Below are 240,000 nucleotides of genomic sequence, written 5' to 3' on the forward strand. Positions count from 1 at the left end.
TGAAAATTCTTGGCAGGCACAAGGACAATTTCAAAGCCATGTACAGGGCAGGGATCGCCTTCTATCACCTGGGCGACTGTGAGAACGCGCTGCAGTACCTGAAGGAAGCCAAAGACCGAGAGCCCACAGGTGAGCTACTCCGCCTCTCCCACCTCTCACCTGGCCTCGCAGGTAGATGGGGTGCTCAAGAAGGCTTTTGACACATTGGCCTCCATCAGTCAGAATATTGAGTGTAAAATATTAGTACATAATAGTATCAGTTCAACTGATTAGTACGGGTGTCAGAGGTTATGGAGTGAATGAATGAATGAAAATAAGTTTATTGGCCAAGTATTCACATACAAGGAATTTGCCTTGGTGCTCCGCCCGCAAGTGACAACATGACAGACAGTGACAGTTGGGAATGACACATAAAACATTAAACATTAATAATAAAACATTATTGGTTAAACATGTGAATTAAATAAAATACCAGAGCTAAAGGAGGCTGTTATAAAACATCCATGTTTTATGTATTAAGGCAGAAGAATGGGGTTAGGAGGGAGAGATAGATCAGCCATGGTTGAATGGCAGAGTAGACTTGATGGGCCGAATGGCCTAATTCTGCTCCTATCTCTCACTTATGATCTTATGAACAGTTGGGAGGTCATGTTATGAGGTTGACGTTGGAGAGGCTACGTTTAGAGTATTGTGTCCAATTTTGGTCACCATTGGAAAGATGTTGTCAAGCTCAAATGGCTGCAGGGAAGATTCACCAGGAAGTTGCCAGGACTCGAGGGTCCGAGCTACAGGGAGAGGTTGAGCAGGCTGGGACGCTATTCCGTGGAGCGCAGGAGGATGAGGGATGATCTTACAGAAGTGTGTAGAATTATGGGAGCAACAGATCGGGTGGACGCACTTTTGCCCCGGGGAATTGGGAACCGGAGGGCAAAGATTTAATGGGAACCTTATCGCACAAAGGGTGTCTGGAACGAGCTGCCGGAGAAGGTAGTTGAGGCAGGTACTATAGCAACGCTTAAGAAACATTTAGACAGGAACATGGATACATGGTAACTCAAATATCACTGTACCTTAATTGGTGCATGTGGTTCGAACTTGAACTTAATAGGTTCGAACTTGAACTTGGATAGGATATGTTTAGAGGGATATGGGCCAAACGCGGGCAGGCGGGATTAGTGTAGATGGGGCATGTTGGTCGGTGTGGGCAAGTTGGACAGAGGGGCCTGTCTCCATGCTGTATCTAAGAGGTGCTGGACTCAGACTGTGAGCTTGATCTGCCAACATGCCAGAGGGTTGGGAACGTTGCCTCATGACCTGTGTTCTCTCCACAGACACAAACGTCTTCAGATATATTCAGCTAACAGAGATAAAGATGAACCGGTGCAGTCAGAGAGAGCAAGAGGGCTGCAAGGAGGTGATCGGCTGAGGAGACGCAGGGGGCAGCGCTGAACGTGACCTCCGCCGCTGCAAGAGACTAATTCGACAAAACCGTCTACTATTTGGCATTGGTTTGGGAACAAGAAATCCCACCGGCGTTTTCAGTGTGAGCTCTGGGGATGGGGAGGGTGTTATGGTGTTACGCGCACAAGGACCTTAGTGATTGGGAGTTTGGTGTGAACCTGTGGCCGGGCCTCTGACCAACAGGGTCTGAAGAAGGGTCTCGACCCGAAACATCACCCGTTCCTTCTCTCCAGAGATGCTGCCTGTCCCGCTGAGTTACTCCAGCATTTTGTGTCTATCTTCGCCTTCGGAGTAAACCGGCATCTGCAGCTCCTTCCTCCACATCTAACTACCCGCCACGTTCTCGAAGGTCCTATCATTTCTTTACCATCACATGTGCCAAGGTGCGGTTAGATACTTCTCTTCGCCTGCAGCTCAGCCGGACAGTCGCCGAAACGTTTTGAACATTTCAAAATCCAGCGCCGACCAGAAAAACGCTACGACTCTTTGGGTGACTGAGGAGACTACTCACGACTCCCCGGTGACCATGTGGCGACAGCCTAGTCGCCTGTAGTCGCCTAAAAAAAATCGCCTAAGTGGGACAGGGGCAACTCCCAAGATGACCTGCCGTCCCCATTTTTGTGTTGTCTCACTAAACCCCCACTGCCTGTATCCACCTATTACTTGCCTGGCTTTGTCCCTTCTCCAGCCCCACCCCCCCCTACTAGAGTCAACCTGAGGAAGGGTATTGACCGAAACAACGTTGCCTGTCCATTCCCTCCACAGATGCTGCCTGACCCGTTGAGTTCCTCCAGTACTTAGGGGATTTTTTCCGTAAATCAATATAGGAAAATGCAGGCACAAAAATGCTGGAGTAACTCAGCGGGACAGGCAGCAAATCTGGAGAGAAAAAATAGGGGTGACGTTTCGGGTCGAGACCCTTCTTCAGACGTCACCCATTCCTTCTCTCCAGAGATGTTTGCCCGCCCCGCTGAGTTACTCCAGCACTTTGTGTCTATCTTCGGTGTAAACCAGCATCTGTAGTTGCTTCTTACAGTGTGGGAAGGAGTCACAGATGCTGGTTCGTACCAAAGATAGACACAGAGTGCTGGAGTAACTCAGCGGGTCGGGCAGCATCTCTGGAGAAAAAGCAGGGGGTGACGTTTCGGGTCTGAAGGAGGGTCCCCAGATTATTTGGAGAATGGTGATCACCAAATCACGACGTCATGCCCTAGCTATCCAACCCGAAAAACAAGGGGAGAAATATAAATATGTCACTGGATATGTAAATGTTTATATTCACCATGTGATATCCCAGAGTGTTTACTTTTAATAAAGCATCCAAAAATGAAACGTTCAATATTTTGCGGTGATACTTTTGTTTGCCGCCTTGATTATACGTGTCCGTTTTCACAGCCCTCAGTCGCTGCTAGAACAACCCCCCTGGAATGGCTTTGCAAATGGTGAGATCACAGTTCAAGGGTATATTAGGGGCCATAGCACTTACAAAGTTTTAAGGGGGACAAGTCACAAAGGGGACAAATCAATGGTTTTGGTCTCCTAATCTGAGGAAGGACATTCTTGCCATAGAGGGAGTGCAGAGAAGGTTCACCAGACTGATTCCTGGGATGGCAGGACTTTCATATGAAGAAACACTGGATAGACTCGGCTTGTATTCGCTAGAATTTAGAAGATTGAGGGGGGATCTTATAGAAACGTACACAATTCTTAAGGGGTTGGACAGGCTAGATGCAGGAAGATTGTTCCCGATATTGGGGAAATCCAGAACAAGGGGTCACAGTTTAAGGATAAGAGGGAAATCTTTTAGGACCGAGATGAGAAAAAAAAACTCACACAGGGAATTCTCTGCTACAGAAGGTAGTTGAGGCCAGTTCATTGGCTATATTTAAGAGGGAGTTAGATGTGGCCCTTGTGGCTAAAGGGATCAGGGAGTATGGAGAGAAGGCAGTTACAGGATACTGAGTCGGACCATCAGCCATGATCATATTGAATGGCGGTGCAGGCTCGAAGGGCCGAATGGCCTACCCCTACACCTATTTTCTATGGACAATGGCGGACCAGGTGTTAAGAACTACCTCCAGCGTTGATCAAGATCACAGCAGGCCATGGAGGAAGATGCAGACACTGTTGCTTATCCATAACCTTACAGCTGTCTCCATGGTGACCGTGTGTCAGCTCCCTGTAAGTGATTCTCCAGCCCAGCAATGTTTGGCGAAAAATGGAACAATGTGCATGAATTAGAACCAAAGTTAACCTCAAAATACTCTGGAGTTTAGAAGGATGAGAGGATATCTCATTGAAACATATAAGATTATTAAGGGTTCGGACACGGTAGAGGCAGGAAACATGTTCCCCGTGTTGGGGGAATCCAGAACCAGGGGCCACACAATTTAAGAATAAGGAGTAAGCCATTTAGAACGGAGACGAGGAAACACTTTTTCTCACAGAGAGTGGTGAGTCTGTGGAATTCTCTGCCTCAGAGGGCGGTGGAGGCCGGTTCTCTGGATGCTTTCAAGAGAGAGCTAGATAGGGCTCTTAAAAAATAGTGGAGTCAGGGGATATGGGGAGAAGGCAGGAACGGGGTACTGATTGGGGATGATTAGCCATGATCACATTGAATGGCAGTGCTGGCTCGAAGGGCCGAATGGCCTACTCCTGCACCTATTGTCTATTGTCAAAATGTTGGAGTAACTCAGCGGGACAGGCGGCATTCGGGACCCTGATTGAACCTGATAGAAGTATATAACATTGTGAGAGGTACAGATATGGTAGACAGCCAGAACCTTTGTTCTCCGGGGTGGAAATGACAAAGACCAGAGGGCACAGCTTTTAGGGTGAGAGGGGCATAGTTTAAAGGAGACTAGACCAAGGGGGAAGCGTTGGGGGGGGGGGGGGGGAGCCTGTGGCGTCACACACACACACTAACCACCCCACACACACATGGAGGGGTGGGAGAGGGGGAGAGAGGAGGTGCGGAAGGGGGCATTGGGGAGAGAGTGGGAGAGGGACAGAGGAACACAGAGGGGCAGAGAGGGGGAGAGAGGGACACAGAGAGGGGGAGAGGGGGGCACAGGGAGGGGGAGAGAGGGACAGAGAGTGGGAGAGAGGGACAGAGAGGGGGCGAGAGGGACACGGGGAGGGGGGAGAGAGGGACACAGGGGACGGGGGAGGAGAGGGACCAGAGAGGGGGAGAGAGGGGCAGAGAGGGGGAGAGAGGGACACAGAGAGGGGGAGAGAGGGACACAGAGAGGGGGAGAGAGGGACACAGAGAGGGGGAGAGAGGGACAGAGAGGGGGAGAGAGGGACAGAGAGGGGAGAGAGGGACACAGGGAGGGGGAGAGAGGGACAGAGAGGGGGAGAGAGGGACAGAGAGGGGGAGAGAGGGACAGAGAGGGGAGAGAGGGACACAGAGGGGGAGAGAGGGACACAGGGAGGGGGAGAGAGGGACAGAGAGGGGGAGAGAGGGACAGAGGGACACAGGGAGGGGGAGAGAGGGACAGAGAGTTTTTACAGGGGCGGTGGTGGATATGATAATGCCATTTAAGAGGCTTTTATATAGGGACGTGGATATGCAGGGAATGGAGGGATATGGATCACATGTTTCTCGTGACAATATGACCTAACAACATTTAAAAGGCATTGGTCCAGTTTCCGCGCTGTACCTCTAAACGAAACTAATTGGCTACATCTTAGTGTTGATTTACTCTCTGTGATCTGAGGAAGGGTCTCGACCCGAAACGTCGCCTATTTCCTTCGCTCCATTGATGCTGCCTGACCCGCTGAGTTTCTCCAGCATTTTTGTCTACCTGTGGATTGTGGGAAGTCCTGGGATCCACACACACAGACTTGGGAGACATCATCCCCACCCAGGAGACGGACGGCAGGTTGGCAAAGCCGATCAAACTCACAAACGCACACTTTCAGATATAGTTCCAAGTTGACAACATTTTTGTGGCGAGCCCAAAAATAGCAAGGTTGCTAGGTAACTAACTGCCCGAGAAGCTAGCTTGATTGGTTGGTGTCAGACCATATTCCCCTCTCTGCAGGTGGCAAGGCAGAACCAGTTTCATGCGATGGTTTCATGCACGGCTGGTCTGCATTGGTGCCTGCGCTCCTAGCAACCCTGCCCGTCACTTCTATCAAGGGGTCACAGTTTAAGGTCCAGAACAAGGGGTCACACAGTTTAAGGATAAGAGGGAAGTCTTTTAGGACCGAGATGAGATATTTTTTTTTCACACAGAGAGTGGTGAATCTGTGGAATTCTCTGCCACAGAAGGTAGTTGAGGCCACAGTCCATTGGCTATATTTAAGAGGGAGTTAGATGTGGCCCTTGTGGCTAAAGGGATCAGAGGGTATGGAGAGAAGGCAGGGATGGGATACTGAGTTGGATGATCAGCCTTGATCATATTGAATGGCGGTGCAGGCTCGAAGGGCCGAATGGCCTACTCCTGCACCTATTTTCTATGTTTCTATCAAAGATAGCCACAAAATGCTGGAGTAACTCAGCGGGACAGGCAGCATCTCTGGAGAGAAGGGATGGGTGACGTTTCGGGTCGAGACCCTTCTTCAGATTCTTCTATCTATTGATTGTTTCATTGAAAGATACAGCGCGGAAACAGGCCCTTCGGCCCTCTGAGTCCATGCTGGCCATCGATCACCCGTTCACACTAGTTCCATGTTTTCCCGCCTTCTCATCCACTCCCTGCACACTAGGGATCATTTACAGAGGGCGGTTAACCTGCACGTCTTTGGGATGTGGGAGGAAACCGGAGCACCCGGAGGAAACTCATGGCGACACAGGGAGAGCATGCAAACTCCACATAGGCAGCACCTGAACTCAGGATCAAACCTGGGTCTCTGGTGCTGTGAGGTAGTGGCTCTACCAGCTCATCATAAGATCATAAGTTCATTGGCTATATTTAAGAGGGAGTTAGATGTGGCCCTTGTGGCTAAGGGGATCAGAGGGTATGGAGAGAAGGCAGGTACGGGATACTGATGATCAGCCATGATCATATTGAATGGCGGTGCAGGCTCGAAGGGCCGAATGGCCTACTCCTGCACCTAATTTCTATGTTTCTATAAGTAGAATTAGGCCATTCGGCCCATCAAGTCTACTCCGCCATTCATTCATGGCTGATCTACCTCTCCCTCCTAACCCCATTATTCCGGACCTCTCGACATAACCTGTGACACCCGTACTAATCAAGAATCTATCTTTCTCTGCCTTAAATATATCCACACTACGGGCAATTTACAGAGAACATGGATAGGTGACGTTTCAAGTCATTTTGGGATGTAGGGGCCCAAGCGAAACGTTGCCTGTCCCCGTTCTAACCTTAGTCACCTACTCCACCCATCTGCCAGTCAAACCCTCCCCCCCGTATCCACCTATCACTTGTCAAACCCTCCCCCCCTGTATCCACCTATCACTTGCATCCCCACCTCTTTTCCAGCTCCCCTCCCCCCTCCCCCCCCCTTACTATAATCAGTCAGAAGAAGGGTTCCAGCCTAAGATTATTGTCTGTCCATTCCCTCCACAGATGCTGCCTGACCCGCTGAGTTCCTCCAGCACTTTGTGTTTTGCACAAGGTTCCTGCATCTGCAGTTCCTTGCGCCTGTTCCGACACTTAGAAACATAGAAAATAGGTGCAGGAGTAGGCCATTCGGCACTTCGAGCCTGCACCGCCATTCAATATGATCATGGCTGATCATCCAACTCAGTATCCTGTACCTGCCTTCTCTCCATACCCCCTGATCCCTTTAGCCACAAGGGCCACATCTAACTCCCTCTTAAATATAGCCAATGAACTGTGGCCTCAACTACCTTCTGTGGCAGAGAATTCCACAGATTCACCACTCTCTGTGTGAAAAATGTTTTCCTCATCTCGGTCCTAAAAGATTTCCCCCTTATCCTTAAACTGTGACCCCTTGTTCTGGACTTCCCCAAACATCGGGAACAATCTTCCTGCATCTAGCCTGTCCAACCCCGTAAGAATTTTGTAAGTTTCTATAAGATCCCCCCTCAATCTCCTAAATTCTGGCGTGTACAAGCCGAGTCTATCGACACTTCATCGTAGCCAACCCTCCCCACTTCTACTGCAACATCAAGATCCTCTAATCTCCACTTAATCCCCAATTCTGATGACAAACAATGAAAAAACAAACATCCTCTAGTGCAAATGAAAAGAATCACTCATTGACAAATTATTTTATTTTCCTCTACAAATCACAGAATCACCAATCCGATCAGGGTATAACTTAAGGGCGAATCCGCCAATAAAACCTGGCAAATCCTTGATATAATTTACAAGTATTTACATGGAGCTAAAAATTTAAACATCATCATCTCGACGGTTTTATATTACATCTGCTGTCATATTGACTGCACCCACAGTATGTCCCCACTGTGTGTACACACACGCACACACACACACACCTGGGATGCATATTATTTACCTTCATTTACACCATTTACATCTTCAATTATTTGACTGAGAATGCAGACACTGGTTGTCCCAGATCGCATGAAACATCCTTTAATATTCTCCCCTCTTTTATTCCGCTGGGGAAGGAATAACCTTCATCAACTCCCCGCTGATGTGTCATGTACAGAAGGGGACATTGAGACTGTACCAGTGCCAATTTTAAGGGTCTCGACCCGAAACGTCACCTATTCCTTTTCTCCAGAGATGCTGCCGGACCTGCCGAGATACTCCGGCTTTTTGTGTCTACAGTATTTTCCGCATTTAACACAGTTTCTCCTCGCAGTTGTCAGTGAGCTGGTTGGATCCTTGTGGATTACTTCATTACAAGACAATTCTGACAGCTGGGTATTGAGTGCACCCTCAACTTTAGCACCAGCTGTGATGGGTAATGGGACAAGTGTTTGGAACTTCACAATCTCTGCCCTGGGGGGGGGGGGGGGGCAGGGGTTTGAGGTGGGGGGGGGGGGGGGGGAGGGGTTGGAGGTGGGGGGGGGGGAAAGGGAGCGCTATGGTAAATCAAAAACAAGCCACGCTGTTAAAACATACAATGAAAAGGAACTGCAGATGCCGGTTTATACCAAAGGTGGACACAAAATTGATATTCTTAATGCAAAGATAGATTCTTGATTAGTACGGGTGTTAGGGGTTATGGGGAGAAGGCAGGAGAATGGGGTTAGTAGGGAGAGATAGATCAGCCGTGATTGAATGGTCGGAGTAGACTTGATGGGCAGAATGGCCTAATTCTGCTCCTAGCACATATGACCTTACGACCTCTGAAAATGCAGCCACCATCAAAGGCGTTGTAAATGTGGACTTTCTACAAATAGTCACAGAGACTTTCTCTAAATAGTGAAGCATTCACGGTGGTCCGATGCAATAAACAGCACCGCACTCTCAAGAGATTCCCCATTGTAAAAGCTGTCAAACTCACATGGATTCTCCCAGGGCAAACACTGGCACTGCTCCTATTACTTATGACCTGAATATTTTTTATGGGCCTGCGTTTGAAAGACTGGGTCCAAATGTGTTCCTGATCATTAGTTGTGGCAAAGAAACCTTTATTAAAAAACAAACTAAATGGAATTAAAACCCTTCATTGTGGGTACGAGGGGCAGCGGGTGAAGCTGCTGCCTCACAGTGACCACTTCAATCCTGACCTTGGGCGCAGTTGTTATGGAGTTTGCACGTTCTCCCATGTGACCACGTGGGTTTCCTCTGGGTGCTCCGGTTTCCTCCTACTCTCCAAACGTGCGGGTTTGTAGTTTACGTTGTCTCTGCCTATTGTGTAGGGAGTGGATGAAGAAGTGAAGATAACATGGAACTAGTGTGAACGGGTGATCGATGGTCAGTGTGGACTCAGTGGGCACACGTCCCACATCCATGTTACATCTCCAAACTAAAGTAAACTATTGAAATAAATATTGCTACATGAGAGTCGAGTTTATAAAGGTGTGTATGTAGTTTCCATTTCAAATGGCAGCACCTTCAAAAATGTGCAGTGAAATTTACTCACAAATTAATTTAATAACATGGCTCTTTTATCAGACGCATTTCAGAAACCCATATCTGCACCTTCCATTGCAATATCTACTTTGTGGTGTTACATCAGCAGTGTTTAAATCAGTAGTGTTTCTCCAAATGAAAATAAATATTAGATAGAGCTCTAGGGGCTAGCGGAATCAAGGGGTGTGGGGAGAAGGCAGGCACGGGTTACTGATTGTGGATGATCAGCCATGATCATATTGAATGGCGGTGCTGGCTCGAGGGGCCAAATGGCCTCCTCCTGCACCTATTTTCTATGTTTCCTAAATTAAAATATCCTCCAGTAATGTCCAGGCCCAGTGGTTTGAAGACCAAATCCAAATTCGAAGACCAAGCATCTTCCCCTTGGGTGCAAGGAAAAATGGGAGGAAAAGCTTCTAGCCCATGTCAACTGGACCAGAGTCTCTCTGAGGAGGGATCTAGGGCCCCTTGAAGCGGAAGCTTAATCCGAGTAGGACCAGAAGCAAAACCTTGGGAAGATTGGAGGCGTTCCTCGTGAAGATTGGAGATGCTTCCTTTGACTCAGTATTTCTGAGCTGTTTGATTGAGGGGAGGAGCCATTCAATGAAACCTCTTGGTTCAGATAAGAGGGAGACTTGACACTCAACGTTACCTGCATTAGGGAGGTTCTTGTACCAAGATACTCTTGTTATTGCCGAATCGCCGCCATTTTGTTCACCTTGAGGCGCGACCGTTTGTAGCCCTGCGATTGGACGATACATTATCCAGGGTGGCAGGGAAATGTTGAACGGTCCAATCAGAGCAGCAGATGCTGGCGAAGGCCGAGTGCCGGCCCGTTGCCGGGGCGACAGGCTTGAGGCCTAGCGGCTTCAGCGCATGTGGTCCTCCTCCACGCTGTAAATGGAGTCCTTGCGAGGGGCCAGGTCGGCGCGGCAGAGGGGCACGGTGCCGTCGTCCGTCTGGCCCTCGATGTCCATGTCCAGCAGGCTGCGGCCGGTGTCCCGAGCCCGACGGACACGGAGAGGCCCAGCCGCTCGTCGGCAGTGCCGGTGCTGCTGGGGGTGCCGGTGCTGCTGGCCGGCGACGAGCTGACGGTCTGGCTGAGGGAGACGAAGCGCCAGGGGTCGATGCGGGGCCTGCCTGCCGAAGGCCGGGGCCGGGGGGCAAACTCCAGCGTCTTGGGCCTCTCCAGCGCCGCGTCCTTGTCCGACGCTCTTCGCCGCAGGATTGGCGGCAGGACGGAGGCCGGGTCGGGCAGGCGCGGAATCTCACCGCAGTCCTTGGTGGGGCCTGGCGGGGGAATGAGGAGGAGATTTAGTTTGGTGATCACACGCAGGATAAAAGGCCTTCAGGCCCACCATGCGATCCCCAACACAAACGCCATCCTAGGGACAATTTGACCGAGCCTGTGTAGAAACGCTGTTCCTCATCTCCGTTCTAATTGGCCTACCCCTTATTCTTAAACTGTGTGGCCCCTGGTTCTGGAACATGTTTCCTGCCTCCAGCGTGTCCAAACCCTTAATAATCTTCTATGTTTCAATATGATACCCTCTCATGTTTCAATATGATACCCAGTTGCACTTACCCCCATCATCACCAAGTGCTTCGAGAGGCTGGTCCTGGCACACCTCAAAAGCTGCCTACCCCCCACACTGGATCCCTATCAGTTTGCCTACCGCAAGAACAGGAGTACGGAGGATGCCATCTCAACGGCACTTCACTCCGCCCTCTCCCACCTCGACAACAGAGACACTTACGTAAGAATGCTGTTCATCGATTACAGCTCAGCATTCAACACCATTATACCATCAAAACTGATCACCAAACTCGGTAACCTGGGCATCGACCCCTCCCTCTGCAACTGGATACTGGACTTTCTAACCAACAGACCCCAGTCTGTTAGGTTAGACAAGCACACCTCTTCAACCCTCACCCTGAACACCGGCGTTCCACAGGGCTGTGTGCTGAGCCCCCTCCTCTACTCCCTCTTCACCTATGACTGCACACCTGTACATGGTACTAACACCATCATCAAGTATGCAGATGATACAACGGTGATTGGCCTCATCAGCAACAACGATGAGTCGGCCTACAGGGAGGAGGTCCAGCACTTAGCAGCATGGTGCGCTGACAACAACCTGGCCCTTAACTCCAAGAAGACCAAGGAGCTCATTGTAGACTTCAGGAAGTCCAGGGGCAGCACGCACACCCCCATCCACATTAACGGGACGGAGGTGGAACGTGTTTCTAGCTTCAGGTTCCTGGGAGTCAACATCTCCGATGACCTCTCTTGGACCCACAATACCTCAACTCTGATCAAGAAGGCTCACCAGCGTCTCTTCTTCCTGAGGAGACTGAAGAAGGTCCATCTGTCTCCTCAGATCCTGGTGAACTTCTACCGCTGCACCATCGAGAGCATCCTTACCAACTGCATCACAGTATGGTATGGCAACTGCTCTGTCTCCGACCGGAAGGCATTGCAGAGGGTGGTGAAAATTGCCCAACGCATCACCGGTTCCTCGCTCCCCTCCATTGAGTCTGTCCAAAGCAAGCGTTATCTGCGGAGGGCGCTCAGCATCGCCAAGGACTGCTCTCACCCCAACCATGGACTGTTTACCCTCCTACCATCCGGGAGGCGCTACAGTTCTCTCCGTTGCCGAACCAGCAGGTCCAGGAACAGCTTCTTCCCGGCGGCTGTCACTCTACTCAACAACGTACCTCGGTGACTGCCAATCACCCCCCCACCCCCCGGACACTTATTATCACTTATTATTATTTATTTAAATCATTTGCTATGTCACTCTTCCAGGGAGATGCTAAATGCATTTCGTTGTCTCTGTACTGTACACTGACAATGACAATTAAAATTGAATCTGAATCTGAATCTGAATCTGAATCATCCTTCTAAATTAGAGGATACAAGCCCAGCCGCTCCATTCTCTCAGCGTATGACAGGATTAAGCTAGTGAAGGGGCAGTGTGGGGGGGGGGGGGAGGGTTGTGGTCCCTTACCGGTGCTGGGCATGTTTTGGGGGCTGCCGTCAGACGGAGTCCTCCTGTGGGCCAGTAGTCCCTGGGGCTGTTGGCGGATGGCGCTGTCTGACGGGATCCTCCTGTGGCCTCGTTTGGTGGCGGAGGCGACGCTGATGTGGGTGGGGGTGAGCGACTGCCGGGGGTCCTTCTTGAAGCTTTCCACCGCCAGGTCCACCAGCGGGTTGGCGCGGCGCGGCGGTGGTTCGACGGTGGTGGCCTGGTGCCCCCCACCGCCCCCCTCCTCCCTGTCCCTGTCCGACCTCAGGAGGGAGCGGGTGGAGGAGTTGCAGTCGGGCAAGGACGCGAGGGAGAGGAGGGTGACGGAGGGGGAGGCCTCCAGCGAGGGCAGGGTGGAGGGCTCCTTGCGGGGAGGGGCGCGGCCCGGAGGACTGCCGGCGTGCCGGGCGCGGCCCCCCCACTGGAATATCCCCTCGTGCCTCCTCCTCTCCTCCTCCTGCGCCACCCGTTGCCTCCCCGCCTCCAGCAGGTCCCAGCCCAGCGCCACCGAGCACAGCACGTTGGCACAGCCCAGCAGAACCAGGTCCCTCCTCCGGCGGTGGGCCCCGCGACTGGGCGTGTCGCCACCCGCGCCAGGGTGCTGCGCCGCTGGGCTGTCATCCGCCGAGCTCCCCTCACTCTCCAGCGAACCCTCTCCTGTGCTGGGCGTCTGGCCATCTGCGGAGTCATAGAGAGATGGAGTCACAGAGTGATCCAGTGTGGCCCAACTAGCCAACACTGGCCAACATGTCCCAGCTACACTAAGTCCCACCTGCCTGCGTTTGGTCCATATCCCCCCTATCCATGTACCCCTTCTCAACTCTCCCTCAGCCCTCCGGCTCCTCCTCTTCCTTTCTTCTTCCCCCCCCTACCCTGCATCAGTCTGAAGAAGTTGCCTATTTCATTCGCTCCATAGATGCTGCTGCACCCACTGAGTTTCTCCAGCATTTTTGTCCAGCCTCATTCTGCTGCTATGACTTATGAATATCTAGCTTTGCGCGTTTTTGAACGAAGTGCTGTTTTTAACGCGCGTAACCCCTGCGTAAAGCGCGAGGTGCCTGTAACGCATAGATGGCACTAGGCCTTGTCACGGGTGAGACTTACCCATCTGGGTGAGGCTGGCAAAGCCCGTGGTGATGGGCAGGTGCCGCGGGCTTTTCCCCAGGCTCGGCGCGCTGGACGACCAGAAGCGGCTGCCATCTCCCAGACACTTCAACCTGCGGGCGAGAGGGATAGCACCAGTGAGTCACCAATGAACCGCCACCATGATAACCCTTCACCCCTCCCCACCACCCCTCTTATAGAGCTGTATAAAATCATGAGGGGAATAGATGGGATGAATGTACTGTCATTTTCCCAGCATAAGGGGAATCAAGAACTAGAGGGCGCAGGTTGAAGGTGAGAGGGGGAAGATTTCATAGGAAGCTTTCACACAGAGGCTGGTGGGTTTGATGGAACAAGCTGCCAGAGGAAGTAGTTGAGGCAGGTACAATGACAGTATTTAAAAATACATTTGGACAGGTACACAGATAGGAAAGCTTTAGACGAATGTGGCTTAGATGGGGCATCTTAGACAGTAGACAATAGACAATAGGTGCAGGGGTAGGCCATTCGGCCCTTCGAGCCAGCACCGCCATTCAATGTGATCATAGCTGATCATCCCCAATCAGTACCCCGTTCCTGCCTTCTCCCCATATCCCCTGACTCCAGGAGCCCTATCTAGCTCTCTCTTGAAAGCATCCAGAGAATGCTTTCAATCCTATCTCTATCCAGAGATAGGGCAGGGTCAGCTTCACCCCATGTGTCAGTGGCGTGTAGCACAGAAACAGGCCCTTCGGCCCAACTAGTCCGTGCCGACCAAGATGCCCCACCTGAGCTGGTCCCGGAATGGAAAAATCAAAGATGGAAACAAACAGCTGGAGTAACTCAGCGAGACAGGCAGCATCTCTGGAGAGAAGGAATGGGTGACGTTTCGGGACCCGAAACGTCACCCATTCCTTCTCTCCAGAGATGCTGCCTGTCCCGCTGAGTTACGACAGCGTTTTGTGTTGAGGATGATGGGATGGTTCGGTTGCCTGAGAAGGTGCAGGTACTCACCTGTCCTCCCCTCCCAGGCGCTCCTTGGGCTGAGTCGAGCTGGGCCCCCAGGTCCGGCCCTTCTTCTTGTGGCCCTCGAACTCCTCGCGCTTGTACACGGCGTTGCGGCCCCAGGTCTGGCTGCCTTCAGCCGGAGTCACTGGTCACAAGGAATAGGAGCAGAATTAGGCCATTCGGCCCATCAAACCTACTCCGTCATTCAATCATTCAATCTCCGTTCTAACCCCCATTCTCCTGCCTTCTCCCCATACTGTTGGACAGGCTAGATGCAGGAAGATTGCTCCCGATGTTGGGGAAGTCCAGGACAAGGGGTCACAGCTTAAGGATAAGGGGGGAAATCCTTTAAAACCGAGATGAGAAGAACTTTTTTCACACAGAGAGTGGTGAATCTGTGGAACTCCCTGCCACAGAGGGTAGTCGAGGCCAGTTCATTGGCTATATTTAAGAGGGCGTTAGATGTGGCCCTTGTGGCTAAGGGGATCAGAGGGTATGGAGAGAAGGCAGGTACGGGATACTGAGTTGGATGATCAGCCATGATCATATTGAATGGCGGTGCAGGCTCGAAGGGCCGAATGGACTACTCCTGCACCTAATTTCTATGTTTCTATAACCTCCGACACCTGTACTAATCAAGAATCTATCGTACAAAATATCCGTTGACTTGACCTCCACAGCCTCACGTGACAATTCCACAGATTCACCACCCTCTGACATTTCTCCCCATCTCCTTCCGAAAAGAACGTCCTTTAATTCTCTCCACTGGCAAGGACAGACAACCCAGTCGCCACATGTACTGAGTCACCACGCCCAGCTGGGCAGCCTGGCTCTGTGTGATCTTCCCACACACACAGTCAGGAGATGGTGGAGTCAAGCCCTCTCTGGACCCTTGAGCACCAAATGCAGCCCACTCCTTGGTTTAGGTCTTGAAACATATAAGATTGTTAAGGGCTTGGACACGCTAGAGGCAGGAAACGTGTTCCCGATGTTGGGGGAGTCCAGAACCAGGGGCCACACACACACAGTTTAAGAATAAGGAGTAAGCCATTTAGAACGGAGACGAGGAAACACTTTTTCTCACAGAGAGTGGCGAGTCTGTGGAATTCTCTGCCTCAGAGGGCGGTGGAGGCAAGTTCTCTGGATGCTTTCAAGAGAGAGCTAGATAGGGCTCTTAAAGATAGCGGAGTCAGGGGATATGGGGAGAAGGCAGGAACGGGGTACTACAATACAATACAATACAATACCTTTTATTATCATTTGAACCTCACATGAGGTTCAAACGAAATTTGGTTTGGGGATGATCGGCCATGATCGGCCATGATCACATTGAATGGCGGTGCTGGCTCGAAGGGCCGAATGGCCTCTACTCCTGCACCTATTGTCTATTGTCTAGGACTGTCGAGGTACAGTGAAACGCTTCTGTTTCTGTGCCATTCAATTAGATCAGGTCATTGGCTTGGCAAAAATTGCAAATTGTCCCTAGGATAGTACTAATCGTGTGGGGGGATCGCTGGTCGGTTGCGGACAAGTAGGGCCTGTTTCCCCCCTGTATCCCTCAACTAAACTCAGAGAGAAGAAAATAGTTCTCAGCATTGTAGCGCACTAGTTCCAGAGACAAAGGTCTAATGTCCACAATGGGGACAGGAGTCTAACTTATACAGGGGCACGGTGGCGCAGCGGTAGAGTTGCTGCCTTACAGGGCCAGAGACGAGAGTTCGATCCAGACTACGGGCGCTGTCTGTACGGAGTTTGCACGTTCTCCACGTGACCGCGTGGGTTTTCTCCCGATTCTCCAGTATCCTCCCACACAGGTTTGTAGGTTAATTGGCTCCTGTAAATTGTAAATTGTTCCCAGTGTGTGTGGGGATGGTGCTATTGTACAGGGTGATAGCTATTCGGTCCGGACTCAATGGGCCCATGGGCCTGTTTCCAGGTTGTACCTCTAACGTCTCAAGTCCAAACGTATGGAAGGGCCATTCAGAAGTCTGACAACAGAGGGGAAGAAACTATTCCCGAGGGCTGGTGCTACCAGTTTATTTATTCATGTGTGTATATATTTATATCATGGTATATGGACACATTTATGTTTTGTAGTAAATGCCTACTATTTTCTGTGTGCTTAAGCAAAGCAAGAATTTCATTGTCCTATACAGGGACACATGACAATAAACTCACTTGAAACTTGACTTGAAACTTGATATGGATCACACAAAAAGCTGGAGAAACTCAGCGGGTGCAGCAGCATCTATGGAGCGAAGGAGATAGGCAACGTTTCGGGCCGAAACCCAAAGGAAATAGGCAACGTTTCGGGTCGAAACCCGAAGGGTTTCGGGCCGAAACGTTGCCTATTTCCTTCGCTCCATAGATGCTGCTGCACCCGCTGAGTTTCTCCAGCTTTTTTTGTGTACCTTCGATTTTCCAGCATCTGCAGTTCCTTCTTGAACACTGGCAGATCAGATTAGTTTATTGTGCTATCATGTTCGGCACAGACATTGTGGGCCGACGGGCTGCACTGGTCTATGTTGACAGCGTTTTATCGGGTGCAAAGGTATTTGGGTTTTCCTGGGTGCGCTGAAAGACCGGCTGATGATTCCACTGGTAGAGAATTCAAGTCGAGGTGCGCTGGCAGTGGCCACAAGAGGGCAGACTTGCTGCGTCACTGACACACCTGAAGGCCCGGCCATGATCCATGGCCTAAGATAGACACAAAGTGCTGGAGCAGGGTTGGGGAACCTGTGCCCTTAAGGCCACATGAGGACTTCTAGGCCAGTACGTGTGTCCGGAGAAAACCCACGCAGGTCACGGGGAGAACGTACAAATTCCGTACTGTCAGCACCCTAATCTGAGGAAAGACATTCTTGCCCCTAATCTGAAGAAAGACATTCTTGCCCCTAATCCGAGGAAAGACATTCTTGCCCCTAATCTGAGGAAAGACATTCTTGCCATAGAGGGAGTACCGAGAAGGTTCACCAGACTGATTCCTGGGATGTCAGGACTTTCAGATGAAGAAAGACTGGATAGACTCGGCTTGTACTCGCTAGAATTTAGAAGATTGAGGGGGGATCTTATAGAAACTTACAAAATTCTTAAGGGGTTGGACAGGCTGGATGCAGGAAGATTGTTCCCGATGTTGGGGAAGTCCAGAACAAAGGGTCACACAGTTTAAGGATAAAGGAGAAATCTTTTAGGACCGAGATGAGAAAATCATTTTTTACACAGAGAGTGGTGAATCTGTGGAATTCTCTGCCACAGCAGGTAGTTGAGGCCACAGTTCATTGGCTATATTTAAGAGGGAGTTAGATGTGGCCCTTGTGGCTAAAGGAATCAGGGGGTATGGAGAGAAGGCAGGTACAGGATACTGAGTTGGATGATCAGCCATGATCACATTGAATGGCGGTGCAGGCTCGAAGGGCCGAATGGCCTACTCCTGCACCTATTGTCTATGTTTCTATGTAGTCGGGATTGAACCCGGGCCTCTGGCGCTGGGAGGCAGTGACTCTACTGCCGTGCCGCCCGTACATGAATACGTACGCGGCCGGTACGCTGCACCTGTCGACTCTGAACCAAACCATCACCGACCGCCCGCGGAGTAACGCACAAGGCCGCTCGCAGTGACATCAGCGGGGAGACTTACGGCGAATGGCCCTGAGTCGGGGGATGACCAGGGGGCTGCAGGGTGGGCTCAGTCCGTCGGGCCCCTGCCCCTGCCCCTTCCTCTTGTCCACGGTGGGGGAGGCCTGCACCGTGATCTTGTGCTCGAAACCTGGGGAACAAACAGAAGCCTCGGCTGTAACACGGGGGGGGGGGGGATGAGGAGGGGGGCCGACAGGAGCGGGAGGGGGCAGGCGAGGTCTGGCGATGGGGACAAGTGTCTCGTGGGGGGGGGCGCACAAACGGGGTGGGGGGGGGCGCGTGATGCTTGTGGGAAGGTTGGGTGGGGGGGACGTGTGTGGGAGAGATGGGACTGTGGGGACGAGTGGCCCGGGGGGGGGGGAGGAGAAGTGCGTGAGGTTTGGGAGACACATGGCTAGAAGGGGGGGGGGGGCATGGAGCACCGGGGGGTGGGGGGGGGGGGGGGGGGGGGGGAGGTGGTGACAGGAGGGGATGTACGAACAGGGGGGGTGGGGGGACAGGAGGGAGGGGTCACACACAGGGGGGGGGTCACACACAGGGGGGGGTGGGGTCACACACAGGGGGGGGAGGGGATCACACACAGAGGGGGGAGGGGATCACACACAGAGGGGGAGGGGGTCACAGAGCGTGGGGGGTCACATACAGAGGGGGGAGGGGATCACACACAGAGGGGGGGAGGTATCACTCAGTGGGGGGGGGGGGGTGGTGGGGCCACACACAGAGCGGGGGGCTTGCGGAGCTTGGTACCGGAGGGCAGGCTGATGCGGTTGCCATCTCGCAGTTTCAAGCGGCTCCTCTTGAAGTTGCCTTTGCGCTTCTTGACGCGGGGCTTCTCCTGGTGCAGCTGCCGCATGATGATGTGCAGCTCCCGCTCCACAATGTCGATCTCCCGCTCGGCCAGCTCCTGCTCCCGCCGACGCAGCACCTCCTCCTGGTTACGCTGCTGCACTGCAGCCCGGCTCAGCTCCTCCTCCCAACTGCGCAGCTCCTGCAGGGGGGGGGGATAGGACAGCTAGAGGGGCAGAGCGGTGGTCTGGCAGTATGGGGTGAGAAGGCAGGCGTGTGGCCCGACTGACCTCGAACCCGTCCTTACCTCAGCCTGTTTAGTTTAGAGATACAGCGCAGAAACAGGCCCTTCGGCCCAGCAAGCCCACACCGACCAGCGATCCCCGCACACTAACACTGTCCTACACACACTAGGGACAATTTACATTTATATCAAGCCAATTAACCTACAAACCTGCACGTCTTTTGAACATGGGAGGACTGCGAATATCTCGGAGAAAACCCATGTGTTCACGGGGAGAACGTGCAAACTCCGTACAGACAGCACCCGATGGAAACCGGGTCTCTGGCGCTGCAAGCGCTGTAAGGCAGCAACTGCTTCTCCAGATGTGTTCTCTCTCTCCCCCTCTCCCTCACTGTTGGAGAATGGATGAGTTGGACCCTCATGGACCCCTTGCCCGACCCCACCAGCCTTCTACCTTCTCCTTGGTCCGCAGCTCGTCAAACATCTGCTGGATCTCCAGCTTCCAGTCCTCCTGCAGGGAGTGGAAGGACTCCAGTGGCATCTGGAAGAGTGACGACTGCTCGATGGCCACCAGCTGCGCCAGGATCTCCCCGAACGAGGGGCGGCCGTGAGCGTCCGAGTTCCAGCAATCTGCGGCCAAATACACGCACGCTGTGAGCCAGGCACGGCACAACGCACACGCACAAAACACGGCAGATACACGCACAGAACACGCCAAATACACGCACGCTGTGAGCCAGGCCACGGCACAACGCACACAACATGGCAGATACACGCACAGAACACGGCAAATACACGCACACTGAGAGCCCAGCCACGGCACCATACACACGCATAAAACACGCCAAACACATGCACAAAGCACGCCAAACACACGCACAAACCACGCCAAACACATGCACAAAACAGGCACACGTACAAAACACGTCAGATACACGAACAAAACACGACAAACACACGCGCAAAACACATCAAATACAGGCACAAAAACATGTCAAACACATGCACAAAAACACGCAAACACATGCAGAATGCACGCCAAACACGGCCAGAGAGCCGGGTGGGAGTCAGGAGGTCAGTTGCAGCTCCCTCTGCACCACTTGGCTCTGGCTGCATCTGCAGCAACGTGTGATTTTGCACTGGAGCAGATGGAACGTGTGAGACGGAATCTGCATCTGTCGTTCATCCCGTACATTCCCTCATCGGTTGCTGGCAAATGATGCCACGCAAACGTACAACGTGCCGTTACATATCAAGCACACGGTGATGGCTCAGCCTCCACGCCGTTCCTACCTTCCATCAGCTTGACAAAGGGCTCGGGGCAGGTGGACGGGATGGGGAGCGTGAGTTTGTTCACCGCCACGCCGTACGCCACCGCCAGCCCGTCGATCTCACGGTACGGCACCTCTCCCGTCAGCAACTCCCACAACAGCACCCCAAAACTGTGGGAGAGGGGGAGAGAGAGCGGGGAGAGAGGGGGTAGGGAAGGATAGGGGAGAGAGTGTGGGAAGAGTTAGTACCTTAAGCTGTAAATAAACCCCTCCTTGCCCAGTCTTTTCCTGCGCCTCTCACCCACTGCAGAGTGCACCTTCTCCTCTCCCTCCGTTGTCACCCTGTTCCTTTCCCCTCTTCCATGCACTCATCTCCCATCCCTGTGTACCTCATTCCCCCTTCCACCTCTCCGCTTTCCCCAGCTATTCCATTACAGTTTAGTTTATTGTCCCGTGTACCGAGGTACAGTGAAAAGCTTTTGTTGCGTGCTAACCAGTCAGCAGAAAGACAACACATGATTACAATCGAGCCGTCCACAGTGTACAGATACATGATAAGGGAATAACGTTTAGTGCAAGGTAAAGCCAGCAAAGTCCGATCAAGGCCACTCACTCTTCTCCCCTCTCCCATCGGGCAAAAGGTACAGAAGTGTGAAAACGAACACACACCTCCAGATTCAGGGGCAGTTTCTTCCCGGCTGTTATCAGGCAACTGAACCATCTTACCACAACCAGAGAGCAGTTTTGAACTACTATCTACCTCTTTGGAGACCCTTGGACTATCCGCGGGTTCCAACCAGGAAGCGGCCGTTCCAGGTGGCCCAGCCGCCGAAAGGACTCTCCCGACGCCGGGGCAAGACCACCCGGTGAGAACGGCCAGGGACATCGGGCCTCCGTAGAGGCAATTGCGGTGGCCTCAATAGGCCTGACTTTGGGGTGAACATGGGGTGGGGACTGGACATTGTGCCTTCCTCCACAGAGCTATGCACTGTGGGGGGATGATTTTTTTGTCTAATTGTAGTCCTGTGGGTCTGTGTCCAAGATGGCTGCCGTGAAGAGAGAGTGGACGCTGGCGCGCTTTGGCTGCCGCTGCTCTCTCTTCACACTGTGTTTTTGATTTTCTGTTTTTGGATTGAATTCTGTTTTTAATTTGTGTCTCTGTGACGTCTTTATTACTTGTTATATTCCGATTATATGTTTTTATTCCGATTACTATGTAAGGTGTCCTTGAGATGTCTGAAAGGCGCCCATTAAATAACATTTATTATTATTATTATTATCCTTGATTGGACTTTGCTGGCTGTACCTTGCACTAAACGTTATTCCCTTATCATGTATCTGTACACTGTGGACGGCTCGATTGTAATCATGTATTGTCTTTCGCTGACTGGTTAGCGCGCAACAACAGCTTTTCACTGTACCTCGGTACACGTGACAATAAACAGAATGAACTGCTGCCTCAAAGCGCCAGAGACCCGGGTTCGATCCCGACCTCGGCTTCTCCCTGTACGGAGCTGTGTCTCGCTGTACCTCTGTACAATGGGGATCTTATAGAAACATATACAATTCTTAAAGGATTGGACAAGCTAGATGCAGGAAAAATGTTCCTGATGTTGGGGGAGTCCAGAACCAGGGGATCACTGTTTTAAGAATAAGGGGTCGGCCATTTAGGACTGAGATGAGGAAAAACCTTTCCACCCAGAGAGTTGTGAGTCTGTGGAATTCTCTGCCACAGAAGGCAGTGGAGGCCGATTCACTGGATGTTTTCAAGAGAGAGTTAGATAGAGCTCTTATGTCTAACAGAATCAAGGGATATGGGGAGAAGGCAGGAACGGGGTACTGATTGTGGATGATCAGCCATGATCATATTGAATGGCGGTGCTGGCTCGAAGGGCCGAATGGCCTACTCCTGCACCTATTGTCTATTGTATACAGATGTATACAGATGTAGACAGATGTGTACAGCAATTCGTTCTTCCCCCGCACAATTAAAGCATGGAATAATCTCCACCCAACTATAGTTACCCAACCAGATGCAACTAAATTTAAAGTAGCTCTTTCTTCCCAATAACCCTTTCTGGCTTAAGCCCTCCCTTCACCACCTCCAGTTTAAATTCCATTTGGAATATTTTGGAGGACCAAGAAACCAAGAACCAAGCTGCGTTCCTGCGTGTTTGCTTGGAGTCGTTCGGGTGCTTTCGTTGGCGAGACGAGACCCTTCTGATGGTTCCCCTGCCCCTTACCTCCACACATCGCTGCTCTTGGAGAACAGGGAGAGCTTGATGACCTCGGGAGCCATCCAGGCGTAGGTCCCGGCCGCGCTCATCTTGGTCGTGCGGTGCCACTCCCGCGCCAGCCCGAAGTCGGTGATCTTCAACGTCTTGTTGCTGAGGTCGTCGTCTTCGGTCTGCTCCAGGATCAAAACTGGAACGATGCAACGGAGAAGAATACTCCATGGTCACAAGGCACAACCTCATTCTTTCCTCGCACACCCAAGGTATGCAAATAGCTGCCACCTAAAGGGCACTGACAATGTTAAAGTACCACCGACGCACCTCCTTTGTTTTGCCCCCTCCCCCATGCCAGGTCCTCCAGTGTCCAGTGTTCTCCTCCCCCCCCACCCCGCCCCCACGGTCTATCCAAGGTATAGAAACATAGAAACATAGAAAACAGGTGCAGGAGTAGGCCATCTGTCCTGTATTAGCCGGGACATCCCGTATTTTGGGCTAAATTGGTTTGTCCTGTACCGGACCGCCCTTAGAAACATAGAAAATAGGTGCAGGAGTAGGCCATTCGGCCCTTCGAGCCTGCACCGCCATTCAATATGATCATGGCTGATCATCCAACTCAGTATCCTGTACCTGCCTTCTCTCCATACCCCCTGATCCCTTTAGCCACAAGGGCCACATCTAACTCCCTCTTAAATATAGCCAATGAACTGTGGCCTCAACTACCTTCTGTGGCAGAGAATTCCACAGATTCACCACTCCTTTTAAAAAATAAATACATTTCTCATCTCGGTCCTAAAAGACTTCCCCCTTATCCTTAAACTGTGACCCCTTGTTCTGGACTTCCCCAACATTGGGAACAACCATCCTGCATCTAGCCTGTCCAACCCCTTAAGAATGTTGTAAGTTTCTATAAACACACCTGTAATTTCTACATGGTGAAACCAAAATGTATAAAAATAGCCTTTTTAAAAAATCTGACAATGTACACTTTAACCACATGTGATTTTTTCCGATTACAAATCTCAAATTGTGGTGTACAGGAGCATATAAATAAATGGTGGGTCTTTGTCCCAAACATTATGGAAGGCGCTGTATATCCCTTCTTTTACTTTCCCCCGATACTCAGTCTGAAGAAGGGTCTCGACCTGAAACATCACCTATTCCTTTTCTCCAGAGATGCTGCCTGACCAACTTCCCTGGATGTTTTCAAGAGAGAGTTAGATTTAGCTCTTCGGGCTAACGGAATCAAGGGATATGGAGAGAAAGCAGGAACGGGGTACTGATTTTGGACGATCAGCCATGATCATATTGAATGACGGTGCTGGCTCGGAGGGCCGAATGGCCTACTCCTGCACCTGTTTTCTAGGTTTCGATGACGATTGTATTTGTGTATAGTATTATGTGCTCTGTTTGGATAGCATGCAGAACAAAGATCTCATGGTACCTCAGTAAACGTGAAACTTAAACATCAGCTCATGTGCCTTAAATGTGGACTAATCCCTCTTCCCCTCCACTCTGCCCGACCGACCGACCAAACCCTTGTTGAATTAAATGCAGGAATGCAGGGAGTAAACTGAGCCGCACCCTGGGATGAAAGGCTAAAGGTCTCTGCCTACTGATTAGGTTTATGACTTGTCACTCCCAGTCAGTGGTGCCTCCGCCCAGATAACATGTTTAGCAGAAGTCAGCCATTTGAGCCATAGAGTCTACTCCGCCATTCAGTCGTGGCTAGGGTCGCCAACTGTCCCGTTTAAGCCGGGACATCCCGTATTTTGGGCTAAATTGGTTTGTCCTGTACGGGACCGCCCTTAGAAACATAGAAAATAGGTGCAGGAGTAGGCCATTCGGCCCTTCGAGCCTGCACCGCCATTCAATGTGATCATGGCTGATCATCCAACTCAGTATCCTGTACCTGCCTTCTCTCCATACCCCCTGATCCCCTTAGCCACAAGGGCCACATCTAACTCCCTCTTAAATATAGCCAATGAACTGGCCTCGACTACCCTCTGTGGCAGAGAGTTCCAGAGATTCACCACACTCCGTGTAAAAAATGATTTTCTCATCTCGGTCCTAAAAGACTTCCCCCTTATCCTTAAACTGTGACCCCTTGTTCTGGACTTCCCCAACATCGGGAATAATATTCCTGCATCTAGCCTTGTCCCGTATTTGACTGCTACTACTCGGGTCGAGGGGACTGTCGGATCTGAACGCCGCATCCTGGCCCGCCTCACCCGTCCTGACGTAGTGCAGCCCATGGAGTGCAGCAGCAGCACCTCGCCCGTGGCCCCGCGGTCGGAAGGCAGCTCGGCCAGCTGTCCGACCTTCGGACCTGCGCTTACCGCCGACACCACCACCACCTCCTCCTTCTCATGGCCGATCATCGGTTCATGAGTTGGATGGGGTGCCGGACTTGCCCGGGCCAAAACTCCTCATCTGGCCCGCCGGCTGGGCTTTGTGTGCAGTCCAGCACCTGGTGCCAACTCACCATTCACCCAGCCACGGCCCAGTCGGTCAACGAATTGCCGTCGGGAATTTGTCCCGTTATTTGACCTTTTTCTCCCTTATTTGGGAGTGAGAAAGTTGGTGACCCTAAGCATGGCTGAAGGTAGACAAAATTGCTGGAGAATCTCAGCGGGTGCGGCAGCATCTATGGAGCGAAGGAAATAGGCAACGTTTCGGGCCGAATAGGAACTGTTTTAGGAAATAGGCAACGTTTTGGGCCGAATAGGAACTGTTTTAGGAAATAGGCAACGTTTCGTGCCGAATAGGAACTGTTTTAGGAAATAGGCAACTTTTCGGGCCGAATAGGAACTGTTTTAGGAAATAGGCAACGTTTCGGGCCGAATAGGAACTGTTTTAGGAAATAGGCAACTTTTCGGGCCAAAACCCTTTCGGGTTTCGGCCCGAAACGTTGCCTATTTCCTTCGCTCCATAGATGCTGCCGCACCCGCTGAGTTTCTCCAGCACTTTTGTCTACCTTCGATTCTCCAGCATCTGCAGTTCCTTCTTGAACACTAAGCATGGCTGACCTACCTTGGCCCCTCAACCCCATTCTCCTGCCTTCTCCCCATCACCCCTGACATACACCCCCATAGCTGTACGAGGCCGAATCCTCCGACAATATTCTGCGTGTGTAGGGTGGATCTTTGCATCAGGGCCAGGGTTAGCCACTGCCCCCTGGCCCTTCGCCACCCACCATGCCCCCCCCCACCATTGGTGTGAGGGACAGGACAAGGCTGGGAACGGTGGCATAGCAAAGGTTAAGCAGTTTTATTGTTTGTTTGTGAGTGTGCAAAGCCAAACAAAGGATAGTACTGGACGAGACTGAAACCCACACTGCACAGAACAAGCACTATGTTTGTCCGACTCACTTCTCCGGCTGCACATGTTTGTATCCCCATGCAAATGATTTTCAGGGATCAAATCCCTCATTCATGCGAGCTGGACGGATTCCAGGAGGTATGAAAATGCCCAAAACCCGGACCGGTCCGGTCCCCGGCTGTCCTGTTTGTGTCACCCAGGTTGTGTCAGTGACCCTGTTTATTCCAAGCCCGACGGTAGAGTCGCGGGTTCAATCCTGACTACGGCTGCTGTCTGTACGGAGTTTGCACGTTCTCCCCGTGGGTTTCCTCCGGGTGCTCCGGTTTCCTCCAAAGACGTGCACGTTTGTCCGTTAATTGGCTGCGGTGAAATTGTAAAACAGTCCCGAGTGTAGGATAGTGCTTGTGTGCGGGGATCGCTGGTCGGCGCGGACTCGGTGGGCCGAAGGGCCTGTTTCCACGCTGTACGTCAATCCATCTCTATCTCGAGGATGTACCCACTAAATCAAACCCAAGAACTAGCTCGGGGCTCTGCCCAAATTAAAACTTGGTGTCGTGGTCTACCAGGAAGTGATCGCTCAATAGTGGTGGCACACGGCGCAGCGGGTAGTGCCGCTTCCTCACGGCGCCAGAGACCTGGGATCGATCCTGACCTCAGGAGCTGGGTCTCCTCCCACATCCCACAGACCTGTATGTTTGTAGGTTAATTGGCCCTAGAGCGCAGAGAATGGATGGAAGTGTGGGATAGCATGGAACTAAGGTGAAGGGGCAATGTTGGCGTGGGCTGAGTGGGCCAAAGGGCCTGTTGCCATGCCGTATCTCTTTAAAAAAAAAATCTAAAACCCCTACAAAGTGGGTTCACCATTTTATAGACTCCGAGACAAAGAGCATGGAGTTGGGCCCTTTAGCCCATTGGACCATACCAACCATCGAACACCCATTCACGCTAATCCTACATCAGGAAGGTCCTGGGGGAAGAGTTGGATTCATGGGAGGTTGGTCTTGGAAGCGAGGATGCTCCTCAAACTGCGGAGCATCCCGGACAATACAGCTCGCACCCCCTCCGTGACACCACTGGTCAACCTGAGGAGCACCTTCAGCAACAGACTGGTTCCACCAAGATGCAGAACAGAACGCCACAGGAGATCCTTCTTCCCTGTGGCCATCAAACTGTACAACTCCTCCCCCTTCCGTCGAAGGGTAGACTGAGACTGACTCCCCGCTCCCTCCCCCCTCCCCAATCTTTGCACATCCCCAATCCATTCCACTTGTCACAGTATTTTGTGTTTTATGCCTGTTAGCATAATTTCCCTCCTGGGATAAATAAAGTTCTATCATATCGTATCATCTCGTTATATTCTCGCTACTTTCTCGTCAACTTCCCCACGGATTCTCGCATTCACCTGCACTTTTCTACCTGTTATAACGCTATTTCTAGTTGTTCCATTCCTGCAATGTAACCTATTAGAGTCATAGAGGTTTACATCACGGAAACAGGCCCTTTGACCCAAATTGTCCCTGCCGACCAAAATGCCCCATTTAAGCCAGTCCCACCTGCCATACAGAGACATAGAAAATAGGTGCAGGAGGAGGCCATTCGGCCCTTCGAGCCAGCACCGCCATTTATTGTGATCAAGGCTGATCGTCCCCAATCAATAACCCGTGCCTGCCTTCTCCCCATATCCCTTGATTCCACCAGCCCCTAGAGCTCTAGACCTCCAGGTATCTGTCAGAGTACAATTTTACATATTGTACTCGAGTGTGCCCCGATTGTATCTGTGTTTAGTATTATCTGATTTTGTTTCGATAACATGCAAAACAAGTGTATAAATGTACCAGGAATATGGATCAGGTACAGGCAGGGATTAGTTTAACTTGGCTACATGTCCGATACAGATATTGTGGGCGAAGTGGATGTTCCTGTGCTGTGATCTAAACCGTTTGGTCACAAGCTACCCAAGCGGAACATGGGTCTGGGCCTGATACAGTTAACAGGATCTTGCTGCTTTGCAATAGGAACCAAAGGCATGGCATTCTGCAATACGTTTGTTTGTCCATGGGGCAGACTTGGGCCATTCTGGAGAGAAGGAATGGGCAACAATTTGGGTCGAGGCCCTCCTTCAGACAGAATCAGGCATTATCCTCCTCTCAACATTATTCCTTTATCCTCTTTCTGTACACTGGACGGTTTGATTGTGATAGCTCTGTCCCACGGTACGAGTTCATTCCAAGAGCTCTCCCGAGTTTAAAAAAAAATCAAACTCACTAGAATTCAGAAGATTGAGGGGGGATCTTATAGAAACTCACAAAATTCTTAAGGGGTTGGACAGGCTAGATGCAGGAAGATTGTTCCCGATGTTGGGGAAGTCCAGGACAAGGGGTCACAGTTTAAGGATAAGAGGGAAGTCTTTTAGGACCGAGATGAGAAAATCATTTTTTACACAGAGAGTGGTGAATCTGTGGAATTCTCTGCCACAGAAGGTAGTTGAGGCCACAGTTCATTGGCTATATTTAAGAGGGAGTTAGATGTGGCCCTTGTGGCTAAAGGGATCAGGGGGTTTGGAGAGAAGGCAGGGATGGGATACTGAGTTGGATGATCAGCCATGATCATATCGAATGGCGGTGCAGGCACGAAGGGCCGAATGGCCTACTCCTGCACCTATTTTCTATATTTCTAAACTCATGGTAAGCACAGAGAATGAACGTAGCGGGTCGTCGGAGCTCGGGGACGTCTCTTAGCGGCTTATAACGCTAACGGCAGGTACTCGGGAAGACTCGCTAATGGCAGGTAAGCTCGGGAAGACCCGAGAAGATTTTTCAACACGTTGAAAAATGTCCACGAGAGCCCCGAGTACCGACGAGTGGCCATTACCGTAAATCTCCGAGTTTGAATCAGGTGCAAACTCGGGAGAACCCTTGGAATGAACTCGTACCGTGGGACAGGGCTTTCATTGCGTATAGACTTTTCGTTGACTTGAGAGCCTGCAACAGGAAAGCTGATCACTGTACCTCAGGTCATGTGACAATAATAAACCACAGTAACAGAGTCAAAACTCTTCCGACATTCCCAGCGTCTATATATTTATGAGTCTCATAGTCAGTAATGTTCGCAAACTATCCTTATACAAAGTGGCGTCACAGTTCCAGCGGCCCGGGTTCATAGAAACATAGAAAATAGGTGCAGGAGTAGGCCATTCGGCCCTTCGAGCCTGCACCGCCATTCAATATGATCATGGCTGATCATCCAACTCAGTATCCCGTACCTGCCTTCTCTCCATACCCCCTGATCCCTTTAGCCACAAGGGCCACATCTAACTCCCTCTTAAATATAGCCAATGAACTGTGGCCTCAACTACCTTCTGTGGCAGAGAATTCCACAGATTCACCACTCACTGTGTGAATTTTTTTTTTCTCATCTCGGTCCTAAAAGACTTCCCTCTTATCCTTAAACTGTGACCCCTTGTTCTGGACTTCCCCAACATTGGGAACAATCTTCCTGCATCTAGCCTGTCCAACCCCTGAAGAATTTTGTACGTTTCTATAAGATCCCCCCACAATCTTCTAAATTCTAGCGAGTACAAGCTGAGTCTATCCAGTCTTTCTTCATATGAAAGTCCTGCCATCCCAGGAATCAGTCTGGTGAACCTTCTCTGTACTCCCTCTGGCAAGAATGCCTTTCCTCAGATTAGGAAACCGTCTCTGTACTTCAATCCTGACTATGGGCGCTGTCTGTCCAGAGTTTGTACGTTCTCCCTGGACCGGGTGGGTTTTCTCGGGGTGTTCTGGTTTCCCCCCACGTCCCAAAGACGTACAGGTTTGCATGTTAATTGGCTTCGGTAAGTTGTAAAATTGTCCCTGGTGTGCAAGATAGTGTCAGTGTACAGGAGCATGGGTGAAGCTCAAAGTTGGGCGTTTCATTGCCAGCGTGTGGGGAGATGGGCACTCCCTCCACCAGAGCCCAGCCTGTGAATGTGGAGCAGAACAACAGACAGCCAACCATGTCATCTCTGGGTGCCCGCTCTACCACCCACTAAATGGAGCTGTGTCTGTCAGGGCCTGGCAGACATTGACATTGACATTGACGCCAACAGAGACAACAACCTGGCTTGAGATCTAACTATTCCTTTGGTTTATTTATGTTTCATTCGCAAGAAGAAGAAGAAGAAGAATACGTGTACAGGATGATCGCTGGTCAGCATGGAGTTGGTTTGGGAATTTAATCTGTAGCCAGTAAGGCCTGTTTCCATGCTGTGTATCTAAAGTCTAAAGTAAGCATTCATGTGGCCCCCTGGGGTGAAGCCACTACCCTTGTGTGAGAGGTGCCCCAAAATGTCCAGCAGCGGAACCAGCCGAGACTGTGGTCCTCCCCCACAGAGCCATGGCGTTGGCCAATGATCCTATAGCGGTAGCAAGATAGACCACTCCTGCTAAATGCAATGGGCTGACGTGTAGTACGCAACGGAGCGGAACGTGGGCCTTTTTGTCATCCATTTCCGTAACCAGACCCGACCCGACTCGCAGTGTAATCAACGTTGCGGGGGAACAGTTTGTGTTAATAAATTTAAATTCTGAAAATGAGGAGAAGATTTTTACCAAATAACTTTGATTTTTACGAGGATGTTTCGGTAACCGGCTTCCGTCTCCGCACTAGTATCTTTGCTCTGCTACGGGATCTTTGGTGCGGAGACGGAAGCCGGTTACGGAAATGGGGCCGAAAATTACGCATGAATCTGCGCATGGCCGTACTATGTCTTATTCTATCTTGCTCGCTGTAGCATCTTTAGCGTTGGCTGCACCGAGCTTCAGTGCGTCCGTCAGCAGTCTGGAGCGGGTCAGTCGGCAACATTCCCCCGAAGGACACCTCGCTCGGATGGGAGGCCAACGAGGTTCGGGCAGACTGCGGCGTGTCTTGATCGCCCAACAACACCTGATGTCCATCTCTCGAAGGCGTCCCTGGGTAACAGCCAGCGGTTTAATTAGCCCCCGAAATCAGAGAGGCGCAACTATTCTGGGCAGAGGGGGAAGTGAGTGGAGGCTGCGATAAGAAGCCAATTCAGCAAGCAAAGCAATTGCACAGTTTCGCACTTCAAACCCTGAGCCGAAACTAAAAACCTGGACTTTGACACTCTCGGTTAACCAGCCCATACCCCCCCCCCCCTTTAATTTTGAGGCCGTGTGCTGTGGTCTTAGACTCTGGTGCTGTGAGGCAGTGGCTCTACACACTGTGGTGGGGAGGGGGGGCACTCGAGTAGCCTGGAGTGGGAATGGAACGGGTAGCCCGTGGGGGGGGGGGGGGGGGGGTGTGGTGTGGAGGGTGCAGGGCCGTGGAGTCAGGGTGTTGCTGCGACCAGTGGTGATCCGGGTGGCAGCCGGCCAGGTCAGGAGGCAGGTAGGCTGGCTGGCTGGAGCTCTGCCACATCCAATTATCTGCACAAGTATGTTTGCATTCCTCTCCCGACTCTGCTCCACGGCACTGCGAGTGTTACCGGGTGACACACACACAGTCTATTGACTCCCAATAGACAGCACGGCGGCCTCTGGGAGTTATCTCTGACCCCTCTCACCCTGGCCACAAACTCTTTGAATCACTTCCCTCTGGAAGGCGCCTCCAGACTGTCAAAGCTGCCACAGCCAGACATTAAAAGTTTTTATCCACGAGTAGTTGCTCTACTCAACAGTCAAAAATCTGTAGCCTCCCTTTGATCTGGTATCACATGCTTGATCAATGGTGTTTTATCATTAATGTTTTATTATTATTAATGTTTAGTGTTTGAGTCATTCGTAACTGTCACTGTATGTCATGTTGTTACTTGTGGGCGGAGCACCAAGGCAAATTCCTTGTATGTGAATACTTGGCCAATAACCTTACTTACTTACTTATTGCCGGGCACTCCAGTGCAATGTGGCAGTTTAGTAATACAGGCCCTTCGGCCCATCGAGTCCGCGCCGACCTCCGCCACAGAAGGCAGTGGAGGCCAATTCACTGGATGGTTTCAGGAAAGCTAGCTTTTAGTGTTTAAGAAGGAACTGCAGCCGCTGGAAAATCGAAGGTACACAAAAAAGGAAGTAGGCAACGTTTCGGGCCAAAACCCTTCTTCAGACTAGATATAGTTCTTTATGCTAATGGAGTCAAGGGAATCGGGGAGAAAGCAAGAACGGGGTACTGATTTTGGATCATCAGCCACGATCATATTGAATGGCAGTGCTGGCTCAAAGGGCCGAATGGCCTACTCCTGCACCTGTTGTCTATGTTTCTGTGGCCAGTGATTCCCGCACACTAGCACCATCCTACACACAAGTAGGGACAATTCACAATGTTACCAAGACAAGTAAACTACAGGGGAGGGGAGGAGGGGTAATGGTTGCAAGAGAGAAGTGGTGGGGGGGTGGGGGGGGGCAGAGGCGGGGGGTGTGACTTTGTTTAAGCTTATACCTGTAAAAAGGAACTGCAGGTGCTGGTTTATACCGAGCAAAGATGCAAAGTGCTGGAGTAACTCAGGAGATCAGACAGCATCTCCAGTGAAAAAGGTGACATTTCGGGTAGGAATCCTTCTTCAGACTCCACATCAGTCGATAGTCTATCTCCTGTGACGGAGAGATCAAGAAAGTGGAGGGAGTGAGTCTTCCCCACAGCCATCAGGCTATTAAACTTGGCTCGGACAAAACTCTGATTATTAATAACCAATTATCTGTTATTTGCACTTTATCAGTTTATTTATTCATGTGTGTATATATTTATATTATGGTATATGGACACACTGTGTTCTGTAGTAAATGCCTACTATGTTCTGTGTGCTGAAGCAAAGCAAGAATTTCATTGTCCTATACAGGGACACATGACAATAAACTCTCTTGAACTTGAACTTCGATGGTCTGAAGGAACGTTCAGACTCAAAGCACCACCTATCCTTTTTCTCCAGAGATGCTGCCTGACCCGCGAGGGGGAGGGATAGTGTTAATTTGCGGGGATCGCTGGTCGGCACGGGCTCGGCGGGCCTGTTTCTGCACTGTATCTCCAAACCAAACTAAACCAAAGCACGTTTCGCAGATTCCAGGCATCGTTCCGCTGGCCAGGAGTCACTCCCTGGCACCAACACCGAGTGGACAAAAGATTAACGAGACTTGGTTTCAGTCTGATGAGCGATGGAACTGCTGAAAGTTTCATTAGCTGGGTTAAGTTACAAGTAAAGGTATCTCCAAAAGGCTCCACTGATATCACCCATTCAGCTAATCAAAGTCAAGGTATCTATTTCTGAGCGCTTTAAGCTCGAGGGCATTCAAAACCCTGTTTACTCAGCTGGGTTAAGAACAGAGAACAGAACTGTAGAGGAACATGCCCTTCGGCCCACAATGCCCGTGCCAATCTTAATGCCAAATTAGACTAATCTCATCTGCCTGCACGCAATCCATTTAACCATATAACAATTACAGCACGGAAACAGGCCACCTCGGCCCTTCTAGTCTCACCTAGTCCCATCTACCTGCACTCAGACCATAACACCACATTCCTTTCCCGTCCATATACCTATCCAATTTATTTTTAAATGATAAAAACGAACCTGCCTCCACCACTTCCACTGGAAGCCCATTCCACACAGCCACCACTCTCTGAGTAAAGAAGTCCCCCCTCATGTTGCCCCTAAACATTTGTCCCTTAATTCTCAAATCATTTCCCTCCACTCTCGGCATATCTATGTGCCCATACAAATAGCTTCTGAAACGTCACCACTGTATCTGCCCCACGGCTCTTGCCAATGTTTTATCGGCACACACCATCTTCTGTATAAATAAAAAGCCTCACACATCTTTACATTTTACATTCTCTCCAGAACTTGATATTTCTAACCTGGGGAAAAGGTGCTGACTGCCCCCTATCTCTGCCTGAAGAAGGGTCTCGACCCGAAACGTCATCTATTTCCTTCACTCCATAGGTGCTGCCTCACCCGCTGAGTTTCTCCGGCATTTTTGTCTACCTTCTATCTCTGCCTCTCATCAGTTTATATACTTCTACCAGGCCACCAAACTCACAGAGAGTGGTGAGTCTGGGGAATTCTCTGCCTCAGAGGGCGGTGGAGGCGGGTTCTCTGGATGCTTTCAAGAGAGAGCTAGATAGGGCTCTTAAAAATAGCGGAGTCAGGGGATATGGGGAGAAGGCAGGAACGGGGTACTGATTGGGGATGATCAGCCATGATCACATTGAATGGCGGTGCTGGCTCGAAGGGCCGATTGGCCTACTCCTGCACCTATTGTCTATTGTCACCCCTCAGCCTCTGATGCTCCAGAGAAAATGCCCCTCAGCCTCTCTTCGTATCTAATACCATCCCCTTTGTCTTGTTCTCACACCTTACACTTCCTTATCTCTGTATCTCCCATGACTCAGTCTGAAGAAGGGTCTCAAGCGGAAACGCCACCCACAGATGCTGCCTGACCCGCCAAGTTACTCCAGGACTTTGTATCTAACTTCGGTGTAAACCAGCACCTGCAGTTCCTTCCTAGGCATTCCTTCCTAGGCATTCCTTCTCTGTCTCCCACGTCCTTCCCATTATGGAGCAACAAGACTGCACACAATACTCCAAACTCATCCTAACTAAACTCCTAGAAAGCTGCAATATGACTTCCTGACTCTTATATTCAATGCCACCACCAAGGAAAGCAATGATGGATAAAATATTGTGCATTGAATATATTAGCTTGTGCCGGAGTAACCCAGCAGGTCAGGCAGCACCCTTGGAGAACAGGAAAGTGACGATTTGGGTGGGCAGTGTGTGTGTGTGTGTGTGTGTGGGGCGGAGGGTGGGTCCAGTCAAATGGTTCAGCACCACCAGCGAGCATTCACCTCTCACCCAAGATGCACTCCTCTTGGGGAAGCTGCTCCTCAGCTAATTGGTAATTAGAGGTTAATTATCACGTCTGTGGGAGGCTTGCTCTTAATTTGTTGGTGCAGTGAAGGCACTGGGGCACTGGAGGCAGCAGATGGCAGCTCGCTGCTGTGCCCAGCCAACTGCGGCAACAAACGCCAGCGTGCCTTCAGACCCTGGACACAGCCGGGGGTTGAGGGGAGAGGGGAGAGAGAGAGGAGGGGGGAGAGAGGAGGAGAGATGAGGGGGAGGGGGAGAGGGGAGAGGGGAGAGGGAAGGGGGAGAGGGGAGGGGAGAAGAGGGAGGGGGGGAGAGGGGAGGGGGGGAGGAAGGGGAGGGGAGAGGGGGGGAGGGGAGGAGAGAGGGAAGGGGGGAGGGGGGGAGGGGAGGGGGGGAGGAGAGAGGGGGGGGGGAGGGGAGGGGGGAGGGGGGGGGAGAGAGAGGAGGGGGGGAGGAGAGGGAGAGAGGAGGGGGGGGGAGGAGAGAGGGGGAGGGGAGGGGAGAGAGGGGGGGGGAGGAAGAGAGGAGGGGGGGAGAGGAGAGAGGGGGGAGGAGGAGGGGGGGGAGGAGAGGAGAGGGGGGGAGGAGAGGAGAGAGGGGGGGGAGGAGGGAGAGGAGGGAGGGGGGAGGAGAGGAGAGGGGGGGGAGGAGAGGGGGGGGGAGGAGGAGAGGGAGGAGAGGGGGGGAGGGGGAGAGGGGGGGGGGAGGAGAGAGGGGGGGAGGAGGAGGAGGGGGGGGAGGAGCGGGGGGAGGAGAGGGGGGGGAGGAGAGGGGGGGGGGAGAGGGGGGGGGGAGGAGAGGGGGGGGAGGAGAGGGGGGGGAGAGGAGAGGGGGGGGAGGAGAGGGGGGGGGAAGGAGAGGGGGGGGGGAGGGGGGGGGGGGGAGGAGAGGGGGGGGGAGGAGAGGGGGGAGGAGGAGAGGGGGAGGAGGAGAGGGGGGAGGAGAGGTGGGAGGAGGAGAGGGGGGAGGAGGAGAGGGGGGGGAAGGAGGAGGGGGGGGAGGGAGAGGGGGGGCTAGGAGAGGGGGGGAGGAGAGAGGGGGGGGAGAGAGGGGGGGAGGAGAGGGGGGGAGGAGAGAGAGGGGGGGAGGATGAGAGGGGGGGAGGAGAGGGGGGGAGGGAGGGGGGGAGGAGAGGGGGGGAGGAGAGGGGGGGAGGAGGAGGGGGGGAGGAGAGGGGGGGGAGGATGAGTGCGGGGGGAGGAGAGGGGGGGGAGGAGGGGGGGAGGAGAGGGGGGGAGGAGAGGGGGGGAGGAGAGGGGGGGAGGAGAGGGGGGGAGGAGAGGGGGGAGGAGAGGGGGGAGGAGAGGGGGGAGGAGGAGGGGGGGAGGAGAGGGGGGAGGAGAGGGGGGAGGAGAGGGGGGAGGAGGGGGGAGGAGAGGGGGGAGGAGGGGGGGGAGGAGAGGGGGGGAGGAGAGGGGGGGAGGAGAGGGGGGGAGGAGAGGGGGGGAGGAGAGGGGGGGAGGAGAGGGGGGGAGGAGAGGGGGGGAGGAGGGGGGGGGAGGAGGGGGAGAGGGGAGGAGGAAGGGGGGGGAGGAGGAGGAGAGGGGAGGAGGAAAGGGGGGGAGGAGGAGGAGAGGGGGGAGGAGAGGGGGGGAGGAGGGGGAGAGGGGAGGAGGAAAGGGGGGGAGGAGGAGGAGAGGGGGGGAGGAGAGGGGTGGGGGGGGGAGGAGAGGGGAGGGGATGCTCGGCATGTTTGGCAGGAGGCAGCTGCTTGTGTGTAAACAGTCCACAGATCGAGTTTCAGACGGAACGAGGTGGAGCTCCCGCCAGAGGTCCCATTAACCCTCCATGCACGGAGGAAAATTGGATTGGAGCGTGTCAGATACAAAGGAGAGGTTGCATAGACTTGGGATTGTTTTCTCCGGAATGGCAGAGGTTGAGGGGAGACTTGATAGAAGTATGAGAGACGTAGATAGGGTAGACAGTCAGAACCTTCCCCCCCAACCCCCCCCTCCCCCAAGGTGGAAATGTCAAAGACTAGAGGGCATAGCTGTAAAGGGAGAGGGACAAAGTTCAAAGGAGGTGTGCCGTGCATCTATCTATTTATTTAACACATGCGGCGCTGCGTGACTGGAACACGTTGCCAGGGTGAAGACAGATACGACAGTGGCGTTTAAGAGGCTTTTAGATCGGCACATGGATGTGCAGGGAATGTATGGTTACGATCACGTGCAGATTATGCAAAGGAGATTAGTTGAGCTTGGTACCATGTTTGGCACGGACATTGTGGGCTGAAGGGTCTCCTCCTGAGCCGTGCAGCTCTGGGAATAGTCGCGGAGAAGATGTTCCCAGTTGAAGGAGAGGAAGGAGGTCACAAGAAGGGTTTCGGCCCGAAACGTTGCCTATTTCCTTCGCTCCATAGATGCTGCTGCACCCGCTGAGTTTCTCCAGCTTTTTTGTGTACCCACAAAAATAACAAGGTCACTCATGCATCCGATGCAGGAGAGGGGACCAGTGCAGAACACTCCCACAAGACACTGTCTAAGGGTGCTAGTCTAAGGGGGAGAGATGATGATACACAAGGGGGGTGGAGGGAGATAACATCAACGGGATGGGCAGAATGGCCAGTTTGCGTGCTGCGATGCAAATATACTACTCGCATGTAAATTCCTGCAGAGATATTTCCTTTCCCAGTGTGGGCAGGCATCTCTGGTGCAGGAGCAAGAAGAGCCTTACTGTGACGACATTGGCAACCTTGCGCACATACACAAGGGAAGAGGACGGAGCACAGGAATGTTGTAACATGGCCCATAATATTATACAGCAGCTGAATCATAAGGGCGGCACGCTGGCGCAGCTGGTAGAGCTGCTGTCACACAGCCCAAGGTTCCCAGGTTCGATCCCGACCTCGGGTGCTGTCTGTGCGGAGTTTGCACGTTCTCCCTGCGGTCACATAGGCTTCCTCCGGGTTTTTTTTACATAGAAACATAGAAAATAGGTGCAGGAGTAGGACATTCAGCCCTTCGAGCCTGCACCACCATTCGATATGATCATGGCTGATCATCCAACTCAGTATCCCATCCCTGCCTTCTCTCCATACCCCCTGATCCCTTTAGCCACAAGGGCCACATCTAACTCCCTCTTAAATATAGCCAATGAACTGGCCTCAACTACCTTCTGTGGCAGAGAATTCCACAGGTTCACCAGTCTGTGTGTAAAAAATGATTTTCTCATCTCGGTCCTATAAGACTTCCCTCTTATCCTTAAACTGTGACCCCTAGTTCTGGACTTCCCCAACATCGGGAATAATCTTCCTGCATCCAGCCTGTCCAACCCCTTAAGAATTTTGTAAGTTTCTATAAGAGCCCCCCTCAATCTTCTAAATTCTAGCGAGTACAAGCTGAGTCTATCCAGTCTTTCTTCATATGAAAGTCCTGACATCCCAGGAATCAGTCTGGTGAACCTTCGCTGTACTCCCTCTATGGCAAGAATGTCTTTCCTCAGATTAGGAGACCAAACTGTACGCAATACTCCAGGTGTGGTCTCACCAAGACCCTGTACAACCTCCTATCTTCCTCCTATCTTCCAGTTCAGTGGGCTGAAGGGCCCGCTTCCATGCTGTATCTAAAACTAAAGAGAAACCTGTTCTTTCTGTACCTCTCTCACGCCATTCTCTGGCTGACTATCAGAAACGGGCTTCATCTTATCACTGATTCTTCCTGTACAAACTATCTTTGAACGCTTAATTTTAGTTTTAGAGATACAGTGCAGAAACAGGACCTTCGGCCCACCGAGTCCATGCCAGTCAGCGATCACACCTACAGACTAGAGACAATTTACAGAAGCCAATTAACCTACAAACCTGTACGTCTTTGGAGTGCGGGAGGAAACCAGAGCACCTGGAGAAAACCCACGCGGTCACAGGGAGAATGTACATACTTCGTACAGACAGCACCCGCAGTCAGGATTGAACCCGGGTTTCTGGCGCTGTAAGGCAGCAACTCTACTGCAATGGACAGCACATTCCCTTCCCTCAAGGATCATTGTGATATCTGCTTTATCCTGGTCACTGCATGACAGGGTCTCAGCCTGGTTTGTCGGCTGCAGCCTCTATCCTGGAGGGCAATGGTGGCTGGTTTATTGGGAATATTTGAAGAGAAAGCAGATACATTTTCCGAATGTTCGGGAAATCGAGGGCTTCAGGGAACGTGTCAGGGAAGAGGTGGCAAGGCAAGGTGGAGTCGGAAACAGGCCCTTCAGCCCAAATGGTCCATCACAACACATGATTAGAAAGATGAGGGGGGGAGAAACCTCATAGAAACCTGGTTAGAGTGGATGTGGAGAGGATGTTTCCACTAGTGGGAGAGTGTAGGACCAGAGGCCCTAGCCTCAAAATAAAAGCGCGTGCCTTTAGAAAGGAGATGAGGAGGAATTTCTTTAGAGGGTGGTGAATCTGTGGAATTCATTGTCACCACAGTCTGTGCAGGTCAAGTCAGTGAATATTTTTAAGGCAGAGATTGGCAGATTCTTGGTTAGTGCGGGTGTCAGGGGTAATGGGGAGAAGGCAGGAGAATGGGGTTGAGAGGGGAAGATCCAAGCCGCTGTGAGGATTCTCCCAACGCCGGAGCACCATCACCCGGCGAGAACGGCCTGGAACATCGGGCCTCCGTAGCTGCGACTGCGGAGGCCTCAATAGGCCCGACTTTGGGTGGACATGGGGATGTGGACTGGACTTTGTGCCTTCCCTCATAATGGGAACCATTGTGGGGGGGATGTTTTTATGTTTAAATTTCTTTATTATTGTTATGTTGTTTTCTTTTGTATGTGCTGCAATGGCGATCCACATTTCACTACACCAACAGGTGTATGTGACAAATAAAGAACCTTCGAACCTTTGAGATACATAGATACATAGAAAATAGGTGCAGGAGTAGGCCATTCGGCCCTTCGAGCCTGCACCGCCATTCAATATGATCATGGCTGATCATCCAACTCAGTATCCCGTACCTGCCTTCTCTCCATATCCCCTGATCCCTTTAGCCACAAGGGCCACATCTAACTCCCTCTTAAATATAGCCAATGAACTGGCCTCAACTACCTTCTGTGGCAGAGAGTTCCAGAGATTCACCACTCTCTGTGTGAAAAAGTTTCTTCTCATCTCGGTCCTAAACGATTTCCCCCTTATCCTTAAGCTGTGACCCCTTGTCCTGGACTTCCCCAACATCGGGAACAATCTTCCTGCATCTAGCCTGTCCAACCCCATAAGAATTTTGTACGTTTCTATAAGATCCCCTCTCAATCTCCTAAATTCTAGTGAGTACAAGTTCTAGCGAAGCCAAGTCTATCCAGTCTTTCTTCATATGAAAAGAGAAGAGATAGATCTGACAGGATTGAATGAAGATGAGTGGAGTCCTGATGGAAGGTTATAAAATGACGAGAGGCATAAATGGGAAGACAGCCAGAACCCATCTCCCCAGAGTGGAAACAGTCGAGTCAAAAACTAGAGGGCAGAGCTCAAAGGTGACAGGGACAAAGGTTATAGGAAAATGTGTGGCACAAGTTTTTTTTTTGTACACTGGGTGGCACAGTGATAGGATTTCTGCCTAACAGCGTCAGAGACCCAGGTTCGATCCTGACTACAGCTGCTGCCTGTATGGAATTTGTGCGTTCTCCCCGTGACCGCGTGGGTTTTCTCCAGGTGCTCTGGTCTCCTCCCACGCTCCAAAGACGTCCAGGTTTGTAAATTAATTGGCCTTTCGGTAGCATTGAAAATTTCCCCAGTGCTGGTGCTAGTGTGCGGAGCGATGACTGGTCAGCGTCGACTCAGCGGGCCGAAGGGCCAGTTTCTGCGCTGCATATCTAAAGTCTAAAGAGTGATGGGTATCTTGAACATGCTGCCAGGTGGAGCCATATACAACAGCGGCGTATAGACATCTATAGATAGATAGGCACATGAACATGCAGGGAATGGACGGATATGGATCATGAGGTTAGCTTAACACTGTATCATGTTTGGCACGGGCATTGTGGGCCGAAGGGCCTGTTCCTGTGCTATACAGTTTAATTTAAAAAAAGGCAAAGTGCTGGAGTAACTCAGCAGGTCAGGCAACATCCTTGGAGAACAATTCGGGTCGGGCCGTGACCTTTCTTCAGACCTGTGTCACGCTCTCATGCCTATCTTCTTCTCATCTCCACCCAACTATAGTTACCCAACCAGATGCAACTACATTTAAAGTAGCTCTTTCTTCCTAATACCCCTTTCTGGCTTAAGCCCTCCCTTCACCACCTCCAGTTTAAATTCCACTTGGAATAATTTGGAGGACCAAGAAACCAAGAATATCTGGCCTTTGTCCAACCATAGACATATAACTTCCCTTCGCCCCACTTGTGTCCACCAATTCTCCCGCCCTTCCTCTCTTCCAGCTTTCTCCCCCCCCCCCTCCCCATCAGCCTGAAGAAGTGCCCCGTCACAAAAACGCAACTGTCCACGTTCTCCAGAAATTTGGAGTCTGAAGAAGGGATTCGGCCCGAAACGTCACCTATTTCCTTCGCTCCATAGATGCTGCTGCACCCGCTGAGTTTCCCCAGCAATTTTGTGTACCTTCTCCAGAAATGCTGCCTGATTCACTGAGTTACTCCAGCACTGAGTCTTTTTAGTAAACCAGCATCTGCAGTTCCTTGTTTCCACACTGTACAGTCCCGTGGCCATAATCTGTAGGATTTGGGGAGATGGAACATACACACCGTGTTCCCGCCCACCTCAAGAACCTCTGGGATGGAGATCAGGTCCTTGGGAGTCCAGTGTGGGAAGGAACTGCAGATGCTGGTTTACACCGAAGATAGACACAAAATGCTGGAGCAACTCAGCGGGACAGGCAGCATCTCTGGAGAGAAGGAATGGGTGACGTTTTGGGCCGAGACCCTTCGTCAGACTTAGTCCTCTCCAGAGATGCTGCCTGTCCCACTGAGTTACTCCAGCATTTTGTGTCTGTACTCTGTTTAAACCAGCATCTGCAGTTTCTTCCTACCCATGTGTATATTCTCATTGTGGCTAAAGGGATCAGGGGGTATGGAGAGAAGGCAGGTACAGGATACTGAGTTGGATGATCAGCCATGATCATATTGAATGGCGGTGCAGGCTCGAAGGGCCGAATGGCCTACTCCTGCACCTATTTTCTATGTTTCTCTCTTCACAGATGCTGCCTGGCCTGCTCAGCATTTTCCAGTTTCAATATCTAAAAAGGAAAATACTTTGTCCCCCTGTGTTACTCCAGCATTTTGTGTCTATCCTCGGTTTAAACCGAGAATATTCTCTCTTCACAGATGCTGCCCGACCTGCTCAACATTTTCCACCTATCTCAATATCCAAAAGGGAAAATACTTTGTGGCAAACTAAAGCATGATCATATTGAATGGCGGTGCTGGTCTCGACCCAAAACATCACCCATTCCTTCTCTCCAGATATGTTGCCTGTCCTGCTGAGTTACTCCTGCTGAATGGCCTACTCCTGCAACTATTTTTCAATGGAATTACTTACTGTTGCTGGATTTGAGGTCCCGGTGGATCACAGGGACCACGGCTTCGCTGTGGAGGTAGTTCATGCCCTTTGCTATCTGCACCGCCCAGTTGACCAAGACGTGAGGGGTGACCTTCCTCCGGGAGAGGGCTCGGTTCAAAGCCCCCCCTCGGGCGTACTCCATGACCAGGCACAGGTTGGGCTCCTTCAGGCACAGCCCCTTCAGCAGGATGATGTTGGGGTGCCTCAGCATGCCAAACAGCCGGCCCTCCTTGCGGACGTTCTCCGCGGTCACGCTGATGTCCTCGTCCGGGTCTTGCCTGGCCGCCTTGACCGCCACCTCCTCGCCCCGCCACAGCCCCTTGTACACCTTGCCGAAGCCTCCCACGCCGATGATCTCCTCCAGCAACAACTCGTGGAAGTCGACCAGCGGAGGTGGAGGGTAGCCCCGGCCGAGCTGAGCCCGGCTGCTCACGTAGTTGCAAGGGAACACCCCGACTTTGTCCTTGATCTTGCCCGTCCACCAGCCCTCGTCCCCGGACACGGTAGAGTCCTGAGACAGCAACTCCACCACGTCGCCCCGCCGAAGGGTCAGCTCCTCGTCCGCCGTCGACTCGTAGTCGAACACCGCCGTCCAGAAGCCGGGAGCATCCTGAGCCTGCTGCGAGGGCGGCCTCCGAGGGTCCCCGTTGCAAGAGGCAACCGGGGACCCGATGCAATTCATCGCCGCTGGCTCCATTGCAGAAAATGCCGACTTGTGCATCCATGCAGCGGCTTGGCCATTGAGTCCCGAGGCTTTGCCTTTAATGAAAGGCTTCGGTTTCTGCTTCTGCTTCTCGCCCAGTCCCCGGCTTTAAGGAGCCATGCAACCTCTCCCCCCGCATATGGGGTCTTATTTTATTGCCATCTCTTCTATTCTTCTGCATTGCATTGATTCCGACAGAACATGTACCGAGCAACCTGCGGAAAATGAATTTAAAAGGTCACTACTTCCGCGTTGAAATAAACAAGGGCTCACCGTTCCGGCTGCGGCTTGTCACAGCGCCCCGGGGCTCTCAGCTGTTACATGGGAGCCCGGGCCGCGCGGTGGCTGCCGGGGGCTGTAGTTCCCTGACCCGAGTCCAACGCCGGTGCCGACCAGCACGCGGACTACAACTCCCAGCGTGCCGCGCGCCGCGCTGCTCATCAGCTGCCCAGCAGCAGCAGCAGCAGCGTGACATGCAACGTTTCCCAATCCAACCCTGAGCAGGCTGGCACTGTGCATGCAGTTCGTGTCGGCAGTTCCTAGTGTCTATCTGTATCTGGACGTACAATCACCATCACTGGCTGTCTCTTACGTTAAAGGGTCAACCATGATCTTTCTGATCTCCCAATTTTGTTAGCCCTTGCTGTCTCCTCCCCTTCCTCAGCCCTCGGGCTCCTCCTCCTCCTTTTTCCTTCCTTTTCCCCGCCACCCCCTATCAGTCTGAAGAAGGGTTTCGGCTCGAAACGTTGCCCTTTTCCTTCGCTCCATAGATGCTGCTGCACCCGATGAGTTTCTCCAGCTTTTCTGTGTACCTATGATCTTTCTGAATTGTGGAGAAGATTCCAAGTCTGAAATCTTAGAATAATGGGGAGGTCATTTAAGACTGAGGTGAGAAAAAAACTTTTCCACCCAGAGAGTTGTGAATTTGTGGAATTCCCTGCCACAGAGGGCAGTGGAGGCCAAATCACTGGATGGATTTAAGAGAGAGTTAGATAGAGCTCTAGGGGCTAGTGGAGTCAAGGGATATGGGGAGAAGGCAGGCACGGGTTATTGATTGGGGACGATCAGCCATGATCACAATAAATGGCGGTGCTGGCTCGAAGGGCCGAATGGCCTCCTCCTGCACCTATTTTCTATGTCTATGTCTATGAAAAGAGGGTCTCGACCCGAAACGTCACCCATTCCTTCTCTCCAGAGATGCTGCCCGTCCCGCTGAGTTACTCCAGTGTTTTGTGCCTATCTTTGGCAGTACAGTTTAATGTCAGGCTTTGAGCCAATGAGCGTAGTGAAGGGCGGGCTCGCTGTGGAAACTGGTTAATGGACATATTTGTTGTGTTTGCAGTTCATTTGCATAATGCAAATAACAAAATCCTCATTTGGTTTTTTTTTTGCCCTTATATCCTGCATTGTTTCATTAAATTTCAGTTTTGACAGTTGTACGTTCTGTAAAAGCATTCTTAAAGTTTCAATCCCTCAGCGTCATGTAGGTTGGTCTGGAATGTCTATCCAACACAGCATTTGCATTTTAAAGTTGTGAAGTGGACGCCGCAAGGGCGTTTGGCAATGCTTTGCCGTGTGTGCACACACACAGACTTGCCGGCTTATTGGAGGGCCGAGAAGAATAGAATCCTAAACTTGAAAATAAAACAATGAGACATTTGCAAAACAAAAGCATTATTGCATTAACAATAAAAGCAGAAAACGCGCGGCAACTCACGATGTGACTGCAGAGATGGCAGCTGATATACCTGCTACGAGGATATGTTTACATTTAGATGAGCAAAAATGGCAGGAGCTTTGAATAGAGAAATATCTAAAAAAAAAATTAAGTGCAGCACAGTGGCGCAGCTGGTAAAGCAGCCACCTCACAGCTCCATAGTCTGAAGAAGGGTTTCGGCCCGAAACGTTACCTATTTCCTTCGCTCCATAGATGCTGCTGCACCCGCTGAGTTTCTCCAGCATTTTTGTGTACCTTCACAGCTCCATAGACCTGGTTTGGATCCTGATCTCGGTTGCTGGCTGTGTGGAGTTTGCATGTTTCCACCCACATCCTAAAGAAGTGCGTGTTTGCGGGTTAATTGGCCCTCTGTAAATTGCCCCTAGTGTGTAGGGAGTGGATGAGAAAGTGGGATAACGTGGAACTAGTGTGATGGGTTGATGGATGGTCGGTGTGGATTCAGTGGACCAAAGGGCCTGTTTCCATGCTGTATCTTTCAATTCAATTCCATTGAAGATACAGAAGGAAAAGTGGCAGGAAGATCAAGAAGGGAAATATCCACTCAGACTGGTTGGACTCAATAAGAACATAAGAAAACAAGTGCACAAGATCCCATGCTGGAGAGAAGCAGTTGCCTCCGGAAGTTTAATTTTTTTTTAAATTAATTTATTTTTATTAGAGGCAATTGTACAAGGATAAAACGATCGGCATCACAATTATTGTACAGCTTCATTTTTAACCTTTTAACCTAAATTTTAAAAACAATAAAAAAGAAAACAAGGAAAGATGAAAAGAAAGAATGGAGAGATAAAGGAGAAAAGAAGAAAAGACCCCTAAGCTAGCAAAGCAGAGTGCAGAGGAAAGAAAAGGAAATAAAGAAAAGAAAAGATGGAGATATATCCGGAAGTATTAAAGCAGGGAAGGAAATCGATGGGCTGGAGAAGTGTGGAAAACAAAGGACTGTCAGGAATTTGAATAATGTGAATAATGTGAATAATGTGAATGCAGAAGGAGCGATTGCTGGGGAGAATATTACCGAGCACGACAAAATTGCATTCATGAATCATCAGTTTTGCAAATTAGTTTCGCTCTCTACTGAGCTCAACACCAACTGGGTAAACTGAGGCAGGTCCTGGGAAAGTGTAGCAAAAAACTGATTGCTCAGCAGAATGTTCGGGAGATTAATGTGTGGGTCGGTAGAATCGGAGATGCCTGCGTAAAAAATTGTTATTCTAAATCCAGCTATAAAATGGTGGGCCTTCAGTTTCAGTTCCACTTTAGTTTATTGCCACGTGTACTGAGGTACAGTGAAAAGCTTTTGTTGCGTGCTAACCAGTCAGCAGAAAGACAACACATGATTACAATCAATGCTTTTGACGCGAGTCTTCATTTTGTCATTAGTTTGCCCGACTCAAACTTCCCGCAGACTGAAGGATTGATTGATTGATAGACTTTATTAATCCCCTTATTCAGGGGAAATTCTGATGTCCTTGCAGCACACTAATAAAAATACAACACAGTATTCATGAAGAAATTCAACACCAAAACATAAAAACATCCCCCCACAGTGATTCCCACTGTGGGGGAAGGCACAAAGTCCAGTCCCCATCCTCTTGTCCACCCAAAGTCGGGCCTATTGAGGCCTCCACAGTCTCCACCTCGCCACCACGGCGCCCGATGTTCTCGCCGGGTGATGGTACTCCGGCGTCGGGAGAACCCCCAGCGGCTTGGGGTGCCAGGAACGGCCGCCTTCCCACCGGAGCCTGCGGCTTCCAAGCCAACAGACCGCGTTGGACGGAGCTCCGCACACTGGTGATCTCGGCGAGATGTAAGTTCAACGTCGCAGCTGACCGCTCCGCAGAACCGCAGCTCCACGATGTTTTCCTCGGCGGTACCAGGCATACTGGAGTCCCAGCACGGCGACCCAGGAAAGGCATCGCCCGCTCCACGACAGCGCTCCAGCGCTGCGCCGCCGCCAACGCCGATGTTCTGCGCCGCCGCCAAAGCCGATGTTCTGGCCAGGTCCCCTCAGGGAAACGTCGCTCCAGGACCCGCTGGTAGGCCACGAGGATAGGTCGAAGACGCTGCTCGGAGGAAGGCAACCCCTCCGACCAGGTAGGGACTTAGAAAAGCAGTTTCCCCCTTCCCCCCCACCACCCCCCCCCACACATAAAAAGATTTAGACCCCCTGACTGTACACTTAACAAACTAAAAATAATTTAAAAAGAAGGGAAAAAACGGACAGCTACAGGACAGGCAGCCGTTCAGGACAGCGCCTCCACCGGATCAACTAGTTCTACGGAGAGAGAAGCAGAGGTACACATGGTGAAGTAGAAAGAGAGAGAGGGGATATAGAGAATGGGGGAGAGAAAGACAGACACATAGAGAGACCTGAGAGAGGGATGAGAGAGAAAAATAGATCGGCAGAGAGGGGAGAAGAGGGGCAGAAAGACAGAAGAAATGTACCGGGAATGAAAGAAGATGGAGATAAAGAGAGAGAATACTAAACAATATGTGCATGAGAGAGAGGGGGAGGGGGAGAGGGAGAGAGGGAGAGGGAGGGAGAGAGTGAGAGGGGGAGGGAGATAGGGAGATGTAGAAAGGGAGATGGAGAGAGGGAGATGGAGAGAGGGAGATGGAGAGAGGGAGATGGAGAGAGATAATTATAGAGCTGAAAGTAGTAGAAAAAAGAGAAAAGAGGTAGAGACACAAATATTGACAGTGTATATGAATGGGGGAGATAGAAGAGATTAGAGGGAAAGAGAGAGTGGGGAAGACAGTGAGAGAAAGAGAGAGAGAGAAACAGAAATAGATTGAGAGAGAGAGAGAGCCCCAGAGAGAGCCTGATGATTGTTAAAGAAGAAACTGTTCTTGATCCTGGCATGCACAGTTTTCAGACTCCTGTACCTTCTTCCTCAAGTCAAGTCAAGTCAAGTTTATTTGTCACATACACATACGAGATGTGCAGTGAAATGAAAGACAAACAACCAAACAACCAAACAAACTATAAACACAATCATAACACACATATTCTTTTACATAATAAATAATGGAAGGAAAAACGTTCAGTAGAGTTAGTCCCTGGTGAGATAGGCGTTTACAGTCCGAATGGCCTCTGGGAAGAAACTCCTTCTCAACCTCTCTGTTCTCACCGCTTGGCAACGGAGGCGTTTGCCTGACCGTCGCAGCTGGAACAGTCCGTTGCAGGGGTGGAAGGGGTCTCTCATGATATTGTTGGCTCTGGAGTTGCACCTCCTGATGTATAGTTCCTGCAGGGGGGCAAGTGAAGTTCCCATAGTGCGTTCGGCCGAACGCACTACTCTCTGCAGAGCCGTCTTGTCCTTGGCAGAGCAATTCCCAAACCAGATGGTAGGAATGAAATGAGAGCGTGGCCAGGGTGGTGTGGTCTTTGTAGACACTGGGAAATGCAGATGCTGGGTTACAAAAAAAAGACACAAAGTGCTGGAGTAACTCAGTGGTCCAGCAGCATCTCAGAGATGTCCCCTGACCCACTGAGATACTCCAGCATGTTGTGTCTTTTTTTTTCGTGTTGGTCTTTGATGATATTGGTTGCCTTTTTGAGGCAACGCCTCCTGTAGGTCTTATAATTGGTACGTATGTCAGTGCCTGTCAGTGTACTCCACTCCCTGTAACCTCCTGTGCTCATGGGCGATAATTAAGCACGACATAGCAAGCATTATGGAACAAGTGAAGGCCATTTGGCCCATCAAATCTACACAGGAGTCACATCGGTTCTTTACTCTTTCCCCAGGCTCTGCAAATGAGTTCCCCTTGTACCCATCCACTTCTCCTTTGAAAGCCCCATTGAGTCTGCCAGCTCCCTCTGCAGGTAGTGAGTATGTCACTGTGCTCTTCCACCTTGTGTCTTTTGCCCCCCAGTTCAAATCTGTGCCCCTCAGTCACCGAAACGTCCGCCAATAGGAACAAGTTCCTTCCGTAACTCCACTGTGATCACAAAAGTCAAGATCATTTAATTCTTATATGCATGGGAACAGAACAGAATGGTGGTGTAGTGGGATAGTTGCTGCCTTACAGCGCTAGAGACCAGGGTTCATTCCTGACTACGGGTGCTGTCTGTATGAAGTTTGTACGTTCTCCCCGTGACCTTGTGGGTTTCCTCCCATATTCAAAAGACGTACAGGTTTTTGTAGGTTAATTGGCTTCGGTAAAAATTGTAAATTGTCCCTAGTGTATAGGATAGTGCTAATGGACCGTGCTAATCACTGGTCAGCGTGATCTTGGTGGGCCAAAGGGCCTGTTTCCGTGCTGCAGCTCCAAACTAAACTAAACTAAAGAACAATGAAATTCTTACTTGCTGCAGCCTCACCGACCTGTCTGTTAAAGCAATAACACAAATAATCATACTTTGATTAATAATACAATAAATTAATAATCAGTAATACTTAGTAACTAGCCCGTAATAGTGCAAACTGAATGATGTACACGGTGCAACCAAACAAAGTCCACGGAAGATCGGTGCTGAGGTAGGGTTGTGGTTAGGGTTGTGCCGGGTGGTTCAAGAGCCTGATGATTAATGGGACGAGGCTGCACTTCAACCTGGAGGTCTCGGTTCTCAGGCTCCTTCACCTTCTGCCCAAATTGGTAGTGAGGTGAGAGCATGGCGCCACTGTGCCGCCCTAGTTTAGTTCATTGTCATGAGTACCCACCCATGTACAATGAGGTACAGGGAGAACATGTAACCTCCATACAGACAACACACAAGGTCAGGATCAAACCTGGGTCTCTGGCAGTGTGAGACAGCAGCTTTACCAGCTGTGCCACTGTGATGCCCATAAACATTTGGAACTATCTACCAGGGGTTAACAATGATTAAAGGATGCAGATTCGTAAACCAGTTAGTTTTGTACGAGAGTCCAAACCAGAGACAGGAGCTGGCCTTAAAATGTGGGTCAGGCTCTTTGGGAGTGATGTCAGAGAACAGTTCTTTACTCCAGCTTTTTGTGTCTATCCTCAGTTTAAACCAGCATCTGCAGTTCCTTCCTAAACACTTACATAGAAACATAGAAAATAGGTGCAGGAGGTGGCCATTCGGCCCTTCGAGCCAGTACCGCCATTCATTGTGATCATGGCTGATCGTCCCCTATCAATAGCCCGTGCCTGCCTTCTCCCCATATCCCTTGACTCCACTAGCCCCTAGAGCTCTATCTAACTCTCTCTTAAATCCATCCAGTGGCTTGGCCTCCACTGTCCTCTGTGGCAGGGAATTCCACAAATTCACAACTCTCTGGGTGAACATCTATCTACCTGGGGATCAAAAAGATCACAGATATTGCAGTGGGGATGGTGAATGAAAAATTTCAAAGGCAGATGAACAGATTCATGTTGGGAAGAATGTTAAGGGTTAAGGTTAAAAACAAATAGGTTGGGATACAATTGGCCACACTCTAATTGAAAGGCAGAAATTGTTTTGCAGTTGAAATGAGCTCCTATTAACGTGCTCCCAGGGGGTTGCCACATTTACAAGCGTTTAGAAAGAAAAGCAATCAATTGTTGCCGAGATGGTAATTCTGTTGCTCCATCGATCTGTCAAGAATGTGACATTTCTGGACCATTTCATGGATCAATAATCTCGTAAAGAACATGCATGGTAATTAGCAAGTTGAACACTGGGGGGCAGTATGCCACGCGACACCAGGAGCTCGGGGTTTCGACAGGTTGATTGTACAGAATTAGATTGCAAAGTGTGTTAGGAAGGAACTGCAGGTTCTGGTTTAAAATAGAAGATGGACACAAAATGCTGGAGTAACTCGGCGGGACAAGCAGCATCTTTGGAGAGAAGGAATGGGTGAAGTTTCGGGTCGAGACCCTTCTTCAGACTGAAGTGTGCTACCCATACTGTGATGATGGTTTCCAGAGACACCTTTGTCTCTGTGGAATTCTTTGCCACAGAAGGCTGTGAGGCCGTCAATGTGGATATTTATTAAGGCATCGATAGATAGATTCTTGATTAGTACGGGTGTCAGGGGTTATGGGGAGAAGGCAGGAGAATGGGGTTAGGAGGGAGAGATAGATCAACCATGCTTGAGTAGTGGAGTAGATTTGATGGGCCGAATGGCCTAATTCTGCTCTTAGCACATATGACCTTATGACCTCTGAAAATGCAGCCACGATCAAAGGCGTTGAAAAAGTGGACTTTCTCCAAATAGTCACAGAGACTTTCTCTAAATAGTGAAGCATTCCCAGTGGTCTGATGCAATAAACAGCGCCGCACTCTCAGAGATTCCCATTGTACAAGCTGTCATACTCATATGGATTCTCCCAGGGTAAGCACTGGCACACAGGGATTCTCCTAGTGTAAACACTGGCATACACAGGGAATCCCCCCCATGTAAACACTGGCATACACAGGTTATCCCCTCCATGTAAACACTGTCATACACAGGGGTCCCCCCCAGTATAAACAGTGGCATACACAGGGCTTCCCCAGTGAAAACACTGACACACACATGGATTGCCCCAGTGCACACACTAGCACACACATGAAGGGATTTCCCTACTCTAAACACTAGCACACGCATAGGGATTCCTTCACTGTAAACACTGGCACAGAAGACGGCAGGGATTCTCCATCTGTAAACACTAGCACCATTGCAGGGATTCTTCTTCTAAATCCAAGCACACACACACACACACACAGGGATTTCCCGAATATAACACTGGCACAAATGCTGGCCTTCCCACATTGTAAACCTAGTGATACAGGTAATCGAAAAAGTATTCAAGACATATGGATTCACCAGTTATGCCAAAAGATATTGTGAGACGTGTGAGATATGTGCCAGGTACAATCCACAGGGGGGAGTGAAACAGAAACCAGGGAAAGGTCCACAACACACTGGCTCACAGATGGGGATTTCCCCAGTGTAAATACTGACATACCGATAGGGATCCCCCATTGTACACACTGACACACACACAGACAGTGTTCCCTCCAGTGTAAACAATGAGATATGGGCAAGATTTCCCCTGTATACAGTGGCCCAAATGCAGATGGTGTCCCCCCCCCCCCCCCCCCCCCCCCCCCCCGTGTAAACACTGAGACTCATGCAGGATTCCCCCCCCCATGTACAGTGGCATACAGACGGAGATTCCCCTTGTGTAGACAATGGCACACTGGCAGGATTCCCCCTGTATACAGTGACACACAAAGGGAGATCACCTCAATGTAAACAATGATACACTGGCAAGATTCCCTCTGTATACAGTGGCACACAGTCGGGGATTCCCCCTGTATACAGCGACACACAGTCGGGGATTGCCCCTGTATACACTGTATCTGTACCTTGATGTATAATCATCATCACTGGTTGTCGCATACGTTAGGAGGGTCATGCGCAAAGTCGCAATTTAATATTAAAGTGGGCCATAGAAATCAGCGTCTTAATATCTGAAGGGTCTCGCCTATTTTTTCGCTCCATAGATGCTGCCTGAAGCTGAGTTTCCCCAGCTTTTTTGTCTACCAGCGTCTTAATATCGATTGTTTCCAACTTGGTCTTGAAGGTCTTGACTGGCACACAATGGTACACACAGCTGGGGATTACCCCTGTGTACACTGGCACACAATGGTACACACAGCCGGGGATTACCCCTGTGTGCAGTGGCACACACAGCCGGTGAATCCCCCCTGTATACAGCGGCACACAGTCGGGGATTCCCCCTGTACACACAGTGACCCACAGACACAGTGTACACGCAGCCGGGGATTACCCCTGTGTACACTGGCACACACAGCCGGTGAATCCCCCCTGTATACAGCGGCACACTGTCGGGGATTCCCCCTGTACACACAGTGACCCACAGACACAGTGTACACGCAGCCGGGGATTACCCCTGTGTACACTGGCACACACAGCCGGTGAATCCCCCCTGTATACAGCGGCACACAGTCGGGGATTCCCCCTGTACACACAGTGACCCACAGACACAGTGTACACGCAGCCGGGGATTACCCCTGTGTACACTGGCACACACAGCCGGTGAATCCCCCCTGTATACAGCGGCACACAGTCAGGGATTCCCCCTGTACACACAGTGTACACACAGACGGGGATTCCCCCCCCAGCGCCTCCCACCAGATACTTTGCAGCGCGGGCAGGCGGCCGCGCGCTTCCCCGGGGTTGGTTGCCGAGCAACCGGTTTATTGTTAGCAACCGCGGCGTGGGCGGGTCAGCGTCTGACGCCGCGTGACGTCACCGCGCAGGCGTGCGTGCGGCCTGCGCGGCTCCTTCCCTCATCTTCAAAAATTTAAAGAAACCGGGACCTACCTCAAAGCGTCGGGCAGGCGGCGCGGGGGCGACAGATGTGTGTCTGTCATGAGGTGAGATAAGCGCACTTGTCGACACGTCGACGTTGATTGTGTTTTTCGGTGGAATTTCCACTTAAAAACTTGAGATACCTGTACTCCTGAGGGACGGTTAAACCCCCCAGCTCTTCCCTCAAACCGGTGAGCGCGCATGCGTTGCCGCGCTGTGCACACTGGTAGCTGTAGTTCTTCTCGTCAGCTTTTGTATTGGCCGTTCACGTTTAGGAACTACAACTCCCGGCGTGCACGGATGGGACGCCATTTTGAGAGTCGTTGATCTCGACGACCCCTGGCGGGTATTGTAGTTTGTTTCCACATCGCTGACAATGCACCGAGGGAGGAGGGAGGGCGTGGGACTACATCTCCCAGGGTGCTGAGCGCGGGCGCGGGGCCGACAGCGCTCGTCATGGCAGCTCGAGGCAAAGGCAGTTGGTTGGTATCGACGGAGTGACATTGTGAGGAGGCGCTCTGTGGTAAAAGGGAGACGGAGAGAGAGACGGAGAGAGAGAGTGAGCGCCATCGCCGAACGCCGGCGAACAGACATCAAAAAGTTTCGCCCGTCGACTTTTTGCGGTGCGTGGTTTCGATGGAAGCGGTTTGCGAGGTGAGTGTGGGTCGTCTAGGCCCCTCCCGGGGGCTGAGGGTTGTCTGGTGGTGGCTCGAGCTGTGACAGACAAGGGGAAGGTACAAAGTGCTTGCAAGCAGCTCGAACCTCAATCCAACACACACACACACACACACACACACACACACACACACACACACACACACACACACACACACACACACACACACACACTCAATCCAACACACACACACACACACACACACACACACACACACACACACACACACACACACACACACACACACACACCAAGCAGCATTCTCGGAGCAACAATAACAACAACAACAACATGTGCAAAATACCAAACCAACCCAACTCTACTTTACTGTTCAAGAAGGACCGGCAGATGCTGGAAAATCGAAGGTACACTAAAATGCTGGAGAAACTCAGCGGGTGCAGCAGCATCTATGGAGCGAAGGAAATAGGTAACGTTTCGGCCCGAAACCCTTCTTCAGACTTCATACGTTGCCTATTTCCTTCGCTCCATAGATGCTGCTGCACCCGCTGAGTTTCTCCAGCATTTTTGTGTACCTTCTACTTTACTGAACGTTTTTCCTTCCACTATTTAATATGTAAAAGAATATGTGTGTGTGTTTATGATTGTGTTTATAGTTTGTTTGTTTGTTTGTCTTTTTGTACAAAGTCCGCGAGTCAGCATTGCCACTTTCATTTCACTGCACATCTCGTATGTGTATGTGACGAATAAACTTGACTTGACTCTAGGTGAAAAACTCTTTTGATTCATTTAAACTTTTATCCATGTCTTGTAACTCACAGTAAAATTACTCCATCGCGTATGTTCGATTTAGTTTCACGCGTGCATTTCTTGGTTTCTTGGTCCTCCAAAATATTCCAACTGGAGGTGGTGTTTGTGTTTTCAAATTTTTGAGCTTTACAATGTAAACGATTCTAAACTTTGCTGCATAAACATTTTGAATATTTATGAAAAGAGATCATGATTTATTCAAACACTTTTTTTCCAGCTTGCTTTTTGTGTTTTTTGTCCAATCTTTTTAGACTGACTAAATTGCAAACAGGAATATGGAACCAAAATGGGGTAATTGCGTGGGAAATAATATTTTGCTCGGGAGGCGAGCAACATACATATAAGATGTCAAATATAGTGCCAGTGTTTGTGTCGAATGCTAAAACATCAGGACGGATATCTCTTACATTTACTTTTTGTTTACCCTGACCCATTCATATCCTGTGGAATCAATGTTGGTGTGATAAAAGGGAAATGGAACATATGGAAGGCTGGTGATATATTTGTTTGTCTAGACCACTGTAGTACATATGTAGGAAAGAACTGCAGATGCTGGTTTAAATAGAAGGTAGACACAAAATGCTGGAGTAATTCAGCGGGACAGGCAGCATCTCTGGAGAGAAGGAATAGGTGATGTTTGAAGAAGGGTCTCGACCTGAAACGTCCTGCTGAGTTACTCCAGCATTTTGTGTCTACCACTGTAGTACATATCATTCATTTGGATGTAGACACAAAACGCTGGAGTAACTCAGCGGGACAGGCAGCATCTCTGTATAGAAGGAATGGGTAAAGATGCTTAAAGCATTTTACGATTGAACAGAAAATAGCTAAAGATTTATTTAATAAATGCTTGAGATTAATGGTAGGGATAACAAACTGAATGAATGGTTTTACATTTCTGCTTTTGGTTCGTCAGGTTCTGCTTTTCTTTTAATGGTTATGGTTTTAATTAAAGCTGTTTGTTGTATCTTATGAATTCTTCATCCTTCACCACGGGGTATTTCACTTCCTTTCCCATCGTTAAATCGTTTCCCATAGTAAGGTATTGTGAGGATAACTAAAATTAATTTACTGAAGATGTTTATCTGAAACGCATCAAATTGCAGTGAGACATCTACAGAAACTCAAAGAAAGGGTTTGCATTGTATACTTGTCACAAACTCAAGATCCTCCAAAGAGTTTTGTAATCCGGTTAAGTTTTCTAAAAAAAATTCAGTCACAGTTGTATATAGGAAACATATTTTAAGAACATTGTTTAAAATGAGTGCATCTTTCTTCAGGTAATCAAATTGATGCAAAGCTAGCTCTATGTTACGTCAGAGGTAGACAAAATGCTGGAGAAACTCAGCGGGCGAGGCAGCATCCAGAAATAGGCGACGTTTTGGGCCAAGACCCTTCTTCAGACCTTGCTTCTATGTTATGTCAAGTTGCTTGGTTAAGCAACTCTCTTATTGTGTAATACAAAAATGCCAAGAGCTATAAAGCTCAAGTTTCTATCGTGGAGAGTTGTGTAATAAAAGTGAGATGTAAGTGAGTTTTACACTATTTTAGTATGGGGAAAACAGAAAGCTTTATTTATCTAAACCTAATTGAACATTGTATTGTAAGTACAGCATTTTAAAGCTGGCATTTAAAATGGTCTAAGCAAGTAGTTTGACATTGTTGCTGAAAGCCGAATGTGCTTAATTTGTGGCATGCATACAGTGCTGTATTAAGAGGGCACACAACATTGTGTGATAAGCCACAGGACTTTTGACCTGAGCTGGACTGTTTTAATGCGAAGCAAAAACAGAATACTTCCTCATAAGGGAACAATACACCAAGGCCGAGGAGGCAGGTGTCTCTACGGAACATGGGAAGTGACGTACACAGGTGATGCTGTTTGCTGCCCTGTGCCCTAGAGGCTTAAACAAACAGGTTTGGTAAAATGACTTCCACAATATGCACATAGCAAATCTCCAAAATTTGGCGTAATAGTTTGCATGGAATATATTCCTTTGAAGTGGGGATAGAATTATCGTCCAGGCAAAAAGCTGCAGCCATAGCAAACAAAATCCCACAAGAGGGAAGTCACCTTGTTGCTGTGGTTTTGTTGGTCTTGGTTGAGAGAAGATGGTTGAGCTTGTTATCACCAGCATTTCTTGTTCTTCTTTGAATTACACCCTGGAGCTTTTACCAAGGTGGAGACAGTCACAATATTGCATTTCATTTGAAATGAGGATATCTGGTTGGTAAATTAATTAATTGCTGTCATTTAGTGTAGTGGGTGGTAGGAGTATTGGGTGGAGTTTGTGGAGTATTGGGTGGAGTTTGTTGGGAACATGACGGAAAATGAAGGGTGGAGATTAATGAAATTGCTTCATAGACTTGATGGGCTGAATGGCCTCCTCCAATATCTAACAGTATTTCACTTTGTTTGGCAATGCATTGGACTGCCAGGTTTGACTGTGTACTCCAGTTCTCTTGAATAGAGACAAGATTCAATGGACAATAGGAGCAGAAGTAGGCCATTTGGTCCTTCGAGCCAGCACCGCCATTCAATGTGATCATGGCTGATCATCGCCAATCAGTACCCCGTTCCTGCCTTCTCCCCATATCCCGTGACTCCGCTATTTTTAAGAGCCCTATCTAGCTCTCTCTTGAAAGCATCCAGAGAACCTGCCTCCACTGCCCTCTGAGGCAGAGAATTCCACAGAATTCCTCCAACTGATCTAAGCTGACATTTGATCAGTGATGTGACAGAATCGATGATGTTCCCAGGTAATTTAGCAATGCATTGCTTTTCATGGTACATTTGGATTTATTAACATTTTCTAAGTTGAAAGAGCTTTGCCCTGTGGAATATCTGGCTGTTTGGATCCATAAGAGACTCAGACGCTGAGATCTTGAACTAAACACAAAGGAGTTTCTCTGTAGAGAGGATGCAGAATATGTCTGAAGAAGGGTCCCGAACCGCAATGTCATTTGTCCATTCCCTGCACGTGTGCTGTCTAACCTGCTGAGTTCCTACAGCATTTTTTGTTGTTGGTTTTTTGCAACCTGTCTTTTGATTAATCACACAACAGAAAAGCCCATCTGTGGTGACTGGAGCTGCTCCCACCTAATAGCTCATCGAAAGTCCATATTACGACACTGCCACCACAAACGACCTACACGAGTTCCACACTGAAACCTGTGACACATTCACCTCCTTCACAAAGCATTACGTGTTGGGACCTCCTTTACAGGATGGCTTCTTACCCAGGTCTTTTAAAGTGGGGGTTAAATATCAAAAGAGCAGCAGACATCATCTGATTCAAATCAATACATCATATTTTAAACAAAAAATATATAATCTTCAGCAATTCAATATAATTTATTAAATTAAGTAGACAGTATTCTAAAAGGCTGCTACGGTGATAATCTGATTTTAATCCACCTCTTTAGTATAATCCAATCCGTCCTTTGCACATTGTTCCCTCACAGGGAAGGAACCAGCTTCTCATTTTGACTTCTTCCTAAAACCACCCAGTTTAAGTACAAATAGTTTCATGTTTTCCAATTTCAAAGGGCACATTTTTTTAAATGGTATCGTTGTAAGATTTTGTTTTGAGGTGAGTTTTCGAAGACGCAGTACTTTGCCCTGTACCTGTGGTTTTGGCAGCAACATTATCTACTTACACATTATGAACTAATACAAAGTTCGACCTTTCAAAGCTGGTGCATTATTGAAGGTGGGGCTGCACTGCCTTTGAAGTGTCTGCGTTCTTAGAATTTTTAACAAATTTACAGTAATTATAGTTCTCTCGTATGTTTTTTATAGTCAATTATTAATGTGGTCAATCTGAAGACTGAAACCCCCATTTGTTTTTTTGCCTCAAGTTGCAGGTGAATATTTTGTAGACACACTAAATATATCTAGTTATTAGAATCTGTCCGGTTCTGGCAATTAGTGAAATAAGAAGCAGTTGAAGACTTCAAACATCACTTATCCATGTTGTTCCGAGATGCTGCCTGACCCGCCGTGTTACTCCAGCGCTTTGTTTCTTTTTTTTGTAACTCTGCATCTGCAGTTCCTTGTGTATTGCACTTGGAGCTGGAAGGGTTTGGGGGGAAATCTAGAGTGTTGGGTTGAAGTGGCTTTTGGTGAATGGACCAACACACAATGGCTGGAGGAATGGGGAGCTTGAGAGGAAGCCAGGGTTGCGAGGAGCTTTTGGTTTTGGATATGTATTGAGGTTGATGGACTAGAAAAGTGAGAGGCCATGATAAAAGTATGAGGCCAAGATAAAAATATGGTTTATCTTAGTGGATGAACATGATGTTCTGAGGCTTGGTGTTTGCATGAAGCGTTTGGATGTGTGGTAGATTATGGGGAATGACTGCAATATCCCTGGATTGATTGAGGAGATGACAGCAGAAAGCATATACTAACATCTACTTTAAAGAAGTTCTCCTCCTCTCTCCGACTGCAACTTTGTCAAACTCTCTCTTACTGCTCCCCCTCTGTGATTCCTGTTCTTTGACAGTGTGAAGAAGGGTCACCTATCCATGTCACCTGAAACGCTGCCTATCCACATCCTCCAGAGATGCTGCCTGGCCCGCTGAGTTACTCCACAACTTTGTGTTCCATTCAAGGTTCTAGCATCTGCAGTTCCTTGTGACTAACAATGTCTGTGACAGATGTGGAGGAAAAAAGGAAGAAATGTTGAGGTTGCGTTGGCGGTATCCTCGTGGGATCTTGTTTGCTGCCTTTTGGGAATGTGGTTTGATGACCACTCAGTAAAGGATTTCATGAGATACTCAGAGTGCAGTTTGTCCCAGTTTTATTCTTCATGAATATTTCTCTGTTTTCACTACAGAGGAAGACGTGAAGACTGGCAAACTTGGGAAAGTTAATGGCGATGTCTTGAGGACAAGGCAGTTGGAGGTGCTTGCACAGATAGGAAAGGTTATGGGCTAAATGCGGGCAAATGGGACTAGTTTTGGGGCATCTTGATTGGCATGGATCAGACGTGGTGAAGGGCCTGTTTCCCAACTCTACTTGATCTCTGGCTTGCATGCAGTGAGTTGAAAGGAGCAAGGGAACAAAAACATAATCCTCGTAACATTAGATGGGTGAGCGGAGAGTTGACCAGGTAGTTTGACTCCGTTAGATGGTGTATTTTTCAGCATCTGCAGTATTTGTTTTGTTCTCGAAGGTAATGAGTATTACCCCCTCGGTTGGGATGTTCAGCATTGCTGCTGATCTGTAATTTAAAGAGGATTTGACCCAACTGTTACACAGACGCTGCACGCCAGGGAGCTTCACAGGTGCTGAGCCACTGAAAGCTGGCATCTTCCAAGACTTTGGATTTGGTCGTTGTTAATCTTCTTCCTATGGAATCTGCAGGTTGATTGAAGGCTGCACATTGAGTTCATTAAGCTCTTTACCCCGAAAACAACAACAGTAAAGCAATGCATGTGGTGATGAGTGAAAGCTGACACACGGGGGGGATTTTAAATGAATCATTGCAGAAGTGACAGTGAAAGGAGGGTGTTGGGTGATAATTACTGAAGAATCTAACAAAGTCCTTGGATTATCTGTTTTTCTTCATTGCAGAAATTTATCACCAAATCATTTTCACTGTGATTTTTGAGTAGTTTAGTTCAGAGATGCAGCGCGGAAACACCGGGTCCATGCCGACCAGCGATCCCCGCACATTAACACTATCCTACACCCACTAAGAACAATTTTTACATTTACCAAGCCAATTAACCTACAAACCTGTAGATCTTTGGAGTGTGGGAGGAAACCGAAGATCTCGGAGAAAGCCACAGGGAGAACGTACAAATTCCGTACAGCCAGCATCCGTAGTCGGGATTGAACCTGGGTCTCCGGCGCTGCATTCGCTGTAAGGCAGCAACTCTACTGCTGCGCCACCCTGACCGCCCTACTTTGAGTACTTTGAGGCAATGCGTTTCAGTGTTGTCGAAGAGGCAGGTGATCTCTGTACAGAGTCAGGAGGTAACAAGCTTGAAAGCCACGTCTTGGCTCAGTTAGTGGATTTACCTGTTGGCGTGACTGCAGAATCCTTGTCATTGCAATAATATTTGCCCAGGGAAAGGCAAGTCAACCAAGATTCTGTGCTAGGTATAATTCCTAGGTTTTTGGAAGTTCACCAAAGAAATGATATCATTGTACACCTTAATTTTATTAGTTGTAATCATAGAAAAATGTAAGCTAATCATAGAAAAAAATCTATGTGCAGTGCTCACACAAGTAGTTTTTGTTGTTTTTAAAAAAAAGACATAGAGTACTGGAATAACTGGGAGGGTAAGGCAGCATCTATGGAGAACATGGATAGATAACGTTTGGGATCGGTACCCTTCTTCAGGCCAAAGAATCAACAAGTTAGATGAAGAAGGGTCCCGACCCAGAACATTGCCTAGACTCGGTTTGAAGAAGAGACCCAACACTTTGCCTTTTTTTATCGTAACAAGTATCAGTTCAACCTTTTTGTCATTGTTTGTTTTTATACTGAACATTTTGTTTATTATGAGTTTTACAGACTACTATGTTTACATATCTGTTGTGCTGCTGCAAGTAGGAATTTAATTGTTCCGTTTTGGAACACATTAAAACACTCTTGACTCTTGTTTGGTCAACAATGGTTTAACATTGAAACACTGAGGCCGTTTGTGGTAGCTCATGTACAGCTGAGGAAGTTCCCAAACTGGAGCCTGAGATCGGACTGGGAAAGTACCAACCAGTTCTGCCTCAAAGTAAAGATGGCCAAGTGCATGACACCGACCATGCTGATGAGGATCGGCTATCTCTGGAGTTGCTGACATCTGTTGAACATGCACAAGTGACCAGAGATGCCTGCGAGCAGTGATCACTTCAAACAAAAATCTGCTTTTGGATCTAATGATTAGTCTGAGCAATTCATTAGCCTGTCTCCTATGGAACAAGTCATGGTTTTGATTGTTTTAAAATTATGAATCAGTTAATATACATCTAATTGAAGCAACATTTTATGCATTTCATTCAAATAGCTGATTAAAGCCAATTGGAAATTCTCAGTCATCTATGACAACATGAATTAGTTAGCTGACCACACCAGTTAGGCATGTTCCTCTTCCTTTTCCCAAAAAATAATCAGTTGAGTACTTCAACTGGGAGGTCAGACAGATGTGAACCCGACTCTTCCTGACAGATGTGAACTATCTGCTGACTTCATTCCCAGCTGAAGCCGTGTATTCTGCACTGCGCAACAAGACGTACAAAGACACTTCTTTTGAATCCATTCCCTCGAGTCCACTGATCTGTGATTTGACAGCAAAAGTACCAGAATTTACAGATAACTGCTTTGATCGTGTTTTGGCAGGAACATGAATCATCGGTTTAGCTAATCCAAGAACAGAAGAATATAGGGGTGTCCTATATGGTAATTGCAATCCTTTGCCAAAGTTTCTATTTCCTGATGTACTTGCACGCAATAAGATGACTTATCGTGGTTTCCTGTGAAACCAGTGAATGCTCCACTATTGATTTATTGTTTTTATTATTAATTTATGGGATGTAGGCAAGACTAGCATTTAATTTCCATCATTAATTCCTCTTTGAGAGGTGTGTGAGGTGCTGGCAATCTGCAGTAATAGCTTTGCTGTTGCGGATGCAGTTACAGGAATACGCCCAACTTCTAAACAGGTTATAGGTTTACAGCGTTTACATTTATAGGCCATAAAATTATTTCTATGTAGTGATTGTTGTAATTTCTCATAAAAGCACTTTCCCCTTTCTGAAATAATGCTGCAACTATGCGTAGTATCAAGAAGATTGCATCTTCTCAGTGGTTTGAAGGAAGGTGCCAGTTTTGAATCCTACCAACCGATCAGCTTTCTAGTTGTTAATTTGACACCCGGGTCAGACTTGTGTTTTGATCCATTGCTCTGAATGTTACTCCAGTCACGCCCTGTGCCCACTGCAGCATCCCTTGTAAACTGCCATAAAAATTCCTTTTCATCATATGCTGGGTGTAATTAAATGTTCTAGTTGATTGTAGCTCAATGCAGCAAAAGATCCAAGTTAATTCCAGAGTATATTTAGTTTAGTTTAGAGATACTGCACAGAAAACAGGCCCTTCGGCCCACGGAGTTCGCACAGACCGGCGATCCCTGCACATTATCACTACCCTACACACACTAGGGAGAATTTACAATTATACCAATAATAATTAATTTACAATTTTACCAAGCCCACTAACTTTGAAACGTGGGAGGAAACCGAGGATTTGAGAGAACTCATGGGGAGAGCATACACACTCCAAGCAGACAGCATCCGTAGTCAGGTTCGAACCTGGGTCTCCGGCACTGCAAGGCAGCAACTCCACCGCTGTGCCACCATGCCGCCCGTTATGGAAGGGGCATTTGTGCTTCCTGAGACATGAAGATTGAGTTGATTTCTATTCAGTGCCATTTTCAGCATATCCCAGCTAGATTCCTCTTGCATTCCAGCAGCATGTCATTATCAATATTTTGGAAATGTGTCACAGAAAGCAAACCTGCTGCATGCATCCAGAAAAACAGCTTTGATCCACACAGTAACTGTCACTTGTATTGACAAAGAGAGACACAAAATGCTGGAGTAACTCAGCGGGTCAGGCCGTATCTCTGGAGAGAAGGTATACGATAGAATATGAATAGGTATACACTTGTATTAACAATCAGCTTTTCCTTTTGTTAATATTTGGATGGTACAACTACTTACATTTGTTGAAAATTAGTGCAAAACAAATCCAGTGCTGCTTCACCAAAGCCCCCTAAATTCTCGTGAGTTAGTTCAATATTTTTCCGGAGTTTACATAAGCGGTTATCTTGGCTATTTTGAAAACATTGTGTTGAAGCAACACAAGCCACATGCGTTCATTAGGGTCGAGACTCTTCGTCAGATAAGAGGAGTCTCGACTCGAAACGTCGCCCATTTCTTCACTCCAGAGATGCTGCCTGAGTTACTCCAGCATTTTGTGTTTATAATGGAATTGTATAATAGGTCATGTGCTATTTTGTTCTGAATTGCCACCAGATGAAACAAACTTCCTGCTACATCGCCATTGCTCTAGTTCTTTTAGGAGTGGCGGACAAATATAGCACACCTGGTCCTGAGGAATGTGTTGCCACCCAGAACTGTTATCAAGAGCAATCAACATTTTTTTTTTTCATAGCAACCATTCGAGTTTTTGTGTCACATTACACTTATTGTAAACACAATGCTTTGTACAGATTGAAAAGAGACGATACAGAAAATAGCTTCTTTCTTGACACTTTTTGGCAGCTCACAATAGGTTCATTGATGGCCCTGTAACGTACGATGCTTTGTTCCTTTGGTCCCTGTTTTTTGTTTTTTTTTGTGATGAATGAGCACCTGCCATATTTTTCCTAGAAAATGGGCAGAATCAGAACTTTGCCTTCAGTGAGGAGGGTAGGAAAACTCATTGGCAGGCAGGAGAGTGAGCAGCGCATTTGTTTTTTTTTCCAGTTTTATTTCAGTTGGGATTTGCATTTATGGGATTTGCATGTCCAGAATTGGTCCTGCCCTTGTATCAGGTTGGGGATAGTTTTGCCAATGCCTAAATAAAGGAGGTTGTTAGAAAGTGAGTGTGATGGGTGTGTTGGTGGTTCCTTGTTACAGAAGTTCCTTAATACAGGACAGAGCACTGCTTGAGTCAAGACAAGTGCCTTTCCAACTCGCTGAATGATTGTCAAGTGCCTGTTGCGTTGGAGTGTGTCAAGTGTGTGTGTTGGAGTCAAGAAATTAGAGACCTGGTTATTAAAGGGTGTAAATGTATTATTGTCAACCCAGCTCGCCTCCTCCAAATGATTGTAAATGCAAAGTGGAATAACTGAAACATAAAGAATGTAAATTAAATGGGGAAAAAATAGGCAACTTGAAAATATCTTGTTCTAATCAACAAATTTGTCACATTCATTTCAATAAAAACAAATGGCTGGAGTAAGTTCCAGGATGCTGCCTGACCCGCTGAGTTACTGCAACGCTTTGTTTTTCTGTAAACCAACACTTGCAGTTCCTTGTATCTGTTACTTTCAATGACGGTAGTTATTTTAATATAAAGATGGATATTTTTGAGTATGTACATTTATAAGGTTACGTTAAAAAAAAAATAAAAAAAATAAAATTTTTTTATTCAGGTAATAAATATATACAATACGTGAACCGTGCGAAGAATTAATCCGACATTTTCAGAGGCTATACAAATTGTTCAATGCAGTTTATATACATTTCACAAATCTGTCCCCCACCCGTGCCACTCATGTGGCCCCCTGGCGTGGGATACCTTCCCTTATTTTGAGGGGCGTCTCCACCATACAGCACCCCCCATGTCCAGTAGCAGAAGGACCCTAGACTGTGGTCCTCCCCCACTGAGCCTTGGTGTTGGCTACGCCGAGCTTCAGTGCGCCCCTCAGCACGTACTCCTGCAGTCTGTAGCGGGCCAGTCGGCAACATTCCCTGACGGACATCTCGCTCTGCTGGGTGGTGAACAACGCTCGGGCAGACCAAAGAGCGTCTTTCACCAAGTTGATGACCTTCATATGGTTACTGTTGGAAACTACTACCTAGTTATTGCATGCTTTATCCTTTGCTGCTCTCACAATCTTTCCTTTCCTTTTATCTCCTGTGGTTTGAGGGTGTGTTTGACAGTAAAGACCTGGACTCTGTCCGAGCCTTGAGGTGCTTATTCCTCTTACTAACTGTTTGACCAATCCAACAACCATTCTTCATTTCATCTGTGTTCACAGCTTTGATTATTCAGTGCAAGGCACCAAGGCAAAATTGCATTGAAGGGGGACTGATGAAGCCATTAGCTTTTGTTTCTTGCAGCATAACAACAGGCAAACGGTGGAATGTGAATGATGTTCAAATTAAAATTCCAGGCACCCAAATACAATGCGGAGGAATTTGATTTCACCCACTGTCCATCAGTCCTGAGATTTAGAAAAGGGTATTCAACTCTAGTTTCATTCTGAGGGCGTTATACATTTTGGGGTTTGTCTTCTCTTATTACTCTGGCACTGTTGTCTTCTGTGTTTCAATTTGTTCTCTATACAAACCCTGGCTTCACAATGGTCTATTGTGCATCGGTATGTAGGCTTGATGCACAAGCTCAGTGATGACAAACAACAGACAGTCTCCTTTACTAATGGTTGTTTGTCTTTGCAATGTGGGCGCTGCTGGTGGTGGTGGTATTTATTGTCCCCGGGATCTACAGGCAGCAGAGTCGCACGCATTTGAGGATCTGGAGTTGCACATGCAGAATGTAGAAAGGCACAGGGCAAGCCCTTTGACTCGCGATGTCCACATCGGACGTGATGCCAAGTTAAACTAATCTCCTTAACATGATACATATCCCACGTGATACATATCCCATCATTCCCTTTACATGCCTATCTAAAAGCCTCGTAAATAGTACTAATGTACCTGCAGCTGCCTCCACTACCAATGCAGCAGCGGGTTCCAAGCACCCGCCGTGTGTGTGTGTGTTCTTTAAAAGAACACAAAACTTGCCCTGCGCATCACCATTTTCAACTTTGCCCCTCTCACTTTCTACCCCTCTCCCCTCTAGTCTTTGACATTTCCACCTTGGGAAACCAGTTCTGATTTTCTACCCTATCTATGCCCCTCATCATTTTGTAAACTTCTATCAAGTCTCCCCTCAACCTCAGACGTTTCAGAGAAAACAATCCAAGTTTGTCCAATCCTCCTTTTATAGCTAATAACCTCAAAACCAGGCAGCATTCTGGTAAAGCTTTTCTGCATCCTCTCCAATGCCTCCACATCCCACCTGCAATGGGGCGACCAGAACTGCACACAATTCTGCATATGTGGCCTAACCAAAGTCCAATTAAGCTGCATGATGACCTCCTGACTCTTATACTCAATGCTCCAATGACACATGTGGGGCAGAAAGGTGAGATTTGAAGTTTTCCTTCCCTGAAGAATAGTCGGGCATGAGAGGAATTCTTAAACACAATCCAGTAGTTCTGTGCTGAGATTAGTATTGTTGTTTCCAAATGAATTTGATGACATGACTTTACATGCCCCATGTGGGATTCAAACATGTGCCTCTGAAGCAGTAACTTTTACTTAGCTGTGATCCAGTGACAGATCAGCATGTCACTGCACCCACTGAAGCTCATTAACTCAGTGGGATCTTATTTGTTATTGAAATTTGGCCATATAAGTACCTAATTCATGGTGAACTGCCAAACAAATTTATTAAAATAAAAGGAAGCGGAGGATCTAGTGGTTTTTGTTATCGGGCAGGTAATACAATTTACCTACCTGAATTCAAATCTCTCCATGGCTGACTGTTAAAGTCACATTTTAGAGGGTTTCGATCCGAAACGTTGCCCATTTCCTTCGCTCCATAGATGCTGCCTCACCCGCTGAGTTTCTCCAGCATTTTTGTCTACCTTTGATTTTCCAGCATCTGCAGTTCCTTCTTAAACACAATGTAGAAAATATGGTCCATTTCAGAATAACAACCAAATTCGAGTTACACAAACTGCTGAAGTAACTCAGCGGATCAGGCAGTGTCTCTGGAAAAAATGGATGGGTGACGTTTCACGCTGGGACCCTTCCTGACCGGGACCCTTCCTGACTTTCAAGAGAGAGCTAGATAGGGCTCTTAAAGATAGCGGAGTCAGGGGCTATGGGGAGAAGGCAGGAACGTGGTACTGATTGGGGATGATCAGCCATGATCACATTGAATGGCGGTGCTTGCTCAAAGGGCCGAATGGCCTACTCCTGCACCTATTGTCTATTGACTGATGCGCTCAGTTACTCCAGCCATTGATGTTTATCTTTGGTATAAACTAGCATCAGCAGTTTTTTTAATTCCATTTAACCAAATCGAGTGTTGTAGTAACTTTAAAAAGCTGCCTACCAGGCACTGATCTGAAGAGAACACGCCCACACTTAAAAGAAAATACTACAGACGCTAGAAATTTTAAATTTGAACCGAAACTCATTTATTCATGTATTTATCAGGCTGAGCAACATCTGTGTAAATAGAAACCTTGTTTGTTTTGAATGGAGTAAATTGGCTCCTCCTGATACAAACTGCTTATTGAGAAACATCACAATGTATCAGATTAATTGGAGCCATACGAGTGATATAGATTTTAAACTGTGCGTCTGAGAAGGAACTGCAGATGCTGGAAAATCGAAGGGAGACAAAAGTGCTGGTGAAACTCAGTGGGTGCAGCAGCATCTATGGAGCGAAGGAAATAGGCAACGTTTCGGGCCGAAACCCTTGGGTTTCGGCCCAAAACATTGCCAATTTCCTTTGCTCCATAGATGCTGCTGCACCCACTGAGTTTCTCCAGCACTTTTGTCAGCGTCTGATAACTTGTTTACTGCCTCCAATTTGAGAATAAGTCTGAAAGCATAGTGACGTTTTAATTTGGAAAGTTAAGATTCATGGCCATTTTTCCTGTTTTGCTGAAACTGCTAATGAGGTATAAGGTGAAAAGGACTTGCATTTTTGACATTGGAGTAAATTGGTTTTAGACTTTAGAGATGGAATAACAGGCCCCTCGGCCCTTCGGCTCACAGACCAGCGATCACCCTGTACACTAGCACTATCCTACACACTTGGAACAATTTACAATTTTGCCGAAGCCACTGATCTGTATGTTTTTTGGAGTGTGGGAGGAAACTGGTGCTCCTGGATTGAGTCACAGGGAGAGCGTAGAAACTCCATGCAGACCACACCCGTAGTCAGGATTTAACCAGGGTCTCTTGTGCTGTGAGGCAGCAATTCAACTGCTGTGCCACCCCTGTAGTTTATGTTCTTACAAATATAAACTTATAATATCTTGGAACAATTTATGGGGGTTTTATGTTATTTTAATTTTTTTAAACCATGTGGAGATTTAGTTCCGCTGATCTTTGTTCAGAGAAGGCGCATGTGCCAATGTTAGTCTCCAGCAACTAAAGCAAATACTGTGAAATTTTGTACAGCATCCTGTTACAAAATGTGCTATCATTGAAATGGAGAATAAATGAACAATGTTTTAATAGTCATCATTCATATTATCATACTTCCTGTAGTGGACAGGCTATTTAAGGAAGTCAAGGGCCTGTCCCACTTACGTGCTTTTTTTGGCGACATGTCGCGGGGTGATGCCTGTATGGTCGTGAGTAGTCGCCCAAAGAGTCGTACCTTTTTCTGGTCGCCGCTGGATTTTCAACATGCTGAAGATTTTCGGCGACCTTCTGTGACTATGATGGGTGCCGGCAAGTCGCCGAAAAAATCGTGTAAGTGGGACAGGCCCTTCATTTTTCTCTCTCCCCGTCCCGTTGAATTGGAGTAATGATGAAATGGCATTCCGAACAGTATCAGGATTCCTCATATATGTGGGATTAAGTGCCGTGGGTTCTGCTGTGGGGGGTTGAATGTCAGTGATACTTTGTTACTTATTGATATTTTGTGAAGGAAAGAACCCAGCTGACAATGTAACAGGATCTATGTGGAGTTGGATGTTCATTCAACAAAAAAAACAGATTTAATTAAGTCTGTTGTCTTGCTGCCATTGACAACACCCAGGCCTATTAAAGTAAGATGGCCATTGATTTTAGCTAGAGATTGGGCAGTGCAGCAGAAATGAAGTTATCTCACTATGGATGAAAATGTAAAAAATCTATAGCAAGTAAGAGAGTAATATCTGGTGTGAGTAGTGGAAGTTGTAATAGTGAAAGGGCTCATTTCCCTTCCCCATGAATCTTAGTCTGAAGAAGGGTCTCGACCCAAAATGTCACCTATTCCTTTTCTCCAGAGATGCTGCCTGCGTATGGTCCATATCCCTCCAAACCTGTACTATCCATGTACCTGTCTGTTTCTTAAACATTGGGATAGTCCCTGCCTCAACTACCTCCTCTGGCAGCTTGTTCCATACACCCACCACCCTTTGTGTGAAGAAGTTACCCCTCAGCTTCCTATTAAATCTTTTCCCCTTCACCTTAAACCCATGCCCTCTGCTCCTCGATTCCCCTACTCTGGGCAAGAGACTCTGTGCATCTACCTGATCTATAGTCAGGAACCTGTTGAATTACACTTTTGTATAAATTCTAGTTGATTTAAAAGTTTGACAATGTTGTTAGGCCTCTTTGTGAAAAGCTTCTTTGTAAAAATGATGTGAAATTAAAACCCATTGAACCCCATTTCTGGATTGCGGAAATTCACCAGCTGAGATATGCACACTATTTCAGGCTGTGTGTGTTTAAAAATAAAAGTAATCAGCTACAAAATGGGCATAATGTATCTTTGATAAATGGAAATTTGCTTTCAGGTAGATTTGGGGCATCTTGCAGTTAATTCTGTAGGAAGGAACTGCTGATGCTGGTTTAAACCAAAGATAGATACAAAAAGCTGGAGTAGGAGAAAAGACTGAAGGGTCTCGACCCGAAGCGTCACCTATTCCATTTCTCCAGAGATGCTGTCTGACCTGCTGAGTTACTCCAGCTCTTTGTGTCTATTTAGTCAGTTCTGTCTTGAGATGAGGACCATCTGAAATGTTCCAAACAAAAATAAAATAGAAATCTAGAAGCTCAAATCATTATTTTTAAAGTTGGATAATCATTCTCATAGTTTATTGCCCGAAAGAATATTGATCAGTCTTTGCATCTTCAAAGCTTTCCAGAAGGCATCTTTAGATGCGTTCGACAGGGCTTCTCGTTGTTATGTAGTTAGTGTTACCTACGTACTGCGCACCTTTTTATAACATTTATCTGGTGACTCTTTCTTTGATTCCTTCTATAGGAACTCTAAGCTCCTTTCTCTCCACATCTGACTTTTCAGATTGCTAAACTCCATGCATCTATTCTGTTGCTGAGACCACCACACCAAATTCCTCCTATTCGCTTCCCTTGCTGCTCCTTAATGAAGTGTTTAATGTTGCCATTGCTCTTCATTGGAACAGCAACAAAAACATTCTATTTTTGTTTCAGACCTTCAAAGCGCTGTATTCTCAAGGCAAGTATAGGCTTGCTGTAACTGTATCCAAAATCTTCTTGGCATGGTGTGCTCCAGTCTCCTGGAACTCCCATAATCTCCTCTATTGCTAAAGCTGCATACAAGAATTATAAGCTTATTTCCTCCTCTTTTGCCAAACGCTTCTTTACTACTTAACAGTCCTTTGCTTTTAGTAAAGCTGAAAGCTGATGAAGAGTTGTAAACTGTTTCCAGGGCTCTCTTGGCAGCTGTCTCACTCTTGGAAGGGAAGTAGAAGACTCTTGCATGACAGCAAGCCCTGTCTTGCCCCTTGGCAAACCTCTCGTGTCACTGTTTGGATATATTCCTTGTCTGTCTCCTTCCTTCTCGTTGCAGATGTTTTGAATTTTCTTCTCATGTTCTCGCTAAATGCCAAACAATATTTTATAAGCCCTACTTCCTTTCATCTTCGTTACTGTACTGAAATCCAGATCCAATGTGGTCCCCTGCTCTTGTTTTTCCTCTCCATTTGATGAAGCAGATCATTTTATCCAGTCCTTGCCTTTTCTTTCAATCTTTGTAGTGTTCAGTGTAAGGGCTTAGTTTAGAGATACAGCGTGGGAACAGGCCCTTCGGCCCATCGAGTCCATGGCAATCATCGATCACTAATGTACCTTGACCATTTATCTGTGGTTCCCAATAAACGCACTAGATTGAGACGTAACTAAAACGACATTTGCTGTGATTTTTAATGTGAAAAGATACATTTGGAAATCAACTATGTGTGTGCACAAACACAGGGCACGAGGTTCAGTTCAATATCTAAGAATAGGTATACGGCTGATTTTAATTTGAGTTCAAATTTCTTTGCTACACTTGCGAAAAACAAGATTTTTGGAAACCTAAATACATCTTCTCATGTCCTTTAAAGAGGAGATTTCATTCGGCTCACTTTGTGACATTGATGTCCAACAAGGCTTTATTTGAGGTGCTCTCCCTCCTCTCTCTCTTTCTGTGCCCCCTGTCTTCTTTTCTTTCTGCCCCCATTTTTTCTCTTTTTCCCCTCTCTTTTTCTTTCTCTCCTCTCTTTTTCTCCCCTCTCCCCCCCCACTCATGTATTTTCTCTTGTCTTTTTTTTCTCCAGTCACCCTGCACATCTTGCGCTTCTTTAACAAAGAACTGCAGGCATTAGTTTATTTTTAAAGACACAGAGTGCTGGAGTAACTCTGGGTCATGCAGCATTTCTGGAGAACATGGATAGGTGGCATTTCGAGTCGGGGCCCTTCTTTAGACTCGACTTCTCAGTGTTCCTGCTGTCCAGCAGTAGCTCTTTTGAGTGTTGTGGTGCGGTACTTATTGTATTGATCAAACTGCAGGCTTTAAATTCACAACATAATCTGCATGCAGCAGCAAGGATAATGAAAATTGATTTCTCACATAATTCACATTCGTTTAGAAGATGCACTCATGGCTTGTGTCAATATGTGGAGAGGCAGCTCTACAGATTGACGAGACAATGTACTTCTCAGCAAGATGGTGTCATAATATATGCTGTGGTATGTGCCACAGTTTAACGATTAGTCATACATAGTTTCCAAACTAGCCAGTTACATTTACCGCAAAACAGTGCTGGACAAACTCAGCCTGACCCGCAGAGTTCCTCCAGCACTTTGTGGTTTGCTCAAGATTCCAGCACCTGCAGCTCCTTGTGTCTCCGTTACATTTAGTAATCAGTTGCCAATCAAATTGGCCACTGATTACTAATTTTAGACTTTGGACATTAAAGATACATCGTGGAAACAGGCTCTTCGGCTCACTGAGTCTGTGCCGACCAGCGATCACCCTGCACCATCACACATACTAGGGACAAATTGCAGAAGCCAATTAACCTACAAACCTGAGGTACACAAAAACGCTGGAGAAACTCAGCGGGTGCAGCAGCATCTATGGAGCGAAGGAAATAGGTAACGTTTCGGGCCGAAACCCTTCTTCAGACTGATAGGGGGTGGCGGGGAGAAGGAGAATTCAATGTTCATGCCTGCCGGATGCAGGCTCCCCAAGCGGAATATGAGGTGCTGTTCCTCCAATTTCCGGTGTTGCTCACTCTGGCAATGGAGGAGACCCAGGACCGAGAGGTCTGATTGTGAATGGGAGGGGGAGTTGAAGTGCTGAGCCACTGAATGGGAGGGGGAGTTGAAGTGCTGAGCCACCAACACTGGAGATTCGAGGAACAGCACTTCATATTCCGCTTGGGGAGCCTGCATCCGGCGGGCATGAACATTGAATTCTCCCAATTTTGTTAGCCCTTGCTGTCTCCTCCCCTTCCTTAGCCCTCGAGCTGTCTCCTCCCATCCCCCAGCCCTCGGGCTCCTCCTCCTCCTTTTTCCTTCCTTCTCCCCGCCACCCCATATCAGTCTGAAGAAGGGTTTCGGCCCAAAACGTTACCTATTTCCTTCGCTCCATAGATGCTGCTGCACCCGCTGAGTTTCTCCAGCATTTTTGTGTACCTTCGATTTTCCAGCATCTGCAGTTCCTTCTTGAACAACCTACAAACCTGTACGTCTTTGGAGTGAGAGGGGTAATCGGACCCCCCGGAGAAAACCCATGCAGGCCACGGGGAGAACGTACAAACTCCGTACACACAGCACCCGCAGTGAGGATCGAACCCGGGACTCCGGTGCTGTACGGCAGCAACTCTACCACTGCGTTGCTGTGCTGCCGTAACATTTCTAGTTTGAAATGTGATCACTGTGACTTGTATATCCATGAAGACACCTCAGTTCACATATTTTTAACCTGAATATCCAGTCCTTTTAAAAGAGGGTGTTGAGCTTAAAATTGCTCCTTGTGAACTGGAGTTTCTGGCGCCTCGATGGCTGCTGATGATATGCCTGGTATTTACAAAATGCAGTTTGTAGTAGCAGAAATTAAATGACAGCTAGTTTACAACCTTATGATGCCTTTTCTAAGCAGAAACCTAGGTATGGATTTGTAAACCGAAAATACAGTCACTTAGCAGGTCAAGCAGCATCTTTGGATAGATGCCAATTCATAAAAGTATCGAGTTGTGCAATCTGTTTTCTTAACACTGAAGTACAATAAGCGAGTTTGGTATTCCAAAAAACGCAAGGAATCATGGGACTTGTCAAAGGTCACTCACGATAAACGTTCTCGGCAACTGTGCTGCTGCATGTATGCAGACCTGTGTTTCATCCGTAGTCGGGATCGAACCCGGGTCTCCGGCGCTGCAAGTGCTGTTGAATTGCTACCGGGCTGTCCCTGGCCCCTCCAGAGTGTCCCATCTCTGTCCGGGGGCGGCCGGAGATGTCCGGAATGACCCTGAACTGACGGGACACTGGTCCCTTGCCGTGGCGGTCCAGGGTTACAGGTAGCGCGGACACAAAGTGCTGAAGTAACTCAGTGGGTCAGACACCATTTGTGGAGAACATGGAGAGGTGATGTTTCGGATCGGGACCATTCTTAAGAAGAAAGCTGACTTGCGGGAGGGAATGTTATACACCTCATGATCTTATGCACCTGTAAGTTCACCCCTCTGCCTCCTGTGCTCCAAGGAATAAAGCCCTATCCTGCCTATCCTCTCCTGATAGACAAAAGTGCTGGAGAAACTCAGCGGGTGCAGCAGCATCTATGGAGCGAAGGAAATAGGCAACTTTTCGTTCCGGAAACGTTGCCTATTTCCTTCACTCCATAGATTCTGCTGCACCCGCTGAGTTTCTCCAGCACTTTTGTCTACCTTCGATTTTCCAGCATCTGCAGTTCCTTCTTAACCTCTCCTGATACCTCATGAGCCTCAATTCCTGGCAACAACGTTGTAAACCTTCTGCACTCTTTCCAGCTGAACAACAACTTTCCTATAGCAGGGTGTGTAAAACTGAACTCCAAATGTGGCACCAATGTCTTGTACAACTGTGATATATCATCCCAACTTCTATACTCAATACCCTAATTGTTGGCGGCCAATGCGCTGAAAGCCTTGTCGATCAGGGGAAAAGAAAGTGTTTCCATGTAATCAATATGTCACCTACACATCTCCACAATAATCAGACACTATTGTCTCTTAAGCATACAATTGCTAGTTTCACTGTTGAAATTGATAAGGATCGCTTCTATTGACATTCTATTGAACAATGTAACACGCAGCCTTTAGTATTTTTAGCTTGCAGCAACAGAGGAAGTAGTTGAGGTCAGTACAATAACAGTGGTTGAAAGACAGGTACATGGAAGGGTGCGGGCTAAACATGAGCGAATGGGGCTAGTGTAGATGGGGCATCTTGGTCAGCATGGACATGTTGGGCTGAAGGGCTGCAGGACAATCACTCTGTAGAATACATGAAGGATATAATTAACAAATAGTATCCTGAGACAGCCCAATGAAAGGGCTAATCTGCTGCAAAATATTAAAAAGGTTTTTGTTTAGGGTTGGGAGAGGAAACAAGGATCCCTGTGCTCCATCAACATGTCTGTTTAATCTGTTGAATGATTCAATGGAATCAAATACTGTTGGCATTGGCATGACTTTGTTTATAACACCTAATCTACAGTGAATATTAAACAATCTATTAGTACTGGCTTTCACATTTTCCGTTCTTATACTGCCATTTCAACTGGCTAGCTGTTAAATTGCTTTCAATTTTTAATTTCTGGCCCAGTCATGAGAATGGAAGGTTATGTTCCTTGTTGTAGTTTGTCTGTGTTTAACCGTTTGCTAGGCAGTATCCGTGAAGCACACGAGATTATAAAATGGCAAGATGACACTGAGAGGATGTTTACCCATATGTCATGTCGAGAATTAAATGTCACAGGCCAAGCGGACAACTATAGAGGGTGGCACAGTGGTGCAGCAGTGGTGTTGCTGGCTTACTGCGCCAGAGACCTGGGTTTGATTCTGATTACGGGTGCTATCTGTACAGAGTTTGCACGTTTGCCCTGTGACTGCGTGGGTTTTTCCAGGTGCTCCCAGTTTCCTCCCACATTCCAAAGGTGCGCAAGTTTTTAAATTAATTAGCTTCTGTAAATTGTCCCTAGTGTGTAGGATGGAACTGGTGCATGGGTGATCGATGTGGAGTCAGCGGGCCAAAGGGCCTGTTTTCATTCTGTATCACTAAACTAAACTAAAGATGAAGAATATTTTTTCACATAAAAGCTTGTGGTAATGTAATTCCCTTTCCAAAAGTTTTTGGAAGTCATGTCATTAGGACATTTGAAGGGTGGGTTTATCGTATTCCATGATAGTGAAGAATAAGGAAAATTTCTTTAGAAGATTTGGGATATCGACGAATACACTCTTGAGCTTCTACAGGTGTACAGTAGCGAGTATATTGACTAGATGCCTCCGACAACTCGAACCCCTAGAAATGATGGAGATTACAAAGAGTCGTGAACACTGACATCCCCACCATCAAATGAATCTGTAGGAGGTGCTGCCAGCATCATCAAAGACCCACCCCACACCCTGGCCAAGATGCTTCATTTCACTCCTACCTATAGTCCTCATTCCCTCCAAATTTTAATTTCTTCTTTGTTGGATTATCTTGGGAATAGGATTTTTGAAAATAAATCTGCCATGCTTCATTTTGTTATTGCATCTCTTTTCATTTAAACTCCACTGGGCCAAGATGCTAGATTTATTTGAAATGAAAGTTATGCCTGTATGAATTTATCTTTTGAGTTTATCAAAACACATTCTAAACCACATTGGATATCAGCTAGCAAGTGGCTCCATGTTCTGACCAGATTTAAAGCAAGATGATGAGGGCTAATCCTGTTTTAAGTCTTAAAAGTATTTATTTGCCTTAGACACCATTAATGTATCAACATTGTGATGATACAAGGAACTGCAAATGCTTGAGCAAATGAATCTTGAGCAAAACACAAAGTGCTGGAGGAACTCGGCGAGTCCGGCAACATCCATGGAGGAGGGGTGTTTTGGGAACATGGCCTATTTATTCCCTCCACAGATGCTCACAGACTGGTTGAGTTACTCCAGCACTTGTATTTTGCTCAACATTGTGTGATGCTCCCACTTTGTCCCTAACAGTTTGGATCCTGGAGAATGCTTGGGGTGGCACAAAGTTAACGTGTTCAGTTTCCAATATTATCCATGCATCCCACTGTGGCCATACCGCACTCCGCAAAGAGTGAAGCACTCGGGGCAAGTTTATTAAAGTGGAACCCAGTATTGATTTGAAATGTCCACCATCCGCACCAGGGAAAGCTGCCTAAATCGGGCAGATGGAGCTAACTCTCTGCCATTGCCATGAACGTCAGTTTTATGTTAAGCATGCTGATTTTTATTGGCAATTCAGAAAGTATTTACCACTTTTTAGTAGTCTGTATTGATTTCAGCCATAATTGGGTATTCAAACCACTTCTATCGTTTCATTGCACCTTGTTAAACCGGACAGTAAAATCCCAGGTGACACCTCAGATCATTAGGGGAGGCAGTTGTTAAGTGAAATTATTTTCTTTTAAAGAATTATTGACCGGCTTCCCTTTAACTTTGCTTTTGCCACCCCCTGAACTCAGATGTGAATAGCATTAATGAAGGATCATATTGGTTGTTGCCTTACAGTGCCAGAGACGCAGGTTTGATCCTGACTGCGAGTGCTGCCTGTATGGAGTTTGCACGTTGTAACTGTGACCACGTGGGTTTTCTCAGGGTGCTTCAGTCCACATTCTAGACATGTAGGTTAATTGGCTTCTGTAAATTATCCCTGGTGTATAGGATGTGAAAGTGGGATAACATAGAACTAGTGTTCAAGAACTAGTACTGGTGATACACAAAAATGCTGGAGAAACTCAGCGGGTGCAGCAGCATCTATGGAGCGAAGGAAATAGGCAATGTTTCGGGCCGAATCCCGAAGGGGTTCGGCCCGAAACGTTGCCTATTTCCTATTGCCTCTTGCCTATTTCCATCGCTCCATAGATACTGCTGCACCCGCTGAGTTTCTCCAGCATTTTTGTGTACCTTCGATTTTCCAGCATCTGCAGTTCCTTCTTAAACACTTAGCGTACTGGTGATTGTGGGCTGAAGGGCTTGTTTCCATGCTGTATCTCTAAACTAAATTAAACTGAATGAATAATGGTAAATGTGGCCATCAAACTCAAAGGAGGAGGAGAAGGGTACAAATGTCTGAGGTGAGGTAATGTAGAGTTTGCTATGGGTTCGGGGTGAGTAGGGTTCATGGCTGTTTAGTTTATTAGTGACTATGTATCTGAGTGTCATCTACCCTTTGCCTAATCTCCACACACCTACAGCCAGGGTTGCTGTAAAGCAAGCAGGATGTGAACTTTTATCCCCAGTGCTACACTTGCTTTAATCAATTTTTAAAATGCAAAATGTTGCCCTGATGCATTATTTGCCTTGGCATTATGCCATTGGTTAATTATGCATGAGAATTTGCCTTGAGCATATGGCTTATTTAAGTATAGTTAAACATTTTTCCGCACTGGAGGACCTGACTAAGTTGTACAATTCATGTTTAATAATTGTGCCTTTATTCTTGGCATCTCCTGCTAGCCTGGTTTAAAGTCTGTCTTTTGATTATGAAATAGCGCTTTGAGTAATTATTGGAGGGCTGAAATGCTGTGTTATGAATTAATCAAAAAATTAATGGTTTTCCAAAAGAGATTGTGCAGTTGACCGCCATTAAAATGAGGCGGCTTTTCTCCGTCCCCATGTAAGGATAGGTGTCGGAGGCTGAGTAAGTATGTGTGGGGTGTCTACCTGTCATCAGTTGCAACACTGAGCAGCTGGACGAGCTGTGGAAACTTTAAATTACAGACGTAAGCCGTTTTTGTAACCAAAAAAAGAAGAAGCTTGTGTTAATGTTACCTTGCTGTGGAGGATTACAGAGGAAGAAAAATCAGGAACTAAAAAATAGAACCCAAGCCTTTGGAGGGAGAAGGAAACAAAGATGAGAGTCAGATAATAGACAATAGACAATAGGTGCAGGAGTAGGCCATTTGGCCCTTTGAGCCAGCACCGCCATTCAATGTGATCATGGCTGATCATCCACAATCAGTACCCCGTTCCTGCCTTCTCCCCATATCCCCTAACTCCGCTATCTTTAAGAGCCCTATCTAGCTCTCTCTTGAAAGCATCCAGAGAACCTGCCTCCACCGCCCTATTGAGGAAGAGAATTCCACAGACTCGCCACTCTCTGTGAGAAAATGTGTTTCCTCGTCTCCGTTCTAAATGGCTTGCTCCTTATTCTTAAACTGTGGCCCCTGGTTCTGGACTCCCCCAACATCGGGAACATGTTTCCGGCCTCTAGCGTGTCCAAGCCCTTAACAATCTTAATGTTGTTGAGACCATGAACGAAAGATCTGCATTTTGTTTTTGGACCTTTGATGCCCTTTTCAGTGCATGGCCTCCATTGGTGAAAAGGTTTTTAAATTTGGAGACAATGTGCTGGAGTAACTCAGTAGGTCGGGCAGCTTCTCTGGAGAACATGGATAGGCGACGTTTTGGGTCGGGACTCTTGGAGTTAAGTTGAAGGACATGCTGGTGTTGTTTTGTTATGCTGGGAAGCCCGAACATCGCTGTAGACTTCTTTCTGCCTCTTGTGTTATTGGTGGTACTAATGGGCTGACTGTGTATGCCTTCTAATGTTGTGTAATGCCACCAATACAAACTGCTCAATACTGGGAACAGTCTAGTAACCAACAGGACATTTTGCTTGAGTCTGTAGGAGGTTTTTGGCCTGAAACGTCATCTGTACCTTTCTGTCCACGGATGCCGCCGGCACTTTGTGTTTCCATCATGTATCAGTAAATTGGTTTTGAAAAATCGCTGCTTCTTTCCCCGAGTCCTTTCACATCTTCATTCACAACATATTGCGTACAGTTTTGGTCTCCTAATCTGAGGAAAGACATTCTTCCCATAGAGGAAGTACAGAGAAGGTTCACCAGACTGATTCCTGAGATGTCAGGACTTTCATATGAAGAAAGACTGGATAGACTCGGCTTGTACTCGCTAGAATTTTGAAGATTGAGGGGGGATCTTATAGAAACTTACAAAATTCTTAAGGGGTTGGACAGGCTAGATGCAGGAAGATTGTTCCCGATGTTGGGGAAGTCCAGAACAAGGGGTCACACAGTTTAAGGATAAGGGGGAAATCTTTTAGGACCGAGATGAGAAAAACATTTTTCACACAGAGTGGTGAATCTGTGGAATTCTCTGCCACGGAAGGTAGTTGAGGCCAGTTCATTGGCTATATTTAAGAGGGAGTTAGATGTGGCCCTTGTGGCTAAAGGGATCAGGGGGGTATGGAGAGAAGGCAGGTACAGGATACTGAGTTGGATGATCAGCCATGATCATATTGAATGGCGGTGCAGGCTTGAAGGGCCAAATGGCCTACTCCTGCAGCTATTTTCTATGTTTCTATGTTTCTATTCATCTGAAGCCTATTTACACAAATCTTTTCTTTGATAAGGATTTTTTGTGCCCTTCCTCTTGCTAACTTCTGCTGAGGGTGCACTATGCACAGAGAAGGTAACATCTGGAAGAGTGTGTGGATGATTAAGTCTTGTATCAAGCTTTAAAGGTTGCTTTCATCATGATTTTAGTCCCTTTTGTGGGACTGATGCAGCAGAAGGCACAGTTGCTGGGTCGAAATTCTGCATGCTCCATCAAGCATAAGATGCTTAGCTGTCATAACATCATTAACCTCCAACATAATTGTATTATTAGCTGTGTTATTTAACAGAAATCCCATCCGTTTTTTTTCCATTAACCCTTCACCTCAGCCAATCAACAAGATTGTTGCCTTTGTTGGTCCAATATGGAATAACCTAATGATTGGAATCGTTAGCCTGCTTAGAAAAACACGTTCATTGAATGCTGGAATGTTTTTTCTAGTTGGCTGCAATAGAATATTAATTGTAGACTCGTCTGCATTCCCTACTCTCTCTTTCTGATCCCATCCTCCTGTTTCTTTGTCCTCTTTCCAATTTCACTCTCCCTCCATCACCCAGTTTCATGGATGAATCCCAGCTGCAGATTCACTGCTGCAAAGGATATCAGTCCTCTCCCCTTGTAGCCTTGTGCTTTGTAAAGGGCCAGTTCCACTTACGCGATTTTTTTCGGCGACTGCCAGCACCCGTCATAGTCGCAGCAGGTGGCCGAAAATGTGCAACATGTTGAAAATCCAGCGGCGACCAGAAAAAGGTACGACTTTTTGGGCGACTACTCACGACCATACAGGCTTCACCCTGCAACAATCGCGTAAGTGGGACAGGCCCTTTCTAAGTGCTGAATTCTGCCTCTTTGCATAGTTATTGCCATGCAAACTAACTGGAGATTCAGCTTTTTTTTTTAAATAAAAGGATGAGTAGTTTCAGCTTAGAATCTTTGAATTCTTACCTTGAAGCGTAGCTTCCTTAATATTTTAATAGTGTCCAGTGTGGGTGGCTGGAGAGGACTGTCTACAAACTGAATTCTTTGAGGAAAGCAGCACACACTAGTCTCTGAAGTTTCTGTGTAGCGTGGGCAATGTGCAGAGTATTGATCTTTCTGTTTGAGCCCTGCCAGAACTGGGTGAACAATTGCAGTGTGCAGCCGTAAATATTTGACTATTGGGAGTGTTGAAATTTTGTGACATTGAAACTGTCTCCCGAAGTAAATACTGAACTTGCGTGAACTATTGTTCTGGAATGAGGAATTAGTACAATGCTCTAACGCTATCTCGCACAGTATCCTTACAGCTGATACTGTTTTGGATCATAATCTTGCTTTTTTTAAAGTCGTATGGGTAAATTATCAAGAGAACAAGGTAACCTTTACATTGACTGACCCGTTGAGAGCTTGTGACTGTACGTGTGCTAGTGCTAGTGTTACTTTTGATTTTTTTTTTTTAAATAGAATCTAAATTGTTACATAATATGTTGAGTGATGATACAATACAATACAATACAATACATTTATTTGTCATTTGGACCCCGTTGAGGTCCAAACGAAATGCCGTTTCTGCAGCCATACATACAAAACAAAAAAGACTCAAGACCCAACACAAATTACACAAACATCCTTCACAGCGCATCTTCTCCTCGCTGTGAAGGATTGATGGCGTCTTGCATCCTTTATTGTTTCTGGCAGTCAGAAGCAGATCAGGCGCATTCTTACTGCATTAAAGAGTCCTTTTCATTGAACTTTTGCTTCGAACGTTGGCTGTTATTAATGATGCAGTACCGCATGCTGAGGGAAGTGGGTAGCAATGCAGGGTCTGACTCAATTGTCCACCTCTTTGCCATGTGCTTCCTGAAACCGAGGAATCTGTGGAATTCCCTGCCACAGAGGTCAGTGGAGGCCAATTCACTGGATGGATTTAAGAGAGAGTTAGATAGAGCTCTAGGGGCTAGTAGAATCAAGGGATATGGGGAGAAGGCAGGCACGGGTTATTGATTGGGGACGATCAGCCATGATCACAATGAATGGCAGTGCTGGCTTAAAGAGCTGAATGGCCTCCTCCTGCACCTATTTTCTATGTTTCTATGAATCCTGTAGGGGGGATATATATGGGCATGGTAAAAGTTTGCATATTATTGCAAGGGTCTCAACCCAAAACGCCGCCTATTCCTTCTCTCCATAGATGTTGCCTCACCCGCTGAGATTTTCCAGCATTTTTGTCTACCTACGATTTTTTCCACATCTGCAGTTCTTTCTTAAACATGGAGCAACTGATTAAGAGCTATAACCCAGTTCTATTCCTTCAGATATTTTCTTCTAAATGTCAACCATTTGCAAGCAGTAACATGCAAGCCTGATACGACGCTGTCCCTGTTCAGGCTTGGTGGACACAAGGTGATCTTTGTGTACTCTACAACACGCCCTTCATTTTTTTTGCTGTATTTCAAAGTATAAAATTACTTTAACTTTTTTTTTAATGTGCCGTGGGAACTGCAGTGTGAGACATGACTGTGTTAAACAAGGGCATTATCAATAGACTGTGAAAGACTGGATGGGAGCCAGTTGGAACACTGATACAATTGATTCACAATCACTGAGTTTTTGTTGTTTGTGTTTCTTTGAACATGGGGCATAAATTTTGGAGTATATGTGCCATTTATGGCAAAGAGTTGAAATATATTAGCAGGTTGAAGTTAAAATGTGATGCACTGAAAGAGAGGCAGATATTACTGGATGTTGTAACATCTGGTGACACAGATTGGTACTATCCTGCTTTAGAGAAGCTCCTGTTATCTGATTCAGTAATGTGACCACAATGTAATCTTTTGTTTCATTTGAAAGGGAATAACCTACTTTATAATTATTTTTAGAGTCCAATCGATATGGAGAACACTTTATTTTTCATTTCTGGTTAGTGGTAGATTCCTTGTTTTAATGCAGAAGAGACCTTTACCCTATTCTGACACAAAAAGCTGGAGTAACTCAGCAGGTCAGATAGCTTCTCTGGAGAAAAGGAATAGGTGATATTTCGGGTTGATAGCTTTCTTCAGACAGTCAGGGGAAAGGGAAACAAGAGTTATAGATGGTGGTATAGAGAGATATAAAACAAATGGATGAAAGATATGCAAAAACATAACGATGATAAAAGAAACAGGCCGATGTTTGCTCGGGGCTCGGTGAAAACGAGTCACAGACAATGAGACTCAACAAGATGACTTTGAAGCTAATAGGACTTGGTTGGGGGAGGGGATGGAGAGAGGAGGGATGCAAGGGTTACTTGATGTAGAGAATCAATATTCATACCGTTGGGTATGAATATTATCCTATTGTGTCCAGGCTGAAAACGAGCCATCCAGAGCCGTATCTACTTGTCAGCTGTTGAAATGATCAGACTCACACATAGTGATTAGAATCTACATCAGCTGAACATTTGTAATGAAGTGGCGATATGATCAGCTAGCAGAATATGGAGGTGTCTGTTCCACGATTCATGGATTGGATTCTTGTCGATGTAACCTAAGGATGACACTAGTTTCCTCAAGCTGCCTAATTTAGCTGTCTTCCTTTGGTCTTTTTAAAAGATTACCAATGTGGACGACTTGTTCTGTGAGGTTTTGACCATGATGAAGTGAAGTACATTTTTGACATTTTCACCCATGTTTGTCATGGAAAGTTGGGTTTTGAATGTTTTTATGATCTGTGCATCCAATATATCTTGGTGCTCTTTTCCTTATTTAGTTTATATTTAAATTTTGAAATGAAAAAAATGAAAAAATGGTGACCGGCCACGAGCATTAATTTGATTTATAAAAGCATATAGCACAGGAAGAGGCCCTTCGGCCCACTATGTGCATGCTGACCATCGGGCACTCATCTACACTAATCCCAAATTCCAACACTTGCCCCATAGCCTTTATGCTTAACTAGATACTTGCATGCTGCAACAGTCTTGGCCTCACCCACCCCCTCTGGCAGAGTCTTACAGATTTTAGCTACCCTGTGAGGTGGGTGACAGGGCGGAAATTCTTCCTCAACTGGATCGCAGGATTTGTGGGAAAGAAATTGGGTGCGTTGTGTTGGAAGGGGTGGTATTAAAATGCCCATCCTTTAGGGGTGAAAATTTCAGTATTTTGACTTTTTATTTCAACGTTTCTTCAATTTTTGTTACAGAAATTTTCCAGAAACTGTGAGGGCTTTTAAGGCAGACTAAAAGCCCAGATATGTGTTGTTGCAGAAGGGTTAATACTAATGGCTTACCAACTCAGGACACCAGTGACTACCGACTGAAATCTGTTGCAGGTGGTTTGCATGAAGCTATTTGAAGTAACGTGACCACCCAGACACAAGAGAATATGTTACACATACTGAAGTTTAGTTTTGATTTCATGGAGATCTAATGTTCGCACAAAACCCTTCACAGCCCAATTATAGCCCCAGTTCAAGTAATTGTAAGTGATTTCTTCCACACCATCTTCTGCGGTAGTTTCAGTTAGCAGGGTAAATCAGGAGAGTAGGTTCCAGACTTATCATTATCATTTGCTAAAGCTGATATTAGTGTCGTAAGGTCATAAGTAATAGGAACAGAATTAGGCCATTCGGCCCATCAAGTGTACTCTGCCATTCAATCAAGGCTGGTCTATCTCGACCACCTCGCCTCTTTCTCCTGCGTTCTTCCCAGAACCCCTGACACCTGTATGAATCAAGAATCTATTTACCTCCTTGGTTCCTTTATCTGGAATGAGCAGATGAAGTTATAGATTTGTTCACAATTAATAAAAATATTTCAGACAGATATATAAATAGGAAGGGTTTAGATGCCCATGACCCAATGCAGGCACATGGGACAAGCCCAGTGTGCCAACTTGCTTAGCATGGGCAAGGTGGGCTAAAGAGGTGGTTCAGCTCTGTGACTCTAATAGAACATATCCATTTGTGTAGCTTCTCTGATACCATTTAGAACCACTTCTGGAAAGATTCTGTTAATATTGTAATCATAGCAATCATTTTGCCTGCAGCAAGCTGACTCGCATGGCAGATAGTTACTTGATCATCAATTTTTAGTGATGGTGTTTGTTCGGGACATTGGGGTTGATGTCCCAACTCGTCCCATCTCACATTAAAAATAATGCTGTGCAACACAGGGATTCAAAATTATATTTTAACGTTTCATCCAAAAAACTGGACCACTGGCAATGTGGGGAGGGGTGGGGGGTGGGAGCGGTGGAGAGGGAGGTCAGCTAAGACTTTTTTTTGCTGCTCAGGTCTTTAAGTGGGATTTGAACCACACACTTTGCAAGAGAATGGGGTTGAGAGGGAAAGATGGATCGGCCATGATCGAATGGCAGAGCAGACTCAATGGGTCGAATGGCCTGATTCTGCTCCTATATCTTATGGTATTATAATTTTCCATAGACACCGAATTCTGACCTGCCCATGACTCTTATGTCAATTGCTCATCTTCTGATGGAAAGTTTATCAGAGTGTTCTCCAGGATGTTAGGAGAAATTTAATTCTCCTTTTAAATGGCTGTGGTAACACCATTTTGTTGAACATGTATTGCTCTCTGCGGGTCGCGTTTCACCAGAGAGCTATTTAGTTCTTACTGTGTGTTCAAACCATGTTTTGGAAACGCTTGTACTCAAATGTGCCCTTGCCAAACAGACTTAAACGATGTATTTTGTGCTTGGCCTCAGTATTCCATGCCTCAGTGCTAGGAACCATCCATCCACTGATTTGTGACTCATCTTCACATTGCACCATTTTCAATGTTGTGGCGTTTTCTCTAAGGTCTCGATTCCTCCCCACTGACTTCTATTTCAAAGTAAAATTATATCTGTGATCATCAGAGGATTGTGTGGGAAATCTGGAGATGGGGAGAGGCAAGAAGCTGCCAAATCTCACTAGATAATTAAGATGCAGAGGTGTTTGGTAAAACTTATTTGATGCAGGTTGAGATTTTGTGCAGTAGTTCCTTTACTTAATTCAATGTTGGATTTCCATCCTGAGATGCAAAGAAGAAAGGAATGCGAGTTGCGGGACTAAGTCAGCGGGCCGGGTGCCATCTGTGGGTTGGGTTCATTCTTCAGACTAATTATGGTGCTGGGGGTGGGGGGGGGGGGGGGGGGGGAATTAGAGGACCTATATACCTTCTTTTGGCTTAATATTTCATTCCTCATCCCCCCCTTACCGTAGCTTTTTGTTTAATTTTTAGCTCTAGCCTTTGGCCATTAAAATTGCCTTGCGTGTATCCACCTATCACTTGCCCTGATTCCACCTTTCACCATTTTTTCCCCCCTTCCACAATCAGTCTCAAGTTCCCAAACCTGAAACATCACCTATCCATGCCTTCAAGAGATGCTGTTTGTTTTTTAAATTTTGCTTACTCCAGCAGTTTGTCATTTTTATTTACTTGTTGCATCTGCAGTTCCACACGTCTTGGATCCAAAGAACAGTCCAAATATGTTGATGCTGCCACAAAACTTGTCAAATTTTAAAGTATTACCTGGCCATGACATTAGCACCTTTTTGTCATAGAACACGGAAGAGTGCAGTACAGGAATAGGCCATTCGGCCCACAATGTCCATACCAAGCATGATGCCAAGTTAAACTGATCTCCTCCACCTGTACGTGATGCATATTCTTCCATTAGCTGCATGTCATGTGCCTTTCCAGATGTCTCTTAAATGCCACAATCGTATTTGACTGGTTATGTATATAATGTAAAATGACCTGTCGAGTGTATGTACAGGAAAATACTGTTGTGTGGGTTTTGAGCTTTGATTTTAATTTATTGTGCTGCTTGGGAGAGTTTGGGGATTTTCTTAGTGTTCAACAAAATTGCTATTTTTGCAATTTAAAAATCTTGAATCCATCGATTCACCAGTTATTAAATTAAATTATATAGAGTAATAATATCAAAATCATATTACCTTCTTAAAATCTGCTATATATCATGTCATACCTAGTATTTCGCGCAAACAAGTGGAATTGGTCGTTAGACTAAATGTGTATCTTGAAGTCTGAAGAAGGGTCTTGATCTGAACCCATCCATGTTCTCCAGAGATGCTGCCTGACCTGCTGAGTTACTCCAACGCTTTGTGTCCTTATGTGTATTTCTTGAAGGTCAGTCTTAAAGCAGAATGAATGAAGGTGTAAATTCTGCTCGGTTGACATTTATTGCCAGTGCAGGGATTTACCGGTGGACCTTCCAATTTTATTTTTTGTGTTTTTCTTTATATTGGTTAAAACTGAAAAATTCAAATAGTTCCTCCATGTAGGTTTAGGTTTCACAGCCTGAAGGCAACTATACAGCTGTAATGGAAACTGGATTCCATGGGAGATGAACTTGTGTACGAGGTACCTGAGCTCTATTTCTAGAAACTCATAACACTGAAAATGTTATTAACGAACAAAAAAGCATTAAGCTACATACCAGTGAGAGTGTCACATCCACATTACTTGCTAAATTATATCCTTAATCTTGGCTCATTGTGTGGGAAAGTGTCGAGTATACTTTGGAAAGAAAAATAATATTTCTGCAGAGGTTATATTAGCTTCGGGGGTTTGGAATTGTGTAACACTTTTCTAGAAAGGGATCTGTGTGATTAGTGACCACAAAACCTGTGGTTTTAAAGTGAAAATGTAAATTATAGAATCTCAATAAATGATTTTCTGAGGAACGGTTTAAGAGTACAAAAACTGTTTTGTTTTTTCCAGAAATAATCCAAGATGTCTCTCATTAGTTAGCAAGTAAACTGAGCCACCTTGGGAGAAATTATGGTAGATGAATAAATGTTTAGTCAGTGATGAATGTAGAACATAGCACAGTACAGCATTGGAACAGGCCCTTCGGCCCACACTATCCATGCCGAACATGATGCCTCGTTAAATTAATCTTTTCTCCCTGGATGTGATCCTTATCCCTCCATTCCATGCATGTCGGTGTGCCCATCTAAAAGCCTCTTAAATGGCACTATCGTATCTGCATCAACTACCACCCCTGGCAGCGCGTTCCAGACATCCTCCAACCTCTGTGTTAAAAAAAGAAACTTGCTACGCACTTCTCCTTTAAGCTTTGCCCATTTCATCTTTAAACTACGCCCTCCAGTCTTTGACATTTCTATCATGGGTGGGGGGTGGGGGGTGGGGAAGGATCTGAAAATCTAACCTGCCTATGCCTCTCCTAGTTTTATACTTCTATCAAGTCTCCCGTCAACCTCCAATGTTCCAAAGGAGATAATCAAAGTTTATCCAACACCTCCTTAAAGCAAATACCCTCTAATCCAGGCAGCATTCTAATCAACCTCTTTGCACTTCTCCAAAGCTTCCACATCCATCCTATAATGGGGTGAGTAGAACTGCAAACAGTACTCCAAATGCAGCCTAACCAAAATCCCATCAAGCTGAACCGGATTCCTTGATTCTTCCGCTCAATGCCCTGACCGATGAAGGCAAGCCTTTACCAGATGCCTTTACCACTGTATCAACCTGTGTAGTGATTTTCAGAGAGGTAAGTAAGTTTATTGACCATGTATTCACATACAAGGAATTTACCTTGGTGCTCCGCCCACAAGTACCAACATGACATAGAGTGACAGTTACGAGTGACTCAGAAAATACTAAACATTAATAATGATAATAAGACATTAATGATAAAACACCATTGATCAAGCAAGTGAACCAACAAAATACCAGATCAAAGAGAGGCTACAGATTTTTGGCTGTTGAGTAGAGCAACTACTTGAGGATAAAAACTTTTTTTATGTCTGGCTGTGGCAGCTTTGACAGTCCCCAGAGTCGCCTTCCAGAGGGAAGTGATTCAAATAGTTTGTGGCCAGGGTGAGAGGGGTCAGTCAGTATGGACTTGGACCCTAAGATCCTTCTCTATATTAATGCTGTTGAGGGAGTTTTAAAGAAAATTGTAAAGGGGAAGAAAGAGGAAGGGAGCTTTGTTTGTGGGGGAAAATTCCACAGGTTAAGGCCTCGCCTGGTGAAAACATTGCTGCCAATAATGGATCAAATAAATATAATGCATCACTTATCCATTACCAAACCTTTGGGAGCCATGCATTTGTTAAACGTTCAAAGTAAATTGCCTGGCAGGTGTCCCAGTGGTGTTTTAGTGTGAGATATCCACTTCAGTTTAATCAGCTATTATGGGTAGTGTTTTAGTCTATGAAAGTTGATGCATTTAGCTGCAGTGTTCTTTAGAAACATTATGGCGCAGGTATTGAAAGAAGGCTCTCTGGTTGTTTCTGTTGTTATTTTTTAAATAACGGAGTCGGTGATGTTAAAATTCATACCGTGTGATTTTCAGTTAAGTCTAACTAATGATAGCCGAGGCACAGTGGTAGAGTTGCTGCTTTACAGCGCCAGAGACCCAAATTCAATCCTGACAATGGGTGTTGTCTCTGTGGAGTTTGTGCGTTCTCCACGTGATTGCTTGGGTTATCTCGGGTGCTCCAGTTTCCTCCCATACTCCAAAGATGTACAAGTTTGTAGGTTAATTGGCTTTGGTGCAAATTGTAAATTGTCCTTGGTGTGTAGGATAGGTCTAGTGTTCGGGGATTGCTGGATGGCACAGACTCAGTGGGGCAAACATCGAACATAGAAACATAGAAAATAGGTGCAGGAGTAGGCCATTCGGCCCTTCAAGCCTGCACCGCCATTCAATATGATCATGGCTGATCATCCAACTCAGTATCCTGTACCTGCCTTCTCTCCATACCTTTAGCCACAAGGGCCACATCTAACTCCCTCTTAAATATAGCCAATGAACTGGCCTCAACTACCTTCTGTGGCAGAGAATTCCACAGATTCACCACTTTGTGTGAAAAATGTTTTTCTCATCTCAGTCCTAAAAGATTTCCCCTTTATCCTTAAACTGTGACCCCTTGTTCTGGACTTCCCCAACATCAGGAACAATCTTCTTGCATCTAGCCTGTCCAACCCCTTAAGAATTTTGTAAGTTTCTATAAGATCCCCCCTCAATCTTCTGGGGCAAGTTTCTGTGCTGTATCTCTAAACTAAACTGTAGCTATTGAGAAATGTACTGGTGGGAATTGTATGGCCAGTGGCATTACCAGGGTCTTGTGGGGAAACATTGTCCTTTCTCAGTTACCTGCATTGTGTATCCAAACACTTTCTTTCTAAGAAAACAATCAACATTGGTGTTGGCCGTCCAAAATTAGGCTGTGTTGTGAAAGAGAGTTCTGTGTCAGGCCTGTCAGAACATGGAGTAATACTGACAAATTGTTCCACAGTGCTCCAAGACATTATTGCTGAATTATATAAGGAACCTTTCTCATCTCCCACCTCTTTAAAATTGGTTTCTGTCAAGGAATTACAGTCCCAAAGCTGCTGGCTATCAAGTTGTCAGATGTGAATGTGAACAATGTGCGGCACTCTCACAATTTGCGTTGACAGCATAAAGCCTGAACGAATGAACCACTTGATCGTTGTAGCGTTTTATCCTAGGTGTGAAATTTCTTGCAGTGTTTTATTGAATACGTTGAATATGTCAGATGTCATAAATAAGTATTGCTATCGTGTGAACAGTCACTTAATGTGGTCCTCCAGCCTGAATATTGCGTTGGTCACCTGGGATAAATACTTGGCCAACTTCCTTTTGTTGGTACAAATGCTGCAAATGAGTTTGTCGTCCTCAGTAATTTGTACTCCATTGCCATAAATGATTTGATTGCCATCTCAATCATTGCCCTGAACACTCATATAATGGCAGTTTCTATTCCTTCTCAAAGTCCAACTTCGATAGCTATTACTTCTCGGGAATGTGATAGTTATAATTTACGCACACGGCGTACTCTTGTGATAGCAAAAACGAATCCTCCAGATGTTGCTTCTTGATTAAATGGTCTTTATTGAAGTAATACATGACAAGGAAATAATTCATAACTTTCCGTTCTCAATAACTGTTCCATTCGTGGCTTATAAATTATATAAGAGTGTGGCGTCTCGTGAGATTGTGGTAAAAACTGTTAGCCTTCACATCCCTCGAGGACGACTAAAACTAAAATCTATGCTCTAGTCTCCCCCGAAGTAGACTCACTCCTCTACATATCAAATCCCACCTACAAAAGTAATGACAGATAACAAAACTAAAAATATTAGACATGGCTATAATGTACTGACTTAAGCTTAATGGCTCCTACAATTCCATTTACAATTTTACTACTTTTGGATTAAGAACATTGTGGTTTGGATAAAGGCATCTTTTCCCTATTGTGAACACATACATCAGTCTCAGGAAGGGTTTCGACCCAATACGTCACTTATCCCTTTTCTCCAGAGATGCTGCCTAACCCGCTGAGCAACTCCAGCATTTAGTGTCTTATCAGGAGAACAAGTTGGAATCTGGAAGAAGAAAAGGTTTGGTATTAAAAGCAATTGCAATATCACACATCTGATTTTGTTTAGCTAAATTGAAGAATGTACTGGATTCCCTTTTGGTGAATCATGAAGAGTTCGGCAGGAAGAGGGGGATTTTTGTGCTCTCGTGAACTGCAGGTGTTGTTAACATCCTCGCCCTGGGTTTGAAATGCTCTGGGTTTGAGGCCATGGACTTTTTTTATTTTAAAGTAAGTATAATAATGTGGTACCACAGTACCTAATACTTATTGACATATTACATTTCATATACAACTTCATATTTTTAATTTAATAATAAAACAGGAAATAAGGAAGAAAATAATAGAAAAGGAGAGATTGACATAGAGTGGTGCGTGAAATAGTAAGATGGCCCGAAAGAAGAAAGAAGTAAAAAGAAAGAAGAAGAAGGAGAAAGAGAAAGAGACGAAGTAGAGAAAGGAAAAAAAAGAGAAAAAAAAGGAGATTGAAATCGATATACCTATTTAATGTACACAAAAAAGCTGGAGAACCTCAGTGGGTGCAGCAGCATCTATGGAGCGAAGGAAATAAGCAACGAAGAAGGGTTTCGGCCCGAAACGTTGCCTTTTTCCTTCGCTCCATAGATGCTACTGCACCCACTGAGTTTCTCCAGCTTTTTTGTGTACCTTCGATTTTCCAGCATCTGCAGTTCCTTCTTAAATACCTATTTAATGTTCCTGGCCATGGACTTTCACGTCTGAAGAAGGGTCTCAAGCCGAAATGTCACCCATTCCTTCTCTGCAGAGATGCTGCCTGTCCCGCTGTGTTACTCCAGCATTTTGTCTTATCTTCATATCTAATCTATCATTGGATTGTGATGGCTTTGAAAAACATTGAATAACGAAGATTAGAATGGTGCTTGAAACTGGTCTAGTGAAAAGGAATGATTGTGGTCTTGTCAAAATATCCTCCAACTGACCTGCTTCCCTGTGGAAAATGTTTGAGAAGGAACTGCAGATGCTGGAAAATCGAAGGTACACAAAAATGTTGGAGAAACTCAGCGGGTGCAGCAGCATCTATGGAGCGAAGGAAATAGGCAACGTTTCAGGACGAAACGTTGCCTATTTCCTTCGCTCCATAGATGCTGCTGCACCCGCTGAGTTTCTCCAGCATTTTTGGGTACCTTCATGGAAAATGTTGCTGTGGTAACACTAAAGGAAGCTTGAAATGTAATATTTAATGTTTTGAGCTAAAGGTTGGCGCTGTCTATGTTTTCTCTTTGGCAGATAGACTTCGACCAGGGCTTTGCATGTTTTGTGGGCTGGGCTGGGCTGGTCCCTTTATAATAGCGATTATTTTTGTTGATCTATACTTGCGCAGATTTTGCTTGGGGGTGGTCATCTGTTTCCATTGTGTACTGTGTGGGTGAAAGAACTTTGTTCTCTGTAATCATTTCCTGCCAGAGCAGAAGGAAGAAACGCTCTCCATCCAGTACAGGTTTTTGGCGATTTACAATCTGGGATAGATTGATGTACTGTGGAAAGAGAATCAATAGCCCATTCCCTCCACACCGCCATGCCAGCTATTGTGCTTGAGGCAAAAAGCAAAGATTTGTGTGGCTGTGTGCCTCTGAACATATTTTCACCTCCATGAGAACAACATAAGGGAGCGGCAAGGGAAAATAGTGATTGGAAAGTATTAAAAACAGCTGGGAAATGGTGGACTAGAATAGAAACACATTGATTCACATTCTTGCAAACCCCTTCCCACTGTTTAGATAGTGATTGCAATCTGTAATAAAGGATAAGAGAGACCATGCTTAGTTAGTTGGGGATAAGGTTGTGGTTTGGATTAGGATCTGCTTGGGTATGAACAGGGCCGGTCTTAGGTGGTGCGGGGCCCAATTGGGAACAATTGGTGAGCCTGCATCGCATCGTATAAAGGATGCCGTTGATAAAAGCAATGCAAAAGGGATTCAACACCCCCGCACATTCAGCAACAGTCCAAGCAACTGCAGACCGCAATATAGTCTTCTCCAGACGAAGATTAGCGGCACTAGCACAGAGCGCGTAGCCCCCTTAGGCGCGGGGCCCCCTTAGGCCCAAATGGGAGCAATTGGTCCAATTGGCTTAAGGCCGGCCCTGGGTATGAAACTTGGAAAGCCTGGCCTGATAATCACCAGCCTCCACTCAACCCCAGATCAAGAACTTCTAAACTGAAGTCTAACACAAAATGCAGGAGTAACTGAGGGGGACAGGCAGCATCTCTGGAGAGAAGGAATGGGTGATGTTTTCTTCAGACTGTGGTTGTGTCAGGGGTTGAGTCTTGTCGTGCTTGTGTTGGACAAATACATTTTAGGATTGATCTCCACCCATGCATGGGTTTCTGAAGTTCCATTGGTGAATTGTGTACTGGTGCTTTTCTCTGGAAACTCAACCTTTCCTTCAGATACCCGGCTTCAAGCTGCCCCTGACAGGAAACAAGAACCGATGCTAATAGCGGGACATATACGTAGCAGGTCAAACTATGCACATAGATGTACAGAGTCTCTCGGGTGCTAGTAGGGGAATCGAGGACCAGAGGACATATGTTTAAGGTGAAGGGGAAGAGATGCAATAAGAATCTGAGGGGTAACCTTTTCACAAAAGGTGGTGGGTGTATGGAACAAGCTGCCAGAGGTGATAGTTGAGGCTGGGACTATCGCAACGTTTAAGAAACAGTTAGACAGGTACATGGATAGAACAGCTTTAGAGGGATACGGGCCAAACGCTGGCAGGTGGGTAGATGGGGCAAGTTGGGCCAAAGGGCCTATTTCTAGGCTGTATCACTCTATGACTCTAACACCGGCAAAGAAACATGATTTGCCTCAACTATCACATGGACCATTTGGTCTCGCCCTATTAGAGATACTCCCATTTCTCCCTTATCCCATCCGGCAGAAAATGCAAAAGCTTGAAAACGCGTACCACCAGTTTCAGGAACGGCTTCTTCCCCATCGTTACCAGTCCTCCCATAACCTAAGGTGTTGTTCCGACCTTCCACCCTATTCATTTAGATCTTTTCTCTGGAAGTGTAACACTGTGATGCTATAACACAATATTCTGGCATTTTTCCCTTTGCTCTGCTTATACTGTATGTGGTTACTTCCTGCTTTAGCAGTGGAGGGATTTTGATAATGAGCAGGAGTGGGAACCCATGCTAGTTTCTCTGCATTTGCATCCATGCTTCCAAGCCTAGTCCTACTTTTTCATTGGATTCACAATGCAGAATTTAATTTAGCATCTGTTTGCACGAGATTGAGCTGTTCGCTGTCTTTTGGGATAATATGTTGACAGCTCCCAATATTTCAGCCTTTATTTAGTTATCTACCTCTGTTTCCCTGAGTGCATGCACTTGCAAACCTGCTTTCTCGTATAAACTGCAGTGTATCAGCAGTTTTGTTAAAATATTTGGAGCACACAAAGCTTAATTCTGTGCCAATCTTTGTCGCTTTGGGAAAAGCAGCTAGAACAAAGGTTGAACCATAAAAGGAATGTTTGACATTTATTTTGGAGTGAATTTAAAGGAAAATTCAACTTTTTTCCTCGTGTATATATATTAAAAAAATTCCCCTTTGATGTTGACAATGGAAAGTTAAAAATCTTGTATCTAAAATCATAGTTTCTGATCAAGTATCACTGCCGTCTATTTAAAAAAAATAATCCGTTTGCCATGGGAATGGGAAGTGCATCTGATCCGTTAAGTTTGTGAATTAATATGTGGATTAAACAGAGCATATCGACGTTTGTGAATGTGCCTACATGTTGTCCAGTTGTGCCTTGTATTTCATCAGCACTCTATAGTCTTTCATTTTAATTATTTGCAAAATAAATAGTATTAAGAGAGGTTACTGGTTGAGAACCTGTTTCTTCCTTTCTTCAGGGATATCAATTTCTGTCTAAATTAATTCATTTCAACTGGTGAGGGGTCAACAAAAATGCTGGAGAAACTCGGCGGGTGAGGCAGCATCTATAGAGCGAAGGAAATAGGCAACGTTTCGGGTCGAGACCCTTCTTCAGATTGATATGAGGGTGGGGAGGGCAGGAAGAAGAAAGGAAGAGGTGGAGACAGTGGATTGAGCGAGAGCAGAGAAGGAGAGGAGAAAACAGGGACTACCTGAAATTAGAGAAATCAATGTTCTGAAGAAGGGTTTCGGCCCGAAACGTTGCCTATTTCCTTCGCTCTATAGATGCTGCTGCACCCGCTGAGTTTCTCCAGCATTTTTGTGTACCTTCAATGTTCATACCGCTGGGGTGTAAACTTCCTAAGCGAAATATGAGGTGCTGCTCCTCCAATTTAAAGTGGCCCTCACTCTGGCCATGGAGGAGGCCCAGGACAGAAAGGTCAGATTCGGAATGGGAGGGGGAGTTGATGTGCTGAGCCACCAGGAGATCAGGTAGGTTAATGCGAACCAAGCGGAGGTGTTGGGCGAAGCGATCGCCAAGCCTACGCTTGGTCTCACCGATGTAGATGTAGGATTTTTGCTCGTGCCTTTTCAATGTGCCAGACACAATTGCGAATGGACAATGTTTCGAGCACCCTTGTGGCTTGACAGTGTGAGGCACGAGGCAGTGATTATGGCAGTCATAGTTCAGCTCGGTAGGTTTATTAATACAAGATGGGCGCCTGGAGCAAGCCTGTCACTTCTGTCGCATTCTATCTGTTGCCTTGAAGTAATTCTATTATGTTCCGGTGCTCACTGAGTGAGCAGAAACTTTGAAAGCGGTCAACTCTTCACAAATCATACTTCTTCTTGCTGACTGCTCTTTGCAAATCATATTTAATCTTGTGATACAGGATGTTCAGCCGTGCATGCGATGATCTGTCTCATTTTTATACCATTTTGCCTTCATTGTTTGGACACCGTTATATTGTGTTTGGCTGAAGAGTATAATCCAACTGGTCACCTCTACTTTCACCATTATAAAGCGAGCCATTGTCTTGATCTTAACTTTGCAGCAATCTTCTTGTCGAGCAATGACTTGGCTGCTATTAAAAGAATTTTAGCATATGATGTTATTAGTGCGTTCAGAGATGTAAGGAAATGGATTAAGAGAATTCTTTAAAACATTGCAAAGCCATTCCAGGATCTCTCTCTGCACAATGTTTGAACACAATAACTTGGAAAAGTCTAGTTTTGGCAACATTTTGATAAATGAAAGACCCTGTCAGAGTCCCAAAAAAAACCTCATGCGCTGTAAATCTGAAATAAAAACAGTAAATGTTGGAGCTATTCAGCAGGTGGAAGGGGAAACGAAGTTGATGTTTTGGGTCAAGGGCAATTGTCTGAACTAGGAAGGAGAGGAAACAGATTGGTATAAGTTGCAGACATGGTGCAGGAGGGAAGGTTAAAACAAGGGGAATGTCTGTGATTGGGGGAAAGCCAGGATTAGTTTTGTGTAGGTCCACCAGTCAAAAATCTCATCATCATCAACGTTGAAAGCATCAACTGGCACGGTGCCTTACATTGCTACGTACGACAGTGATCGCAACTTCTACTGAAGTGTAGACGGCCGTTGGCTCACTAGGTGCTCATCCGCCCTTTGACAGGTCTTGTTTTTGCTCCCGCTGGGGGTCCATAGCCCCCTCCTCACCTGGTAAACCAGGTGGGGGAGACGGTTTATTCGCCGACTATACGACCATGGAGCAGGTAGCACGGGATTACATGGTACCCGTGGCGGGGGGAACTCCCCCCGACCTTACTTTAAAGTCTAATGCCGTACAAATAGCAAGGCTATGGGACATGTAGGGGACATCTCTGGGACATGGTGTGGCAATAGAAGCAGAAAAACTGAGGTGATACCAGAGTTGGGTGTCTTTCAGCAGGAAGCCAGTTACCTTGGAGAACTTGGCATTGAGTCTACAAGGCTGCAGTGTGCTCGGGTGGAAGATGAAGTGCCTTCAGACCTTGTTTTAATGCTGGTTGCTTGAACTGCTACTGTTAATAAAGATGAATTTCTACGTTTTGACATTATCACTTCTGAGCGGACAAGGATTCTGCCTGTCTGAACCAGCCCAATACTGGGGAAAGTTTGGATGGACCACTGATACCGGGCATGAGTTTGGCACAATATTGGAAAGTAGCGGAATTGTGCGTTTGTTTTGTTGCTGAATTTTGCCCTATTGATAAAAGGATGAAAGTTCACTTGGCTTGACAAGACATTAAACAGGGAAATTGGAGCATAGTGGTCAATTTATTCAATGTACCCAAAGGCCTAGATATTCAGGGACGTGTGTTCCAACTGCAACTTGGTAGCTGGGGAATTTAAATTTGATTAATTTAAAAAATCTAGAATTACTGGTGACCAAAATTTATCATTTATAAAAAATAAAAATAAAATATCTGGTTGGCTTCCACCAACCAGGTGGACTGATGGGCCTGTTTCAATGCTGTATGACTCTTTGACTAATATTCTGCAGAAAAGGCAATCAGTCTGAAGAAGTGTCCACAGCCCTAAACATCACCAGTCCATTCCCTCCATAAATGCTTCCTGACCCACTGAGTTAGGGGTTAGAGATACACCATGGAAACAGGCCCACCGGGTCCGCACCAACCAGCGATCACTCCAACACAAACTAGGATCAAATATGCAACTTACTAATGCCAATTAACTTTTAAACCTGTATGTCTTTCGAGTGTGAGAGGAAAAGGGAGCACCCTGAGAAAACCCACGCGGTCACAGGGAGAATGTACAAAAAACTCCGTACAGACAGCACCCATAGTCAGGATCGAACCAGGGTCTCTTGCTCTATAAGGTAGCAACTCTACCGTTGTGCCACCATGCTGCCCCCTCTAGCACTTTGTGTTTTGCTCAAGATTCCAACACCTGCAGTTCCTTGTGTCTCCAGAAAAGGAAATCTCTTGCCCTAGTTTAGTGGGTCTGCATGTGAATCGAGATCCACAGGTTGAACGCATAACTGCTCTCTGTAATAGCACAGAAGGATGCACGACTCGGGGGAAGTTGGAGATGGTCAGTAAATGTTGACTTTGTCACTGACGCCCCTTCCTGTAAACTGAATGGAAAGTAAAAGAGTCCTGGAGTGACTCTAGGTGGAGGTCCACCTAGGTGGAGGTCCACCTAGGTGGAGGTCCACCTAGGTGGAGGTCCACCTAGGTGGAGGTCCACCTAGGTGGAGGTCCACCTAGGTGGAGGTCCACCTAGGTGGAGGTCCACCTAGGTGGAGGTCCACCTAGGTGGAGGTCCACCTAGGTGGAGTCCTTTGTAGATTGGCTAAAATGGAAAACTTTGTTAATTTGACAGCAGATCTATTTTGGTTAATACATTCAGAGTTCCACCATGCTCACTCTATTATACAAAAAATCCCCAAACACCTCTGGTCTCTTTCCAGTTTATCTCATTTAAGCTTGTGTTGAGAATGTTTACAACTCCAGAGGGAGTTGTAAAGTGGGTATCCTTTTCCTCTTTTTACTGTGCCACATTACCACATCTAGTTTATTAATGTAAACATTTGATCCTCTTGGTAACTGAAACGTTTGGCTTAATTAAAACTTTGCCCCCGGGTTTAAAAAAAAAAAACCCCGCTGCATACATCTTTACAAAGAGTAATGGAATGGCTCAGTGATAAAAGAAAAAATATATTTCATGTTAACCTTCAACTAACACAGATCTCATTTGTAAGGAAGTGCCTGGAGGCACCATTAGCTGATAATATTTTTTTTTTGTAGCTCTCTCACTCGTTCCTGCAGCAGCTAAATGACTACATTGTCTGATGTTTTGGAGCTACCAGGTTAGATATCTGAAATCAAGGAATGACCCACCTCTAATGCCCAGGTCTACAATGGTTAGCTTTTGTAGAGCGAGCAGAGCTAATGATAGCACTTTAACTGCCCTTGAGTCCTTTTGAGGACTATTTGTAATCCACTGTTGTAACAATATTTAGTTTATTTTAGAAATACAGCTCGGAAACAGGCCCTTCGGCCCAACGAGTCCGCTCCGACCAGCGATCCCCGCACACCATCACTATCCCATACACAAGGGACAATTTACGATTTTACCAAAGCCAATTAACCGACAAACCTGAACGTCTTTGGAATGTGGGAGGAAATCGGAACTCCCGGAGAAAACTGGGAGAACGTACAAACTGTGTAGAGACAGCACCTGTCGTCAGGATGGAACCTGGGTTCCTGGCATTGTGAGGCAACATCTCTACCGCTGTGCCACTGTCCTGCCCCCATAATATTATTGCTATGATTTATTTAACCATTTTTGTTCAGATGAGATATTAAACATAAGCGCTAGCCCATTCTGCCGGGCACACAAGACATCCTGACGTTATTAAAAGAAAATATCTCTAATATCCATCCCTTGTGCGCCATATCCGAAAATGGCTTGCATCGTAAACACATTGATATTTATGGGATTTTAGTGACAGACTTTAGAAGTGCTTATTACCTGTAAAACGGAGGCACAGCAAAAACTACAGATGCTGGAATCTTGAGCAAAAAAAATGAAAGGCTGGAACAACCCTGCTGGTCAGGCAGCATCTGTGGAGGGAAATGGGCAGGCAAATTTTTGGATTGGGATTGTCTTCAGTCAGTTTTCTCTCCTGCTTTACAGCTATTAAGCAAATAAACTAAAGTCTGGAGGAGCTCAGCGGGTCAGGCAGCATCTGGGGAGGGTACGAGCAGATGACGATCCAGGTCAGGACTCTCCTTCAGTCAATCAATCAATCAGTTTTATTTGTCACTTGCACATAAAGTGCAAGTGAAATGAATTTGCCAGCAGTGTTACAATGAAAAAGAACACAGAAAAACACAATAAAAATTTAACACAAACATCTTCCACAGCTGATCACTTCCAAAACGTTGTCTGACATTCCCTCCATAGATGCTGAGTTCTTCCAGCCTTTTGCTTTTTCTGCTTATTAGCTGTAAACCGCTTTGATAGGAGATGTCCTAAAGTTCTGAAAGATGCTCTTGAAACGGGCAAGGTTTCTGTGTTCGTGATGAGTAACTCTTAATTTGCCCCGAGAGGCTATTGGAGCATTGGCGAAAAGAAGAGGCCTTTGGGGGGGATAGAATTAGCAGTCTAAACACAATAGAGTGAGACAAATGCCGTATGATCAACGCTACTGTACATATAGACAATAGACAATACTGCTGCTGCTAGCAAGAAGACACCAGCAATCTGGATATCTGAATCCTTGCATCCTTAATAAAAGATACATCAGCACCATTTTTTTAGGTTGTGTGAAATGTTTAGTTTAACTGAAGGGAAAAGTCAAGAAACATCTACATTTAAACTAGATGGTGCAATTAGTTACATGACCGTGGATGACATTTTAACAACGGGGGCAGCCGACTATGAAAACTGTTGATGGGGAATAGCAAATTAATGCTTCATTAGCTTAGTAGCACAAGGTGACTTGCTGTGACCACAGCAGATTGGGAGCCAGTGAGCTGTGTTAATTGATGTTGGCTTCAAAACAATAGCTCCTTGGCTTCCTTATTAGCCCACATTGAAGTTCAAACTTCCCATTTGTGTGTGCGTGTGTTCTGAGCTGCACACGGCTATCACTTCTGCTCATTGCCTTGAGCAAGGAACTACTAGAGTTTATGTGTGGGTAAGCACTGCAGGTCCTGGTTTAAATCGAAGGTAGACGCAAAATGCTGGAGTAACTCAGGGGGATAGGCAGCATCTCTGGAGAGAAGGAAAGGGTGACGTTTCAGGTCGAGACCCTTCTTCAGATTGAACTAACAGGTTAGTTTTGTTTAGAGATGCAGCGCTGAAAAAGGCCCTTCGGCACACCGAGTCCACGCCGATCAGCGATCCTCAGACACAAATATTATCCCACACACACCCTAGGGACAATTTACAATTATTCCAAGCCAATTAACCTACACTTCTTTGGAGTGTGGGAGGAAATTAGGAAATCCTGGAGAAAACCCACACAGGTCACTGGGTGAATGTACAAACTTCGTTCAGGCAAGCACCCGGTAGTCGGGATCATAACCGGGTGAATGATAATCCAGCCTTCTCTCTCCATGTGCACTGGTGCGGGAAGAGAGAGGTTAAAGTCAGTTTTGTAGCTGCCACTAATTTGTGAGGTGTGGTACATTATATTCAAAGATGGCACCGGAGCAAGGCGACTCTTTGAGTACCAGTCCCAGAAGACCATTACTATAATTCAATGCAATCATTCGCTCTTTTACATTTCTATTCCATTTGGAAATCTATCCGTTTTCTAGACCTGTGAATAGCTTCATTGTATTCATGTGTAGTGTTACTTAATTTAATTCAAGAGCACACAAACAAAAGCTTTTCATTGTATCCCAGTGCGCAATAATAATAAGAAAATACTAATATCAAGTGAGTGGTGAATCTCTGCCACAGAAGGTAGTTGAGGCCAGTTAATTGGCTATATTTAAGAGGGAGTTAGATGTGGCCCTTGTGGCTAAAGGGATCAGGGGGTATGGAGAGAAGGCAGGTACAGGATACTGAGTTCGATGATCAGCCATGATCATATCGAATGGCGGTGCAGGCTCGAAGGGCCGAATGGCCTACTCCTGCACTATTTTATATGTTTCTATGTTTCTAAGTATTGAGCCTGAAGAAGAGTACCGACCCGAAACATCACCTATCCATGTTCTCCAGGGATAATGCCTGTTGATAATAACCCATAATAAGCCAGTGATAATAACCCATTGAGTTACTCCAGCACTTTTAAAAAAAAAGTAAACTAGCATCTGCAGTTCCTTGTTTCCTCCAATATTAATATTGTTCAGGGCACTAAGTTAGACAGGAACATAAAACTTTTGCAGCTGGAGATCAAATGTGGATGTGCTATCTTACTGGCTTTTAGATCTGAGGGAAAAGAAAATCAAAACCATTTCTTCATGGGGGCTGGTGGCAGACAAGATAGTTTATGTGATCCAAAGATGATCTTGTGCACAAATTAAGAGATTAAATGGGTGTTTTTGCAAAAAACAAATTGTAATGACTGAAGGAGCATTGCTGTTTGTTTACGAGGGATTCACGAAAATAATGTGTAGGGCAGAACTGCAGATGCTGGTTTAAATCGAAGGTAGACACAAAATGCTGGAGTAAGTCAGCGATCTCTGGAGATGCTGCCTTCTCTCCAGAGATGCTGCCTGTCCTGCTGAGTTACTCCAGCATCTTGTGTCTACCTTCGAGCATCTTGTGTCTACTCATGGAATAAAAATGCTTTGGTTGGACAGAGCTCATCAGTATAAAAGGCACACCGGCCTTTGGCTAGAGCGGATTTGCCAGTAGGTTACTTGAGCTTAAAGGATTAAATTGCGAGAGGCTTTACAATGTTTGTTTGTATTCCATTGAGCTTCGAAGATGGAGGAGTGGCAGAGAGAAAATCAATTGTGGAAATACCACAAAAGGAGAGGAGTTGAGGAAAGCTAGTTCTTGTTGATTTGATGATAGTGTGGTGTATTACAGGTGATCCCTGCTTTACAACTCTTTGGGTAATGGAGAATTACACGGATCACTACCCAGAAATTTGAGATATAGTCACCGTGGTGCAGCAGTACAGTTGCTGCCTTATTGCGAATGTAGCACCGGAGACCCGGGTTCGATCCCGACTACAGGTTCTGTCTGTACAGAATTTGTACGTTCTCCCGGTGACCTGTGTGGGTTTCCTCCCACACTCCAAAAACATACAGGTTTGTAGGTTAATTGGCTTGTTAAAATGTAAAAATTGTCCCTAGTGGGTGTAGGATGGTGTTAATGTGCGGGAATCGCTGGTCAGTGCGGACCCGGTGGGCCGAAGGGCCTGTTTCCCGCTGTATCTCTAAACTAAACTAAAGAATAAAATTTGCTCTCCTGATATTTAAGCATTAAAATAAATAATGATAACAGCTATGATAAATCTGCAGCACCTGACCTTGGTGATAGAAGTTTTAGACTTGCCTAGGCGAGTAACCAGGCTAAATTTATGGACAAGTTTAACAACATTCTTAAAGCAGAAATGGTTAAAACAATTTTATGATTAATTCAAAATTGAGAGTGTAAACCTATTTCTACACACAGGAGAAAGAGTATCTGGAGGACATAAATTTAACACAGCGGGTAAAAGAGATGTATTTCATGAGTGGATGATGGAAACTGCCAGGCTGTTTAGTTTGGAGAGTTTGCTTGGATTTTATCAGCGTTCTCAGTAACCAGCTGTTCCATGATGGGTGAGAACAGCTGCCTGTGGCTTATCTTTCCCAATTTGTATTAACAACCCCTCATATCTCCGTCCTTTGCATCTGTATAGCTGCCTAGAAAACCTGGATTATTTCTGTGTAGGATGGAACTGCAGATGCTGGTTTAAACCGAAGATAGACCAGTAACTCAACGGGTCAGGCAGCATCTCTGGAGAAAAGGAATAGGTGACGTTTTGGGTGGAAACCCTACTTCAAACTCCTGAAGAAGGGCTTGTGCCCAAAACGTCACCTATTCCCTTTCTCCAACGATGCTGCCTGACCCGTTGAGTTACTCCAGCATTTTGTGTCACGTTTCCAGCATCTGCAGTTCCTTGTATCTCCGTGGAGGAGGTACTATCCCTGGACTTTAGACTTAAGAATGAGGCTTAATGGGTAAGTCCCAAGTCTGTGTGAGTCCCATGTACACTGTCCATAAATCATGAGGCAGTGGTCATTACATTTTACACTTTGGTGCTGTCTGTTGAATTATTGACTGACGCCTATGCAGTATATAATTTCTGTGCCTTCGGAATCTTATATGTCGGGCATCGCTTGCTTAAGAGGCTTCAGCTTTTATCCAGTGCTCCTGTCTTGTTTCTGCATTCCATTTGGGATGATTCTGTTGCCTGACAAAGTATCATTTGTTCAGCCATTAAGGCAGCGAATTATTAACATGCTCTATGAATACTTGATATGCCCAAAGGGAGATTACAGTACAGCCGAGAGTCACTGTGCTTGATCACTGCAAGATAAATTGTGTGGATACTTGGATCTGTCAGGGGAAGGGGATAGATAGCATTCTCTGCCTTGAGGTGGAGCCACAAGAAACTGAAAATGCTGGAATCTTGAGCAAAAAAAATGAAGGGCTGGAGGGTCTCAGCAAGTGAAAAAGTCTAAAGAAGTGCCCTGATCCAAAACCTTGAGAATGGGGTTATGTTGCACGGGTTACATGAGCGTATTAATTAATTATTTATTTGAGCGTTTTTAATTTGCCAGAGGGGGGTGGCGAGCCTGTGCAGAGCTTTCATATGACAACAAAATTCTCCACAGTTTCCCTTTCCTTCACCTTTTGACATCCGTTGATGCAGCGAAACCAGTGTCTGAAAAAGTACTGTAATAAGATGTATAGCTGGAATTAGTTTCATTATTTGCTTTTTTTTCTAAATCTAGCAAAAGAAAGACTTTGTTACCTCATCATGCATTCATGAGAATGTAAGAGAAACGGGAGTCAACAAATAGGTGCAGGAGTAGGCCATCCGGCCCTTCGAGCCAGCACCACCATTCAATGTGATCATGGCTGATCATCCCCAATTAGTACCCCGTTCCTGCCTTTTCCCCATATCCCCGACTCCATTATCTTTAAGAGCCCTATCTAGCTCTCTCTTGAAAGCATCCAGAGAACCGGCCTCCACTAAGGCAGTGAATTCCACAGACACAACTCTCTGTGTGAAAATTAGATTATTGTTACTTTGATCATTAATCTCAGCATCTTTCCTTGTTGAGGAGTACTGGGAATAGGAGGTGTTATCAATAAGAGCATTGGATGGCTGGAACTATCTACCAGGGGTTGTGGTGGAGGCAGTTAAATAATGGCGTTTGAGGTTTTTGGGTCGCTACATGGATATGATCATTGGAAGGCAGAGGTAGATGCAAAATGCTGGAGAAACTCAGCGGGTGAGGCAGCATCTATGGAGAGAAGGAATTGTCAAAGACCCGAAGCATCGCCAATTCCTTCTCTCCATAGATGCTGCCTCACCGCTGAGTTTCTCCAGCATTTTGTGTCTACCTTCGATTTTACCAGCATCTGCAGTTCTTTCTTCAACATGCAGGCAGAGGTGATTAGTTTAACTTGGCATCGGTATCAACATTACGGATCGATGGGCCTATTCTCAGCACCCATGTCAAAAGTAATCGTCGGAGGTAGCAAGAGAGACAACACACAGATCCCATATCCTCCACATCTCCTCTGGTTCCCTCATTCCAAATCCCACCAACAAAAGAAACCGCTTCAGAAAATCTATCATATCAGGCTTTTCTGAATCTCGCCGAAGAAGGGTCCTAACCTGAGGCATTGCATGTCCATTCCGCTCCACAGATGCTGCCTAACCCGCTGAGTTCCGACAGCAAGTTTGATTTTTGATCGGGATTCCAGCATCTGCAGTCTCTTGTGTTTCTCTGAATCTTGCACAGGCTTTCCGGGTGAAGCTGAGAAATAAGAAGGGGATGATCACCTTGCACTTGGACAATAAGCCCCCAAATTAATGGGAGTTAGATGAACAAATATGTCGGGAGTATAAACAAAGAACTGCAGATGCTGGTTAATACACAAAAGGACACCAAGTGCTGATGTAACTCAACGGGTCAGGCAGCATCCTTGGAGAACATGGATTGGTGACATTTCGGGTCGGGACCCTTCAGGGTGATTACAGAGCGTCGCAGGGAATAACAGGTCTGTCATCGTCTTAAATGGTGTTTGAGGTTTTTGTGCCTGGTTTAGAATAGTAATAATCTGTCTAGGTATGTGATTAAGAAAGATTCTAATCGATTCAGCAGAAATGACACTTTGTATATCTGTGTCACAATATACCAGGTAAAAGTGGCTATCAGTTTAAATCTGCTTTTCCCAAAATGTTATATCTTTATAAACCATTTTCTTCAATTAGGTTAAAAAAAAAACCCCGACCATTTGCAATGACAGTGGCTTCAGGAAATAATTGATTTCACAGCATCAGAGGTATATTGATCTACAAGAAAGCTGTCATTATCTAGCCCTACATGAAATATTTTGCACTCACCCTGTTCTGAGGATCATTAAATGTTGAGGAGAAAATGAAAGGAAAAATGATTCAGTCAATTATAGCTGTGTTTTGTCTTCAGGGAATAGAATGTACAATTTGTAGGTTAATTGGCTTGGTATAATTGTAAATTGTCCCCAGTTGTATGTAGGGTAGTGTTAGTGTGCGGGGATTGCTGTTTGGTGCTGACTCAGTGAGCCGACGGGCCTGTTTCCGCACCATATCTCTAAACTGAAATGAATGCTGGCAGACACAAAATGCTGGAGTAACTCAGCAGGGGAGGCAGTATCTATGGAGAGAAGGAATGGGCGACGTTTCAGGTCGAGACCCTTCCTCAGACTGAAGAAGGGTCTCGACCCGAAATGTTGCCCATTCCTTCTCTCCATAGATGCTGCCTCACCCGCTGAGTTTCTCCAGCATTTTGTGTCTACCTTTGGATTTTACCAGCATCTGCAGTTCTTTTTTCACCATGCAGGCAGAGGTGATAAACTAATCAACGTGGCATCGGTCTCAACATTATGGACCGACGGCCCTGTTCCTGAGCTGTACTTCTCTATGCTGGTATTTTTGTGAGTGAGCCCTCGACTCCAAGCAGCTGAATTCTGACAGTGCTGAACTCCAATGTCATTCTTTCTTCTAGCTTGATTTAAGACCTGAACCAGTTCCAAATGGAGAGAGTATATGGTGCAATCCAGATGTGTTTTATCGGTGCATGTGTAATTTATCCATGTGTAGTTTGTCTTACCGTCTTGGTTTTGTGTGTGTCTCTCTCCACCAGCTCCCAGGATTAGAGTGATTCAGTTAGGATTATAGGACTTGATATTACAATCCCTACTATAATTGGCACCTTCTTAATATCTTGAGTGGGGGTAGGGGTCATCAGGTGGGCAGCCTCCTTCCTTGGTGTTTCGTTGACAGGCCCACGACACCTCCAGAGGGCTCAACAGCAACAGCTGGCGTCCCAGGTGCGCTCCCCTCCGTTTTACCCCTCTTGCTGGTCATTTTGCAGCCCAGTTGTATTCCTTCCTCTTCAGCCACAGCCAGTTGCTGCTTCGCTCGGCAGCTTCTGACAGCGACCTGAAGGCCTGTCCTCAAACTCCCATTCCCTTCAGGAGTCAGGTTGTTGACATGGCTACACACCCTCTACAACCAACCTCTGCAGGTAGCACCTGGGTACGCCACCCAGTACAGAATGTGAAGGGGACAGTTTTGTTTATAAATTCATGCATGTGGATTAGGAGAGGACAACAATCATCGGGAAGATCTCCTCTTCATCTTGCGATATGATGAATTTTCTTTTGAAAAAAAGCTCTAATATTTTATGTAACATAATGTGGTTTTCAGTAAGGGACAGCTGTGCAACGTCTGTCTCATCTGAGTTTATAATTAACTTGCTTCTGAATTGATACCAACAATGTAGCAGAATATTAATCATATCTGTAGGATCAATTCTAATCCTTCGCACAATAGCAGTTCGCGCTATTTCAATTTCAGTAGCCTTGGGCAAATGGTGTGAGCCATTTCCTCCGCTATAAACATTCTGTGTTTTATAATTGATTTTTGAGATGAACAAGTTTGTGCCTCTTGAATCTTCAGCTGTTACAGAGGCTCTTTTGTGGATGATGTGATAACGGAGCAAAGTCTCTTGCAATGCAAAGCCAAACACTACATCTGGACGCACAATGCTGGAGTATCTCAGCGGGTCAGGCAGCACCTCTGGTGAAAATGGATAGGTAACATATTGGTTTCAGCCCGAAACTTTGCCTATTTCCTTTGCTCCATAGATGCTGCTGCACCCGCTGAGTTTCTCCAGCACTTTTGTCTACCAGGTGACATATTATGTCGGTACCCTTCTTCATACTCGACCTGAAATGTCACCTATCTATTTTCTCCAGAGATGCAGCCTGACCCGCTGAGTTACTCCAACATTTGGTGCCTGTCTTTGATATAAACATTGCAGTTCCTTTTTATTACAAAAACACTGCAGGTACTGGAATCTACAATCAAAATAGAAAATGTTGGAAATGCTTAAAAGATCTATGGAGTGAGAACCAAAGATCTCATTTTGTCAATGCCCCCTTGCAAACTAAAGGCTGCCGACAAGAGAGCTGTGTGGATGCAAACCTGCATCTTGGCGCATTGTCTGCAGTGTTTTGGTTACTTATTGGGTATTTTTAAAGCGGAGACTGATAGATTCTTGATTAGCATGAGCCTCAAACGAAACGGGGAGAAGGGTGGAGCATGGGAGTTGGAAGGAAAATAGATCAGCATTGATCGAATGGCGTGACAGGCTCGATGGGCTGAAATACCTAATTCTGCTCCTATGACATGGTCTTTTAAAAGAACATAAAAAGGTAATAAAGGTGGTAGTTTCTAAATGGGGGTCCTCGGATCTACGATTGAAGGCCATTGATGTGAAGAGCTAATGCTACTTTTCTCTCCAGGATGCTATTTCCAACATTTTCTGTCAATACTCTGGATTCCTATGTAAGAAAGGCGGCTTGGTGATCATTACAGGCTTTTGAGAAACGTGATCTGATTTGCTGGAAGACATGATTGCAAGTAAACGCAAAACCAATCTCGTTCCATTGGAGGGTGTAATATTGGTAGTTAGCAACCACTCCAGAATTCTGTAGTCACTGATCTGTGAAGTTGTTGCTGTTGTATCAACATTGTAGAAAAAATCAATTAAATCTCCTGAGAGATACAAGTGACTGTTTAAAGTAGAGGCTGAGGTTTCCTTGGGGAAATGTGGAAAGTCGATGTGTAGGAAGGAACTGTAGAAGCTGGTTTAAACCCTTCTTCTCCAGCATTTTGTGTCCATCTTCGTGGAGAGTGGGTGATGGTTTTACTTGTGCCCTGCTCTCCATATCCAATTGATCACCTCAAAGAATGATGAGTATCATCTCTTTCCTGTTCTTTTACAAGATAAACTGGAGAAATTAATCTGTGAAATGCACAGTGAGGGTCTTGGGTCAAGAATGTTTTATGGTCATAGGTCCCAGATAGAACAATGAGACTCTTATTTGCAACAGCACAACAGAAAATGCAAATATAGTACTGTAAACAATATAATAGACGAGAAAAAAGTCACACACTCTCACACACTCTCAAACACACTCAATAATAGTATATGTCGATCAGACTTTATTGGATGTTGTAGTGTTCAAGAGCCTGATGGCTGTAGGGAAGAAGCTGTATTGGTGGACTGCTTTGATAGGAAATTCTGCACGCTGTCCTGTCTCCTGCCACTTTGTTCCTTCACACTCTCACACTGTCAGGACTTCAGAGAAAACCTTTCGAATAATAACATCAAAGATCAAAAGGGAATTTAGTGAAAATTCGGGGCCATCTTCATGGGGCTTTCAGGGCAAAGTGAAGGAAAGGAAACTGAAATGTTTTTTTTAGTGATTCATGAGGCTGGTCATGCAGCAGTTATGTTGCCCTACAAGTTTGGCAATGAGGAGATTGAGAGTTCAAACCCCTACGAGGCACATTGTAGTTTGAAATGGGTGTTTACTTTATGTGCACGATTTAACAAAAGCCGAGAGTCAAGGAGTGTTTTACTGTCATATATGTCCCAGATAGAACAATGAAATCCTTACATGCAGCAACACAACAAAATATGTAAACATAGTACACTGTAAATAATATAATAAACGAGAGTGAAGAAAAAAGTTCAGTGTGTGTATATGTACACATACTTGCAAATACACACATATATGTGTAGATTAAATATATAGATGTATAAACACAGCTGTAATTTCTACATGGTGAAACTAAAATGTATAAAAATGGCCTTTATTAAAATCTGACAATGTGCACTTTAACCACATTGTCAGATTTTAATAAAGGCCATTTTATTAAATACTTTAACCACATGTGATTTTTTTTCTATTACAAATCTCAAATTGTGGAGTCGGAGGCAAATAAATAAATGATGGGTCTTTGTCCCAAACATTACGGAGGACACTGTAAATGGAGTGAGAACGGTATAGCAATAGTTACCCAGCATATTGTTATTCCCCCACGCACTCCAGTCATTGTGTTGACTTACAACTAGATCTTTTTAAGGCACCAACCTATGTAGCACATCAGGCAAACATTTTGCAGCAGTCTGAAATCAAAGTAAATGCTTTTGTTGAGGCAGGCACCCACCTAGGCTGCAAAATGCCTCCTTGTATTGACCTTGCTGGCGGTTCTATGGGCACGTTAATAGATGGATTGATTGCAGATGAAGATACAGCAACCTCGCTGCACTGGAGATGAAATTTGAACTGTCAGCTGGTGTGTCTCGTTGAAGCTTTTTTTCTTTGCACATAACTAACAGAGAAAGGTTTAGCTTAAAAATAGTTTTTTTTAACAATTTTTGATATGCAGGATCTTTTATGTATTGCTAACTTCATCAAAGGTGAGGCTGGGAAATATCAAAATATCAAAATGAGTTCTACGTTGACACAATGGCGTCGTGGTAGAGCTACTGCCTTGCAGCACCAGAGACCGGGTTCCATCCTTACTACGGGTGCTTGTCTGTGCGGAGTTTGTACGTTCTCCCAGAGACCTGTGTGGGTTTTATCCGAGATCTCCGGTTTCCTCCCACACTCCAACGATGTACAGGTTTGTAGGTCAATTAGCTTGCTATATGTAAAAATTGTGTAGGATAGTGTTAATGTGCGGGGATCGCTGGTTGGTGCGGACTCTGTGGGCCGAAGGGCCTGTTTCTGCGCTGTATCTCTAAACTGAACTACTCAGCAGAGGCGGCCAATTCTTGAAGCACCAAAGGCAAATGGTTATGTTTCAATTTGTTGATTCCCTCGTACTACTGAGTGGCTGATGCACCGTTGCCTGCTATCATATTTACTATGTGAGGTGGGAACATTGTGTGGGAGAATGAGATCTTTGAGCAAATATGGACGGTGGGTGGGACGACTGAGAATTCAGACTGGAGGTTTGTGTCTAGCGGTGTGCTGCAGTGATTGGTGCTGGGTCCGCTGCTGATTGTAAAATTTCACAATGATTTGGATGGGACTGGAGTTGGCGTGGTTAGTAAGTTTACTGATAAACCAGAATTAGTTTTATAGTGGACAATGAGGCAGGTTATTTAAGATTACAAAACTAGCAAATCAAATTCCTCGTATGTTGCAAAAGTATGATTATGATCTAAATCGACTGCGAAAGTGGACCAAGAAATATCAGATTCAATTTAACTGGATCAAGTGCAAAGTGTCGCATCTCTTTTATTTCCTGCTCAAGTCAGTAGAAGTTACAGAAGCTTTAAAGTGCACACTATCAGACTCTGAACCGCTTCTTTCCCTCTGTAATCAGACTTCTGAACAGTCCTAGATAGACACAAAATGCTGGAGTAACTGAGCAGGACAGGCAGCATCTCTGGAGAGATTCAAGATTCAAGGGTGTCTATTGTCATGTGCCCCACATAGGACAATGAAATTCTCTCTGAAGAAGGGTTTCGGCCCGAAACGTTGCCTATTTCCTTCGCTCCATAGATGCTGCTGCACCTGCTGAGTTTCTCCAGCATTTTGGTGTACCTACAATGAAATTCTTGCTTTGCTTCAGCATAACAGAATATTGTAGGCATAGTCCTCCTTGACATACCGACTCTCCGTAATCTTCTCAGGAAGTAGAGGCGCTGATGTACTTTCTTTATAATTGCATCAGTGCTTTGGGACCAGGAAAGATCTTCAGAAATATGCACGCCCAGGAATTTGAAGCTCTTGACCCTTTCCACCATCGACCCGTTGATATAAACGGGACTGTGGGTCCCCATCCTACCTCTTCCAAAGTCCACAATCAGTTCCGTGGTTTTGCTGGTGTTGAGAGCCAGGTTATTGTGCTGGCACCATATGGTCAGAGAAGGAATGGGTGACCTTTTGGGTCGAGACCCTTCTTCAGACACATCATTCGACCCTTTGACCCACTCACGCCAGCCATCGAGCAAGACTTTTACACTCAACCTGTTTTATTCTCAGTACATTCCCATCGACTCACGGGGAGAATGTATAAACTCCGTACAGAATGCACCCGTAGTCGGGATCGAACCCAGCAGCAACTCCACCGCTGCGCCACCGTGCTACCGATTGTGATGGGGGGGCGGGGGAAGGGGGAGACTGAAATCATCTGCACGTGACAATTGTTGATGTTGATGTTGTCTGGGTGGAGGAACATGTAGGACAGAGCTGGGAACTGCGTGCGGAGACACGACTGCCAGCATTCGATGGCAGTACAGATAGAGACATTCCGTCTGAATAAAGTGTGTGAAAGAGCCCTGTGAAACAACTGTCGCTTACAACTTCACGTTCACGACCCCTCTTCTATGGGGTGACAGCTGGCCTTTGCAAGATGCCGTCCCCTTCAGGGCAGCTGGCATCCAAAACCCACCAATTTCAGAGATGATAAGAAACATTCTGAGGCCCCAGTGTTGGAATGTGCCCCGTTTTATGTTTGTTAGATAGTCAGAAATCACAAATTCCATCTTGAGACGGCATTGTACAGAGCCGGTATTTCTGAGCACAATTAACCCCAAATATTTGAAAGCAGTAATTTATTCACACTGTATCTTTGTGCCAGCATAAAGGAGGGGAAGGAATCCATCCGCCTCATGGCCATTTTCTTTCTTTTGCATTGAGATTAGCCAGTGTGGCCACGCAGCCTTGTATTTGAGGATTTCTTTCAGTGTGTAGTAAGTGGGTGTGTGTATCCTCCCTGCTGTTTTCCCCCAGAGCACAAGTGAGCCATTGTTCTGTACAGTTCATGTACTTCAGGCGAAGAAATCTCCGCCCAACCGATACTGTGCCATTCAGAAATAAATCTGCACACTAATTAATCCGATGTTTCGCGTGAAGTTCACCGTTCCCATTTTGTTACTTTGAACCGAGTGGTTTATTGTGATGGTTGTGGATTGGTGGAGTAGATATTTGGGAGGGTTTAGAGTCTGACCTTTAGTTTAGTTTAGAGAAACAGCGCGGAAACAGGCACTTTCAGCCCACCGGGTCCGCGCCGACCAGCGATCCCCGCACATTAACACTAGCGTACATACACTAGGGACAATTTTTACTTTTACCATGCCAATTAACCTACATACCTGTACGCCTTTGGAGTGTGGAAGGAAACCGAATATCTCGGAGAAAACCCATGCAGGTCACGGGCAGATCGTACAAACTCTGTACAGACCTGTGCACCCTTAGTCGGGATCGAACCCGGGTCTCTGGCGTTGCATTCACTGTAAGGCAGAAGCTCTACCGCTGCGCCCTTGTAGATGATCTTACAAAAAAGCTTCTCGGTATACGTGGTGTTTGCAGACACCAAAAGTTTTAAAGCTATCTTATTTCCTGACAGTGCAGTAGTTTGTACATGTGCAGCACCTGGAATCTTCACTACAGACACAATCTGCACATTTAGAATTCTTGATGATTCTAAATTATGCCAATTTGATACATTTCTGAAATGAATTTTGTAGCTGTGGATGCATGTTTAGTTTAGAGAGGAAACGGGCCCTACGGCTCACCGAGTCCGCACCAACCAGCAATCACCCCGCACACTAGCACTATCCTAGGGACAATTTACAATTTTACCAAAGCCAATTAACCAACAAATCTACACCTGGGGAAAACCCACGCAGGTCACGGGGAGAATGTACAAACTCCGTACAGACGGCATCAGTAGTCGGGATCGAACCCGCTTCTCTGGTGCTGTAAGGCAGCAACTCTACCGCTGCGTAATTGTGCCGCCCCATTTTAGTGCTTTTGTGAAGTGCGCAGTGGATGCCCATCAAAGTTAAGCACTTATGAAACTTAGCTCCGTACATTAATCATGCCCCTAGTTGGAAGTTTGCTACATTCTGTGCTTATTGTTGCCGCTTAAGAGTTGGTCAAACGTGAGTTGCTAAAAAATGTGTAGAATGAGACTGATTGTAGCAGGGTGAAGAAAGCTGGAAAAGAGGTGGGGAGCGTGACAAGGCCTGGCAAGTGATAGGTGGATAGACGCAGAATGCTGGGGTAACTCAGCGGGTCGGGCAGCAGCTCTGGAGAAAGGAACAGGTGCCGTTTCGGGTCGAGACCTTTCAGGTGGATGGAGGCGAGGGGAATGTGATTGGTAGATGGGGTGGACAAAGTCTAGAAATGAAAAGGAAAAATTATGGTGTTGGCTAATGAGAGGAGAGGAGTGAATGCCAAGCCAGAGGGAGGGATATAGATGGAAGGGGGGTCAGTACGGTGGGAGAAAAGGGAGCACAGGAAAGAGGGAGGAGAAGAGGGTGTTACCTAGAATTTGAGGAGCATCCTGAGATGGAAGCATAAAAAGATTAGACTTGACAGTCCACTGCGGGAATGCTATACTGCTGGAGTTGCTATCTTTTGAATAAGATGTTAAAATGAGGCCCAGCCTTTAATTTATGAGCAGGATTTAAATAATACAAAATGCACGGCTTGCAGAGTTTGGAAGGAAACTGACAAAGGATTGCGTTAAACTGGAGTACAATGTATTAGAAAATGTATCTTTCGTTAATAACTGAACGGTCTGGTAAAACTGGATTGCTAATACATGGTGAACAGAACTGCAATGCCTTTGAGGGGGACGGCCCATTGATATTCAGGGAGCGAGTGTAGTATCTAGCTGCTGAGCTTGAATGAAAGATGATCTCATTATTTTATGCCCAGTAATTTGCTAGTCATGTGTGACTCACACTCGGTAACGCAAGGGCATTACGGAGAAATGCGCTGGATTGGTATTTGCGAGGAAATCTGGTGCAAGAAAACTGAATCTCACTGATTTATTGTAGAGAACAGCTTTGTGTAAAGAAAGGTAAAGAAACCTCTCGTTTTTTTTAGATCAGGTGGAGGTACGTACAGCGTGGCTGTAGGCCCTTCGGCCCACGAGTCCCTGCCGATCAGTGACTACCCCTTACAGTAGCACTATCTACATGCCAGGGATGATTTACTATTTTCACCGAGGCCAAATTAGCCTAATTACGCGGTGTACGAGGTGATCACTGGTCGGCGCGGACTCGGTGGGCCGAAGGGCCTGTTCCCTGGCTGTATCTCTTTAGTCTATATAGTTACCCACATAGTGGTGAGTGCCTCTAATGCACTGCCAGAGGAGTTGGTGAAGGCAGATATGATAGTGGCATTTAAAGATTTTAGATCGGGAATGGATGAATCGGGTGTATGGGAGATTAGTTTAACTTTGGCACCCTGTTCGGCATGGACTTTGAGGGAAGAAGGGCCTTTCCCTGTGCTGTACTGTTCTATGTTCTTACACTTCACACTTGTCCTCCACAATTCTTCAACCAGTGAAGAAAAATAGTGAATATAATTCTGAATTTACATGATAATGTTTTAGACCAGGAATTCAGATCTGAAGCCTTAGGTTTGGGTCATAAGATATAAGCAATAGGAACAGAATTAGGCCATTCGGCCCATCAAGTCTACTTGGTCATTTAATAATGGCTGATCTATCTCTCCCTCCTAACCACATTCTCCTGCCTTCTCCCCATAACCACTGACACCTGTACTAATCAAGAATCTATCTCTGCCTTAAAAATGTCCATTGACTTGGCCTCCACAGCCATCTGTGGCAAAGAATTCCACAGATTCACCACCCTGTGACTAAAGAAATGTCTCCTCATCTTCCTAAAGGAACGTCCTTTAATTCTGAGGCTGTGCCCTCTAGTCCTAGACTCTCCCAGGTTTAGATCTGTTTATGATCCTTAAACTATGCCCCTGTTAAAATGTGACTGATAGTTGTGCTTGACAAAATAATTAATTTTCCATCGGTCTGCTTCTGTGTCATGAGAATGATCACACTGCAGGCACCGTGGTTAAAACACAAAACAGACTGTGGCCTATAATGTTTATTCACATTGAGTGCCTTCCACAGTTTAGTCAATTCCACCATTCATGATGCAGCTTGGTACTTTGCCAAATATGAGTGAAAGGTGTCTATGGTGATCAATAATTTGTATTGTTCTCTTGCCAGCTGTTGCTTAAGCTTCAGCTATGGTTCAGTAGACAGCAGTCTGGCCCTGGAAGAGCCCCACAGCCCATATCAGAAACACGAGCACTAAAGTCGAGGCTGATTCTCCAATGTGCTGCTCTGACAATCTTGCATTGTTTCACGCCTCATCTTTTGGATCAGGGTGGCGCAGTGGTAGAGTCGCTGCCTTGAGGCACGGCAGGCCCGGGTTTGTTATGCTGTTGAAAGTACTTCATTGTTCCAATGTACATCAGCCTGAAGAAGGGTCTCGATCTGAAACGTCGCCTATACCTTCTCTCCATAGATGCTGCCTCACCCGCTGAGTTTCTCCAGCATTTTTGTCTACCGTCAGGTTTGTAGGTTAATTGGTTTGGTAAAAAATTGCAATTTGTCCCAAGTGTGTGTAAGATAATGTGAGTGTGCGGGGATCGCTGGTTGGTGCTGACTCGGAAAGCCAAAAAAACTGTTTCCGCACTGTATCTTTAAACTAAACTAAATGTCAAACTAAGACCAAGACTTAGCTCAAGAGAAATCCTGGCCCAAGTATGAGAAATAACCTAGATATTCCAACCTTTAGTTCTCAATTGACGTCACAGTAATGTTGTTTGTGTGAGCTTGTATGTAAATTGCCTGGATGGTTTGTGCACTGTACTTCAAAAGGTATTTCATGGCATTTTGGGATATTATGAAAGTGATGTGAAATATTTTCTTCTTGCATCTACAAATCTGGAAATCTGAGATAAAAACGCAAAAATACTGGAAACACTCAGCAAGTCAGGCAGAATCTGTGGAGAGAGAAGCACAGTTACTGTTTCAGGCTTAAGACTCTTCCTCAGAACTGGCAAAGTGAGAAGAGACGCCATTTGTCATTTGCCTGGAATGTGGTGGAGGAATGGATAAGATAAAGTGGGAATATCTCTGGTAGAGCAAGAACAGGATTGCTATGGGGACGCGCGAGAGAATTTTTCAACCTTGGTGATGTGTAGGAAGGAACTGTAGATGCTGGTTTACACTGAAGACAGACACAAAATGCTGGAGTAACTCTGGAGAGAAGGAATGGGTATCATTTTGGGTCAAGACCCTTCTTCAGACCACACGTTTTAGGTCGAGGCACTTCTGAAGAGCTGCAAACTCTGTTTCTTTTGCTCAAGATAACATACAAAGTGCTGGAGGAACTACAGGTCTGTGGCGTCTGAAGAAAGGTCTCGACCCGAAACATCACCCATTCCTTCTCTCCAGAGATGCTGTCTGTCCCGCTGAGTTACTCCAGCATTTAGTCCTGATTAGGTTTGCAGATACTAAAAGCTGAGGAAAGGAGTTGACTGCCTCTCTCATGCTTTCCTCGAAGGGCACCCAAAGAAAATCTTTCCTTTATAAAGCACACATTCCAAAGCGGTTAACAACCAATTAAATTATATGTCAAAGGATTATTCTTGCAATATGGGATATTAATATTCACTTTACTTTTAGATGGAAGTAAATGTGGTGAAGAGAGTACAGAGTGTTTGGATTATTGGCCTCTTAGTCATTCATTTTGGTTACTCACAAGTCTTGAGGAATTCTGTGAATCATAATCATCAGTGAGAAAGACAAAGCAACATGATTTATGACTGTGCAAAATACTGAAGTGCTTGGGGTGATGGTGACTTTTGCACTGTGATCATTTTCTTCTTTTTTGGTAGAATAAAATTATGAAAGGCTTAGACGGTCTGAAGAAGGGTCTCGCCCCGAAACGTCACCTATTCCTTCGCTCCATGGATCCTGCCTCACCCGCTGAGTTTCTCCAGCATTTTTGTCTACCTTAGATAGGGTAGACAGTCAAAACCTTTTTCCCCAGGGTGGAAATGTCCATCACTAGAGGGCATAGAGAATCATTTGTATTTTGTATTCAATTTATTGTCATTATCTCATATTAAAGACAACGAAATGAATTTTCCTTACAGTCAAGTATCATAAAAAATAAATACATAAACAAATAAAACATATTAAAACATTTTTTTTTAAAGCACAAACACAGAAGTCCACGACACAACATAACCACAACACAACACAGTGGCACCAAAGTTGAGGAAGATACCATAGTCCAGCCAGCCTCCCCTCCGAAGCTTTCCACTGTGCCTCTGTACACGTGACAATAAACTAAACTCAACTCAATAGCGATTACATGAGAGGGGGAAATTTTAATGGAGATGTGTGGGGTAAGTTTTACCACAGAGTGGTGGGGACCTAGAACGGCTGCAAGAGGTGGTGGTGGAGGCCAATACAATAGTGGCGTTTAAGAGGCTTTTAGATAGGCACATGGAAGTGCGGGGAATAGAGGGATATGGATGGTGTGCAGGCAGATGAGGTCCGTTTAACTTGGCATGTTGGGCATAAACGTGGGTTGAAGGGCCGCTTCTGTGCAATGTTTTATGTTTTAGCTCCATTTTCAAAAGCTTCTTCTATGATTCAGCTGGCTAGCACAGATATCTGAAACCTCTCCATGTTATACTCGAGCTTGCTTCTCTGTACAGGTGTTTCTGCTCACTTGTTCCACATTTTCAGCTGCTTGGGAGCACTGTTTCTGTGGAATTTCTGCTGCTGCAACCAGATAGCAGGAGCGGGAGAGCTGTGTATTCATCACCACTGAACACTGGAGTGTAACCCCATCCTGTCACTTTGTTCTTTGCACCGCACTTGCCAGTAACTTAATGCCAGAACAAAGATGGTACTGTGGTGCTGAACATAGACGCAGCCCCCCCTTCATTACTTAGTGCCTCTGCTACGATCAATCTGCCTGAGTATTATGGGCTTGCCCCACTTAGGCGACACTTTAGGCGAGTGCCAGGGACTAGTTTTAGTGGAATTCACCTACGGCACCTAACGACAACCTACGGCAACACCTACATCAACCTACGATAGCACAAATTGTCGCCACTGTCATAGAACATAGAAACATAGAAATTAGGTGCAGGAGTAGGCCATTCAGCCCTTCGAGCCTGCACCGCCATTCAATATGATCATAGCTGATCATCCAACTCAGTATCCCGTACCTGCCTTCTCTCCATACCGCCTGATCCCTTTAGCCACAAGGGCCACATCTAACTCCCTCTTAAATATAGTTAATGAACTGGCCTCAACTACCTTCTATGGCAGAGAATTCCAGAGATTCACCACTCTCTGTGTGACAAATATTTTTCTCATCTCGGTCCTAAAAGATTTCCCCCTTATCCTTAAACTGTGACCCCTTGTTCTGGACTTCCCCAACATCGGGAATAATCTTCCTGCATCTAGCCTGTCCAACCCCTTAAGAATTTTGTAAGTTTCAATAAACATGTTGAAAGTTCTGTGGCAGTCGCCCAAGAAATCGCCTAAGTGGGACTGGCCCACAGGGTATACAATAATGTTGACATTTAGGATGATTTTTATGATCTGGAAAATGAAATCCAACCATGGATATATTTTTCCATTTGCCACTGTTCAACAATGGTTCACTATGTAAAATTGCCCAGCTAAAGTTAAAAAAAAAAAAGATGATTGTTCACTCTTGCTAACACAAAGCTAATCGTGCCTTCAGAGTCCACTGGAAGAATGGGCTAGTCACTGTTGGCAATTGTACTGCCCGTGAGTGGCTCCTGACTGCACAACAAGCCCTGACAGCGTCGGTCAGCGTCGGGCTGGGTGTGTTTGCTCGTGAGCCATGTGGGTTTGGATAGTGTCCGGATGATAAAGAGAGAGGTCAAGGTGGTCAAAGACGGGCCACGTGGGTGACGGAGGATGGACGCACTGCCGAGAACAAAGGAGGAGCCGGTGTGGATACTTTGTGACGTTGTCGACGCCCTTTATGTGGTGACTCTTTGCATACCTTGGGCATGCAAAACAAAGAATATCGCCGTGACGTCACATAAAATATTAATTCATTCAGAATATGGTAGGGAGGGAGACGTCGGTATGTCGGGCACAGGGTGAGCTTGGGAGAGACGTGGAGTTACAAAGTTGTAGAGTCATGGATTAGGGAAAAAGACCCTTCGGCACAACGTATATCTGCTGACCAAGGTACCCCATCCACCCTGGTCCCACTTGCCTGTATTTGTCCCATATCCAAGAAACAAGATACATTTATTTGTCACATGTGCCAGTTGGCACAGTGAAATGTGATCACCATACACCTTACAATAAAATAAAGAACATATCCCTTCAAATTTCAAATCTCAGCAGTCTAAAGAAGGGTCTCACTCCAGAGACGCTGCCTACCTAGCTGATTTACTCCAGCGTTTTGTGTCTATCTTCGATTTAAACCAGCATCTGCAGTTCCTTCCTACACATTCCCTCCAAATCTTTCATATCCATGATGAAAGACAATGGTGGTGTTGGGTCTGGAATAAATTACAAGCTCCAGGGGGCCTGAACCTGTCTCGAACCGTGATTAGTCGCCCGCAGAGGTTTGCTAAGGTAGGGAGAGAATGTCGGAAGTGTACGATTGTAGGTGGGTGATAGAAAGCAACTGCTTGATCATCTCTGATTTCACGCCGTTGCCAAAAGGAAGTCCGCAGTGGGAGCGTTGTATTCCTGGAAGCAAAGTCAGATGGCCATCACATGTTGGAGCTCTTCTCTATCTTTCTCATGCAGTCTCGTGGGCAGGATTTACGGTCGGCACATGTTCGCCAGATCTCAGCCCCCACCTCTCAGCTTTTACATTTTATACCAATTAGTGGTTGAGATGGAGGAAGTTTCAGAACTGGATGAAAGCAAATGGTGAAACAATGAAAGGAGTTGTGGGATGTTTTGAATCTTATGCTGGCTGCTGAGGAATGCTGCAGTTCCGTGTCGGCAAGGAGCCTGTCTTTTATACTGCCGCAGTAAATTTGCACTGGATAATTTAAGCTGTTCTCCCTTCTATTAACTTGCTATAATATTCATTGTCATTACAAAACCAACCTTTGGTAAATATGTTTAAGAAGGAACTGCAGATGCTGGAAAATCGAAGGTACACAAAAAAGCTGGAGAAACTCAGCGGGTGCAGCCGCATCTATGGAGCGAAGGAAATAGGCAACGTTTCGGGCCGAAACCCTTCTTCAGACAAATATTTGGCAAATATGTTTGTGTTCAATGCTATAGTCAACCTACAGCTGCCTAAGTGGAGCAAGGCTGATATAGAAATTGTAGTGGTATTGTAGGTAGACAAAAGTGCTGGAGAAACTCAGCAGGTGAGGCAGCATCTATGGAGTGAAGGAAATAGGCAACGTTTTGGGTCAAAATCTTTCTTCAGACTGATGTGGGGGCGGAGGGGGGGGGGGGCGGGAAGAAGAAAGGAAGCGGCCACGACAATGGGTTGTGGGAGAGCTGGAAAGGGGAGGGGAAAGCAAGGACTACTTGAAATTGGAGAAGTCAATGTTGATACCGCTGGGGTGTAAACTACCCAAGCGGAATATGAGGTGCTACTCCTCCAATTTATGGTGGGCCTCACTCTGGCCATGGAGGAGGCCCAGGACAGAAAGGTTGGATTCGGAATGGGAGGGGGAGTTGAAGTGTTGAGCCACCAGGAGATCAGGTTGGTTAGTGCGAACCGAGCGGAGGTGTTGGGCGAAGCGATCGCCAAGCCTACGCTTGGTCTCACCAATGTAGTATTGTATTGATGTCGGTATTGTAGTGACGTATTTTGGTAAGTACCGATGAATTTGCGCATTGATCTTTTGAACAGTCATTGTTCATTTAATATACCATTCAAATGAATGGCTTACTGCAGCATTTCACAGGTTGGGTAAGAGTTAAGTACATTGCTGTGGGCCTGGAGTTGTACACATGCTGGATTGGGTAAAGCCAACAGTTTAGTTTAGTTTGGAGCGACAGCGCAGAAACAGGCCCCAATGACCCAACCGACCCTATCCATGTTCTCCAGAGATGCCCGTTGACTTACTCCAGCTTTTTGCGTCTCATTTTGGTTATTTTCTGTTTGCTGTAATTCACGATATCCCCAGAGGGCTTTCTCTTCAACCTGCGATCATGGCTATTAATTCTTCCGTACACTTTCGAGCACCATGGGGATGTTTGAAAGAGCGTGGTTGAATTAATGGCCACGATGGAAACAATCGTAGAACCAGCAAGGTTAGCGCACTGCTGATCAAATTTGTTTCCTGGCTTGGGGGCCGTTTCTGCTACAGTAGATTTTACTTTTGGTTTGTGTCCCTCAGCTGATGAGTTGCTTTGATAGGACTGGCTTGCTCTTTCACCTCCCTGTGGATGTGTGCCCTGCCTTTCATTCAATCCATTTCCTCTCTTCGTCTAGCTGAGACAGATAGAATTTAATTGATAGTAATTAAATCAGCCAAGTCTCTGTATTCTTAAGTGCCCATTATGGAAGTGCCTCGTGTACTACAGATTACAATTGGTGCATTTGGAATTTGGTTATGAAGGGAGAAAGTGCCATCAGATAGTTAAAAGTGGCACTTCCTAAATATGATCTTCCTTTAAATCATGTTTCCTGCCCTTGTATATTAAATGTTTTCGTTTTTTACTGGGATAGACTTGCTTCAATAGGAGCTTTCCAACACACAGCAAGTGCTCCCACTCACAGCCACACTTGATGTAGACACTAAGGTCTGATAGCAGAACAGACCAGCATTCACAGTTCTGGATTATTGATCCAGGGGCATGAGTTCAAATCCCACTCCAGCAACTGGGGGATTTGACTTTAAATCTTGTCCTTCAGGGAAAGAAATCTGGTCTATTTTTTAATTGAATTAATTTATGCAAATGAAATGAGGCACCCTCAAATTGATTCTTTTTGCCAATTATTTTTGAACATTTAGAGAATTATTTAGAAAATGGGGGACATTAATGTTACTAATCCACTGAAGCAAACATTCAATGTTTGTAGCATGGAGTTTGGAGTCTGCATTTCACATGATTGAAGTCTTTATTTCAAAGCTCATCTCAATGATTGCACTTGTTCCTTGCGAGTAATTTCATTATTTCTGATGGGTATCGTGGCTTGAGTTTGCCCGCTGGTGTCACTAGTTATCTGGCTATTTAAGTGCAAATCCTCTGGGTTATTGGGGCTTTAAGCTTTTGGCCAGGAGCAAAATATCCCCTCGATGAACCATGACTGGCGTCAGTCACTGGAAAAATCTACATCCCTCCCTCTGGGTCGGCTGCAGTTATTACCTTTGTGTTGAATACAGCTCGGTTTATATTAAATGCTGATAATACTTCTGATTGTGCCTGTCACATGAGCTCATGTTCATCAGTGACAGGAGCAGAATTAGGCCATTCGGCCCATCAAATGTTCTCTGCCATTCAATCATGCTTGATCTATCTCTCCCTCCTAACCCCATTATCCTGCCTTCTCCCCATAACCCCTGACGCCCATTTTAAATGAAGGATCTATCTATCTCTGCCTTCAAAATACCCATTGGCTTGGCCTTCACAGCCTTCTGCGGCAATGAATTCCACAGATTCACCACCCTCTGACTAAAGACATTCCTCCTCATCTCCTTCCTAAAGGAATGTCCTTTAATTCTGAGGCTGTGACCTCTGGTCCTAGACTCTCCCACTATATAAGCATGGGAAGAGCTAATGAGGATGAGAGCTATTCAAGTTCAAGTGAGTTTATTGTCATGTGTCCCTGATAGGACAATGAAATTCTTGCTTTGCTTCAGCACCCAGAACATAGTAGGCATTTACTACAAAACAGATCAGTGTGTCCACATCATAGTCCATACAAGAGCAACTGGAGGTGATCTTGCTGCTTCGCATTTTGAAATTGACATTTTTGTGTGAATTTTATACAGTAATACATTTGATGACTATTATCTTGCAAACCTAGACTTTAGACTTTAGTGTAAAGATTAAAGACTTTAGCCTAGATTACAAGATAATAGATAATAGTCAACAGCGGTACTGTTGGGAAATCCTGTTTGGCATTCTGATACAGTGACATTTTTGGGTGAGTTTCGTACAGTATCATCTTTGCGGACCATAATTTAAGTTATAGTCATCTTGTAATCTGAAGTTAAATCACTAAGGGATAATCAATACTAATTGAATGATTGCAAGATACTAATATAATTTAGATAATTTGCAGTAGTTAAGATAGTGTCAGACATTTAAAGAAAAGGATGACTGTGGAATATCCTATGGGATATTTGGTGCGGAGACGGAAGCCAGCTACGGAGATGGGGCCGAAAATTACCCATGAATCCGTCCATGACCGTACTACGTCTTTTTCGTCAAGTGGACTATCTTGCTCGCTGTAGGATCTTTGGCTTTGACTGCTGAAAATTGAAATAAACCCAGAAATTGATATAAATTCTATTAGTACTGGGGGAAAACAATCCAAAGCTGTGCAGCAGTTTGGGTTTCCTGAGCATGGAGTTTGTCCATTACATTTACACCGTTCGTATTGCTAATCCTTTTTCTGCATGGCTGAATCGTAGATCCTTTATTCTCATCCATCTGTGATTCTGTTGCTGAGGAAAGAGAGCGATTATTAACAGTAGATTGGGAAGCAACAAAGCTTATCAGCAGCTCGAATAACAAACTCCAATCACGTGTTTATTCATGGGTTAATATATATTTCATAGATTGGAAACTGGAGCACCTGGAGGAAACTCTTATGGTCACAGGGTGCATATTCCACACGGACAGCACCCAAGGTCAGGATCGAACCCAGGTCTCTGGTACTGTGAGGTAGCAGCTCCACCAGCTGTGCCACCGTGCCTCCCCTTCTTACATAGAAACATAGAAAATAGGAGCAGGAGTAGGCCATTCGGCCCTTCGAGCCTGCACCGCCATTCAATATGACCATGGCTGATCATCCAACTCAGTATCCTGTACCTGTCTTCTCTCCATACCCCCTGATCTCTTTAGCCACAAGGGCCACATCCAACTCCCTCTTAAATATAGCCAATGAACTGTGGCCTCAACTACATTCTGTGGCAGAGAATTCCAGAGATTCACCACTTCTCTTCTTCTTGCATATGCGTGCACAGCCTAAAGTTGTAGGACAACTTGATCTATTTGATCTATTTCATTGTGCACGCCGGGTTGATTGCATTTGTTAAAACTTGGCGGACCACGTGAAGGTTGCAATCTCCCACCCCCTCCCCTTCTTGAGAACATGTAAATAAAAGGTTGTACAATTATATTGGAGAAGATAATATTTATAAATAGTTTGTTAGGCCGTGCTCTGAATCCACATTTAGTTCTGGTTAAATATAGAAGTGTACAGCACAGGAACAGGCCCTTCGGCCCACACTGTTTGTGCTGAACATAATGCCAAGATAAACTAATCTCATCTGCCTGCAGATGATCCTTATCCCTCTATTCCGTGCATATCCATGTACCTAACTAAAAGCTTCTTGTTAAGAATCAAAAGGACTTGAGTTATGGAGATGAGGGAACATTATGCCAGATTCTTCAAAGTAGGGAAAATAATTCTATTTCAAATTAAAGACGAACAGGAACCGAGGTTTGTCATTAGTCATTAATTTATTGTCACGTGCACTGAGAAACAGTGAAAACCTTTTGTGGCATGCTAACCAGTCAGCGGAAAGACAATACATGATTACAATCGAGCCGTCCACATTGTACAGATACATGATAAAGGGAATTATGTTTAGTGCAAGAAAAAGCCAGTAAAGTCTGATCAAAGATAGTCTGGGGGTCTCTAATGAGGTAGATAGTAGTTCAGCACTGCTCTCTAGTTGTTGGTAAGATGGATCAGTTGCCTGATAACAGCTGGGAAGAAACTGTCCCTGAATCTGGAGGTGTGCGTTTTCACACTTCTGTACCTCTTGCCTGATGGGAGAGAGGGGAGTGCCTGGGGTGAGATTATGCTGCTGGCCTTGCCGAGGCAGCGTGAGGTGTAGATTGAGTCAATGGAAGGGAGGTTGGTTTGTGTGATGGTCTGGACTGCATCCACAATTCTTTGCAGTTTCTTGCAACCCTGGATGAAGCTGTTCCCATGTCACGCTTCCCGATAAAAGGTGGTTGAGGATGCAATGTGATTACTTTTAGAAAGGTCATGAGCAAAGAGTGATCAGCGTGGGGATTGAAGTGTAGACAGAGATGCAGTGTGATGGGGCATGGCCCTTTCTTGCATAAATCAAGAGCAGCCTTCCTTCTCCATGTTATTAGCTTGTGATCCATTTTCCTCTGGCACAGACCACAGTGCATTCCCTGATCTCCCGGTGTGATTACAGAGTGAGGGGATGAAGAATGATTGCGATATTATCACTGCGGGTTATTGGAGAGATATTTGCAATTGATTAGTATGGAATTCTCTGGCCATTGTATATTGTGAGGTCCAATAATTCAATCATGACATTTAAAGACCCAGGCCATGAAACTTCTATTGAGTTTCTGAGCGTAATCGGATTTGGGAGTCGCAGCTTACTGCTTTATGTCAGCAGACCCAGCTTAATCAGGATAAATTTAACCTCTGCAGGCACCAGGCAATGTTGTAAAATGGGAGGAATGGGGACTCTTCCTGAATCCTGATGTCTTTCACACATCAAAATTAGCACGGAGACAAGGAAACACTTTTTCTTACAGAGAATGGCGAGTCTGTGGAATTCTCTGCCTCAGAGGGCGGTGGAGGCAGGTTCTCTGGATTCTTTCAAGAGAGAGCTAGATAGGGCTCTTAAAAATAGTGGAGTCAGGGGATATTGGGAGAAGGCACGAACGGTATTGATTAGCCATGATCACATTGAATGGTGGTGCTGGCTCGAAGGGCCGAATGGCCTACTCCTGCACCTATTGTCTATTGACTAAAATGCAGCTTCCCACAGCTATGACAAAATGAACAATCTTGCGGTGTGGTATGGTACAGTACTTTATGGGTCACATGTACAGTGAAATTCATCTTTGTATACAGTTCAGTACAAGTATCACTAGACATAGAATGTGTAGGTAGGAACTGCAGATGTTGGTTTACACCAAAGATAGTCACAAAATGCTGGAGTAAGTCTGAAGAAAGGTCTCGACCCAAAACATCACACATTCCTTCTCTCCACTATACATAATCACTTACATACATCTTAGATAAACATCTCCGATTCAGTTCAAGTGTATAGTCATACACTGAGACAGTATACAAGGTCGCCGGTTTGGCGCCATTTTCAGGTCCCAGCTGATGTAAGTGCAGGGTTCTTGACCTGACCCTGAAGGGTCGTTGTCCTGGCGATGTTGCAGGGTCTACAAAAATGATGGAGAAACTCAGCGGGTGCAGCAGCATCTATGGAGCGAAGGAAATAGGCAACGTTTCGGGCCAAAACATCTGCAGTTCCTTCTTAAACAAGATGTTGCAGGGTCGGCTTGGTTAAGTGAAGCCGTGGTGTTCTCCGTCATTTCCTGGGGTGGGGTGTGTGGGATAATGTTCCTGAGGGTAAACTGCTGGTGGCAGCCCAACCAAATTACTCTTTTCACTACGACACATGGGTTGCCTCTGTCTTTTTTACTTGACCCCGATCCCAACGGCTACTGAAATTGAGAACAATGTGCTCTTCAGTGGAAATGCTGCCGAGAAGGCCACTGAAATTCAATCAAGAAGTAAAAAAAGATTTGGAGATTCACTTTCAATGTCATCAAAGAAAGACGTTTGCATGCTGTTGGCTGAGCTACCCCAGGTCAATAGACCGCTTCCATTATCACTATTACTTTTTTGCTATATCTTTCATTAATTTGTTCTATATCACCGTCTATATCTCTTGTTCCTCTTTCCCCTGACTCAAGGCTGAAGAAGGGTCTCAACCCGAAACGTCACCTATTCCTTTGCTCCAGAGATGCTGTCTGTTCCGCTGAGTCACTCCAGCTTTTTGTGTCTAACCCCAGGTCCATGATGTGTGGCGATGTTCACACAACATGTCGTTGACCCACTGCAGTATTATTGTCTAGAACTCTATAATGAACTCCAGTTAACTGCCGTGAAATTTCGTCTTGTGCATTCCTAGTCCTCGGATACTAGATATGTCTGTGTGGATTATGGGGAGTCCAGTTCAGGAGTTAAGTTGAGTGAGCAGTTTATGTTCAGTTGGGGTGTTTATTTCTTGTCAGGTACATTCTAATGTTTGGAGTGGCTGGATTTCTCTTGGCTTTGAAGATGCAGTTGGCAGGTGGTTTATTCAGAGTATGAGATTCATTTTGATGGGGCCAAGTGATGTAAGACTATCTTAATTTGAGCTTCCCACACACCACAAGGATTGGGTCACAAATGGATCATGTTCTGGGGAACTAACCGTACCGAGACTGATTTACTGTGTTTGTTTGGTAAAGCAATCCACTTGTTGCGAGCAGGAAACAGCATTCTGTATCTTGTGCTTCATGCGATGAGTCACAGTTAATTTCTAACTTCAACATTGTCCATAAACATAGAAACATAGAAAATAGGTGCAGGAGTAGGCCATTCGGCCCTTCGAGCCTGCACCACCATTCAATATGATCATGGCTGATCATCCAACTCAGTATCCCGTACCTGCCTTCTCTCCATACCCCCTGATCCCTTCAGCCACAAGGGCCACGTCTAACTCCCTCTTAAATATAGCCAATGAACTGGCCTCAACTACCATCTGTGGCAGAGAATTCCACAGATTCATCACTCTCTGTGAAAAATGTTTTTCTCATCTCGGTCCTGAAAGACTTCCCCCTTATCCTTAAACTGTGACCCCTTGTTCTGGACTTCCCCAACATTGGGAACAATCTTCCTGCATCCAGCCTGTCCAACCCCTTTAGAATTTTGTAAGTTTCTATAAGATTTCCCCTCAATCTTCTAAATTCTAGCGAGTACAAGCCGAGTCTATAAAAAGCAGAATCTTTTGTTAAAAATGTTCCTCAAACAATTGAGGGGTGTCACGGTGGTGCAGCGGGTAGAGCAGCTGCCTCACAGGGCCAGAGACTCACCTGACTACGGGAGCTGTCTGTGTGGAGTTTGTACCTTCTCCCTGTGACTGCGTGGATTTCCTCCTGGTGCTCCGGTTCCCTCTCGCATCACAAGGATTGTAGGTTAATTGGCCTCTGTAAATTGCCCCTCGTGAGTAGGGAATGGATGAGAAAGTGGGATAACATAGATCTAGTGCGCCGGGTGATTGATGGTTTGCATGGACTCAGTGGGCTGAAGGGTCTGTTCCCATTCTATGTCGTGAAACTAAACTAGTTTTGTTGTTGCCTCTGCTTGTTGTCCAGTGAGAATCATCGTTTGTGGCCACGATAGTTCAGTGTGTCAACAAAGTGTCAACTTACAAAATTCTTAAGGGGTTGGACAGGTTAGATGCAGGAAGATTGCTCCCGATGTTGGGGAAGTCCAGAACAAGGGGTCACAGCTTAAGGATAAGGGGGAAATCCTTTAAAACCGAGATGAGAAGAACTTTTTTCACACAGAGAGTGGTGAATCTCTGGAACTCCCTGCCACAGAGGGTAGTCGAGGCCAGTTCATTGGCTATATTTAAGAGGGAGTTAGATGTGGCCCTTGTGGCTAAGGGGATCAGAGGGTATGGAGAGAAGGCAGGTACGGGATACTGAGTTGGATGATCAGCCATGATCATATTGAATGGCGGTGCAGGCTCGAAGGGCCGAATGGCCTACTCCTGCACCTAATTTCTATGTTTCTATGTTTCTATGTAAGTTGAATTGGGCCTCCTGGTTTTGGTTTGCTTCTGGCCATGTGTACAGCGATGCATAGTGATGCTTGTTCTCCATGCTGTCAAACCATATTATGCACAAATGCAGTAGATCCTCCTGGAACAGCACACTGAGTATTGCCACGTCTGGGGCCATCTCGAAAAGGGCAAGTCTCTGTGAAGTTCAATTTTCGCCCGAGGATATATGCATTTTCTTATTTTCACACATTAAGGCTTGGATCTTTGATTGGTATGGGCATCGGGGGTTATGGGGAGAAGGCAGGAGAATGGGGTTGAGGGGGAAATATAGATCAGCCATGATTGAAAGGTGGAGTAGACTTGATGGGCCGAATGGCATAATTCTGCTTCTATAACATGAAGATCCAGGCGGCACTGGATAGATGGTGCAGGGGTCGGCCTGGCCCAGCGCGATGCCGTCGGCTCCTTCCGCCGCAGCTCCGTGCAGCTGCCGCAGGCTGCGCTCGCTTACCCGGCTGCTGTAATAATAATAATAATGGATGGGATTTATATAGCGCCTTTCTAATACTCAAGGCGCTTTACATCGCATTATTCATTCACTCCTCAGTCACACTCGGTGGTGGTAAGCTACTTCTGTAGCCACAGCTGCCCTGGGGCAGACTGACGGAAGCGTGGCTGCCAATCTGCGCCTACGGCCCCTCCGACCACCACCAATCACTCACACGCATTCACACACAGGCAAAGGTGGGTGAAGTGTCTTGCCCAAGGACACAACGACAGTATGCACTCCGAGCGGGATTCGAACCGGCTACCTTCCGGTTGCCAGCCGAACACTTAGCCCATTGTGCCATCTGTCGTCCCTGCAGGACCTCCCGTGGTCACCACCACCAGAACCACCACCCACGACCACCGCAAACATGCCGTCCGTCATCACCAAAGGGCTGTGACCCAGACTGTGGCCTCTTGTGGGCTGTGGTTCACTTGGCAGTGGAAGGCTGGGCTTTGAACATAAAGTTTGACATTTCTGTGTTTAACCTAATTCAGATAACTGTGTAGATTATTGTCACGTGTACCGAAGTACAGTGAAAAGCTCTTGTTGCGTGCTATCCTGTGTTTGTGTCTACGATAGCTGTGTAAGAATAGAATGAGCAAAATCAATCAATCTGGTCACCTAATGTTCCTAATGTTCCCAATGTTCCCTATGTTGGGCGAGTCCAGAACAAGGGGCCACAGTCTTAGAATAAAGGGGAGGTCATTTAAGACTGAGGTGAGATAAAAACTTTTCCACCCAGAGAGTTGTGAATTTATGGAATTCCCTGCCACAGAGGGCAGTGGAGGGCAAATCACTGGATGGATTTAAGAGAGAGTTAGATAGAGCTCTAGGGGCTAGTGGAATCAGGGGATATGGGGAGAAGTCAGGCACGGGTTATTGATAGGGGATGATCAGCCATGATCATAATGAATGGCGGTGCTGGTTCGAAGGGCCGAATGGCCTCCTCCTGCACCTATTTTCTATGTTTCAATGCCTGGTTAGCGCGCAACAAGAGCTTATGACTGTACTTCGGCACACGTGACTATAATCTATCCTCAAACCCACCCTTGCCCAACAGTTTTTGGGACTTCCTGGTTTTTAATTAGACCATCCCCATTTCACTGGCAGAGTTACTCATCACTTCTCCTTCACATCTTTGCCAAACGGCAGCCAGCCTAGAGTTGACAGCAGGCTGGCGATGCCTTCTGGGCCAACACCTAACACCATCTGTTGTGGAAATCCTCCTGGTTTCACGTTAACTGTCCACACACAGAGTATAACAAAGGTGGAAGAAATATGTGCAGTGGATTCTGCATAAATGGGAAATCGGCACCCTTGTCAAAATGTGGTGCAAGGAACTACAGATGCTGCTATATACCGAAGTGCTGGAGTAACTCAGGTGGTCAGGCAGCATCTCTGGTGAGATGAAACATTTCGGATCAGGACTGAAGAAGGGTCTCGACCCGAAATGTCACCCATCCTTTTTTCTCCAGAGATGCTGCCTGACCTGCTGAGTTACTCCAGCACTTTGTGTCTACCCTTTCTTGTCATTTGCCTCTACCGTTGAATATAAGAACAGATGGGAGAGGGAGTAGGTCAGTCAGTGCCTGGAGCCTGCTCTTCCAGTAAGATATTAATTGATTTGCCTCTTCCCATTGTCCCAGTATGTGGCAGTGTTATTGTTCCTGAGTGAGCTATGCTAGAAATAAGAGTTGCTTGTATCCTGCTTATCAAAGTGAAACTTTTGTTGCAAGTTTGGAATGTAATCTACTTTTATATAATTTGACATCATCTAGATTGAATGGCAGTGCAGTACTGCAGCTAGTGTAGTTGCCAGCTCCAGAGACCCAGGTTCAATCCTGACCTCGGGTGCTGGCTGTGTGGAGTTTGCATGTTCTCCCCGTGACCATGTGGGCTTCCTCCGGGCGCTCCATTTTTCCTCCCACATCCCAAAAGACTTAAGGATTTGTATGTTAATTTGGCCCTCTGAAAATTGCCAGTAATACATGGGGTGTGTGGATGAAACAATCTGATAACATAGAACTGGTGTGATCCATGGCTGGCATCGACTCAGTGGGCCAAAGTATCAGTTTCCATTCTGTATTTCTAAACTAAACAAGCTGGCAGCTTACCTACAGACTGAAGAAGGGTCTCGACCCGAAACGTCACCCATTCCTTCTCTCCAGAGATGCTGCCTGTCCCGCTGAGTTGCTCCAGCATTTTGTGTTTATCTACGATTTAAACCAGCATCTGCAGTTCCTTCCTACACAGCTTACCTACACTACATTTTGCTATGATTTCTTATTGCTCTGGTGCCAGCTTTGTGATCTGGAGAGTTGCAGACAGGCATGATTCATCACTCTGCCTGCATAATCATGCACTCTGATCAAGCAGTTCTTAGGACGTGCAAGCTTCCAGCCAAAAGTAGTTGCTGGTCAGCTCTGTGGATGTGGTGCAATGGCCAAGTGCATGGAGTGAGCAGCAAAACCTCTCTAGGAAACAGGACACAGTTCCAGAACCAACCTCCCCACCCACTCCACTAGCCCATCATCCTGGGTCACACTTCCTTGAAACAGTGACTTGCAAACCGAGCAGGCTTTCTATTACCAAAGATAGACACAAGATGCTGGAAGCACAGGCAGCATCTCTGGAGACAAGGAATGGATGACACTTTGGGTCGAGACGTGAGTCAGGGAAGAGGAGACAAGGAGGAAGATTGTGGCCTAACTTAAAATTGGAGACTTTCAAGCTTCCTACTGTTGGATTGTAAACTACACAAGCACAATATGAGGTGCTTTTCCTCCAGTTTGTGTGTGGCCACACTCTGGCAATAGAGGAGGCCCAGGACAAAAAGTTCATGGTGGGAATGGGAAGGGGAGTGAAGGGCCTGTCCCACTTACGCGATTTTTTTAGGCGATTTGCCGGCACCCGTCATAGTCGCAGCAGGTCGCTGTAAATGTTCAACATGTTAAATCCAGCGGCGATCAGAAAAAGGTACAACTCTTTGGGTGACTATTCCCGACCAAACAGGCAACATATCGACATGTGACGCCTGTATGGTCGTGAGTAGTCGCCCAAAGAGTCGTACCTTTTTCTGGTCGCAGCTGGATTTCAACATTTGGAAATTTTTCAGCGACCTGCGTTGACTATGACGGGTGCCGGCAAATCGCCGAAAAAAATTGCGTAAGTGGCACAGGCCCTTTAGAATAGTTGCTTAACCTTGTTGTCATCAAGAGGCATTGATCATAATGTTCACTTGTCAAGCACCCGAGGCATAAATCAGATGCTGCCACTACAACAGTGGAATGATTTTACTGTTAATGAGTCTCGTGGATTTTGTTGGCAATGAATTACAACTTAAAAGGAAAAAAGCATGGAATTGTAATTAACGGAGCAAATGGCTGCTGGAAGTTGTAACTGGGGTGAAACGAGTGCAAAGAGGCAGAAGATATCCAGAGACATTCGATGAGCCAGCAATCCCGTTCTGAGTCCTTTGGGTTTCCAACATATCTTATGGAGATGCAAGGAACTGCAGGCGCTGGTTTACAAAAGAAGCCAAAGTGCTGGAGTAAGTCTGAGTCAAGCAACATCTCTGGAGAACACGGATAAGCAATGTTTTGGATTGGGACCCTTCTTCATAAATTAGTTAAAGAAGCGCTCCAACCCTAAACATCACCTATCCATAGAAACATAGACAATAGGTGCAGGAGTAGGCCATTCGGCCCTTCGAGCCTGCACCATTCGCCATTCAATATGATCATGGCTGATCATCCAACTCAGTATCCTGTACCTGCCTTCTCTCCATACCCCCTTATCCCTTTAGCCACAAGGGCCACATCTAACTCCCTCTTAAATATAACCAATGAACTGGCCTCAACTACCTTCTGTGGCAGAGAATTCCAGAGATTCACCACTCTCTGTGTGAAAAATGTTTTCCTCATATCGGTCCTAAACGATTTCCCCCTTATCCTTAAACTGTGACCCCTTGTTCTGGACTCCTTGATCCATGTTCTCCAGTGATACTGCCTGGCTCGCTGAGTAACTCCAGCACTGTGCCTCGTGTTGGTTTCAAGTGATGACGGCAGCATTGTGGTTAAACTTGGCAGGGAAATGGATGTAGAACAGCATGGCTGTCTCTCAAGCCAAGTGGGTGATCATCCAACTCTAGGTGGAGCAGCTTTGTTGACGTATTAGTCAATAAAAAAGAGAGCTGATCAAACTGCTTAACTGCAGCAGTGGAAATTGTTCTAGTTTCTGCTTGCCTTGTAAGACGACAAATGAAAATTTGGCGACGATCAGTATGTGAATGTGGATTGTTTCATTTAATCAGTCGTAAATGTTATGTCAAAATTAAACCTCTGCTCTTAAACATGGAGTCAAGAGTGTTTTATTGTCATATGTCCTGAAACGGAACAAATAAGTTCTTACGAGCAGCAGCACAATAGATATGTAAACATAGTACTGAATAGACACCATATTAAACAATAAAAAATTCAATATGTAAAAACAAGCAAACATACAGTGCAAATATAGAACAGTGCAGCACAAGAATAGAATAGAATAGTTTCTTTATTGTCATTGTAACATGAACCATGTACAACGAAATTTAAAAATGTCAGCCAGTCAGTGCACCATTCAAACATTTCTAAAAGCTAACGATACATACAAGGTAAAATATAAAAAAAAAGATAAACAACTAAAATAAATATGATGAAAATAGCACGCATAAACACCCAACCCTACATCCTCCTGTCGATTTCACAGTGTACCACAGTCCCTTAGTATGTATCGCCCCTGCGTTCCTTGGCGGCTACATTTAGTGCCTTTATAGCAGTGGGGTAAAAACTGTTTTTAAGTCTGTTTGTCCTTGTCCTTGTAGATCTGTACCGTCTGCCTGACGGCAACAGTTCAAACAGGGAGTGTCCAGGGTGGGAAATGTCCTTTATAATACTCTGGGATTTTTTGATGCAGTGGGAACTGTGTAAGTCCTCCAAGGTAAGGAGAGGGCAGCCGACAATCCTCTGGGCGTTGTCAATGGCCCTCTGGAGCGCTTTCCTCTGAGCCGCTGTGCAGCTGGTGTACCATACGCATACACAGTATGTTAGGATGCTCTCAATGGAGCACCGATAAAAGGACAGCAGCAGTCTCTGAGTGATGTTATTCTTCCTGAGCACCCTCAGGAAGTGCAGTCTCTGCTGGACCTTTTTCAGCAGCGCAGAGGTGTTCACGCTCCACGTCAGGTCCTCCTCAATATGGATTCCCAGGAAGTGGAAATCCGCCACCCTCTCCACACAGTCCCCTCTGATAATTAATGGTACCATGTCCGTTTTATTCTTCCTGAAGTCTATTATTATTTCCTTTGTCTTTAAGGTGTTGAGGAGCAGGTTATTTTCTCCACACCACACTGTCAGCTGCTCCGCCTCATCCCGGTAGGCGTACTCGTCCCCCCCGGAGATGAGTCCCACCACCGTAGTGTCATCCGCAAATTTGACAATGGTGTTGCTGTGGTGGGCGGGGGTGCAGTCATGTGTGTAGATGGTGTAGAGCAGGGGGGCTCAGCACGCAGCCCTGTGGAGAGCCGGTACTGAGGCTGAGGGCCGTGGATGTGTGATGGCCCACTCTGACTCTCTGGCTGCGACCCGACAGGAAGCTATTTATCCACATGCAGGTGGAGTGTGGAAGTCCCAAGTCCCCCAGTTTGTCCACCAGTTTGTGGGGAAGGATGGTATTAAAAGCAGAGCTGTAGTCCACAAAGAGCATCCGCACGTAGCTCCAGGTGGGACAGTGCAGCATGGAGAGCTGTGGCTACAGCGTCCTCTGTAGATCTATTCGCTCTGTACGCAAACTGGTGGGGGTCAAAGCTTCGGGGCAGGAGTGATGTGATATGACCCCGGACCAGTTTTTCAAAACACTTCATCACCACTGGTGTGAGTGCGACTGGCCGGTAGTCGTTGAGGCTGGAAATGTGGGTTTTTTTGGGCAAGGGGACTATGGTTGCGGACTTCAGACAGGGTGGAACAGTGCCCTTCGGCCCACAATGTCTGTGTCGAAAATGATGCCACAATCAACTCTTACCTGCCTGCGTATAATCCATATCCCTCTATTCCCTGCATATGCATGTGCCTTGCGACAAATCTCTTAAATACCACTGCTGTATCTGCCTCAACCACCAATCCCAGCAGCACTTTCCAGGCACTCATCACCCTCTGTTTAAATGAAAAGAGCTTTTGCCCTGCACATCTCCTTTTAAACGTTTTAAAAGAACAGCACCACATATTACACTTGGGCAACTTACAACCCAGCGATATAAATATTGACTTCTCAAACTTCAAGTAACCCTTGCTTTCCCTCTCTCTCAGTCCCTCCCCCACCCTGGTTCACTGACCAGTCTGACTGTCCTCCTGGTTCAATTTTACATTGTATGCCTCGTTGTCAGCTTCCTCTAGCTAGCAAAATGATCTATTTTACATTTTCCTTGTTTGTTGTCCCCTTTGATCTCTTGTTTTCACACCTTGCCCTTCCTTCCTTCCATTTCGTTTTCCTCTCCCCTGACTCTCAGTCCGGAAAAGGGTCTCGATCCGAAACATCACCCATTCCTTCTCAGGTCGCGACCCGAAACGTCACCCATTCCTTCTCTCCAGATACTGCCTGTCCCGCTGAGTTAAGCCCCTGTCCCACGATGAGAGTTCACCCAAGAGCTCTCCCGAGTTTAAAAAAACAAATCAAACACATGGTAAGTACGTAGAATGTATATAGCGGGTACGTAGGACCTCGTGGATGCCTCGTAACGGCTCGTAATGCGAACGGCAGGTACTCGGGGAATGCGGTAACTCGTGAAGTTTTTTTCAACATTGAAAAATGTCCAAGAGTTTCTCGAGTACCTGCCGTTTTTACCACGTTTCCCGAGTACCTGCCGTTAGCGTTACGAGCTGCTACGGGACATCCACGAGCTCCGACGTACCCGCTACGTACATTCTCCGTGCTTACCACGAGTTTGATTATTTTTTTTCACTCGGGAGAGCTCTTGGGTGAACTCGCATCGTGGGACAGGGGCTTAACCTTTTGTGTCTATCTTTGGTGTAAACCAGCATCTGCAGTTCCTCCCTACCCCTCTTAAACGTTGCTCCTCTCGCCTTAGAGCCGCGCCCTCAAGTATTTGATTTTCCCATCCCGGAAGCTTTCACATTTTTTACGACAAAGTCCTGCCTGGCAGCCTAGTTGCAAAAATAAATCCCGAGGTTGCCGGTGTGAGTGAGCCTGCGCTGTGTGGAAGGATTCTGCTTCTGATTGTTTGCCGGTGAGCCAGTGGAGCGTGCACTCTGTGTGCACTGGGATGATCTCACTAAATAAATGGGCAGCAAACTATGACTGCTGGTGCCACATGTCAGGTAGCTGGCTGAGTGAGCATTCAGGGTGGGGTGGAAGGGGGCAAGGTAGTAGTTGGTGGGCAGAGCCCCAGTGAACCTCCTCACTTTTTGTTTTGTTATGCATTATATTGATTGATTTTTATTTATTGAACTTCTTTAAAATTATAGATAGGCGGCACCTCTGGATAGAAGGAATGGGTGACGTTTTGGGTCAGGACCCTTCTTCAAACTGAGAGTCAGGGGAGAGGGAGACGCAGAGATATGGAAGGATAAGGTGTGAAGACCTTATTTTGTGTCTATCTTGGTTGTAAACCAGCATCTGCAGTTCTTTCCTACACTTTTTTAATCTATTGGGTACTGTGTTTACTAACCTGTTGCCCTGCTGCAAGTAAGAATTTTATTGTGTAGGAAGGAATTGTGCAGATGCTGCTTTACACCGGAGATAGACACAAAATGCTGGAGTAACTCAGTGGGACAGGCAGCATGTCTGAAGAGAAGGAACGGGTGATGTTTTGGGTCGAAATCCTTCTTCCGACTGAGAGTCAGGGGAGAGGGAAACAGTTTTTCGTTGAATTTCCGTGTTCTGTTTTGGTAGATACAACAATGAAACACTCTTGACTCTCTTTTGAATCTTGAGTGTGAGGTATCAACACAAGGCCGAATACAGTGAATGTCAACTAAAATCTACTCTGCCTTTTCTGCTTTTGGAAAGTAGGGCTATTTGTTGTGACGCTGTCATCTCGGTGAATTATGTTGCAGCACCAAGACAAAGGCCATGCCGTTTATTCTTGGTAAAGAGCTGTGTGCTGGCACGACTCGCTGTCTGCTCCGTATGGAACCTGAACCAGCCGAGTCCACTGAGTCACATTGTCCAACGCCAGGAGCAGGTCTGCACTGGCCTGCCCCAAAAAGACAGCTAGACACTCCCCCCCCACCGATCGCCAGCGATCTGTCAGCACCAACTCTGCTCAACAGTTGTGGGAAAGCGGGATTACTGAAACCGATTCCCAAACAACAAGCTGAACACGTTGCTGGGCGGTTCACATCCTTGTCAAGAAGAAACTTGCACTTGTGAGATGAAAACCTATTGTGGAGTTTCACTTTGCTTATTCCCAGGTGGAGCAACTTGGGAAAGAACCAAGCCTCAGTTTTGGTGGTTGTGTAATTTCCCCAGAGGTTGGATCAAGGAGGGGGGAGAAAGAAAGAAAGAAAGAGGAAGAGTGAACGAGACAAAGAAACAGAGGGTGAGAAAGTGAAAGAAAGGGAGGGGTGGTGGAAAGGGAGAATGGAAGAGGGCGGGAAGAAAGAGAGAGGAGGGGGGAAGAAAGAGAGACGTGGGGGGGGAAAGAGAGAGAGGGGTGTGAAAGAAAGAGGGTGGGAGAAAGAGAGAAAGAAAGAGTGGGGGAGGGAGAGGAAGTGAGAAGGGCAGAAGGGGAAGGAGAGATGTATGGTTGTTGTCAGTCGCCTACACCCTGCATTAGTTGAAGCTGCAGACTGTCCGTGTAAACGAGGCTACTGTCAAAGGTGCTTTGACTCCTGAGATGATTTTCAGGGACGTTAGTTTGCTTGTCCTGTCCAATGCTGGTTTATGCAGAGAACAAACCGCAGAGTAATCTGTTTAGCTGTTGGGGCTTGTCTGTAAGCTCCAAGTTCATTGTGATTCTGTGAAATGAGAAGAGGATTACATGAAGTCTGTCCGTCTATTAAAACTCTCCGTCCTGTGAAAACTCAGCAAGTCTTCCAGCTCACCTTTGAAAACCCATTTTGCACATGAAGGTTATTTTCTGTGCTGCAAGGCCAACATGGAGATGGGAATTGTTCCGTCTGTTATTGAGCTGGGCAGTTCTAGGCTGTGTGTGAATGCATTCTTTTCTGTGAAAACCATAGATGCAGCAATTTTTGTGTGACGGCAGACTTGAAATGTGTTCTCTAAATTGTGCCACATCAAGGCCAATTAATGTCTGCTGCTGTCTATTTACAAAGTCAATATCTTGATTTAGACCACCTTCACTGGTGCAGTGAATCACCCTGGTAATGTGTCTGCACGGCTGGTTATCATAAATCCCATCTATGGATCACTCAAGTTTGTAATCATTTATGATACTGCCCCAGCTAGAATATACCCAGGATTTGCATGGTCATTCTGGCTAATATAAATAATTGTTTTTAAGTTTTTAAAAGATTCTTGCAGTGATTATTTTGTTCTCTGACATCAATAACAATCCAAAATTTGGAACAGGCTGGGTAATTAGACTTAAATCTCATTTTATTCTTCAAGCTCAAATCCACTTACAGATGTTGTTTCTCTTGTCAGAAGTGCATTTAGTTATCGGGCACATCTAGGTTGTCCATTGTGGTAATTTATCTGACAAGTTTCATACTCTCGAGATGATAAATGTTCTCCCCCATTTTCCGTGTTACTTCTAATTGCTAATGAATGGTGCAATGCATCCGCAATGTTTAATTCAGGATTTCAGTGACTTCAATGCCGAGTGGTAATTTGTTATTCTGTTCTCATTTTAGGACGATCACCATCTCTGTCTGGTTAACGGATCAAACGAAATGCCGCGGTGGATCTGTTGAACCCCGCGTGGAGGATATCTGGATTTAGCCGAGTTTTACCCAGTCGCAGATTTTGTATCTTTGGTCTCCTGGATTGAATTTCTTTCTGTCGCAAGGAAATATTCGGCATGTGGATGTCAAGGAATTATAAAACGATGCATCTGATCCAGAGACGTTGTACAGCTGCTCTTTAATTGCGTTTGGGCTTATTGGAACCACTTCTGTTTTCAGCTTGACCCCGCAGCTTCCAGCAATCAAGGAGATGAGCGGCACTTTTCTGTTGCCCCCTGCGAGACTGCATGTTGATGGACTATGACAAGCTATAGACCTGTTCAAAATGAAAAGGTGGAGGTTGGTGGATTAGTTATAGGTGGAGTGGACATTCTCGCAGGTACGAGCACATACAATTACCACGCATCTCCGTTCGGGGTCCAGAATGGGAACGTTTGCAACCATGGAGAGATCGCACCCCGCGCAAGTTCCACCCCCGCCATGCCGAAGATGGGCGTCCGCGCTCGAATTGCCGACTGGCCACCAAAGCGGGATCTAACGCAATATCCAGCCCTCTGTCCGGCAAGGGAATCCGACGGTTCCATGGTGGATATTGAGCTCATCTCGACCCGAGGGTTGCAGAATGGGCAGTGTTATCCGAACTATCAAAATGCTTCCCAAACCCCCTGGACCCGAGGCCCCTCACACAGACCTCAAGGTAAAGCAAGGGAAGTGGAGTTCCAGAACGAGTGGCCTCGGGCTCCAGGCAAAGTGTTTGTTCCGCTGAGAGCACGAAGTAACAGCGAGGTTACACTCAATGAATATGATGGGGATGGGACCCTGGATCTCAAAGGCCCCAAACACGGGAATGGAATGCTCCCCTTGAGAGAATACGGCAGCACCTCGTCCATAGATGTTCACGGAGTGGCGACTGAGAGCTTTTTCGACATGCTGAAAGAGTACAAAAATGAGAAGATTGACCAGCGGAGCTCGGTGCCAGACAGCCTGAAGAAGCTGCTGCGGGCAGACCCCAGCATGGCCTCCAGCCTCAGCCTTGAGGGGAGCGCCAGGGCCGACGACAGCCGAAGCGAGTCGTCTCAAAGGGAGGAACCAAAGAGCGCGCACAAAGACCGGGAGAAAGCGCGCAAGAAGCAGTCGCGGCACGAGAGCGGCGAGTCCATCTTGAAGAAGCTTCGCAGCAGCAAGAGCGAGCAGGACTCGGGGAGGTCGAGCTCGGATCACGAAGACGGCCGATCGCAGGACAGCACCAAGCCCTGGGTTTGCCAGAAGTGCTTTGGCCACTTTGACGTGCAGAGCATCCTGTTTGACCTCAACGAAGTGGTGAGCAACCGGAACTATGTGGCCCACCGGAGGAACACCACGACCGGCGCCTCTGCCGCCTCCGCCACCTCGCTCGCCGTGTCGCGCTCTCTCGCTCAGGGAAACCTGGATTCTCGCTTCCCCAGCACCGAGGAGGTGAATGGCAAAGAGAACCTGGAGCTTGACATCGGAGACAGTAACTGCAACGACCTGCTCCTCAACTGCCCGCACTTCCGCAATGAAACCGGCGGGAGCAGCGAGCGGGATATCAGCCTGTCGAAGGCCAGCATCAACGCTGGGCAGAGCGGCGACTGTGAAGGAGCTTTCCCAAAGTTGGTCTGGAACCCGTACTGCACAAACGCCAGCATTTCTGTGCTTGAGGTGCCAAAGGAGTCGCAGCTGCAACAGGAACGACTGAAGCACTTCAGCATCGAGCATGTGGACCGTGGAGCCAGATATTACCAAGATTATTTCCATGGGAAAGGTATGTTCTCGAGGAAAGGAGGACAAAAAAAATATCCTAAACTAGACATTTGTTGCCTTAGTTTAGTTTAAGAAGGAACTGCAGATGCTGGAAGAGAGATAGAAAGAGGAGAGATAGATAGAAGGGAAAAGAGAGAAGAAAGAGAGAGAGAAAGAGAGAGAGAAAGAGTAGACAGACAGACAGACAGATAGACAGATAGACAGATAGACAGATAGACAGATAGACAGATAGATAGATAGATAGATAGATAGATAGATAGATAGATAGATAGATAGATAGATAGATAGATAACTACCTCCAGTTTAAATTCCATTTGGAATATTTTGGAGGACCAACAACCAAGAAAATCGAAGGTACACAAAAGTCCTCGAGAAACTCAGCGGGTGCAGCGGCATCTATGGAGCCAAGCCCCAAACGTTGCCTATTTCATTCGCTCCATAGATGCTGCTGCACCCGCTGAGTGTCTCCAGCACTTTTGTCTACCTTTAGTTTAGTTTAGTTTAGAGATGCATACAATATCCAAATGTAGCCTAACCAATTTTTAATACATTTCAGCCTGGATTGAGTAGATGTGGAGAGGATGTTTCCACTGGTGGGAGAGTTTAGGACCAGAGGTCACAGCCTCAGAATTAAAGGACGTAACTTTAGGAAGGAGATGAGGGGGAATTTCTTTAGCCAAAGGGTGATGAATCTGTGGAATTCATTGCCACAGACGGCTGTGGAGGCCCAGTCAATGGATATATTTAAGGCAGAGATAGTTAGATTCTTGATTAGAAACGTAGAAAATAGGTGCAGGAGTAGGCCATTCGGCCCTTCGAGCCTGCACCGCCATTCAATATGATCATGGCTGATCATCCAACTCAGCATTTTAATAAATTTTTATTGTGTATTGTGTGTTCTTTATCATTGTACCGCTGCTGGTAAATTCATTTCACTTGCACTTTATGTGCAATGTGACGAATAAAACTGTATTGTATTGTATCCTGTACCTGCCTTCTCTCCATACCCCTGATCCCTTTAGCCACAAGGGCCACATCTAACTCCCTCTTAAATATAGCCAATGAACTGGCCTCAACTTCTTTCTGTGGCAGAGATTAGTACGGATTAGGGGAGGAACGTGGGTTGACAGGTCGAGCTGGTCAAGGGAGACGGGGGAGGCCCTACAACAGCCTGGGGTTTGCCCAGATCAGTGGTGCACCAGTACATCCAACATGTGGACCGGACTTTGGACCATTTTCTTTTTCCTTTCTAAATGGTGCCAAAATATGGCGACGGGTGCAAGATGCGTACGTGACAATTAAGAACCATTTGAACCGTTACGTTTCTGAATCGGTCCCTTCCTTTCATGGATTTACTTCTTGTTTCACCGTGTATTCGCAGAGCACTGGAATTACTTTGGAGCGGATGAGAAGCTCGGCCCGGTGGCTGTAAGCATCAAGAGGGAGAAACTGGAGGACAGCAAAGAGCAAACACCTCAGTACGTCTACCGAATCATCTTCAGGACCAGTGAGGTGCGGGACAATCGTTTTAATTAAATTACATTGCACGGTGGTTTAGTTTGAGAACATTTTTAACACTGTTTTTGTGTTGTGATTTTCATGCAATAATTCTGGATAATTCTTGTGACAGAGACATTTGGGAAAGAAATTCAGTTGTAAGAATATAACCTGTTTGTGGATCGCAAATAGGTCACCATAAATTAAATGCTTCATTACAAATGGGATGATTGACAGTAATGCGTTAGAGGGGATGTGCAACACCAAAAGGGACTTCTCAACACATGAATGGTTTGAGAAAAATGTACATGTTGTCAATAGACGATAGACAATAGGTGCAGGAGTAGGCCATTCGGCCCTTCGAGCCAGCACCACCATTCACTGTGATCGTGGCTGATCATCCCCAATCAGTACCCCGTTCCTGCCTTCTCCCCATATCCCATGACTCCGCTATCTTTACGAGCTCTATCTAACTCTCTTGAAAGCATCCAGAGAATCGGCCTCCACTGCCATCTGAGGCAGCAAATTCCACAGATTCACAATTCTCTGGGTGAAAAAGTTTTTCCTCATCTCCGTTCTAAATGGCCTAACCCCTTATTCTTAAACTGTGGCCCCAGGTTCCGAACTCCCCCAACATCGGGAACATGTTTCCTGCCTCTAGAGGGTCTAAACCCTTAATAATATTATATGCTTCAATAAGATCCCCGCTCCTCCTTGATAATGTAGCCATCCTTGGTGTCCAAATGACAGTTTAATGAGTTTCCAGGGTGTGGGAATCATTGGCAGGGTTGGCCTATATTGCAGCCTCCATGGGTCTTTGTTAAGCTGGTTTGAGCCTGCGGCCTTGAACTACTGCAGCCTCAGGTGAAGGCGCTTGAAGTGAGTGGTTCGGAAGGTGAAGATGTCCTAGAGCCATACAGCCTGCATACAGGCCCTTCGGCCCAACTTGTCCATGCCGACCAACATGCCCAGTCTACACTATTCCCACCTGCCTGTGTTTGGTCCGAATTTTCTGAGCTTTCACAACTGTGGAGTGGAAAGTTTGGAGCAGGCCAAAAATGATAAATTAATTTGGCCTGTGATGCCATATCAATAAATAATTATTCCTAGTGTGAGCATGCAGCCTGTGGTGTGTTAGTTACCGGAACCCTTCCTTTTGAATTAGTTTTCCTATGCTTCAGAAACTAATCTGCAGCAATATTCTTATTGTTAACCTGAAAAAAGGTGAAGTATAATTGCACACCACTCGAAAGGTGCAGAGCTTTGACTGAGATGAAAATGTGAACGTTGCTCCCTTCAGCTCATCACACTGAGAGGAGCGATCCTGGAGGATGCGGTTCCATCAACGTCCAAGCACAGCACGGTGCGCGGTCTGCCGCTGAAAGAGGTGTTAGAAACGGTGATACCGGAACTCAACATCCAGTGTCTGCGGCTGGCTTTCAGCACACCCAAAGTGACAGAGCAGCTGCTGAAACTGGACGAGCAAGGGGTAAGACAACAATCTGTGGAGCTTCAATCCGCCCCTGTAGTTTGTGGCCCTCTGTCCGACCGCTTGCACTGTTGCTATTGCATGGAATTGGGCGCTCATCTCTGGTCATCAGAGATTTTTCAGTTTAAGAAGAAACTGCAGATGCTGGAAAAATCAAAGGTAGATGAAAATGCTGGAGAAACTCAGTGGGTGAGGCAGCATCTATGGAGCGAAGGGTCTCGACCCGAAATGTCACCTATTCCTTCGCTCCATAGATGCTGCCTCGCCCGCTGAGTTTCTCCACCATTTTTGTCTACCTTAGAGTTTCTTCAGTGATCTGTAAAGTGAACAAGAGTGTAATTGCCTGCAAAGCAAATCTCTCGACTGAAATCCAGGAATACGTGTATAGATGCTCCCCGATTTACGATGCTCCAACTTACGATATTTTGACTTTACGATGGTGCAAACGCAGGGTAACGGCAGCGAGCCGCACCTCACTTCTGGCCACGTGATCAAATTGTATTAAATGCGTTTTCGACGTACGATATTTTTGATTTACGATGGGTTTATCAGAACGTAACCCCATCGTAGGTCGAGGAGCAGCTGTATTTGCCTCTTGCTTTGCCATGGAAGTGCGAAGAACAATTGCTGAGCTCGTACCCAGCGTCGCGGGCTATTGATTTGGGATGAGTGTTTAAATCTCAGCACAACAATTACTTCAATCCAGTTAATTAAATAAAATTGGATCAAAAATCAAGTCTCGGTAATGATGGCCATGAAATTAGCAAATTAATGTCATGAAACAAAATGTGCTTCACCAACGCTTTTCAAGGTTGGGAATCTGTCCGAGAACATAGAAAATTACGGCACGGGAACGGGCCCTTCGGCCCATAATGTTTGTGCTGAACATGATGCCAAGTTAACGTGTAAGAAAGAACGACAGATGCTGGTTTAAATCGAAGGTAGACACAAAATACTGGAGTAACTCAGCGGGTGAGGCAGTCATGTTCTCATTGACTGACTGTGTTTGGTTCTGGTATACCGATATCTATTCACCATTAGTTGTTCATAAATAAGTGAAATAACACTGTTATGTGCTATTAAAGTTGTCTGGGGTAAACGGGACGAACAAGGTTGGGAACTCCGTCTCTAGTTGATGGACATGAAGCTGCCCTTGACTTGCCGGTGATTGTTGTGCTTTCAATACCTCTGCAGCTCAGCAGAAAGCATAAGGTTGGCATTCTGTACTGTACAGCCGGCCAGGGGACTGAAGAGGAGATGTACAACAACGAGGAAGCGGGCCCGGCCTTTGAGGAATTCCTGGAACAACTTGGGGAAAAAGTCCTTCTCAAGGGTTTTAGTAAATATGCAGCTCAACTGGACACAAAAAGTAAGTTTAAAAAAAAAAAAAAAATGTTATACAATTATTTCCTAGATCGGATGCCTAGTGCAGGCTGGAAATCCATCCAAGAGTTCTAATGAATGGTTTAATATAAACAGCCAGGCTTGTTGACCTTTGAATGAAAGATCACTGAGCTGGATTGTTAACTCCTGTTCATTTCATTACAGAATCTGCTCCACCGGGCTAGTAGCTTTTCTTTCTATTTCAGATGCCATGTATCTGTACACCGTGGGCGGTTCGATTTGTAATCATGTATAGTCTTTCCACTGACTGGTTGGCACATAACAAAGGCTTACTCAAGCTCAACTCAGAATATTTAGCACCCACACTATCTTTCTTTTGTAGTATCTGTAAAAAGGGTCGTCTTGAACCCTTGGGAAGAACTGGAGTTAAATGGGCTCCTTCTAATATCATTGATCAAGGCATTAAAACATTCTGGGGGACAATAGACAATAGGTGCAGGAGTAGGCCATTCGGCCCTTCGAGCCAGCACCGCCATACAATGTGATCATGGCTGATCATCCCCAATCAGTACCCCGTTCCTACCTTCTCCCCATATCCCCTGACTCCGCCATCTTTAAGAGCCCTATCTAGCTCTCTCTTGAAAGTATCCAGAGAACCTGCCTCCACCGCCCTCTGAGGCAGAGAATTCCACAGACAGGGAAGTTTTTGTTGAGAAGAGGACTGCTGTTCCAATTTTGTTGATTTATTAATGTGTGGGGTTTTTTATTGCTGATTGGGGGAAAATTAAAACCAGTTACCTTGAACAAGTGCGCAAACGAAAACGAATGCAGAAACATCTAAAGCAAGAATAATGTAAAGAGTTTGCATATCCTAAAGGATACTTTGTCAACGCCCTTTATGGGTGACTATTTGAATACCTTGGGTATGCAAGGAAAGAATTTCACTGTGCCCTGCCACATGTGACAATAAAGTATTAATTCATACACACAAACTCTCCCGCACATTCCCAGCAATTCAAGTGAAAAAGTTGCCTCTCGGGTTCCTATTAAATCTTTCCTCTCTCACCTTAAACATAGAAAATAGGTGCAGGAGTAGGCCATTCAGCCTGTCGACCAGCACCACTATTCAATATGGTCATGGCTGACCATCCAAAATCGGTACCTCGTTCCGGCTTTCTCCCCATATCCCTTGATTCCCTTTGACCCTAAGAGCTAAATGTAACTCTCTCTTGAAAGCATCCAGTGAATTGGCCTCCACTGCCTTCTGTGGCAGAGAATTCCACAGATTGACAACTCTCTGGGTGAAAATGTTTTTCCTCATCTCAGTCCTAAATGGCCGACCCCTTATTCTTAAACTGTGACCCCCAGGTTCTGGACTCCCCCAGCATAGGGAACATTTTCCTTGCATCTACCCTGTCAAATCCACTAAGAATTTTATCTGTTTCTATATGATCCCCTCGATACTAAAGGGTAAAGCCCAAATGGTGAACTTGCCTTAATTTTATAGATTCTTATGGTACAGAATTCTAGCATTCCCTGTTTTTGGTTCTGATGGTATAATTCTTTCTGGTGACCTTCTGTGGAATGTAATATTTAAAATATTTCCTATTTTCAGCTGGTTCAACTGGTACCCACTCCCTATACACCACATATCTGGACTATGAGATCATGTTCCACGTCTCCACCATGCTTCCTTACACCCCCAACAATCGGCAGCAGGTTGGTAACATTTGCAGGGGATTCCAAGCAAAGCCAATAATGGGCCGCACGGTAGAGCAGCGGTAAAGTTGCTGCTTCACAGCGCCAGTGACCTGGGTTTGATCCTGACTATGTGATTCTGTTACATTCTCTTTGTAAGAATATGTGATTCTGTTACATTCTGTTTTTAGTTTGTTTGGTTGTTTGTTTGTCTTTTTGCACATAGTCCGCGAGCATTGCCACTTTTCATTTCACTGCACATCTCGTATGCGTATGTGACGAATAAACTTGACTTGACTTGACTACGTGCGCTTGTCTGTACGGAATTTGTACGTTCTCCCCATGACTTGCGTGGCTTTTTCCTGGGATCTCCGGTTTCCTCCCACATGCCAAAGACGTACGGGTTTGTAGGTTAATTGGCTTGGTATAATTGTAGATTGTCCCTGGTGTGTGTAGGATTGTGTTGGTGTGCGTGGATCGCTGGTGGGCGCGGACACGGTCGGCTGAAGGGCTTGTTTCCACGCTGTATGACTCCATGACTCTGTCAGCGGGCGAGCCTTTGAAAGTACACTCTGGATCCTAACCCAAAGTCCTTACACTTTGTCTGTGAAGAGCATGTCTGGAGTGTGGCATTCATCCGACAATGCCTTCGTTGGTGAGTTCGGCAAGTGAACAGCAGAGTCATCTCAACCAACATCAGCCAGATTTCATTAGTAAATTCAAACCAGGGCTTCTCACAGGAAATTATGATTGATCTCTAAATCCCTGTGATGAAGAGCAAGGAGTCATGTATCTGATCACTGTCTAGGGAGGACACGATCGGATTCTGAATGATGAGATGATTAGTCAAGGCTCTTGGGTGACTAATGGCCGCTTGTATATAATGAGTTGGCGGGAGTCTGTAGATTGAAAACTGAGTCAATACAATCAAGACAAGAAGTACAAAAACTATTAAGAGAATAATGAAGCAAATTACCAGAGAAGATTTGAGCCGCATTAAATAGCTGAAACAAAATAATTAATGTTCTTACACAAATGAATATTTACCATGTTCGTGGAAATTGGATGGGGGTGTGCACGCCACTAAGGTGGCAACATCTGCACTTACATATGGAAGACTGTGGTACATTACTGAATTACAGATTGAGCAGGACAGGACTTTATTCTTGGGAACACTGGAGTATGAGGGGCGATCTTATAAAGGTGTAGCAAATGCGCAGAATAAGGGAATCGAGAACCAGAGGACATGGGTTTAAGGTGGGAGGGAAATATGTGATAGGATCCTGAGGTGTAACTTTTTTTTACACAAAGTGTGGTGGGTGTATGGAATGAGCTGCCAGAGGAGGTCGTTGATGCAACGTTTGGGAAACATTTGAACAGGTACATGGATAGGACAGGTTTAGATGGATATGGGCCAAACACAGGCAGATGGGACTGGTGTAGATGGGGGCATGCTGGTTGGCATGGGCTAGTTGGGCCGAAGGGCCTGTTTCCACGCTCTATGACCCTATGCATGACCTTGCGTGTTTCCATTGGGATGAACGGTGGCGCAGCGGTAGAGTTGCTGCCTTACAGCGAATGCAGCGCCGGAGACTCGGGGTCGATCCCAACTACAGGTGCTGTCTGTATGGAGTTTGTACGTTCTCCCCGTGACCTGCGTGGGTTTTCTCCAAGATCTTCGGTTTCTTCCCACACTCCAAAGATGTACAGGTTTATAGGTTAATTGATTGGTAAAATGTAAAAATTGTCCCTAGTGTGTGTAGGGTAGTGTTAATGTGCGGGGATCGCTGGTCGGTGCGGATCCGGCTGGCCTTAGGGCCTGTTTCTGCGCCGTATCTCTAAATAAATATATATATTTTAAACATGGAAAGTGAGTACGTTGCAGCCGTTATTCATAAGCTGATATGTTTGTGTATTCACAGCTTCTCAGAAAGAGGCACATCGGCAACGATATTGTCACCATCATTTTCCAGGAACCTGGTGCGCTGCCCTTCACACCAAAGAGCGTCCGTTCCCATTTCCAGCACGTGTTTGTGATTGTCAGGGTGAATAATCCATGCACTGAGGATGTGTGTTACAGGTGAGTGCCCACGTCACAGAAAGCAAACGTTTACTGCCATCGTTTTATACTCTTTCACAATCATAATCAGTCTCTACTGTGTACCTGTAGAAGTTTGAGAGAGTCCTCCTTGACTTATCGACTCTCCGTAATCTTCTCAGGAAGTAGAGGTGCTGATGTGCCTGCCTTCTTTATAATTGCATCAGTGTGCCACCTCCCAGTTTCCAATTAAAACTTTCCCCTCTCACCTTAAATGTTTGCCCTCTTGTCTTGAACTCCCCTACCCTGGGTACATTCACCCTATCAATTCCCCTCATGGCTTTATCCACCTCAGCAAGATCACCCCTCGGCCTCCTGCACTCCAAGGAATAAAGTCCTAGCCTGCCCAACCTCTCCCTTTGGCTCAGGCCATCAAATCCCATCAACATCCTCGTAAATGGAAAAGACACTGGGACAGCTACATGGATAGGAAAGGTTCGGACAGGTAAAGTCCAAATACGGGCAAATGGGACTTGCATAGATGGGGCATCTTGGTCGGGAACTGCTCCAGTACATCGAGCCCGAGAGCCGACCAGCCTTGGTACTTTGAATAATGATGGTGCCAGCATGTGTGATATATACAAAATGAATTTCACTATGGAGTTGCATATGTGACAAATATGTGACCATTGAAAGCATGGATGAGTTGGACCGTAGGGTTATCATTTTAAACTTTGGTTGCATTTCCCCCCCCCCCCCCAGCGTGGCAGTGACCAGATCTAAGGACGTCCCGATCTTCGGGCCGCCCATTCCCCAGGGCTTCACCTTCAGCAAGTCCGTGGTTTTCAGAGACTTCCTGCTGGCCAAGGTCATCAACGGGGAGAATGCGGCGCACAAGTCGGAGAAGTTCCACGCCATGGCCACCCGCACCCGGCAGGAGTACCTGAAGGACCTGGCGGAAAACAGCGTCACCAACACGCCCGTGGAATCCACCGGCAAGTTCAACCTCATGCTGCTGGGCACCAAGAAGAAGGAGAAGACGAAAGGCCGGCTGGGAGCCGAGCTCCACAGCGCCGGGGCCATCACGTGGCGGGTTTACGCCCAGGACTACAGCCAGGCCATTGAAGTGGAGTGCGTTCTGGGCATCTCCACCGAGTACGTGGTGGTTATTGAGCAGATTACCAAGGACGTGGTGTTCAACTGCTTCAGTGACGATGTGATCGGCTGGACCCCCGAAGCATCGACAATCAAAATCTTCCACGGCAGAGGCGACTGCATATACATTCGTGCACTGGAGGAAAGTGCGGAGGACGTCAAGGAAATCGTCCAGAGGTTGAAGGTAAGTTCTGGGAAAGGAGCTCAAACTTTGCAATTTCTTTTTTTGAAATTTTTGTTCTCTGGTGATATATTCCCCCACCGTGCGCCACCCCCTACTGATGGGTTTATGGAACGAGCTGCCAGAGGAGCCACTTGAGGCCGCTACCATAACAGCATTAAACGGCATGCGGGAAGGTACACTGATTTAGGGACTAGCTTAGATGTGGGCTCTTGCTTGGCATGGACAAGATGAGCCGAAGGGCCTGTTTCCATGCTCTATGTCACTTCTGGTGGCTCTTCCAATCTCGTGTTCATCCACCTCCTTAACCGGGGAGATTGGTGGTGATTTGAACATCCCTACAAATTGTATTCCCAATTTCCCTTCCTCCGTAATTTTGTTCAGCTACCACTTTTGATTGAATTGAAAGGTACGGCATGGCAACAGGCACTATTTTAGGTAGACAAAAATGCTGGAGAAACTCAGCGGTGCAGCAGCATCTATGGAGCGAAGGAAATAGACAACGTTTCGGGCCGAAACCCTTCTTCAACTTCTCCATAGATGCTGCTGCACCCGCTGAGTTTCTCCAGCATTTTTGTGTACCTTCGATTTTCCAGCATCTGCAGTTCCTTCTTAAACACCACTTTATTTTATTTTGGCTCAAGAATCCAGCATCTGCAGTCTCTTGTGTCTCGATCTCAAACCAAGCCTGCATTTCATTGATTTTTGTTCCACTTGAACCAAGTCGAGAACCTTTTAGTTTGATTAACAGCACAGATGTGTGATTCAACCTGATTAAGTAAGTAAGTAAGTTTATTGGCCAAGTATTCACATACAAGGAATTTGCCTTGGTGCTCCGCCCACAAGTAACAACATGACATACAGTGACAGTTACGAATGACTCAAACACTAAACATTAATAATAATAAAACTTTAATGATAAAACACCATTGATCAAGCATGTTAATGGGCAGCACGGAGGTTCAGCGGTCCAGTTGCTGTCTTATAGCACCAGAGACCCAGGTTCGATCCTGACCACGGGTGCTGTCTGTACACAGTTTGTAAGTTCTTCCCGTGAGCTGCGTGAGTTTTCTTCAGGATATCCGGTTTCCTCCCACACTCCAAAGGCGTACAGGTTTGTATGTTAATCGGCTTGTTATAATTGTAAATTGTCCCTAGGGTGTGTTTGATAGCATCAGTATGTGTGGATCGCTGGTTGGTGCGGCCTCGGTGGGCCTGTTTCCGTGCTGTATCTCTAAACTAATCCCCAGGCCTTTTCGTTGCTGTCATCCAGCTGTTCATTGCTTTTTCAGCTACTCCTTTGGGTAAATCTTCCTCAAGGCAGAGAGATAAGTACAGTGTACTGTAACGTTACATTATAATGTTAAATATCTGTCTGAAGAAAGGTCTTTTCTCCGGAGATGTTGCGTGACCCACTGAGTTACTCCAGCATCTTGTGTTTATCTAAATATTCATTGAGCTTTGTTGAAAATGTTTTTCCAGCCCTGGGAAAGAAAATGCACAGCAAACCATTGCCTGTCAACGTTAACCTGCTGGCCAATGAAGATCTGCTGTTTAGGACATTTGAATTGAATTGAATTGAATTGAATTTATTTGTCATTCAGACCTTTCGGTCTGAAGATTGTTCCCGATGTTGGGGAAGTCCAGGACAAAGGGTCACAGCTTAAGGATAAGGGGGAAATCTTTTAGGACCGAGATGAGGAAAACATTTTTCACACAGAGAGTGGTGAATCTCTGGAATTCTCTGCCACAGAAGGTAGTTGAGGCCAGTTCATTGGCTATATTTAAGGGGGAGTTAGATGTGGCCCTTGTGGCTAAAGGGATCAGGGGGTATGGAGAGAAGCCAGGTACAGGATACTGAGTTGGATGATCAGCCATGATCATATTGAACGGCGGTGCAGGCTCGAAGGGCAGAATGGCCTACTCTTGCACCTATTTTCTATGTTTCTATGAATGAAATTTCATTGCCATGCACATACATATAATGAAAAAGACAAAAACACACAATAAACACAAATTTAACTTCCACCACAGTGAGTTCACCAGGCACCTCCTCACTGTGATGGAAGGCAAAAGTCTTAAGTCTTTGTCTCTTCCCTCCTTGTTCTCCCTCTGCGCCGAGGCGATCCAGGCTTTGGATGTTGTGACCCCGCTGGGCGATGATAAGTAATGTCAATCCCGTGGCTGAATCCAAGCGCTGCGAACGGGAATTTGATCTCGAATTCCTGCTGTATCTTGGGTCTGATTAATTGTAATGGGAAGTCACAGTTTCATTCCAGCCTTTGAACTGATTTGTGAGTTGAATTAATTGACCTTGGGCCAAATGTCCTTCACGCTGAACGCGGTGTAAATTGTTGCCGTTTTGTCCATTTGCAGAAGCATTGACCCGAAGACTTTGCTTGTTCTTCAGTTATTTGGGTTAATCATAAGCCACAAATGTTGCCCTGCATTTTTACAGAACCTCTGCTGAACATTGGAATCATCTTTGTTTCACGAGAAAGTAACTGGTGCACAAATGATCCTCGACATCCCGCGGAGCATTTGGTGTTGTGTTGCAGGAGCTTCTGGGCTCCGAGCTCCATAAGCAATCAGTGACTTGGTCATAGGACTCCACATTAACTTAAACTATCCGGGTGTGTCAGGATATATTAATGAAAGCATTTCATGGATACTTAAAGAAATATATTAGGCAGCGATCCCCGCACACTAACACTATCCCACACACTGGGGACAATTTACAATTTTACCAAAGCCAATTAGCCTACAAGCCTGTAACTTACAAGCCTTTGGAGTGTGGGAGGAATCCGGAGCATCCGGAGAAAACTCACAGGGAAAATGTACAAACTCCGCACAGATAAACACCCGTGGGCAGGATTGAATCTGGGTCACCGGCGCTGTAAGGCAACAACATGACTGCTACGCCAATGTACCGCTCCTAAAGTAGTTTACTGGAATTAGTTGGGTAGGAGCTCACTGAGCCAGATATGCTTTGTGTTAATTGTGAATCTTTATCCCTCTTTAACCTGCAGATTGTGACTGGAGGGTGCGAGACTGCGGACATGACTCTGCGGCGGAACGGCCTCGGGCAGCTTGGGTTTCATGTCAAGTACGACGGCACGGTGGCGGAAGTGGAGGAGTATGGGTTTGCCTGGCAGGCTGGGCTGAGACAGGGGAGTCGACTGGTGGAGATCTGCAAGGTGGCAATTGTAACGCTGACCCACGACCAGATGATCGATCTCCTGAGGACATCAGTGACCGTGAAGGTGGTCATCATCCCGCCTCACGAAGACGGAAGCCCACGCAGGTATGATGCTCTTCAATGTTCAAATCTCGGCAGCATCACTGTTAATTGTAAATGGCCATTCCACCCACATTTCTACCTTGTACTAGGATCCAGTGCTTTCTCTTGTGACTGTACAAGCCCACATCTCGAAAATGTTTTTTAAACTGTGGCGCAGTGGTGGAGTTGCTGCCTTATGGGCCTGTCCCACTTAGGCGACTCTTTAGGCGACTGCCAGGGACTAGTTTTAATGCAATTATACCAAGCCAATTAGCCTACAAACCTGAGGTAGACAAAAATGCTGGAGAAACTCAGCGGGTGCAGCAGCATCTATGAAGCGAAGGAAATAGGCAATGTTTCGGGACAAAATCCTTCTTCAGACTGATGGGGGGGGGGGGGGGGGGGGGGAGAAGAAAGGAAAAAGGAGGAGGAGGAGCCCGAGGGCCGTGGGATGGGAGGAGACAGCCCGAGGGCTGAGGAAGGGGAGGAGACAGCAAGGGCTAACAAAATTGGGAGAATTCAATGTTCATGCCCGCAGGATGCAGACTCTCCAAGCGGAATATGTGGTGCTGTCCCTCCAATTTCCGGTGTTGCTCGCTCTGGCCATGGAGGAGACCCAGGACAGAGAGGTCGGATGGGGAATGGGAGGGGGAGTTGAAGTGCTGAGCCACCGGGAGGTCAGGTTGGTTATCGCGGACCGAGCGGAGGTGTTCGGCGAAGCGATCGCCCAGCCTCCGCTCGATCTCACCAACAAACCTGTACGTCTTTAGAGTGTGGGAGGAAACCAAAAATCTCGGCGAAAACCCACACAGTTTCAAGGGGAGAACATACAAACTCTGTACAGACAGCACCCGTAGTCGGGATTGAACCTGCGTCTCAGGCGCTGCAAACATTGTAAGGCAGCAACTCTACCACTGTGCCACCCTGCTGCCCCTGCACCTTTTAGAACCTTTAGGTTACAGTTTCCAGACTCTTAAACCTTCTTTCAGATGGTAGAAATGAAACGAGAGTGCGGCCAAGGTCTTTGGTTCCAAAAGGAAAAACACTACTAAGCCCCTATTCATAGGTTTCAATAGCTTTGCTGCCTGTTAATAGAACAAATGATCCCTTGAACTTATCCAGAATTAATGCTGATGCCTGATTAGCATTTTTCTCTACTTTTGTTAATGTTTTGGAATTGTTTTTTGCTGAAGCAATGTATAGTGCTGTTTTTCACCCCCCTGGAATCAGGCCAGGGCTGCTGTTAAATTTTGACTGTGGACATAAATTCAAATCAACTGTTGTTGTAAGTATCCTAAGTACTTTAGTTCAAGTCACGTACGTTAATCTGGCTCCCTCGTGTTCTTGGACTACATTACTTGCCCTTCCCTGCAGCCCACACTGCAGTATCATCAATATTTTCTAATGACTGCTCACATCTGATGAATGAAACAGGAGGAAGCCATTTTAACACTTTGGGTCTGTTCTACCATTTAATAAGATCATGCCTGATAGAAACACAAAATCATAGACAATAGGCGCAGGAGTAGGCCATTTGGCCTTTTGAGCCAGCACAGCCATTCAATATGATCATGGCTGATCATCCAGAATCAGTACCCCGTTCCTGCTTTGGCAAGAAGAATTTCACTACACCTAGGTGCATGTGACTAATAAAATAACCTTGATCCTTGACCTTTCTCTCCATATCCCTTGATTCCGTTAGCCTCAAGAACTCTCTCTTGAAAACATCCAGTGAATTGGCCTCCACTACCTTCTGTTGCAGAGAATTCCACAGATTCGCAACTCTCTGGGTGAAAAAGTTTTTCCTCATTTCAGTCCTAAATGGCCTACTACCCCTTATTCTAGAACTGTGACCCCTGGTTCTGGGCTCCCCCAACATTGGGAACATTTTTCTTGCATCTAGCCTGTCCAATCCCTTAAGAAATTCATATTTCTGTAAGATCCCCACTCCTTCCAAAAATTCCAGTGAATACAAGCACATTCTATCATCTATGACCATACTAGATTGTATCTGTTTTAACTTCATCATTTCCCAGTCACCCCCCCCCCCCCCCCATCTGTACCCCTCTAGTCTTTGTGCCTCCCCCACCTCTCTGTTCCAGTTTCCTTTCCCCTTCCACAATCAGTCTACATGAGAAAGAACGGCAAGATGGAATCTGCAGGAAAGTCGGAGGCATTTTGAACAAGCTTACTCCCACAGAAGTTTAGCAAGCTATGCCTTGAGCTCCTCAATGTGGGTGTAGACTCAAAACTGGGACTAAAAGAGAGCAGTAGACTATCCTGACATAAACAGCACTGCCAGGGAAGGATGAGGGGAAAAGAAAAAGTAGTAGCGAGGGTCAGAGAATGGAGGAATTGCTGGGGAGAGGAGCCGAGCAAGGGAGAGAGATAATTTACCAGCAAAAAAAAAGCCCAGAAAAAAATTGATTTACAAATTAATCCTTGCCTTAGAATTGTGTTTAGAGAAACAATAAACGTTGCCGTAATTGGATTTCTTTGAGGGAGGGCTATTCTTTGAATAGCAATTTTTCACGTTACAAATCTATTAGCATTTGTTTTCCCTGGTGCCACATCCAGGCCCTGTAGGAGACCGACCTCCTAAGGTACAACAGCGATGAAAATACATTCAATACATCCTTCCTTGCTCTAAATTGCCTGCTTTTAAGATCCAGCTGTGTTGAATTCATGCAGAGACCTGTGTGTGTCCATGCATTTGAAGGAAACCTATTACGTCGGGAAGCGCATATATTTGTACAGTTCAGTCTAATCTTTGTCAGAGTTATTGCAAGCACCTGTCCATCTATCTTGTGCGTTTTTAATTTGCCTCTTTCACGATGCTCATTCATAAATCTTTTAGTATATTAACAGTTGTTAATATTCAAAAGCGTTAATTTCAGTTTAGTTTATTGTCACGTGTACCGAGGTACAGTGAAAAGCTTTTGTTGCGTGCTAAAAACTCAGCGGAAAGACCGTACACGATTACAATTGATTAAGAAGGAACTGCAGATGCTGGAAAAATCCAAGGTAGACAAAAATGCTGGAGAAACTCAGTGGGTGAGGCAGCATCTATGGAGCGAAGGAATAGGTGACGTTTCTGAAGAAGGTTCTCAACCTGAAACGTCACCTATTCCTTCACTCCATAGATGCTGCCTCACCCGCTGAGTTTCTCCAGCATTTTTGTCTACCTACGATTATAATTGAGATTGTAAAATTCTTAAGGGGTTGGACAGGCTAGATGCAGGAAGATTGTTCCTGATGTTGGGGAAGTCCAGAACAAGGGGTCACAGTTTAAGGATAAGGGGGAAATCTTTTAGGACCGAGATGAGGAAAACATTTTTCACACGGAGAGGGGTGAATCTGTGGAATTCTCTGCCACAGAAGGTAGTTGAGGCCAGTTCATTGGCTATATTTAAGAGGGAGTTAGATATGGCCCTTGTGGCTAAAGGGATCAGGGGGTATGGAGAGAAGGCAGGCACAGGATACTGAGTTGGATGATCAGCCATGATCATATTGAATGGCGGTGCAGGCTCGAAGGGCCGAATGGCCTACTCCTGCACCTATTTTCTATGTTTCGAGATGGGTGTCTTGCCAGAGAGCCAGGAGGTGCAGAGGTAGCCTTCCTCCAGATCTTTCTAGTGGCGAAGCCTTTCGATTCTTCAGCAATAAAGAAAGTCAAGGCTACGGGAGGGGCGGGAACGGGACCAAGAATTGTAGCGTTGAAAGGAAATGAAACCAAAAGCACCGATCGATGAATGATGGACACACGGAGGATCAAAACCAGAGATAGACACAAAAATGCTAGAGTAACTCAGCGGAAACAGGCAGCATCTCTGGAGAGAAGGAATGGGTGAGGTTTTGGGTTGAGACCCTTCTTCAGACTCAAAACCGGACCAAATACAATTTCAAGGGAAACGGGTGGCACGGTTCTGCAGTGGCGTGAAATAATGATTTGTGCGCATCGAATGACAAGGGGGATACAAGGGGCCGAATGGCCTTGTCCTGCATCTATTTCTAATGACTCACCTATAGAGTGAGTCATTAGAAATGATAGACTCATCATCCCATTCCTCTTGACCCATATAGCTTTAATTTAGAATACATTTAGACTAACTTCTTGGAAGAAGTACTTGAGTCACAGCTGCGTGTGGGCCTGATGACTCTCCTGTGTGTTCTAGGACACTGCCAGAGGATATCATGACCCTGCTCCAAACTTGACCACAGCAGGGGTGGTCGCATCAGGAAGGATCTTTTCACTTTACATCCCTGCGTGACTAAGCTATCTTCTTCACTCTGAGCTAGAGAGCACTTCCAAGTTACTGTCAAGGACTGAAAGTAATTGTACAAATAACCTAAACTCATCTGGGACAGGCAGCATCTCTGGAGAGAAGGAATGGGTGACACATCGGGTCGAGGCCCTTCTTCAGACTGATGTCCAGCATTACTCCAGCATTTTGTGTCTACCTTCGATTTAAACCCGCATCTGCCAAATAGCTATCTCTCCTTTATTCTTCTGCTTTCTACCTCTGCTTCTTTTCTTTTCATTCTCTTTCTTTCCTCATTTTCCTTTTCTTACTTCCTGATATCACACACGTTTAAAAAAAATTTAAAGAAAAAAAAAGAAGAGAAAAAAAAAGCATCTGCAGTCCTTTCCTGCACCTAAGCTCATCCTGCAGGTTGTAGACACAAGGAACTGCAAACGCTGGCTTACCAAAAAAAAGACACAAAGTGCTGGAGCAACTCTGCCGAGTTGGTGGAGTAACTTGGTGGATTAACTCAGTGGACTGAAGAGGAATTGGGAGAATGGTCCTATGCCTATCCCTGCCTTCCACAGATGCTGCCTGACTCACTGAGTTATTCTGTGTCTTTTCTCAACGTTCTGGTTTGCGGGCGGGGCTGAAATCTTGTCTAAACCCGCACCGCTGGTGTCCAGCCAGAGTTTCCAGAAGTTTGTAAGTTGGGAAATAACGACGCCCATCCCTACGATCAGGCGTTGCATATTACACCGGGGTTACTCAATCAACCGCAGGAGCCAGCCACATTCCAGACTGCACTTCACACTGTGGGTAGACAAAAAATGCTGGAGTAACTCAGCGGGTGAGGCAGCATCTATGGAGAGAAGGAATGAGTGACAGTTCGAGTCGAAACCCGAAACATAGAAACATAGAAAATAGGTGCAGGAGTAGGCCATTCGGCCCTTCGAGCCTGCACCGCCATTCAATATGATCATGGCTGATCATCCAACTCAGTATCCTGTACCTGCCTTCTCTCCATTCCCCCTGATCCCTCTAGCCACAAGGGCCACATCTACAGGTAACTCCCTCTTAAATATAGCCAATGAACTGGCCTCAACTCCTTCCAGTGGCAGAGAATTCCACAGATTCACCACTCTCTGTGTGAAAAATAAATTATCTTCTCGGTCCTAAAAGACTTCCCCCTTATCTTTAAACTGTGACCCCTTGTCCTGGACTTCCCCAACATCGGGAACAATCTTCCTGCATCACCCATCACCCATTCCTTCTCCAGAGATGCTGCCTGTCCCGCTGAGTTTCTCTAGCTTTTTGTGTCTATCTTAGAGAGAGAGAAAGAGATGGGATCAGGCTCTTTGGTCTGAAGAAGGGTCTCCACTCAAAATTTCACCTCTCCATGTTCTCCAGAGATGCTGCATAACCTGTTGAATTACTCTGGCACTTAGTGTCTTTTTTTTTGTAAACCAGCATCTGCAGTTCTTTGTCGCCACTCTTTGTTAAAGGGATGTGGCTGTATTCATATCCTAATAGATACTGATTCTGAGATAACAAAAATATTTTAAGATAGCCTTAAATGTTATATTACTGGTAGGTCTCATTTCCATATTCCATCCCTCCCCCCCCCCCCCCCTCCTCCCAGATGCTCACACACTTAGAAGAAGAGTTTCGACCCGAAACGTTGCCTATTTCCTTCGCTCCAAAGTTGCTGCTGCACCCGCTGATTTATCCAGCACTTTTGTCTACCTGCTCACACACTTATTCTTCTCCTCATCCATCCATGCCCATTGCTGGAAAAAGTGTGGTGGCTTCTGGTGAGAACAAGTTGGCGAGATAGTTAGCCTGCCAGCAATCATTCATGGGGCAAGAATGTGCTAGATTACTTGGTCAGTCTAGGTTGTCCTATTTGCAGACTTCATTTCCTCTGTCATCACTTTTCATGTCAGCGTTTAATTGGAGTGAGTTCCTGAAGTGTCGGAGACGCGCGGGTTTCTTCTGAAGTGCTGGCCTGAAATTGACCAAAGGTCTTCCTTCTTCCCCCTTTGTCTCACAATGTCAGTGCCGAACATGATGCCGAGTTAAAGTGATCACCTCCATGTAGATTGGTTACTTTACATACTAACTAGCACGTGATCCCTATCCCTCCATTCTCCATCTCCGTGTGTGTGTGTGTGTACAGTGGCGGACTGGGTCTAAAAATATAGGTTGCCACGAGACAAAGGGGGCCCACTTCATCAGGGACCCACTTGATATAGGGGGCTCACTTCATCAGGGGCCCACTTGTCATCGGGCAAGCTGACACCCTGGCCAGTCCGCCAATGTGTGTGTATGCTAATACCTCTTAAACTCCACTATTGCATCTGCCTCCACCACCACCCATGCTAACGCATTGCAGGCCCCCACTGCCCTCTGTGACTGTAAAAATACAAACTTGCCCCGCACATCTCTTTTAATCTTATCCCCTCCCATCGTACAGTTCTGCCCTCTCGTCATTGACATTTCCACTTTGGCGAACAGGTTTGTGACTGTATCAGTCTGAAGAAGGGTTTCGTCCCGAAACGTTGCCTATTTCCTTCGCTCCATAGATGCTGCTGCACCCGCTGAGTTTCTCCAGCACTTTTGTCCACCTTCGATTTTCCAGCATCTGTAGTTCCTTCTTAAACTCTTGGACAACCTGGATGTGAGGGTCCCAGATAACAGAGTTGGTCACTTGGTGAAAGACCTCTCCCCTCGGGGCTTACTATTTGAATCCTCCGGCTTGTGAGGCCGTTCATGCTCAAGTGAGATTGACGGATGTTTTGCAATAACAGGAGATCAAAGCATGTGAGGACAGGAGGGGAAATGAATGATGTACAGGGATTAACCGTGATCTTATTAAGTGGTGGAGTGGGCTCAAGGATGTGTGTGCTCCTCGACTCCTGTTCTTCTTTAAAGCTCCTATGTTGTAACTCAAACAGCTTTGCCAAACAGCTCATTATGATGTGGGTGGTGCCTGGCTCACAGACCTGTTTAACTGAGGCTGGAGAGATTTATTGACTTTTTATTTCATTTGAAGATGTTCCCCATCGGAGGTATTGTCCTGTGAACTTAATGAAAAGCCCGAAGTAACATGCAGTGTTTGCTGATTGCCTAAATGGCTTTCAATCCTGACGTGACCGATGAATGCCAGATGATTTGGGTTTTTTTTTTTTATAAACCTTCCTCTATTGTGACTCATTTTTCTTTTTATGTTTCTGCGGAACACAAAGCTGCCTTTTCAAGCTTTTGTGCGGTGCTCTATAATGGGGCTAGTTTTGTCTTGCCCGAGCCAAAGGGGAGGAGAGGAAATGAAACACAATCTGCAAAGAGCAGTTTTTCTTTTAATTGGCACCGCTTCAAAAACCACCGACTCCCCTTCAAGTGCACCAAACGTGGCCATTTATAATCCTACTTAACAGCGCAAATTTGTCTTGAATGGTGGTGGAATGTGCCATGAATGCAGCGGGCTTGAAGTTAAGCCGTGTCGTGCTCTCCAACAAACCACTTTTTTTTTTGTCATCTTCATTATTATTTGGGATGTTTTTAATCTTCAAATTGCCAAATCAGAAAGGAACAGTGGCGGCACGTTGGCGCAGCGGGTAGAGCTGCTGCCTCACAGTGCCAGACACCCGGGTTTGATCCTGACTACGGGTGCTGTCTGTACAGAGTTTGTACGTTCTCCCCGTGACCTGCATAATTTTTCTCCTGCGATCTCCGGCTTCCTCCCACACTCCAAAGACGTACAGATTAGAACGGAGATGAGGAATCACTTTTTCACTCTGAGAGTTGTGCGTCTGTGGAATTCTCTGCCTCAGAGGGCGGTGGAGGCCGGTTCTCAGGACACTGTCAAGAGAGAGCTACGTAGGGCTCTTAAAGATAGCTGAGTCAGGGGATATGGGGAGAGGGCAGGAACGGGGTACTGATTGTGGATGATCAGCCATGATCACATTGAATGGCTCGAAGGGCCAAATGGCCTACTCTGAATGGCCTACTCTGACATCTGAATTTCCCCTGAATAAGGGGATTAATAAAGTAATTATTATTATTATTATTATTATTATTATTATTATTATTATTATTATTATTATTATTATTATTTAATACTCCTGCACCTATTGTTTGTGGGCTAATTGGCTTGGTATAAATGTAAATTGTCACTAGAATAGTGTTAGAATGAGGGAATCGCTGGTCCGTACGGACTCAGTGGGCCGAAGGGCCTGTTTCCGCGCTGTACCTCAAAACTAAAGTAAACTAAACTAAAAGGTAGTGTACTCGTATCACAGTGCAGTGATTTTCCAGTGTCTTTTAGAGTGCCGGCATCAGGCACTGGCTCCCAATTTGGTTCCAATACTAAGCTCAACCTTGAGGTCTTTCCCAAGCGAGCGTGCCTTCCCCAGCAGCAGTACACTGCTGGCTGAATAATCATACCAGGCAGAGGGGACCACTGTTTTGGCGCACTTAGTAAAGAAGGGGATAGAAGTTTGTAAAATGCTGAGAGTCATAGATAGATAGGGTCGACAGTCAGAACCTTTTTCCAAGGGTGCCAATGTCAAAGAGTAGAGGGCATAGCTTTAAGGTGAGAGGGGCAAAGTTCAAAGAAGGTGTGCAGGGCAGGGTTTTTATTTATAATGAGAGTGCTTGGTGCCTGGAACGTGCTGCGCTGGGTGTGGTGGTAGAGGCAGATACGAGAGTGGTGTTTAAGAGGCTCTTAATAGGCACATAGATATGCAGGGATATGAATCATGATGAAAAATGACAGATTTAATTTAATTTGGCATCTTAGGGCAGCACGGTGGCGCTGTGGTACAGTTGCTGCCTCACAGCGCCGGAGATCCGCGTTCGATCCCGACTACGGGTGCTGTCTGTACGGAGTTTGTACGTTCTCCCCGTGACCTGCGTTGTTTTTCTCAGAGATCTTCGGTTTCTTCCCACACTCCAAAGACGTACAGGTTTGTAGGTTAATTGGCTTGGTATAACTTTAAATTGGCCCTAGTGTGTGTATGGTAGTGTTAGTGTGCGGGGATCGCTGGTCAGGGCAGACTCGGTGGGCCGAAGGGCCTGTTTCCATGCTGTATCTCTAAACTGAACTAAACTAGAACTTGGGACATTGTGAGCCAAAGGGCGTGTGCCCATGCTGTACTCTTCTATGTGGTGTTATCTAGTCAGCTACCAAAATACAACAAGCTGGTAACATTCATCAAGTCAAGCAGCATCTACGGGAAGAGAAGTGAAGTGGGCGTTTCATCAGAATTGGGAATTGATTGCAGTGAATTGTGGACGCAGCCCAGACCATCACACAAACCAACCTCCCTCCCACTGACTCCCATTTATACCTCACGCTGCCTCGGCAAGGCCAGCAGCATAATCAAGGACCAGTCTCACCCTGGCCACTCCCTCTTCTCCCCTCTCCCATCGGGCAAAATGTATAGGTGTGAAAACACACACCTCCAGATTCAGGGACGGTTTCTTCCCAGCTGTTATCAGGCAACTGAACCATCCTACCACAACCAGAGAGCAGTGCTGAACTACTATCTAACGCATTGGTGACCCTTGACTCACTTTGATCGCACTTTACGGACTTTACCTTGCACTAAACGTTATTCCCTTATCATGTATCTGTACACTGCGAATGGTTTGATTGTATTCATGTATTGTCTTTCCGCTGGCTTATCGAGTCCACACACAAGGTTAGAAGTTGTTCAGCCAGAGCTGAACACACTCTCAGCATCAGCATACAATGGTGTCGGTCTTGTGCTTCTTATGCGTGGTGGTGGAAAGATTGGTGGAAACAGGGCCGCGATGTGAACGCTCTTTCCTTGCCCCCTGCTTGCTGGTTAGCACGCAGCAAAAGCTTTTCACTGTACCTCAGTACAGGTGACAATAAACTAAACTGAGCTGAACTGAGCAGGGTGTGGTAAGATGGAGAGGCTGACTTCACCGGCACAGGTATTAGTGCCAAAGCAAAACACTGTATCCCCTAAACGTACATGCAGTAACTTAAAGGCCAGTCTTGCTCAGCACTGTCCTACAAACTCTACCTCCGGCGGTTGCAATTCTGGTCTTAAATTGTAATCCTGCTAATAAAATGCTTGGATGGATTTGGACTAGTTCTGTCTTAAATAAAATGTTTTCCCAACATACAGAATTATTAAGGTCTGGCAAGCCGATGAGCTGTTTCCCTGCAATCTGTGGAATCATGGTTACACCACAAAGTGTGGTCAAAAACAACTAAATATAGTTTTGGTTTAGTTCACAGTAACATGTCTTTAAATAGGGTGCGAGGTAGTCGGTGATCAAGTGGAGGGTTAAAGGGCCTGTCCCACTTAGGCGACTTTTTCGGTGACTTTCTGGCACCTGTCATAGTCGCAGCAGTTGGCTGAAAATTTTCAACGTGTTCAAAATCCAGCGGCTACCAGAAAAAGGCTCGACTCTTTGGACGACTACTCACGGCCTTACAGGCGTCACCCCTGTTTCCGTGCTGCATCTCTGAAATGAAAACCATTCCTGGCACTCTGGCAGGAAGGCGGATAAACCACAGAGAGAGAGTGTGTCCTCTCCCAAGGCAGCAGGACTGACCAAGGAGTGTGAATCCATAGGTTCTAGGAGCTGAATAAGGCCATTCCGCCCATCAAGTCTACTCCACCGTTCACTGACATTTGATTGTTTAAGAAAGAACTGCAGATGCTGGAAAAATTGAAGGGAGACAAAAATGCTGGATGAACTCAGCGGGTGAGGCAGCATCTATGGAGAGAAGGAATAGGCGACGTTTTGGGTCGAGACCCTTCTTCACTTCTGACTTGTCTTTCCCTCCCAACCCCATTCTCCTGCCTCCCCCCCCTTAGCGCCTAATACCCGTGAGTATGCTGTTGAGCATAGTTTTTAGTTAAATTATCATAGCCTATATTTGCTTTAAAAAAAAAAAGTTCTATATTTTTTTAACTAGTTTAGCTCTCCTGCCTGAATGAATGAAGACATCAAAACTAGGATGATCCAGCTTTAATGTGGAGTTTTTGCGGTCATCAACTTAACCACGCCTGGTTTGCGCTTTCAACGTGACAACTGAAAACATGTCTGGGCAGAGCGCTTCATTTTAAATACTTGGTAAAAGTTTGTAATCTTGTGCATGAGAGAGAGAGAGAGAGAGAGAGAGAGCGAGAGCGAGCCAAGATAAAGTTACCAACCCTGTAAATAGAACTGTTTAGCAGCGAGGTTCTCAGAATCGGATTTAGAAGGTATTGTCACTTTCCGTGCTCCGGTATTGAAATGCCATGAGACTGTCGGCAGCTCGATCAAGGGAGTTCCAGGTAACTTAATAGCGAGGAGCCTTGTGAAAAATGGTTCAGTGAATGTTTTGGCAGTGAATGTTTTATGGGCCACAGGCCATGGATGTATTAAGTTTTTAAGAAGGAACTGCAGATGCTGGAAAATTGAAGGTAGACAAAAATGCTGGAGAAACTCAGCGGGTGCAGCAGCATCTATTGTTTACATTAAGTTTGCTGGGGCTGCCTGATTAAGTAATTCTGAAGAAGGGTTTCGGCCCTAAACATTGCCTATTTCCTTCGCTCCGTAGATGCTGCTGCACCCGCTGAGTTTCTCCAGCTTTTTTGTGTACCTAAGTAATTCACTAGGTAGACAGAAATGCTGGAGAAACTCAGCGGGTGAGGCAGCATCTGTGGAGAGAAGGAAAAGGTGACGTTTCAACCCGAAACGTCACCTATTCCTTCTCTCCATAGATGCTGCCTCACCCACTGAGTTCCTCCAGCATTTTTGTCTACCTTCTATTTTTTCCAGTATCTACAGTTCTTTCTTAAACAAGTAATTCACTATGTTACTTCTCTGCAACATGTCGACACGTCACACCTGTATGGTCGTGAGTAGTCGCTCAAAGAGTCGTACCTTTTTCTGGTCGCCGCTGGATTTTCAATATTTTTAACATTTTCGGAGACCTGCTGCGACTATGACGGGTGCAGGCAAGTCGCCAAAAAAAATCGCGTAAGTAGGACAGGCCCTTTACTGGACTGATCAGTCTGAAGAAGGGTTTCGGCCCGAAACGTTGCCTATTTCCTTCGCTCCATAGATGCTGCTGCACCCGCTGAGTTTCTCCAGCTTTTTTTTGTACCTTCGATTTTCCAGCATCTGCAGTTCCTTCTTAAACACCATTACTGGACTTTATCTTCCACTAAACACTATTCACGTTCTTCCCTTTATCATGTATCTACACTATGACGGCTCGATTGTAATCATGTATAATCTTTCCATTGACTGGTTAGCATGCAACAAAACCTTTTCACTACCTTGGTACATGTGTGAAAACGATGTCAAAGACAATGAGACTCGGGTCGGGACCTTTCTTCAGACCTGACCCGTAACATCACCTATCCAGTTTCTTCAGTGCTGTTTCCTGACCAGCTGAGCAACTGCAGCACTCTGTGTCTTTGTTTGATTTATGAGCATGTTTGTTTTTCATGCCCATGGGCATCACTGGCAAGACTAGGGTGGTGGTGAGCTGCCAGCTTGAACTCTTGCAGTCCGTGTGGGAGAAGGAGTAAATGGGTGGAGTAGTGAAGCTGACATTTTAAAAGACATTTGGACAAGTATACAAAATGTGTAGGAAGGAACTGCAGATGCTGGCTTAAACCGAAAATGCTGGAGTAACTCAGCAGGACAGGCAGCATCTCTGGAGAGAAGGAATGGGTGACGTTTCAGGTCGAGACCCTTCTTCAGAATCTGTCCCCATTCTTGTCTGAAGAAGGGTTTCGGCCCGAAACGTTGCCTATTTCCTTCGCTCCATAGATGCTGCTGCACCCGCTGAGTTTCTCCAGCACTTTTGTGTGCCTTGTTCAACCACCTCTTCTCTGACCGACTGTGCCTGGAATTGTCCGAGCTGTTCAATTTGAAGTCCTGCCCTGTTGGGAAAGGAGAACATGTTGTTATGAGGCCCGGCCCAGCCATGCTTGAAGACGAAGCTTACCATCTCCAAAGTAAATTTCACAAGTGATTTAATCTGTTAGGACAAAGTGTTTCCTTTCACAGGAGTGACATGCCAAGAATCTTCTCGCCCGTCCGCATGCCTAAGCCATGGCATGCTTTGGATTCAGAGTGTACTTAATTATCTACTGGCCAAGTCTGATAAATGGCTTCCTTGTCGGCAGCTGAGAGAGGGGGCTGTCTATTTAAGATTAAGCACACACTATCCACAGAGGGTCATGTTGCTTTTCGCCAAACCACTTGACTTGGATTCCCACCAAGTTTCTGGAGCGAACTTGATGTCTTTGGAATCTGGCTGTCTTTTCAGATGCTGGAACTGTGGACTTCTTCTCCCAGGTGGACACAACATGCTGGAATAACTCAGTGGGTGAGGCAGCATCTATGAAGAGAAGGAATGGCCGACGTTTCGGGTCGAGAAGTCAGACTGAAGAAGGGTCTCGACCTGAAACGTCGCCCATTCCTTCTCTCCATAGATGCTGCCTCGCCCTCTGAGTTACTCCAGCATTTTCTGAAGAAGGGTCTCGACCCGAAACATCACCCATTCCTTCTCTCCATAGATGCTGCCTCACCCGCTGAGTGACTCCAGCATTTTGTATCTACCTTTGATTTTACCCGCATTTGCAGTTCTTTCTTAGGTATCTTCTCCCAGCCTGACAAATTATTGGCTCATGGCTCTCGGCAGTGGCATCTACAAGGTGACTAGCTTGGAAGAGTAATGAGAGTAGTGTAGATGGACTTGGCATGTGTAGAGTTTTATTTGCCTGCTTGCTGAGGATCAACTCCTCTGACCCCAGATTCCTTGAGAACTGTTGTGTATTATTCTTTATGTGGGCGTAAGTGGGTAGATATTTCAAATAAATAGATGTTGCAGCTATGCTCAACCCATTGCTTGAGGGTGGAGTCTGTGGATAGTGTGTGCTCAATGTTAAATGGACAGCCCACTCCCACAGCAGCTGACAAGGAGACCAGTTATCAAACTGGTCCTGACAATTTGACAACCGAAGATAGACACAAAATGCTGGAGCAACTCAGCGGGACAGGCAGCATCTCTGGAGAGACGGAATGGGTGATGTTTCAGATCGAGACCCTTCTTCAGTCAGACTTCTCGACCCGAAACGTCACCCATTTCCTTTTCTCCAGGGATGCTGCCTGTCCCGCTGAGTTACTCCAGCATTTCGTGTCTATCTTCGATTTAAACAAGCGTCTGCAGTTCTTTCCCACGCAACTTGACAACCAAGATCTGAAGAAGGGTCTCGATTCGAAACGTCACCTGTATCTTTTCTCCAGAGGTGCTGTTTGACCTGCTGAGTAACTCCAGCACTTTGTGTCCATCCAAGGTCACTGAATCCCAATTGTAGTAACTCCCCAGATGACTAGCAGAGATTGTGGTGGGGGAAGGGTTTAACTTCAGACTTTCTGCTCTCGCAAGTTCTAGGGCAGGGTTGGGGAACCTGCGGCCTTCTAGGCCATTAAGTGCGGCCTTTTGAATGAATCCAAATTTTGTAGAACAAATCCCTTTATTCTTATTAATATATTTTTGTTTGTCTTTTATTATTTTAATTTTAATCTTAAAATGAACGTATTTAAAATACCAAAGAGTAAAAGAAGATTCGACAAAATAATCCTATATCCAATTGAAGGTTCTTGGATGCGGCCTTATTAGATTACAGCTTACTTAATGCGGCCTTCCAACAGGAAAAGGTTCCCCATCCCTAGACTCTAGGGAAATAGATGGTACAGCACAGGAACAGGCCCTTCGGCCCACAATGTCCCTGCCAAACATGATGCCAAATTAACCTAATCTCCTCTGCCTGCACGTAATCCATATCCTGGATTGATTTGGCTTGTACTCGCTAGACTGGATAGACTCGGCTTCTACTCGCTAGAATTTAGAAGATTGAGGGGGGATCTTATAGAAACGTACAAAATTCTTAAGGGGTTGGACAGGCTAGATGCAGGAAGATTGTTCCCGATGTTGGGGAAGTCCAGAACAAGGGGTCATAGTTTAAGGATAAGGGGGAAGTCTTTTAGGACCGAGATGAGAAAAACATTTATTCTGTGGAATTCTCTGCCACAGAAGGTAGTTGAGGCCAGTTCATTGGCTATATTTAAGAGGGAGTTAGATGTGGCCCTTGTGGCTAAAGGGATCAGGGGGTATGGAGAGAAGGCAGGTACAGGATACTGAGTTGGATGATCAGCCATGATCATATTGAATGGCGGTGCAGGCTCGAAGGACCGAATGGCCTACTCCTGCACCTATTTTCTATGTTTCTCTGTTTCCATTCCCTGCACATCCCAAGCAAAAGTAACAGCAGCAGAAGAAAATATTTCTATGACATATCTATGAACGAAAGGAGGATGTGATGACAAAAGGATTCTTTCATAACTGAAAGTCGCATTGAATTTGTTCCTTGCCGCTCTGGTGTCCCTGAATTATGAGGCATTTATAGGCGCAGGAAAGAAAAATACTTTGGTGTCAATCTCCAGAGGATTGCAACGATGCAACATAGTAAATAACTCATGTCGTGGGTTTAGCCTGAATTAAATGCGTGATTTATGAGCCACCGTTTCAGTGGTTGTCCTAATTCTGTCGCCGGGCCTGTGTTTCCTCCCAGGGGTTACTCCGAGTTGTATGAAATGCGGACCATGGACAGCAAGACTGAGAGCGATAGCATGCCTGCTGGCTTGCGGCCACCCTACAGGACTAACACGCTGCAGTGGAGCAGTCCCACGGCCCACAGCGCGCTGCAGGCACAACGATGGCCTGGAGGCGTGCACGCTCAACCATCCAACCACAACCAGCCCTCCCGACAGCCCGCTGTCCCAGCCTCCTACAGTGAATCACAAGCAAAGAACAGCAAGCGGTAAGATCCGGCGTTTCAACATCGATTTGTTTCCAGGCACAAAATGCAGGAGTAACTCAGCGGATCAGGCAGCAGTGTTTAAGAAGGAACTGCAGATGCTGGAAAATCAAAGGTACACAAAAATGCTGCAGAAACTCAGCGGGTGCAGCAGCATCTACGGAGCGAAGGAAATAGGCAACGTTTCGGCCCGAAACCCTTCTTCAGACTGATCAGGCAGCAGATCAGGCAGCATCTGTGGAGTAAAGGAACAGGTGACCTTTCAATCTGATAAAGGGTCTCCACCCAAAAATGTCGCCTGGTCCTTCTCCCCAGAGATGCCGCCTGTCCTGCTGAGTTACTCCAGCTTTTTGTGTCCATCTTCGGTATAAACCAGCAGTTCTGCAGTTCCTTCCTACACATCGCTATGTTTCTGTCGGGATGGTGTATGGGTTGCAGGACCACTTCCAGCTGCTGCTGGAGATATGAACTGCAGATAGAAACATAGTAACATAGAAAATAGGTGCAGGAGTAGGCCATTCGGCCCTTCGAGCCTGCACTGCCATTCAATATGATCATGGCTGATCATCCAACTCAGTATCCCGTACCTGCCTTCTCTCCATACCCCCTGATCCCTTTAGCCACAAGGGCCACATCAAACTCCCTCTTAAATATAGCCAATGAACTGGCCTCAACTACCTTCTGTGGCAGAGAGTTCCAGAGATTCACATAGAAACATAGAAATTAGGTGCAGGAGTAGGCCATTCGGCCCTTCGAGCCTGCACCGCCATTCAATATGATCATGGCTGATCATCCAACTCAGTATCCCGTACCTGCCTTCTCTCCATACCCTCTGATCCCCTTAGCCACAAGGGCCACATCTAACTCCCTCTTAAATATAGCCAATGAACTGGCCTCGACTACCCTCTGTGGCAGAGAGTTCCAGAGATTCACCACTCTCTGTGTGAAAAAAGTTCTCATCTCGGTTTTAAAGGATTTCCCCCTTATCCTTAAGCTGTGACCCCTTGTCCTGGACTTCCCCAACATCGGGAGCAATCTTCCTGCATCTAGCCTGTCCAACCCCTTAAGAATTTTGTAAGTTTCTATAAGATCCCCTCTCAATCTCCTAAATTCTAGAGAGTATAAACCAAGTCTATCCAGTCTTTCTTCATAAGACAGTCCTGACATCCCAGGAATCAGTCTGGTGAACCTTCTCTGCACTCCCTCTATGGCAATAATGTCCTTCCTCAGATTTGGAGACCAAAACTGTACGCAATACTCCAGGTGTGGTCTCACCAAGACCCTGTACAACTGCAGTAGAACCTCCCTGCTCCTATACTCAAATCCTTTTGCTATGAAAGCTAACATACCATTCGCTTTCTTCACTGCCTGCTGCACCTGCATGCCCACTTTCAATGACTGGTGTACCATGACACCCAGGTCTCGTTGCATCTCCCCTTTTCCTAGTCGGCCACCATTTAGATAATAGTCTGCTTTCCTGTTTTTGCCACCAAAATGGATAACCTCACATTTATCCACATTGTACTGCATCTGCCAAACATTTGCCCACTCACCCAGCCTATCCAAGTCACCTTGCAGTCTCCTAGCATCCTCCTCACAGCTAACACTGCCCCCCAGCTTAGTGTCATCCGCAAACTTGGAGATATTGCCTTCAATTCCCTCATCCAGATCATTAATATTAATATAGATGCTGGTTTAGACTGAAGATCGACACATAAATGCTGGAATAACTCAGCGGGTCAGGCACCATCTATGGAGAAAAAGGATGGGTGACGTTTCGGGTCGGGGCCCTTCAGAGTGTCTGATGAAGGGTTCTGACCTGAAATATCGGCCAGAGATGCTGCCTGAAACGCTGAGTTACTCCAGCACTTTGTGCCTATTTCCAGCTGCTGGTGTTCATATTGCTTTTGCTCCCCTTTCCTTTCCGACTGGTACAGGTGGTGTGGATGGAAGCTGCTGTCTACGGAGTCTTCCACATAATGGAGAGAGTTATGCCCCTGTCCCACTTAGGAAACCTGAACGGAAACCTCTGGAGACTTTGCGCCCCACCTGAGGTTTCCGTGCGGTTCCCGGAGGTTTTTGTCAGTCTCCCTACCTGCTTCCACTACCTGTAACCTCCGGCAACCACCTGCAACCTCCAGGAACTGCATGGAAACCTTGGGTGGGGCGCAAAGTCTCCAGAGATTTCCGTTCAGGTTTCCTAAGTGGGACAGGGGCAATAGAGGGTTCTAACGTGATTCACACATTCACCATGTAGAAGGTGTAAAATTCTGCAGACTCAAGGAACTGCAAGTACTGGTATTAGAGGAGGTACATGTGGACCTCTGTCTCACCTGGAAAGACTGCATGGGTCCCTGGATGGATGTGAGTGAGCAGGTACAGGGACAAGTGTTGCATCTCCTGCGGTTGCAAGGGAAAGTACCTGGGGAGGGGATGCTGTGGGTGTGAATTCTACAGCAGGGTCGAGAGCTCTTGTCATAGCCACTGGTATAACACAGAGGTGTAGATTCTCAGGCGAAATTAAAAACATTGAAAGGATAGAGAATTGGTGCTGGAGTAGGCCATTCAGCCCTTCGAGCCAGCACCGCCATTCAATATGATCATGGCTGATCATCCACAATCAATACCTCGTTCCTGCTTTTTCCCCATATCCCTTGTTAGTCCTAAGAGCTAAATCTAACTCCCTCTTGAATACATCTATGTTTCTAAGAATTTAGATGAACAGTCTAGTGTATGTGTCAAAACAAAACAATTTTGCGTAGGAAGAAACTATTTCCATCGCTGTTATTAAACAGTCATTAAATATTTAGCTTTTGATCTGGTTAGGTTTGCCAAATATTTCCATTTACATTACAGGCCAGTTAGCTACCCAGAGACTTTGTACAGCACGGCATCGACGGTGGTGGCAGTGGAGAGAGTTGTGCCTTTTCGAAATCCTTCTGGAAGCTTCTCTTCGTCGGGTTCTGGAAACGCCATGTCTGGCAGACACAAAGGAACCCCTGACAGGTAGGACCAACGTCATTTACTTCTACGGCTGTCTAATACAGCGGTACTAGGATGGTAGTTGTGAAGAAGGGTCTCGACCCGAAACATCACCCACTCCTTCTCTCCAGAGATGCTGCCTGTCCCGCTGAGTTACTCCAGCGTTTTGTGTCTATCCTCAGGCTAGTAGCTCATGTACAAGGGAACCACAGCTGGTCTCCGTCACTGCCCACTGATCCTGCTCAATCTGCTGTGTGGGGCAGTATCTTGGTTTGCAATAGAAACATAGAAACATAGGTGCAGTAGGCCACTCAATATGATCATGGTTGATGATTCAAAATCAGTACCCCGTTCTTGCCTTCTCCCCATATCCCTTGATGCTGTTTTTAAATACAATAGAAATACACTATACCATATAATGGTATATGGACACACTGATCTGTTCTGTATTCATGCCTACTATATTCTGTTGTGCTGAAGCAAAGCAAGAATTTCATTGTCCTATCTGGGTCACATGACAATAAACTCTCTTAAATCTTGAATCAAAGTGCTGGAGTAACTCAGCGGGTCAGGCAGCATCTCTAGAGAACATGGATAGGAGACGTTTCACAGAGTGCTGGTGTAACTCAGCGGGTCAGGCAGCATCTCTGGAGAGCATGGATAGGATACGTTTCACAGAGTGCTGGAGTAACTCAGCGGGTCAGGCAGCATCTGTGGAGAACATGGATAGGTGACGATTCACAGAGTGCTGGAGTAACTCAGCGGGTCAGGCAGCATCTCTGGAGAACATGGATAGGAGACGTTTCAGGTCGGGACCTGTCTTTATTCTGCTTCAATTTCACAAGATTGTGTTCACCCTCTCTCCAGTCACTGTTGCACCATTGCAGCTTCTGAGTTAAATGTTATGATTAGTCTTAATTTGAACGGGGGTATTTTCCCTGGTATATCATCAGACATCAGCAATTCATTATTTAGTAAATGCTCTATATCCTGCATACACAGTTCTGTCTGTAAAATTTTAAATCAAGTCTCATCAATAATTATGTTGTACTCCAATCATTTTTTAATGATTTCAGTTCCAGCCACACCTTGTGTAATAACATATTCTGCAACAAAGTCAAGAGCTCTTGAAATAGCCACCGGTATTACACCGAGGTGTAGATTCTCAGAAGAATTTAGATGAACTGTCTAGTGTGCATGTCAAAACTATTTTGTGTAGGAAGGAACTGCAGATGCTGGTTTACACCGAAGATAGACACAAAATGCTGGAGTAACTCAGTGGGATGGGCAATCTCTAAAGAAGGGTCTCGACCCGAGACGCCGCCCATTCTTTCTCTCCAACGATGCTGCCTGTCCCGCAGCTCCTGCTTTTTGTGTCTATCTTGGGTCAAAACAATTAGTTTTTCCCCCTCAAACATGCGTTCCTTTCCAATCACTTAATATTCTGAACCAGCACAAACCCTAACTACATGGTGGCATTGGTAAAACAACAAATGTTTCTCTCCTGGTATTGCAACTAATTCACAGGCAGTGTCATTATTAGACACAGATTCAATTCCAGGTTAACCACGCATGCGCACACGCACATGCACACAGACACAGACACGCACACACATACTTGTATCCACCTAGCGTCGTCCCACACCCATCTCTTTGTGAAGAAGGGTTCACATGAATTTGAGAGGTTTGGAGGGATATGGACCAAACGCAGGCAGGTGGGACTAATATACTTTGGATATGTTGTCCAAGTTGGGCCGAAGGGCCTGTTTCCATGTTGTATCACTCTATGACCTGAAATTTCCCCTGCTGATCCGCTGAGTTACTCCAGCACTCTGTGAAACTTTGCTTTTCCATGTTCTCCAGAGATGTTGCCTGACCCGCTGAGTTACTCCAGCACTTTGTATTGCCTCTTTTTCAGCTCCCCCCCCCCTTAAATCAGTTTGAAGGAGAGTCCCACCCCAAAACGTCACCTCTCCATGTCCTCCACAGAAGCTGCCTGACCCATTGAATGCCTCCAGCACTTTATGTTTTTCTCAACTCCAGGTCTTATTATGAATAATAACAGGGTTTGGGTTCATTGTTTGTGTATCTTCCTCATAAATGAGACTTGACGCTGCTTGGTATGGTTTTAAACAGATCTTGCACAAGACTGATGTGCATCAGGTGAAACTTCTAGTTCTACGCTGACAAAACCTATATGTACTTGGAATTGTACACTTTAATTAAGATGGGGGGGGGGGGGAGAGCACAGTGAGGCTTGAGTTGCTCTGCTGAGAATGAGATGAATTTCCAAAGGCAGAGACAAAGATCCTACAGCGAGCAAGATAGTCCACTCGACGAAAAAGACCTAGTACGGTCATGGGCAGATTCATGGGTAATTTTCTGGCCCCATTTCCGTAACCGGCTTCCGTCTCCGCACCAAAGATCCCGTAGGATACTAGTGCGGAGACGGAAGCCGGTTACGGAAACATCCTCGTAAAAATAACATTTCTTTGGTAAAAATCTTCTCCTCATTTTCAGAATTTTAATTTATTAACACAAACTGTTCCCCCACAACGTTGATTACACTGCGAGTTGGGTCGGGTCCGGTTACGGAAATGGATGAAAAAAAGGCCCACGTTCCGCTCCGTTGCAGTTAGAAGGCGTGATCCATCTTGCTTGCTATAGGATCTTTGGGCAGGACATTGTTGAACTTGCCACTGGCTGGAGCTTGCCTGATCAATACAAGTAATCTCTTGTTACGATGGGTGTGGCAGGCTTGCTTCAGCCTCCCTTGTTGAGGAGAGAGGGAAGCCGTTCCATCCTTGTTAAATTGTAAAATGGGTCATTAGAGTCCTGCAGTATAGAAGCAGGCCATTCGGCCCACAGTTTAATGGGCACCCGTCTATATTAACCCGGCACATGGCTTCCTCTTGTTACTGTTCCTACACATTTATTTCTTCAAACAACGCTTCAAAGACTGTCCCTCAAAGACCTTAACATCAATCTCAATACTTGGTAGTCGCTTGTTCTGGACCGCCCAACTGGGTGAAGCTAGATCACCACAGAAGCGCGTGCAGCTGAGAAAAGGCTCACCGCAGAAGCTCAAAGGAAACTCGCCGCTCGCAAGGCTCGGGGCACTTCAACATCTACTGCAGCGCCCACCCAACTGTGGCCCATATGCGGGCGAGCCTTCTGGGCCTGGACCGGTCTCACCACTCACCTCCAGACCCACAAACAAAAACACTGAAGTCGTGGTCTTCTTCAGCTACGAAGGACGAACAACACAGAACATTTTCTGCATTTCACATTTCTAATTGAAACAAGTGTATATTAATTTTTCCTCGCCATATAATTTTTGTTTATTACCAAGGAGAATATCCTTGGATTTCCCTTATTATCTATCACCTTCTTGGACATGCCTGTGTCAGTTTTCAGTTGTAGTTTCTTTGTACACTGACAGCTGACGTCCACACCTGCCATCTTGTAGCTGGAGTATTTGTGTCGGTGATTCAGTTACAGCTCACTGGTGACACCTCTGGGTGACTGAAAATGTGAGCTTCACCCTTGTAAGACTGTTGAAGGTCAAAGTGGTTGACCTTCTCCATTGTCAGAGTGAGGCCCAGCGCAGATTGCAGGAACAGCACCTCATATTTTGCTTGAGCAGTTTACACCCCATCGGTATGAACATTGACTTCTCTAACTTCAAGTAACCCTTGCTTTCCCTCACTCTCTGTCCCAACGCCTTCCTAGTTCTCCGACCAGTCTGACTGTCCCCCTGATTAAATTTTATCTCTGTATGCTTCATTGTCACCTTCACCTAGCTAACAATAATCTATTCTATGTTTTCCTTAAGCCTTGTCTCCTTTAATGTCTCATTGTCACACCTTGCCCATCCTTATCTCTGTGCCACCATCTCCCCTGACTCTCAGTCTGAAGAAGGGGCTCGACCCAAAATGCCACCCATTCCTTCTCTCTAGTGAAGCTGCCTCCAGCATTTACTCCAGCATTTTGTGCCGACCTTTCTCTCTTACTATGGATAAAGAAAAAGCACAAAGTGCTAGGGTAATTCAGCAGGTCAGGCAGTATCTGTGCAAGGGATGGACAGGAGATGGCTCGGTTCGGGACCTTCTTCAGTCTGATTGCAGAGGGGAGAGAAAGCTAGAAAAGAGATGGAGATTGGACAAAAGATAGACACAAAATGCTGGAGTAACTCAGTGAGTCAGGCAGCATCTCCAGAGAAAAGGAATAGGTGATGTTTCAGGTTGAGACCCTTCTTCAGACAAAGACTGGCAAGGAATATCGATCATCTTGCCGCCTTAACCCCATTCTCCTGCCTTCTCCCCGTAACCCCTGACACCCGTACTAATCAAGAGTCTATCTATCTCTGCCTTAAAAATATCCATTAACTTGGCCTCCACAAACTTCTGTGGCAATGAATTCCACAGATTCACCACCTCTGATTTAAGAAATTCCTCCTCATCTCCTTCTGAAAGAAATGTCCTTTAATTCTGAGGCTGTGCCCTCTAGTTCTAGACTCTCCCATCAGTGAACTCGTTGATCCGAAGGGCCATAAACTTATGAGATCCATGATGCGATGGTCTCTGTGTCATATATTTACATTACAAACTGTGACACCTTGCATTTGATTAGATTACAAGGTTTTTATTCCGGTTGAAAACCATCTGTTGACTGTTTCTCTTTGGCAAGGTTAAATAAATGTTTTTCAGCAGGTTAAACCCGCCCATTGTGAATTGCAGTCATTCGAACACCAAACTGGTTTTTCCAGTTGCTAGAATAGTAACCTCCATTGCGTGACTGAGATCTGTTTACATTATCTGGGCTACAGCAGTACCAACATTAAGAGGCAGCCACGTATACAGCCATGTGGAATGAAAGGTGAACTCATGGTTGGCAGCAGATTACCTGTTAACAATCCAAGGAAACTTTAGTGAGAGTTACGATATAGAAAGCCAATCTTGTCTGGTGCGATGCGTAGGAAGGAACGGCAGATGCTGGTTTAAACCGAAGATAGACACAATAATCTGGCATAACTCGGCGGGTCAAACAGCATCTCTGGAGAAAAGGAGTAGGTGATGTTTCGGGTGGCCTCGACTCGAAACGTCACCTATTGATGCTGCCTGACCCACTCAGTTGCTCCAGCTTTTCCTGTCTACTTGTCTGGTGTAAAGCAGGGATTGACTGAGAATAGCAATTACTCTGACAAAGCCCTTGATATGTTTAAGAAGGAACTGCAGATGCTGGAAAAATCGAAGGTAGACACAAATGCTGGAGAAACTCAGCGGGCGAGGCAGTATCTATGGAGCAAAGGAATAGGTGACGTTTCGGGCCAATCTAGACCCAAAACGTCATAATATATCCGAGGACATTGTGGGAATATATATCCGAGGACATTGTGGGAAACCAGAGAGGATATTAAGGGAATGCCGTTTAGAGTAAGGTAAAACCAGCAAAGTCGGATCAAGGATAGTCCGAGGGTCACCAATGAGGTAGATAGTAGTCCAGGGCTGCTGTGAGATATCTGGAACCAGACTGTTACTTAATGCTGGGCCAGGGGAGATGGGAGTGTAATTGGGATGGAGCCGGGTGGGGAAGTGGGGAAGGTCGGCTGTGGTATTGGTGGTTCAGTCAGGAAGCATCTCTGGAGAAAAGGAATAAGTGACGTTTTGGGTCGAGACCCTTCCTCATACACACCGCTTGGATTAGAGGATATTAGCTTCAAGGAGAGGCTTGCATTGTTTTCTCCTGGAGGCTGAGTGGGGGCCTGATCGGAGTTTAGTAAATTATGAGAGGAATAGACTGAGTAGACAATCAGTACCTTTTCCCCAGGGTGGAAATGTCAAAGACCAGAGGGCAAAGCTTTAAGATGAGAGGAGCCAAGTTTAAAGGAGATGTGCTGGGCAAGTTTTTTTTATCCATAGGGAGGTGGGGACCGATGTTGGTGAAGATAGTAGCGTTTAAGAGGCTTTTAAAAAGGCGTTCAAGAAGGAACTGCAGATGCTGGAGAATCGGAGGTAGACAAAATTGCTGGAGAAACTCAGCGGGTGCAGCAGCATCTATGGAGCGAAGGAAAGGGGCAACGTTTCGGGCCGAAACCCTTCTTCAGACTGATCGGACAGGAGCAAAGTTTAAAGGAGATGTGCCTCTCCTGTGAGATCAGTCTGAAGAAGGGTTTCGGCCCGAAACGTTGCCCCTTTCCTTCGCTCCATAGATGCTGCCGTACCCGCTGAGTTTCTCCAGTATTTTTGTCTCCTTTTTAAAAAGGCGTATGGGTATGAAGGGAAGGTGGGGGTGGGGGGTGGGGGGGGGAGATTAATTTAACTTGGCAACAGCAATGAAGAGAAAAACATTGAACATTTCAGATGGATGACTGGTCATTGATTTGAAATATTAACCCTGTTTTTCTCTCTCCCTCTCCTGCTGAGTAGTGCCAGCATTTCCTATTTTTGTTTGAAGTTTCTATCAGCCGTGGTATTTTGCTTTTATATTAATTGCTTCCAGTTCTGTTGCTGAGCAGTGGTAATGCTGCTTGTACTAATTGATTTGGACAGACGAGGGGATTATCCTCTGAAAACATTATCCAGAGCAGCATACCAGCGCCAGGGAGATACCAATATTTCGATCCGCTTTCATTATCCTGTGCTTTCACCTTTCACATTCCTTCCACCCCAAAAGGCTGACCTAATTCCCCCGGGTGTATTTACACTCAGGCGCTTAAACCAACTACAGTAAACGATGACACAAGGAACCGCAGAAAAAAGACACCAAGCTCTGGAGTAACTCAGCAGCTCAGGCAGCATCTCTGGAGAGAAGAAATGGGTGATGTTTAGGGTTGAGATCCTTCTTCAGACATGAAGGGTGACATGTGTAGGAAGGAACTGCAGATGCTGGTTTAAACCGAAGATAGACACAAAATGCCGGAGTAACTCAGCGGGACAGGCAGCATCTCTGGAGAGAAGGAATGGGTGACGTTTCAGGTCAGGTCTGAAGAAGGGTCTCAACCCAAAATTGTCACCCATTCCTTCTCTCCAGAGATGCTGAATTACACCAGCATTTTGTGTCTATGATGGGTGTCGCGATCCTTCTAAGCAGGGCAGCACTTTGTGTCATTTTTTTGCTGCAAATTATGTCCCATTAGGTTCAAACAGAACACTGGGCCTTTAGAAATTTTGGATGAATTTGGTCGTTAATTATTCATGGCATGTAGCCATAATTGGCAACGCTCGCTCGTCCTTGGATACCCTTGGGAAATTATTATTTTTTTAGCCAATGCAGACTGCCACAGTGCACAGACAGCACCCGAGGTCAGGATCAATCCCGGGTCTCTGGCGCTGTGAGGCAACAGCTCTACCCGCTGCGCCACTGTGCCACCAATTGCGGTAGAGGTCCACCACCGATTTTCCTACTACTTGGGGTCCAGCACCTCCTTTAATCCGGACAAAATTACGAGAGCACACTTGAAATCTCCCCCCCTCCCCCCCGGAAGTTCCCCCGAACATGTGGCACCTAGACTAGATGAGGCGGCCGATCTAGACCTCATTGGGACTTCTGCGTCGATCGGCTGGTCAAATTTCCCCCCCCCTGTGACCGGGGCTGTGGAACTCCGACCGGAGCCAGCAGATCCATTCCCATTGCCGACCTGTGAGGCCGTTTTGCGGGCTGGTATGTCGGCCCCTAGGCGGAATGTTCCGGTACTGTTGGACTCCTCTCTGAGGCCCTGACCACTGTTTGGACCGGCAAAACGGATAATCCGGAAAGGCTCTGGAACCGGAACCAAGGGAACCGGAAAATCAGTGGTGGACCTGTAACAACTAATGACCCCAATTAAAAGGGTATAAAATAAAAGCTGGATTACTGAGATATTTCAATGCTAGGAGCTGCCGACGGGACTAAGTTTGTTGTTTGTTTGTTACTCCAGCAGGTACGGAGGGGGTCAACATGGGCTTCCCCTGTACGAGCATCACAGTAGAGAGGATACCATGTCGAGCGGCAAGTCTTCATCTGGAGGTCTAACAAGCCAGGACAGCACAATGGAACGGAATAAGAATGGTAAAGGTTCCTGCGACTGGCTAGGTTCAGTATTCTGGCAAGGATGCATGTTCATAAGTCAATAGACCATGTTTAATAGACAATAGGTGCAGGAGTAGACCATTCAGCCCTTCGAGCCAGCACTGCCATTCAATGTGATCATGGCTGATCATCCCCAATCAGTACCCCATTCCTGCCTTCTCCCCATATCCCCTGACTACGATACCTTTAAGAGCCCTATCTAGCTCTCTCTTGAAAGCATCCTGAGAACCGGCCCCTGAGGCAGAGAATTCCACAGACTCACCACTCTCTGTGAGTAAAAGTGTTTCCTCGTCTCCGTTCTAAATGGCTTACCCCTTATTCTTAAACTGTGTGGCCCCTGGTTCTGGACTCCCCCAACATCGGGATCATGTTTCCTGCCTCTAGCGTGTCCAAGCCCTTAACAATCTTCTATGTTTCAATGAGATCTCCTCTCATCTTTCTAAACTCCAGAGTGTACAAGCCCAGCTGCTCCATTCTCTCAGCATATGACAGTCCCGCCATCCCGGGAATTAACCTTGTAAACCTACGCTGCACTCCCTCAATAGCAAGAATGTCCTTCCTCAAATTAGGGAACTGCCCTTTCGGAAGTGCAAGAGTCCCACTGCTTTCTAGTGTTGGAAGTGAGCTCCAGCCTTGCATGCTGTTTATATCTAGCCTGCTATTTATATCTATTATGGGGAGAAGGCGGGAGAATGGGGTTAGGAGGGAGAGATAGATCAGCCATGATTGACAAATTGTATTTATTATTTAAAAATGAATCATTTAAATAATTTAAAAATCTGCAATTCTTCCATTTCAGAGCCCTTGTGGCATGTACCAGCAGTGTCCAAAGTTTACACAAACTCCGGAAACAATATCTTTAAACGGCTCCCGAGACAAGAGCTAACAGGCAAGGATTCCCCCAACAGGAATGCCAAAGTAAGTCTCCTTTCTGTGGTTTTATTGCCTGTGTCTTGTCTGAAGAGGGGTCTCGACCCGAAACGTCACCTTTTCCTTCCCTCCAGAGATGCTGCCGGTCCCGCTGAGTTACTCCAGCTTTTTCTATCTATCTTCGGTTTAAACCAGCATCTGCAGTTCCTTCTTACATATCTTGTCAGATAAGGAATGGTTTGGCATTGCTTAAAAGAAAAATTGTCTTTGTCCAGCACATTAAAAGATCTCTTTGCAGGTAGACACAAAATCGAGAGGATGGACAGGGGTTTAGCACTCAACGTAAACATGGCAGGGGGGTACGGTGAGGTGGGGTGGAGAGGTTGGGGGGCTGAAGGGGAGGAGGGTAAGGGGATGGGGGACGAGGAGGGGTGAGGGAGGAGGGGGGGTTGAGGTAGGGATGGGGGAGAAGGGGCGGGGGAGACAATAGACAATAGGTGCAGGAGTAGGCCATTCGACCCTTCGAGCCAGCACCGCCATTCAATGTGATCATGGCTGATCATCCCCAATCAGTACCCCGTTCCTGCCTTCTCTCCATATCCCCTGACACCGCTATTTTTAAGAGCCCTATCTAGCACTCTCTTGAAAGTATCCAGAGAACCTGCCCCCACCGCCCTCTGAGGCAGAGAATTCCACAGACTCACCACTCTCTGTGAGAAAAAGTGTTTCCTCGTCTCCGTTCTAAATGGCTTACCCCTTATTCTTAAACTGTGTGTGTGGCCCCTGGTTCTGGACTCCCCCAACATCGGGAACATGTTTCCTGCCTCTAGCGTGTCCAAATCCTTAACAATCTTCTATGTTTCAATGAGATTCCTTCTCATCCTCCTAAACTCCAGAGTATACAAGCCCAGCCGCTCCATTCTCTCAGCATATGACAGTCCCGCCATCCCGGGAATTAACCTTGTAATCCTCTAGCGTGTCCAAGCCCTTAACAATCTTAAGTATGGGGTATGGAGGGGGGGGGGGGGGTGATGGTAGGACGGGGTGGGCAGGGCGAGTAAGTGTGTGGGGGAGGGGCAGGTTTGAAGGGGGGGGGTCAGTGAGGTGGGGACAGGGGGGGAGAGGCTGGGCATTCCAGCCGCTCCATTTAACAGGTGTGAAGTCACAGCTGCCGTGCTGGGAGCTGCAAGACCCGGCCCTTTCTCTGGGGGCTGCAGGAGTCGCCTGTCAGTCTGCCCGAGGCTCCAATTCTAATCTGGTGCGTGTTCCTTCGCAGGGCGACGCGCATTACTCCAGCCAGTCGAGCAGCAACACGCTGTCCAGCAACGCCTCCAGCAGCCACAGTGACGAGCGGTGGTCTGACAACGTGGAGCACATGGAAGTTGAGCTGGAGGCCTCGGTGAAGGGAGCATCCAGCGACAGCGGCATCGACACCACCCTCTACGCCCCCAGCCCCTTTGCTGCCGGCACGACGGCAGCCAAGCCAGCCCGGGCCGCACCCTGGCGGGACAAAGCTCAGAAACCCTTGCAGACGTCGGCTACCTATAGCGAGCTGCAGGAGTGCACCAGCCGCATGACGGACTGCACCGGCCGCATGACGGACTGCACCCCGCCTCCCATGGAGAAGAGGAGAGACTCGTCGCCAGCCCTCAACGCCAACGGCCAGAGCAAAGGCCACAGGAAGAAGGCCCACACTCCTGCTCACAGCACCAGCTATGGGCCGAACAGCAGCAACGACAGTCCACATCCTAGGTAAGGAGCAACTCAAGTTCATGTTCAAGTGAGCTTATGGTCATGTGTCCCTGATAGGACAATGAAATTCTTGCTATGCTTCAGCACAACAGAACATAGTAGGCATTGACTACAAAACAGATCAGTGTGTCCATATACCATTAATAAACACATGAATGAATAAACTCTGCGCCTAGTGCAGCGTAGGTTCACCAGGTTAATTCCCGGGGTGGCGGGACTGTCATACGTTGAAAGAATGGAGCGAATGGGCTTGTACACACTGGAATTTAGAAGGAAGAGAGGGGATCTTATTGAAACATGAAAGATTATTAATGGATTGGACACGTAGTCGCCCAAAGAGTCGTACCTTTTTCTGGTCGCCGCTGGGTTTTCAACATGTTGAAAATTTTCGGTGACCTGCTGCGACTATGACGGGTGCCGGCAGTCGCCGAAAAAATTGCATGTGGGACAGGCCCTTTAGGGAGTGAGGCGGCTGGGCTGGGCTGGGCAGTCTCTCTGAGGCAGTGCCACACGCTGTATCATTGTGACCCGCACCCTACCGTCCCTATCATTGCCGGCAGCTGCAGCCGTCGGGAGACGACTCGCATCCTTGAAACTCAAGGATCTTGGCAGCAGTGTAGCAAGCTTGTGATACGGAAGAGAAATGGTGTAATTGCCATGACGGAGATTGGCCCAGAGCACGTTCTGTGGTGAATGTTTGATTATCTGGGTATCGCCACAGCCTAATCTTGCTGCTCCCCACTATCTCAATTATTAGTAAAACTCTCTGAACCACAGGATCAGATTACAGCGTTCTAATTCACATCTGGCATTAGTTTTTCGTTTCTGCACTTTTAACCGAGTTTTGCTTCATTTCTGAGTCAACCGTGTGGCCTCCCGTGTGGCCTGTTGTTTTATTTTCTCCGCCACTCTCCAGCACGAGCCGCCTTCTGTGCTACACACACGATATTCAAAGCGACCGGCCCATGTCCTTGAATTAAACATCGATCATGATAGCCCGATGTCATCACCGTGACTCCACCGGGCAGTCACGGTGGCGCAGCGGTAGAGTTGCTGCCTTACAGCGAAAGCAGCGCCGGAGACCCGGGTTCGATCCCGACTACGGGTTCTGTCTGTACATTCTCCCCGTGACCTGCGTGGGTTTTCTCCGAGATCTTCGATTTCTTCCCACACTCCCAAAAGATGTACAGGTTTGTAGGTTAATTGGCTTAGTAAATGTAAAAATTGTCCCTAGTGGGTGTAGGATAGTGTTAAAATGCTGGTAGGCGAAAGTGCTGGAGAAACTCAGCGGGTGCAGCAGCATCAATGGAGCGAAGGAAATAGGCAACGTTTCGGGCCGAAACCCTTCTTCAGACTGTTAAAATGCTGGGATCACTGGTCGACGTGGGCCAAAGTGCCTGTTTCCGCGCTGTATCTCTAAACTAAACTAAACTAAAAAGCAGTGGACACAAAAAGCTGGAGTAACTCAGCAGGACAGGCAGCATCTCTGGAGAGAAGGAATGGGTGACGTTTCGGGTCACCCGTTTCATCCCGACCCGAAACGCTTGCTTCTCTCTAAGAAATGCTGCCTGGCCCGCTGTGTTACTCCAGGTCTATCTTTGGTGTAAATCAGCATCTGAGTTCCTTCGTACAGGAGTTCCTCCAGCACTTTATATAGTCGAGGTACATTTTGTAACGAGACAGAATCAAACTAATGACACCTTTTATCTTCTGGGACTTTCCTGTACTGGGGTGGAAAAGAAAACGGTTCAGATTTTGATTTTAATTCTGATCCCTCCTTTTTAATCCCTACGTATTTAAAACAGACAAATGTTTAGTTTAGAGATACAGCAGGGGACCAGGCTCTTTAGCCCACCGAGTCCGCACCGACCAGCGATCCCCGGACAATTTTTTCCTTCTATACCAGGCCAATTAACCTACAAACCTGTACGTCTTTGGAGCGTGGCTGGTAACCGAAGATCTTGGAGAAAACCCATGGGAGAACGTACAAACTCCGTATAGACAGCACCCGTAGTCGGGATGGAACCTGGATCTCTGGCGCTGTGAGGCAGCAGCTCTACCCACTGCACCACTGTGACGCCTGTGGTTCTCCTTCCTCCACATTATTGAGGCATTGATTTGTTTGGATCAACCTGGTGGGTGTTTAAATGCTAGGATACTAGGAACTTGCTGAGCTTTTCTTACGAACACTGCTGACACGTTCTACAGCTGTGGTGTTTCAGCTGCTCCTCGCCAGGGCCCGAGGCTTTACTATTTTGGTCAGTGAAATCGTACACCTCTCCCAAATGGGCTGCTAATCCATCTCCTCGAAGGAAAAAGATGAAGAACCTTGGCTGAACCGAGTTAATAGTATTGCTGTGTGGGAAGGAACTGCAGATGCTGGTTTATACCGAAGATTGACACAAAATGCTGGAGTAACCCAGCGGGACAGGCAGCACCTCTGGAGAACGTGGATTGGTGAAGTTGTGCGTCAGAATCCAAAACCAGGATTTCAGAATCCTACAATTCAGTATCGGGGTCTGAAGAAGGGTTCCGACCCGAAACGTCACCTATTCCTTTTCTCCAGAGATGCTGCCCGTCCCGCTGAGTTACTCCAGCACTGTGTGTCTATCTAATAGAATTGCTGTTGTTCGAGTCCTTGTGCAATTTTAGAATTAAATCTGTTAAAAATAAATCATCTTCCAGCAGAGTCATAGAGCTGTACAGAATGTAAAACAGGCCCTTCTGCCCATCTTGTCCATGCTAACAACTTTAGCATATTATGTGTGAGAAGGAACTGCAGATGCTGGATAAAATTGAAAGTAGACACATGATGCTGGAGTAACTCAGCGGGTAGAGATGCAGCGTGGAAGCAGGCCCTTCGGCCCATCGAGTCCTCGTCGACCAGCGATCCCCGCACACTAACACTATCCTCCACCAGGGACAATTTTTACATTTACAACAAACCAATTAACCTACAAACCTGTCCTACGGCACGTGTTTGGAGTGCGGGAGGAAACCGAAGTCTCCGGAGGAAACCCACGCAGGTCACGGGGAGAACGTGCAAACTCCGTACGGACAGCACCCATAGTCAGGATCGAACCCGGGTCTCTGGCGCTGTGAGGCAGCAACTCTACCCGCTGCACCCCCGTGCCTCCCCAGATTACTTTGAGAAACTTGTGTGTCTTGATGTTCTGCAAGCTGAGAGTGCCTGGTACTTTGTGCTGGGTTCTGGTTACCTGGGTTTAAATTTGTGCCCTCTCGTGATAATAAACAAAACCAAGCTAAACTTTTTTTAAAAGTGAGAAGACAGAGGGAGAAAGGTGGAAGTTGCTTAAAGTTAGTAAAACGATTTTATTTTTGAGTTGCTTGCTTATTTTCATTTTATTTTTTAATTTTGTTTTCCCCGCACCCTTGCATTGCAGGCCAGGACACACCCCTCGCACCCACAAGACCCCGCCACCGGACCTGCCCAGGCCACTGGCGCCCTGCCCTCAGCTCTCAGCTTCCGTCCCCAAATCCTTCTACTCCTATCAGAATGTGAAGAACATGTGTCCAGCTGGCTGGAAAATCTCCGCCAGCTCCCAGGGTCGACATTCTGGATTCACCGAGACTAAAACGTAGGAGTCACGTTGCAATCAGTTTGGACCTCAGTCTTTTGCAATCAACAAAATGTGTTGGGCTTTGATTTTGCACCACACTTTATGTCATGCATTGTAGAAGCAGGCTATTTGGCCCTACTGGTCCCCACCAGTGCTTACTGTATCTCTCTCTACATCATCGTCTATATCTCTTGGTTCCTTTTGCTGTGATTTTCCGTCTGAAGAAGGGTCTTGACCCGAAACATCACCCATTCCTTCTCTCCAGAGATGCTGCCTGTCCCGCTGAGTTACTCCAGCTTTTTGTGTTTATCTTTCACTTAAACAAATCTGCTTTCTTTTTTCCGCTGTCTTTCCGGCTGAGTGGGCGGATGGTAGAGCCACTGCTTCACAGCGCCAGAGACCCGCGTTCATCCGTCTGCTTAGACCTGTGTTCATCCGTCTGCTTAGATCTGTCATTTTCACGCCTTACCCTTCCATGCCTCTAGTCTCCCTTCCCACCCTGACTCTCAGTCTGAAGAAGAGTCTCGATCCGAAACTTCACACATTCCTTCTCTCCAGAGGTGCTGCCTCACCCGCTGAGTTACTCCAGCATTCTGTGTTCCATCCTGACCTTGGGCACTGCCTGTGTGGAGTTTACACCTTCTCTCTGTAACTGTCGGTTTCCACCGGCTGCTCTTGTTTCCTCCTACCAACAACTTGCAGGTTTGCAGGTGAATTGGCCCTTTGTAAACTTGCCCCTAGTGTGTAGGGAGTGGATGTGGGATGTGGGATAACATAGAACTAGTGTAAACTCGATGGGCCGAAGGGGCTGTATTTTTCAGTCGATCAATTTTCCTTCCCTCTTGTCTGTTTTTTAAAGCTTCCTCATAAATGAATCTTCTTTTTGTCTCGAACACTTCCTGTGGGAACAATTTCCATGTTCCCACATCTCTATGAGTGGAGACATTTCTTCTAAATTCCCTGTTGAATTTAATATGACAGTCAGCGATGATATTATCTCTTAACCCACAAGTTGAAGCTGTGCTTCAGCACATGGAGTCATGACACCAATCAGCCCTGCGCTCTCTGAAAATTCTCTGCAGGTTTTGCCACATAATGAGGGCAGAACCAGGGAACAATGCCTCTCATTGTGAAGAGAGAAAATAGCGTTACTCCACAACTGAATTTGGCCCACGAGGTATATTTATTGATACATCTGTTTTTAATGAATAGAGAGGAACAGCAAATGCATTTTTGTTTTTAAAATTGGCCAAATTTCTAATGCTGGAAAATGTAGGCATTTCCAATAGTGCATAATATAGAATATAGAACAGTACAGACTCGGTGGGCCTAGTACCAAACAGAAGATAGACACAAACTCTAGAGTAACTCAGCGGGACAGGCAGCATCTCTGGAGAGACCCAACCCGTCTGAAGAAGGGTCTCGACCCGAAACGTCACCTATTCCTTCTCTCCAGAGATACTGCCTGTCCCGCTGAGTTACTCTAGAGTTTGTGTCTATCTTCTGTTTGGTACTAGCCCCTTCGGCCCACCGAGTCTGTACTGTTCTATATTCTATAACCCCTGACACCCATACTAATCAAGAATCTATCTATCTCTGCCATAAAGATATCCATTAACTTGGCCTCCATAACCTTCAGTGGCAATGACAGTTCTATTATATAGAAATAGTCTTCAACTATAATAGATTCTATACAGTATCTCCCCTCTCTCTGACTTGCTCCAGTTTTCTCAAAGGGAGGGGAGGGATTTTCTTCTGTCCTGATGATTGGGGGTTGTGTGTAATTTAATGCATAACCGTTGTGGCTTTCACCTGCAGAATTTGCAATGCACCTTAATATTGAATCGTTTGTAATGATTTTTAAAATTGATCGTAGAGACCAGGCAGCGGTAGAGTTGCTGCCTTACAGCAACCAGAGACCCGGGTTCAATCCTGGCCTCGGGTGCTGTCTGTACGGAGTTTGTACTTTCTCCCCGTGACCTGCGTGGGTTTTCTCCGGGTGCTCCGGTTTCCTCCCACACTCCAAAGAGGTGCAGGTTTGTAGATTAATTGGTATAAGTTGTGTAGGATAGTGCTAGTGTGCTGGGGTGGCTGGTCAGCGCCGACTCGGTGGGCCGAAGGGCCTGTTTTCATGCTGTACCTCTAAACTAAACTAAAACTAATTTATTCTGTGTTAGTTATTATCTTTCTTCCAGTTCCCTCAGAAGCAGGATTTTTTTTTAAATAGTCAGCATTTTTTTAACCAGTTGAATTTAAATAGCTCAGGGTATCTGCCAGTCCTCAGTGAATCTCCTAACTAATTGAATCCTAGAAAATCTGAAACCACTAACTTTCATTTCTAAAGGTATTGAATGTTATGTCTGTGTGCGCAAGATAAAATGTGATTTTTTTTTTCTCCTTTGGAAACAAATAAGATCTGCCTCTCGAAGTCCAATGATACTACAGGGTTAATACAACCACCTCCACAGAAAGAACTCCGACTCTGATATTTAGACCATTCTGCATATCAGATGTTTGGTGTACAGTTCAATAGATTTAGTGAAAGGCAGAGGTTCCTGGTTCAAAGCCACCAGATGTAGGTTATATAAGGGAAATTGCTGCATATTAACAGCAGCCTGCAGCTTCTCACTGTCCAAATAAACTCAAGAAGCCTTTGTATCTGATCTGCAAACGTAATTTGAGGAGGTTTTTTTATCAGTCATATCACTGAATAAGCTCTTCAGTGGAAAAGCTTCATCACTATGTAAAATACCACGCCATGCTTATTCCACCAGTCCCATCATAACCCAGCACACCGTACGTCCATTCTCTCCCACAGATGCTGCCTGACCCACTGAGTTCGTTCAGCACTTTGTTCTACACAAGGTTCCAGCATCTGCAGTTGCTTGTATATGAGTGTGTGTCTCCCTCTCCCTCTCCCTCTCCCTCTCCCTCTCCCTCTCCCTCTCCCTCTCCCTCTCCCTCTCCCTCTCCCTCTCCCTCTCCTCTCCCTCTCCCTCCCCCCCGCCTTCTCCCCCTCCCTCGCCCCCTCCCTCTCCCTCTCTCTCCCCCTCCCTCTCTCATTCTCCCTCTCCCCCTCTCTCTCCCTCTCTCTCCCACTCTCTCTCCCTCTCCCTCTCCCTCTCCCTCTCCCTCTCCCTCTCCCTCTCCCTCCATCCTTCTCTCCCTCTCTCTCTCCTTCCCCCCCCCTCTCCCCCTCCCTCTCCCTCTCTCCCTCCCCCCCCCCCCCCTCTCTCTCTCCCTCCCTCTACCCTCCCCCCCCCTCTCTCTCCCTCTCCCCCCCTCCCCCCTCCCTCTCTCCCCCTCTCCATCTATCTCTCTCCCCCTCTCTCCCTCCCTCTCTCTCCCTCTCTCTCCCCCTCTCTCCCTCCCTCTCTCCTATCTGCATTACCAGTTAATACACCACGGTCTGAAGAAGGGCCCCATCCAGAAAGATCGTCTGTCCGTTCCCTCCGCAGGTTTGGATAGAGCGGATGTAGAGAGGAAGTTTCCACTGGTGGGAGAGTCTAGGACCAGAGGCCACAGCGTCAGAATGAAAGGATGTAACTTTTAGGAAGGAGATGGGAGGAATTTCTTTGGTCAGAGGGTGGTGAATCTGTGGAATTCATTGCCACACAAGATTGTGAAGGCCAAGTCAATGGATATTTTTAAGGCAGAGATAGATGGGGAGAAGGCATGAGAACGGGGTTGAGAGGGAGAGATAGATCAGGCATGACTGATTGACTTGATGGGCCAAATTGTGTAACTCTGCTCCCATAACTAGTGAACGGATGCTGCCCGAGTCACTGAGTTCCTCCAGCACTTTGTGTTTTTCAGTATTCAGTATTTGCTATAATGTCATTTTAACTGAGTACTTACATACACAGATGAAACGAAAAATAGTTTCTCAATCAGTTTCCGTCAGTGCAGTTAATAAAAACAGAATAAATACATATAGCTTTAAAAATTAAAATTACCATATCTAAAATAGGCCTAATAGGACGACAGATGGCACAATGGGCTAAGTGTTCGGCTGGCAACCTGAAGGTGGCCGGTTCGAATCCTGCTTGGAGTGTGTACTGTCGTTGTGTCCTTGGGCAAGACACTTCACCTACCTTTGCCTGGGACTAGAGACGGAAATTAGCTACTGATTGGCTACAATCTCGCATATTTACATGCAAATGTTCATTAATATGCACTGTCCCTATAAACAAAACATTATTATTATTAATAATTGAAATAAAAACAGACTTTCAGACCGAACAGTGGCTTTGCTTTGACAGGTGCCTAGCTGTCAAAGTATGGGTGAGGTTAGATGTGTTGGTTTGCTCAGGATTCCAGCTTCTTGTGTCTCCAATATTGAGTTTGAAAGGCCGCAAGTTGCCTAGTAGACAGAAAAAGGGGTGTTGATCCCGAAGGTTTAGTCGAGATACAGCCTGCAAACTGGCCCTTTGGCCCACCGAGTCCACACACCGACCAACGATCACCAGAGATACCTGCCTGTGCAGTCTCTTGTGATCCAACTCTTCTTGCTTGCTTAGCTAAGGCTTTACACAGTGTGTCTGAAGAAGGGTCTCGACCCGAAACGTCACCAATTCCCCTTATGCAGAGATGCTGTCTGACCCGCTGGGTTAGTTCAGCTTTTTGTGTCTATCGTCAGTTTAAACCCAGCATCGGCAGTTCCTTCCCACACAAAATAGCATCATTTCTAGAATAATCCCAACAACATATTAGTTTGATTTAAATTTTTGGAAAGAAAAGAGTTTACCCTGGGAGTAGTGTCTCTGGCATAAAGCGTTGAGAGAGATATTATCCCGGGATGAAACTCAGCCTGAACTTCACAAAGTGTTTACGTTATCTGTTCCTCATGGGGAAGTCGTCGGAAACACAGGGCAAGTTAGTTGGGAGATAATTGTTTCCTTGCGATGTGGGGGGCAATCTCTGCTTGTCTAATACAGACCGCCCACCCGGCAGTCCCCCACAGGAATCCCAACTCCACAGCCTTGGAGAGTCGAGAGAAGTGCCCTGACCCGAAATGTCGTCCATTCATGACATCTAGAGATGCTGCCTGACCCGCTGAGTTCTGAGTTCCTCCACCACTATGTGCCTTTCCTTGTAAACCGGCATCTGCAGTTCCTTGTGTCAGCTGGTTTAAACCGAAGATAGACACAAAAAGCTGGAGTAACTCAGCGGGACAGGCAGCATCTCTGGAGAGAAGGAATGGATGATGTTTCGGGTGTGAAGAAGGGTCTCGGATTACATTTTATCTCTGTTTGCTTCGTTGTCACCTTCTCCTAGCTAACAATGATCTATTCTACTCTATTCTATTCTTGATCTCCACCCCCTTTAATATCTCGTTCTCACACCTTACACTTCCTTATCTCTGTATCTCCCCCTCACCCTCATCGACTCTCAGTCTGTAGAAGGGTCTCGACCCGAAACATCACCCATTCCCTCCCTCCAGAGATGCTGCCTGTCCCGCTGAGTTACTCCAGCTTTTTGTGTCCATGTTAGCTCATTTGGTGTTAATGCTTGACTGAGTGTAATGAGCATTGTAACCAATGGGAAAATCTATTGCTTTTTACTTCAAAGGACAATAATAGATTTTGTTACCATGTGCCCAGCACCCGAATCCCTATTGCCCCAATTCTCGATAAATAACTTGGATATGCATATGCACAAATAGCAGTAAATGCAGAAAATGCAGAAAACCAGGATGCCAGATCCACAAGCAGGATGTGGGCAGTGGTGGTTCTGGTGGTTAATGGAAAAATGTTTGGAATTAAGAATACCAGCAACCTTTTTTGCAAATGGATGATCGAAATCCTTGATGATGCAAGTACGTTTACATTTTGGATCCTGAAGGATTTTGATCATCAAGAGAAATTCAAAAATGGATTAATTCGGTTCAGGAAATCTGGAATAAAATTCAGCAAGGGCATCACGATGGCGCAGAGGTAGAGTCGCTGCCTCATAGCGCCAGAGACCCGGGTTCGATCCTGAATATGGGTGCTGTCTGTACAGAGTTTGTACGTTCTCCCCGTGACCTGCGTGCGTTTTCTCCGGGTGCTCCAGTACTTTGTGTCTATCTTGCTGGAGTAGGCAGCATGGAGTAGGCAGCTTGCTGGAGCAATTCAGCAGGTCAGGCAGCATCTCTGGAGGACATGACTGAAGGAGGGTCCCTACCCCGAAACGTCACCTATCCATGTTCTCCACAGATGCTGCCTGACCCACTGAGTTACTCCAGCACTCTGTGAAACGTCACCTATCCATGTTCTCCACAGATGCTGCCTGACCCGCTGAGTTACTCCAGCACTGTGTGAAACGTCACCTATCCATGTTCTCCACAGATGCTGCCTGACCCACTGAGTTACTCCAGCACTCTGTGAAACGTCACCTATCCATGTTCTCCACAGATGCTGCCTGACCCGCTGAGTTACTCCAGCACTCTGTGAAACGTCACCTATCCATGTTCTCCACAGATGCTGCCTGACCCGCTGAGTTACTCCAGCACTCTGTGAAACGTCACCTATCCATGTTCTCCACAGATGCTGCCTGACCCACTGAGTTACTCCAGCACTCTGTGAAACGTCACCTATCCATGTTCTCCACAGATGCTGCCTGACCCGCTGAGTTACTCCAGCACTCTGTGAAACGTCACCTATCCATGTTCTCCACAGATGCTGCCTGACCCACTGAGTTATTCCAGCACTCTGTGAAACGTCACCTATCCATGTTCTCCACAGATGCTGCCTGACCCGCTGAGTTTGATTCCTTAGACCTTCCTCATAAGGCGAAATATACAGCACGCAATGAAGCAGTCATTATATTTTAAGTACAGCAAAGGGGAAAGAATGTGATATTTCCCACAGGGTGAGGGTGAAGATATCTAGGGATGTTCCTCTGACTGCACCCATTCATTGACGTTGGCTGCCTTTGTTGTCACGCCAGGGACTGCAGCCTAATTGCCAACATGTGGTGAGATGAGTGGAGACATTCCACGGCCTTTACACTCCCAATCTGTTGGTCGCTTCCCCTTTCAGAGACCAGAATGAATTTGCAGGAGAAATCAAAACCGATTAATGCTGGCATTCGAGATCTGAAGAGTGTCAAATATTTCTGCCTAGAGACGGGGAGGGGGGAGGGTGGGGGTGATTTGGCAACGGTTCCTGCACAAGGCTCTGGTTGTCAGAATGCACAGCAGCACTGCCTGGCCAAGTGTTTTTGTTCTAGAAAATATGTATTAGAAGTTTGTAAGCACGATCAAAAGGCTGGCCTTCTTCCCGTATAAAAAGCCTCATGCAGTGTGCCCCTGTTACATCCTGTCAGTTGATTCTTTCCTGAAGGGTTGTGGCGTCCGAACGGCTTTGCAGATGCGACGACTTTCTTTGCTGCCTCGACATAGAGGGCGGCACGGTGGCGCAGCGGTGGAGTTGCTGCCTTACAGCGCCTGCAGCGCCGGAGACCCGTGTTCAATCCCGACTACGGGTGCTGCCTGTACGGAGTTTGTACGTTCTCCCCATGACCTGCGAGGGTTTCCCCCGCGACCTCGGTTTCCTCCCACACTCCAAAGACGTGCAGGTTTGTAGGTTAATTGGCTTGGTGTAAGTGTAAATTGTCCCTAGTGTGTGTGTAGGGCAGTGTTAGTGTGCGGGGATCGCTGGTCAGTGCGGACTCGATGGGCCGAAGGGCCTGTGTCTCTAAACTAAACTAAATTCCAGTCTATTATGCTTCCAATCGTGTAGAAGTACAAGATGTATGGAAATAAATTTAAAAATGGAATTAAATTTAAAAACTCTTCCCCTTTCTCATTCCATGTCCTTGAGTTTGGGTTGTCCTGTGCAGTGTAGAGGAGGTGCAGACCATGGACTCCCTTCCCTCTGCTGTGAGTTAATGGGGGTTGACCATCTTTCATCTCTTACAATTGTGGCCAGAGCAGCCACTGGCTTCACCTCCATAGACAATGAATTTCCCAAAGACAAATAACAAGGAAGCTGATTTGGTTTAGTTTAGTTTAGAGATACAGCGTGGAAACAGGCCCTTCGTCCCACCTAGTCCGCGCCGACCAGCGATCCCCGCACAGCAACACTATCCCACACACACTAGGGATTATTGTTACATTTACCATTGTCAATTTACTGATGTACCTGTACGTCTTTGATGTGTGGGAGGAAACCGAAGACCTGGGAGAAAACCCACGCGGTCACATGGAGAACGTACAAACTCCGTACAGACAGCACCCATAGTCGGGATCGAACCGCTGTAAGGAAGCGCTGGAAGGCAGCAACTCTAAACCTCAAAATAATAAATACCAAGTCACCCCACCTTGAGGAATTGGTATTAAAATGGTGCCACTCCGTGGGAGGGAACAAACGGAGTGGTTTCCACAAACATCTTTGGAACTTCAACATATTATTCATCAACTTTAAATGACGACTGGTTTATGATTCAGTTAGTAGAAATATTGATGCTCGTGTGTTGGTAAGGTTCTGAAATTCTGCCTTCTCTCTCCTCCCAGGTCAGCCAATGTTGCCTCTACTAACGTCTTTGGCCAGCCCAGGTTGCGGGCGTCTCTCCGAGACCTCCGATCGCCGCGCAGAGCCCACAAGTCCACCCTGGAGGAGGATCTGAAGAAGCTTATTCTGCTGGACAGCCCCCTGCTGGAGACAGATAGGGATATGCTTGTACGTCCCCGATGTGGGTGTGTGGCTGGGTTTACCGAGTCTGAATTACCAAGTGTGCCCCTTGCCAATCAGCGGCGCAGCGGTACAGTTGCTGCCTCACAGCGCCAGTGACCCTGGTTCAATCCTGACCACGGGTGCTGTCTGTACAGAGTTTGTACGTTCTCCCCGTGACCATTTGCATTTCCTCCGGGTGCTCCGGTTTCCTCCCACACTACAAAGATGTACAGGTTAGGCTTGTATGTGTTCACTGGAGTTTAGAAGGATGAGGGGGGGGATCTTATACAAACATATCAAATTATAAAAGGACTGGACAAGCTAGATGCAGGAAAAATGTTCCCAATGTTGGGCGAGTCCAGAACCAGGGGCCACACAGTCTTAGAATAAAGGGGAGGTCATTTAAGACTGAGGTGAGAAAAAAACATTTTCACCCAGAGAGTTGTGAATTTATGGAATTCCCTGCCACAGAGGGCAGTGGAGGCCAAGTCACTGGATGGATTTAAGAGAGAGTTAGATAGAGCTCTAGGGGCTGGTGGAGTCAAGGGGTGAAGGCAGGCACGGGTTATTGATAGGGGACGATCAGCCATGATCACAATGAATGGCGGTGCTGGTTCGAAGGGCCGAATGGCCTCCTCCTGCACCTATTTTCTATGTTTCTATGTTTGTCGGTTAATTGGCTTGTAACATAATGAATCATCCCTAGTGTGTAGGAAAGTGTTAGCGTATGGGGCGATCGATGGTCGGCACGAACCAGGTGGCCGAAGGGCCTGCTTCCGCGCCATATCTCCAAAGTCTCTGCCTAACAGCCCAAGAGATCCGAGTTCAATCCTGACTACAAGCACGTTCCGTACGGAGTTTGTACGTCCCCCCCCCCCTGTGACCGCGTGGCTGCAAGGAGTGGGGTAATGACGGGTGATCGATGGGCCGTGAGTGCGTGCTGAGAACGCCACAGTCAGCACTCGTGAATTAAATCAAACGGCAGCCTTGGAGAACGGGTCAGTGGGTAGTGCAGTGACCTGTGAAGTCACATTTTGCTGCCAGTGTTTCTCTGGCTTGTTGTTCACAGTGAGAAATGTCATGCTCAAGCAAGTGTGTGTTGCTGATTCACTCAAACATGCTCTCCGCCTTCTCAGCTCTCCTCTGAAACAATATCTTGCACCAGTTTAAACCTGGCGCCGTGTGAGTGGCCTGGGGCAGCAGTGACCTTGAATCTGTGTCTCTGCCACCCCCCAGCTTTGCGGCACGTTCCACGTTCCTCAGTGCCTGTTAATAGAAAGTAGAACAGTACGGAAAAGACAGACACAAGAAGCTGGAGTAACTCAGCGGGTCAGGCACGGGGAGCGACCACGTGGTCACGGGGAGAATGTGAACAAGCAAACTGCAAGGGGCAGCACCCGAGATCAGGATCATAGAAACATAAACAATAGGTGCAGGAGTAGGCCATTCGGCCCTTCGAGCCTGCACCGCCATTCAATATGATCATGGCTGATCATCCAACTCAGTACAAGGGGTCACAGTTTAAGGATAAGGGGGAAATCTTTTAGGACCGAGATGAGGAAAACATTTTTCACACAGAGAGTGGTGAATCTCTGGAATTCTCTGCCACAGAAGGTAGTGAGGCCAGTTCATTGCCTATATTTAAGAGGGAGTTAGATGTGGCCCTTGTGGCTAAAGGGATCAGGGGGTATAGAGAGAAGGCAGGTACAGGATACTGAGTTGGATGATCAGCCATGATCATATTGAATGGCGGTGCAGGCTCGAAGGGCCGAATGGCCTACTCCTGCACCTATTTTCTATGTATCCTGTACCTGCCTTCTCTCCATATCCCCTGATCCCTTTAGCCACAAGGGCCACATCTAACTCCCTCTTAAATATAGCCAACGAACTGGCCTCAACTACCTTCTGTGGCAGAGAATTCCACAGATTCACCACTCTGTGTAAAAATCGACTCCAGGTCTCTGGCACTGTGAGGCAGCAGCTCTACCCGCTGCACCACTGTGCCGCCCTCAATGGTCAACATGGACCTGGTGGGTGGAAGGGTCTCTATCTGGGCTATGTGTGTCTGAAGAAGGGTATCGACCCATTCCTTCTCTCCAGAGACGCTGCCTGTCCCGCTGAGTTGCTGCACCATTTTGTGTCTATCTTCTGGGCGGGCGATTATGTTTATTTGTGTTTCATTTATAACCAAGCGAATCGTTGCTGCTTTCCAGCATTCTTCGCGGAAGAACCTGCAGCGAACCCTGTCCGATGAAAGTATCTGCAGCGGTCGAAGGGAGCCGATGTACGCCAACTCCCAGCACGCTGCCATCGACCAGGCCCTTCCAAACGACGTGATCTTCACCAGCACCTACCCATCCCAAACTCTTCCCATCCGCAGGCTAGCTCAGCCTCCCACCTCTAACTTCGAAAAGAAAAGTAAGCACTTTCTTAAACACTTTGTCCATTGGAGAGTAGGAGGTTGAAGGGTGATTATGAGTGGGATGAACTTTTACCCAGGGGATGTGTTCAAGGTGAGAGGGGAAAGGTTTAATAGTCAAGTCAAGTCACATTTATTTATATAGCACATTTAAAAAACACCTCTCGTTGGATAAAGTGCTTTACATTTGTTATAAGAATAGCACAACAAAACAAACTACATACATATATACATGTAGCCCTCACTCAGAGGATGTCAGGAAAGGCTTGGGAGTATAGATAAGTCTTTAGTCTTGACTTAAAAGAGTCGATGGAGGGGGCAGTTCTGATGGGAAAGGGGATGCTGTTCCACAGTCTAGGGGCAACCTGCGAGACATTTTCACTCAGAGGGTGGTGGTTATATCTGGGGAGAATGCAGAAAATATGGGTTGAGGGAGAAACGTGGGCCAGCCACGATCAACTGGCAGAGTAGACTTGATGGGCCGAATGGTCTAATTCTACTCCTCTGTCTTGTGGGTCAGGTTTCCAATGACTCCTCTCAGCAATGGCCAAGAGACGTCGCAAGAGTCTTCACCACTTAAGAAAAGAACGGCGCAAAAACCAAAGCTTTTACTTTGAGTCAGAGAGACAAACTGCCGATGCTGGATCCTTGAGCAAACCACAAAGTGTCAGAGGAACTCAGCAGGTCAGTCAGCATCTGTGGAGGGAATGGACAGACAACATTTTGGGTCTGGACCCGTCTTCAGACTCAAGTTCGAAGAAATGTTCCAACCCAAAAAAGTCATCTGTCCATTCCCTCCACAGATGCTGCCTGACCTGCTGAGTTCCTCTGGCACTTTGTGTCTGTCTTTGATTTGATAGTTTCAATTTCAGCATGGTCTCCCCCATCCCCCAGATGGCTTCCAACCTAGACGACTATTTACATACTAGCCACAGAAGCAGATTGTGCCTACTATTACATATTGCAATCGCGCCACAACTCTCTATTCCTCTAACAACAATTCTTCACTAAACATTATTCTCTTATCATGTATCCATAAACTGTAAATGGCTCGATTGTAATCTTGTGGGAAGGAACTGCAGATGCTGGTTTAAGCCGAAGTTTAACACAAAATGCTGGAGTAACTCAGCGGGTCAGGCAGCATCTCTGGGGAGAAGGAAGAGGTGACGTTTCGGGTTGAGTCTGAAAACGTCGAAACGTCACCCATTCATTCCTTCTATCCAGAGATGCTGCCTGTCCCGTTGAGTTACTCCAGCTTTTTGTGTCTATCTTAGACAATAAACTAAACATTTTGTCTCTCCTCTGGCACAGCTAACATATCTGCCTCCGAGCTCTCGTTGATCGACCTGCGAGACCGCATACCGGTGCGCCGGAATGATCCGGGACTCATGCCTCTGCCCGACCCCGAGTCGGAGCTGGAATGGTCCAGCCTTGTCAACGTTGCCAAAGCCTACGAGGGTAAGACTCGCCCTGTAACCGAATTCCTCCACGAGGAAAAACTAACCGTAATTCACGATAGACACAAAATGCCGGAGTAACTTCGAACCCTTCTGACCCGAAACGTCACATTGCATTAATGTATAAAGATTGATAAATTCCAATGTGGACGCACCAGCCGCCAGATTGTAAGTGGCTGTTCTACCGGTGCCTGTGTGTGGATCCCAGCTCACCCCAGCAGCTGCAGCAACATCTGGCTTTATTCCAAATATCTCAGTTCTTTCAAACCACCAGCAAATGCCACTCCCGCCCGTAACATTCAAACCTCACTAGCTCTCGCCACAACTTATTCCTGATATATTTGTGCACGCACACACACACGCACACGCCTACACACATATATACCTACACACACATACACGCCGACATGCATACACACATGGACACGCACATACACACGGACACGCACTTACACATGCATACTCACATATACACGCACACTCACACACGCACACACTCACACGCACGCACACACTCACTCACTCTCACACTCAGGCACACACACACACACACACACACACACACACACACACACACACACACACACACACACATACACACACTGACATACACACACACACACACACACACACACACACACACACACACACACACACATACTTCACTGAGAGAATAACCTGAAATCTCTAGGAAAACAAGCGCGTGAACTGAGTGTGAGATAGGTACACACAATACAGCCCAGGTTGTGTCACATGAGTTCCTCTGAACCCGATACCCTGGGACTGGAGGCGGTTTGAAACAAAGTGTGGATTATCCCATGGCAGGCTGTCAGCAGTAAACCAACTTGGGTTGGCACTGAGGTGGGGCTGGGCATTGTTTATCGGGGCTGGGCACAGGGTATCAGTTGTACAGCAGGATAGGTTTTCAGCCGCACCGAGACAAACAATGAAGGAAAACGTTGAGAGAAGCAGTAACCTGATGCCTGGCCCTTGGTGAAAGGGTTGGGGCCTGCCCACAGTCATTGACAGCGGAACAATGGCCTTCAGCAAAGATGCAGAACTTTCAGAAAACACAGCAAATTACAGGAGGAGACTTTGATTTTCCCCAGTGATGGATTATCATCAGTGTTGGGATAAGTGTCACGTTAATGACTTGGTTCAGTTAAAGCACATTAACTAGGGATTTATTCCTTGGTGCGCTGGAGGCTGAGGGATGAGGCATAGAAAGGGCGCGGTAGAGTTGCTGCCTTACAGCGCTAGAGACCCGGGTTGCATCTTGACCACGTGTGCTGTCTGTACGGAGTCTGCACGTTCTCCCAGTGACCACGTGGGTTTTCTCCGGGTGCTCTGGTTTCCTCCCACACTACAAAGAAGCACAGATTTGTAGGTTAATTGGCTTCTGTAATATTGTAAATTGTCCCTAGTGTGTAGGATGGTGCAAATGTACGGGGTGATCGCTGGTCGGCATGGATAAGGTGGGCCGAATGGCCTGTTTCCGTGCTGTATCTCTAAAATCTAAAGGCTAAAGTAAACTAGAAGATTGGGGTTTAAGGTGAAAAGGGTAAAGATTTAATAGGCACCTGAGGGGAAACCTTGCTGACAGAGGGTGGTGGGAATATAGAACAAGCTGCCCGAGGAGGTAGTTAAAGCAGGTACAAAAACAAGTGGGAACAGTCGATGCCTGATGCCGAAACGTCATCCATTCCTTCTCTCCAGAGATGCTGCATGTCCCGCTGAGTTACTCCAGCATTTTGTGTCTACCTTTGTTGCTCCAAGTGTTGGGATGGGCACGGTGTGAGGCTCGATGGCCAGCAAGCAGCACAGGAGGATTCTCCAAAACGTCACCTGCCAATGCTTATTCAGTTCTGTTTGTGTTTTTTTTTCCAGTCCAGAGAGCGGTTTCTCTCTTCTCATTAAATGATCCCGAGGTGGGACCGTCGTTCAGCCCATCGCATGGCCACATCGTCCTGGAACGGCAGAGCTCGCCCAGGGCCACCCACGTCTTAAGGTGACCGACCGCCCGCCTCTCCTCTTCCCTGTGACACTTTGTGTAGGACATCCAGCAGTCTAATCATTCGTTGCCTCCACAACTGAAGCACTGTGGCTGCCCCCTGCACCAGTGACATCGGGGGAGCGCAGCGTAGGTTTACAAGGTTAATTCCCGTGATGGCGGGACTGTCGTATGTTGAGAGAATGGAGCGGCTGGGCTTGTACACTCTGGAGTTTAGGAGGACGAGAGGAAACAACACCAGTTCTCAATCGATTGTTAAGGGCTTGGACACACTAGAGGCAGGAAACATGTTCCCGATGTTGGGGGAGTCCAGAACCAGGGGCCATAGTTTAAGAATAAGGGGCAAGCCATTTAGAACGGAGACGAGGAAACACTTTTTCTCACAGAGAGTTGTGGAATTCTCTGCCTCGTACGGTGTGAGGCAGAGAATCTCTGGATCGGTGGAGGCCGATTCTCTGGATACTTTCAAGAGAGAGCTAGATAGTGCTCTTAAAGATAGCGGAGTCAGGGGATTTGGGGAGAAGGCAGGAACAGGGTACTGATTGGGGATGATCAGCCATTATCACATTGAATGGCGGTGTTGGCTTGAAGGGCCGAATGGCCTACTCCTGCACCTATTGTCTGTTGTCTATTGTCTATTCAGACTCTGTGAGCCTATCCCATAACTACCAGCAAAGACCAAGCAAGTTCTCCTTAGGAACTGCAGATGCTGGAATTTTGAGTAAAACACAAAGTGCTGGAGTAACTCAGCGGGTCCAGCAGTATCTGTGGAGGCAATGGATAGGTGAAGCTTAGGGTCGGGACTCTTCTTCAGACTCTGATGGGAGACTGATTTCAACTGAGCAGCTTGCGTCGGAAGGGATAAACAGCTTCTGCGGACTCCGAAGAAGGGTCCCAACACTCAACGGTCCAACTCATTCCTGCTGATCATTCTTGTAGACCTTCTGTGGACCCTCTCCAGAGCCACAACATCTCCATTTGTCCGGCCCATTTACCTGTTGAAATGTTTCGTAAACGTAGTGACACTACCTGCCGCTGTGAGACTCGGGATGCATGGGTGGAATGTAATTGGTGCATTATCTGTTGCAGCAACGAGCCGGCATTAGCACTGACAGGGAAAGTCTACCAGCTCGAGGTCCAACTGAAGCAGCTACAGGATGACCTTCTGAAGGTAAGAGGCATAAGTTCCTTTTTTTTTTTTAATCAAAAATATTTATTCAAATATTAAAATAGTATTTACAATACAATAAAACAAAACACCACAATACAATACAATACAATACAATTCAATTTATTGTCGTTTGGACCCCTTGAGGTCCAAACGAAATGTCGTTTCTGCAGCCATACATTACAAACAAATAGACCCGAGACACAACACAGTTTACACAAACATCCATCACATCGTTGTGATGGAAGGCAAAAAAAACTTATCTCTCCACTGCACTCTCCCCCCCGATGTCAGAGTCAGAGTCAAAGTCAAAGCCCCCGGCTGGCGATGGCAATTGTCCTGCGGCCATTAAAGCCACGCCGGGTGATGCAAGGCCGCGCACCGGGTCTTGGTGTTAGAGCCCCCGGCGTGCGCTCGCAGAGTCCCGCGGCCATTCCAAGCCGCGCGGGGCGATGGTGTAAGGCCCCGCTCTAGGTGCTCTTCAACCCCGCAACTCGGGCGGGAGAAGTCGCCGTTGCGGAAGCCCCGAAAAGCGGTCACCCAGCAGGGACCCGCGGGCTCCCGGTGCCGCCGTCCGCCAAACCCGCAGTTGCAGCCTCCGAATCTCCGGGGGTCGGGTGGCAGCAGCGTCCACCACCGCTCCACCCGCTCCGGACTCGGCCAGCCCCGTGACGGTGAGGTGAGTAGTCGGCAGCTCCGCAGCTGGAACCCCAGGTCGTTCCTGTTGGAGGCCGCTCCACGTTGCAGCCCCAACGACAACGGAGACCCGACAAAGAAAAGGTCGGGTCTCCCGTGCAGGGAGAGATTTTAAAGTTACCCCCACCCCCCCACCCCCCACACACACACACACACACAAAACACCACCATAATACAAGACGAACAAATATGCTAAGCAATCCTTGTCCAGGATACATTCAACCCCCCTCGGTGCCCAGCGGTCGCGGAACTCCCTCAGGGTGCCCGTAGACAGGGCGTATTCCCTTTCTATCCACACCCGGGCACGGACGTATCCCCGGAAAAGGGGCAGGCAGCCGGCTCGGGTAGAGCCCTCCACCACCTGGCGCCTTGACTCGCGGATGGCCAGCTTGGCCAGGCCCAGGAGCAACCCAACCAGGACATCTTCAGCCCTACCCTCTCCCCTACGCACAGGGTGTCCATGGTGGGTGAAAAATGCAGCCAGAAGGCAAGGAGCATCCCCGTTTAGATAGTGGAACAGTGGCTGCAGCCTCACGCACTCCATGCACACGTGGTACACAGACTCTTCCTAAGTTCCTTCTTGGGACATTGTGTCACCAGCAAGACCCATCCCTGAGAAGTATCGAGACAAACATGGATGATGACCAACCACCAACCTTGTTTGTTTGGAGTCATTCAGCTAGGAAACAGGCCCTTCGGCCCAACACGTCCATTCCGACCATCTACACTAATCCCATTTACCTCCATTTGTCCCATATCCCTCTAAACCTTTCCTATACATGCACCCATTCAAATGTCCTTTAAATATTGTTAAGCACCAAGGCAGATTCCTTGTATGTGTACATACTTGGCTAATAAATTGTATTCAATTCTCTCTCTCTCTCTCTCTCCCCCCCAGGAGAAGGAGGATAAGTTTGTGCTGCAGGCAGAGGTTGCCAACCTGCGCGTCAATAACCAGCGCCTCCAGGAGGAGTCGCTCTCGGCCACCGAGCAGCTGCGGAGATTTGCTGAGATATTTTCCAGCTCGATGGAGAAGAAGTGACCCCTCCGCCCTCTGCCCTCTGCCCTCTGCCCTCCGCCCTGGCCGAGCCTCGGCCTGCGAGAGACTTTACGGAGCGGCAACCCATCCTGGAATGTTCCGGAAGCCGCAGAGCTGCCACGGCCAGCCGGAGATGGTAGAGTGTGGGGCGTGGGTTGAAGACGTGTGGGTGCGGGGTACCCCTTTATGCTGGGGGGGTATCCGGGTGCTCACTGCCCTGCCCTGCTGGATTCACCGCCCTGCCTCCATTAACACCAGCACCAACCCAGCCTGAGCGAATGTTTCACCATCTCCCTCCGTCTGTCAGTAAACCAGCACGATGCCCTGTTGCCCGTCTCCCCCCCCCCTGCCAGCCCTCTGCTGCTCCCTAAAGGCAGTCTGGATCACACAAGCAACAAGCTAAAATCCGCTTCATATGTCTACACAATACCTCGGAGTCACAGAGTGATATAACATGGAAACAGGCCCTTCAGGCCCAACCTGCCTACACCGGCCAACACTAGTCCCACCTGCCTGCGTTTGGCCCATATCCCTCTAAACCCATGTACCTGTCCGAATGTTTGTTAAACGTTGCGATACTACCTGCCTCAACTACCTCCTCTGGCAGCTCGTTCCATACAACCCGCCACCCTTTGTGTGGAAAAGGTCTCTGGGCAGGAATTACGATTCAGGTTCCCCATCTTAACGGTAGCCGTTCTAGTGTGCTGAACCAGGCATTGCTTGCATCTAGAATTATACTCCACCCACAGGGCCTTCTATCCGTACAGCCAGAAACTATTATAATGCCTCCTCATGGAGTGACACAGCACGGAAACAGGCCCTTCAGCCCAATCTGCCCATGCCGACCAAAATGTCCCATCTACACCAGTCCCACCTGCCTGCGTTTGGCCCATATCCCTCTAACCCTGCCCTGCCCATCTACCTGTCCAAATGTCTCTTAAATATTGTGACAGCACCTGCCTCAACTACCTCCTGTTCAGAACTTAAACATGGGGCAGTTTTAATATGACATTCAAAAGGGGTGGCCCAGTGGCGCACAGTTTCGATCCTGACCTCGAGTGCTTTCTGTGTGGAGTTTGCACGTTCTCCCTGTGACTGCATGGGTTTCGTAAGGGGAGCTCCGGTTTTCTGCCACGTCCCAAAGGCGTGCGGGTCCGTGGGCCAATCGGCCCTCTGTAAATTGCCCCCTCGTCGTGTGTGGGGAGGGGGTGAGAAAGTGGGATAGCATGGACCCGGTGGTGCAAACGGGTGATCAAATGTGGGCCGAAGGGTCTGTCTCCGTGCTGCATCTCTAAACTGATCTAAAGGAGCAGGCAAGGTTTGTGCCATTTTAGTTCTTAATAACGTGCTTGGGAAGAGAGCAGAGAGCGGACTTGGACTGGAGTGTTCTGGGTTTGATCAGCATGTTGGGGCTCACCGTGCAGAGTAAGGTGTCTCTCTAGAAGGTAGACTCTCCCAGTCCCCATTGCTGCCCAATGAACCCTCTACCCATCCACTCCTTCCCTCCGTGCAGAAGAAGCATTGTGATGCAAACCTGGGCAAAGCATCCTCTAGTTTAGGGGCTTCAGCGGGTAGATGCCAGAGACCCAGCTTCGATCCCGACTACGGGTGCTGTCTGTCCAGACTTTGTACGTTCTCCCCGTGACCTGCGTGGGTTTTCTCCGGGAGCTCCGGTTTCCTCCCACACTCCAAAGACGTGCAGGTTTGTCGGCTAATTGGCTTGGGTAAAAATTGTAAATTGTCCCTAGTGTGTGTGTGTGTGTGATGTTTCAGGATAACGTTAGTGTGCGGGGATCGCTGGTCGGCGCGGACCCGGTGGGCCGAAGGGCCTGTTTCCGCGCTGTATCTCTAAACTAAAACTAAAAGTTTGGAGAGTCCAGGGTCAGCGGAGGACAATGTTGAGAGACAGTCTCCACTTACAGCGAACGCCAGCATTGAGGGAACGAGAGATTGGATCGATGATGGTTGAGTCCCTGTTAAACACCACTCAGCCATCTGTTTAACTCCACCCTCGTTCGATCTTATACAATCCAGTTGTGACATTAAGACCTTTTTTCCTTTGTACAGTCTGCCACACTGTTGATATATTTCAGTAAGCTATTTAATTTTATTTGAAATTTTTTTTAATTGAAAATCTTTGTTTCTGAGATAATGTTTCAGACTAAGACACTAAGGGGGTCTTACGCGAAAATCACTTACGCGTTTTTTCTTTTTTGGCGACTTAGTCGCAGCAGGTGGCCGAAAATTTTCAACGTGTTGAAAATCCAACGGCGACCAGAAAAAGGTACGACTCTTTGGGCGACTACTCGCGACCATACAGGCTTCTCCCCGCGACATGTCGACACGTGACGCCTGTATGGTCATGAGTAGTCGCCCAAAGAGTCGTACCTTTTTCTGGTCGCCGCTGGATTTTCACCATTTTTTAAATTTCCGTCAACCTGCTGCGACTATGACGGGTGCCAGCGAATCACCGAAAAAATCACGTGAGTGGGACAGCCCCTTAAGGTGACCACGGTCTAACGATACTATAGGAAGTAATGAAAAGCACTTTCTCATGCAGCCTAAATTATTTTCTAGCAAAGTTCCATTCGGGATGGCTCAGGAAATTTAAATTGATAAATGTACATGCTTTTTTTGTATACACTATATTTGTATAAATTGTTTTAGTTTTTTTAAAATTTGAAATCTTAAAAATTGCAATTGGAATTGTCGAGTTGAACTAGTGACTACTGACCATTGTGAGTCTCTAGAGGCAGCTGTATCAGTAGAGAGCTAGGTGGCCAGATCAATGCAGACTCTGTAGGTTGTCCTGTACTGTAAGCAGTTTGCTCAATTATCCTTGTGGAGGAAGAACAGGCATTAAAAAAAGTGATTATGTTAAGAAGGAACTGCAGATGCTGGTTTACACTGAAGGTAGACACAATATGCTGGAGTAACTCAGCGGAAGGGCAGCATCTCTGGAGAGAAGGGTCAGGTGACTTTTCAGGTCGAGACCCTTCTTCAGACTCCTATTAGGTTGAACCTACCTCTGCCGACCACATCACCTGGAAATTCTTATCCAGCTTGTAGACATTGATGACTAGACCAGTGTATTCCTCGGTACACAAAATTGCTGGGGAAACTCAGCGGGTGCAGCAGCATCTATGGAGCGAAGAAAATAGGCGACGTTTCGGGCCGAAACCCTTCTTCAGACTGATGGGGGGTGGGGGGGGGAAAGAAAGAAGGAAAAGGGGAGGAGGAGGAGGAGCCCGAGGGCGGGCGGATGGGAGGGTGGGAGGCAGTTGGAGAGGAGGTTGTGAAACTGTCTCCGGAGAGAGGAGGAGAACTTCTTCAAAGTAGGCATACCTTGAGGAGATATCTCATTGCCTGTGAGGAACTGCAGATGCTGGAATCTTGAGCAAAACACTAAACTGCCAGGCGAACTCAGTTCAGTTTATTGTCTTCTTCAGACTGAGAGTCAGGGGAGAGGGGAGACTGAGAGTCAGGGGAGAGGGGAGACTGGAGATATGGAAGGGTAAGGTGTGGAAACACAGATCGAAGGAAGTCAAGGTGGTCAAGGAAATGTAAAATGGTTCATCATTAGCCGAGGGGAAGGTGACAATGAGGCGGTAATATTTATTCAGATGGTCAATGAAAGTAGTCGAACTAGGATGGGGAGGGACAGAGAGAGAGAGAGAGGGGGAAAGCAAGGGCTACTTGAAGCATTCTGTGCCTATAAAAAGCGATTAGCTGTTCATCGTGTTCCCCTGAGATGCTGCCTGACCCGCTGAGTTACTCCAGCACTTTGCTTTTTTTTTTTGGTAAACCGGAATCTGCAGTTCCTTGTGCCTGCACGGGCACTGTGGCCTGTGTCCACTCCTCACGCCGCCAAACTGTGAGCTTCTCACAGTCATTCTGAGCCCAAATATTCCTGGCTTTCAAAGTGCAGTGGTATCTCATTCCATTGGCTTTGCAGCGAGAACTGGTGTGGGCCTCGACCCAAAACGCCAGCCATTCCTTCTCTCCACAGATTCTGCCTGTCCCGCTGAGTTACTCCAGCATTTTGTGTCTATCTTTGATTTAAACCAGCGCCTGCAGTTCCTTCCTGCAAACGCCGTGTGTGTGTGTGTGTACCTGCGTGTGCGTGTGTGTATGCGCGTGTGTGTGCGTGGCCGACACTTGTATGAAGCAGTGTTGTCCCGTGCTGTAGCTAAGAGTGAACATGCTGACTGACCCCTTAGTGGAGATGAGCGGGAAGGAACTGCAGAAGCTGGTTATAGGCAGAAGATAGACACAAAATGCTGGAGTAACTCAGCCAGTCAGGCAGCATAATGTGTATGCTTCTGTGTGTGTGTGCCTGTGTGTGTGTGTGTACCCGTGTGTGCGTATGCGCCTGCGTGTATGTGTGTGTACCTGCGTGTGTGTGTGTGTACCTGCGTGTGCGTGTGCACATACCTGTCTTGGTGTGTGTCCACGTGTGTTGTGTGCCTGAATGTCTATATGTGTCCTTGCATGCTTGCCTGTGTGAATGCATGTATAACGGTGCGTGTGTGTGCATGCGTGTGTGTATGTGCGTGTGTGCGTACATGTGTGCGCGTGCGTGTGCGCGCGCGTGTGTGAGTGCGCATGTATGTGCGTATATGTGTGTGCGCGTGTGAGTGTGTATGTGTGTGCTCGTGTGTGTGAGTGTGCGCGTGTGTGTGAGTGTGCGCGTGTGTGAGTGTGTGTGCGCGCGTGTGTGTGAGTGTGTGTGTGCGCGTGCGTGTGTGTGTGTGTGTGCGCGTGTGTGTGTGTGCGCGTGTGAGTGTGTGTGCGCGTGTGTGCGTGTGTGAGTGTGTGTGTGCACGTGTGTGTGCGTGTGAGTATGTGTGTGTGAGTGTGTGTGAGTGTGAGTGTGTGTGTGTGGGTGTGTGAGTGTGTGTGTGTGAGTGTATGTGTGAGTGTGTGTGAATGTGTGAGTGTGCATGTGTGTGGGGTGTGTGTGAGTGTGTGTTTGTGTGTGTGTGTGTGAGTGTGTGTGAGTGTGTGTGAGTGTGTGTGTGTGCGTGTGTGAGCGTGTGAGTGTGTGCGTGTGTGAGTGCGTGTGTGAGTGCGTGTGAGTGTGTGTGTGAGTGTGTGTGTGCGTGTGTGAGTGTGTGTGTGAGTGTGTGTGTGAGTGTGCGCGTGTGCGTGTGTGCATACCTTGACTTACAGCTCGGGCCTGTGGACACCCATGTACTGCGGGTAATTTTGCTCTACACTCTGAACCATAAACGCCGTGGCCTCCGGCTGCCGTTCCCACGGCAGTAATTCGGCCCATCTGCAGGCTGGCAGCAGCATGCTGGATAATGCACCCTCTGCTTGATGCATAAACTGGGTTACAATAAACAACAGGGTTTTATAGGACATTTATACGACGACTTAAACTTCATGCTGAACGCAAACGATTCCAAGTGTCACAGCTGCAACCATCAATGTCTTAGAAATAACGTTTACTTGGAATTTCAACTTTCTTTGTAATATTTCTGTACAAAAAGTGAAGAATGTCTTACATTTTATTGTGTTTGTGTGGTGTACATTTTCCAATGTACATTTCTGTCTGTAGAATTGTTGATGTGACACTAATTTGGGGACATGGTTTCTCATGGAATAATGTGTAATTTAACTGTGATTTTCATATTTTATACAGACACCATGCTTTCAAATGAGATTTGTATTTAATTTGTTTTGATTCAGCTTTTTCACGGATAAATCATCTTTTACTTTGTTCTCTTGGCATGTACTTGGTAAATTGAATAAAGTCTTTCATAAACTTGCAACCTGTCGTTTTTTACACTCTTGACTCACAGTTTAAAAAAAACTACTGATAGACACAAAATGCTGGAGTAACTCAGCGGGACAGGCAGCATCTCTGGAGAGAAGGAATGGGTGACGTTTCAGGTCGAGACCCTTCTTCAGACTCCTATTCAGTTGAACCCACCTCTGCCGATCACATCACCTGTAAATTCATATCCAGCTTGTAGACTTTGATGACTAGATCAGTATTTATCTTGTATTCCTCGTTGCCTGTGAGAATAGGGATACAAGGAAATGCAGATGCTGGAATCTTGAGCGATACATTAAAGTTTCGGGCGAACTCAGTTCAGTTTATTGTCACGTGTACCGAGGTACAGTGAAAAGCTTGTGTTGCGTGCTAACCAGTCAGCGGAAAGACAATACATGATTACAATCGAGCCGTTTACAGCAGATAGATAAGTGATAAGGAATAACGTTTAGTGCAAGGCAAAGTCAGCAAAGTTCAATAAGATCCTGTATCTGTACACTGTGGACGGCTCGATTGTAATCATGTATTGTCTTTCCGCTGACTGGTTAGCGCGCAACAAAAGCTTTTCACTGTACCTCGTTACACGTGACAATAAACTAGACTGTAGTGCACAGTGCCAGCTCAGTGTGTATTCTTGCTATTGAGGGAGTGCAGCTTATGCCCCTGTCCCACTTAGGAAACCTGAACGGAAACCTCTGGAGACTTTGCGCCCCACCCAAGGTTTCCGTGCGGTTCCCGGAGGTTTTTGTCAGTCTCCCTGCCTGCTTCCACTACCTGCAACCACCTGCAACCTCCGGGAACCGCACGGAAACCTTGGGATGGGGCGCAAAGTCTCCAGAGGTTTCCGTTCAGGTTTCCTAAGAGGGACCGGGGCATTATAGGTTCACCAGGTTAATTAATTCCTGGGATGGCGGGACTGACATGTGAAAGAAGAGGTCGACTGGGCTTGTACTCACTGGAATTTAGAAGGATGAGAGGGAATCTTTGTAGAAACATATATATAAAATTCTTAAGGGATGGGACAGGCTAGATGCAGGAAAAAATGCTCCCTATGTTGGGGAGTCCAGAACCATGGGTCACAGTTTAAGAATAAGGGGTCAGCCATTTAGGACTGAGATGAGGAAAAATCTTTCATTGTGGAATTCTCTGCCACAGAGGGCAGTGGAGGCCGATTCACTGGATGCTTTCAAGGGAGATTTGGATATACCTCTTAGGGCTATCGGAATCAAGGGGATATGGGGAGAAAGCAGGAACGGGGCACTGATTTTGGATGATCAGCCATGATCATATTGAATGGCGGTGCTGGCTCGAAGGGCCGAACGGCCTACTCCTGCAGCTATTTTCTATGTTTCTACGTGTTTAAGAAAGAACTGCGGATGCTGGTAAAATCGAAGGTAGACAAAAATGCTGGAGAAACTCAGTGGGTGAGGCAGCATCTATGGAGAGAAGGAATAGGTGACGTTTCTGGTCGAGACCCTTCTTCAGACATGTGGGGGGGGGGGAAGAAGAAAGGAAGAGGCGGAGACAGTGGGCTGTGGGAGAGCTGGGAAGGGGAGGGGAAGGAGGGAGAAAGCAGGGACTACCTGAAATTGGAGAAGTCAATGTTCATACTGCTGGGGTGTAAACTACCCAAGCGGAATATGAGGTTTGTAGGCAAATTGGCTTGATATCATTGTAAAATTGTCCCTGGTGTGCGTAGGAGGAGTTAAACTGTGTTGGAAGGAACAGCAGATGCTGGTGTACACTGAAGTTAGACACAAAATGCTGGAGTAACTCAGCAGGACAGGCAGCACCTCTGGAGAGAAGGAATGGTTGACGTTTCTGGTCGAGACCCTCCTTCAGACCCGAAACGTCACCCATTCCTTCTCTCCAGAGATGCTGCCTGTCCTGCTGAGTTACTCCAGCATGTTGTGTCTATAATAAAGAGGTTGTCTATTAAATGGTTGCAATTCCGCCTTTGAGCAGCAGATGGCAGGCGATGCTCAGTGTAAAGTCTGAGGCTTTAACTCTGCAGAAGCCATTACTGTGGCTCTGGGTAGAATGCTGCCCTTGGTTAAGTGGAAGGGTTTGTTTAACCCCAAGAGGAGAAGAGTGAGCGCAGGGAGGAGAAGGCTGGTGGTTTGAGAGTCTGCACCCACTTAGGACATCCCATAGGGAGTACAGAGAAAGTTCACCAAACTGATTCCTGGGATGTCAGGACTTTCATATGAAGAAAGACTGGATAGACTCGGCTTGTACTCGCTATAATTTAGAAGATTGAGGGGGGATCTTATAGAAACTTACAAAATTCTTAAGGGATTGGACAGGCTAGATGCAGGAAGATTGTTCCCGATGTTGGGGAAGTCCAGAACAAGGGGTCACAGTTTAAGGATAAGGGGGAAATCTTTTAGTACCGAGATGAGGAAAACATTTTTCACACAGATTGTGGTGAATCTCTGTAATTCTCTGCCACAGAAGGTAGTTGAGACCAGTTCATTGGCTATATTTAAGAGGGAGTTAGATGTGGTCCTTGTGGCTAAAGGGATCAGGGGGTATGGAGAGAAGGCAGGTACAGGATACTGAGTTGGATGATCAGCCATGATCACATTGAATGGCGGTGCAGGCTCGAAGGGCCGAATGGCCTCTACTCCTGCACCTATTTTCTATGTTTCTATGTTTCTATCCCAGTGCAGAACACAATCACCACCAACCCCAATCCCTCGATATCACCTCCCTTGATCCACCGACCCCCTCACCCAGCACCAGGCCACCCACCTCTGGAGGGCCGGGATACCCATCTCCCCATACATCAGGACCCCACCCTCACCAGCAAAACACCAAGTTACCCAGCGGGTCAGGCAGCGTCTGTGTGGAGGCCTTAGATTAGCAACATCTAGTTTAGTTTCGAGATACAAGCGCAGAAACAGGCCCTTCAGCCCACCGGGTCCGCGCCGACCATCGATCCCCGAATTAGGCCATTCGGCCCCTCAAGTCTGCTCCGCCATTGAATCACGGCTGATCTATCTCTCCCTCCTAACCCCATTCTCCTGCCTTCTCCCCATCACCCGCACTAATCAAGAATCTATCTATGGATGTGGTCGGAAGAACACAAGGAAGGGAGTCTGAAGAAGGGGTTCGGCCCGAAACGTTGCCTATTTCCTTCGCTCCATAGATGCTGCTGCACCCGCTGAGTTTCTCCAGCATTTTTGTGTAACCCAAGAATCTATCCATCTCTACCTTTTATCTTTTTATCCATTTAATCCTTTTGTTATTTTATGTTGCACGGTGAACCAGATGCAACAAAATTTCCTTCAGACTTGCATTTGTTGGTGTATTTTAGAATGACAATTAAGTCACATTTGATTTGATTGATTGATGAAACAATATCCATTGACTTGGCCTCCACAGCCGTCTGTGGCAATGAATTCCACAGATTCACCACCCTCCGCCACCGAGCTGCTCCCCCCCTCGAGCCACACTGACCACCGGTAAAGTGAGAAAGAAGGTGGCAGAGCAAGACCTCGTGTTAGAAAGAGCAGCGTGATAATGGCAGGGTTATGACAGTCGGGGGCTTTGGGCTAAACGCAGGTAAATAGGCCCAGAATTTGGCCGCACGTTGGTGTAGCATTAGAGTTGCTGCCTCACAGCGCTGGAGACCCAGGTTCGATCCCGACTACGGGTGCTGTCTGTACGGAGTTTGTACATTCTCCCTGTGACCTGCGTGGGTTTTCTCCGAGATCTTCGATTTCCTCCCACACTCCAAAGACGTGCAGGTTTGTAGGTTAATTGACTTTGGCAAATGTAAAAATTGTCCCTAGTGTGTGTGTAGGATAGTGTTGATGTGCGGGGATCGCTGGTCGGCGCGGACCCGGTGGGCTGAATGGCCTGTTTCCGCGCTGTATCTCTAAACTAAACTAAACGAAATTCCATCTTGGTTGGCATGGACGAGATGGGCCGAATGGCCTATTTCTGTGACGTAATTAGTGGCACTATGGTGGTGCAGCGGTAGAGTTGCTGCCTCACGGCACCAGAGACCCGGGTTCGATCCCGACTGCGGGTGCTGTCTGCACGGAGTTTGCACGTTCTCCCCGTGTCCCGCGTGGTTACATCCCACACTCCAAAGACGTACAGGTTTCTCGGTTAATTGGCTCGGTATAGATGTCAATTATGATAAACCTCAGACTATCCTTGATCGGACTTTGCTGGCTTTACCTTGCACTAAACATTATTCCCTTATCCTGTATCTGTACACTGTAAATGTGAACTTGAACACTGTACACTGAATGTGTGTGAATGTGTGTGAGTGATTGGTGGTGGTCGAAGGGGCCGTAGGCGCAGATTGGCAGCCACGCTTCCGTCAGTCTGCCCCAGGGCAGCTGTGGCTACAGAAGTAGTTTACCACCACCGAGTGTGACTGAGGAGTGAATGAATAATGCGATGTAAAGCGCCTTGAGTATTAGAAAGGCGCTATATAAATCCCATCCATTTAACGGCTCGATTGTAATCATGTATTGTCTTTCCGCCGACTGGTTAGCACGCAACAAAAAGCTTTTCACTGTACCTCGGTACATGCGACAATAAAATAAACTGAACTGAAATTGTCCCTAGTGTGTGTCGGGGATGGTGTTAGTGTGCGGGGATCGCTGGTCGGTGCGGATTCAGTGGGTTGAAGGGCCTGTTTCAGCGCTGTCCTGGGCACAAGGGTGAACATCATGGCTTTTGGTTTCACCGGGAGAGTCTTTTGGTTCAAGGTGAAGGGGAAAAGATTTTATGGGAATCTGAGGGGTAACTTTTCCACACAGAGGGTGGTGGGTGTATGGAACGAGCTGCCAGAGGAGGTAGTTGAGGCTGGGACTATCCCAACGTTTAAGAAACAGTTAGACAGGTACATGGATAGGACAGGTTTGGAGGGATATGGACCAAAAGCAGGCAGGTGGGACTAGTGTAGCTGGGACATGTTGGCCGGTGCGGGCAAGTTGGGCCTGTTTCCACACTGTACCGTTCTATGACACACCAGTCAGGGCAGTGTTGGACAACAGCAGCATGGGACATTGGGGTCAGTATGGGCAAGTAGGGCTGAAGGGTCTGTTCCTGTCTGTTTAATACGATCAGCTGGTGCACAGAGCAGCAGCAATGACCTTTATAACCCTTCAGTCGACATCTGAATGGACCGAGGCAGCCCTTCAAGTCTAGCCAAGCCACTTTTATTTCTATAGCACATTTAAAAAACAACTCTCGTTGGCCAAAGTGCGTTACATTGGTGGAGGTACTAACGTTATACAACATTGGTTCATAGATTAAATACAAACATCACTACATACATGTAGCCCTCGCTCAGAGGACGTCAGGAAAGGCTTGGGAGTAGAGATGAGTTTTAAGTCTCGACTTAAAGGAGTCGATGGAGGGGGCAGTTCTGATGGGAAGGGGATGCTGTTCCACAGTCTAGGAGCTGCAACCGCAAAGGTGCGATCGCCCCTGAGCTTATGCCTAGACTGCGGGATATTCAGCAGCCCCAAGTCGGCCGATCTGAGGGACCGGGAGGTGGAGTGGTGGGTGAGAAGACTTTTGATGTGGGTGGGGGCAAGCCCATTGAGGGCTTTGTAGACATAGAGAAGCGTCTTGAAATCTATTTGGAAATTACCCTTGTTTAGTCATAGATTAACAAATCCCTGGTGCACAAAAATGCTGGAGAAACTCAGCGGGTGCAGCAGCATCTATGGAGCGAAGGGAATAGGCAACGTTTCGGGCCGAAACACTTCTTCAGACTAACAAATCCCTTGTTGGTCACTGGGAAAAGGGAGCCACTAGTTAGTTGGATAGCCTCATTTATTGTCACGTGTACCGAGGTACAGTGAAAAGCTTTTTGTGTTGCGTGCTATCCAGTCAGCGGAAAGACAATACATGATTACAATCGATCCATTTACAGTGTAGGCTGTGTAACACTAGGTTACAGTACAGGTGGGGATGGGTGTGTGTGTGTGTAACACTGGGGTACAGTACAGGTGGGGACGGGGGTGTGTGTGTAACACTGGGGTACAGTACAACAATAGACAACAGACAATAGGGGTGAATGCTGTGGTGGATGTTTGTGTTAAATTTTTATTTGTTCTTTTTCATTGTACTGCTGCTGGCAAATTCATTTCACTTGCACTTTATGTGAAATGTGACGAATAAAACTGTATTGTATTGTGTAGACAATAGGTGCAGGAGTAGGCCATTCGGCCCTTCGAGCCAGCACCGCCATTCAATGTGATCATGGCTGATCATCCCCAATCAGTACCCCGTTCCTGCCTTCTCCCCATATCCCCTGACTCCGCTATCTTTAAGAGCCCTATCTAGCTCTCTCTTGAAACACTGGGGTACAGTAGAACACTGGGGTACAGTACTGGTGGGGATGGGTCTGTGTGTGTGTGTTACACTGGGTGGATGGGATACATTTTACCAGAATAAGTGAAACATTTATCTTTCCCAATCCCACCTCAATAATCACAAAAATATGGCGTTTTATGCACAAAGAAAACAGTTTTGTGTTTGGATGTAAAATGACTGGTGCGATGGATGCCTGCGTAGGTGTGTGCACAACTCACACCTCATCCCTACACAGTCGACATGAAGCAGACGGCAACATTCTGCAGCTCTCTCTTAAAGGGGAGGTACGTATGAGGATGAAGCTCAGAGACAGAGATGCAGTCTGACAATGTACCATATCCCTGTTGTACAGACACACACACTCACACACACTCATACACATACACATACACACACTCACACACACTCATACACACACACACACACACACACACACACACACACACACACACACACACACACACACACACACACACACACACACACAGACACACACACACACACACACACACACACACACACACACACACACACACACACTCACTCACACACACACACACACACACACACACACACACACACACGCGCACACACATACACACTCACGCACACACACACTCACTCACACACACACACACTCACTCACTCACACTCACACGCACACTCTCACACTCACACTCACACTCACACACACACTCACACACACACACACACACACACACACACACACACACACACCTGTTCCCACCGCTACTGTACCCCACAATCAAGTTCCACTCACACCCCAGTTATTCCCCTTCTCCCCTCTCCCATCAGGCAGAAGACACAAAAGCATGAAAGCACGCCCCACTAGATTCAGGATCAACTATAGCGGAGTCAGGGGATATGGGGAGAAGGCAGGAACGGGGCACTGATTGTGGATGATCAGCCGTGATCACATTGAATGGCGGTGCTGGCTCGAAGGGCCAAATGGCCTACTCCTGCACCTATTGTCTATTGTCTAACTACTTCCTTGCAGATATTAAATCCTCTTGCGATGTATTTCCGATCTCCCAACCTACCTTGTTTGGGCCTTGCACTTTTAAAAAAAAAATTAAGCTGCACTTTCTCTCTAGCTGCAACACTATATTCCACACTCTGTTTATTTTCTCTTTTGCACTGCCTGATGCGATCAGGTGCGATATGATTCGAAAGGATAGCAGGTAAACACACGACACTCAATCAGAGGATTAAGGAGGTTCAGTATGTTGATGAATATTCGGGTGAACCTGTACAGGTGTCGAGTGGGGAGCATAATGACCGGTTGCATCACGGCTTGGTTCAGCAACTCGAACGCCCAGGAATGACGGAGAGGTGGCGGATGTGGATCTGACCATCACGGACACTCACCTCCCCATCATCATCGGGACGACAGATGGCACAATGGGCTAAGTGTTCGGCTGGCGACCGGAAGGTAGCCGGTTCGAATCCCGCTTGGAGTGCATACTGTCGTTGTGTCCTTGGGCAAGACACTTCACCCACCTTTGCCTGTGTGTGAATGTGTGTGAGTGATTGGTGGTGGTCGGAGGGGCCGTAGGCGCAGATTGGCAGCCACGCTTCCGTCAGTCTGCCCCAGGGCAGCTGTGGCTACAGAAGTAGCTTACCACCACCGAGTGTTGACTGAGGAGTGAATGAATAATGCGATGTAAAGCGCCTTGAGTATTAGAAAGGCGCTATATAAATCCCATCCATTATTATTATTATTATCATCGGCAGGAGTCGCTGCCTCAAAAAGGCAGCCAGCATCGTCAGAGACCCACACCACCCTGGCCACGCTCTCATTTCACCCCTGCCATCGAGAAGAAGGTACAGGAGCCTGAAAACTGTAACGTCCCGGTTCAGGAACAGCTACTTCCCCACAGCCAGCAGGCTCTTGAACATAGCAAACACAACTGAAGAAGGGTCTCAACCCGAAACGTATCATCAAGGACCCACACCATCCTGGCCACGCACTCATCTCCCCGCTACCTTCAGGTAGAAGGTACAGGAGTCTGAAGACTGCAACAACCAGGTTCAGGAATAGCTACTTCCCCACAGCCATCAGGCTATTAAACCTGGCTCGGACAAAACTCTGATTATCACTAGCCCATTATCTGTTATTTGCACTTTATCAGTTTATTAATTCATATGTGTATATATTTATATCATGGTATATGGACACACTGATCTGTTTTGTAGTCAATGCCTACTATGTTCTGTTGTGCTGAAGCAAAGCAAGAATTTCATTGTCCTATACAGGGACACATGACAATAAACTCACTCGAATCTTGAATCTTGTTCTGTTTGTTGCACTGTATACATATATATTTAGTAATTGATTGAACTTTGTTTTGTTCCGTTATTTTATCTGTTACATCTATTATCTACTGTTAAATATATCTGTGTAGGAAAGAACTGCAGATGCTGGTTTAAATCGAAGGAGGACACAAAATGCTGGAGTAACTCAGCGGGACAGGCAGCATCTCTGGAGAGAAGGAATGGGTGACGTTTTGGGTCGAGACCCTTCTTCAGACTCAACCCGTTCCATTCACTCCACAAAGAATTCCACAGATTCAAGAAATCTTCCTCTGACTCAAGAAATTCCTCCTCGTCTCCTTCCTAAAGGTGCGTCCTTTAATTCTGTGGCTGTGCCCTCTGGTCCTAGACTCTCCCACCAGTGGAAACATCCTCTCCACATCTGCTCTATCCGGGTCTCTGTGGGGAGAAGAGAGGACATGTTGCAAGCAGGTTGGAGGTTAAATGGCTTGGTGTATGTGTAAAGTGTTGTGTGTGTGTGTGTGTGTGTGTGTGTGTGTGTGTGTGTGTGTGTGTGTGTGTGTGTGTCCTGTGTGTGTGTGTCCTGTGTGTGTGTGTATGTGTCCTGTGTGTGTGTGTGTGTGTGTGTGTGTGTGTGTGTGTGTGTGTGTGTGTGTGTGTGTGTGTGTGTGTGTGTGTGTGTGTATGTGTGTGTGTGTGTGTGTGTGTGTGTGTATGTGTGTGTGTGTGTGTCCTGTGTGTGTGTGTATGTGTCCTGTGTGTGTGTGTGTGTGTGTGTGTGTGTGTGTGTGTGTGTGTGTGTGTGTGTGTGTGTGTGTGTGTGTGTGTGTGTGTATGTGTGTGTGTGTGTGTGTGTGTGTGTGTGTGTGTGTGTGTGTGTGTGTGTGTGTGTGTGTGTGTGTGTGTGTGTGTGTGTGTGTGTGTGTGTGTGTGTGTGTGTGTGTGTATCTCGCTGGTCAGTGCAGACCATGTGGGCCGAAGTGCCTGTTTCTACGCTGTATTTCTAAACTAAACCAAATGAATATGGAATAGAGAGTCAGGAATAGAGGCAGGGATTGAGCTGGATAGTGGAGCGATATTTGACAGCACCGACACTCATTAACTCTCCAGTCCAACTTCCTCCTGCTCAGAGACTCGTTCTGGAGGAATTTTAAATGGAATAAATAAGCAGGATGTGTTGTTTGTTTGAGGAATGCGAGAGGGGAAAGTGTGGAGATGCCTCTGCACCAGGCCGTGGTGGGTAATGAAAGCGTTTCATCTCCGGCAGCTCGTGACATGACAAGCGCAAAGCCATCACCCACCGCATCCCGTCTCCCCACATTTTCATATTGAGTTCTTAATAGTTTCGCCGCACATCAATCATGCATGCTCCGACTACAAGCAGCTCCCTGTTCCCTTGACAACGCTCTCCCGCTGGGAGCCAGGCATCTCCAGCCCTCTCCTCCACATCCCGGCTCATTGTGACACAAGCTCTAATGTACCCCCCCACCCCCATCACGTCCCCCCCCCCCTCTCTCTCTCTGTCCCCTCCACTCGCTTTCCCTCTCTCTCTACCCCTCCCTCCCTCTCTCTCTGTCTCTCTCCCCCTCCCTCTCCCCCTCCCTCTCTCCATCCCTCTCTCCATCCCTCTCCCTCTCTCCCCTTCTCTCTCTCAGCACCAGTGTTACTCCAGTGAGGGGTACATAGACACTGAAGCATTTAAGTTGGGAGGTTGGATTAAAGGGCTCGAGGTTAATATTGTCACGTGTGGGAGCTTTGTTCTGTACCCTCTCTAAGAAGATCAGATAATACTCGACATAGATACAATCAGGTTAAACCCAGTCCAACAGGTGGAGCAAAGGGGAAGATACAGAGTGCAGGATATAGTCTCAGCTTTGTAGCGCATCAGTTCCACAGACAAAGTCCAATGTCCGCAATGGGGTAGAGTTGAATCGGACAGTCAGCACCATAGCTTATGGAAGGGCCGTTCAGAAGCCTGATAACAGAGGGGAAGAAGCTGTTCCTGAGTCTGGTGGTGCGAGCTTTCGAGCTTCTGTACCTTCTGCCGGACGGGAGCGGGGAGAGGCAGGAATGACCGGGGTGGGACAGGGACAAGTCTTTGATTCTGTCGGCTGCTTTTCTGAGGCAGCGTGAAGTGTAGATGGAGTCGATGGTGAGGAGTGTGGTCTGTGTGATGGACTGGGCTACATCTACAATGGTGGGGAGTGTGGTGTGTGTGATGGACTGGGCTACATCTACAATGGTGGGGAGTGTGGTGTGTGTGATGGACTGGGCTACATCTACAATGGTGGGGAGTGTGGACTGTGTGATGGACTGGGCTACATCTACAATGGTGGGGAGTGTGGTCTGTGTGATGGACTGGGCAACATCTACAATGGTGGGGAGTGTGGACTCAACCGAAACGACACCCATCTTAGTGTAGATGGGGAAGTCTTTTAGGACCGAGATGAGAAAAACATTCTTCACACAGAGAGTGGTGAATCTGTGGAATTCTCTGCCACAGAAGGTAGTTGAGGCCACAGTTCATTGGCTATATTTAAGAGGGAGTTAGATGTGGCCCTTGTGGCTAAAGGGATCAGGGGGTATGGAGAGAAGGCAGGTACAGGATACTGAGTTGGATGATCAGCCATGATCATATTGAATGGCGGTGCAGGCTCGAAGGGCCGAATGGCCTACTCCTGCACCTATTTTCTATGTTTCTATGTTGGTCAGCATGGGCATGTTGGGCTGAAGGGCCTGTTTCCTCGTTGTATGACTCTATGACTCCATGGGTAGATTGGTGGTAGATGTTCAACATGGAGTGTTTCTGAGGTCTCTCTCCCTCTCTCTCTGCGATTCATGTCTAGTTTATGGCCCCGTGTACCGAGGTACAGTGAAAAGCTTTTTGTTGCATGCTATCCAGTCAGTGGGAAGACAATACATGGTTACAATCGAGCCGTCCACAGTGTACAGATACTGGATAAAGGGAATAATGTTAAGTGCAAGATAAAGCCAGATTAAAGATAGTCCGAGGGTCTCCAATGAGGTAGTTGAGGCCAGTTCATTGGCTATATTTAAGAGGGAGTTAGATGTGGCCCTTGTGGCTAAAGGGATCAGGGGGTATGGAGAGAAGGCAGGTACAGGATACTGAGTTGGATTTTCTATGTTTCTATTACAATCGAGCCATTCACAGTGTACAGATACATGATCAGGGAATGACGTTTAGTGCAAGGTAAAGCCAGCAAAGTCCGATCAAGGATAGTCAGAGGGTCACCAATGAGGTAGATAGTTCAGCACTGCTCTCTGGTTGTGGTAGGATGGTTCAGTTGCCTGATAACAGCTGGGAAGAAACTGTCTCTGAATCTGGAGGTGTGTGTGCATTTGTTTTCACACTTCTGTACCTCTTGCCCGATGGGAGAGGGGGGAGGGGAGAAGAGGGAGAGGCCTGGGTGGAGTGACTGGTCCGTGATGAAGCTGCTGGCCTTGCCGAGGCAGCGTGAGGTGTAGATGGAGTCGATGGGGGGGGGAGGTTGAGGGCACTTCTCAACCCTAATTCAAGACCGTGAGATCGATTCTTCTCAGGCCAGTGCCTGCTGTGCAGAAATAGCTGCAGATGGGGCAGTGGGAAGAGAGGCTGCCTCACAGCGCCAAAGACCCGGGTTCAATCCCAACTACGGGGGTGCTGTCCATATGGAGTTTGCACGTTCTCCCTGTGACCTGCGTGGGTTTTCCCCGGGTGCTCCGGTTCCCTCCCACATAAAGACGTGCAGGTTTGTAGGTTGTTTAAGAAGGAACTGCAGATGCTGGAAAATCGAAGGTAGACAAAAATGCTGGAGAAACTCAACGGGTGCAGGTTTGTAGATTAATTGGCTTCGGTAAAACATTGTAAATTAACCCTAGTGGGTGTAGGATAGTGTAAGATTATAGACAATAGGTGCAGGAGTAGGCCATTCATCCCTTCGAGCCAGCACCACCATTCAATGTGATCATGGCTGATCATCCCCAATCAGTACCCCCTTCTCCCCATATCCGCAGACTCCGCTATCTTTAAGAACCCTATCTAGCTCTCTCTTGAAAGCCTCCAGAGAATTGGCCTCCACCGCCCTCTGAGGCAGAGAATTAGTGTACGGGGATTGCTGGTCGGCTGGTTGGCGCGGACAAGGGGCCTGAACTAAACCAAATGATGGCAGTGTGAGGTGGCACAGAGGAATGATGAAATAAAATGAACCAAGGTCAAAATCAAATCCAATTATTTGTTTTATTCATAAAACTGCCAGGCACGCCTACTTTAAACAGACATCACACTTTGTAACACAGATACGCCAAGAACATCAGCATGGACAACTCAACGCCTTGTCCCACGTGCGTTTCGATGCTGCAGCCCGTCACGAGAACTTGGTCACTAACAGGCCCAGCTACTGATTCAGTTCCTGGATCTCCATTCTAGGGCCGCGTAGGAAGGAACTGCAGATGCTGGTTTAAACTGGAGACAGACGCAAAATGCTGGAGCAACCCCCGCGGGTCAGGCAGCATCTCCGGAGAGAAGGAACGGGTGACGTTTCGGGTCGCGACCCTTCTTCGGACTCTCAGTCTGACCCGAAACGTCACCCATTCCTTCTCTCCAGAGATGCTGCCTGACCCGCTGGAGTTAGTCCAGCTTTTCTTGTCCATGGCAAGGCCATTTGCAATGCTTCAAGCCAGTGCGGTTCGAACCAGCTCTCTACCTCGAAATAATGGTTTAGGACGCAGGCCATTCAGCCCATCGAGCCTGTGCTGGCCATTGCGAGCAATCCTATCGATCAAACCCCAACCTGTACGCTATTCCTTCTCCCACGCACCCTTCTATTGCGTACAGTTTTGGTCTCCTAATCTGAGGAAAGACATTCTTGCCCCTAATCTGAGGAAGGACATTCTTGCCATAGAGGGAGTACAGAGAAGGATCACCAGACTGATTCCTGGGATGACAGGACTTTCATATGAAGAAAGACTGGATAGACTCGGCTTGTACACGCTAGAATTTAGAAGATTGAGGGGGGATCTTATAGAAACTTACAAAATTCTTAAGAGGTTGGACAGGCTAGATGCAGGAAGATTGTTCCCGATGTTGGGAAGTCCAGAACAAGGGGTCACACAGTTTAAGGATAAGGGGGAAGTCTTTTTAAGGACCGGGATGAGAAAAACATTTTTCACACAGAGAGTGGTGAATCTGTGGAATTCTCTGCCGCAGAAGGTAGTTGAGGCCACAGTTCATTGGCTATATTTAAGAGGGAGTTAGATGTGGCCCTTGTGGCTAAAGGGATCAGGGGGTATGGAGAGAAGGCAGGGATGGGATACTGAGTTGGATGATCAGCCTTGATCATATTGAATGGCGGTGCAGGCTCGAAGGGCCGAATGGCCTCTACTCCTGCACCTATTTTCTATGTTTCTATGACAAGGCTAGGGAGTGGGACAAGGTCTTTGCAATGCTTCAGGCCAGTGCGGTTCGAACAAGCTCTCTATCCGAAATAATGGTTTCGGACAGAGAAGGCCATTCAGCCCATCGAGCCTGTGCTGGCCATTGCGAGCAATCCTATCGATCAAACCCCCACTTGTTCCTGAACACTGTTCCCTCTCTCACGCACCCTTCAAGCATCACCTACTGGTAACCCTGGCTCCCTGCCCACTCCCCCAAACACTATTACCCCTCCCCACGCAAAACTGAAGGACCTCAAAGCCAAAGGTTGGATGGACATCACCGGAACCGCTGGGTTATCAGAACAAGGGATGAAGAATAATTTCACTTGGAAGGAAAGAAATTACTGATGATTATTCCCAAAGATGATATTTGCCGACCAGTCATTTGACTTCACCCACTCCCAGACTATCCCGAGCAGTGACTATCCCGGGACGTTGCCCGCGTGCGGTGGGGACAATCCCACCCCAGGCTCCGAGACGTCGCTGCAGCATCAGATGCACGGGGTTCACCAACAAACATCGGAACAACTTAATGTAAAAAAATGTACAGTTTTCCTTACACTGAGAACGCTGGAATCGGTTTCATAGTAACATTGGGTTTTTTACACAGCAATTATTTTATTCATCTTTTATTTTGTCTTAAAAACCGCTGTTAAATTGCCGGGGTCTCCTTCCATGGTTCGTGAGGTTGACTAACTCCGTCATTTAACCCTTCAAAGCCCACCCAAGGCCTCTCACATTTACCCGAGTCAGTCCCAATGTTCCACCTGTCCAAGTCCCAAATGAGAGGCTGGAATTCAAGTGTCTAGACTGCCCAAGTGTCTAGACTCCCCAAGTGTCTAGACTGTTCAATATCTAGACTGTCCAAGTCCCAAATGAGAGGCTGGAATTCAAGTATCTAGACTACCCAAGTGTCTAGACTGCCCAAGTATCCAGACTTCCCAAGTGTCTAGACTGCCCAAGTGTCTAGACTGTTCAATATCTAGACTGTCCAAGTGTCTAGACTCCCCAAGTGTCTAGACTGTTCAATATCTAGACTGTCCAAGTGTCTAGACTGCCCAAGTGTCTAGACCTCCCAAGTGTCTAGACTGACCAGGTGTCTAAACTTCCCAAGTGTCCAGACTGTTCAATATCTAGACTGCCCAAGTGTCTAGACTCCCCAAGTGTCTAGACTGTTCAATATCTAGACTGTCCACGTCCCAAATGAGAGGCTAGAATTCAAGTATCTAGACTACCCCAGTGTCTAGACTGCCCAAGTATCCAGACTTCCCAAGTGTCTAGACTGCCCAAGTGTCTAGACTGTTCAATATCTAGACTGTCCAAGTGTCTAGAGTCCCCAAGTGTCTAGACTGCCCAGGTGTCTAAACTTCCCAAGTGTCCAGACTGCCCAAGTGTCTAGACCTCCCAAGTGTCTAGACTGCCCAGGTGTCTAAACTTCCCAAGTGTCCAGACTGTTCAATATCTAGACTGCCCAAGTGCCTAGAAAGCCCAGGTGTCTAGACTGCCCAGGAGTCTAAACTTCCCAAGTGTCTAGACTGCCCAGGTGTCTAGACTCCTCAAGTGTCTAGACCCCCCAAGTGTCTAGACTCCTCAAGTGTCTAGACTACCCAAGTGTCTAGACTGCCTAGGTGTCTAGACTACCCAAGTGTCTAAACTACCCAAGTGTCTAGACTACCCAAGTGTCTAGACTCCCCAAGTGTCTAAACTACCCAAGTGTCTAGACTACCCAAGTGTCTAGACTACCCAGGTGTCTAGACTTTTGGGAATGGCAGTGCGGAGAGAGGGGCTGTACAGAGGGAGTGCCACACTATGGGGGGGTAGTCGGTGAGGGAGCAGACTATTCTACATTATCTGTGTGTTATTGCGTGAATAAGTGCGTTCAACTGCAGCCAGTAAGAATGTTATAGTCCCATTGTTGGCATCTAGGACAGTGGAGGATTCTTGACCATTGACTCTGGGCATGGAGATGGTACCAGAGGCAGGAGACTTAGGGCTGACCCAGGGAGGTGAGAGTTCACCAGGTTACACTGACCTGGAGTCAGGTCACAGTTGGGCTGTGTAGGAAGGAACTGCAGATGCTGGTTTACATCGAAGATAGACGCAAAATGCTGGAGTAACTCAGCAGGACAGGCAGCATCTTTGGAGGGCATGGATAGGGGACGTTCTGGGTCGAGACCCTTCTACCAGGTCAGACTCAGAGGACGAGACACGTCCACAAAACATATCTGAAGAAGGGTCTCGACCCGAAATGTCACCCATTGCTTCTCTCCAGAGATGCTGCCTGTCCCGCTGCGTTACTCCAGCACTTTGTGTCTATCTTCGGTTTAAACCAGCATCTGCAGTTCCTTCCCACACAGAACATTTCGTAGTTTCAGAAGGAGGTGGTGACATTTAACAGCAGCTAGTCCGGTTTAAGACACTTACCACATTTTACACACTTCGCAGGCAACAGCACAAGCACACACTGGGCCCAACACTGGCGACATCGTTGAGGACTTTGCGACCTTTTCTGCATTTTCTGCAGTGACACCTGGATTGACGCAGCTCTCGGCTCTTGGCAGATGTGCAAATACACAGCTGGGGGGGGGGGAGGGGGGGGGGTGACAGGAAGCGCGGGGGTGGGGAGGAGATGGGCTGAGGGGACAAACCGATGGGTGACGAGCAGCGCCCGCTAGCTCACCGGCCCACAGGCTCTAGCACACGTTGGGGAACGCGCGCAGTCACCAGCGCGTGTCAGCGCCAATCCCTGCCACCGTGGGCAGAGCCAAGGTCAGTGTTTGTGTCTGCACTGTCGCTGTGGAGACCCACCAGGAATCTCGTCCCCATCCCATTCCATCTCATCCCATCTTCCGATCCTATCCCATCTCATCTCACTCCATCTCGTCCCATCTGATCCCATCCCATCCCATCTCCATCCCATCCCATTTCCATTCCATCCCATTTCCATTCCATCCCATCCCATTCCCATCCCATCCCCTCATCCCATCTCATCCCATCATCCTATCTCATCCCATCCCATCTCATCCCATCCCATCCCCATCCCATCCCCTCATCCCATCTTCTGATCCTATCCCATCTCATCTCACTCCATCTCATCCCATCTGATCCCATCCCATCCCATTTCCATCCCATCCCCTCATCCCATCTCATCCCATCATCCTATCTCATCCCATCCCATCTCATCCCACCTGCGTGTGGGGACCACCGTGCGGAGAGGAAGAACAAGGGAGGACCTGCCGCAGATACGTTGTAACATTGTCGTTGCCCTTTATGTGGCAATTCTTTGCATACCTCGGGTGTCAGAGGTTATGGGGAGAAGGCAGGAGAATGGGGTCAGGAGGAAGAGATAGAGCAGCTGTGATTGAATGGACGATGGGCCGAATGGCCTAATTCTGCTCCTGTCACTTATGAAAATCCAATGTGCCATTATCCAGTCTTAACCAAAGGGCTAATCGCACCCAGTCAATATATCCACACATCAGCTTAAGAAAGTTCGCACATGTATCTTAGTGTTTCTTCGTCAGGTGTTGAGTCCAGAAGGGATGGAGATGGAGTCCTCAATCCTCGTTCTAGCCCGGCTGGAGAGGGGAATCGGTCACCAGCTTCTCGCAAAGTTCTCTCAGCGCTTCCAGTCGTCTTGGCAGGAGAGTCCCGACGTGGATGTGGGGGGTTCAAAAGCAGACGGGAGGAGGTGGGGGGGGAGATGTTGCAAAGGTCTATCAGATGTTCGGGCATGGACTCCACTTGGGTCCACATCCATGCCCCTCAGGAACCACCTGCATAAATCCAGGTGCAAGGCTCCAGTTGCAACTAGGGTGAACCTGCACACCTCCACGGACTCATCGCTCTCTCCCTGTGGCCACTCAAGGGTTGTGGGGGGGGGGGGGGAGAACATCTACATCACGCCATGCATTTATACAAGCAACCCCCCCCACTTCACGTTGAAGATATTTCTGGGGGTCGGATTCCTGTCTTCAATTCCAATTTTTTCCCAATTCCAAAAAAACTGGTTTGCCAATAGTCGACATGCAGCAAACATTGACCGGGCAGTTGTGGGCACCTCAGAATCCAGAGGGAAGATGTTGTTTCCTCGCCTCGCCCAGTCCGTGCCCAGACCCCCCGGGCTCAAAACCCAAATCCGGAGCTTCTCCGACCCCGGCGCTTCGATCTTCCCTTCCCGTTTCGTTGGCAATCTCCCCATTGTCTCTGGAGAAGGTTGCGGGGCGGAGGGGAGGGATCGGGCTCCACAGAGCAACAAACAAATCGCGGCGAAACGCCAACGTCCGTATCGAGCGCGGGTTAAATCACGGCACGGAGATGGAATGTGCGCGCCCCCCCCAGTCACTGCGTTCTGACCCCTCGGGGAGAGGGGTGGCGGGGGGGGAGGTGGGGGGGGGGCAATCGCAGGCGGCTATCTTACAACAGTTTGTGCCTTCCCTGTGGAACGGGCGCCGCTGAGAGAGGGGGCTTGCGGTGGCCGGTCCGTGGCTTCCCCGGGTCATTGGCAGCAGATGCCAACAACGGTGACAACTCACTAGGTTAGAGTTATGTAGGCAGACGCCTTCTCCTTCAGCTGCTGCAAGCACAAGTGGCAACTCCAGCTGCCTGTGAGCGGGGGACCAAGAGAGAAAGAGAGGGACGGAGAGAGAGAGAAAGAGAGAGACTTTTAACAATTAATAAATCTTAACAATTAATAAAGATGTCAGACTTTTAACAAATAAAGGGCCTGTCCCACTTGGCGAGTTTATTGGCGACTGCCGGCGTCATTGACTGATCACCGAAAAATTCGCGGAGAGATGACGTATTTTCTGTCTGCGTTCGTTTGAATGTTGAATTGTTTGTTGGTTGGGGGCTTCCGGACATCTGAATTTCCCTGAGGGGATTTTTTAAAATAATCTTTTTATTAGAGGCAGGTACATCTATATAATATTAAAACTGTGTGTGTGTGTGTGTGTGTGTGTGTGTGTGTGTCTGTGTGTGTGTGTGTGTGTGTGTCTGTGTCTGTGTCTGTGTGTGTGTCTGTGTCTGTGTGTGTGTGTGTGTGTGTGTGTGTGTGTGTGTGTGTGTGTGTGTGTGTGTGTGTGTGTGTGTGTGTGTGTGTGTGTGTGTGTGTGTGTGTGTGTGTGTGTGTGTTTCTGCCTGACGCCAACACCAGAAGCAGAAACGCCGAGATTTTTTCCATTTCGGTAGAGATTTCACTTTTCATTCCAAGTATCCACTCCTGATTAAATTTCGTCGTGTTTATCTACACATTTTTAATAAAATCCTTCTCCCCTTCTCCCCTTCTCCCCCCCCCCCCGACTAATTTTGTCGCCTCCTGCTGGCCAGCGACCATAACGGCCTCTCGCCTCAAAGACACCATTTAAAAACAGCCGCACTGCTGAGTGCTGGAATCTTATGTTCGGGAACGGCTTGAGTTGGAGGACGAAGCGTCTCCTGTGGGGGCTACGGGTAGGGAACGGCTGCGTTGGGGGAGCAGACCCAACGGGTCAGCACTTGGTCTATTAAAAACATTTCATGTATATCATTCCTACATTACTAACATTATCAATTGATATTAACTATGCTTCTAGTATTTTTTTTATATAGGTAGAAAATAAGAAAGAAATAAAAATAGAAAAAAGTATAATAAAGAAGAATGGAATAGTTTACCAAAAATACAACTTTGGAGATAAGTTCGTATTATTATTATTATTAGTATTATTATTATTATTATTATTATTATTATTATTATTATTGTATGGCACGCGCGGTGTTTTTTCAAGGATCGCAACATTTTTCTTGTAGCCGCTGGATTTTGAAATGTACAAAATCTTTCGGCGACACTGATATGACTCCGGCAGTCGCCGAAAAAATTGCCAAGTGGGACAGGCCCTTAAGACACCCTCAGACATCGGAGACTCGGCCCATCCAGTCTGCCCGCTCTACACAACGCAGACTCGGTGGGCTGAAGGGCCTGTTTCCGCGCTGTATCTCTATGGGCGGCACGGTGGCGCAGCGGTAGAGTTGCTGCCTCACAGCGCCGGATACCCGGGTTCGATCCCGACTACCGGTGCTGTCTGTGCGGAGTTTGCACGTTCCCCCCGTGACCCGGTGGGTTTTCTCCGAGATCTTCAGTTTCTTCCCACACTCCAAAGACGTACAGGTTTGTAGGTTAATTAGCTTGCTAAAACTGTAAATTGTCCCTAGTGTGTGTACGATAGTGTTCGTGTGCGGGGATCGCTGGTCGGCACGGACTCGAAGGGCCTGTTCCATGCTGTATCTCTAAACTAAACAGCATCTCTACACGAGCATAGACACAGAATGCTGGAGTAACTCAGCGGGACAGGCAGCGTCTCTGGAGAGATGGGATGGGTGATTGGTCTCCTAATTTGGGGAAGGACATCCTTGTGATTGAGGCAGTGCAGCGTAGGTTCGCGAGATTGATCCCTGGGATGGCGGGACTGTCATAGGAGGAAAGATTGAAAAGACTAGGCTTGTATTCACTGGAGTTTAGAAGGATGAGGGGGATATCTTATAGAAACATATAAAATTATAAAAGGACTGGACAAGCTAGATGCAGGAAAAATGTTCCCAATGTTGGGGGAGTCCAGAACCAGGGGCCTCAGTTTAAGAATAAGGGGTAAGCCATTTAGAACGGAGACGAGGAAACACTTTTTTCTCACAGAGAGTGGTGAGTCTGTGGAATTCTCTGCATCAGAGGGCGGTGGAGGCAGGTTCTCTGGATGCTTTCAAGAGAGAGATAGATAGGGCTCTTAAAGATAGCGGAGTCAGGGGATGTGGGGAGAAGGCAGGAACGGGATACTGATTGGGGTTGATCAGCCATGATCACAATGAATGGCGGCGCTGGCTCGAAGGGCCGAATGGCCTCCTCCTGCACCTGTTTTCTATGTTTCTATGTGACGTCTGGGGTCGAGAAGCTTCTTCGGACACGACATGAGAAGTCCCTTACCTTCTGGGGGTTCGGACATTGGGGGGCTCAGGCAGTACATGTGATACCCTCGATCACAATCATCGCAGAACAGTAACTGGTCCTGCAGAGAGGAAAGTGGCAGTCAGACATCACACCCAGCACAGGGACAGGCCCTTCGGCCCACAACGCCCATGCTGTACACCATGCCAACATCATTGCCGAACATGTGTAAGAAAGAACTGCAGATGCTGGTTAAAATCAAAGGTGGATAGACACAAAATGCTGGTGTAACTCAGCGGGTGAGGCAGCATCTCTGGAGAGAAGGAAATGGTGACGTTTCGGGTCGAGACCCTTTCGGGTCTCGACCCGAAACGTCGCCAATTCCTTCTCTCCAGAGATGCTGCCTCACCCGCTGAGTTACTCCAGCATTTTGTGTCTACCTTCATGGCCGAACATAATCTCCTGATCCATATCACCTCCGTTCCAGGTATATCCAGTTATAGGAGCAGGTTTAGGCCATTCGGCCCATCGAGTCTACTCTGCCATCCAACATGGTCGATCCATCTCTCCCTCTCAACCCCATATCTCTGCCTTAAAAATATCCCTTGACTTGGACTCCACTGCCGTCTGTGGCAATGAATTCCACAGATTCACCAGCCCTCCTCCCAGGGTCTTCATCAGCCCCCACCCCCAATACTCCCCCAACTGTCTGCACCCCCCCCCCCCTCACCCTCCCCTGAGAGGCTACATTTCTCCCCATGAGGGTCTCCTTTCACCTCCCCCTCCCCTGCTATGCACCCCTCCCCTTCTAGCTCCCACAAGAGTCTCTATTCATAGAAACATAGAAAAATAGGTGCAGGAGTAGAGGCCATTCGGCCCTTCGAGCCTGCACCGCCATTCAATGTGATCATGGCTGATCATCCAACTCAGTATCCTGTACCTGCCTTCTCTCCATACCCCCTGATCCCTTTAGCCACAAGGGCCACATCTAACTCCCTCTTAAATATAGCCAATGAACTGTGGCCTCAACTACCTTCTGTGGCAGAGAATTCCACCGATTCACCACTCTCTGTGTGAAAAATGTTTTCCTGATCTCGGTCCTAAAAGACTTCCCCCTTATCCTTAAACTGGGTGACCCCTTGTTCTGGACTTCCCCAACACCGGGAACAATCTTCCTGCATCTAGCCTGTCCAACCCCTTAAGAATTTTGTAAATTAACCCGTTACCTGCCTATCTTCCCCCCCCACTAGGGGTCTCATTCACCCCCCCACCCCCCCCCCCCCCCCCCCCCCCCCCCCCGACTCACGTCGTTCTCGGAGGTGCCGCAGAGGCTGCAGGACTTGCATTCGATACATTGCCAGCGATAGGTCCTCACAGCCGCTGTCATGTTCACCGTGAACTGCAGGCAGGAGGGATGACCTGGGGGGAAACACAAATGCAGGACGTCAGGATGCAGCCGGCCGATCGACCTCTCCCTGTGCAGCGTAGATATGGGCGCAGATACGGGGCGCTTCGACCCAGCCCACCAGCGATCCCCCCACCGCCAACCCTATTCCCACACACACACACACACTGGGTACAATTTACAATCTTACTGAAGCCAATTAACCTACAAACCCGCACGTCTTTGGAGTGTGGGAGGAAACCGGAGCACCCGGAGAAAACCCACGCAGGTCACGGGGAGAGAACGTGCAAACTCCGTACAGACAGCACCGTTAGTCGGGGTCGAACCCGGGTCTCTGGCGCCGTGAGGCGGCAACTCTACCCGCTGCGCCACCGTGCCGCTGAGAGCCTCCGGAGTCTTCTCTCCAGAGATGCTGCCCGACCTGCTGAGTTTCTCCACCATCGGTGTCTGTCATCTTAATAGTACGTGGGGAGTTGGGGCAACAGTATATTGGAGCTGGGACCGTGTCTAGCTCTGGGACTGGGAATGGGACTGGGAATGTGACTGGGAATGTGACTGGGAATGGGACTGGGAATGGGACTGGGAATGGGACTGGGAATGTGACTGGGAATGGGAATGTGACTGGGAATGGGAATGGGAATGTGACTGGGATTGGGAATGGGAATGTGACTGGGATTGGGAATGGGAAGGTGACTGGGATGGTGAGTGGGAATGTGACTGGGACTGGGATGGTGACTGGGAATGGGACTGGGACAGGGACTGGGAATGGGACTGGGACAGGGACTGGGACTGGGACAGGGACTGGGGTTGGGACAGGGACTGGGACTGGGACTGGGAGAGGGACTGGGAGAGGGACTGGGAGAGGGACTGGGAAAGGGACTGGGAAAGGGACTGGGAATGTGATTGGGAATGGGAATGTGATTGGGAATGGGAATGTGATTGGGAATGGGAATGTGACTGTGAATGTGACTGGGAATGTGACTGGGAATGTGACTGGGAATGTGACTGGGAATGTGACTGGGAATGTGACTGGGAATGTGACTGGGAATGTGACTGGGAATGGGACAGTTTGAGTCGGATCCTGGGACTTATCCGGGACTGAACCACGCCGCAGCAATTTGTCTTGGGAGCCCGGCCACGCAGCTCTGAGTAAAACCCTGGATTTATTTTAATCCGCCTTAATCTGAACCAGTCGCTCGGAGGCGAGACCCTCCTCTGATTTCCTGCTGGCTCGGCCTTCTTGTCCCATTAGACAATAATCATCCTATTTTTTTTGGTTGGAAAAAAAAGGTGGGGGGGGGAGAATTCCTTTCACGTAATGAACTCCAGAAAACAGAAAGAAAAGCAGACGCTGCTCACTTACCTGCATGGGAATGGGAGGCAGCGGGCAAACTCTGTGAGTTATACGACCTCAAACGCAACCCTGCTAAATATTTCAGCATGTAATGCCCACAGCGCGCGTACAAGGTCTGCTTTAAATCACATTCCTCTCCTTCAAATGCACTTAAAGGGGAGAGCGCGGGGAAATTGCTGCTTCTCGATTGCATGCAGGATGTCGGTGAGGCCACACTTGTAGAGTATTGCCTTCAGTTCAGTTTAGAGATACAGCGCGGAAACAGGCCCTTCGGCCCACCGAGTCCGCACTGACCAGCGATCCCCGCACACTAACACTATCCTACACACACACTAGGGACAATTTACCCATACACCAAGCCAATTAACCTACAAACCTGTACGACTTTGGAGCTCTGGGTACCATGTTATAGGAAAGATGTTGTGAAGTTGGAACGGGTACCGAGAATATTTAACAAGGATGTTGCCAGGACTGGAGGGTGTGAGCTATAGGGAGAGGTTGAGCAGGAGGCTGGGAGTCCAATCCCTGGAGCGCAGGAGGATGAGGGGTGATCTTATAGAGGTGTACAAAATCATGAGAGGAATAGACGGGTAGATTCACAGAGTCTCTTGCCCAGAGTAGGGGAATCGAGGACCAGGGGACATAGGTTTAAGCTGAGGGGTGGAAAATTTAATAGGAATCTGAGGGGTGACATTTTCACACAAAGGGTGGTTGGTGGGTGTATGGAACGAGCTGCCAGAGGAGGTACTCCAGCACTTTGTATCCTGTTTATGAGTTTAATTATCATATGTAACAACAACGGAACAACTTGCAGCAGAATAACAGGACAGTTAACACAATACATATAGGTAGTTAAAAAAAATAAACCTATAATTTAATGTTCGTAAGTTATAAGAGCAGAATTAGGCCATTCGGCCCATCAATCATGGCTGTTCTATCGTTCCCTCCTAACCCCATTCTCCTGCCTTCTCCCCATAACCCCTGACACTTACACAAATCAAGTACCTGTTAATCTCTCCATTAAACATACCCACTGACCTGGCCTCCCCACAGCCGTCTGTGGCAATGAATCCCACAGATTCACCACCCTCTGACTGAAGAAGTTACTCCTCATCTCCTTTCTAAAGGTTCGTCCATTTATTCTGAGGCTGTGCCCTCTAGTCCTAGAAGCTCTCACTAATGGAAACATCCTCTCCACATCCACGTATAATAGACAATAGACAATAGGTGCAGGAGTAGGCCATTTGACCCTTCGAGCCATGGCTGATCATCCCCAATCAGTGCCACGTTCCTGCCTTCTCCCCATATCCCCTGACTCCGCTATCTTTAAGAGCCCTATCTAGCTCTCTCTTGAAAGCATCCAGAGAACCGGCCTCCACCGCCCTCTGAGGCAGTATCCATGAGATCTCCCCACAAAAAGCTGGAGTAACTCAGCGGGACAGGCAGCATCTCCGGAGAGAAGGATCGAGACCCTTCTTCAGACAATACTCCAAATATTCCTACACGATACTCCAAATAGGTTTTGTCCAGCACCCTATAAAACCTCATCATTATATCCCTGCTTTCATATTCTCAAAATGAATGCTAACGTTGCATTTGTCTTCCGTACAACCGATTCAACCCGCAAATGAACCTTTTGGGAATCCTGCACCAGCACTCCCAAGTTTCTTAGCATCTCCGATTTCTGGTGCATAATAGGACACAACAATAGCCACAGTCCAAGCCAAAGGCAGTCCATAGAAGATCACACACACACACACACACACAGAGTGCTGGAGTAGCCCAGGGGGTCAGACAGCATCTCTGGAGGGCGCGGATTGGTGACGTTTCAGATCGGGTAGGGACAGAAGCCGTTTGCCCCAAAGAGGGTTTGATGGAGATCGCTCACTGTATCACTAAATACGGGCGGCACAGTGGTAGAGTTGGTGCCTCACAGCGCCAGAGCCCCGGGTTCAATCCTGACCACGGGAGCTGCCTATACGGAGTTTTACATTCTCACTGTGACCTGCGTGGGTTTTCTCCGGGTGCTCCGGTCTCCTCCCACCCTCCAAAGACGTACAAGTTTGTACGTTAGGTGGCTTTGGTAAAATTGTAATTAGTCCCAGTGTGTGTGTGTGTGTGTGTGTGTGTGTGTGTGTGTGTGTGTGTGTGTGTGTGTGTGTGTGTGTGTGTGTGTGTGTGTGTGTGTGTGTGTGTGTGTGTGTGTGTGTGTGTGTGATAGTGTTAATGTGCGGGGATCGCTGGTCAGCGTGGACTTGATGGGCCGAAGGGCTTGTTTCCGTGTTGTATCTCTAAACTAAACTAATCTAAACTAAACCAACACGATCGCTGAAAATTGTCCCTAATGCGTGTAGGGTTGAGCTAATGTGCGGGGATCGCTGGTCGGCACGGACTTGATGGGCCGAAGAGCCTGTCTCCGCGCAGCATCTCTTAATACAAAACTAAACTAAACTAAAACAAAAGGAGTTTTCAAGCTGAAACTCACCAGAGCGACCACAATCCGCACAGGAAATTAGATCTTCGGGAAACCCTGTCTTCTTGTTCCCAGAGGTCCCACCCAGGCAGAAATCACAGTAACTGCTGGGGATGGTGCTGCCGTCTGGGCCTCTGCGGGCTAGGGGACATTACAACAGTCAGTACCAGGGAGACAGGCTAAACACCGGCCCACAGCACCCCCAGCTCTGACCTGGACCTGCCTCTGAACCAGGACCTCTGCTCCCTACGTGGACAGTAAAATGCTGGAGTAACTCAGCGGGACAGGCAGCATCTCTGGAGAGATGGGTTAAGGGGATGGACAGGCTAGATGCAGGAAGATTGATCCCGATGTTGGGGAAGTCCAGAACAAGGGGTCACACAGTTTAAGGATAAGAGGGAAATCTTTTAGGACCGAGATGAGAAAATAATTTCTTACACAGAGAGTGGTGAATCTGTGGAATTCTCTGCCATAGAAGGTAGTTGAGGCCACAGTTCATTGGCTATATTTAAGAGGGAGTTAGATGTGGTCCTTGTGGCTAAAGGGATCAGGGGGTATGGAGAGAAGGCAGGGATGGGATACTGAGTTGGATGATCAGCCATGATCATATCGAATGGCGGTGCAGGCTCGAAGGGCCGAATGGCCTCTACTCCTGCACCTATTTTCTATGTTTCTATGAATGGGTCGAGACCCTGCTTCAGACCTGAAACGTCACCCATTCCTTCTCTCCAGAGATGCTGCCTGCCCCGCTGAGTTACTCCAGCACTTTGTGTCTATGTTCAGTTTAAACCAGCACCTGCAGTTCCTTCCTACACTGGACTAGATCCACCCTCCCCATGTTACATAGAAACATAGAAAAATATGGGGAGTAGGCCATTCGGCCCTCCGAGCCATCACCGCCATTCAATGTGATCATGGCTGATCATCTACAATCAGTACCCCATTCCTGCTTTCTCCCAAAATCCCGTGATTCCTTTAGCCCTAAGAGCTAAATCTAACTCTCTCTTGAAAACATCCAGTGAATTGGCCTCCACTGCCTTCTGTGGCAGAGAATTTCACAGATTCACAACTCTCTGGGTGAAAAGGTTTTTCCTCGTCTCCGTTCTAAATGGTCGACCCCTTATTCTCAAACTGTGTGTGGCCCCTGGTTCTGGACTCTCCCAACATGGGGAACATGTTTCCTGCCTCTAGTGTGTCCAAACCCTAAATAATCTTATATGTTTCAATAAGATCCCCTCTCATAGAAACATAGAAAATAGGTGCGGGAGTAGGCCATTCGGCCCTTCGAGCCTGCACCGCCATTCAATGTGATCATGGCTGATCATCCTTCTAAATTCCAGTGAATACAAGCCCAGTCACTCCATTCTTTCAACATACGACAGTCCCGCCATCCCGGGAATTAACCTGGTGAACCTAAGCTGCACTCCCTCAATAGCAATTGTAAGGTTAGTGTAAATGGGCGGTGGATGGTCAGCATGGGCCGAAGGGCCTGAATCCATGCTGTACGAGGAGGGGAATTGATGCACAGAGTCTTTTACCCAAATTAGAGGAATCAACTACCAGGTGGTCTAGTGTCACGGTGAGAGGGAAAAGACTGAATAGAAATCTGAGGGGCAGCTTTTTCATTCAGAGGGCAGTGAGGATATGGAATGAGCTGCCCGAGGAGGTAGTTGAGCCAGATACTACAACATTTAAAACACATTTGGACAGGAGAGGTTTAAGGGGGACATGGGCCAAATGTGGGCAGGTCGGACTAGCGTAGATGGGGCAGCCTGGCCTGGATGGGCTGAAGGGCCTGTTTCCCCGCTGTATGTACTGTACGTACGACTCTAGATTAAAAATTGATCATGAGGTGAGAGAAATGAATAAATGATTGTCGATTTTGAAATAAAAGCACCTGGAGTCTGTTGGTCAGGGGAATCGAGGTCTTTGATCAGCGGCATGTTGGAAAGTTCTAGAATGGTGGTGGGGGGAGGGGGGAGGGAAGGGGCTTACATTTTGATGCCGATGGAATGGTTTTGCTGCACAGAGCCCTGCTGCTGAATTTATAACCCGTCTCTCCATTTTCGAGGCGCTGTTGTCATTTGCATTCACAGTCAATCCTCCACACACTCTCTCTCACTCTCTCATCTCCGGGAGAGAGAAAAAATAAAAGATCTGGAATCAAATGTCGGTGGACACCACTTCAAAGAACTAAAATATAATCCAGGAATTAAATAAAATGCAGATGGCTTCCAATGACGTATGCCCGACCTCCCCCCCCCCCCCCCCCCCCCCCCCTCCCCCCAAACATACCAAAGGAATGGTTACTTATTTCAAGATTTATGCGTGCAGGTTTTGCAAAAACCCGCA

General features: G+C 47.1%; 4 protein-coding genes and 1 long non-coding RNA gene across 8 annotated transcripts in view; 2 read left to right on the plus strand and 3 right to left on the minus strand.

Moving 5' to 3' along the window:
• Positions 1–1,426, plus strand: part of LOC116967749 (tetratricopeptide repeat protein 9A-like) — a 7,603-nt gene extending 6,177 nt beyond the window's left edge. The window contains exons 2-3 of the mRNA XM_033014357.1: positions 1–129; positions 1,332–1,426. The exon at positions 1–129 is cut by the window's left edge and continues 54 nt beyond it. Of these exons, the coding sequence (XP_032870248.1) occupies positions 1–129; positions 1,332–1,426 (224 nt within the window). The remainder of the gene's footprint in view (positions 130–1,331) is intronic.
• Positions 1,427–9,250: 7,824 nt separating this feature from the next.
• On the minus strand, positions 9,251–43,438 carry map3k10 (mitogen-activated protein kinase kinase kinase 10). Its single transcript, XM_033014376.1, is given in 11 exon segments — positions 9,251–10,452; positions 10,455–10,739; positions 12,461–13,156; positions 13,583–13,695; positions 14,576–14,714; positions 18,207–18,335; positions 18,953–19,193; positions 19,690–19,865; positions 20,529–20,677; positions 22,750–22,930; positions 42,393–43,438. Coding segments are annotated over 11 exon segments (2,985 nt in total). The 5' UTR covers positions 43,135–43,438; the 3' UTR covers positions 9,251–10,318.
• Positions 43,439–53,599: 10,161 nt separating this feature from the next.
• Positions 53,600–206,807, plus strand: sipa1l3 (signal induced proliferation associated 1 like 3). 3 transcript variants are annotated; one of them, XM_033014373.1, is made up of 21 exons: positions 53,600–53,781; positions 140,318–142,151; positions 143,532–143,662; positions 144,948–145,136; positions 146,331–146,505; positions 148,096–148,199; positions 150,101–150,258; positions 150,979–151,555; positions 154,582–154,856; positions 170,698–170,946; positions 173,800–173,949; positions 181,844–181,974; positions 182,795–182,913; positions 184,142–184,617; positions 188,022–188,216; positions 196,696–196,861; positions 199,069–199,273; positions 200,586–200,732; positions 202,619–202,739; positions 203,832–203,913; positions 205,505–206,807. In XM_033014373.1, exons 2-21 carry the CDS (start codon positions 140,669–140,671, stop codon positions 205,646–205,648), a joined length of 5,277 nt encoding a protein of 1,758 aa, XP_032870264.1. In that variant the 5' UTR covers positions 53,600–53,781; positions 140,318–140,668; the 3' UTR covers positions 205,649–206,807. The 3 variants fall into 3 exon arrangements, with proteins under 3 accessions (XP_032870264.1, XP_032870265.1, XP_032870266.1); XM_033014374.1 differs by having other exon boundaries at positions 181,847–181,974; XM_033014375.1 differs by lacking the exon at positions 188,022–188,216.
• Positions 169,648–177,800, minus strand: LOC116967771. The gene is made up of 3 exons (XR_004410315.1): positions 177,790–177,800; positions 177,600–177,607; positions 169,648–169,794 (listed from the first exon to the last, which is right to left on the minus strand). It is a non-coding gene; the product is annotated as an uncharacterized LOC116967771 (long non-coding RNA).
• A 19,294-nt stretch (positions 206,808–226,101) lies between the features above and the next one.
• Positions 226,102–240,000, minus strand: part of dpf1 (double PHD fingers 1) — a 25,687-nt gene continuing 11,788 nt past the window's right edge. The window contains exons 7-12 of one of the 2 annotated variants that reach the window (XM_033014265.1): positions 237,661–237,789; positions 233,723–233,835; positions 232,456–232,537; positions 228,692–230,108; positions 226,736–228,412; positions 226,102–226,575 (exon numbers count right to left, since the gene is read on the minus strand). In XM_033014265.1, coding sequence (XP_032870156.1) covers positions 230,038–230,108; positions 232,456–232,537; positions 233,723–233,835; positions 237,661–237,789 — 395 coding nt within the window. In that variant the 3' untranslated portion in view covers positions 226,102–226,575; positions 226,736–228,412; positions 228,692–230,037. The remainder of the gene's footprint in view (positions 226,576–226,735; positions 228,413–228,691; positions 230,109–232,455; positions 232,538–233,722; positions 233,836–237,660; positions 237,790–240,000) is intronic. The other variant, XM_033014264.1, reaches the window with a different exon arrangement.

This window comes from Amblyraja radiata, chromosome 41, assembly GCF_010909765.2.
Source record: "Amblyraja radiata isolate CabotCenter1 chromosome 41, sAmbRad1.1.pri, whole genome shotgun sequence".
NCBI lineage: Eukaryota > Metazoa > Chordata > Chondrichthyes > Rajiformes > Rajidae > Amblyraja > Amblyraja radiata.

What these genes read in the sequence shown, in the direction of transcription:
- sipa1l3 (XM_033014373.1), top strand. Translation starts at nt 140,669, where the DNA reads ATGACAAGCTATAGACCTGTTCAAAATGAAAAGGTGGAGGTTGGTGGA. An exon ending in AGCTCAACTGGACACAAAAA is followed by an intron (nt 146,506 to 148,095) that starts GTAAGTTTAAAA and finishes TCCTATTTTCAG; the next exon opens with CTGGTTCAACTGGTACCCAC. An exon ending in CTCTAACTTCGAAAAGAAAA is followed by an intron (nt 199,274 to 200,585) that starts GTAAGCACTTTC and finishes CCTCTGGCACAG; the next exon opens with CTAACATATCTGCCTCCGAG.